This window comes from Rhineura floridana, chromosome 10 (assembly GCF_030035675.1).
Source record: "Rhineura floridana isolate rRhiFlo1 chromosome 10, rRhiFlo1.hap2, whole genome shotgun sequence".
NCBI classification, from domain to species: Eukaryota; Metazoa; Chordata; class Lepidosauria; order Squamata; family Rhineuridae; genus Rhineura; species Rhineura floridana.
Window position 1 is genome coordinate 76,387,895 of NC_084489.1, and position 288,358 is coordinate 76,676,252.

At 42.6% G+C, this 288,358-nt stretch overlaps 4 protein-coding genes across 8 annotated transcripts in view; 2 read left to right on the forward strand and 2 right to left on the reverse strand.

Annotated features, from left to right (window-relative positions):
- Window positions 1-12,106, reverse strand: part of NOM1 (nucleolar protein with MIF4G domain 1) — an 18,982-nt gene extending 6,876 nt beyond the window's left edge. The window contains exons 1-7 of one of the 2 annotated variants that reach the window (XM_061586710.1): window positions 11,056-12,105; window positions 10,257-10,381; window positions 9,693-9,888; window positions 7,775-8,098; window positions 5,830-5,940; window positions 5,292-5,459; window positions 3,918-4,039 (exon numbers count right to left, since the gene is read on the reverse strand). In XM_061586710.1, the coding sequence (XP_061442694.1) occupies window positions 3,918-4,039; window positions 5,292-5,459; window positions 5,830-5,940; window positions 7,775-8,098; window positions 9,693-9,888; window positions 10,257-10,381; window positions 11,056-11,976 (1,967 nt within the window). In that variant the 5' untranslated portion in view covers window positions 11,977-12,105. Of the gene's footprint in view, window positions 1-3,917; window positions 4,040-5,291; window positions 5,460-5,829; window positions 5,941-7,774; window positions 8,099-9,692; window positions 9,889-10,256; window positions 10,382-11,055 lie in introns of both variants that reach the window. The other variant, XM_061586711.1, reaches the window with a different exon arrangement.
- Window positions 12,107-49,199: 37,093 nt separating this feature from the next.
- Window positions 49,200-165,546, forward strand: LMBR1 (limb development membrane protein 1). 4 transcript variants are annotated; one of them, XM_061585904.1, is made up of 18 exons: window positions 49,207-49,667; window positions 73,509-73,581; window positions 78,217-78,256; window positions 85,576-85,715; window positions 90,613-90,716; window positions 118,789-118,938; window positions 121,656-121,782; window positions 122,258-122,326; window positions 125,325-125,389; window positions 130,338-130,410; window positions 136,721-136,801; window positions 138,206-138,282; window positions 138,547-138,624; window positions 139,717-139,790; window positions 140,026-140,116; window positions 141,729-141,795; window positions 160,611-160,772; window positions 162,282-165,546. In XM_061585904.1, the coding sequence occupies exons 1-18, from the start codon at window positions 49,605-49,607 to the stop codon at window positions 162,365-162,367; spliced, it is 1,620 nt and encodes a 539-aa protein (XP_061441888.1). In that variant the 5' UTR covers window positions 49,207-49,604; the 3' UTR covers window positions 162,368-165,546. The 4 variants fall into 4 exon arrangements, with proteins under 4 accessions (XP_061441890.1, XP_061441891.1, XP_061441888.1 ...); XM_061585906.1 differs by lacking the exons at window positions 160,611-160,772; window positions 162,282-165,546 and adding an exon at window positions 155,794-155,973 and having other exon boundaries at window positions 49,200-49,667; XM_061585907.1 differs by lacking the exons at window positions 160,611-160,772; window positions 162,282-165,546 and adding an exon at window positions 155,824-155,972 and having other exon boundaries at window positions 49,201-49,667.
- LOC133365063 (uncharacterized) lies at window positions 95,664-99,627 on the forward strand. The gene is made up of 2 exons (XM_061586362.1): window positions 95,664-96,502; window positions 97,262-99,627. The coding sequence occupies exons 1-2, from the start codon at window positions 95,989-95,991 to the stop codon at window positions 98,665-98,667; spliced, it is 1,920 nt and encodes a 639-aa protein (XP_061442346.1). The 5' UTR covers window positions 95,664-95,988; the 3' UTR covers window positions 98,668-99,627.
- A 1,509-nt stretch (window positions 165,547-167,055) lies between the features above and the next one.
- RNF32 (ring finger protein 32) lies at window positions 167,056-186,154 on the reverse strand. The gene is made up of 8 exons (XM_061586632.1): window positions 186,113-186,154; window positions 185,302-185,572; window positions 181,464-181,606; window positions 180,054-180,086; window positions 177,842-177,966; window positions 175,830-175,938; window positions 168,481-168,651; window positions 167,056-167,295 (listed from the first exon to the last, which is right to left on the reverse strand). Exons 1-8 carry the CDS (start codon window positions 186,134-186,136, stop codon window positions 167,056-167,058), a joined length of 1,116 nt encoding a protein of 371 aa, XP_061442616.1. The 5' UTR covers window positions 186,137-186,154.
- Between the last annotated feature and the right edge of the window lie 102,204 nt (window positions 186,155-288,358).

Genomic DNA, 288,358 nt, shown 5'->3' on the forward strand with positions numbered 1-288,358 from the left:
TTTAAACAGACATGGGTTGGGGTGTGTCCTCCTCCACTTGGTAAATGTACTGTCTGCCTTCAATTTAGGGCAAAAAGGAGTATATCACACACAGAGCAGCCCCTAGGCACCAGGAAGTGGGGCACTTGCCCCGGGCCCTGCACTTTTGGGGGCCCCCGCGCTTGGTGATCTGAGAAGCTGGGCTGTGGCGGGTTTTTTCCTTTCTCTTCAGCCATGCAGCGGCCGTCTAGCCAGCCACTTCCCGAGCTGATTTTAGGCGGGAGGTTTGAATTCCCTGCATGCTCTTTGGCTGCGTGCCTGAGTCAGTGGCTTCCCTGTGCTGCCGCCGCTCATCAACTGTGAAGCGGGTGTGCAGCGCTTAGCCAGCTAATTTTAGGCGGAAGGTTTGAATCCCCTGCCTGCTCTTTGGCTGCGTGACTGAGTCAGTGGCTTCCCTGTGCTGCTGCCGCTCATCAGCTGTGAAAATCTAGATTTTGACAAGCTGATTAATGATTTTGCAGAAGTGAAAGCAAGGAAGATAAATCTTTGAGAATAAATATATAGTTTCTTATATTTATATTATTTTAATCCGAAAGTAATTGCCCATCAACAAAGCAGCCAGGCCCAGACATTTACAGAAATGATTAAATTCTGTCATCCTCAATATTTAAAACAATGGTTCTGCACAAAGTGTTTTCAATTGTTTAGTTAGGAAGATAAAGATGGGAAAGTATTTAGGAAGATAAAGATGGGACAGTCTAGAAATAGACTGTCATATCTAGCAGATATCAACAAAGGGAAGACAGATGTCGAGAGACCAGTGAAGAAATGGATATGTATGGAACAGGTTGACTAGAGACCTATTCCCTGAAGTGAAGGTAATCATATTTGTATTTAATAGGTTGTTAGCCTCATATGTAAATATTATAATTACATATATTCGTAAATAAAATATATATCTCTCTCTAATATATATATATATATAGAGAGAGAAAGAATGTGGGGGGGGGGCAACAATGCTTTTGCCCTGGGCCCCGCACATGCTAAGGGTGGGCCTGCTCTCTCTCTCTCTCTCACTCACTCACTCACACACTCACAGACTCACACACACACACCACTTTTTAAAACAGAACATATACTTTTCTGAGTGGCAACCATTTCTCATCATCTTGGGTACAGGTTTCAATCCTACATCAGAATTTTAAATAATGTTACTCTGTACTTGATCAAACATTTCAGTATAAGTACAATTCAGTGCACTGCTCAGCTACTTTTTTGAGCAGTGACAAGTTCCAGCAGCAGCATTACAAGATTTTGCTCCTTTGGAAGAAAGAGTACTGGAGACTTGTATATTTACAATTTATGTTTTAGTTAATATACAAGCAGAGCATATTGGAAACTATGAGGCACTCCACACCAGGCAGCAAATCTGCCAATGCTGCATCAGATCCCAGAAAGCATCTCCTCGCAAGGCTTTGCCTCATTTTAGCAAACTCTAGCTAAAAAATCTCAGCTCTCCTCTCTAAATTCAAGCTGCGGTTTCTCTTCCTCCCTCATATGTATATACCCTGCAGAGTTATAGTCTCAGACCCCACCCCCTGCAGGTAGATTACCCATTCAAGATAACATCCACAGCCGTTAAAGGAACATTAAGGTTCTTTTGTCAGATCCCATCAGGGGACACTTTAGGGAAAGTCATAGTTTCAGACCCATTTACAGTAATCAGATGGACAGACTCACAATGCCACCCCCTCTCTCAAAAGAGGTTCAGCTAGCATTAAAGGGCTCCAGGCTCAAAGTTTTCTCAGAGGAACTGAAAACTGAGAAGGTTAAGAAGAACCCAAAAGCATACTAGTGATACATGACTGGTTATTTATGTAATAGTCTATTTCCACACTAACCTTTTTTACTCCTCTAGCCAAAAAGTAACATCTTCATTCAGCCCAGTAACAAATAGGCAATGTGTAACCTTTAAAGAAAGTTGCTATGCATTCTTGTTCACATTAAGACAGACACCCCTTTGGTTCCCAGTTTCTATCTTACTGTTCTCAAAACACAAATTAGAATATCCTTCATAAGAAGGTCCACCCTTGCTCTCCATTACTGAGAGGGAGGGCCATATCTCAGTGGTAGAGCATCTGCTATGTGTGCAGAAGGTCCCAAGTTCAATCTTTGCCGCCTCTGGGTAGGGCTAAGAGAGACCCCTGTCTGAAACCTTGGAAAGCCGCTGCCAGTCAGTGTATACTGAACTAGATAGATCAATGGTTTGATTTGGTATAAGGCAGCCGCCTGTGTTCCTATTACTGGTTACCTTCACCCCCCCCCCCAAAAAAGCAGTTTGGCAGCTAGCATTTGTAAGACATTTTTACCTAGGCATCCCAAATCCCTGAAGTTGGGAAGTTTTCAAAACACTTGATTCCAAACACACCACTCTACCAAAACACACATACATTTTCCTTGACCAGGGACTGTAGAATTGCATTCGTATAGCTATTACCTTTGCTTGACAAGCCATTTCTAAGCATGCTTCCATGAAGAACATAAGCATGTCAAATAGTCTCACAGTGAATGGTTCTTTGCCAAGATCTCCTGAGTTGTTCTATAGGTTAGAACTGCCTCAAGATTTGCGGCCCCTTCTCAAACAGATCTACCTTTCTTCTGCTTTTTGCCATACCTGCACTGGATCCTGTTCCATTCTGGCATGTCTTTATCCAGCAATATATTCTGCTGGACCAACAAGCCTGACTGCTCCAGTTAGCTACCAGGAATCTTCTTCTCCTCTATCGTCCCAATCAGTTGTTGTGGGAAGGATCTTCAATGGAGGCAGATAATCTTCTCAGTCTGTTTACTTCCATAACTCACAGGCTTCTGAATTATCTTCACTATATGGCATTGCCTCTGAGGGTGCGAGGGTGTGAGTTTAAGGGACCTGATTGAACCTATTAAAACCTTCATGGTATGCACAAGAGGTTTTTCACTCATGACTGCAGACACCAGCTGGTCTCTCTACCAAACTGCACACTTCCATCATTTTCCCTTGCTTCAACTCTGGCAGATTCTTCCCCCCCACACAACTTTCCTAAAAGCCTTTCCTCCAGATTTTGTGTCCTCATCACTGCTGACAGGGTCCTGAACAGACAGACCTTTCTGATTTTGGTTACTGTTTGCATTACTCCACAGTACAAACTCGTCAGTTACTCATTCATTTCATAGACCTCATAAGATTTGTGGTGTTTTTGTAATTACTTAAATTTACAAGTTCCCCAAAAAAGCTTATTGGAAGCAAATAATCACTCCTTTAATAGGCAGCAAGTCTGCTGCTCTCCCAACAGATCTCCAGAAAGTTACCAGTACAGCCACACACAAGGGTGCTCCTCAGTTTGGCTAACCCAAGCTAAAAATTTATTCTTCAGATTCAAACTCTCACTCTCTCCTCTTCACCTGCACAGCATTAACCTCAGATCCCACCCCCTGCAGATAGATTGCCCATTCAGAAGACCATCCACAACCATTAAAGGAGCATTAAGGTTTTCTTTTTCTTTTTTAACATCCATTAGGCAACACTTTAAGCAAACCATAGGGATAGACCTATTCACTGAAATCAGATGGCTATATGCTCAAAAGGGTGTATTTTCTCACTCCAGGAAGCACACTCTTTTACTAAAATGGGACTATAAGATTTCAATCCTATGCACAATTACCTGCAAGCAAGCTCCACTGAATATTTTACTTCTGAGTACACATGCTCAGGATTGCAGTGTTAGAATGTTTCCACCTGTTTCTGGTTTACAATTTCCTTGTATCAAGCAGAAGGTACACTCGACCCAGCTAAGACTTAGCCTTCTGCCATACTTTGCAGACATTTTTTCAGGAGAAATTTCTGTCACATCCTAACAGGGGGTTAGTTCCTGAAATCATCCTACCTAGTGACTACTTACTTTAAAAGTTTTTCGAAGGCATCCAAAAAGTCTTCACTAGACATCAAGATACAAAATATATTCCTCCTAATGTCTGTGTTCATTCTCTGTTTACGAGCAAGTTCCAGAATCTTTGAACTCACCTGAAAGAGAGAAAAGGGGTGTAAACTAAACATTTCATAAGCCATTAATATTCTTAAAATATCTCTATCTTGGGTGAGTTACATATAGTAGGGACCTGCTAATATGGCGGCGCCAGTGGGGCGATCAGCTGTAGCGCGGGCAGCTCCAGCCGTAGCGCTACAGCTGATCACACGCTATAGCTGATGAGCTGTAGTGAGGGGAGCTTGCGCTATAAAGCTGATCACTGTCAGCTGGAGCACAGCGGCTGGAATACAGTAGGGCCCCTTTCCGCCGGTTTTCACTTTCCGGCAGGGGCCTGGAACGTAACCTGCCATATGAGTGGGGCCCTACTGTACATTCAAATGTTCTGGTAACTTCTTCTTTGATCTGGAACATACTTCCAATCTGGACTGGACAGCACAGCACCAGTTTTCTGCTGAGAAGCCCCTTTTTCTATTTGTCTATGTACGGGATTGTTTGCAAACAGCAGTTAGTTTTATATCTTCAGCAGGAAACTGGCCCAGTCCCCTAAGTCTAGATTGGGGTCCTGTGATTGCTTTTTCTTTAGAACAACAAGCAGCCTGTAGTTTGGTGTGTCCAGATTGTTGTGGTGCTAAATTAGTTAATTAGTTAAGCAGAGAGTAACAGCGGTCTGAAATGCGTGTGTGCCAGCGTGTGTGTGCATTTACCTAAAAAAGCAGGCTTTTACCCTGCATTGAGATCACTGAGACTTAGTAAAATAAGAAAAGCTACTTTATTTATAGAAATACATAGTAGAGAGAAAGGCATACCTAGTTCTAACTAACTAACTAACTTGGAGGTGCAATGCCCAGGCATGGGAGTTGCCCTCATGGCTAGGAGAGAGAGAGCAGAGACAAAAGGTGACTCCTCTCTCCGGGACAGTCGGAGAAGAGAGGGCAGAAGGAGGAGGAGCAAATAAGTTTCCCTTAAGACGTATCAGTCTAACAAGGGAAGGAAGTCAGTCAGAGCATCACAGGTAAAGGTAATCAAGCCTATCCATCTGGAGGACCCTTACTCTATCTCCCTTCTGGAACATAAATGAAAGAACAAAACAGGAGTTGCTCTTGCCCCACTTCCAACAAAACATGCCCAGTTCTTTCAGTCTCTCCTCATAGGGCTTGGTTTCTAGTCCCCTGATCATACTTGTTGCCCTCCTCTGAACCTGTTCCAGTTTGTCTGCATCCTTCTTGAAGTGCGGATACCAGAACTGGACGCAGTATTCAAGATGAGGCCTAAACATATTACATTTACCTTTCCTTCAGGTAGTATTTGTTGAATTTTGCTGCTGGTGCCATCAATCATTGGAGCTCCACTCCAAGAGGATCCAACAATCCACCACCGACCAACTCGATCAGCACTGAGGAGAGATTCCAATGATACTCGAAGTTGAGCTTCTTTTCCAGAACTGCTATTATGAACCTTACAGAAGAGAAGAATGTTTTGTTAGAGAAGAATTTTAAATATAAAGAGTCTTTTACCCAGTTGTCAACATAGTTAAGACTTCTTCCAGGTCCATCTGGAAGTAGAGATGATGGAAACAGACACTGTGGTTTACTTGAACTGAAAGTGTTCTTGCGCACCTCTTTTTTTTTTTTTAACAAATGTCAAACTCAGCAGCCAATCCTCCTTCTACAAAACCAAACCTGGTTGCGCTAAGTCTGTCAACTGTTCTATGTAAGTAGGTCCTAAGGCCTGTGATCTTAGCAGCAGCATTTAATATTGCTCAGACTTCACTGATAGTGTACAATCCTGAAAGAAATATAGCAATATGGTTTTTCCTGTATTTTACCAGTGTCCTCAGCAGCTTTCTTAATTTCTCAACTGGCTCAGGATCATAACCAGGGATTTTTCTCATGTCGTTATTTTTTAGTGCCAGCATAGTCTCCAACATGAAGCATACCTTTTGAAAAAGACAGGAAGTCTGCATTATTGTTCCAGTACCTAAAATGGCAAAGATCTCTAGCATAATGAAAATCGGACTAGAATCAACGTGATTTTATATCCATCCCTAAGACTGATATTAAAATATGAAAACAGAAACAAATGTGACCGATTTATTATTAACTTTTTGCCTTCCACGTATAGATCTGAAGGCAATGTACAAAATATTTATGGAGAGCTACATTCCTTCTTCAGAAATATAAAAAGCTCTAGTTGACATGTTTTCCAGGGAATGCTCAAATTGTAAAAAGTCAAATATTGTGGCACAACTTTTTGTCTTTCGTTTCATGAAGTCTTGTACAGACCTGGATGCTAACATCATTTGAATGTGTGTCTAAACACATGGCTTTATTTGAGTGCAATATTGTTATCAAGTACTCAGAGCCTTCAGGCACAGACCTGGGATGGCAGCCTCTAGCGCAAGATAAAGAGGCAGATGAGGAGGAATGGGGAGGGGAAGCCTGTCTGGGGAAAGCCTGCCCTTGTCAGAAGGTAGTGCTAGAATAGAGGTCCCAGCTGCTCTTACCCTCTATGCGAGGAAGAGAGTGCCTTGGCGGCTGGAGCTTCACAAAGCTTTTTGCAATATTTGTACAATTTGTTTAAAAGACGACTTTGGATACAGTTTTCACATTTGCCCCTGACGAAGGCCGAGTTTTATGTGGCCGAAATGCGTTGGGCTCATTCTCTCAATAAATCGATTTGGAATTTTTTACTCATATTCCTTTGTCTCCAGCATCTTGGGGTTCCCCCCCCATCTCTGCCTTTTTGGATGCCAGCCACCCGTGCTACCTAATTCTGGTGAGTAGCACCCTGCCTTGGGTATACAGCTTGCCGGGTAGGCACGAGAACTTGCCTGGAAAACATTGCTGCTCTCACACTTTTTTTGAAGTTTGTGCCCTGATCTTGGACTCCAAATTCCTGGTCTTGCTACTACCTTAACTCCTCCATCCTGTTTGTAGGAGCTCTGCAGCCAAGTTAAGTTCTTGCCCCCTGCAGCACCTCTGCTTTAATAAAGGTCTTTCTCTTACTCACAAGTAAGCACCTCTGTTGTCATGCCTTGGGTGCGAGGCAGGACAAATATGTCTCAGTGTCATGACCAGGAGCTACTATAGGATAGCAGCTAAGAGCTGTGAATGAGGAAGCCTGAAACTGCTTTAGGTAATTGCTTTAGGCCCTCTCCCTTAGCCTCAGCTCTCCATCCACAGTATATATAAAAAAGTAAAATTGACCATCCTTACAGGACTGTTTTACTGAAATAATGTGAACCATGTAGTTTGTTTACTGTGTTGTACGTTTTCATCTGGTTTGTACAGGAGGTCAAGCACTATGGGAAGGCCCAGAAGTGTGGTCCCCAGCACTTCATTGTGCTTGATTAGACAGGAGCACTGATATGTTATTGCTCTCCACACCCAACACTACTGACAGAATAGAGGCACAACTTTACGGTCCAATCAGTCTTCAGGCAACAGAACCCATCATATCTAAATGCGGGCTGCATTGGGCAACCATAGAAATATTAAAGCTCCTGCCAAAATCTGCTTTTTTGGGTGGTATTCAATGCTTTCCATCCACTGGTGGAACAAGGAGAAGGAGCTAATTTTCAGGGATGCCTCCTCCTCCTCCAGTGCCCCCTAAATCTGCTATGGAGGGAATGTGAATGGTGGTGGGAATTGCCAAAAAACCCCACCCTCCCCCGTTCCAATAATGGATTCTATCCGTGGATAGAAAGCATTGGACTGTACCTTTCATTGAAAAAGTTCTCACAAAAAGATACTTTAAACATGCACTCATACCTTTGACTGGTCCTGGTACTGCTTTCCTACTGCGTTTGCTTTTTTCTGGGCCTCCATGATAAGTTCTTTCAGTGCCAAAGCATCATCTTTCCTCAAGGAAAAGCCCACATTTTTCAGCAGCAGCAGAATTAGCTCAATATCTTTTTCAGAAAAAGTGCTAACAAGCTTCTTTAAGATGTCAAATATCAGCAATGAATGCACCACATGAAAGTTATACAAATGAGCAATTAAGGCAAGCACGTTCTCACATTCTTTCCCTTCAGTGTCAATTTTGTAGACTTCATCAAATTTCCTCACCACAGTTTCCAAAAAATGAGCACCAACCTGGAACAGTTAACACACAAACGCATACATAACTGATCAATGAACCGCACTACAATTTATATCTAATGTTGTGATCCTAAAATTTGGTGACCAAAAATTTAAAAGGCATGTAATAGTGAATACTTGCTACCATGCTATACCATAAGATTACTAACTCTCACATTAGACAAGCAAGTCCTCTTACTCAAGAGTATTTCAAAATGATATTTGGATGGCTTTTAGTTTGGAATGGCTCGCTTACAAAGGTTAATGAGCTATACTACATAAAGTTTTTTAAAAAAAACAAATGTAGCTGTTCAATGATTCACATATAAAGAAACTGAAAAAAACTACTTGTGTCACTTGTGAAAACAGACTTACCATGGACAGAGCATGCCAGTTATTAAAATTAAGCTGTGACTGTAGAAATTTGGAACAATGATTATGCAAAGGACTATAGTCATATGCACCTATGCCCTGTTTCTACTTACTACATTTATATCCTGCCTTCCTCAAGGACCTCAGGATAGCATACATGATTTTGTCCCGTGATTTTATCTTCATAACAACCCTATGCAGTTGGTACAGCTGAGAGACGGAATTTGAACTCAAGCCTCTCCTCCCTTAGTCCATTCCACCACACTGACTTTCAAATTGCCAACAGCAATGTGTTTATTGTATTGTTGTGTTGTATTACAGTAAACCCTGAGGTCATTTCAGGTTTGCCCTCTTGAGGCAAAAAGTGGGGTAGAAATTTTAGAAAATATTGAATAAAGAATATTTAATGGACCCGTTTTCCTACATATTTCAGTCAACTTGTTAGAGGCACTGGGGGATTAGACAAAACCTGGAATGCTCCTTTGTTTATACACTGGCCTCTTTTCAGAGATGTAGTCATGTTAGTATTCTGCAGAAAAACAAGAGTCTTGGGGCACCTTAAAGACATAAATTTATTGACATAAACTTTCCTGGGGCACCTTAAAGACTAATAATTTCATTATGGCATAAGCTTTCCACTTCATCAGATGCATGAAGTGTTACCCTCAGTGGCAGGAATATATATACATTTTGGGGTGTGTTGGAGGATAATTGTAAACAGTAGGCCAGAGGGAAAACTACAATTATGTGATTAACTGTAGTTGCTCACAACAAACAAGTTTTCTTTTTAGAAATCACTAAATATCTGAGCATTAGTTTTAAAAGACAAAACCATCGCGAAAAACTGTGACTAAGGATATATTGGTGCAAATTTGTAGGAGAAAGTTACTTTTCTCTGCTGACATTTTTCTTTTCATTCCAAAGATCTGGGATACTAATTAATGAACATTTCTAAAAAATTATTTAATTTATATATACATTCCACCATTCTGCTAAACAGCACCCAGTATGGTACTGCTTAAAAAGACAAAAAGGCACAATAAAATCTAAAATGACCAAAATCTTATTAAAACATACAAACAGAAAGTTATTATTATTTTATTAAATTTATAGCCCAACCTTCCTCTCAAAGCAGCCCAGGGCCTACTAAAATCAGTACATAAAAAGAAAGGCCTGCCAGAAAATCAGCGTTATTAACATTCGAGAAGCAAAAGAAACGCTCAGGAAAAAAAGTTACCTCAATTCCAACTGTTCGGTGAAGGATGCTAACTAAAAGTACATGTTCCATCACCAGCCTGGGAGGCATTGCCGATGTTGTAACGCAAACACTAATAACGATATCAGTCAGTGTTTCGTTCATATCTTTTCTACTATTTGCCATGTATAACTCCTCTAACTGTCCACTTATAGAGGCTAAATTTGGTTCACTCAACCTGGCGGGAAACAAATCATACAGAATGAAAGTTAAATGCTTGTTTTAATGTTCTGTTTCATCAATAACACCCAATCATATTAAATAATATCTCCTTCCAAATTGTACATTTATGGCTGTTTAAAGAACAGCTTTAGAAAAACCTATATATCAGTTTAAGAAAAAAACAGACAAGCTATTCAACTCAGTCTATTTTCTTTATATCCCACCTCTCTTCTCTCATGGTACTTGAAGTGGTGCCAATTAAATGTGAAAAGCCAATACAAGACTTGGAATGCCAAATTAAAAAATGTAGCTGTGCAAATGCTTAAACATGTTTCCTTGGTTGATTTCTGTAAGGAAAACTTGTAAGCAGAATTTCAACATTACCTGTTAGTTAGACCTTTCAATGCTTTCCTCAGCCTTTCCAATTCTTCCCTTTTTTTGGCATCTATTGTCTCTTCAGACCTTCGCATTTGAGGGGGAATATACTTTGTAGCATCTTGGCAAGGATTCTTTAAAAAAGAAGACAGATGATGCATTAAATAATTTAATATTTGAGAATGTTACTGAATTTTGAGATCTTAGATTACTTATAAATGAAAGAGAACCTGTGCTGCACATTTTAGTAAAATATTAACCACATAAAACTTTTCGCACCAGTCATTCGGTAGAAAACAAATGTTCCGGAATTATGTGATTAGCCAATACGGTAAAAAAAATCTTCCAATTTTTACATCGATAGGTGTATCTAAAACCGTAAATGGTGATTGTGACAAATGCAGATTTGGTAACGTATGTACATTTGACAGATACATGCGTCAAAGAAATGGGAATTGGCTGCAGCTCTCCAGGGCGAGAGCTTCTTGTTGCTTATGTGTAAAAGGTATGAAGGTGCTTTGAATCAGGCTACTTAGGAAACACAGGAAGTGGTCCAGAGTCACAGCATTGGTCCATCTAGCCCATTATCTCTGACAATGACTGGCAGCAGCTCTCCATGGTTTCAGGTAGAGTTCTCTCCTAGCCCTACCTGAAGATGCTGGGGATTGAACCAAGGACCTTCTGCACGCAAAACAGCTGCTCTACCACTCAGCAACCACTCGCCTTCATCTCACTCAGTATTCTCCACTCTGAATGGCACCAGATCCCAGAGACCTCCTAAGCAGCCCTTAGGCACCTTTGTACACACCTCATCCTTGTCTCTGGGGGAGGTGGGTTCCTTGCCTCCAGGCTCTGAGCTGCTGAGGGACCTACTTTCTTCCTCTTCGCTTTCACTTTCTCCTTCCACAGTGGATTCGTCTGAGCTTCGTGGGTCTTCCCCCACAACTAAGTCCTCCTCCTCTTCTTCCTCCTCCTCCTCCTCCTCTTCCCTCCCTTCTCCCTCCTCTCCTTCTCCCTCGCTGCTCTCGTATAGGCCGGAGAAGGTGGCTCCCGACTCCAGAGCTCCCAACACGTAGCCCAGCCCGTCCCTGGCGAAGCTTGGAGGCAAAGCCGCCGCCGCTCCCCTCCGCCCCTCCTGCTGCTCCTGCTTCTTCTTCCGACGCTTGCTCAGCCCCAGCTGCCTCTCCAACCGCCGGATCTTCCTCTCCTCCGCCTCGTTGGCCGCCAGCAAAGCTCGCTTGCGCGCCAGGGCCGATGAGGCGGAAGGGGAGGCTTTCCCGGGTCGCTCTCGTTGGCCTTCGGAGGCGGGGAGACTCTTCCCTCGCTCGGGGGCCTGAGGAAGCGGAGGCAGCACCGGCTTGTTGTTCTTCTTCTCCCCCTTCGGCGGCTGCTCCTTCTTTCCAGAGGTTTTCACCTCCGCTGCCGTCTCACCGCCGCCCAAGAGCCGCCGCCGCCTTCGCTTCAGCTTGCGTTTTTCTCGCCGCAGCTCCCGGCGGCTCTTCCTGCTCCGCAACGCTGACGGGGGCTGCTGGTGCTGCAGCGGTACCCCGGGAGGAGAGGAGAACCCGCCGCCGCTTTCGATTCCCCCCGCAGCAGCCGCCTCCACGAACTCCCTCACCGCCAGCCCCAGTTTCTGTAGGTTGTCGGCCTTCTGCTGCTGCCGCCCTCGTCTCCCATTGCGGCTCCGGCCAATTCCGGACGCTGAGGAGATAGAGGCCGCCCGCTTCATGGCATCTGCTTCTGTACACAATCCAGGCCTCTCTCTCTTCACGCTCCGTGATTCATGGGCGCCGCCATCTTAGCCCGGCGGCTGTTTCCGTACTGGTGGAAGAGGAAGGGGCAACAGCGCCCCCTGCTGCAGAACCATTGCAGCAAGGGCTGAAGCCAAAAAACTATAGGAGTCGACATGTTTGCCCTCAGTTGAATGCTGGGAAATGTAGTTCCTTCGGTGAAGGGCTTATGAAGGGAATGCATCGTTGCCCTTCATCAAAAACTGTAATTACTTATTTATGACGATATGTTTTAAAAAATAACTATTACATTTTTTAATCTGTCTGCCACCTTGCTACATGCTGTAGTCACGGTGGTTTGCAACCCAAATATTCGGCAAAAGCCACATTGTTCTCCATCAACACACAATAAAATTGTTGTCACCCAAAGTGACATACATCAATTATAAAAGAAGCCCAGCCTTCAGACTAAAAGTAAAGCCGTGCAAAAGGAGTGAAGGAAAAAAGTTAAGAAGGGAGACCAGCTCTTCAAGGCCAGAACGAAAGACTGTGATAATCATTTATATCTTGTGGTATATGGTATGTAAAGAGTTAAAGGAGATGAACTGCAACCACTACCCCTCCTATGACTCGGTGGGATTTATGGTGTGTGTGTGTGTGTTTCAGCCATCTGCCAGGTCAGTTCTGTGTAAAGTGGCCTTGCAGCTAGTGCTGTGTTTTCAGCTGTTTAATTAAAGCAACTGTACAGCTGTTCTGCAGTCTGCTGTGGCATGTAGTCAACTGGAACATGTGCAAAATGTGTGAGGAAATGCATGAGAGAGACCCATTTAAGAATATTGGGTGATGTCAGAAGTGAGCATGTTCTCCATTAACATTCCAGCACAGTAGTTATGGCACAAATAGACTCTCCAGAGAAGCTGATGCTTCAGGGCAATGCAGCCAACAACTGGAAATAGGGTTGCCAGGTTCCTGGCCTGAGACTGATCCTGTATCTTTGGGAGAAGAGAAAGTCAGCCAAGTGCAGGTGTTCTTGCAACATTGTAATGGGAAAAAACCACAAGGTGGAATTCTCCCTTCCCCCTGCAGAACTTTTAAAGATACAGAAGACCTCTTGGTTGCCAGGCCCGGCCTCCAAGAGGTCTTCTGTATCTTTAAAAGTTGTGCAGGGAGAAGGGATAAAAATGTTGCAAGAACATCTGCACTTGGCTGACTTTTCTTCTTCTACAGGATCAGTCTCAGGCCAGGAACCTGGCAACCCTAGTTGGAAACAGGGCTTTGAAGTATACAGCATTGCTTGTGGTGCAGATATAAAGGATGACAAATTCCAAACTCCCATTTCTGCAGGTGGCTGAAGAAGAGGCTAGGAAGGTTTTTAGTATCGTTCAGTGATGCGGCTCATAAGCAAAAGATAACAGCCATTACCAGTAAATTTGAGGCTTACTGCAATCCCAAAATGTGACAAGAGACACAAGTTCTTCACCAGAACCAAAAGGGAAAATACTGATCACTATGTCATAGATTTTAAGATGCTTGCACAAACTTAGGTGTTTGGAACTTTGCGTGACTCCCTCAGTTAGAGATCCTGTTGTTCATGGAGTAAATTCAGAGAGATGTTGCAGATAATCTCTAACCCTTTACACACCATATACCACATATCTGGTTCTGGCTGGGGTGATCTTCCCATCCTGGTGTTATTGCCTGAATAGACGTTGGTGGCTCTTGTTCCTTTGGCCAATGGAGAGCGCCAGAGCATCTTTTCCCCTTCTGCAATCCCAGAGCAACTGGTGAGATCAGGGCTGAGTTTTATTTATTTTATTTATTTATTTATTTTATTACATTTCTAGACCGCTGTATAGCAGAAAGCTCTCAGGGCGGTGTACAACAAATAAAATCACAATTAAAATATGAGCAAGTGTGAAAAATATAACATGATAAAAATCCAAAATAGAATTGCCATGAGTTTATAAATTAAAATCCATATTAGGTTTAAAATTAAATTTAAAATGTTTAAAAAGCCTGGGCGAAAAGGTAGGTTTTTACCTGGCGCCGAAAAGATAACAAAGAAGGCGCCAGGCGTATCTCGTCTGGGAGGGCATTCCATAGTTCGGGGGCGACCACCGAGAAGGCCCTAGATCTAGTTGTTGATCTCCGGGCCTCTTTATGAGTTGGGACCCGGAGAAGGGCCTTCGACGTCGAGCGTAGTGAACGGGTAGGTACATAGCGAGAGAGGCATTCCACCAGGTATTGCGGTCCGATGCCGTTTAGGGCTTTATAGGTAAGAACCAACACTTTGAATCTGGCCCGTTTTCTTTCATGCAGGGATGGGGAAGTGAGTTCCCTGCAGCTGCTGCTCCTTTGGCCAATGGATGGGGGACAAGCTGGCCTCTCACTTGCAGTGATGTTCTTCCTGAGAGGCAGGGAATGGATGCAGCCTCCTAGTGGCTGTTGGTGAATTGGTTGAGAGAAACCGGAAATTGAGCCACGACGGCTGCAAACTATCCTGTGCGTGCTTACTACAAGGTTAAGCTGTATGGAACCCCTTGGGGCTTGCTTCAGAATGAAACACATTTACTGTTAGGCTTCCTTGAGGTTTGTTGTACAGAGGTGTTCTTTGTGCAGACAGTAGACTGTTAAGGGTAGCCAGCTTTTTCTTCCCTGGCAGTCCAGGCTCCTATACCTTTAAACAAGGGCTTGTGAACCACGGCTCATGGGCCAACTCTATAGTGCCAACTCACTGCAAGAAACCTGCTAGCCCCTAAGAAAATTGGACACTTCTCCCTCTGGTGTGATGCCATTGCTAAGTGATTTTACTGGTCAGGCAACAGGAATGAGATTTCCGTGGTCCCCCTTCCTCAGTGGCCTGGTTCGCACAACAATAAACTATGTTTTATTAAAACATGGTTGGTTTGATTGTCCAAACTGTCCAGCAGCTTAACTGGTTTGTTGCCAACAAATCATCATCTGAAGCCATAGTTTCTTGTTGGCTTATGAACTTGTATTAATGATAGCTTGGTGTTAATGTACAAACTCAGCAGCCTTCTTCAGCTATGATTTGTTTTGTTACCCTTCCTTAGACACTCACAGAGTGACAAGGCTCGAGGCAAGAACAGCTGGAAAACAAACAAAACTATGGAGAAACAATCCATGGCTTGTTTGATCATCTGTGGGACAACAAGTGTTTAACTCATGGTTTCTTAAACAAACCATGAATAAGTTATTTGTGGGTGAGATAAGCCAATGAATCTACTGAGTGATACCAAGTGCAATTACACTTGTAATACTGTGTACAGTTCAGGTCCTGTTACCTTAAAGGATATTGTAGAACTGGGAAATGTTCAGAAATGGGCAACCATTATGATCAAGGGGCTGGAGCAAACCTTATGGGGAAAGATTACAACATTTGGGGCTTTTTAGTTTAGCAACGACAAGATTCTGCGTGGTGTGGAGAAAGTGGAAAGGGAGACTTTTTTCTCACAACCCTAGAACCTGAGGTCATCAATGAAGATGAATGTTGGAATATTTAGGACAGACAAAAGGAAGTACATATATAGCTGAATTATGGAATTCGCTCCCACAAGTTGTAGTGAAGGCCACCAACTCCGATCGCTTTCGGGGGGGGGGTAGACAAATTCATGGAGGGATAGGGCTATCATGACTAGTAGCCATTACGGCTCTACCTCCACTTTTGGAGGGAATATTCCTATATATACCAGTTGCTTGGAATCACACAAGTTGAGTGTTGTTGCACTCAGATCCTACTTGCAGGCTTCCTATGGGCATCTGGTTGCCTGCTGTAAGACCAGAATGCTGGACTAGATGGGCCTTTGGTCTGATCCAGCTCAGCTGTTCCTATGCTCTTATGTTACCTCCTCACCACCATTGTCACCAGCTGCTGTTCCTCTTCCTGTCACTGCTACAGCCGGCTTGCTTGCTAAGCAGAATGCTAATGAACAAGCAAGCAGTAGCAATTACTGCTCTTCCTTCTCACCACCACTGCTGCCTGGACCAGAAGAAAACTCAGGTAAACAATCCAATAGGTTACAGTACTGAAGAGGAGGAGCAGGTTGAGGGGGCTGTTGTCAGTGAATCCCCTGCTGGGGTGTGGCCCCGTGGCGGATGCCTGATCATGCCAACCTGGATCCCGGCACTACTTGAAGAAAACTATTGTCCACCCCTGTGCTTATGTAATAGAGAGCCAGTGTGGTGTAGCGGTTAGAGTGTTGGACTAAGACCTGAGAGACCAGGGGTCAAGTCCCCGCTTAGCGATGAAGCTTGCTGGGTGACCTTGGGACAGTCACTGCCTCTCGGCCCACCCTACCCTACCGGGTTGTTGTATGGATACAAATGGAGAGGAGGAGAACTACGTACGCCACCTTGAGCTCCTTGGAGGAATGGTGGGATATACAGTAAATGTAATGTCAAATAATAAATAAAACTGGTAACACCCTGGTATTTGGTGGTAAGAGAAGATGCTTCATAAGCATTGAAGAAAAGTTCTAGAGCACAGCTTTGGTGACCCTGGTCTCAAATATAGCTCTGATTATTACACCACAGTGCTTAAGGAGAGGTGCTCATATAACATGTGTTCTCTAAAGATTCTGTTCTCATGATAAATACTACTACTACTACTACTACTAATAATAAATATCACAAATAAAACTGAGCAGTGTACAAAGCAGAGAATTAAAAAGTAAGAGTCCAAGTCAATGAATGCTTGGGTAAACATCAACGTTTTAAAGAGGTGTTTAAAGCTCATTACTGTCTCACCTCACAAATGACCTAAGGGACAGCATTCCAGAGGGTGGATGTTATCCTTGAGAAGGTCCGCTATTTATTACTTGCTTCCTTATTTCTATATTGCCCATCACTATGCAGTCAGAGGATGGCATACAGCATATTAAAACACATCAGCGCATATTCTCAAACCAATTAAAACAACAGTACAAAATAGGCACAACATAAAAACAACATGAAATAGCAAAGGGTACAATCCAAAGCCACCCAAAGGCCAATTACACCTCTTCACCTCTAAACGCCTGGCAAAAGAGGTATGTCTTCACCTTCCTCTTAAAACTGAGACAAGATTTACCTCAATGAGGAGATGGTTCCAAAGTTCTGGAAGTGTCAGAGAGAAAGCTCTGCTACAGGTTCCCACACTGCTAATCTCGTCCTTGTCAAGTCTCAGTGGCTGATTTAAAGACCAGATAGGTTGGGATGGGTGATGATGTTCACTCCAACAGTTAAATCCTAGGTTGTTCATAAGAACATAAGAAGAGCCTGCTGGATCAGGCCAGTGGCCCATCTAGTCCAGCATCCTGTTCTCACAGTGGCCAACCAGGTGCCTGGGGGAAGCCTGCAAGCAGGACCCGAGTGCAAGAACACTCTCCCCTCCTGAGGCTTCCGGCAACTGGTTTTCAGAAGCATGCTGCCTCTGACTAGGGTGGCACAGCACAGCCATCATGGCTAGTAGCCATTGATAGCCCTGTCCTCCATGAATTTGTCTAATCTTCTTTTAAAGCCATCCAAGCTGGTGGCCATTACTGCATTTTGTGGGAGCAAATTCCATAGTTTAACTATGCGCTGAGTAAAGAAGTACTTCCTTTTGTCTGTTCTGAATCTTCCAACATTCAGCTTCTTTGAATGTCCACGAGTTCTAGTATTATGAGAGAGGGAGAAGAACTTTTCTCTATCCACTTTCTCAATGCCATGCATAATTTTATACACTTCTATCATGTCTCCTCTGACCCGCCTTTTCTCTAAACTAAAAAGCCCCAAATGCTGCAACCTTTCCTCGTAAGGGAGTCGCTCCATCCCCTTGATCATTCTGGTTGCCCTCTTCTGAACCTTTTCCAACTCTATAATATCCTTTTTGAGATGAGGCGACCAGAACTGTACACAGTATTCCAAATGCGGCCGCACCATAGATTTATACAACGGCATTATGATATCGGCTGTTTTATTTTCAATACCTTTCCTAATTATTGCTAGCATGGAATTTGCCTTTTTCACAGCTGCCGCACACTGGGTCGACATTTTCATCGTGCTGTCCACTACAACCCCGAGGTCTCTCTCCTGGTCGGTCACCGCCGGTTCAGACCCCATGAGCGTATATGTGAAATTCAGATTTTTTGCTCCAATATGCATAATTTTACACTTGTTTATATTGAATTGCATTTGCCATTTTTCCGCCCATTCACTCAGTTTGGAGAGGTCTTTTTGGAGCTCTTCGCAATCCCTTTTTGTTTTAACAACCCTGAACAATTTAGTGTCGTCAGCAAACTTGGCCACTTCACTGCTCACTCCTAATTCTAGGTCATTAATGAACAAGTTGAAAAGTACAGGTCCCAATACCGATCCTTGAGGGACTCCACTTTCTACAGCCCTCCATTGGGAGAACTGTCCGTTTATTCCTACTCTCTGCTTTCTGCTTCTTAACCAATTCCTTATCCACAAGAGGACCTCTCCTCTTATTCCATGACTGCTAAGCTTCCTCAGAAGCCTTTGGTGAGGTACCTTGTCAAACGCTTTTTGAAAGTCTAAGTACACTATGTCCTCTCGATCACCTCTATCTATATGCTTGTTGACACTCTCAAAGAATTCTAATAGGTTACTGAGACAGGACTTTCCCTTGCAGAAGCCATGCTGGCTCTGCTTCAGCAAGGCTTGTTCTTCTATGTGCTTAGTTAATCTAGCTTTAATAATACTTTCTACCAGTTTTCCAGGGACAGAAGTTAAGCTAACCGGCCTGTAATTTCCGGGATCCCCTCTGGATCCCTTTTTGAAGATTGGTGTTACATTTGCCACTTTCCAGTCCTCAGGCACGGAGGAGGACCCGAGGGACAAGTTACATATTTTAGTTAGCAGATCAGCAATTTCACCTTTGAGTTCTTTGAGAACTCTCGGGTGGATGCCATCCGGGCCCGGTGATTTGTCAGTTTTTATATTGTCCATTAAGCTTAGAACTTCCTCTCTCGTTACCACTATTTGTCTTAGTTCCTCAGAATCCCTTCCTGCAAATGTTAGTTCAGGTTCAGGGATCTGCCCTATATCTTCCACTGTGAAGACAGATGCAAAGAATTCATTTAGCTTCTCTGCAATCTCCTTATCGTTCTGTAAATGTCAACATAAGCACTAGGTGGGCTTCCATGAACATATATATTTTTTATTCATTCATACATTCTTAACTGGACACAAAGGGGATGGATTTGTTTATTGAAAATATTTCAACCTGCTCTCTTAGACTTTCTGAGGTGGTTAACATCAGTAGCATAGCAGGAAATGTAGAAGTGCAAGGTCTCTTCCTGGTAGTCACAGCCATGCCCCTCCCCCCCTTTTTGCTGTTGGGTCAATGCCTTCTCCCACAACGTCCCTAGGAGCCAATAAGCATGAAAGGAGAGAGTGTTAGCTACTGGAAAGCGTCTTCTCAGTGGCTGACTCACCTCCTTATACTCTGATTGGCTCTAATCAGCAGGAAAGAACAAAGAAGCATGTTAGAAGACTCTTTTCAGTGGCTAATACACTCCTCTTTCATGTTGATTGACTCGTAGGATGCTGGAGACATACGAACCCTGCTGGGACCCTCCTCCCCAACAAGTGAGGAGTCTAGAACCCCTCGAGGCCTTGGATGACTACACCCCTAGTTAACAAACATGCATGGATAGACCCATTTGCAAACCCCTAACAGCTAATTTTTATGCTTCTCCCTAATTTATTTATTTATTTATTTTATTTATTTATTTTATTACATTTTTAGACCGCCCTATAGCAATAAGCTCCCAGGGCGGTGTACAGCATAATAAAACAGGTTAAAATACAAAAACACAATAAAACATAATTAAAAATTTTCAATTTTAAATTCAAATTTTAAAATTTTTAAAATGTTTAAAATGCCTGGGTGAAGAGGTAGGTCTTTACCTGGCGCCGAAAAGATAGCAAAGAAGGCGCCAGGCGTATCTCATCAGGGAGGGCGTTCCATAGTTCGGGGGCCACCACTGAGAAGGCCCTAGCTCTAGTTATCGTTCTCCGTGCCTCCCTATGCGTTGGGACACGGAGAAGGGCCTTCGACGTCGAGCGCAGCGACCAGGTAGGTACATAGCGGGAGAGGCGTTCCGCCAGGTATTGCGGTCCGATGCCGTTAAGGGCTTTATAGGTAAGAACCAACACTTTGAATCTGGCCCGGAAACATATTGGTAGCCAGTGCAGCTGGGCCAGGACAGGTGTTATATGATCAATTTTTTTTGTCCCAGTAAGAACTCTGGCCGCAGCATTCTGCACCAGCTGAAGTTTCCGAACCGTCTTCAGAGGTAACCCTACGTAGAGTGCATTACAGTAGTCCAATCTAGAGGTTACCAGAGCATGGATAACTGTGGCAAGGTTCTCCCTATCCAGATAGGGTCGTAGTTGGGTTACCAGCCGAAGCTGGTAGAACGCATTCCGTGCCACCGAGGCTACTTGAGCCTCCAGTGACAGGAGCGGATCTAATAAGACCCCCAAACTACGGACCTGCTCCTTTAGGGGGAGTGTAACCCCATCTAGGGCAGGTCGGACATCAACCATCTGGGCAGAGAGCCCCCCCACCAACAGCATCTCAGTCTTGTCAGGATTGAGTCTCAGTTTATTAGCTCTCATCCAGTCCATTATCGCGGCCAGGCAGTGGTTTAGTACATTAACAGCCTCACCTGAAGAAGATGAAAAGGAGAAGTAGAGCTGCGTATCATCAGCATATTGCTGGAAACGCACTCCAAATCTCCTAATGACCTCGCCCAGCGGCTTCATATAGATATTAAAGAGCATGGGGGACAGAACTGAACCCTGTGGGACCCCATATTGGAGTATCCAGGGACTCGAGTAATGCTCCCCAAGCACCAGCTTCTGGAGACGATTCTTGAGGTAGGAGCACAGCCACCGCCAAGCAGTGCCTCCAACTCCTAAGTCCGCAAGACGTCCCAGAAGGATACCATGGTCGATGGTATCAAAAGCCGCTGAGAGATCAAGGAGAACCAACAGAGTTACACTCCCTCTGTCTTTCTCCCGACAGAGGTCATCATACAGGGCGACCAAGGCTGTTTCTGTACCAAACCCCGGCCGAAAGCCCGATTGACATGGATCCAGATAATCAGTTTCATCCAAGAGAGCCTGGAGCTGGTGAGTGACCACACGCTCTAAAACCTTGCCCAGGAACGGAACATTTGCTACCGGTCTATAGTTGTCAAGATTTTCAGGGTCCAAGGAGGTTTTCTTTAGGAGCGGTCTCACCACCGCCTGTTTCAGGCAGGGTGGTACCACTCCCTCTCGTAAAGAGGCATTGATCACCTCCTTGGCCCATCCGGCTGTTCCGTTCCTGCTAGCTTTTATTAGCCATGAGGGGCAAGGATCCAGAGCAGAAGTGGTCGCCCGCACCTGTCCAAGCACCTTGTCCACGTCCTCGAGCTGAACCAACTGAAATTCATCCAATAAAACAGGACAGGACTGTGCTCCGGACACCTCATTAGGCTCAACTGCTACAATATTGGAGTCAAGGTCCCGGCGGATGTTTGCGATCTTATCTTGGAAGTGTCTCGCAAACTCATTACAGCGGGCTATTGATGGTATTATTGCGTTCTGAGGACCAGAGTGTAAAAGTCCCCGAACAACCTTATAAAGTTCCGCTGGGCGGTTAGAAGATGACTGAATGGAGGCAGCAAAGTACTGCTTCTTCGCTGCCCTCACCGCCTTCACATAGAGCTTGGTAGAGATCTTCACAAGTGCAAGACCACAGCCGTCGGGAGTTCGTCTCCATTTGCACTCAAGCCGTCTCCTTTCTTGCTTCATCACTCTTAGCTCCGGGGTAAACCATGGAGCCAATTGAGCTCTGCAGAGGAGAGGGCGCACCGGGGCGATCGTGTCAACTGCCCGGGTCATTTCCGTATTCCACAGATTGACCAGGGTTTCGACAGGAGCGTCAGTTTTATCAGCCGGAAAACTCCCCAGAGCCTTCTGAAAACCTTCAGGGTTCATTAGTCTCCGGGGGCGGACCATCTTAATAGGTCCTCCACCCTTGCAGAGGGGAGAAAACATTGTGAGCCTACACCTCAATAGGCGATGATCTGTCCATGACAGAGGAATAGATGTAAAATCCCTCACTCCCAGATCACCATCCCCTGCTCCAGTAGCAAAAATTAAGTCTAGAGTGTGCCCCGAAATATGCGTAGGGCCAGTAACAAATTGAGACAGCCCCATGGCTGTCATGGAGGCCATGAAGTCCTGAGCCGCCCCAGACAAAGCGGCAGGAATGTTGAGATCCCCCAATACCATAAATTTGGGGGATCGCAACACCAAACCCGAGACCACCTCTGTCAGCTCAGTTAGGGAGGCTGTTGGGCAGCAGGGTGGACGGTACACCAACAGTATTCCCAGTCTGTCTCGCTGGCCCAACGTAATATGGAGACACTCCAGACCATTAGCTACCTGGATAGGGTGCCTAATGAGAGGGATGGAACTTCTATAGACCACAGCGATTCCCCCTCCCCGACCCTCGGATCTACCCAGATGCTGAACCGAGTACCCAGGTGGGCACAGCTGGGAGAGATTAATGCCTCCCAGATCGCTCACCCATGTCTCAGTAATAAACGCCAGATCGGCCGCCTCATCCACAATTAAATCATGGATGAGGGAAGCTTTATTATTTACCGATCTGGCATTAAGAAGCAGCAACTGGAGATCCGAGAGGCTGATAGAACTTCCAGCAATCCTGTGGATGTGGGGAGGACCGGAACACTGTGCAGGGTGCATTGGGTGGGGATTTAGAGAACTAGGCCATCAGCACCTGCTCTTTCCTGCCAAAGCCTTTCATAGAATATAGTGAGTGATAAAAGCACAGCCAAGCAAATGGAGTGTACGTGTGTGAGAGAGTACACTGGGAGGGCTCTGTTCTTGCCCTCCAAGGTAAGGCGCTGAAGGTGAAGAGGAAACTGAGTAGCTCTGTCTGGCCAGACTTCAGCCATATTGCTGATCATTGCCAACAGGGAGAAGCCCACTTGCCAGATTTGTCTTATTTGTATCCACTGCGGTGTCTAGCTAGCGTGGACTCGGTGTCCCTGGGCTCCTGTCCCACGACTGTCATTTCTTGTCCTCCTAAGTACTGAACATTTGCATGCAGCTCTGGCTGAGAAACTTTAATAACTCATTAATTTTCAGAAGATGGTTTGTTACCTTCAATGCATTTCTCCTTTTTCAGTCATTACATCATGTATCTTAGGTGGCACGAGCCTCCAAACTATAGCTTTCCAGTTCCAAGACATTTAGGCCTAATGGATATTTCTCCTTCATTGGCACAAGAGGTCCTGCTGATCTGTCAAAGTATTTAGAGGTTATATTTCTAACTATATATGGTGTTTTTTCCTGGAAGATTCCAAGGTTAAATTGCACTTTGCTTATGCATAGGAAACTTATGAAATCAACATTCAAATTAGTATTTTGCTGAAGATATTTTATTACTAGCATTGGGGACTAGTAGATTCTGGCCAGTTTGCTTTCTGCAAGATAAAGTCAGGCTAAGTCAAGGTTTTGCACATAGATATCATGAAGGGTGAGTGGGGTTGAGAGAGAGAGAGAGGGTTGGGGGAGAGGTTCAGTAGCTATGATTAATTAGTGCCGACAAGCAAACAAAGTGGCAGGAAATTCTCATAACAAAAGACTTCAAGGATGGAAAGCAAGAGGCAAATAATGAATAAAGCTTGCATGAGTCATAAAATAAGGCAGAGGCTGTGGTACAAACTCTGGCTGGGGAGGGGGGTTAATGGTGTTAGACTTTTTGGTAGATATATATATTTAGGGCCAGTGCCAGAGGGCAGCCAGGTCGGGCTCTGGCCGAGGGCCCCTGAATTCAAAGGGCCCCCTAAAGGGCCCCTCCTTAGGGTGGGTGGGTAGTGCTCCTTTTCATGATCCGTGTTAGCGTCAGCTCCCAGCCCTGGCACGGATTGCACAAGAGAGCTCCCAGGCACCCCCCCCCACTGCTGAGCAGGCCCACGACACCTGCCTGCATGCCCCATCTACCTCTCCCTTGACGTAAATGTTGGTTGCACTGCAGGTGCAAGCCTGCCATCAACCAAGATGGTGGCTGAGGCTTCCCTAAGGGGCTGATTCCCCTGCCGCCATCTTGGTTGATGACAGGCATGTGTGCACAGCGTGGGCAGCATTCACCAAGGGAAAGGGAGGTAGGTGGAGCGTGTGCCAGGGCCCGGGGCAGGCTGGTGCCCAAGGGCCCTGGCATGCCTGCCATTGGCCCTGTATATATTGCTGTGGAGTGCAGAAATAACTGGTCTGTTAAGACTGGTAGTTGAAAGAATCAAGAAATGTAAGGTTTATTACTACAAAGAGGTAAAATCATACATGCTGAAGCAGCCATGTCATTTGTACTCAGGGAGCCATTACTAACTAACAGAGAAGAAAGACTGGAAAAGAAGGGAGGAAATGAAGGAGCAAAGCCTGCAAAATCAACAAACAGTTTAGAGGAGGAATCAGCAAAGGGAAGAATAGATTGCCTTTGCCCCCCCATCCCGACTGGTTGAGGTCACTTGTAACATGCATTAGTGCTTTACCCCCAACAAATGGAATGGTGGGGACACAGCTGCATCTGCAACCCTGCTGCTCATGCCAGCGAGGGCAGAAGGCCATGGGGAGGGAGCAAATTGCTGTGCCAAGCTGCGGCTGGTGCAGGAATCAGGCCCAAGTAATACCCAATGCAGTCATGTGATGGCAATGGAACTAACTCAGGATCCAGAGAATCCCTGGCCAGGTCAGCCCCTCCATGTCCTCAGAACACCCTATTTTGTGGCTTTCTGCAGGCTGCTGATGCCAGGAGTCCTACTGGCAGCATTTCTGCCTGCCTATTTGGCAGGTGGAATGGATCCATGGAACCTCTCATGGAACCTGTCAGGACTGGGTGGAGGGTACACCTCCGCCCAGCCCAACCCCCACCCCATCAGCCTGGAACAAAGGGTGAACCTACTGAATGTCACAAATTCAAATTTGTTTTTAATAGGCATTTGCTCACCCAAGGGCATCCTGGGAATTGTAGTTCTGTAAATTCAAGGAACATTCAATGAAGCTGAATGTTGCAAGATTCAAGACAGATAAAAGAAAGTACTTGTTCACACATTGCATAGTTAAAGTATGGAATTCGCTCCCACAAGAGGTAGTGATGGCTGCCAGCTTGGATGGCTTAAAAGAGATTTAGATAAATTCTTGGAGGATGAGGCTATCAGTGGCTGCTAGCCATGATGGCTATGCTCTGCCTCCATAGTTGGAGGCTGTATGCTGCCGAATATCAGTTGCTGGAAACCACAGGAGGGGAGACTGCTCTTGCGCTGAAGTCCTGCTTGCAGGCTTCCCATGGGCATCTGGCTGGCCACTGTGAAAACAGGATGCTTCAGCAGGTGGGTCATTGGCCTGATCCAGCACGCTCTTCTTACGTTCTTATGGAGGCTCAGGATCTCTAATACAGAATCTTCAGCACCCATATCTAACTACAATTCCCAGGATTCTTGCAGAGGAAGAACCATGATAGATTGCTCTAATATGTGGGGCAGCTATCTGCCTGTCCCCCCTTTCCATCTTGGTCAACAATGCTCAGCAGGGCTGCCGATGGATGGTGGCCCCACCACTCCATTAAGCCCTATTGGGGAGTAGCCAAGGTTAGGATAGTATTCTACATTTTTAGCCCCCTGCCAGGAGCAGCCAATGACATGAAGATGGCTGGGGAAATCCAGAGCATCATGATGTCACAACATGGACAAGTTCTACTGGACATTATTGATGAGGAGGGTGATGTATGGTTGCTATTTTTAGTGGTAACCACGTGTCCAGTGTAACATCTAAATTAGGCCCTAAGCAAAATCTGTCTTCCAAAAAGTAAAGGCCAGCATTATAGTGGGGAGAGACACTCCTTCTGAAATATGCAAGTAATGGACGGGGCAAATATAATACAATTTGCTAATCCACTGCAGTTTTAATTTTCTCAACAGAAAAAAAGCCATAGATTGGCTATAGAAGTGTTAACAGAATAATTTTCAAGTTAGTGATAGGATTGCTGGAAACATCATAAAAAGTTGTGACGGAAACCTAGCTTTTAAATTAGCTGCTTGTTAAATATCACAGTTCGAAAATATACCACTATAAATCAGAAGAGCATCATTAATCAACATCACACATTATACGGTTTTGCATTTCCTTTATGAAATTTATATAATTAATGCGTCCATGCCAAGAAATGTAATTCTTTCCTGTAGGAGAGGCTTAACTTTAACATGAAAGTTGACCTAACCTTGGGAACACTTACTTGTATTATATTGCCATTTATAGAGTGGTTTTCATCAAAGCTCAAGTGGTAAGTATTTAACAGGGGACATTTCCTTTTTCCTCTGTCCTTTCTCCATATTTGTTAAATTAATGGCTTTATTTTTATGTGCAAAAAATGTCAGTCCCTTCTGATCTAGCTCTCGATGTCAGTCCTTATTTCCACTAAGCTACAACCGATGCCTGTCATTTTCATGCAGCCATTGCTTTGTATGACTGCAGTGGGGAAAAGTCAGAGTAGAACAAAGAGCAGCAAACCAACACCCCATGCTACAGTGGTGGCACCCCTCATTTCTGACAGGGGAGGGCAACCTCCGGCTCACAGACCAATTTGGCCCAGTGCTGTTCCCAGTTTGGCTCTCAAGGCTGTTTCCCTCAAACCACACCCACCTATCCCACATCTGACATCATAGGTGATGTCAGGTGTGGGGCACGTAGCAACGTGGTTGGATTGTCTGTGTTGCCGAGTTCCCCATGGGCATTGGTGGCTGGTGCCCATTGAGACTGGTGGGGCAGAAGGCAAGAAACCCAACAGGAGGTGGAACCCAAATGAAGGAGAGGCAGAGCCGGCTAATCCTAGTTTGCCCCATCATCCTCCCTGCTGAGGAGCAATACTGAGACTGAGGTGGGGAGGAAGAGGAAGGTGTCAGACAGTACTTCCCCTGGACTGCTTGTAAGAAAGAAAGTAGGCATGTGGGCACTGGCTGGGGGTAGACTGAGGTTGGTGCCCCATTTCTCCTAATGGACCAGCCTCCACTTCCTGTGGGGAACTCAGGTGTGCAGCTGACTCCTCCAGAAAGCCAGTCTGAAGTCACCACCCATCAGATCAAGTTCCCCTGCCCTGATTTATACTTGTTTTATTTCTTCTTTGGGAGTGAAAGTAAGGTTAGTATCTGACATGGATTTGATGGTTCATGGAAAAAGAACATGAATTAGTTTTTTAAACACAAATGGGGATTACTGTAAACTCTGTATCTGAGCTCTGTAGACACATATTTGATGTTCTTGGGCACCCTTACAAGATTTGTTGTCTGAAGCCGTGCCCTGTCCTGACCACAAGAAGGAACCCACGGGGCACAACAGAGACTGGAACGTGTTTTAACCAGGAGGCAGATTGTTTCAGGCTGAAGTCACAGGACCTTGGATAGTTCCTAGCAGCCAACTTGCCCTAAGGAAGTGCTTTTATTCCTCTTGGGCCAGACCACCCCTCCCACCCTCCACTCCCTTCCTGAAGAGTGGAGACCCTTGAAAGTGCAGTCCCCTGGTCTGCAATCTAGCTGACACTCAGATAGCTCTCACTTACTGCTTTGCCTGTGCTGGCAAGCAGGCACTCAGATGGCAAAGCTCCCGATGAAAAGGGGGCTAGTTCCTCATTGAAATCTGGTTCACAGGGTGTCCCTTTTGGGGTGGTAGTCATAGCTTAATGCATCACTGACTCGAAGGGCTCCTGGCTGATAGGCTCACCTTCAGGGTCTGGGGATTCACCGGCTCCATGGCTTACACTGCTGATCTTCCTGATCCAGCTGGTTCCTTCCCCTACATGTCAGCATCCTGGCCGCTGCCATTTTGTGACTTTTGCTTATTGCCTAAATGCAGCATTCCCCAACATGGTGCCCTCCTGAGGTTGTTGGACTCCAGCTCTCATTAGCCTCTGACAGCATCACCAGCAGTCAGGGATAATGGGAACTGTAGTACAACAACACTTGGAGGTCACCAACTTGGGGAAGGCTGCCATAATGGATCCATTTATTATTGGCAAGTGTGTTTGTAATAAAGCACCATTCATGTTTATGTTTTGTTGGTAAACAGAAATCCTCAGACTGCAGGATGGGAACCCACTGTAATGGGAGCGTTATGATATCTGAATAGGGGCACAAAGTTCAAGGGATGGACAGGATCCTACGGTGGGTGGAACCTCCCTCCACCTAACAAAGATCAGGGTGTGTTGAATGCCCTTAGAGATCTGCAGTGCACTTGTGGGGATAACTCCTCCTCCATTAACCCAGCCTGACTGAGAATAAGAGCTATTTCCACCTCTTTAAATGGTTTCAGGACTTTGCCAATGTAGACTGCAGAATGCAAGGATCTCTGCACATGGATTAGTTAATTGGTGCTGGATTGGTAAAAGAAGGTAAAAGAGTTTTAAAAAGTAAACGGGGATTGAGTTTCTCAAAAAATCTGACAAACAGTGGTCCAAGCACCAGAAAACATATAGCAAGAGATCGTTATAGCCAAACCACAGTTTAAGAACCATACTGTGTTGTCCTTGGTGGCTCATCATCTCCTCCATTCAGTCTTCCATTGTAGATTTGCTCTTCCATTTACACAGAATGAATGTAGAGAGCAGAAAATTTGAACACATGCAAGTTTGTCTCCTGTATAAGAGTAGCGAGAAAACTGCTGGTCTCTGTGCTTGTAGCTTTTATTTGAATTGTACCTAGAAAGAGGGATGGAGGTGTGTGTGATAAAAAGCTAAATGAGGGTGGTGGTGGTAGGAGAGAACCATTGCTCCCCAGTGAGGTCTGCCTGGAGCTGTCATTGACATCTTTTTGGAGCCAGGTAAAGATGTATATTTTCTCCCTGGTATTTCATAGATTGAGATCATAGAATCATAGAATAGTAGAGCTGGAAGGGGCCTATAAGGCCATCAAGTCCAACCCCCTGCTCAATGCAGGAATCCAAATAAAAGCATTCCTGACAGATGGCTGTCTAGCTGCCTCTTGAATGCCTCCAGTGTTGGAGAGCCCACTACCTTTCTAGGTCATTGGTTCCATTGTTTTATGGCTCTAACAGTTTGGAAGTTTTTCCTGATATTCTGTTGAAATCTGGCTTCCTGCAACTTGAGCCCATTATTCCATGTCCTGCATGATATTGTTTTAATGATGTTTTGTTTTAATATGCTGCCAAACCTTCCTGTGGCTGTGTGTGGGTGGTATTGCTATTGTTTTGTTGTTGTTTATTGTTATGTTTTTATAGTCTGTTTTAGTTGTTTTAACATTATGTAAGTCGCTTAAGGACCTCTGGGTATCAGGTGACTAATAATAATAATAATAATAATAATAATAGCATGTAGGAATGGAGACTGTTTTTCCTGTGAAAGGCCACTGACCCACAGGGGGACTCAAGGGCTGAGCTAGATCCAGAGGCCATCCAAGTCTGCAGTATTGCATAGGTCTCTCACTCTCTGGATCAACCCAGAACACATGAAATTAGGCAAAGGGCTGCAAGTGGCATTCCTAAGAGTAGATGTAGTCAGTACTATGGATACAATGTTTGTTTTGCAAGTGGAAGTGTGAGGTTTAAATCATCGCACAGTCATGAAGTACATGTGCTGGCCCCAAGCAAGTCACTGTGTCTTACCCTAACCTATATCAAAGAGTTGTCATGAGGATCAATGGGATCAGAATTACAAATTGATTGCTGTGCTCAGTAATAATAAAACCATCTTTTTATTTGCCTAATCCAGGGCTAAACTACATATTACCCTGCAGCCACTTTTAAGATACAGCAATGGCCAGTGGCAGCCGGTGCTCACTGGGACTGGTAGGGCGGAAGGCAGGGAGACCGAGAGTAGGTAGAGCCAGAGCCAACTAATTCTAGTTTTGCTGCCATCCTCCTCCCTGTTGAGTTCTACACAGACGACACTGAGACTAAGGAAGAGGAGGCAGATAGGCAGTGCCAACCCCTGGACTGGTTGTAAGTAGGAAGGCAGGTAAGAGGGGGCTGACTGAGGTTAGCAGGGCAGTGCCCCATTTGTGCTGATGGAGCAGCCTAGAGGTATTTCTGCAATGGACCATCACATGGAAGATGGAGATGGAGCAGATTGGCTCTTTGTTGCTCCCAAAGGGCAGATCCAATGTGACAAATTCGCAGGGAAGCAACTTTTAGCTAATTGTTAGGAGAGGCCTCTTAATCGTACATGCTGTAGAGAGCGGAACAGACTTCATTGGGAGCTTCTGGGCTGCTCTTTGCTGGGGATATTTAAGCAGAGGTTAGATGGCCATCTGTCAGGGACACTGTAGTTGCCTCCAGCACTGTAGAGTGAGTTTTCTTCCAAGCTCTTATTATTTGATGAGTCTAAGAAGCAAAAGGGTGGGGTGCTTCAGCCCTCCACCTACTGCTTGCCCCACATAACTCTTATCCCAGCTGCTTCCCTCCCTGCTTTGCTGGACTTCCAAGCCTGGGTTTCCATCACAAACCTGAGTCTGGAATCCCCACCAGTAGAAAAGCAGCTGGGGGGTAAAGGGTGGCAGGGAGAAAGCAGCAGGCAGGGAAGAGTTAAACATCCCCTCCACAGCCTAGCCAAACATTTCTCCTCTGCAAGCCTCTGCTCTTTTGCAGGGAAGAACTAGCCACTGTGGTTATGTTACACACACAGCTGCAGAGTATAACATGTGGTTTAACCCTAAGGACCCAGACAGGGAGATACCTGCATTTCTGAGTGCACACTTTAATTGGAATTGCAATTAATGTATGACATTCTGGCACCCATGTATATTCTGCAAAGTGGGTTAGCACCGTTGCAGAGAAATAATTAACATAATGCATTGGCTAATGTGGCTTTCGTATTTACATATAAACATAATTTTTCTGTTTTAATGACTGGATTTACCTTACCCGTACTCATAATTCTTCCAGACCTCAGTATAAATGTTTCCTGTGGGTCAAGACAAAACCTTTCCCCTTCTGGGGAAATGCCCAATTCCCTTCACAAGTCTTTCTAAAAAGAAATATGAAAGCAGCAATAACATAATAGGCAGCAAGGTTAGACTCACCCATTAAATCTCATCTCTCAACAAACATATGCAGATTAAAGTGAGATCATGTAAAGACATCATTGTCAAATGCGTGATAGATGCTGTGCTCTGGGCCCAGAACCTGCAGTTCTAGTAGAACATGCAGTTCACAGCCCGGTAGTGCATCTACTGGCTCATAAATATCTATTGTTTGGGATTCTTGCTATGGATTCATCATGGGAAGGATATAAAGACTGCAGTCCTAGGCATGCTTTCTTGGGAGGAAGTCCCACTGAACACAGGAGGATTTCTTTCAAAGTAAACATGCTTAGGAGGATTGCGCTGGGCGACTTCGATAACAGTAGGATAGGATGCTTTGAAGAGCTCAATCTAAGCTACTGTTGAATTCAGGTGGAATCCGGTACCGATCCGGTACCAGGTCCGATTTAGTGGATATTCTCCCCCATCCCTAGGCTGGAGTATGGTACTTTGAGTTAGGATCCAAGAGGTCTTCTGTATCTTTAAAAGTTGCGCAGGGGGAAGGGAGAATTCCACCCTGTGTTTTTTCCCATTACAGTGTTGCAAGAACTCCAGCACTTGGCTGACTTTCTCTTCTCCTAAAGATACAGGATCAGTCTCAGGCCATGAACCTGGCAACCCTGTTTGGGAATGGCTTTCTCTAAACCTGTATTTGAAGAAGGGGACCTGAATGGTTACAGCTGGACTATCCTTTAATCTGAATTGCACAACTATGATTCAGAAGATAAAACTAACTGGGCATTAGGCACTTGGGTGTTGTCCTGCTTCATGGAATCAGGATACTGGGAGTCAGAGTCCCCTACAGGATGGTCCAGACAGCTAGATCAGGTCACACTCTAAAGTCAAGTTTTGTTGGGGGGGGGGTCAACAAGGGAAGCAAAGTCCAGTCACAGGCCAACGTCATACACACAGGAAAGTTGAGTTCCCAGCAAGGAGAACAGAAGCTGTTCCAGCAACTCTTCCAAGGGGCTGAAGGGTTTTAGCCAAAAGCCTGCTAAGCTTCTCCCTGTGCCCCTGATGGTCAGCAGAACTATCGGAGGAGTTAAGTCTACTCATGAGGAAGCAGTTTCTTACAAGCAGCCCATTAGTCCTGAAGTCTTGGCTTTCAAGTGGGCTCTCTGGTGCTTGGCTGCTGCCTGGTCTTGCACCTGCATATGCCGGTGCTCTCTCAGGCTTGGAGTAGCTCAGCTTCTGCCTTTGGGCACTTTATTGGAGATGGTGGCAGGTAGGATGCCATAAGGCCTGATGGTCCTGCTTTGGTCTCACTGCTGCCTGACCCCACCTGCTCCTTGATATGGTTCCCTTCAGGTCCTTCTCTGATAGGGGCCTCTTCTAGTGGAGGCATGATAGGTGTGGGGACTTTTTAAATAATTTTTTTTTGGTCTTTTATTTTGGGAAATCTGACTGCTCTGACCTCAGCTTGGATCAAGTTCTCCTGATCCAAAGACCGAAGGCTGACTAGTTAGATTTGCTGATCAAATAATTGTTTTCCACATGTCAGCCACATGACAGTCCTGAAAAGCGGCAGAGTTGGCAGAGGTACATTATGTATGTCACACTGTACTGAGCAAAATAAGAACCATACAAATGTAAAGTAATATTCACACAAAATCCATAAATATAGCTTCCCCTTCTCTCTCTCTCTCTGTGGTACTGTAGAACCACTTTGAGCAGGTCTGCAACAAATTACACCTCTTTCACCTTCAGTATCTCTTTGGAGTGCTTTGGAATGAGTCAGAATCTAATTCAGATCTACTTTTAGAGCTGTCTGACAAGAGCCACACAAGCTTGTCCTTTGCCTTTAGCAAAGTCACAAAAGGGGCCCTGACAGAATGTTGTACCATTCAGAACCAGCCCCTATAAATGCAGGGCTTGTGGGGTGTGTGTGTAATGCAAATATGTTAACAAACTTCACCAGATTTAAAGCACTTTGTATTTTGCTTATTGGTTAGGTTGATTTGCCAATTTTATTATTATAACTCTACCCACCTTTCCTCCAAGGAGTTCAAGGTGGCATACTTGGTTTTTCCCCTCCCCATTTTATGCTCACAACAACCCTGTGAGGTAGGTTAGGCTGAGAGATAGTGACTGGACCAAGGTAATCCAGTGTGTTTCATAGTTGAGTGGGGATTTTAACCAAGGTCTCCCAGGTCCAAGTCCAAAACTCTAACAACTACACCAGCACATCTTTCACAACAGACCACATCTTAAAAGCGTTCATGCTATGAATAGCATTAGAAGAACTTCTGTAGTGAGAACCCCAAGATTCTACTTGTAAACTCCTAGAATTATAGAACTGAACATCATGCATCTGGATATCTTTTATGATACCGTAACATTTTGCATAATGGCTCCAAATATGGATAAAATTAGCCACAATTTGAAATCAAGATGGTGGAATTAATCTTTCAAAAGAGCACTGATTTTAACCACTAATTTCAAAAGTGCACTTAGAATTGCACTTGGTTTCTTAGAATTCCAAAAAAACACCAGCTACAAGGCTGCTAGTTTATTATATTTTCTTCTCCCACTAGACCAACTTAATAGGTATGATGCCTATGTTTTGCTCACTTTAATTTCATTTATCTGAAGTCTCACAGCAACATGTAGAATAAAAAGTACATATATCAATATATTAGATAAAAATGCATTTAAAATGTTCATTCACAATACAGAAATATAAATGAAAAAAATCTCCACCCAATCACAGGAACAGCAATAGCTAGCACAGAAAAATATGGCCATAGAAAATAGTACTATATTAACACCCCAAAGCCTGGAAGAATAGGAATGCCTTTGTTTGGTGTCATTGGGGAGAGTGTTCAATCCCATGGCATCAGTGCAACAGGGCATTCAGTGCAGTTTTCAGTTGCTTAGTCTATGACAGTTGTGGAATCTAGCGAGGCAGGTAACAAACAGGGAAACAGTAGAGCAATCAAGTGAGAAGATGATGGGTAAACAGGCAAGCAGTCACTCAAGACCAGCAACGTGACTGCAGAGACAGATGCTGGGGAGATCAGTCAATTTGTATACACCAGGGGTCACCAACATTTTTAGATTTGTGGGCACATTTGGAGTTTTGAGCAAGTGCTATGGACACCACCCTCTCTGGTCAGGTTTCTCCCCTGGATCAATGCCCTCCCCCAAACAGAACGTGCATGCAGACACAGACTTTGCTTTTCCAAGGGATATGGATAAAAGTCAGATCCATTAGAATTAATCTAAGCCCTGAAAAGCACATAGAGGTAAAAGATAAAGGGGAAAGGAGCATCATTCTTTCAACTTCCTCCTTCAGCTCTGCCCCCTTTTCAGGGAAAAAAGAGGCAACCATCCCCACCACTTCATGAGCAAGGGGGTAGTGAATGGTGGTAGTGGGGCTCAGAGACTTTGCGGGTGTCAGGGGAAGATCACAAGAGTGTCACAGAGCCCACAGATGCCACATTGGCAATCCCATGGTATATTATTATTATTATATACATTTCTATCCCACCTTTCTTTCAAGGAACAAGGTGGTGTACATGGTTCTCCTCCTTCTCCATTTTATCCTCACAACAACCCTGTGAAGTAGGTTAGGCTGACAGACTGTGACTGGCCGAAGATCTCATGGCTCAAACCCTGGTTACCCAGGTCATAGTCTAACCACTATGCCACACTGGTATACACAGTTCAACCTTATCATTATGTGTCAGAACTGGGCTGAGCTGTGGGGAGGAGACAAGCTTGTAATAAGACGTGAAGAACACATTAGGACCAAAGGGCAAACTAGGAGGCAGAGCTGAAGAACAAGCAAGCCAGGACTGAAGAGTAACAGAAGATACAGGAACATGCCAAAGTTCAGGAAGAGCACATTGCTCAAGCAAGGCTCAGCTGGAACAGGAAGCCCTTTATACTTCTTCCTGCCCAGAAGGGGCCAGTGATCAGCCTGCATGGGTGGAGTCAGCTCAGGGCCTCAAGGTTCCTCACTGAGAAGGCTGCCCTCTACAATCACAGATCCAGAAACTCCTGATGTTATGTCCTAGCTAGGGATGGAGAAGAAATTTGATTCACGAATAAAAGTGAACGTACCAAATGCACACTTTCTGAAACAATATGAGAACTGAACAGAGGCTTCCTTCAAAATTCACTTCCCTGAATTTTTCAGTGGTTATCCAGCCAAGTAATGTGCACAAAAATGCATATACTAGTATAAATTGTGCGTAAAATTAATTTTCACATCACGTTATAAATAATAATAATAATAATAATTTTAATTTATAAGTTGCCTATCTGGCCGATGGCCACTCTAGGCGACGTACACTTCAGTTAAAAATATATCATAATAAATACAGTACAACAATAAAACAGTAAAACAGTGACAGTTCAGAGTAGCAGGCAATTAGTCAAAAAGATTAACCCTCCCCGGAAGTCCCGAAGTCCTGTCTGAAAAGCCAGGTCTTCAAGGCCTGGCGGAATACATTCAGGGAAGGGGCATGCCGAAGATCATATGGGAGGGAGTTCCAGAGAATGGGGGCCGCCACTGAGAAGGCCCTCTCTCTTGTTCCCACCAGCCTAGCTGTTTTAGTTGGTGGGACTGAGAGAAAGCCCTGTGTGGCTGATCTTGTCGGGCGGCATAATTGGTGGCGTTGGAGGCGCTCCATCAGATAAACTGGGCCGAGACCGTGTAGGGCTTTAAAGGTTAATACCAACACCTTGAATTGGGCCCGGAAAACAACTGGGAGCCAGTGCAGATCGGACAGCACTGGGGTGATGTGCTCCCGGCGACGACAGTTTGTGAGTAGTCGAGCCGCCGCATTTTGTATAAGTTGTAATTTCCGGACCGTTTTCAAGGGTAACCCCACGTAGAGCGCATTACAGTAGTCCAAACGAGAGGTGACCAGGGCATGTACCACCAATGGGAGCTGATGAACAGGGAGGTAGGGTTGCAGTCTACGTATGAGGTGTAATTGATACCAAGCCGCCCGGCTCACTGCCGAAATCTGAGCCTCCATGGACAGCTTGGAATCAAGGACAACCCCTAGGCTGTGGACTTGGTCCTTTAGGGGCAATTTCACCCCGTCGAACATCAAGTCAATATCTCCCAACCTTCCCTTGTCCCCCACGAGTAGCACCTCGGTCTTATCAGGATTTAGCTTCAACCTGTTCCTTCCCATCCATCCACTTACGGATTCCAGGCACTTGGACATGGTCTCCACAGCCAACTCTGGTGAGGATTTAAACGAGAGATAGAGCTGAGTGTCATCTGCATACTGGTGACACTGCAGCCCAAATCTCCTAATGATAGTTCCCAGCGGCTTCATATAGATATTAAATAGCATGGGAGAGAGGATAGAGCCCTGTGGCACACCACAATTGAGAGGCCAAGGGTCTGAAACCTCCTCCCCCAATGCTACTTGTTGATGCCTATCGGAGAGAAAGGAGCGGAACCACTGCAGTACAGTGCCTCCTATTCCCAGTCCCTCCAGGCGATGTAAAAGGATACTGTGGTCAACAGTATCAAAAGCCACTGAGAGATCGAGGAGGACAAGAAAGGTGAATTCTCCCCTATCTAATGCCCTCCTCATATCATCCACCAGAGCGACCAAGGCTGTTTCAGTTCCATGTCCAGTCCTGAAACCCGATTGGTATGGATCCAAATAATCCGTTTCATCCAAGTGTGCCAACAGCTGATTAGCCACCACTCGCTCAATGACCTTGCCTAGAAATGGTAAATTTGAAATAGGGCGAAAGTTATTCAAAACTTGGGGATCCAAGGAGGGCTTCTTTAAGATGGGCTTCACGACTGCCTCCTTGAGGGCTAATGGCATTACACCCTCCTCTAGGGATGCATTAACCACCGCCTTAATCCCCTCGCCCAATTTCTCTTTGCAGCTCACTAGGAGCCACGACGGGCAAGGATCATTTAGACATGTGGTAGGCTTTACAGTTGAGAGCACCTTGTCCACATCCTCAGAAGGAAGAGGCCGAAACAGATCCCATTTAACCGGCTTGCAACTGGCCAACTCTGGTTCATCCACTGTGTCCACGGCGTACGGGATCAAGTTCCGTAAGTGTTCTATTTTATCAGCAAAGTGCTTTGCTAATTTGTCACAGGAGGCCTTTGACTGTTCCAAGGGTTCCTGAGCAACTGGACCGACCAGGCTTCGGACCACCTGGAACAACCTCCTGGGACAGCACTCTGCGGACGCAATGGAGGCAGCAAAGAACTTTTTCTTTTCTGCTTTCACTGCCACTTGATAGGTAGCTACTGCTACTCTAACCTGTGTCCGGACATCTTCGGAGCGTGATTTCCGCCACCGGCGTTCTAGTCATCTCACCTCCCGTCTCAGATTACGCAACCGTGGTGTATACCATGGCGTTAACTGATATAAATGTTTTATATTAGCAGAAATTATTTTGCTAACATGCATTTTGGGCAAGATTGCATACAAACATGTATATTAGAAGAAATTAACTGAATTTTCATAAAGACTTTTTTAAAAAGTTGCAAACTGATGTGGAAAACTGAACAAGATTGGAAAAATGAGAAATGGGGAAGCCAAAATTGCCAGATTTGCTCTTCCATTGTTCCAAAATTCCCTGTGACATCCCAAAAGATTTGGGCTGCATTATAGCTTCTTGGAACAGCAGAATGTCTTAAGTAGGCTCTGACCATTCACAACATTCTGCCAAGAAATTCAAAACAAAAGAAACAAATACTGAAAATGACATCAGTTTACACTTTTTTGCTTAATTTCTCTTCATCATACAATCTGGGGTTTCTGGTTGAGAAATATGAGTTCAGAAATCTAGGTCTCCTGTTCATCTGTGACTATTCCAAGGAGGACAGAAGGATATAATTCACCATCCCTAGAATTGGTCATGTCCTTGAGTAACATTGAATCCTCAATGTTTGCTCTGCCAGGAATCCATTCATTTCTGTTAATGAGACAGAAGAGGAAGATAAAGATTTTGAAAAATGCTAAGCATTATGCTTTATAAATCATGCAATCTAATTATTGACAGGGGTCAAGGATGTTAAGGGTAAAAAGAAAGGGGACTATTTATTATCCGCACAACTTGTAGAGGTATTAAACTCATTTGAATTTAATTAGAAAGGAGCATTCATGATTTAAGAATAAATCTTGCCTCTGTTAATTGTAAGAATTAAGATGGAGAGCCAATGTGGTGTAGTGGTTAAGGTGTTGGACTACGACCTCCCCACACAGCCATGAAGCTCACTGGGTGACCTAGGGCCAGTCACTGCCTCTCAGCCTCAGAGGAAGGCAATGGTTAACCACCTCTGAATACAGCTTACCATGAAAAACCTATTCATAGGGTCGCCATAAGTTGGGATTGACTTGAAGGCAGTCCATTTCCATTTTTCATGGCCCTTAAGATTGCTAACATTTTTGGGAGGGAAATGCCTTTAATAAAAAGTGTATGGCTTATTGCCTAAGAGAAAATGGCAAACAGTGATTTTGTAAACCTTTTGGGGAAAATATGTTTTAGATAAATGTTAGATTTCTGAGTGCAGCACACACATTCAGTTTTGCGACATCTACTTGTGTGAACAGTATGTAATTTGGGGATTCAAATGTGCCACAGGTAAATCTTTTGCCTCTGTCACATGTCCCCCATTATGTTTAAATATACTCATGTGGTAAGTGTAATTAAAGATGATGGGGCATACTTGGTAACACTTGGTAAATGTGTTGCAGTACCAGACCACTTGCTAGTAGTGCTGCCACATTAACAGTGACTGAGGTGGATAAACCACTGGCATACTAATGTGACATGTATATTATTAATTAATTAATTAAATGTATAACCCTCCTCCCTCCCAAAAAGAGATCAGGGCAGCAAAGACATATTTAAAACATATTAAAAACAAAGCATCTTTAAAAATAAATCTTTAAAACATTTTTTTAAAAATCTAAACACAATTCCAACACAGATGCAGACTGGGATAAGGTCTCTACTTAAAAGGCTTGTTGAAAGAGGAAGGTCTTCAATAGGCACCAAGATGGTGCCCATCTAATATTTAAGGGGAGGGAATGCCAAAGGTTGGTGCCACAATACTAACAGTCCATTTCCTATGTTGTACAGAACGGACCTCCTCATGAGATGGTATCTGCAGGAATCCCTCACCTGCAGAGCACAGTGATTGATTTGGTATATGAGGTAAGACAATCTTTCAGGTATCCTGGTCCCAAGCTGTATAGGGCTTTATATACTAAAATGAGCACCTTGAACTTATATACTGCTTATTTGCCAAAATGGCTTCTAAGTGGTTTAGAAAGGTTTGTTGTTGTTGTTATGTGCCTCCAAGTCGACTACGACTTATGGCGACCCTATGAATCAGTGACCTCCAAGAGCATCTGTCATGAACCACCCTGTTCAGATCTTGTAAGTTCAGGTCTGGGGCTTCCTTTATGGAATAAATCCATCTCTTGTTTGGCCTTCCTCTTTTTCTACTTCCTTCTGTTTTTCCAAGCATTATTATCTTTTCTAATGAATCATGTCCTCTCATTATGTGTCCAAAGTATGATAACCTCAGTTTCATCATTTTAGCTTCTAGTGATAGTTCTGGTTTCATTTTTTCTAACACCCAATTATTTGTCTTTTTTGCAGTCCATGGTATCCGCAAAGCTCTTCTCCAACACCACATTTCAAATGCGTTGATTTTTCTCTTATCAGCTTTTTTTACTGTCCAACTTTCACATCCATACATAGAGATCGGGAATACCATGGTCTGAATGATCCTGACTTTAGTGTTCAGTGATACATCTTTACAATTGAGGACCTTTTCTAGTTCTCTCACAGCTGCCCTCCCCAGTCCTAGCCTTCTGCTGATTTCTTGACTATTGTCTCCATTTTGGTTAATGATTGTGCCAAGATATCCTTGACAAGTTCAATGTCCTCATTGTCAGCTGTAAAGTTGCATAAATTTTCTGTTGTCATTACTTTAGTCTTTTTGACGTTCAGCTGTAGTCCTGCTTTTGTGCTTTCCTCTTTAACTTTCATCAGCATTCATTTCAAATCATTACTGGTTTCTGCTAGTAGTATGGTGTCATCTGCATATCTTAAATTATTGATATTTCTCCCTCCAATTTTCACACCTCCTTCTTCTTGGTTCAATCCTGCTTTCCGTATATGTTCTGCGTATAGATTAAATAAATAGGGTGATAAAATACACCCCTGTCTCACACCCTTTCCGATGGGGAACCAATCGGTTTCTCCATATTCTGTCCTTACAGTAGCCTCTTGTGCAGAGTATAGGTTGCGCATCAGGACAATCAGATGCTGTGGCACTCCCATTTCTTTTAAAGCATTCCATAGTTTTTCATGATCTACACAGTCAAAGGCTTTGCTGTAATCTATAAAGCACAGGGTGGTTTTCTTCTGAAATTCCTTGGTCCATTCCATTATCCAACGTATGTTTGCGATATGATCTCTGGTACCTCTTCCCTTTCTAAATCCAGCTTGGACATCTGGCATTTCTCGCTCCATATGTGGCAAGAGCCTTTGTTGTAGAATCTTGAACATTACTTTACGTACATGGGATATTAAGGCAATAGTTCGATAATTACTGCATTCCCTGGGATCCCCTTTCTTTGGAATTGGGATGTATATGGAACGCTTCCAGTCTGTGCGCATTTGTTTAGTTTTCCATTATAAAAATATATCCACAGACGCATAATTAAAATAAACAATAAAAATCGCATCAAACATTAAAAAATCCATAATGAAAATGTACAGTAAAATAAGCCCATTAAAACAACAGTTAAAACACCAATTAAAATGATTAGATCAGGAGGTTCAGGCCAGCAGGTATGTCTCTTAGAGCCGGTGGAATGCCAAGACTGATGGGGCTACCAGTGAAAAAGCCTGCCTCTGTGTTATATGGACCAGCACTCATGGTACCTGCATTTAAAACATGGTGAGGTATTTGTGGAATGTGTACACAAGGTAAGCACTTTACGTATGGCTTGCATCACATCTGTTTTGGCCCTCAGGGAAGCAAACTCATGTAAAATCTCCCCTTCCATAAGCTGGAGGGGGAAAACCTTTTTTTTTTTTGGTTCATGGAAGAGAAGGAGAGATCACACGTGGATTTGCTGATCTGATGGTACAAATCACACAACAATACAAACAATAATCTGTAGAAGCGAGCAGCTTGATTGATCATTGAATTGGTTATTCAGTTCAGTTACTGATGTCAGTGTGGTGTAGTGGTTAAGGTGTTGGACTATGACCTGGGAGACCAGGGTTCGAATCCTCACATAGCCATGAAGCTCACTGGGTGACCTTGGGCCAGTCACTGCCTCTCAGCCTCATGAAAACCCTATTTGTAGGGTCGCCATAAGTCGGAAGTGACTTGAGGTACATACAGTACTGATGGTTCAGATACTAAATATAAATACTTAACTTAAAGGACAAAAATAAAGGACAATGATCCTGCTTTTGTTCTGCTTCATGTGGCTGAGTCTGAGACTGCTGTGCTGTCGGCTGAAAAGCTGGATCAGGCTCAGGACATAGAGCCAAAGCCTGTTGAAGTTTAACAGTTGAACCAGAGCTGCCGAAGTAGAGCCAGAACCCCTCACAAGCCCCTTCCCCTGAGCCCAAGGAGCCTGTCAAACAGTGCAGAGAGTGTACCAGATGGGAGGCTGTGGAGAGAAGAAGCTGTCCAGGTGGGTGGCCCTATAAGAGCCTAACGAGGAGAAGCAGACCTTGAAAGACACGGACTGGAGGCCAAGGCGCATAAGACCTGAGTTCATATCTAGCCTTTGTAGGAACACTTGGAGCTGTCTGTGGTGCTTCAAACGGTGGTCTGCCTTGCAGTCTCCTTATTGGGACACAAGGCACTCTTCCCTCCACTGAAGTGAATGGAAAAGCCCATTGTGCAGGAGCTTTACGTCTGCATCAGATCCATTACAGAGCCCTGAATCAGGGGCCTGGAGTGTAGTAAGAAAATATGACAGCCAGCTTCGATCCCATTGAAATCAGTACGAATCCTGATGCCAGAGAGTAGATAAGTAACTTGAAGAACAGACGAAAGGTACAATATAAGTGTGGTGTACTTTTTGGTTACATGTTACCATGCAGGTAGACGCCTAGTCAATAGTCACAAGTGTTATCTGTTAATTCATCCACTGAAAACAAGATGTTTTGGTGTGTTAAAGGTAAGTGTCCCTTAAACATATCACAAAAGCATAAGGATGAATGTCAGGCACTTAAATGACAGTTGCAGACATTCTTTTTTCAACCAAGACCCGAGATTGATTACTCTCTCTTTCTCAACTTAAAATGCCATTACCACTATAGCAGCTGCCCACAAAACATGAGACTTTGAAATTATTGCCCTATAAAAATATGTAATGCACATAATTAGGATAGTGGAGAAAATCTCAATTATAATTTTATATAAATTTAAGATGTTTCCAACTTGGTACTCTTTTATATATAATTGGGAAATAATTCATTCTGACGCAGAAAAGCAGTAATACAGGCTTCGCACATGCTGACTGGGATTATTGGGAGTTGTGGTCCAAAACAACTGGAGTGGCGCCAGATTGGCAAAGACAGCAGTAATATATTTAAAAATACCGCCATAAACTTAAAAATAACATCTCTCTCTCTCTCAAGGAATATTATTTACTGCTTTTCATTGACAAAGGAAATACCAAATGGTTCACACCATAAAAACACAACAATATTAAATAAAAATCAATGTTCATCAGTATAAACATTCAGTAACTACGGGCACCAGGGACTGGTATTAACAGTCAGGGAAAGCCAGGCTAAACAGATGAGTCTTCAGCTGATGATGGAAACACCCCATTGTTGAGGCTCACTTGATCTCAGCAGATCTCTAATGGTTGCTATGGCTTGAGGCAAAATTTATTCATTTATTTATTACACTTCTACCCCAACCTTTCCTCCAAGGAGCTCAAGTTGGCATACATGGTTCTTCCACTCCCCATTTTATCCTGACAACAACCCTGTGGGGTAGGTTATGCCAGAGAGTGACAGTGGACAGTGAGCTTCATGGCTGACTGGTTTCCCAGGGTTGCATCCAACTATGCTCTACTCAGAGTAGACCCACTGAAATCAATGGATCCAAGTTAGTAATACCCATTAATTTCAATGGGTCTGCTCTGAGTAGGATTAGCACTGGATGCAAGGCTTAGCATTGGATACAACAAGGTCACCATTACACTACACCACACTGGCTCCCAATTCTGTTTTGGTCTAGTGTATGTTTACTTAGTTTGCTGACTATTCCCCTCTGAGCAAAATGTTTTCTCCTTGGGCTGTCATGCAACATTCTACCCTGGAGTCAGCTGCATAACTTTTCACATGGTGTGTATTGCTATAGCTGCAACCTTCATGTGTTGCAAACTCACTACACCTCATTTGGTAGGGGCACTTGGAGAACAGCATCCAGCAAGAATTTTAGCAAACACCAATGACATTAAGTGGTGAAAAAATTACAGAAACATCCCCACCCCACACAGCTGCCCTGAAGCAGCTGCCAGTCACCAATCAGAAACTATGACAGCAGTAATATACCCAAGCACATCTGAACCTATCAGGAGGAATGCTGCAATGCCCAATACTCCAGCCTTTGCATGGGCTAACCACCCCTTTTGGCCCACCCATTCCCATTGCAAACCATGTGATCAATCCCTGATAGGTTGGCCTGGCCAGGTGGCATCCCTACAAGAATCATTATTCCTCTTTTTCCTCCTCCCCTCCCCCCTCTGACTGATATTAAAGGACATTAACTCTGAAACAAAACCTGTACACAAAGTAGCTTTCCACTAACTTTAAACTGTTAGAATGGAATACATCCAATAACCCGGACATTAGAGTGATTCAAGATGAACACTTCCCAGAATTGCTCACTCTAAAAAATCCATACTCCCACATTAAAAACATGTCAAGAACTATCCCAAACTCATAAATTATTGGTCAATTGTTTTCAAGAGATCCGCCCAGTAATTCACAGTGACTACACTTCCTAAGATCACTCACCTTTGCATTTTCAAAAGGATGTTATCTTAGATTTATATCATAATATATTTCTATTGTGACTGTTATTGATGGAAAATAGAAGAATCATGCGATGCAATGGAAATCCAGAACAGTTCTCAAAAATGAAATTCTGTTTCATGACACATACTATAAATCCCAAAATTTGATAAATTTCTAGTGCCTATCATGATAACTATAGGTAATGGGGAACCAAGGTTTGATTTCAGAGAGAGGCTGTAAAATAGCAACCACATCCAAGGACAATGGCAAGCAGGTAGATTTTCAATTCCTAACATAGTGAAGGAGCGATGTAAAATAACAAGGTAGGAGTTGTATCCAATGCTGCTATTTCACCTGGATAGCAGACTTCTGCTTGCGCAACAGAACATCCCCTCGTCTCCCCTGCAGTCCCCTGTGAAGCCTCAAAATCTGCTCCAGAGGGTTGGGGGATGCTACAGTGCAGATTTTGGGGGCATACAGAGAGGAGAAGTTCTGTTGCACTGCATTTACACAGCATTGCAATATAACATTGGGTTTCTTTGAAGGCTTTGCAATTAGAATTAACACAGTATAAAGCTGCATACACACACCATACATATAAAGCACATTTCCCCACCCCAAGAATCTGGGAACATAAAAACGTAAGAAGAGCCTGCTGGATCAGGCCAGTGGCCCATCTAGTCCAGCATCCTGCTCTCACAGTGGCCAACCAGGTGCCTGGGGGAAGCCCACAAGCAGGACCCGAGTGCAAGAACACTCTCCCCTCCTGAGGCTTCCGGCAACTGGTTTTCAGAAGCATGCTGCCTCTGACTAGGGTGGCACAGCACAGCCATCATGGCTAGTAGCCATTGATAGCCCTGTCCTCCATGAATTTGTCTAATCTTCTTTTAAAGCCGTCCAAGCTGGTGGCCATTACTGCATCTTGTGGGAGCAAATTCCATAGTTTGACTATGCGCTGAGTAAAGAAGTACTTCCTTCTGTCTGTCCTGAATCTTCCAACATTCAGCTTCTTTGAATGTCCACAAGTTCTAGTATTATGAGAGAGAAGAACTTTTCTCTATCCACTTTCTCAATGCCATGCATAATTTTATACACTTCTATCATGTCTCCTCTGACCCGCCTTTTCTCTAAACTCGAAAGCCCCAAATGCTGCAACCTTTCCTCGTAAGGGAGTCACTCCATCCCCTTGATCATTCTGGTTGCCCTCTTCTGAACCTTTTCCAACTCTATAATATCCTTTTTGAGATGAGGCGACCAGAACTGTACACCAGAACTGTAGTTTGTGAAGGGTGCTGGGAACTGGAGCTCTGTGAGGGATAGATTACAGTTCCCAGAACTCTTGGTGGTAGTAGGGATGCTTTAAATGTGCCTTATATGTACAACGTGTATGCTAAATCTCAACACCATTTTTAAGTCAAACGCAAGGTTATACAAAATACATTTAATGACAGTAAACTGAACATAGCAGGGGACCAATGGAGGGGGTGGCTGCCTCCTTTCCGGGAAGAACATCACTGCAAGTGGGAGGCCAGGCTGTCCCCCATCCATTGGCCAAAGGAGCAGCAGTTGTTGGGAGCTTGCCTCTCCCATCCTTGCATGAAAAGAATACTCAGCCCTGATCTCGCCAATTGCTGTGGGACTGCAGAAGAAAGGGGAAAGGACACTTTGGCCCCCTCCATCAGTCACAGGAACAAGAGCCACCAACTGGTACTCAGGCAAGAACACCAGCATGGGAAGATCAGCCTGGGCCTTCAGATATCATGGCTTATTTTCCCCAGACTAAAGATACCCAACTCTTTCAGCAATTCTTTATAGTAATTTGTTGGAATGCCTGCTGTAGTGCCAATGTATATGCTGCTTCAATCACTGATGCAAACATGTACATTTGCAGAGGTGACGTATCACAAATTCCCACAAAATGCAGATTGGTAGATCCCATGGGCTGTGCTGGTACAGTGTGAGAACACAATGTACACAAAAATCAGGTCTTCTAAGTAGGAAGAATGCACATCTTTTCCCAATTTTTTCCAGTGCAATTTTGGCATGTGGTATTTATTCTAGATACATATGTCTAGAGCAAAAGTGTGGACTTGTATACATGTAAGTGACCAGTGAGTGAGAATGAATGAAAATAAGTAACTATACTGTAGTCAATTTCAGACAAGGAATTGTTAAGCTAGCAACAGTGATTCTAACCATCACTGGTAGAACATTGTTTTGAGAGTTTTAACATGATGTTTCATTAACATATTCGTGGAAGCAAAGTGTTGTAAAAAGTAAGAGCTAAATGAACTCTTTCAAACAGCCTTCAGCAATAGCTATCAAATCTATCAAAATACTGGTGATGTGTAATGGAAATGATGTCAGTAAGTATAGTCTCTTTAAGTAATGATATTACAAATGCACAGCTACATAGGAATCAGCATCATCCATCTGCTAAATGTAAAAATAATCACAGACCAATTGTGAGATTCATAATTAATAATTCTTGCTGAATGGTTGTCTAGTAGTTGAAAATCGAAGCCAAAGTAAATAGGAACATAGGAGGCTGCCTTATAACAACTCAGACCTTTGTTCCATCTAGTTCATTGTTGTCTACACTGACTGGCAGCAGCTCTCCAGGGTTTCAGACAGGGGACGTTCCCAGCCCTACCATGAGATGTCAGGGATCAAACCTGCGACCTTCTACGTGCAAAGCAAATGCTCTGCCATTGAGCCACACCTTGGACATCCAAAGTGGGAGCAGTTTCATTTTGTCTCCTCACTTTCCTGCAGTAACTAGGAACTCTTCTTTGAACATGTCAGTCTGCAAGCCACTTGAATGTTACCAAACTCTAAGAAGAAAAGTTATCTTAAGATGGTCATTTGGGCTTTTATGTAATTTGCTCTCAGTTTTTTTGCGGCCAAGGCGAAATTAGCCACCGCGCTTGTAACCTGGATGTGTTTGTCAGCCAAGAGCTCCACCACCAAATCGCCAGAGAAAATCTCCCCTCTAGAATTAATAAGAGGGGCCAGGAGTTTCATTCTAGGGTTCTTATACAAGGGGCAGAAAAGCAAGTAATGGACTATATCCTCGGGTTCCTTACAACTGAAAATGCAATGACGCTCTTTGGAAGGGATTCCCGAATATCTGCCTTCAAGGTAGGCTGTGGGCATCGTATGAAATCTGAGTTCTGTAAAAGCTCTTCGTAAGGAGGCACGTGTCAAAATATCGAAGTAGCTTGATTTTGTGTGGTTGAGTTTAAATAAAGGAAACCAAGGTGAAAAAGGGGCTGCAACAATTGATGCCCTATCTTAATCAAAATCGTAATCAAAAACCCAATTACGGAGCTCAGAGGGGTTAAGGCTTAAAAACTTCCTTTGAGTAAGATTATAAATTTTAAGTATTTCCTGATACCCTTGGGCCCATCCCCCTGATCATGCCAGAAGAGCTTTGTAAGGGAGCTATCGTCCATGATGAAAATCCTTCTCCAGTATCTTAAATATGCCAGATCTATATTAGCTGCCAGAGAGGGGAGGCCAAGTTCTGCTCTTATATGGGCTGACAGAGCTCCACGTGGGAGCCCCAAGATCTGCTTCAGAAATGTATTTTGTAGGACCTCGAGTCTAGATTTAACTAGGCAGCCCCATGACTCGGACCCATAAAGGATTTTTGGCAGGACTTTCGTCACAAAGATTTTTAGCATTGGGTTCATTAATTGTCCACCACGTGTATAAAAGAACCTTCTTAATTGGCCACTGGCTCTAGCACCCGATAATTTGGTGTCCTCCAGATGGTGACTCCATGAAAGCTTGTCATTAAAACATAAGCCTAGATATTTAAAGGTCTGTACCTGTTCAAGTGATTGTCCATTTAGGGTCCAGTTCAATTTGGACTTCTTATGCTTCCCACAGATCATTATTTTAGTTTTGGAATAGTTGACGAGCAAGCGTTGGTCTTTACAGTATTCTTCCAGGCGGGTCAACATTCTTTTTAACCCTATTTTATTTAAAGAAAATAGGGCCAAGTCATCTGCATATAGCAATGAGGAAATCTTCCTATTCCCAAGTGATGGAGGAAAAAAGTGGGAGAAGCCATTGCGGGAATGATGTCATTTAAATAAAAATTGAACAGGAAGGGGGCCAGTATGCACCCTTGTTTGACTCCTCTCTCGACTGGAATGGCTCGGGAGAGAGTTCCATTCAGACCAAGGTGAACCTGCAAAAAGTTGGCCTGGTGAAGGACTGAATTAACCACAATAGCCTTTTATTGATGCTGGACTGCCCCAATTTATGTCACAACAAATCTCTGTCAATTGAGTCAAAGGCAGAGGTAAAATCGACAAATGCCACGTATAAGGACCTACTCGGCCCTGTGATAGTCTTATTTATTAAGTGATGAAGTACGAAAGCGTGGTCTATTGTACACCTGCCTTTCCTGAATCTGGCCTGTTCTTCGTAGATGATGGAGTTCTTGGAGTCCCACTCAATTAATTTGTTTAAGAGAAAGCGCCCGCACAGCTTAGATGTCACATCTAATAGGCTGATGGGTCTATAATTAAGGGGGTCACCTTTCTTGAGGATGGGCACTACAATACTAGTACACCAACCTATGGGAATAGTGCCGGTGGAGTTGATATGTGAGAAGAGTATGGTTATTTTTGTATTTTTTTCATTAAAGAGCAGACCAAGGTTTTTTGTCTTCACAAAAATACAAACATAAGGTCCCTGTACTGGAAATAAATTCGCGCTTGCTGTGAGTTTTCCGTTTATACCGGGTGCTCCTCATTGAACAGCCATTGGCAAAACTTCGCAGCCCAGCTCTTATTAGCATTTCTTTCGACACTTCCCACCCTATTCTTCCTCCAAGTCTACCAAAGCCCCGCCCCAGCACGCGTATTTTGCATCCTTAGCCACACCTTTTTCAAGCCTTTGCTTCTCCTTAATGATCAAAGCAGCGGTGACCGCGCCTACTCCACAAGCTCCGCCCTTGGAGGCTCGCGCGACCAAAAACAGGTCTGGAAAGCGCCCGTTCTTTTTTGCCGTAGATGAGGCGGCGATAGCCACACCCTCAATCGCTTAAGTCCCGCCTTCTCCGCGAGCTCTGCGGTCACTGAGGCTCTTTCCCTCCCCTTTCCTTCTCACGAGGACGGATCCTGCCTGTTGTTGGCAGCGTTTGCGCAGGCGCAGCGTCACCCTGACTGAAGTATACTCAGAGAGAGAGATTGGGCGGTCTTTCGGATCCGCCCCCTCAGCCGCAGAACGGTGTGACAGACCCGCGGCGAGGAAAGCGGGGAGGCGGCGTCAGCAGCCGTTCGCTGTTGTTGTCGTTAGCGGCGCGTTGCGTCTGCGCCTCTCCCGCTTCCCCCGCCCCCTATTTCCTCTCGTGTCAGGGGTCGGGAGCATCGAGCGCTGCCGCCGCCCGCCCCCGGCCATGGTCCCTCGCCCGTCGCCTTGGAAGCAAGAGGAGTTGGGGCGGCGGCCGTCATTGCCGGAGGGGGCTCCGAGGCGGCTATGAAAGGATGGACGCAGACGAGGTGACCATCCGCGAGCAGAACTTCCACAGCCAAGTGCGGGAGTACACGGTGCGTAGCCGCCTGCGACGGCGGGCCCTTTCAGGGCTGGCACCGCCTCTTCACCCCCGTCAGCTCTAACGTCTTTACCCCAATTTGCCTGTTTATTATGTCGTTCACCCAGTGCCCCCGCCCCGAGAATGCCCGCCCACACCGCTTTCTCCCGTGGTGGGAGAGGGTGCTGCGCTCTCGCTTATTGCGCCCGTGCAAGCGGCGCCAAGTGTGGTTGGGTGTTTTACACCTTGCGTTTTACACCAGCAGTTTTTTTAAAAACTTCCCTTGTCGTTAATTGCATCCAGCAGGTCCCTCGCCTTCCGCGGGTATCGCTTCGCCTCAGTGCACCCCCTCCCCCGAACTTAAGAAAACTGGTTCACTTTTTTTGCTTATTTTGTGTACTTCCTCTTCGCAGTCACAACTGAGGCTGCAATCCAATACACACCTGAGAATAAGCCCCATTGAACCCAATGGAGTTTACTTCTGAGTAGTTTATTGGATTGCAGCCTTAGTGACGAAACCCAATCTTTGAAGCACTGTGTTGTTGTTGAAGGCAAAAGAATAAAAAGGTAAAATCATTAACCAGGTAGCACTTATCCGGTGCTAGTGACTGGAAGTGTGTGGTCAGAGTCTGCATCTCCAAGGAGGACTGGCCTGTTTCTGTACGTGAGCCAGAGAATATAATTCTTTCTCCTGCCACAAGGCAGACGAGATTTAACAATAAATACCAGTTTACTACCTTTGTAATAGCATCGTTCTTTCTAATAGTTGGACCAGATTGTCTCTAGAGGGGGATATAGCTTAATATATGCTGGGTTAATATTTATTAGTTGCTGGTCATCACACTGGGATCCTTTTGAGAAGGGAAGTTTATAAATAACATGAAACAAACAAATAAAATGAACAAACATGGTTGACTACTGGGCAAAGGTAATGTAGGTCAAATGCATTCATAGGACACATTTGCAGTGACCTTTCGTTTCAGCAAATAAAATACTGGTTGGCTGACATTTGGCTTACCAAGATCTTTTTCCCTTGGAAAACCTTACTCTTGATTGTACAGGGTAGGGGAAGAGCACTCGCAGGCATGCTGGATTCTGGAGGTTGCTGAGTTTATAATGTCACCACTTGATTATGCTGGTTTCTTTTGCCACAGCTAGGTTATAGGCTTGTAAATTGTACTTGCCTAGATTGCCTCCACACAGGTTTGCATTTTATGTGTGAGTGAAGGTTAAATATCTCTTATGTACTATTCATTACAGCCACATACGGGAATATATAAGCGATATGCACCATACACTCCTGCGGACTGTTACATCAAACAGGAGAGTGTTCTTCATTCTCCCATAACGCTCTTTTCGGAAACACACCTAACCAAGAATGGGAGGTAGATTGACTTCACCGCACACATTGTATTCATACTCTGTAACCATGATTCTCAGTACCTTGAAGTACATTTCATTAATAATCAGTGGTATTAGTTTCTAAGTAAGATTGCAGCATCACAGTACAGCCCATCACCTTTTGCCAAAGCCAATGCGTATCTGATGTATCCAACTATCCTTTGCCTTTATCTTCCTTGCCAAATTAAGAGAATATATAGAATCATAGAATAGTAGAGTTGGAAAGAGCCTATAAGGCCATGGAGTCAAACCCCCTACTCAATCAAGGAATCCAAGTTCACTTTTTTTCACTTGAGACAGTCATGGCTTCCCCCAAAGAATCCTGGGAAGGGTGCTGAGAGGAGACTCCTATTCTCCTGACAGAACTCCAGTGGCCAGTGTGGTTTAACAGTCAGCCGCTCTGATTAAAGCTCTGTGAGGGGAACAGGGCCTCTCTTAGTACCTTTCACTAACTACACTTACCAGGATTCTTTGGGGAAACCAATGACTGTCTAAAGTGAAATAAAGGTCTGCTGTGGATGTGGCCAGTGACATCTTTGGTTTAAATTTGGGTGGGAGGCTTCATATGTCTGCTGTAGAATAAAAAGGTGGGGGAAACCCTGAAAAAGAATGATACTGTTCATAATGTTTTCCGTTTGGAAAGGAAAGGGGCTTCCTCTCTGCCTAGGCCCACCCACCCAATATCTTCCCCTTCCTGCCTTCCTCTTCCCCCCTGCCCCTCTCCCAGGTCAGTTTCAACTATCCTAAGCATGATTACACAGAAGTAAATTTCACTGAAGTCAAAAAGCATGTAAATGATCAAACCTGCCCTGCTCTCCTCCTTCCTCCTATCCCCTCCCTCTTGCCCCTTCCCTCTCCCTTCCTTCACTCCTCCCTTCCCCTCCCAATCCCCCCTCCACCTTCTCCACGGTCAGTTTTGCCTCTCCTAGGACTACGACCTGGGAGTAAAAATGTAAATGTACTGCCTTCAAGTCGATTCCGACTTATGGCAACCCTATGAATAGGGTTTTCACGAGGCTGAGAGGCAGTGACTGGCTCAAGGTCACCCAATGAGCTTTATGGCTGTATGGGGATTCAAACCCTGGTCTCCCTTCACAGCCAAAGAGAGCCAGTGTGGTGTAGTGGTTAAGGTGTTGGACTATGACCTGGGAGACCAGGGTTCAAATCCCCACACAGCCATGAAGCTCGCTGGGTGACTTTGGGCCAGTCACTGCCTCTCAGCCTCAGAGGAAGGCAATGGTAAACCACCTCTGAATACCGCTTAACATGAAAACCCTATTCATAGGGTCGCCATAATTCGGAATCAACTCGAAGGCAGTCCGTTTCATTTTCATACATGATTGCACAGGAGTAAATCCCATTGAGCTCAGTAAGTATGCAAATAATCAAACCTGCCCTCCCCTCCTCTCATCCCTTTTGCCTCTTCCTTCACCCCTCCTTCTCCCAATCCCCTCCTTCCCCCTCCCACTCCTTCTGCTCCCCTCTCCCCACTTCTTCCTTCCCTCTAGTCTCCCCTCCCCTCCTTCTCTCACACGGTTAGTTTTACCTATCCTAGCCATGATTGCACAGGAGTAAATACCATTGAATTCAATAAGCATGCCATTGAATTCAGTAAGGGAGAGAGCCTTCTCAGTGGCGGCCCCCAAATTATGGAATGATCTTCCTGACGAGGTGTGCCTGGCGCCAACACTGTTAACTTTTCGGCGCCAAGTCAAGACTTTCTTCTTCTCCCAGGCATTTTAGCATGTGTTCTATATTGTTTTTAAATTTTTAAATTGTGTTTTAAATTGTTTTTTAAAAGATGTATTTTAAATTGTATTTGTTTTTAGTTATTGTAAACCGCCCAGAATGCTTCGGCTATGGGGCGGTATACAAGTTTAATAAATAAATAAATAAATGATCAGACCTACTTTTCCCCTCCTTTCCTTCTCCTCTCCCTCCCTTCTTCCTCTCCTCCCCTCTTCCTTGTTGCTCCTTCCCTGTCACCACTCACCATATTCTCAGAGGCGCATGTTACCAAATTCTTCCAAGCTACACAGGAAGTAGATTGGACTGTGAAAGACCAACCCAAATTGTGTTTGCATTTTGACAAATTTGTAGGGCAGTACAATATCTCAGAGAGGAGGTCAGGTGTCCTGCTCCCCTGGTGCATTCACTATAGCTGCCCAATTTCCCTGCTTTTTAAAGTTTGATAGAAATATCTGATGGCTATAGGCACATTCTTAAACTGCAAGGTTTTTTGCCTACTAGTGAATAGAATATATAATGTTTCTCTTAGAATATTATGGTATATTTTCCCCAAATTGTATTCTCAGTTTTGGCCTCTAATTTTTCACTGAAAAATCTGTTACCAGATTGGATAAGATTAGCGTTCTGAACTTCTTGGAAGCTTTTTGTAACCTGGTGTACTTAATAGCTTTGTTACACTATTCCTGGAATCAGGCTGGTTCCTGTGACATGGGAATTGTTCATTCAAAGCATGCCTTTCATAATAGAGGCATACCAGATTGTTTAGCTCTTTGGTTTTGATTATAGTGACCCTTCTTATATTGCTTGTTTTATTAGATCAAGAGATCTTTAAGCAAACTATTATTCATGATACTTTAATGCACTGCTCCAGGTCAGGGAGGTTCTTTTTGCATATCAAGGAATAAGCATAGTTTAAATAAAATGTAATAATATTGAACATAATATTTGCTGTTTTCTCCATAGAAGTGACACATATTCTTGCATATGTAATGGTTAACTTTAGCTGTAGTAACTCAATAATCCCATAATTTTTACTTAGAAGTAAGCTCCACTGTGTTCATTAAGTGGGTGTAGAATTGAGCCCTAGTCTTCCAGGTCCTAATCCAACACTCTTAACCATTACAGATGCTCATTTTAAATATGTTTTAATTATTTTAAATTAAAATAATTTAAAATACATTATCAGGTTGCCCAAATATGTGTTTTCTTTTTGTTCTTCACTTGAGTTCTTTGTATGGTTTAGGGTTGCCATTGGGGGAGAGGAGCACTCTTGTGCCTTTAACAGCTAGCTGTGTGGCAGACATAAATTTTTATGAACTAAAAGTGATTTGGGTAAACTTGAACTATTTTGTTTCTTTTTAAAATGAATTTTCCAAGCAGTGCTGGTTACTAGAACAATCCTCTTCATCTTATTCAGAAGTGCTAAAGCTTGAAGCACTACTCATGGTACTATTGTTTCATGACAATCCTATATATAAATCCTTTATTAGTTTTCTGGAAAATGTGATTCAAATAATATACAATTTATACAATTTAAAGGAAAGTTTTTTTCTATTTTCAATGCTTATTTATTGCCTAAGTGAATGGCATTCTTCCATAGCAAATGGTAAGTTGTTTTCTCTAGCTGTAACTCCCAGGGATAAATTAGATCCTCTCTGGGTATTTCCCCCCCTATGTATTTGTGTTAAATAGAGTTTATTGCATTGAGAATAAGGAAAGAGCAAGAGTAATGTATGGTCTTCAAAGAAAACCGCTCCTTCTCTTCCTCTATTTTGTTAATTGCAAATAACATCATAACCATTATGATTTTTTCTGTAACAGGGCTGGGGAATTTTTTTCAGCATGAGGGCTGTGTTCCGTCATTGGTAACCTTCCAGGAGTTGCATGCCAGTAACACAGGTGTGGAAATCTTTGGCCCTGCAGATGTTGCCATCAACCCCAGCCAATGGCCTGAAATGATGGAGGTTGAAGTTCAGCAAACTGACACAATTCCTGATTTTCTGATAGGATTGTGTGTTTACAGTTAGATTGAGTCCAGTGATTGTGGCATGTGGCTTCCAAAAACTATTGAAAAAGATGGGCATTCACATTTATTTGTATAATTTTATTTTTAAGATTTATACTCTGCTTTTTGATTAAATGATCTCCAAACTGGCTTACAAGAAATTACTGTAATACAAAATCCCTACCTAGCAGCCCTTGTTCCTCTGGGTGGTGAAACAGACATTCATTTTCGGTATCCAGTGGTCTTATAGCAACTGATCTTTAGCCTCAAATTTACAGAAATAAGTCACATACCTGAATAACTGTGGTAGAAATTACTTGCTCACTATAGCATGGACAGGTGATGATATTGTTGATGTTTATTCTTAGTTTTTCCACGCAAACCAAAAATCAATAATCTTTTAGATAATTTTTAATGTCTACATGGAGATGCTAGTTTTTCTTTGGCCTGGGGTTGTACATAATGTTGAACCATAGTTTGAAATAAAATAATACACATTAGTGTTTTGCTCCTATCCTCCTTCTGACTGCCGTGTGGGGAGAAAACATGCCCAAGCCAAGCCAGAGTCTGGCTTGTTGGGATCTGAGAACTGGACTCACACTTTTGTTTTCTTTCCAAACAAACCATAAGCAGAAGCCAAGTGTTAATATGAATGTATTAATATTAAGAGATCATGGCTTTGAAGGCTTCCTCTGTTCTCACTACAGTTCTTGACTGATTGGCCTACCTGGCATGTTGCTATATTCCAAAGAACAGTACAATTGGTCCTTTATTTGACTTGTAGGACTTGCATCACAGAAATTGCTTTCCTGAGAAGCTAAAAATGGATAGAGATTTGTTCAGCTGAAATCAAGGTGAAAAACATTCTCTTTCTTTGTGACTCTGGACCAAAGTGGATTCTTTGAATTATTCAGGCGTTGTTTCTCCCCTTGCCTTTAAATTTTTCCTCTGGTTACATTATTTATTTATTTGTTAGATTTATATCCTACCCTTCCTCCCAGTAGGAGCCCAGGGCGGCAAACAAAAGCACTAAGAACACTCTAAAACAGCCTTTCCCAACCGATGTGTCTCCAGATGTTGTTGGACCACAACTCCCATCAGCCTCAGCCGTTGGCAATGCTGGCTGAGGCTGATGGGAGTTGTGGTCCAACAAAATCTGGAGGCACACCGGTTGGGAAAGGCTGCTCTAAAACATCATAAAAACAGACTTTAAAAGAGATAAAAACAAAACATCTTTTTTTAAAAAAAGCTTAAAAAATATCCTTAAGTCACAACAGCTGTGTTTGTTTCTTACCTATATGTTTGAAGAAGGTATGTTAGTATTGTAGTGCCTGTCTCAAATATTTAAAAACCATCTATCTTGGATTTTGTTAGAAGTGTGTATTGGAAGTTCAAGAACAACAGGGATAGGGAACTTTTTCTGGTTGGCAGGCTGGATCTATCTCTCCACCCCTGCTGGGCCAAATTTGCCAGTAAACTGAAATCACTATGATGTCAAATGATGCTGCACTTTGAAGACCCTATTGTCTTGGGCTGCTTGAAAGCCCTATTGCAAGCAGCCCTCTGCTGCTCTTTAAACTTCTGAAAACCTCGGAAAGGTTCAAAGAGCAACACAGGGCTGTTTGCAAAAGGGCTGTTGAAGAATGTCTTGAATTGCTTTTTGAATCTTCGGTTTTCAAAGCTTCGAGGAGCAGTGCTGGCTGGGAGGAAGTAGTGATCTGCATTCAATGGAAACCACCTCCCCTTCCTCCAGTGTGTCTTGCTCCAGCAAAAGAACAATTGGGAGCTCACTCTATCGTTACCTGCCCTATACCTGACATTATGTATGATGTCAGGTATAGGGCGGGTCAGTGGGCCTTGGCCAGAACAGCCTTGGGGGCCAAATGCAGACACTAATAATCGGATTACTTCATGCAGTGGTTCCGAAATATTTTCCTGATGGACCACTTGAAAGTTGCTGAGGGTCTTGGTGAATGACTTAACAATTTTTCTGTCTGTCGTTGCAGTTGTAATACACTGACCAGATGCTGTATGATTTTTAATTGTATTTTTACTGCTTCTTTTATTTTTTATATATTGTATTACAATTTGAATTCCACAGAATTCAAATTGTAATACAGTAAAATGCAATATGAGAAATAAAAGAAGCAATAAAATAAAATTAAAATCAATAAGACTGTTTAATGCAATGGATGTGCTATCCTCCATTTTCAACCACAAATCCACAGACATGCCACGGACCAGCTACATGGAAGCTTGTGGACACTGGTGGTCCATAAACCACAGTTTTGGAATGACTGGCTTAAAGTGCTGTTTGGCCTCTTCACTGAAGATGCCAGGGTAATGCAGTCCTGAAGTGTTGGACTTGGATCTAGGATATTTGTTGGCTGGGCAAGAATTTGAATGATTGTTCTCCAGAATTCAGATGCCTGCTCAGCTAAGAACTGGGCAGCATCAAAGTTTTTCAGTATGTATTCCTGTCTGGAAGTGAGAATAATGTAATCTGTCTCTCTGGTGCCATCTACAAGAATTGTAGAGAATACTTAATATTCTCAAAGTCTTTTATTATTTGCACCCCATCCTTTCTCTGTGAAGTACTTGGGGTTATTTCCATGCTTGCTACAACTCCTAGGGGTGCTAGATTGTCCTGATGCCATTAGCACAATTTATGGTTGAGTGGGCATTTGAACTTAAGTCTGGTGTTCAAAAACCCAGTGCTCTAAACCACTGCTGATTTTGTTCTTATCCATTTAAGTTGGGGAGTCAGTATGCTGCAAAGAGAATAATACGCTTGTAGTGATCCCAAATCCTTCTGTATGTGCATATATTTTGTATGTAAAATGTATGTCTAGTTTTTTTGTTTTAAGAAAAAATAAAATAGCACTTGTTCTAATTTAATGCTTTAGTAGAGTATAATAAATCTGTCATATCAAAAGTGTGAAAAATCAATACACTGGGATAAAATTTGATGAATTACAATTCAGCTTGCATGAACATGCTGATGTATGAGTGTAGTTCTATACTTGAGAATAGTATCATGAATAATTTGATATATGGAAGTGTTATTTATATGTTTTATTGTACAAATGCCACCTCAGAATTTTGTTTTATTTAACAAAATTTCTGTACTGCTTGATTGTAAATAGAACCTCAAAGTGGTTTGCAAAAAACAAAGATTAAAATTTTCAATAAAAGACAAAGTTAAAAACAGGTATTTTTTAAAAATAAAATAAAAATATAATTAAAATATAATTAAAACCAACAGTTAAGCTAAAAACATATTAAAATTTGTGCCAACTTCAACATGTCTGGATAGGAATGAAGCTGAAAAAAAATTCCACTGTTTTTGCCTTCCTCTAGCACAGCAGCAGGGAAACTTTTTGTCTGGCTGGCCAGATCGCTATCTGTTCTGACACTGTGGGCCAACTCACCTGTCAAAGCCCCTTGTGCAGTGCTTCCCAAGCACCTGACATTTTGTCTCCTGGGAATCATAACGTAAAGGACTTTGGCAGTTCTGTGCTCAGCAAAGTGCAGAGCGTGGTGCTAGTGAAGCTGTTTTCTGCAGGAATCAGCTTTGTGATAGAGTTTCCCATAGGGAACTGAGTTGCGCAGTGGATCCAACTGCTTCTGCAGTGGGCACCAGGACACCCCCAAGTATTGTTTTCCTTACCCGTTGCTTGAGGCAGGAAAGAGTTAACACTCCAAAGGACTCTCACCTTAGCCCCTCCCACGGAGTGTCACTTCGTTTTCCTGCCTGGCTTGATCAGTATTGTTTTCGCCTTGCTGTTCAGTCTGGCTTATATCCTTATTTAGAATCCCAAATCTTTTGCTATTGTTTTTGATTTGTTGTGTCTGAATTCCTTTCTGAGTGGTTTGTGTTTGAATGTCGTTTATAGTTTTTTCCAAATGACAAGGAATAAAGACAAATTAACTTAGACGTAAAATATGCATTAAATTTGCTACTGAACTTCCTCAAGGAAGGATAAGAGACAGAAGTTACCAAGTTGTGTAGAGCAGTAAGTCCTACCAAAGGTTAATTTGTTCCAGTGGTTAAGTGGCTGTTATGTCCATTGGTCAGTTTATTATATTGTTAAATTAATTGCCCAAGCATTTGATACCCTGAATTAATTAGCCAGATAATTAGCTGAGGTGTTCAAATTCCATTTTAGCTAATGAATTCTATGTATTGATTCAATTGTTACGGAGAAGACTTTTCTGAGGAGGAAAAAACCCAAACCTAGCGATGAAATGCCTAAAGATCAAACCAAAGGTTCATCAGAGCACTCTAAAAAATTAAAATCAGTACAGAAGATGGGAGGAGCAGTTGGTGTGGTAGCGCCGACAGTCTGCTTAGAGAAAAAGATGTTGGTTAAAAATACAAGCCGTGGCAGCATGCACTGAGGCTGCCACCATTTTGGGCAACAGCAAACAGCCTTTGTCAGTGGGTGGCCTGCATCCCTGCTGTAGAATAAAGGAGTGCTATAACTACTACTACAACTTTTTAATAGTGCCCTTACCAACCCTGCACAATTCTGGGTCTAGTCTCATAATTGTATACCACTTTGGTAGAGTTTGGCTGTGAAGAAGAAGTGGACTGCCTTCAAGTCGATTCCGACTTATGGCGGCCACCCTATGAATAGGGTTTTCTTGGTAAGTGGTATTCAGAGGTGGTTTACCGTTGCTTTCCTCTGAGGCTGAGAGGCAGTGACTGGCCCAAGGTCACCCAGTGACCTTCATGGCTGTGTGGGGATTTGAACCGTGGTCTCCCAGGTCGTAGTTCAACACCTTAAACAACACTCCACACTGGCTCTCTTTGGCTGAGAAGGGGTTTATAAATCTGCAAAATAAATATATTCTAACTGATAAATAAAAGTGTCTTTTTCTGACTTACAACAAAGTACTTATGGAAATTAACCTCAATCTTTGAACTGAAGAATAAGGGGGAAATGAAATATTCAAATGGGAGGATTTAGGGATACAAAGGCATGAAAAATTTAAATAACTGCTTTTAGATAAGCGGGTTATTTTGGACAATATTTTAAACATGAAGTGACTCCTGAAAACAGGGAGGCTGAATAGAAGGCCTTAGTTCAGGGAATTGACCATCCTTCCAGCATCAGAAAGATGGTCACTCTGCTTTACTCGTAATCATTATGACAAATTGGAAAGGGAGGCCTTGTTGGTGCTGTTGCCTGGTTGGCACTGATCCATGATAGGGCTTTTTTTTGTGGTGGTTCCCTGTTTGTGTAATGCCTTCCCTGGGGAGTTGTGTCTGTCTCCCTCATTATTAACTTTCAGGAGGAATTTAAAAATATTCCTATTCCTGCAGGCATTTGATGGCTGAAAGATACGGTTCTTGGCAACCTTGAAATTATTAGGCATGAGGTTGAAAATGGAAATGGACTGCCTTCAAGTTGATCCCGACTTATGGCGACCCTATGAATAGGGATTTCATGGTAAGCGGTATTCAGAGGGGGTTTACCATTGCTTCCCTCTGAGGCTAGTCCTCCCCAGCTGGCTAGGGCCTGCTCAGCTTGCCACAGCTGCACAAGTCAGCCCCTTCCTTGTCCGCAACGGCCAGCTGGGGGGCAACTCGGTTCCTTGGGACTATGCAGCTTGCCCACGGCTGCAGAGGTGCCAGGGCACGTAACCCCTGAGCCACTCACTGTGGGGTGATCTTTAGTTGGCCCTTGACACCCAGGAGACACGAGCGGGGATTTGAACTTGCAGACTCTGGACTCCCAGCCAGGCTGTCCTCCCCACTGTGAGGTTATGTGACTATTATACATTAGATCTTGATGGTTTTAGATCCCTTTTTAGATTTTAAAAATATTTTAAATAGGTTTTTATTTTATTTTTAATTGCATTATTTTACTACTATATTGTTTGCCGCCCTGGGCTCCTTGGAGAGGAAGGATGGAATAGAAATGTAATAAATAAATGTCTTCCTGTTTCCATTCTGAGCTGCACTTCTAAAACCAATAATAGTAAGCTAAGCCTTGAGAGGATGGAGAGTGCAATCCTTTTAATTTACCAACCACATTCTTTTCCGAAGTGGAAAGATTTGCTGCTCCCTCCACAATGGCAGCAAACTAATTGGGAATGGAGTTTTCTGCCCCACCCCTCTCCATCACTTGAGGACATTGCAGGGGTAACAGAGCTGGCTTTTATGCCAAGTGAACTATGGCCTCCAGGAGTGAGAATAGAAGTAAAGAATGTGTACCCACTCAACCTGGCAGAAGCTATGTTTAGGATGTGGGGGGAGAAGACTGCATTGTCTGCCCTTCCTGTTCCTCCTGTTCAGGCCCGAGAGAGAGAGAGAGAGAGAGAGAGAGAGAGAGAGAGTGTTCCCCTGTTTACGTACTTCACTTTGCAAGAACGGACACTTAACCTTTGGTTGTGGCCTGTTCTTTCGGTGGGGGGTGGAAAGAGACGCAACCGCGAATCAGCTGGGCGGCGCGATCGTGATCAGCTGAGAGGCATGGCAGCGCAGCAGCAGAGGCTTTAGTGCGGGGCTTTGAGGCTCCATGTGAAGGAGAGGTGGCACAGTGGTGATGCAAGTGAAAAAAGGTAGTGCTTCACTTTAAGTACATTTTCGGTTTACGTACTCGCTCTGGACCCATTGCGTACGTTAATGCGGGGTATTCCTGTACTGTGTTAGTATTTATTTAGTTGCCAAATGGCCCTGAATGACACAAGCATTTCCTTATGAGTATACTCCTGCATTAGAATCAGCCTGTTGCCATTTGCTGTATAGAAGAAAGATTGCTAATTATAATTATATTTATTGCTTTCAATTTGGGGAACTGTTATAAATGGTGTCAAACCTTTTAATGTGTTTTGCAATGGCAGTGCCATGCTGACCTATCAGTTATACCACTGCAAATGATTGTTTAAGAAAGGCACTGCTGTAGATTCTATGCATTTGGGTTGTACTGTATCATGAGTCCCAAGCTCTAAAAGATAACCAGTTTCACAAAATATAGAATCATAGAACAGTAGAGTTGGAAAGGGCCTATAAGGCCATCGAGTCCAATCCGCTGCTCAATGTAGGAATCCAACTTAAGACATACCCGACAGGTGGCTGTCCAGCTGCCTCTTGAATGCCTCCAGTGTTGGAGAGCCCACTACCTCTCTAGGTCATTGGGTTTTCTGCAGTCCATTTCTGTGTAAGGATGGGAACACTGAAAATTTTTAGGTACTTATCAGCATTCAATTTATTATCAATACCAAAATATTGCTCCCTTAAGCTCTTTCAGATGCAAACAGAAAATGTAAATTGTATGCTTGGTGTTGACATTAGCCAGATTTTATACCAGTAGATAGTTAATATTCCTTAAATGTCATACCATGAAGCAACCTTCTTGACATTTTTTTTTTGGAGGGAGGTTTGTGTGAGTGGCATCTGAGAGGATCTGCATGATAGTATTTCTGCACTTTGGAAGTGGAGGATGCAAGGTTCAAAATCAACATTCATTGCTTGGCGAATTTATTAGGAGCTTATGAGATAAGTTGTTCAGCTGTGCTATAATGGGCAGTAGCTGGCATTGAAAAACAATTAGGGGCATTAAATAAGCAGTTTGCTTTCTTTGGGAGTTAGTGAGGATTTGTTGTATGTTGTTACTAATGTTTTATGGCTCAAAATATGGAGTTAAAGTAAAGAACCCTCCAGTTTAAGCAATAACACCCTAAAGTGACTTCAGGTATTCGAAACTATGGTAGCAAGAGGAAAGATAAGTAACTTTCACTTCCTGCACAGTCTAGAACTTTTGCATCTCACTATGGAGAACAAGCACAAGTTTCTGCTTTGCTCACCACACAGTGAATGTGAAAAGCAATTTCTTCTGTTTATGATTAAAATATCTGAGGCTGCCCTTGCTATAAATTATAATATTTGGAGAAGACAAGGAACAGTCTCCTTTTTCTTGTGGGTGCTTTGGAAGGAGGCCAAGGCCTTGAGATAGGTGAAAGGAGCCTCCCTGATGAATTCCATGCCTTCATTTGTTTTAATAATTGTAAGCCTTTTTTTGCATATTCTCTTTCCATAGTCTTCACTATATAACCATGTCTGTATGCTTTCACTGTGGGTTGTGTATGCAAATCATAGAATCATAGAGTTGGAAGGGGCCTTGTAGGCCATCGAGTCCAACTCCCTGCTCACAGCAGGAAATCCACAGCTAGAGCATCTCCCGCAGATAGCTGTCCAGCCTCTGCTTGAAGACATCCAGCGAAGGGGATCCCACCACCTCCCTAGGCAGTCGGTTCCATTGCCGAACTGCCCTTACTGTCAAGAAGTTCCTTCTAATGTCCAATCTGAATCTGCGCTCCTGCAACTTAAAACCATTAGACCTAGTCCTACCCTCTGGGGCAGCAGAGAACAAATCTGTACCCTCCTCTATGTGACAGCCCTTCAGGTACTTAAAGAGTGCAATCGTGTCACCCCTCAGCCTTCTCTTCACCAGACTGAACATGCCAAGTTCCTTCAACCTTTCCTCATAAGACTTGTTCTCCATACCAGCTATCATCCTCGTCGCCCTCTTCTGAACTCACTCTAACTTGTCTATATCTTTCTTAAAATGAGGCGCCCAGAACTGAACGCAGTATTCCAGATGAGGCCTGACTAATGCAGAATATAGTGGGACTATTACTTCCCTCGACCTGGAAACTATAGCTCTGTTTATGCAGCCCAAAACCGCGTTTGCCTTTTTTGCTGCAGCATCACAGTGCTGGGTCATGTTCAACTTGCGATCAACTACAATTCCAAGGTCCTTCTCACACGCACTACTGCTAAGCCGGGTATTTCCCATCCTGTACCCGTGCATTTTGTTTTTGTGGCCTAAATGCAGAATCTTGCATTTGTCTTTATTGAATTTCATTTTATTAATTTCAGCCCAATTTCCTAGTCTATCCAGGTCCCTTTGGATTTTATTCCTGTCTTCCATTGTGTTAGCTATCCCTCCCAGTTTCATATCATCCGCAAACTTCATAAGGCTTTCCTCCACCCTGTCATCTAAGTCATTGATAAAAATGTTGAAGAGTATCGGCCCCAGAACAGAACCCTGTGGCACTCCACTTGAAACCTCCTTCCAGTCCGAAGCAGAGCCACCGACGACCACTCTTTGAGTACGGTTTTCCAACCAGTTGTGAATCCACCTGACAGTATTTCCATCTAGTCCGCTTTTGACCAGTTTGCTAATCAAAAGGTTGTGGGGGACTTTGTCAAACGCTTTGTCAAATGCTTTGTCAAATAAACCATGTCGTGGAAAAATTCACGTGAAGGATCATCGTGTGTATTCATAATTGTGGCAGGGCTTTTTCTAGCACCTGTGGAAGTAGCTTCATCTGTCTCGGCTTCTGTTTCATAGAATCATAGAATAGTAGAGTTGGAAGGGGCCTATAAGGCCATCAAGTCCAGCCCCCTGCTCAATGCAGGAATCCAAATCAAAGCATTCCTGACAGATGGCTGTCCAGCTACCTCTTTAATGCCTCCAGTGTCGGAGAGCCCACTACCTCTCTAGGTCATTGGTTCCTTTGTCGTATGGCTCTAACAGTTAGGAAGTTTTTCCTGATGTCCAGATGAAATCTGGCTTCCTGCAACTTGAGCCCATTATTCTGTGTCTTGCACTCTGGAACGATCGAGAAGGGAACCTGGCCCTCCTGTGTGTGACAACCTTTCATGTACTTGAAGAGTGCTATCATATCTCCCCTCAGTCTTCTCTTCTCCAGGCTAAACATGCCCAGTTCTTCCAGTCTCTTCTTATAGGGCTTTGTTTCCAGTCCCCTGATCATCCTTGTTGCCCTCCTCTGAACCTGTTCCAGTTTGTCTGCATCCTCCTTGAAGTGCGGAGACCCGAACTGGACGCAGTATTCAAGATGAGGCCTAACCAGTGCTGAATAGAGAGGAATTAATACTTCACGCGATTTGAAAACTATACTTCTGTTAATGCAGCCTAATATAGCATTTGCCTTTTTTGCAGCCACATCACACTGTTGGCTCATATTCAGCTTGTGATCAACCACAATTCCAAGATCCTTCTCAAATGTCGTATTGCTGAGCCAAGTATCCCCCATCTTATAACTGTGCATTTGGTTTCTTTTTCCTAAGTGTAGAACTTTGCATTTATCCCTGTTGAATTTCATTCTGTTGTTTTCAGCCCAATGCTGCAGCCTATCAAGGTCCCCTTGAATTTTCTGTCTTCCACGGTATTAGCTGTGCCCCCCAGTTTTGTATCATCTGCAGATTTGATAAACATGCTCTGTACCTCCTCATCCAAGTCATTAATAAAAGTGTTGAAGAGCACTAAGCCCAGGACCGAACCCTGTGGTACCCCACTCGTTACTTCTGCCCAGTTTGAGAAGGAACCATTAATAAGCACTCTTTGAGTACGATTCTGGAGCCAACTGTGGATCCACCTGATTGTTGTTCCATCTAGCCCACATTTAGCTAGCTTGCTAATCAGAATATCATGGAGCACTTTGTCAAAAGCTTTGCTGAATTCGAGATATATTATGTCCACACCATTCCCACAGTCTAGAAAGGAGGTTACCTGATCAAAAAACGAGATAAGATTAGTTTGGCAGGATTTGTTCTTCATAAATCCATGTTGGTTTCTAGTAATCACTGCATTGTTTTCAAGGTGCTTACAGATTGACTGCTTTATAATCTGCTCCAGAGTTTTTCCAGGGATTGATGTTAGGCTGACTGGTCTGTAGTTCCCCGGTTCCTCTTTTTTGCCCTTTTTGAAGATAGGGACAACATTAGCTCTCCTTCAGTCATCCGGCACTTCACCAGTCCTCCACGATTTTGTAAAGATAATAGACAGCAGTTCTGAGAGTTCTTCAGCCAGTTCCTTCAATACTCTAGGATGCAGTTTATTTTGGCCCTGCCAATTTGAACTTGTTCAAAGTGATTAGGTATTCCGTAACTGTTTATCAATCTCAAGTTCCAATCCTGTCCCTTCTACTTCATGTTTCCCGGGAGAGTCATAGACCTTTTCTGGGAGAAGACTGAACCAAAGTAGGAATTGAACACTTCTGCCTTTTCTTTGTCATCTGTTATCATTTTGCCATCCTCGCTGAGTAGCTGTGCCACCATTTCCTTTCTCTGTCTTTTACTGTGGATGTACCTGAAGAAAGCTTTTTTGTTGCTTTTATGATTCCTCGCTAACTGTAGCTCATTCTCAGCTTTAGCCTTCCTGACACCATCCCTGCAATTCTGTGATACCTGCCTGTACTCTTCCTTTGTGGCTTGGCCTTCTTTCAACTTCCTCTATGTGTCCTTTTTTGTTTTCAGGTCATCTCTAAGCTTTTTGTGAAGCCACATTGGCTTTTTCTGTTGTTTCCCCCCTTTTTTCCTTGTTGGAATTGCTTGCCATTGCGCTTTTAGAATTTTCTTTTTTAGAAACTCCCACCCATCTTGGACTCCTTTTCTCATTAGGGTGGCTTGCCATGGAACCGTACTTATAATTGTTCTGAGTTTAATAAAATCAGCTTTCCTGAAGTCCAGGGTGCGCGTATGGCTACTCTCAGCTTTTGCTTCTGTTAAAATCTAGAATTCAAGTATGGTGTGGTCACTTTCTCCCAGAGTTCCCGTAACTGCCACTTCATCCACCAAATCATCTCTATTGGTTAGAATCAAGTCCAGGATAGCTGATCCTCTGGTTGCATCCTCCACTTTCTGTAGGAGGAAGTTATCTGCAACACAAGTCAGACATTTCTTGGAGAGTTTGTCTCCCAACAGATATCGGGATAATTGAAGTCCCCCATTACTACTATATCATGCCTCCTTGAAACATTGGCAATTTGCTTTTCAAAAGTTACATTCTCGTCTTCTCCTTGATTGGGTGGTCGGTAGTAGACTCCAAGCACCACATTCCTTTTATTACTTGCCCCATTAAATTTTAATCCAGATACTCTCGGTGGAGCTACCAAGCTCATCTTCCTGTATTTCTGTGCAGGGATATATATTTTTAACATATAGCGCGACTCCACCTCCCTTTTTATTCCTTCTGTTCTTTTTGAACAAGTTGTATCCTTCAATTGCTGTATTCCAGTCATGGGAGTCATCCCACCAAGTTTCAGTTATACGTATCAAGTCGTAATTACCCTCCTGTATTAAGAGTTCAAGCTCGTCCTGCTTGTTTCCCATGCTCTGTGCATTAGTATACAGACATTGAAGACCATGTGATTTGTGGCTTGGCTTCCTTACTACATTTGTCTGAGGACTGTTACTGGGCCCTATTAGAGCCGATCTCTCTGTTCCTGTTCCTGTGCACAAGCCTTCATCAGTCTGTACCACCAAGTTTAGATCTCCCTCCCCCTTAGGATTCAGTTTAAAGCTCTCCTGATGAACTTGTCCATGCTGTGGCCAAACACATTCTTTCCAGTCCTTGTGAGATGCAACCTGTCACTTGCCAGCAGTCCATCTTCCAGGAAGCATAGCCCGTGGTCCCAGAATCCAAATCTCTCACGTTGGCACCACCTTCGTAGCCATTCATTCACACTGAGTATTTTTCTTTCCCTTTCTACTCCTCTTCTAAGTACTGGAAGGTTGGATGAAAAAACTATCTGGGCCCCCAATTCCTTGAGTTTCCTTCCCAGAGCTTCAAAGTTTGATGTGATTTCTTCATAGCTTCATTTGGCAGTATCATTTGTTCCCACATGGATGAGGAGAAAGGGATACCTGTCGGTGGGCTTGATGAGTGATGGCAACCCTTCCGTCACATCTCTAATCCGTCCTCCTGGTAGACAGCATACCTGGTGAGTCCACTGATCTTCTCTGCATACTTGGGTTTCGATCCCACGCAGTAGGGAGTCTCTGTCCCGTCCAGAGTCGGAACCACGAAAATGAGACACGGGTGCAATTAAATCTCGTTTTATTAAAGTAACAGAAACATCAAAAGAAGTGTGTGATGTTCCTATATATTAGTGTATATATGGTAAGTGCTGGTTGTTTAGAGTATACATGGTAAGTAGTGAAAGAGGAGGGGGAGTGGATAGGCAGTAGAATGCTTGATGATTGGCTGAATGTTTAAAATGGCTGACAGTATAAATGAAAGGATGACAGGTAAATCTGGGTGAATGTGAGGTGGTGAATTGTGGAATCTGGGGGGAGAAGAGAAAGAGTGGATTGCTTGGTGGGGTTTAGAGAGTTGTTTACCAGGAGGGAGGTGGAGTTCGGATTAGGATTGAGTAAAACCATATGCTTATGTGCCTTAAGAAGAAATCTTGTTAATCTTGTTAGCTTTGTTATCTGTAATAAATACTTAATTTGGTTTACCAAAGGCCTGATCCTTGGCTGGGGTTTCACAGACCAGAAGGGAGGGTAAGGTAATGACCAAGGCTGAAGGGGAACTGTAACAAATGGTGGCAGCGGTGAAGAGAATAACAATACCAGTATTCAGAGTCTCTGGGAATACTAGTATTGGGACGTTACTGGTGGTTGCCTAGCAGGGGGATCTGTTGATCTGTGCTAGAGCGGGGAGAGAAATCATAAGAGAGAGAGGTCCGGACTGGTGGAGTCCCTGGTGGTGCCTAGAGACAGGCAGTAACCACGAGCAGGTAGGAACCTGACAGGGAGAGCCAGGGAAGGACGCATCACAAAGTGCACTTCATAGAAACCCTACAATAACTCACTAGAAATCCCTAACATTTCTCTAGTCATGCTCTGCGACGTAAAAGGAAAGTTGACTCAACGCCCCCCCCTCAAACGCAGCAGACTTAAATAGGGAAAGTCTTGGAGCGCAATCTCTCACTGCTTTGCACCTCTGCCTGGTACGCTTTTCCCGCCGTCGGGAGCGTGGTGGGGAGGGCGAGCCTCCACGGGCTCGTCTGACGAAACAGGGTCCTTATCAACAGACAAGGAAGTAGAGGGCTGGGAAGCGTCAGACGTCTCTAAGTTACTGCGAGTCGAAGGGGAAGTTACTGCTAATTCACGGCTTGGTGAAGGAGGAGTTACTGCTCTCTCGGAATCCTCCCATAACGACTCTGTGGGGGTGCTTGAAGGCTGAGCGTTGTCCCCAAGGGGGGCTGGGTCATCCGTGGGAATTGGCAGGGTGACTAAATCACACTCTGCCTCAAGGTCTGGGGTAGACACAACAACAGCTGGATCTTCCGCGCCTTTGGGCAGTTGAGGTGCCTGCAACTCATGCCTTCCCCCTCCCTGCCCTTCGAGGGAGAGCTGGGGCTCAACAGTCTCCCACTACCGGTACTCTATTCTTCTTGTTGTGGGGCATGGTTTCATTGCCCCTGCTTGATTGAGCTTCAGCCTCTTGCTCCTTTTGCACGGGGTCTCCTGTAATTCTCCCACCATAGGCTTCTTTTGTTCTTATCATAGTGCCTCTCATTTCTGGGGCATTTATTGGCTTACTATGGGTTATTATCAGTCCTGCATCATTTGGCATGATTTCTAGCATTTTTTCTAAAGCAGTATGTTGCTATTGTGAACCATCTGAGTATTGGGAAGGAGATTTAGGGTTTTGATTGCTTTAGGCTTACCTTTATTTTAATTTTTTAAACCAACTTTTTAAAGTGTAGCATTGAATGACTGAGAAGATGTAGGGATCAGACAGTGTTACTTTTGCAAGCCCTAGCCATGGGAATTTTTTGGTCCTTGCTTGCACACAGTATGCTTGGAATGTGATCATAGCGTTGCCATCCTGTCTTTGCCCTGTTACAGAACACATTGCATGTAAATTGCTGTGAACTGCAGAATGGTTAGATAAATCACCTAGCATGAATTATTGTAAGTAATAAGAGATGGCAGCTGACAGCATATCTTACTGGCATTTGGTTGGTTGCTATTAGAGATGAGATACTGGAGTAGATAGACCTTTTGTTTAATCTAGCAAGTTATTTATGCTGTTAAACACAGAATTAATTTCACTTGTATCTTTTTGTAGTTAGATCCCTGGCAGAGGTTTAGCACATGAAAAAGGTGAGGAATGGGAATGTTTCTGAGTATCCTTTATAGCATCACCTGAGAAACTGTTTGAGACCCCTTACCTGATCTGTACTAAAAATGCATTTTGAAGATCAGTGATGAAATTATGGACAGCCCCAGTTGAAAGGCAGAAACTGATTGCATGTGGATATCCCTACATAGAGTTAGGTATTCTCTGCAAAAACAAGAAAGAAAAGTGGAGCACACTTATCCCGTGTTTAAATCACACTGATTTCATTTGGAATAATAGATCTATCATTGTTGGTTAGACATGTTCTTTCAGAATTAGATATAACCCTCCTTCCAGTGAAACTGAACTTGGCAAAGTCATTTTTAATCTATAAGTATTTTTGCATGAGAATGTAATGTGTTAGCCAGTTAGTTCTATATAATGTATTTTAAAACAGTCTCTGCACAAACAAGCCTCTAGTTGGTTTTTCAGTATCTCCAGGAAATTCCTGAAACCCTGAGAACGAAGGATAATGAAAGCACTCTGCGATTTTTAATGATGAGTGTTTGGAAAGACGACCTGAACCAGGAAGGGAGTGCTATATGCTGACAAGTGTTGGCTTGCAGAGTGCTGATGTGACCAGTCATTTGATCTAACTGGTCATTGGCATTTAGGGAGGGCTAATTTGGGTGAAAGCAGTGAATAAGATGACAGTCAACATAAATTGCAAATTAATATATTGTTAAGATGCAATCTATGTCAAAGTAAGCCCTGATGTATGCTTGGCTGGGTGGGTGGGGGAAGCATTTTGTATTTGGATCAAATACACTATGAGGATTTAATGTAAAACTCCACTTTAATATAAAAATATATTTTAAAAAAGAGTTATTTTTGTTTTATTAATTTATATCCTGCTTTTCTACTGAGGGATTTAAGGTACAATTGTACTTTGAATATCACTATTAATAAGCACATTGCACACTGCTTGTACGTGTAAGCCAAACCATTGTTCAGTGTTTTTCCTAAACCAACATAGTGTCTACTAATCGTGGTTAACAGTAAGGTGGAATTTGTGCATGTGGCTATTGTTGTCCATGGGCAACATTACATTGCACAGGTTCTCATTATTAGAGGCAGGACTACCTTTCATGTCACATTTTTGATCACATTTTGAATTGGAATATTTCAATTATAGTAAGAGACAAATTAACCCTGCAACAAAATGTTGCAGCATTCCTATTAAGTATTTCATCAAGTCAACTATGTCTTCTTTCAGGATACTCTATTCTAGGGCTAGCCAACCTGGTGCTAGCCCTGGAATAGAGGGCTATATCTCCCATCATATCTGATCATCCTGCTGTCTGACGCTGGGAATTGTAGTCTGCATCATCTGTAGGGCATCACATTGGCAGTCCATGTTCTTTTCCATTCTCCTGGTTTACATTGTCCCCTCCACCACTCAGCATTCACGCTTCATTGGGATTCTTTGTTGTGCATAAAGCCCAACGTAAAAAAACCCCCAAACTGTAGCAAGGCTCTTATATGAGGGAAAGAAAACTAAACCATGCTAACTGAATAAAATTCAGAAAATCAAAGAGCTCTCATAATACCCCCCCAACACTGCAGAGAATCAGAAGTGTTAAAAAATAATATAAAATAATTACCAGGGATAGATGTTCTGTCTGCTAGATGCCCATCCCGGGAGTTCAGAGTCCTACTGAGGAGGATGTGGGACGATGAAACAGGATTGCGGCATCCAATGCATTATGCTGCAGAGTCCTTGCCTCCATCGTGCCCAAAAGATTATATCTTCTGGTCAGGCTCTTAGATTACAGTAGGGCCCCACTTTTTGGCAGCCCGCTTTTCAGCATTCCGCTAATACGGCAGCTTTCAATTAGAGTAAGGCCCCACTCATACAGCGCTTGTTCCGCTTTTACAGCGTTTTTTGGGTGTCGGGTGCCATTTTATTGACGGAGTTCCACTTTTTGGTGGGTTTCACTTTTCGGCGGGGGTCTGGAACGTAACCCGCCATATGAGTGGGGGGCCCTACTGTATGTATGTCTCTCTAATCAGATTTCTATCCCACCCTTCCAGTAGGAGGATCACTCATCAGGGAATCACTTGCTCAAGCATTCTCCTTTCACACAAGCTGTCAGTGAGAGACATTAGTTCTGTAACACCCATGATTGGGTATGTGCTGACCTTAGCGTGCTCTTCCAGACTGAGGTCACACTTACAGGGGCCTGACTGTGGACTGTTCCTTATAGTCCTGAGGAGATTAGGTATTTTGGGTTTTGATATCCATCTTCCACCAGTAATGGAAGCCTGTTGCTTCTTTCCTACCATCTTTTTTTAAAGCTAAACATGCATTCCTCACACATATCAAGAAAAGATAAAGGATTTATACTTAGAAGCTTGGCAGGAGGCATTAAGGACTTTTTATGAAGAGAGAATGTATATGAGTAATATTACCTGACATATAAAAAATGTATATGAGTACATACATCAGAAAAACATACCTAACTTGTCAAAAAGTGTAACATTTTTACCTCCCTTAGGTTTTTTTCATAAATATGTTTTCCTATGGTGACATAGCTATAATAACTTGGCACCTGAGTTCTCTGTTAGTATAGATGTTGATGACAATGATAAGATTTTTTAAAATGAAAATTCAAGGTAGGGTTGTAAAAAAGGAAAAAATCATTTGGGAAAAATGCATTGTCACTGATTTCAGTTGATCACTCTCTTCAGTTGCTAGTCATCGTTAGAAGGAAGCCATACTGGTTTCTTCCACATGGCGCAAACTGCTAATTTTGGATACAAAAAGAAAATGCCATCTTTAAACTTTCCCCCATGGTTTGAGGAGGTGCGTGATGTCTTTTGCAGCCCTAAGCCCTGGAGTCTTTGCTTACTTGTAAACCCACAGATTGATGGGGGTGGGGTGAGTTTAACATTGACTGGAGCTTAACAGCACAATTCTGTGCATGCTTACTCAAAAGCAAGTTCCTAGGTAATTATGTATAGGATTGCAAACCTGAGTGAATTAATATGATTGGGAGTTGGCATCCCCTAAATTACGAATTTGAATAGTTGGATTGGGAGTCCCTGTCAGATTGTGAAGCCACTATAGGAAGTTCAGTGATTTAAAACATTCCCTTGACTTTTCCTTTGTTCATATTTATTTTATGTTCCTGCATTATATTCTGGGCATAGCAATTCTTTACATATTAATGCTTGAAATAAATACATATGGTTATTATAACAGAATACCATTTTGCTGAATAGTTTATTCTCTCACAAGCCTGATTCTGTAAAAATACCTGGGCTTATACAATTAATTACCAGTCTTCATGTATTGCATCCCTGCTGTTTTTCTGGGGAAGTTGCCAGATTCTTATATCTGCAGATGTGTTATACGAGCAAACAGAAGTTGAGAATTATGCTGGCACGCTCAAAGGAAACTGTAGTCCAGCAGTCATTTTATATTAATATGCAATGTTGTTATGAATGTTCTGTTCCTGAATAATGATGAACTGATACCTTTGCAACCTGGCCTGATAAATATATTTTCACTAGTTAAGAATATTCACCGTTGTACCTTTGTAAGTGTGACCCTTGCAGCAGTAGAATTAGTACTTAGGAACAGCTGCAAAAATAGCCCAAGTAAAGTAAACATTGCATATTAGTAGTTGCACTGTAGGTGTAACATTTTATTTCTATTTATTGTAACTTGTCATACATTGCTGTTTTTGAAAACTAAATTGTCACTTGCTATATGTGAACCTCTTCACTCTAAAACTTTCTCTTTCAGATTTGTTTTCTTCTGTTTGCTATTCTATATATTGTTTCCTACTTCATTATCAGAAGATACAAGAGGAAAGGAGGTAACTGGTTTTTATATTCATAGTTTGCCTGTAATTAAAATGGGAAATAGATGAGATGCTATTGGTGATATGTTAGTGAATGCGGCATACCACCAAAGTGCCAAAAGGTGTTTGGGGTGATGAGGTGAAAGTATGCTTGTCAGTTTGTGCAATAACCAGTTATCAAATTTGTGTTTGACCAGAGAGCCTAACCCTTTTATATCACCATGGTTGCCTTTTTCCAACTTGTATTTCTTGCATTGTGAGTTTTCTAACCTTTTAATCTTAACACTCTTAATTTGTATCTGTTGGCTTTATTAACAACTTCACTAATTGGTGAATTGAATGTGTAGTTCATTTTATTTATTACTAGGGATAGTGCCCCTCTGCGTTTTGCATGCCAACCCCACCACCTAACCCAACGAGCAAGAACCCCAGGTACCCCCCCTTGCCAAACTCTCCAGCGTGCTTCTGCATGGCAGTGAGTGGCCCACTTGTTTTCCTCAGTCAGTTGCCAAGCTTCCTTCTCTCCCCCCCCCACAAGTTGCCAAGCCTCCTAATCTCCCCTCCACAAGTTGCCAAGCCTCCTCCTCCCCCACCTGTGGTGACAGAGCAGGATGGTTTCTGAGAAGCTGTCCCGTCTGGTCCTGACAGTTCTTCCATGGCTTGCCTTGTTCACCCACCTTGCTTACTTGCTGGCCTCACACCTGCCCACCTCACTCACCCATCTACCCACCATCCTTGGTTGCCTCATGCCCTTGCCTCACACTGCCACCTGCCCCTGCAATGGAATGCTGTTATCATGCTGCATGATAGCTTGCAAAAATATTATATAGTTAGAAAATCCTTTGTAGGAAGGATCCCAAAGTGGTATACTGAATTGAATTCTAGTACAGTACTATATTTTTTTACATATAAAATCAAGTAAGTACTAATATATATATAAAATCTAAATAAAATCAACAATAAATAAGTTGTGTAGGGATGCAACACCACAGTATTTAAAATGGGCCAATAACCTAGTTGGGGAAAGCCTGAGTGAATAAATGTGTTTTAACAGTTTTTTGAAGCACCTTCCTGTGGTTGCCAAAATGAAAGCTTATAGACTGTGCCATGCTGCCACCTAGCTTCCAAACATCCATAGACTACATAAATGTAAATGTACTGCCTTCAAGTTGATCCTAGTTTATGGCAACCCAATGAATAGGGTTTTCATGGTAAGCGGTATTCAGAGGGGGTTTACCATTGCCTTCCTCTGAGGCTGAGCGGCAGTGATTGGCCCACGGTCACCCAGTGAGCTTCATGGCTGTGTGGGAATTCGAACCCTGATCTCCCAGGTCGTAGTCCAACACCTTAACCACTACACCACACTGGCTCTCTATAGACTACATAGTGGCAGTCTTATTAATAGCTGCCTGAAGGGCTCCTGGTGGTACAAATAGGTTTATGCTTGCAGTCTAAATAAATATGGGTTCAGGACAGCTAATTTAGTTTATCATTATGTCAGTTAACGTGTCTGATATGATATTTAAGCGTTTAATATTAAAGCTTAATGAAAAACCCAAATTTATTTCTACTCAGTTATATTTACAGGCATGTGTCATGACCTACCGCCCCTCAGAGCACGGGGACCATGCTTCAGACCCAATTCCCACCCTTAGGGCAATTGTTCTGGAACCCAAACACCAAATTCCCCTTGCCAAGGCTGTGCAAACTAACACCAACCTTGCAAGGTAGAAGATAGGCTGCCACCACCCCTTCACTGGTTCAACTCAGAGCCAGGGGAACTCTGAGCCCAGAAAATAGGTAAACCAAGGTTCTATAAGATAAGAGCCAAACTTACACTCCTTGTCAAGAAGCCTCTGGTAAAACCCCACAAATAGAATTAGGCTTAATTCCTTTTTCCTTTGGTAGTTGCGTAGTTGAATGGTCAAGGTGCTGAATTCAGAACCACCCTTACCCTCAGTGAACACACCAGGTTAAATAGAAGTAGCTTTATTCAAAAATATAAGTGCACATTAAAATATAGCAGCAAAACAATTCCTCAAAACCACACACCCAATCAGGGGTTTAGGTATACACAAGAGAATTCATACACACAACAAGAAAATAATAACCTAACTAGCCTGTCTACTTACTTAGGAGGTAGTTGGTTGTAATCTCATCTCTCCTCAGAGAGAATAGCATCAGGTACAAAGCAATGGAACCCTACGTAGGTATCCACCAGCAAGATGGACACCCATAGGCATCATCCAGGAAACCTTTCAGAGGGAACAAAGGCTATGGGTCTCAAACCCTATACTTAAGGAAAAAGAAACCCAACGGTCCAGGATTAATTAACCAATCAGGGGCTTACTGATGTAATCCCTTCTCGATGCTTCTTCACTTTTTCATGCCTTGCAGGCCCCCCTCCCAACTGTGTTCTTAATCTTCACAGGCCTGCATGGCCTTGAGTACCAGGCTCTCACTGATTAGCACAGATAACCAGGTGTTTCTATTCAGGCCTCCCTAACTGCCTTCAGCTGGAAACGAAACTTAACATTTTTGCCTTTCCAGAGGCCTGTCTTCTGACAAGATGTAACTCCCAGAGTTCTTTGCACTGAGCCATTATATTAAAAATCAATTTAACAATTCATAAAAATATATAAGTTCATGACAGCATGATTTTTTTTTTTAGCTTCTTCTCAGCATTATCATACAGAGCTATATATTTGTTCTGATCCAGATACGAAGATCTATGTGCAGGTACAGTGTTCTATGCACATACCACTTTCTGGAGCAGGAAATGCAAGAGTAACTGATATGCATATGAATGTGCATTTGAATCCAGATGTTGTCTGTCTATACTGCATTACTTTCAACCGGATCAGAATTAAAAGGTGCATTCACATTCTGGTGCAACTAGTTGCATGTAACTGTGTAACTAAATCCAGGTGTGCTGGTGACTGTTTTTAAGCCCCAGTAATAAAACCTTTGGATTGGATTTTTCTTTGATGGAATTCTGCTGATTTGGATGTTCCAGGTGGAAGTGGGACAATATGATTTTTGATTATTGTTCCTTCTATGCCTTCCTGAAAATCTGCTCGGGATATTGGGGGCCTCTTGAACAGTGCAGGAAAGGCAAAAAGTCACTTTCTCCCCCTTCTGTTTGCAGTATCCAGTTAGTGGAGCAGGAGCTTCTGTAAAAGGAAGAAGCCTTTCTGCTCACAGAGGGAGATGCTTGGATCAAACCTATTTTGATTATTGCAAATTTGATAGTTTCTATTTTCAGCTTTTATTATATTCCTTTTTTTCCTAACAGGCAAAATTATATTTGGGTACCTCACGATAAGCAGATTAACAGTTTCATCTCTAATATTTCATGTATTTGTAAATACAGTTTTATTTTAAAAATGCCTTTAAACTTTAAAATTTCTCTTTTTCTTAAACGTTTATGAAATATTTATATAAGGAGCAAATATGTGAAATGAAGTATCATTATCAAAAAGCAACTTACATAACATTTTGATCACATTTTCATTTTTATCTGACAATGTGTGAATGGAGCTTTCTATAGTTTCAAAATTAAAGAAGTGTTATTTCTTTTTCTCTTTATTAAATTTTGCTCTGATTTGTCAAATCATATATATAATTTCTTTATAAAATGCCTAATAACTAATATGGTTGCATATTATTTTGTACTTTACTGTTACAAATTATAAAAATAGTTCACTTTTCAATATGTTGTTCATTTGCCTTCCTTCCCTTTCAAATTTCATAAACAACTGAACAATAACAATAACATTTTGTGCTAAATTTCATGATTTTTAATATTCGTAAAGTAAATCAATGTAATAAGTAGTAAAGTAGGTGTGATAACAAATCAAGAATTGCATATATGCCAATTTCCCCCAAAGTTATGTGTGCTGCCATCTAAAAGAAACTTTACCCGTGGCTTCAAAGTTCTTGGAAATTTTACTTCTCTGTGATGGATTCAAGCTGTTTTATCTATTGGTGTTAATGCATCTGATTCATGAATGTAATTTTATTTGTTGATTTTGTGCAGTTCACTGCCATGATATTTATTTTTAATGTTGGTGGTATATAAATGTTTGCAAATAAAATAAACAAAACTAGCATAGGATGGCTTTAGACATTCTATCAAAGCAGCAAGGGGTCTCATGTTCCTCTGTTGGCTTTTCTGGGTCTCATGTGAAGGTGGAAGGCTAGATGGATTACATCCTCAGTGGTGAGATGTTTGTTTTGTCCATGCACTTGAAAATATGCAGTGTGCATCTTGCCATGGAGATGTGTCTTTTGCTTATGGAAAACTTAAAAACATTCATAGAGGAAGAGTGAGTTACTTGAGTTAGATTAAGAAGAATAGATTTTGTAAACTGCAGCAGAGACTGAAAGAAATTGTGAATTTGGTAGAGGAAAAGAGCTGTATATAGTAGCCTTGGATTATGACAGTATGAAGATAGGCTATTTTGCTGTGAAGGCTTGTCTTGAAATGGAGACTAAGGTAATCTGTGCTAGGATTGCACTGCCTTGTAATTGTTATCTGTGCATTTTTATCATGTTAACTTTTTTCTTTACACAATTGTTGGACAAGAGGTAATAAACAGGTAATAGTCTTGGTAATAAAATGTAATACACATATGCATTGTTTTTCAGATGAGCAAGAGGATGAAGATGCTATTGTCAATAGAATTTCGTATGTATATCATGTTTACTCTTTCATTACATTTCCAAATACAGGCCTGGTTTCTGCAGAACACGAAACCATTGTTTAAAAAAACTGTGAGTTGTCCCACAGATTATCAAACAAACCATGGCTTGCTTTTCCAAAGTTTGATTTGTTTTCCAGCTGCTCTTGCCTTCCTTGCGCCTTTGTAGTTTGTCAGAGTGTCAGAGATTGGATGATCGAACAAACCATGGTTAAGGAATGGTGCTGAGTTTACATGTAATGCTAACCCATAGTTGAAGCAAACTAAGGTTTGTAAAACAACAACAAACAATGGTTTTGTATCTTGGTTTGTTGACAGTAAACAAACCATAGCTAAGCTATAGGCCAGGGTTCTCACAGAGCACTAAGCCATGGTTTAATAAAACATAGTTTAATAAATCACGTCTTAGTATAATGAGTGAACCAGGTCATATAAATGTTTGTTATGTAGAAAGGGAGTACAATTACGCCTTCCAAGCATCCCACTCTGAGTCAAAAGCTAAAATCTGTGCTGCTTAGGAGGTTTTTATAACAGTGTATGCAATGTATGTGCGCAGAATAGCTTAATGAGGGAAAATCTGAAAATAGGATCTGCATTTCCCTTATTTAAATTCTCTTTAAAACTTCAGGGAGGCAACCTTTAAACACTATTCTTTGATACAGAGTTGCTCAAGGGAGAATATATTTGTGTGCATAGATATCTTGAAAAGTTGTCAGATTTTCTGTTCAAAAGAACTACTGGAATTGAATAGGGTTAAATTAACTTGACTGTATTTCAGTGCCACAGGATTGTAAAATACAAAATAAGTGGAGATTTAGTGTGATAGTCACTCTCAACCTCAATTTTCTGTAGGTAGTGAGGAACATCCAGAGTGGTGGTTTGGATGTGCGTTTTGAAATTGTACATGCATGATGGATAAGCTTTGATAACTTACTTTTTTTGTGAATTTATTTCTCTCAATGAAAGAGAAAAACTTTGAACTCTGATAGATGAATACACAAATGCATTTTTGAGTGACTTTGATCAGGAAAGTGTACACCAAGGATTCTAGTCATATATGAATGACCACTCGGTTATTTTGACATGGTGGAGAATATTGTACATAATCTTGTTGAATTGATAGTTGATTGACAGCAAACATTTTTGTTATAAGGGTTTTGCTTTTGGGGTGTGTGATTGTCAACCTTCACATATTTACCTGAGCAAAAATATGTGATCTATGTGATTTTCCTGTGTCTGGAGACAAATAGCAAAGCTTTTTTTTTAATGTTATGTAACCACACTGTGGGAAAGGCCCGATTTTGATAAATTCCGTATTGGGCACTTTTTGCTTCATATTACCTAGCCCTTAAATGTATGAAATAGTAGATCTAACCTTCATCAGAACAATATTCACTGCACTCTCTTTCTCTCTTTTTGAGATGCTAAACCTGTATTATAATCCCCCTTTCCCAAAGTATTGCCTTCTGAAAATCCTCAGAGTAGCTATTTCCCATTATTTTTAAATGCTGGTAAAGTATGTCAAATTTTTATTTGTTTGTTTATATGCTGCCCTTAGTCCCAGTAGGAGTCCAGGGCTGCAAATAAAAGCACTAAAAACACTCTAAAGCATCATAAAATATATTAAATATATTAAAATATACTTTAAAATATATTACAGCAAAACATCCTTAAAAACATATTAAAAAACATATCTTTAAAAAGAAAAAAAGCTTTAAAAACATACTAAAAAGTAATTCGAACACAGACATAGATTGGGATAAGGTCTCAACTTAAAAGACTTGTTCAAAGAGGAAAGTCTTCAGTAGATATCAAAAAGATAACAGTGATGGCGCCTGTTTAGTATTTAAGGGGAGGGAATTCCAAAGAGTAGGTGCCATTACACCTCCTGTTAAGATGGTATCTGCAGGAGGCCCTCACCGGCACAGCGCAGTGATCGACTGGGTATATAAGAGGTAAGACGGTCTCTCAGGTATACTAGTCCCAAGCTGTATAGGGCTTTGTACACCAAAACCAGCACCTTGAACTTAGCCCCGTAGCTAATAGGTAGCCAGTGCAGTTCTTTCAGCAGAGGGGTGATGTGTTGGCAATACCCTGCCCCAGTGAGCAGTCTTGCCGCCGCATTCTGCACCAGCTGCAGCTTCTAGACCAACTTCAAGGGTGCATTACAGTAATCCAGCCTGGAGGTTACCAGTGCGTGGACAATGGTGGTCAGGCTATCCTGGTCCAGAAACAGCCGCAGCTGTTTTACCAGCTGAAGCTGGTAAAAGGCACTCCTAGTCACTGAGGTTACCTGGGCCTATAGTGACAAAGATGAATCCAGGAGTACCTCCAGACTATGGATGTGCTCTTTCAGAGGGAGTACGACACCATCCAAAGCAGGCAACTGACCAGTTATCTAATATGGGGAACCACCAACCCACAGCACCTCTGCTAGGATTCAGTTTATTGGCCCTCATCCAGCCCACCACCAAGTCCAGGCACCAGTCCGGGGCTTGCACAGCCTCTCCCAATTCAGATGTTACATTTTTTTGCGGTCTCTATAGTGACCGCAGAATGTTGCCCGAGGAGATTGTTCCAGGTGGTCCATAGCTTGGTAGGGCCAGTTGCTCTGGACCCGTCAGATCAAACTGTGGCCTCCTGTAACGACTTCGCAAAACATTTTGTGAATAAAATTGATCACATCAAGAGCTCTATTCCACTTGCCACAACCTTAACAATGGAACCTGAGCTGACCACTGGACCTTCAGGGTCCTGGGATAGCTTCCAGGTCCCTTCCTCTGAGGAAGTAGCCAAGACCTTGTCTGTGCTGAGACCATCTTCTTGTATTCTCGACCCCTGTCCAGCATGGCTTATTGTGAGCTGCAGAGACAAACTGGGCGAGGGGATCAGGGCAGTGGTTGATGAAGGTCATCTGCCATCTGCCTTCAAGGAGGCGGTAATAATTCCAACTTTGAAAAGGGCCTCCTTAAACCCCTTGGATTTAAACAACTTCTGCCCAATCTCAAATCTGCCATTCCTGGGTAAATTGGTCGAGCGGGTAGTGACAAACCAACTCCAAATGTACTTAGAGGAAGTGAACTACCTTGACCCATTTCAATCAGGGTTTAGACCCAGACATGGGACAGAAACAGTGTTAGTAGCCCTGGTGGACGATATGAGAAGGGCACTGGATAGAGGGGAATATACCCTCCTTGTTCTCCTGGATCTCTCGGCAGCCTTTGACACTGTCGACCACAGTATCTTGCTGGATCGCCTAGAGAGGTTAGGGATTGGAGGCACCGTTCTACGGTGGTTCCGCTCCTTCCTCTCTGGGAGATACCAAAGAGTGGTACTGAGGGATGAGGTTTCGGAGCCCTGGCCTCTCACGTGTTGGGTGCCACAGGGCTCTTTTCACTCCCTGATGTTATTTAATGTTTATATCAGGCCGCTGGGAGATGTCATTAGGAGATTCGGGCTGCAATTCCACCAATATGCAGACGATACCCAGATCTTCCTCTCATTTAAATCTTCCCCACCAGCGGCGATAGAAATGCTGTCTTAAGTGTCTGGAGTTGGTGAGGGATTGGATGAGCAGGAGTAAGCTCAGACTGAATCGTGATAAAACTGAGGTTCTGTTGGTGGGTGATAAAGAGAAATTGGGGATTACTGATTTGATGCTCAATGGGGTATTATTGCCCCTAAGAGATCAAGTCCGGAGCTTGGGGGTCATTCTTGACTCCCAGCTATCTATGGAGGCACAGGTAGCGGCCGTCAGTCGGGCGGCGCTTTATCAACTACATCTCGTCCGAAGGATATGCCCTTACCTCCCGAGCCACTTGCTTCCCAAAGTAGTACATGCTCTGGTCTTATCCCGGCTGGATTATTGTAATGCCTTATATGTTGGTCTTCCCTGGACTACAGTTCGTAAGCTGCAGCTAGTGCAGAATGCGGCGGTTCGCCTGATTAAGGGCAGTCGCTGCCGTGACCATATCACCCCAGTCTTTAAGGAATTGCACTGGCTACCTGTGGTTGCGCGGGCCAAATTTAAGATCCTGGCTTTAACTTATAAGGCTCTTCATGAGGCCGGCCCACTCTATTTAAAGAATCGCCTTCATTTGCACCAGGGGCGCCGGCTTACAAGATCATTCTTGAATGGCTCACTTCTTATATCTCCAGTAAAAGAGGCGAGGTTAGTGAGGACAAGTTCTAGAGCTTTTTCTATCGTGGCTCCTACGCTTTGGAATTTGTTGCCAACTGACCTCCGTCAGGCCCCCTCCCTGCTATGCTTTCGGCGGACCTTGAAGACCTGGCTCTTTACCCAGGCGTGGGAAGGGGATTAGGCTGGCAGATTGCAGTTCTTGGGGGGTTTAAATGTTTAAGCTTTTAATTTTTAATTTCTAATTTTTAGGATTTTGATTATGTTTATATGAAATGTACTTGTGTTTGGTTGTAAGTCGCCCAGAGTGGCAGATTAACCTCTGCCAGATGGGCGTCTAACAAATCTCATAAATAAATAAATACATACATACATACATACTGAGAAATAGAACTGGGTATTGTTGGCATAATGCTGACAACTTGCCCCAAATCTCCTGATGACTGCTCCCAAGGGCTTCATATAGATGTAAAACAGCATGGGGGACAAGATGGTACCCTGTGGCACCCCACAGCACAACTGCCAGGGGGCTGAAAGACAGTCACCCAATGCTATTCTCTGAAAATGACCCTGGAGATAGGATCAGAACCACTGTAAAACAGTGCCTCCAATATACATCTCACCAAGTTGACCCAGAAGGATACCATGGTCAGTGGTATCAAGCCGCTGAGAGATCAAGCAGAGAATAACAGGGCTGTACTCCCCCTGTTCTCCTGATAAAGGTCATCCATCAGGGCGACCAAGGCCAATTCAGTCCCATAACGAGGCCTGAACCCAGACTGGAATGGGTCAAGGTAATCTGTTTCATGCAAGAGTACTTGCAATTGTTGCTCCACAACCCTCTCAATCACCTTCCATAAAAAGGGGGTATTTGCGACCGGGCAGTAGTTGTCACAAACCAATGGGTCCAGGGTGGGCCTTTTCAGGAATGGTCGGATCATCACCTCTTTCAGGGTGGCTGGAAACACTCCCTCCCACAATGATGGATTGACATACCGTGGATCCACTCAGTCAAACCCCCTCGGCAAGCTTTAATAAGCCAAGAAGGGCAAGGGTTGAGAGGACACGTTGTTGGCCACATCGTCACAAGCACCTTGTCCACGTCATCGGGCTGCATCAACTGTTCCCAAGAAGTTGCAACAGATGTTGCACTGGACACCTCACTGGGGACTATGTAGATTTATTTATTTATTCTTTGATTTATATTCCGCCCTTCCTCCCAGCAGGAGCCCAGATGTGAAAGGAGCATCAAGATTGCTACTGAGGCGAGGAACTTTGCCCTCAAAGTGCCTTGCAAACAATTCACAGTAGGCCTCCAAAGGGTCTAAAACTCCATTTCCTGGAGTTGATGTCAGCAGACTCTGACAATACAGAAATGTCCCACTGACATTTGAGGATGCGATGGTGGTAGAGAAGTGGGCCTTCTTCGCCGCCCTCACTGCCATACAGTAGGCATGGTTATGGTGTTTTACTCATGCCCGATCAGCCTCACAGCATTTCTTTCACCACTTGCGTTCTATCTCTTGTCCAGCCTGTTTTATTGCCTTTAACTCACTGGTGTACCAAGGTGCAAACTGGGCTCCACAATGCCGGAAGGGCTGTCGGGGCAACTGTGTCAAGAGCTCGATACGTCTCGCTGTTCCACAGCATGACAAGGACTTCAACAGGGTCACCTGATCTATATACTGGGAACTCCCCCAGGGCATTCAGAAATCGTATGGATTCCATTAGTCTCCTGGGGCGGACCATCTTAATCTGTCCACCACCCTTGCAGGGGAGGATTGGAGCCATAAGTCTAAACTTCACCAGGAAGTGGTCTGACCCCTTGTCTCCAGACCACCCGTTTCTCCATCTGGAGCAAAAACCAAATCAAGGGTGTGCCCTGCCCTATGTGTCCGGCTGGTGATGAGACAGCCCCATGGTCATCATGGAGGTCATGAAGTCCCGAGCCGGAACACTAGAGGTAGCCTAAGCATGGACACTGAAATTACCCAAGGCTAACATTCTGGGCTCTTCCAATACCACAACCGAGGTGGCCCCTGCGAACTTGGTCAGAGAAGCTACCGGGCAGCAGGGTGGATGGTACACCAGCAACAATCCTAGTTTACTGTCTCCTTGGCCTAACACCAGGTGCAAGCGCTCACAGCCAGCTCCAAGTGAAACCCTTGGAATGTTTTGTAAGGATAATTTTATCTGTCTGTTCCGGCCTTCCAGAAACCCTCAGTGTTTCCTCTTCTCAAGGTTTATGGCTGGGACCCAGAGAGCTCTTCAGGTGTGCCCAGTACCTTGGACCTGCCCACTGATTTTTGTCTTCTTGAATAGCCTTTATGATAAACTATTTTAAATGTACCCTTAGTTTCATAATTGACTTGCCATTTGACATGGGAGCTCCCATTTGAGAATTATAAGCCCAAAACCTCTTTATGCAGGCTAATCTGGTTGGGCTGTGTTTTTGGATGGTGGTGTGTGTGTGAGTGTTTCCCTTTTGGTATTCACCTGCAAAGCAAAAATTGTCTGAAATTCCTTTTACACAGAGCTAACATTTTAGCACATCAGCAGTACTAGACTTCCACAGCAGAGGGAGCACTTTCATTAATCTTGACACATTTTATTTGCTTGGGCTGCTTTAGTATGTTGTAATTGTATTATGTCCTGTCTAGAATTTAGTGCTACACCTTAAATATAGTTGAATGTATAAGGAATCATTGTTTTAGCTTTGTAGTGGGATTCACAAGAATATGCTCTCAAAAGGGTTTATTTTTAATCAGTCTTGTAAATGCAGTTGATTGCAATCCTATTACCTTCTGACTTAAATGACTTTTATTGAAAGTCTTCTTGAATAAGTGGAAATTCGCAAGGACTGAGAGTGTCGATGAATGTATACATTCTTTTAACACATTCAAGAACAGTATTTTGTGAGGTGCAACCTCGGTAAGGAAAACTAATGAAGTTATATGAGATGATGGTACCCTGATTGCTAAAGTTTGATAAGTCAGGGATTGTGTCCCCATTCTGTTTTTTAAATTAAACTTTGCGTGTGGAATATTAGCTTGGTGATGCCTGAAAAGCAATGGCAATATGTGTTGAAGCTCTTCTTAAATGTGCTGTTTTCATTAATATCTGAATTGTTGTATTAACAATAATAATAATGCTCTTTTTTACTTTCAGGCTATTCTTGAGTACATTTACGCTTGCAGTTTCAGCTGGTGCTGTCCTTCTTCTACCTTTCTCAATAATCAGCAATGAGATCCTGCTCTCTTTTCCACATAGTTACTATATTCAGTGGTTAAATGGTTCTCTAATCCATGGTTAGTATTATGAAATTTCATATTGGTACTTGAATTTGTAGCACAAAATTATCTTAAGTGTATCACCTATGCATCAAATCAGGACCTAGTATTTATTCTGGAACTGGGGCAAGATGATTTATTCAAAGTGGCTTTTGGTGACAAGGGACAGGGTAGAATAATTAGCATACTGTTTTCCACCCTGAGCCCAGTGGGAAGGGTTAGACTTTAAGTCCAGTTGAACAAAGAAACAGCACTTCCATTGGATATATGCGAGTTAACTATTTTTGGAAAGAAAGTTTTATAATGCTGAAAGGGATTGAATGCTATCTGCCAGACAATTCTCAATTATCCTTGCTAGATTTGTGTGGTGACTTCATCCCAGATTCATCATCATTCTGGTTCCATGTGGGAAGAAGGAAACTCAAGAGGAGCTGCTGCTTTGTTTTAATGATAGGTCTCTGTGGTTTTATGAAGAGGTCAGAGATGTCCTTATCTATTCCTTTCCCAGTGTCCAATGTTTGCATTAATATTCCAGACCACACACAACTGTTGTGATGCAGGTGACTTAAAGGCAAAGCAGCTGTTAGCAATGGACAATGAGAATCACATTGTTGGGAATCTGACATTCAAACTCAGGACCAGCACAAGAAGTAAGATCAAAGGCAGTTTGAAGTCCAAATGCAGGGAGGCCTAGGAAACAACTAGGTATACAGGGATACATAAGTCAGGGAGCTGATGCAAAGGCTGTGTGCCTGCAATGGAAGACTTTTAAACCTGAGCCTTCAGAACCCCATCCAAAGCATGGCTGCAGGCCATCCATATTGCCTGAGGATTTTATCCACTTGTGAGGAGTAGCTCACTCATGAGTATCCTTTAATCCTGAGGAGTCCTTGTTCCTCAGTTGGGCACTGCGGTGGCAGGCTGAGCCTGCACCTTTAGGCACCTACACTCCCTAGGACTTGGTGGCTGCTTGGCTTCTGCCTCCGATTCTGTGAAAGGGCTGTTTGTGTCTTGGGGAAGTGGTGGTTGGGTTGTTGTGTCTTCTGAAGACCGAAGATCCCCCTGCTCTGCATTTCAGACCCCTGACACAGGCTTACATCTCCATGATGTTTGCCTCTGGGAGCTCCGGGTCATTCTCCAAAACGGATTCTTCCAATGGGAGCATGATAGCAGCAGCAAGTTGCATGCAACTGCATATGAGTATCTCCACATGTACTCCACTTGTATGCTGAATTGTTGAGTTAAGGAGGCACAAAATAAATGAAATTCAGAAGGCGGCAGTGCTAGTTCAAAAGGTTTAATGCTTCAAGTGTAATGTCTTGTGACTGATGTATGGAAATGTATATAAAGGCTGATATTCTTTTTGGTACGTCAGTTTGCCGTGCAAAAGTAACATTATTGGCTGTGGAAGATGGGAATTATTCAGTTTCCTTGCCTTGAAGATGAGGAAACTAGTGTGGTATAGTGGTAAGACAAGGACTGGGAAAACCCAGCTTCAAATCCCCACTTAGGCATGAAACTCATTGAGTAATGTTGAACCAGATACATTCTCTCAGTCTAACAGATTTGTTGTGAGGTGTTTGAGGATGTGCCACCTTAAATTCCTTGAAGGAAAGGTGAGATATAAATAGAATAAATAAATGACTGGCTTGTGAAGAATAAGAAGGAAACTGAACAATTCCTGGCTTCCACAGCCAATAATGAGATAAGTCATCTTATTTGGGAAAATAGTAGTGTGAGTTGGCTAAGTCCCTGAATATGTAGTGCATACTACTTAGCCAAAAGCTAAAAATCTCAGTGCAATATTGGATGTCACTTTATATTAACTTTAGATAGCTGCTGAATTTTTGTGTTTGTGGGGTCCTTAATCATTTTGATAAAATTATTTTATGGTATACTGTTTTTGCTGTACACTATCATGGATTGAAGTACTGTTTTAGATCCTTAATATTTTTAATTGTTGGTGTTGGATTTTGTTACTTGCCTTGGGTCCTTATTTGAGAAAGTTGGGTTAGAAATGGAACTAATAAAAATGTTTTTGTGCATTCTTCAATGATTTGGTATCTGGTGGCATATATAGTAGCTTCAAACCAGAAGTTTCTGTGTGCGTTTTTTTGTTTGTTGTGTAATTATGTCTGTAATCTATATGAAATTACTTTGGGTTGTATTCAGCTAAGTCCTACTCAGGTAGATCCATTGAAATTAATAGACCTAAGTTAGCCATATTTATTTTATTTATTTATTAATTCAGTTTATATACCGCCCCATAGCTGAAGCTCTCTGGGTGGTTTACAACAGGTAAAAAAACATCTAACATATAATTAAAACCTCATATTAAGCAGTTTAAAAATAAGTTTAAAAGTATCAGGAAAATATAATTAAACACACACTAAAATGCATATTAAATACTACTAAAATGCTGAAAATGCCTGAGAGAACAGGAAGGTTTTTATCTGACGCCGAAAATATAATAATGTTGGCGCCAGGCGTATCTCATCAGGAAGAATATTCCATAGTTCGGGGGCCACCACAGAGAAGGCCCTTTTTCTTGTTGTCACCTTCCGGGCTTCTTTCTGAGTAGGCACCCGGAGGAGGGCCTTCGATGTTGAGCGCAGTGTGCGGGTAGGTTCATATCGGGAGAGGCGTTCCATCAGGTATTGTGGTCCCATGCTGTACAAGGCTTTATAGGTTAAAACCAGCACCTTGAATCGAGCCCGGAAATATATAGGCAACCAGTGCAGGCAGGCCAGAATCGGTGTTATATGTTCGGACCGCCTGGTCCCAGTTATTAGTCTGGCCGCCGCATTTTGCACAAGCTGCAGTTTCCGAACCGTTTTCAAGGGCAGCCCCACATAGAGTGCATTGCAGTAGCCTAATTTAGAGGTTACCAGAGCATGGACAACTGAAGCAAGGTTTTCCCTGTCCAGAGAGTGGCGTAGCTGGGCCACCAACCGAAGCTGGTAGAACGCACTCTGTGCCACCGAGGCTACCTGAGCCTCCAGTGACGGATGGATCTAAAAGAACTCCCAGACTACGAACCTGCTCCTTCAGGGGGAGTGCAACCCCATCCAGGACAGGTTGTACATCCACCAGCCATGTCCGTTATCTTCAGTGGGTCTGCTCTGTGTAGGACTAGTGTTGAATGCCACCCATAATGTTGCAATCTATTTGGCAGCAATCTTCATAAATTAGGTTCTTAAGAATAATTGATATGTCTAGCTTATCTATCTAACTGAATATGGAAGTAGTTTTAAAACTGAGAATATATTTATGCCAGATTTATTATTGACTTGTGATTATAATTCAGTAACTCATTTATAATGTTTGTGAAGGTCAAAGTAGATAACCTTTCAAAGTGAAAAACAATCATTTTAAAGTACATCTAACAGCAGGTAACTTTGGCTCAGTTTCAAAATTCTGCATATGAAATTAAATGCTTAAAACTACCTTGTCAGGCTTTTGCTATCTCATCTGTGCCCAGCAGATGGGGGTAGAATACAGGGAAAATTTCACATCAGCAAGATTTGCTTTCTGTTTCACAAAGTACTGTAGGCAAGGGTGAGGCTTTATCAGAAGTGGTAACATGCTTGCTTAATTGCAGTTTTCTTTTACTTAAATGCTTTGAGATTGTATCAGAGTTAAGTTGGCAAGAGTAGTGTGGATTGCTAATAAAATCCTTCATGCATTGTAGTTTGTCATCAGCCATATGTCATCAGCCGTATAAATGCTTAGGGTGTGGTTGTTTACTCCATGTTTTGCACACCCAGCCAATTTACCCCCTCCTTTCCCCCTCCATTATGATATTCTCTCTTCCGGTGTTAAAGGTTACTGATAGTAATCTGCTTATGCTTCTTCATACATAGATATGCATGTTCTTGCACACAAGTATTTGTGAGCAAGATGAGCATAGGAGAGCTATTAGGTGTGCAAAACATTCAGAACAGATTTTCAGGGTGTTTGTTTTTTTCTTTAGCAAAATCTTGCACAATCTGCTTGCCTCGTAGTCTCTTCTAAAGACAAAGGATTGAGCTTTGAATAGATGAGGTTGAGTTCCATACTGAGTTCCTATTTGCAGTAGTTTTTAAGAGAGCTAGACAACATGTGGCATGAACTGAGCCACTTAAGATGCCAATTTAGTTTTCAAACTAAGTAATTCAGGATTCCTGGTACCCTGAACTTACATTAGAGTTGTGAAAGAATCATTGGATGTTACATTTGGGTTCTGCTGGTAACAATGGAAGCTCATAAATTACTAAGTGATTGAGTGGTCTTTAATAGGCATTTGGAACTAAAGTTCAGTAGCGAGCTGAGCTTTTTGTGGACAGACACTTCTGGTATAAAAAAATTTCACAGGACCAAAAATAATTATTCCAAAGACTTCCCCAACCTCGCCTTTTTTGTCCCATTTTGCTCATGTTCACTTGATAGCTGCTTTGGCATATTTCTTTTTTAAAATAAGATGATTTCTTGGTGACTATGAAGTCCAGCCAGTCGAGGATCATGCAACCAGTGTAATGTCATCATACTGCTACATAGTCAATCAGATCTGACTGCATGACAATTGAGAAGCCAAATCTGAGTAAGGTCAATAGCTCCTGTCCTCATTCTGAATTGGAGAACATTTTTTGCCCTCTTTTATAGGTCTTCCAAATTGACAGCTCGGGGAAGGGGTGTTGTAGGAGAATATGTCATGATTTTTCAAAATGTACCGCGCCCTTTCAGCTCTAGTAATCTTGAAAACATTCGAAATAATTGTTCATGTTTCTTCACTTGAATGAGGGTGCTGTAAAAAACTGCTGTCTAAGAATCCTCCAGAATCATTAATAAGTGCTAGAACTTATTTTGTATTATTCTTTAAAGGTTCTGCAATCTTCACAAGTAATATGTTTATTTTGTTTTGTTTTGTTTTGTCTAGGCTTATGGAATCTTGCTTCTCTCTTTTCCAACCTTTGTTTGTTTGTATTGATGCCCTTTGCTTTCTTCTTTCTGGAGTCGGAAGGCTTTGCTGGCTTAAAAAAGGTGCGTGGATATTAAATATATGTGAATGTTGTGCCAAAAATACTATGATCAGCCCTCAAAGCTATGTTTACAGAACTAATGGCCAGCTTTTATAATCTATGTTAAACTAAATTGATATGTGGCTCTGGCAATAATTATTTATAAACTTAAGCAGTAGGCATTTAAAAATATATTATGGTAGCAAAAGAAACCCCTAGCTGGTCTACATTCAGGCTAGTCCTCTTACTGTATTGTTTGATAACATAGTAACTAAGCTAGTACACAAATCATATTTTTGAAGGAGTGAAATGAGTTGGATAGAATTATTTAAGAAATGTATATCTGAAATATGTTATGACTCTGTGAAATATATTAAACTGAAATATGCATTGATAATTTAAGCATGGTTTATTAAACATCAAGAATATTCAATGCTGAAGATGATTTAACCTGGATAGTTACTATATGACATGCTTGTAACCAACACTTAACAATTTACCAAAATTTTGCATCATGCTGACTATGACTCTACCTTCCATGTCTGAGCATGCATTTAGCCTGACAGTATTACCCAGTTCTCTGACATCTGCCTGCTCCACAGCATGAAGTTACCTTGCTATTTTGCATGTGTGAGGCCTTCTGAGAAATTGTGCAGTGTTACATTAAAAAGTCAAAGGGCTTGGTGTTTGGCCTTTGAAGAGGTAGTAGAAGTGCACTTTACTAGAAGTGACTTATACTTTCAGCATTGCTGAAAATAAGAGGAGCTGAGGGTGGGGACACCTTGATGGGTGTGGTCTCTTTCCCAGTCTTAGTTTTCTGTATTGCTGCAGGTTATTCCTCTCCTCTGCCATTGAAATTGACTCTTTCCAGCAAGGGGAATCCCCATAGATATCATCTTAAAGTCACCTTAGTACCTGGAGATGCCAGGAATTGAACTTATTTTTTAAAATTAATTAATTTGTTTATTTATTTAATATATATCTCACCCTTCCTCCTAGAAGGAGCCTGGGGTGGCAAACAAAAACACTCTAAAACATCTTAAAAACAAAAGACTAAAACATTTTAAATCAAAACATCTTTAAAAACAAATTAAAACAAAGCATCTTTAAAAACATATTTTAAAAAAAGCTTTATAAAGATATGAATAAGTAATTCCAACACAGACGCAGACTGGGATAAGGTCTCAAATTAAAAGGCTAGTTGAAAGAGTAAAGTCTTCTGCATGCAAAACAGATTGTCTATCACTGAGCCCTTCCCCAAATATCTGACATCTGCACTGCTCTTCACAGAGTTGTCAGGGAGCCAGGTGGTGATGTGTGTGAAAATTTGTGTACCATGACTGCAGAGGAAGTGTTGTATCACAAGACATTTTTTGTATATTTCTGAGACTTGTGTAAATGAAATGGAAGTAGTTTTAAAAAAAACATTGAATTTGTCTTTTTACTGTGCAAAATATATACAGAGCTTTTAATGTTTAAATCTCTTGCTGAATAAATCGATCAAATGTTGCAGCTTGAATATAAACATTAAAAGCCTTCCTTTCTGTGGTGGCTTTCATTGTTCTGACATGCACCTTTCTTTAAAATGGCAAATTGTGTGGAGCTGTGATCTTGTTGTCTTACGTGATTTTGCAGAAAACAAAACCTAATGCCAGGATCAATTTCAGGCTTCATTCTGTTCTTTCTTGGAAAGCCCAGAGCAGCTTACATGAGGCTTCCAGGGGTCTCTCATACAGGTATTGCTGTGATCCACAGTCCTACAAGATTAGGTGCTCTGAAACCATTTATTGGTCTGTTAATGTAAGCAGATGAATGTATTTGAGGACATAAGTAATGTAGTGAATGAATATTGAACTATCTAATTCAGAACAAATGAACTGAGGTTTGATATACTTTATTTTAAGTATTTTTATAGCACTTGAAAAGTCATTTATCCACTCCCTGCTCCACACATTGATTGTTACTAGTTCTTGCACACACAAACTTCTAGGCTGACTACTTTCTGACTCGCTCTTTTTGCCATTCACTGAAAGCAAATGAACACAAAGATAAAAAATGAATCACATCCAATGAGTGGTAAATGACTGATAAACAATTTAGGCAGTGATACTGAAACCATAATACATTTGGCAAGGTAGTGTTTTCTTAAAGGAAGTTCTTTATAGTCTGTAAGTGCAACAAAATGCATTGATGAAATTTGGCACAGTCTTAATTCTTTCAGAGAAGAGCTGAATAAGTTGAAAGCCAGGGTTTGGGGTAGATGTTCATGTATGTCAACCATTTGAGGAAAAGCATCACTGAGTCTTGCATATCTTCTGTAATATAACTCAGATTAATTCTGATGAGGTTGCTCTGTACGATGCAACTAATTCTCCTGCTAGATATACCCAAGCAAGTCTTGAGGGTCTCTAGTTAGCTGCAGGTAGGACTTCAGTCAGCATCTCGTAAATAAGGTCTGCACAGATGTAACAGTGCTGACCCCCTAATTATGGCTACTAGGGGTCCATGTATCACAAACACACGCACACTCCCCTCAGCCCCTCCCTATGGTGAATGAACTTCCTGAATTCTAGTGCTGACTTTCAGTGTAATTGTTCCCAAAGCCAGTGAAGAGATAAGTCCTGGATAACAATAACCATGGCTATGCCTATGGACCATAGCTATATTATCTGTTGTTATGGCTAGTGCGATTGTGCAACCTTTTCCTAACCCTGTTACTACAATTAAAGAACAGACAATGTTAAATATGCAGTTATTAAAGAAAGTATTGTCTCTTTTTGGTTACTGCCTGACGATTTTCCCTATGAGTCCGGCCATCACAACGGGTTAAAGCTCCACCTATCGTGCGAAGGCAAGAATGTCTTTGAAGTCAAGACTAGGGGCGTCAGGCCCCTCCCACTCTCCAGTTCATTCTTGCCTTTGTACGAACAAGATTGGATCCATTGCGTAGCAAGAAGCATTTAGCTAAGTTTATTTGTCTTCAAGTCCTTCCTTTCCCTGTCTGTGTTTAACTTCCCATTTAAGTTTGAGGGTCCCCACAGAGACCGCGGTTGCGGTTCTCTAGGTTTTTGGCCAATTTTGAGCTTTTCTTTAAGCTTCTTCTTTTCCCTTACTTGTTTGAGGCTTTTTTTTGCGGGTTCCCACAGAGACCGCGGCTGCAGTCCTCTTTGTTTTTTGGCTGCTTTTGAGCTTTCTCCCCTGGTTCTGTTGCATCCATCGGGAGCTCTTGGCTCTATTTTTTCCTGTGCCGGGCGGTCTCAAGCAGCGCTCTGAGGAGCTCTTGGAGAGACCTCTGCTGCGTTTCTCTCCCCTGCGGGAGCTTGCGGCTGCGGCTCCCTGCTCTCTTCTTTGTTTTTCCCCCGCCACCCATTTTTAGCCTGCCGGTGTACTACCTCACCGGAGCCTGGTGCTGCGGCTCTCCTTCTCCCTCTCTCTCCGTGAATTTAACTTTCACCGCGGAGAGATTGATTTTCTCCGCAGAGAGCTTTGATCTTCGCCGCGGAGAGCTCTTCTCTCGGCGGCGACAGCGGCTTGCCTTCTGCTGCCTCTCCCGACACAGGCTTCTCTAGGCAATCTTCTTGTTGGGGTTTTTTAGAGCTGCTAGTGCGGCTATCGACCCCGCGCCTCCCCCAGCGACCGCCATTGCTTCTTCTTCCTCCGCCATTTTTGGATCATTTTTTCCCGCTCTTTTTTCCGGGCGCCATTTTTCAAACTCAAATTTCCCGCCTTTTTTGTTACCCTTATTAACCATCGGATACCTCCCTTGCAGGCTATCTATCCGTATGTGTGTTGTATAAGTGCTGCAGACAGACTTACACAGGGCTGCTTTACACACAATTTTACTGTGGCTGTAATCCTAGTGGCTGGATTATATTATAAAGGCTGGAGCTCCAAGCCTAGTGGGCTGGATTATTTTATCAAGGCTGAAGCTTTAATCCTAGTGGCTGGATTGTATGATCAAGGCTGAAGTCTTACTCTTAGTGGCTGATTTGTACTAAATCTGATTTATATTGGTCCCGCCCCCTCTGAGGTCGTGAACCAAACCTGAAACCCAGCCTACAGCACTAATCTGAGTGTACCACTCTAAAACAGCCTATATTACCTTAACGCTGATATCTCAGTGCATTCTGCCCCCTCTGTGGCAGTGCACTTCGCCATCTGCCAGTGTATCCTACCCCCTCCGTGGTAGTACGCTGTGCCAGTTCGGGTCTTTACATTCTGCCCCCTCCGTGGCAGTGTACTGCACCCAAGTTAATATAAGATGGCAGAACAGCCAGGCATGTCGCCATCAACCCATATGGTGCCAGATCAACCAGGCATGCCACAATCAGCCAAGCCACAACATTCTAACACGACTAAGACCAGACATACCAAAGCACTGGCTAAGACAAAACATCTTTCCAGCCATAGTAAACCAAAGCGCCCACATTATGGCTCTGTGCCAACCACCACCACAGCACAGGCACACATAAGCGATATTCTCCATTCCCCTGCTACTGCCTCTGACGAGGAAGAGTTTGTTGGCTTTCCCCCGTGTTCGCCTAACGAACCTCCCTCCGTTTTACCGCCCCAGTCATCTGTTCCAATAGTTCCTCAGGCACATACATCTGCCACATCCGGTCTGCAGCTGTCTCCTGATTTCCTCTCCCAACTTCAAGCCATGCTGGCATTTTTCACTCAAATGCAGTCACTACCACAAGTTCCTGCCATACCTCCACTTAACATGGTCCAACGTGCGTGCCATGAAGCTCATTCTTCCGGTTCACCAGATCCCTTTGATGTAGCCAGAGGCAGATGTACGGACGAAGCCTCGTATGTGGAGGAGTCAACCTTCACTGACCATGTTGAAGGAGACGACTGGAGCGACTATTCAGATCATGAGGAGGATACATTGTATCGCTTGTTTAATTCCTCAGACTATCAGCCGCTAGCACGCGGGGTAGTTAACTACGCCTGCAACTTCGCCCGCCCCAGCTATCAAAGGGGCCAAGGTCCTCAAATCCCCTGCACCTACTGAACACTACATCCCGGTGCCGGACCTAATTACCAAATTAGCCTCTGAAGAATGGGCCCATCCACTCAAAGCTCGACGCTTCAAGAACCTGGCTGACAGACTTTACGCCCTAGCCCCGGACTTTGCCACCAAGTTAGATGTCCCTGGCATAGATGAACCAATCGCTCGCCTCGTTTCACAATCGCTTTTGCCCAGGGAAGGGGAATCCCACCTAAAAGACACTACTGAGCGACAAATAGACTTTGCCCTCCGCAAGAATCACGAGGCCACTGCCCTAGCCATGTGTGCCTCCGCTTCAGCCTCCATCTTCTCCAGAGCATCTATGATGTGGCTGGATGACCTTCTAGAGGATGCTAACCCTGATCCTGTCACCCTCAGAAGAGCACTATTGAAATTGCGTAAGACAGCAGCTTTTGTGGCTGATGCCACTTTGGATGCCACTCAGTTAGGGGCACGAGCCATGACGGCTCAAATAGTTGCTCGCCGCACCCTCTGGCTTCGCCACTGGCAAGCTGATTCAGCGGCCAGATTGAATCTGTCCAGGGCTCCTTACTCCGGATCTCTACTCTTCGGTGAGGAAGCTCTAAAGGCAGTGCTGGTCGATCCAAAAGACGCCCACAAACTGGTTCTGGCCACAGTCAAGAACAGCGACCACAGGCCTTTCAGGCGATTCCCTTCCTTCCGTTCTAACCAGCCCTTTCGAGGAACGCGGCCAGGAGGACGAGGCCGCGACTTCAGACCCTATGACCCCAACGCATTCAGGGGCTCCTGGAACCGACGCTTCCAGGGCAGAGGTCAGTACCAAGGGCGCAGGGGCAACTCATCATCCTCATATAAAGGAGGCCCTCGCCTACACAAGTAGTCTTAACGCCCTCCCCATAGGTGGCAGATTACTTAATTTTGGAGGTCGATGGCTGCGCCTTACTAAGGTCTCCTGGATCAGGGACCTTTTCAGTTATGGTTATACCATAGAGTTCTGGGCAACCCCACCAGACAGATTCCACCCGTCTCCTTGCCCAAGGGCACCAGCCAGGCACAACATTATGCAGACAGCTATACACCACCTCTTGGACATAGCGGCGATAGAGCCAGTTCCCACATCTGAGAGGTCGGAAGGGGTGTACTCCCTCCTATTTGCTGTGCCAAAACGAGATTTATCATGGAGGGCGGTCTTGGACCTCAAGTTTGTCAACCGTTTTGTAACATATCGCAGGTTCAAAATGGAATCACTCCACTCCATTACGGAGAGTCTGCATGAAGGAGACTTCCTGGCTTCTATCGACCTTAAGGAAGCGTATCTCCATGTGCCCATTTGCATAGCCCACAGAAAGTTTCTTCGGTTTGCTTTTGGCCACCAGCATTTTCAATATAGAGCGATGCCATTCGGCCTCTCCTCTGCTCCAAGAGTGTTTACCAAGATGCTACTCATCCTAGTGGCTTACCTCCGGACCCAAGGGGTTCATATCTACCCATATTTGGATGATTTGCTAATACGGGCCAAGTCGGAGGAACTGGCTCATCATCATTTAATGATCACCCTCAATGTTTTGCAGGACTACGGCTGGCTTGTCAACTTCGACAAAAGCCATCTCCAACCAACCCAACGCCTACTACATCTAGGGGCAATGTTGGACACCCTGCAGGCAATGGTCTTCTTGGCTCCAGATCGCATCACTGCCACCATAAGCATCGCAAGGTCCCTGATGCAACAAACATCCGCAGACGTCATGCTTCTCGCCAGAACGCTCGGGATGTTTATATCTACAATCCACATTGTACCATGGGCTCGAGCCCACACTCGGCCCCTTCAATGGATTCTGTTGCCTTTTCAAAAAGACATTGCCAGCTCCAACCATCGCAAAGTTCGCTTGAGCCCCGCGCTGCGCCTCTCCTTCCGCTGGTGGACCAAGGTTCAACACCTCTCCAAGGGCACGTCGTTCAGAGAACCCCGCAGAACCGTTGTAACCACAGATGCCAGCCTCATAGGTTGGGGAGCCCACTGCAACTCCCAGTACGTTCAGGGGGTTTGGTCCAACACAGAGCAATCCCAAAGCATCAACTGGCTGGAACTAAAGGCTGTCCACTTAGCTCTATGTCATTTTCAGTCTCTGTTCCTTTTGCATCATGTGCTCATTCGAACAGACAACACGTGTGTAAAATCACATTTGAACAGACAGGGGGGCACCAGGTCTCGTCCTCTGCAGGACTTAGCCTCCCTCATCTTTGTCTGGGCAGAACAACATCTACAATCCCTGAAAGCAGAGCACCTCAGAGGGATTTGGAATGTGACAGCAGACTGGCTCAGCAGACAACAGGTCTTTCCGGGAGAATGGAAACTTCATCCATCCATTTTCCATCGTCTCCAGTGTCGGTTCGGCGCCCTATCAGTCGACCTGTTTGCCTCCAGTCGCAATTGCCAGCTTCCCAGGTACTTTGCCCGATACCTGGACTCAACAGCAGAAGCAGTGGATGCTCTGACAACACCGTGGCCAGACGGTCTACTGTACGCCTTCCCTCCCATACCATTGTTAGCCAAAACCTTGAGGAAGGCGCGAACCGAAAAGGCACAGCTGGTTCTGATAGCACCATTTTGGCCACGCCGACCGTGGTTTTCAGATCTTCTGGCAATGTCAATGATGGATCCTTGGACACTTCCAGTAAGGCCAGACCTTCTATCCCAGGGTCCAGTACTGCACCAGGACCCTACTTGGTTCAATCTAACAGCGTGGCGTTTGAACGGGGACATTTGAGGTCAGCTGGACTGTCTGACGCTGTGATTGACATTATTTTGGCCTCGAGAAGACCATCTACCACCCGTATTTATCAACATACCTGGGTGGCTTTCTCCAAGTGGTGTCAGTCCCACCACCATGATCCATCCCAGGCCACTGTGCATCAGGTGCTGCCATTTCTCCATAGCGGCTTTATGATGGGACTTCGACCCAACACTCTACGTTGACATGCGTCCACTCTTTCGTCCATTCTCTCAGTGTCCTCTCCTGGAGATCATATTTCCTCACATCCGTTCATCAAACGTTTTTTGAGGGGAGTCGCCCTACGCTCTCCGGCTGTTGTCCATCGGTTTCCCTCATGGAGTTTGCCGAAGGTTCTGCAGGCTTTGCAACGCCCTCCGTTTGAACCCATCAGGACTGTGCCTCTTCGTATACTGTCCTTCAAGGTCTTGTTCCTGATCGCAATCACATCTGCTAGACGTGTTTCGGAGTTGGGCGCATTGTCTTCCGCTCGCCATCTCTGCGTCTTCCATAAGGATTCGGTTGTACTGAAGACTGATCCTTCCTTCCGTCCCAAGGTTGATTCAGTGTTCCATTGCAACCAGGACATTGTTTTGCCTTCCTTTTGCCCGAATCCTACCCATCCTCTCGAGAAGGCTTGGCATTCGTTAGATGTCCGGAGGGCTCTCAAGACCTACCTGTCTAGGACCCAGGATATACGACAAACTGAGTCTCTGTTTGTATCCTTTCATCCAAGGTCTATGGGGCATAAAGTTTCCAATCCTACCTTATCCCGTTGGTTAAGGGCATGTATTACTTTAGCATATGAGTCTCTTAAGCTGTCAGTTCCAGCTAGTATAACGGCTCATTCTACCAGGTCAGCTGCCACTTCGGCTGCTTTTGCCACTAATGCTCCTGTTGCCGATATTTGTAGGGCTGCAGTCTGGTCTACCCCACACTCGTTTATAAGGCATTATAAAATTGATCGCTATGCCTCTGCTGACGCTTCTTTTGGCAGACGAGTGTTGCAACAGGTTCTTAATGACGATTAACACGTGGGTGGTCCCTCCCTGTTTGGGCTGCTGGGGTACATCCCATTGTGATGGCCGGACTCATAGGGAAAATGGACCATTGGTCTCACCTGAAGGGTGATTTTCCTATGAGGACGGACATCACGACCCTCCCAGTTGGAGGATGACTATATATTTTCTAATGTGTTCTATATTACTGTTGAGCTATTATATTAAATTTAAAAGTGAAGTCAAGACTTCTAGTTCTGTTGTACCGCTATGTTGGAGTCATGTTACTGTGCATGGTAATATTGTGTTATTTTCCTGCTGCCAGGCCTGTTGGCCTTGTTCTTGTATTTTCAGATATCTTTCCTTAGACTCGCTGCGAATGAACTGGAGAGTGGGAGGGGCCTGACGCCCCTAGTCTTGACTTCAAAGACATTCTTGCCTTCGCACGATAGGTGGAGCTTTAACCCGTTGTGATGTCCGTCCTCATAGGAAAATCACCCTTCAGGTGAGACCAATGGTCCATTTACCAGCTAGATCTTATCCCCCCCACCCAATCAGTATAATATATTGTACAGTAAATTTTGGCATAACTTGATAATGTTAAAGTTGGCTTTAGTAATGTTTATAACTGTTAGACTAATTTTTAATATGTTTTTTATTTGAAATATATAAAGAAAGATTGAATATTAAATATTCACATAATACAGAAACCATATACGCAAAGAATAGTACATTACATATAAAAGTACTACTCAGTCTGTCACTATCCACATACAATACAAATTACTTAACATTGGTTATTAGGCAGTTTTAGATAATAATTAACAAGAGGACAGATCCCAGATCTCCAGAGAAACTATTGTAGCCATAAGCTATTAAAGGCAATTGGAACCTGTATTGGTGCTGATGTTTTGTTTGTATGTGTAATAAAACACGACCATTCTGTAGCAAAACTATCTTTTTTCTTTTGTCCTCTTGCTACTTTCAAACGTTGAGTAAGTTTCTCTGAGAGCACTATTTCCCATACTATGCTATACCACTTCCCAATGTTTAATCCTTTTGTCTCTTTCCAGCATTTAGCTATCAACATGTGTGCTGCTATTAAGAGATACTCAATTTGCTTTCTATGTGATATGGTTTGGTTTTGGCCATATTTTTTCTGTTCTTTTAAATAAGATTAATCCTCACCACTACCAACTCTTGCTGCTTGCAGATTTATTGTTCTAATTGATGGCATTCATTCTCTGTGGCATGTGGTTCTTCTGGTAGGCTCCTGTTGATTCCCTTGGGCAATTTTTTTTAAAAAAAGTACTTCCATATTACACAGAGATTTTATTATGTGCTTTCAAGTCGATTATGACTTAAGGTGACCCTATGAATCAGCGACCTCCAACAGCATCTGTCTTGAACCACCCTGTTCAGATCTTGTAAGTTCAGGTCTGTGGCTTCCTTTATGGAATCAATCCATGTCTTGTTTGGCCTTCCTCTTTTTCTACTCCCTTCTGTTTTCCCAGCATTATTGTTTTTTCTAGTGCATCATGTCTTCTCATTATGTCAGATACGAAAATTGACCACTCATCATGGGTGGATGCAGTGTTTATTCTGATAATCAAACTAAACATGATTCTCTGTCTAGGGTTTTAATCAAACCATTCTGTTAATTCAACAGGATATATTAGGCTTAAGGGGATTAACTCACTGTTTTTTAAAAGAGGCTTAAATGGCCTTTTTTCCTTAGTCCACTGTTTCATTTTTTTGTTGGGCCTTCAGTTTTCCATATATTCTTTAAATTTTAATCTAGACAGATCAGTCTTCACTATGAAAGTTGGTTTTCAGTACTCATGTCCTTGTTAAAGGTCTTGGAGTTTATTATTGCTTTGATAGTAAACAACAGCCATGATAGTTACCCACATTCTTTTTCTTAGGCTTACTTTTTAAAATTCGCCCTTTTCACTATTCACTTATTGTGATGCACAAAACATTAAAAGTACATAATGTATGTGAAGAGGGGCAATATAATTCATTGCCTATAATTTCAATGGCAATTTATAGTTTATCCAAGAAGAGTTTTCTTCATCTGCTGGTCTTTTTTAATATATATATATATATATATATATATATAGCTGGTGCTTCAGCTGATTTTTTTTTTTTGAAAAGTCTCCCTATTGTGTGAAATGGCAGCTTCTTGGTATCATTCCCGTGTGTAAGGTGAGTTCTGCTCATGGAAGGGCTGTTTTATACCTTGCCCTAAAGCATTGGATTAGAAAATGAAGCTAAGTTAAAGATGTTCTTCTGCTTGTGCAAGCAGAAGCATGAGAACTGCTATGGAACCTCAACTTATTGGTCTGTATGAAGGTTTAAACAAGGTCTTGAGCAAGCATTTCCAAAATAGTGCTAGGAGCACATTTCCATCCCCTTATGGTTCCCAGTATCCAATACCATTATCTTCTGAGTCCACAACCCCAAAAACTGTGAAACTAGTTCCTTGATCCCAAGAATCTTTAGACATGTTCTCTTCAAATAACAATTCTCCCCCGCATAAACTATGCTACATGCAGACTGATTTTGAAACTCTCCACAGTTTTAAAAATAGTTTGTGACAAGTGGATCTGCAATAAAACATTGCAATATAGCTTCACTCCCTAATAGCAGTGGTTCCTGCTCAGTGTTAACACCCTGGTTTTTTTGTTTTTATTTTCCACCTGGCCCTCAACATTCAGTGACTCTATGAGCATGTTTGGGCTTCGCTGGGCTGTTTTCTATTTTTCGTTTTGTTTGATGGTTCTGCATAGCTTGAAATTCATCCTAGCAATCCAGTACCTCCCTCATGTTTCTTAGTAGCCCTGTTTTGGCTCCATCCTGTTAGTACTCAACCACATGAATTTACTGTTAGAGGGAATTATGATATGGCATGGAGATTGAAGTGGTGGAAAGAAAAAGAATCCTTAGATTTTCCTGGTCCCCCATAAACCTGTTGCATTGGCCTAAGGAGCTCTTTGGTTCTCAGTCTCTTTGTTGAAAGCGCAGCTGTCAAGTTTATTTATTAAATTTCTGTCCTATCTTTCCTCCCAAAGGAATTGAGTGCAGCATTGTACATAATATGTATACAAAGGCCATAAGCTCAATTTGTGTTTGTTCTTTTTTTTAAAAAAAAAGTGCGTGTTTTCAGTTGCATGATAGGTGGAGTGTGTTTGTTCATAACCTAGCTGCAGTGATACTACTTAAGAAGTATCTCAAGAAAACAAAAGCATTATCTCTACTCACTGAGAGCCAGTGTGGTGTAGTGGTTAGAGTGTTGGACTACAACCCAGGAGACCAGGGTTTGAATCCCCACACAGCCATGAAGCTGACTGGGTGACCTTGGGCCAGTCACTGCCTCTCAGCCTCAGAGGAAGGCAATGGTAAACCCCCTCTGAATACCGCTTACCATGAAAAGCCTATTCATAGGGTCGCCATAAGTCGGGATCAACTTGAAGGCAGTCTATTTCCATTTTCCTACTCAAAGTATTTCTGAAGAGGCAGAATTTGTATTTTACTGAAAAGCCAAATTTGATTAAACATAAATTTGATTAAAAAATTTTTATAGCATACTTCTACCTTAATATGGTTTTTTTATCCTTGAAGTTGTGGCATAAAATTTACCATGAGCGACAGCAACTTCCTGACCAATTATGCCAAGTGTCCAGACATCTTGTTTGAAATGCAGCACAAAAAGTCTGTGGATTAAGAAGTTAACTCTGAGAACGTCAAAAGAGTGCATGATAATAAAAGCAAATGGTAGAAAAATTTGAGATAACTTCCTTGCTTAATTAATTAGGTAGGCCAGGTAGAAGAGAAGAGAGCAGTGTTACTGTGGAGAATATCAGTAAAGCTGAGCAACATGACAGCACAATAGAGGAGGAACAAAGATTGTTTCAATATACTTCTATCCTGTGTCACAGTTTGAAATTGTCCTGGTTTATGTCCCTTTTGGCAAACTTCCATAAAAGTGACCCTGTACTGTATTTTATGACCAAATGACTCCCCCCCCAGTGACTAATTTGTATCAGGCCCCCAATGTTAAAGATACAGAGAAATGAGTAGGAAGTCTAAGCCAATATGTCTCAAGGACGCTTCATAGCATTCTTTCATTATTTTTGCTCGTTTTTCCACTGATCATCCATAAATTGTTGGAAATAAGTGATTAAGGAAGTGCTGCTTAGTGTTAGTGGCACATAGATGTTCTTGGTGAGGTTTTTTTGTGAGTAAAAGGAAATCAAATGCTGTGCATACAAAAAGGAAGATGCCTGCTGTGAACCTTTCAAGGAAATTTAACCTGCATAATGTTTTGATCTTGGCGTGCGCATTGCAAAAAAAAAAATAGAGCAATATTTCACCAGCCTGTGTGTTAAGTAGTAACCCTATCACCACTTCCATCTTTTCTTCTCCCATGTAGAACTGTTTTACTAAGAAAACTGTTTAAAAATAAAACAGATTAGCCTTATTTTTTTAAAGGTATGTGAGAGGCCCACTGCCAAACACTTTATGACAGCTAAGTGGTTTACATTATCTTAAGCATTTCTGTACAAAAGATTTCTCTACAAAATCATGTCTTAAATAGACTGGCAATGAGAGAGAGACTACATTGTAGTGGACAGATAAAAGAACATCTTTTTAACTTCAGTTAAAATTCTTGTACTCTCCCTACCGTGGAGTAGTCTAATTTTTGTTAAACAGCAATAGAATGTGTTCTAAGGTGGCATTTCACATAGGAGGATTTACATTGAAACATGTATCAAGAATGTGATACATAGTTGATTACTTCGCTGGTAATTAGAGATGCTATATATTTTTTAAAAATCAAGTAACAAATTAGTACCTGCTATTTAGTATAGATGGCTGATTTAACATGACTCTTCAGTTCAGAGGATAGTTCGCAGTTGTTCTTGGAGTTCATAAGCTGCATTATTTAAAACTTTGGCCATACTTGTTGTTTATTTCTATATAACAGGTTTAGAAATTGATGGAGCAGCCTTACATATAGGCTTTATGGTTTTGGTTTTTGGTTAGAGGGAGTACTGTTTGGCCTCACCTTTTGAATGTAGTTTAATGCAAATGCTTTAGATTTTGGTTTTCTTGCCAAGTATCTTAACAGACTACATATTTTAAGAAGTATTCTAAATGCGTAATTATTGTGTTTATGATGGAATATTTGTAGTGCATCACTTAGTAGATTAGTTATTTAAAACATTTTGTTCCTGTAAAAAAAACCACCCTGAAATAACTTCAGTCACTTCTGTTTCTTGGTAATACTATTACAGAAGAGGGCAGCTGTTCATGGGAAATCTTGATTAAACTGTCTTTTTTCCAAGCAGGGTTTTTTGTTTGGTTTCCTAGAAAAACTGTTAATGAGATGAGTATTGCTTTATATGACTGAAGCTCATTCTCTGCCTGCTTTAATGTCTGAAGCTGGGGTAACTGCAAGCTACTGTGAATATTGGGTCTCCAAATAGAGTCACAGAATGTGATTAAGAGTGTGTGTTTATTTGGCATTTACTCTTATATTTCTTTTTCTGTAAAAATCCTTTATCACAGACTGAAATTTTAGTGCTCTGATCTGAATGAAATGTTTACTGGTATTGTGAACTGAATTGTGTTACACTGTATTACAGCCCCTTTATTCTTTCATTACTAGAACCAGAAACAAAAGTTATTTAAATCAGTGACATTAAAGACTATACGATTTTTTGACATGTGCTAACATACTAAGTTAATTCTTTAAAATTCAGCACATTTAAAACACACTTCTATACATGCTTTGTTTAAAATGGCATCCTTGCTGGCTTAGGGCTTTCTTTGCAACTAGTGACTAATGGTTTTTTAAAAAATATAAATGAGAAAATCCTTAAACTGTAAAAGCCATAGTAGTGCATCTGATACAGCGGTTGCTAATTAAATCTGCAGCAGTATCAGTGACCTCAGGGTTGTAATCAGCACAGATGATGGGCAAGTAATTTTCCCCTTGTCTACACCATGCCACAACCCCTTTCCTTCTCTGATACGAACAAATTACATGAAGCAAATGAATGTACATCATTTTACATCATTCTGTTTCCAAATTTTCAAAAGCAAATATGATGATTGGGGTTAGATGACCGGTAGGGCTGGGTGTTGAGCAGGAAGGTACAGGCAACAAGGAGCAGCAGCAACTATGAAAGATGGTTAGGGAACCAGTGCACTAAAGACTTTTTCACTGATTCTGGAAGTCCCATCTGACATCCCGGCTCCCCAGTTCTTCATCAACTGTTGCCCATGTTTTTCCCAAGTGTTTCTATATTGATTAGGTTTAGAAACGTGCTTAAAACTGCCCCTGAGATAATCAAGTTGCCAAAAAACTATATCAGAGACTGAATTCTGTGCTTATGGAGTGAATCCACACATGAGGAGCACGTATACAACCACAACCATAGTGGCAAACATCAAGTGAGACTTTGATTTCAAATTGAATTCAACTTTTCCTTTTATTGTTGTGGCACATGTGTTCTATTTAGCTTATATATTATGGGGGAAGGGTCCCAGCTCAGTGGTAGAGCACTTGCTTTGCATGCAGAAGACCCAAGCTTAATCCACAGCATCTCCAGGTAGAGCTGGGAGAGACCCCTACCTGAAACCCTGAAGAGTCACTGCCAATCAGTGTAGACAGTGTAGCTTCAGGGGACACTGTAAACAAGGCTAAATTCCAGTCGGAGAGAAGGGGGAAAAGGAAACTCCACCGATACATACAGGGAGAGAGTCAGCTCAGTCCTTGCTAAAAAGGGCAGCTTCAGCCTTCCTGAAACACAACCAGAAGCTCTGTTTCCCTAGGTTAAAGAAAGGTCAGGCTGTTCTAGGTGGGAAAACAACAAACAAAAAAGACTTGCCTGGAAGGCGCAGCCCCTTGCTTAGATTAAAAGCAGCCAAAAGCTTAAACAGCCCTGCCCCTCGCTCAGGAAGGAAGCCTGCCTTCCTGCCTTCAAAGGAAGGAAGCTTGAGATAATCCTAAAGAGTTAAGCCCCAGCTGATAGTGAGCCATCAGCCTCAAGTAACACGTCATTGGCTGGCAGCAGTAGCTGGGAGGAACCAGCCACACATATAAAGTCAGAGAACCCTAGCGAGGGAGCCCGCTCCACGAGCTAGAGGGAGCCCCAGCTGACAAAGCGTCAAGGCAAGTTAAGCAGCAGAGCGAGTTTGGCAGCAGGGCGAGGAGGCCAGGGCCCCCTACTCTGCCCGTCTGTTCCCTGACCTCAACTAAACTGCAGTCTCCAACCCATTGACGTAATAAACCTTAAACAAAACTATGCAGGTAAGAAGCCAGCAGGGGTGTGGGGGCTTTCCAGTGTTTTGCACCGCCTGCAGCATGTACGACTATCTGCCTGTTGGACAGAGGTCGTGGGTGTGCTCTCGGTGCAATGAGCTCCTGGCTCTCCGGGAACGACTTCATTTCCTTGAGACCAAGGTGGCAGACCTGGAAAAGCTGAGTGAGCAGAGAGGTGTGTGGAGGAGGCCTTCAGGGACGTTATAGCTGTGTCCCACTCCAACGATGATAGCTCTCCTGCTATCATGGAGAACGATGGTCTCGGGGAAGGAGAGCATCCAGCTGAGGAAGAGGGAAACGATCCCTTAGAAGGGACCCATTCCTTGGGGGATGAGCAGCTATCCTCTCGTGCCGAGGATATATCTCCAGGGGGTGGAGGGATCCTTGTAGTGGGTGATTCGATCATTAGGAACATAGACAGTGGGGTGTGTGATGGGCGTGTAGACCGCAAGGTGTTTTGCCTGCCTGGTGCGAAGGTTGCGGATATCGCCCGTCGTTTAGATAGTTTGGTAGACAGTGCTGGGCAGGAGTCAGTGGTCGTGGTGCACGTTGGCACCAACGACATGGGGAAATGCAGCCGTGAGGTCCTGGAAGCAAAATTTAGGTTGCTAGGTAGGATGCTGAAAGCCAGGACCTCCAAGGTGGCTTTCTCTGAAATGCTACCGGTTCCACGCGCAGGACCAGCCAGACAGGCCCAGCTTCGCAGTCTCAATGCGTGGATGAGACGATGGTGTCGGGTGGAAGGGTTCGGATTTGTTAGGCACTGGGGAACATTTTGGGACAAGCCGGGCCTGTACAAAAGGGACGGGCTCCACTTGAACCAGAATGGAACCAGACTGCTGGCACTTAAAATTAAAAAGGTAGCAGAGCAGCTTTTAAACTGACTGAGGGGGGAAACCCGACAGGAGCTGAGAAAGGTCCGGTTCGGAATAAACCTCCCCCCTGGGATAAAAAGCAAAGAAATGATGAAATTTTAAAAGGGGTAGGCCTAGAAGTAGGCATTGTGAGAGCAGGGGCACAGGATATAAATTCAGAAGAGCAAAATTACCACAGGCCTAACCACAAGTGCCAAAGACACTTGAAGAGAGACACTGCTTACAAGTGCCTGTACGCTAATGCTAGGAGCCTCCGAACCAAGATGGGAGAACTGGAGTGCTTGGTCTTAGAGGAGAGCATTGATATAGTGAGCATAACGGAGACCTGGTGGAATGGAGAAAACCAGTGGGATACGGTTATCCCTGGATATAAACTATATCGGAAGGACAGGGAAGGACGTATTGGTGGCGGAGTCGCTCTATACGTGAAAGAAGGCATTGAATCCAGCAAGCTGGAAACCCCAAAAGAGGCAGACTCCTCCACAGAATCGTTGTGGGTGGTGATACCGTGCCCCAGGAGGGACTTAATACTGGGAACGATCTATCGTCCCCCTGATCAAAATGCTCAGGGAGACCTTGAGATGAGATATGAAATTGAGGAAGCATCCAAACTAGGAAATGTGGTAGTAATGGGTGACTTCAACTACCCGGACATAGACTGGCTGCATATGTGTTCCAGTCATGACAAAGAAGCAAAGTTTCTAGATATTCTAAATGACTATTCCCTAGACCAGTTGGTCATGGAACTGACCAGAGGGACGGCAACCCTGGACTTAATCCTCAGTGGGGACCGGGACCTGGTGCGAGATGTAAGTGTTGTTGAACCGATTGGGAGCAGTGACCACAGTGCTATTAAATTAAACATACATGTAACTGGCCAATTGCCAAGAAAATCCAACACGGTCACATTTGACTTGAAAAGAGGAAACTTCACAAAAATGAGGGGATTGGTAAAAAGAAAGCTGAAAAACAAAGTCCAGAGGGTCACATCACTCGAAAATGCTTGGAAGTTGTTTAAAAACACTATATTAGAAGCTCAACTGGAGTGCATACCGCAGATCAGAAAAGGTACCGCCAGGGCCAAGAAGATGCCAGCATGGTTAACGAGCAAAGTCAAGGAAGCTCTTAGAGGCAAAAAGTCTTCCTTCAGAAAATGGAAGTCTTGTCCGAATGAAGAAAATAAAAAAGAACACAAACTCTGGCAAAAGAAATGCAAGAAGACAAGAAGGGATGCTAAAAAAGAATTTGAGGAGCACATTGCTAAGAACATAAAAACCAACAACAAAAAATTCTATAAATACATTCAAAGCAGGAGACCATCTAGGGAGACGATTGGACCCTTGGATGATAAGGGAGTCAAAGGTGTACTAAAGAACGATAAGGAGATTGCAGAGAAGCTAAATGAATTCTTTGCATCTGTCTTCACAGTGGAAGATATAGGGCAGATCCCTGAACCTGAACTAACATTTGCAGGAAGGGATTCTGAGGAACTGAGACAAATAGTGGTAACGAGAGAGGAAGTTCTAAGCTTAATGGACAATATAAACACTGACAAATCACCGGGCCCGGATGGCATCCACCCGAGAGTTCTCAAAGAACTCAAAGGTGAAATTGCTGATCTGCTAACTAAAATATGTAACTTGTCCCTTGAGTCCTCCTCCGTGCCTGAGGACTGGAAAGTGGCAAATGTAACACCTATCTTCAAAAAGGGATCCAGAGGGGATCCCGGAAATTACAGGCTGGTTAGCTTAACTTCTGTCCCTGGAAAACTGGTAGAAAGTATTATTAAAGCTAGATTAACTAAGCACATAGAAGAACAAGCCTTGCTGAAGCAGAGCCAGCATGGCTTCTGCAAGGGAAAGTCCTGTCTCAGTAACCTATTAGAATTCTTTGAGAGTGTCAACAAGCATATAGATAGAGGTGATCCAGTGGACACAGTGTACTTAGACTTTCAAAAAGCGTTTGACAAGGTACCTCACCAAAGGCTTCTGAGGAAGCTTAGCAGTCATGGAATAAGAGGAGAGGTCCTCTTGTGGATAAGGAATTGGTTAAGAAGCAGAAAGCAGAGAGTAGGAATAAACGGACAGTTCTCCCAATGGAGGGCTGTAGAAAGTGGAGTCCCTCAAGGATCGGTATTGGGACCTGTACTTTTCAACTTGTTCATTAATGACCTAGAATTAGGAGTGAGCAGTGAAGTGGCCAAGTTTGCTGACGACACTAAATTGTTCAGGGTTGTTAAAACAAAAAGGGATTGCGAAGAGCTCCAAAAAGACCTCTCCAAACTGAGTGAATGGGCGGAAAAATGGCAAATGCAATTCAATATAAACAAGTGTAAAATTATGCATATTGGAGCAAAAAACCTTAATTTCACATATACGCTCATGGGGTCTGAACTGGCGGTGACCGACCAGGGGAGAGACCTCGGGTTGTAGTGGACAGCACGATGAAAATGTCAACCCAGTGTGCGGCAGCTGTGAAAAAGGCAAATTCCATGCTAGGGATAATTAGGAAAGGTATTGAAAATAAAACAGTCGATATCATAATGCCGTTGTATAAATCTATGGTGCGGCCGCATTTGGAATACTGTGTACAGTTCTGGTTGCCTCATCTCAAAAAGGATATTATAGAGTTGGAAAAGGTTCAGAAGAGGGCAACCAGAATGATCAAGGGGATGGAGCGACTCCCTTACGAGGAAAGGTTGCAGCATTTGGGGCTTTTTAGTTTAGAGAAAAGGCGGGTCAGAGGAGACATGATAGAAGTGTATAAAATTATTCATGGCATTGAGAAAGTGGATAGAGAAAAGTTCTTCTCCCTCTCTCATAATACTAGAACTCGTGGACATTCAAAGAAGCTGAATGTTGGAAGATTCAGGACAGACAAAAGGAAGTACTTCTTTACTCAGCGCATAGTTAAACTATGGAATTTGCTCCCACAAGATGCAGTAATGGCCACCAGCTTGGATGGCTTTAAAAGAAGATTAGAGAAATTCATGGAGGACAGGGCTATCAATGGCTACTAGCCGTGATGGCTGTGCTGTGCCACCCTAGTCAGAGGCAGCATGCTTCTGAAAACCAGTTGCCGGAAACCTCAGGAGGGGAGAGTGTTCTTGCACTCGGGTCCTGCTTGCGGGCTTCCCCCAGGCACCTGGTTGGCCACTGTGAGAACAGGATGCTGGACTAGATGGGCCACTGGCCTGATCCAGCAGGCTCTTCTTAGACAGTACTAAGCTAGATGGACCAATGGTCTGACTGAGCATAAGGTGATTTCCTACGTTATAACAGCACTGGTTTTGAGCATTAAAGGGCTACAGAGTGGGAGAGGAGATAGCAGATACCAGCATATTTGTGTTTGTTTTATATTTAGTATGCTGCATATGAATATATGTCATTGACTAATTTTTCTTGATCAATTGTAGGTTGATTAATTTTTCTTGTGACCTTTACTGCATATATAAATATATTATTTGTAGAATATTTTTCAAATAGCATTCATGTGAATACTATGAATTGGTTCACTTTGCTTTACAACACAGATGGAAGAGTCTATGCTAATACAAATATTGGTTTGCACTGAAGAATGTTAAGTTTGGTACACAGTGGAAGGCAAAAGTTTTTGGTAATAATAGCTTCTTCTGAATGCTTACGTATAGGTTTACACCTTTTTGTATAACATCTAGTATTAGATGCTGGCATTGAGCAGGATTAGTGTTTGTGAAAAGAACTCATTAGTCTGATTTCTGCTTCTTTCTTCCTCCTCTAGCACCCCCCCCCAAAAAAAACCTGTTATGAAGATTTAGTTGAAAACAGAACCAGGTAGCTCAGTTTATGAAGAAAGTTTCAAAATAAACTTCTCTTAAGACAAAGACGTTTGAGATCTTGCTTTCTGAAAAGCTACATGGGCTCAAAAGTCCTTTTTTAAAAAAGTCTTGGAGTGGTGTTCAAATGCTAAATTATAATTGTGCTAATTTTAGCAAAGAAACGATTCTTTTCTCCCATGTACATAGGTTAGAAAAACAATTCAACTGCTGGTCGGATCTGTTTCATAGATTAAAATAACTCCTCTAGTCCTCTGCTGCTTGGATTTCAGGATGATTTGCTTGCTTAATTGCAACTTGAATATCTTGTTGAACAAACTAAAGTCAAATAAATACAATGGGCTTAATATATATTTTAAACATGCCATGAAAATAAAAATGTTTCTCAGGTTAACCAGTTGCGCAGAAGGCAGTGCTTATAAAAAGTAATAATGTTGACATACCTTGAAAGAGGTCAAGATGTTCTGCCAGAAATATGCTAAATTGTGAGCTCTGTAGAAACATGTCAGCTTATTGTTCAGTTCTTTTTTTTCCTTTGAGGAATACAACTGTTTTAACTTCATTGATAATTTAGTGTAGTCGAACTGCATTGCTGATTACATTTTTTATTAAATCTGAAGGTTTAAGATTAAGTGCTTTGAAAATTTTAATTTCAGTTTGAATTTTGTAACTTAATACCTTTGGTTTGCCATCTGCAACCATTTTAACAATAGTGGTGTTTTTAAAGTAAATTATATAAATCCAGTCTAGGCATAGCTAGTATGTGCATGCATGCATGCATGTGTATGTTTAAGCTATGAGCAGGTTTAAGGTTTTGGTACTGATCCTTGGGACCAGCATAAGAGGAGCTCCATTCTCCCTATTTACCTACATCAGGGATGGGGAATCTTTTTACATTCATGGGTCAGATCCTTATCAGGATTGGCCTTGGCCAAATTTGACAGGTGGGCAGGGCTACCCACATGTCATTTTCCATAGGAGGAATGCCATCAAGAAGGTTATAGCTCCACCTATCGTCCGAAGGCAAGAATGTTTTTGAAGTCAAGACTAGGGGCGTCAGGCCCCTCCCACTCTCCAGTTCATTCTTGCCTTCGTCCGTGCAAGTTAGATAAAGCTAGCGTCTAGATAAGTTCTTTGTCTATTTGTGTGACTGTATTTGTTTGTCTTTTTTGTCTAATTTTCCCCTCAGTCCCTGATCTTTTCCTGGGAGACCACGGCGGCGGTTCTCCCTTCCCAAGGCGGCGGACGCAGCCTTGTTAGGGAGCTTGCGGCTGCAGCTCCCTGCCTAGTCATACGCCAATTTTGGGAGACTGCGGCTGCAGTTCTCCTGTCCTCAGTCGGCATTCGCAAGCTCACCCCAGGAGCTTGCGGCTGCGTTCCTTCCCTAGCTAAACGGCGATTCTAGGAGTCCGCGGCTGTGGCTGTCCCTCCCTTCGCCGGCGGACGCAGATTTAACCAGGAGCTTGCGGCTGCAGCTCTCTGTCCGTCCGCTCTCCTTTTTCAACTCGCCGCTTACTTTCGCTGCGGTTTTCCCCCGGAGCCTGCAGCTGCGGCTCTTTGTGTCCTTAATTCTAATTACTAGGGGATTTTGCTGGCCGTCTTGCCTCCGTGGCAGACTCCCTTTCCTGGCTTTTATAGCCGCGATCGTGCTGCTCAGCCCCGTGGCTCCAGAGCGTCTTTTTATTTTTTTTTTGGAGGCCAATTTTTCGGCTCGCTGGTGCTCCCCAGCGACTGCCATTGCTCCTTCATCACCACAAGCCCTTCTGATTGGCCAAATTTCCCGCTCTTTTCGCGGGCGCCACTTTTTTTGTCCCTTTTTCTTGCTCTTTCTGTTAAGCCTTTTCAGTACTGCAAAGGGGGGTCTCTATTACAAAGGCTTTGGATAGCAGAGCCCAGGCTTTCAGTCAGCTCCCACAGCTTGATCTACCCTTTGTGTGTGTGTTGCAGATAGGATCTTATAGTTCTTCACAGGTTCCTTTATTAAATCTGCGACTGCTGCTGCTTCTTGCAAACATCTGATCACTACAACTATTTGAACCTGTACCTTTGTGCCTGTATCATCAAGGCTGTGGCTGTGCACCAGGCTGTTGAACCTGTACATTCTGCCCCATTCGTGGCTGTGTACTAAGACTGTTGATAATGAACACAAGCTGTTTGATCTGTACATTCTGCCCCATCCGTGGCTGTGTACCAGGACTGCCTGAACTGTACATTCTGCCCCATCCGTGGTCGTGTACCAAGCCTGCTTATACTGTACATTCTGCCCCATTCGTGGCCGTGTACCAAGCCTGCTTATACTGTACATTCTGCCCCATCCGTGGCCGTGTACTTAGCCATCTGCCAGTGCATTCTGCCCCATCCGCGGCCGTGTACTGAGCCTGTTAGGGTCTGTGCATTCTGCCCCATCCGCGGCCGTGTACTGAAACCCATAGAAAATATAAGATGGCGGAACAACCAGCGATGACTCAGATAGCCAAGCCGAAACAATCTAAGGCGGCCAAGCATAAGCATACCAAAGCGGTTGCCAAAACAAAGCATCTTTCCAGCCACAGCAAAGCCAGGCGCCCACGCTATGTCTCTGTTCCGGTTTCCAATGCAGCAGCCCAGGAACAGTTAATGAATCTATTTCACTCTCCCACTGCTTCCTCCTCCGAGGAGGACTTGGCTGGGTTTCCTGAAGAGCCAACTACCAGCCAGCCCCCTCCCATATTACCGCCCAGGGCTTATCCATCGTCACAGCCTACTGGGCCGCCTCTACAAGCGCAACCATCCGCTTCACCGGGGCTGCAGCTGTCTCATGAGTTCCTATCTCAACTACAAGGCATGCTGTCATTCTTTACTCAAACACAGCCACCGCCACAAGTCCCCGCCATACCTCAGCACAGTATGGACCACTATGTATGTAATGAGGCACATCCATCATGCTCCCCAAACACTTTTGATATCGCCAGAGGCAGATTTATTGATGACGTTTCTTGTGGGAAACAGTCACCCTTTGCTGTACAAGCCGAAGGAGACGAATGGAGTGATCATTCGGAACATGAGGAGGATACTTCTTATCGACTGTTTGATGCCTCAGATTATCAGCCTCTTGCTCGCAGAGTATAGCACACCCTTGGCCTTCAAGCTACACAACCGGCAGCTCCCGCTCCCGCTCCCGCTATTAAAGGGGCCAGGGTCTTGAAATCCCCTGCACCAGCAGAGCACTACCTTCCGGTGCCAGATCCCATAGTTAAACTGGCCAACGACGAATGGTCTCATCCATTACAATCTCGCCGCTTCAACGCCCTTGCAGACAGACTTTATTCTCTGGCTCCGGACTTTACCAGCAGACTGGCCGTCCCTGGCATTGACGAGCCAATCTCCAGTCTAGTCTCTAGATCCCTTTTGCCGAGGGAAGGAGATTCCCATCTAAAGGACGCCACTGAGCGGAGGCTGGACTTTGCCTTACGCAAGAATCATGAGGCCACCGCCTTCTCCATGCGAGCCTCTGCATCAGCTTCCATCTTTTCCAGGGCAGCGATGATGTGGTTGGATGACCTTTTAGAGGACACTAATCCCGATCCTGTCTCTCTGAGGTCACTGATAAAATTGCGCAAGACAGCGGCGTTTGTAGCTGATGCCACCTTGGACGCGAATCAACTGGGAGCACGAGCTGTGGCAGCTCAGGTAGTCGCTCGACGGACCCTATGGCTCCATCACTGGCAAGCTGACTCTACAGCCAGAGTTAATTTATCAAGGGCACCTTACTCTGGATCTTTACTCTTCGGCGAGGAAGCCCTAAAGGCAGTGCTTGTTGACCCCAAGGATGCTCGAAAGCCTGTTTTGGCTACTGTTAAAAACGTTGATCACAGGCCTTTCAGGCGTTTCACCCCATACCGCATGGCCCAGCCATTTCGAGGAACGTGGCCCGGGGGACGAGGCTGCGAATTCCGAAATTACGATTCCCGCCCCTTCAGGGGAACCTGGAACAGACGTTTCCCGGGCAGAGGTCAGTACCAAGGGTGCAGAGGTACCTCAACGTCCTCATATAGGGGAGGGTCTCGCCAGCACAAACAGTACTGACGCAATACCGGTTGGGGGCAGAGTGCTCCTGTTTGGAGATCATTGGCTGCGTCTGACTCAGGTCGCCTGGATCAGAGATCTTTTTTGTTCTGGCTATGCAGTTGAGTTTTGGGCAACACCTCCAGACAAGTTTCATCCCTCCCCTTGTCCCAGGGCACCAGCCAGGCACTGCATCATGCAGACAGCCATACATCACCTCTTGGACATAGCGACGATAGAGCCAGTCCCTACAACAGAGAGGTTGGAAGGGGTGTACTCCCTCCTATTTGCTGTGCCCAAACGAGATCTGTCATGGAGGGCGGTATTGGACCTCAAGTTCATTAACCGTTTTGTAAAGTATCGCAGGTTCAAAATGGAATCCCTCCACTCCATTACAGAAAGCCTACAAGAAGGAGAATTCCTGGCTTCTATCGACCTAAAGGAAGTGTATCTCCATGTGCCCATTTGCATAGCCCACAGAAAATTCCTTCGGTTTGCTTTCGGCCCCCAGCATTTTCAATATCGAGCGATGCCGTTCGGCCTCTTATCTGCCCCGAGAGTATTTACCAAGGTGCTACTCATACTAGTGGCTTACCTCAAGCTTCAAGGGGTCCATATCTACCCCTACTTGGACGATCTTTTAATATGGGCGAGTTCCAAGGAGCTGGCTCATCGCCATCTAACGCTCACGCTCCATGTCTTGCAGGCCTACGGCTGGCTAGTCAACTTCGACAAATGCCATCTCCAACCAACCCAATGCCTACAACATCTAGGGGCGATGTTGGACACCCTGCAGGCGACGGTGTTCCTGTCTCCAGACCGCATAACTGCTATCACAGACATCGCTCGGTCTCTGATGCGCCACATAACCACAGACATCATGCTTTTAGCCAGGGCCCTCGGAATGTTGGTGTCCACCATCCATATTGTGCCATGGGCTTGAGCTCACACACGCCCACTCCAGTGGGCTTTGTTACCATTTCAGCAGGACATCGCCAACTCAAACCATCGAGCGATCCCCCTGAGCTCATCACTGCGCCTGTCATTCTGCTGGTGGATGAGGGTTCAACACCTCACCCAGGGCACTCCATTCAGAGAACCCCGCAGAACTGTCGTCACCACAGATGCCAGCCTCCTCGGCTGGGGAGCCCACTGCAACTCCCAGTTCGTTCAGGGGGTTTGGACCACAGCAGAGCAGACTCAGAGCATCAATTGGCTGGAACTGAAGGCTGTCCACTTAGCTCTGCTCCATTTTCAATCTCTGTTCCACTTGGACCATGTTCTCATTCGAACGGACAACACGTGTGCCAAATCTCATTTAAACAGACAAGGGGGGACCAGGTCCCATCCTCTGCAAAACCTGTCTTCCCTCATATTCGACTGGGCAGAGCAACATCTGCAATCCTTGAAAGCAGAACATCTCAGAGGAATTTGGAATGTGACAGCAGACTGGCTCAGCAGACAACAGGTCTTTCCGGGAGAATGGAAACTTCATCCGACCATCTTCCATCTTCTCCAGTGTCGGTTCGGCGTCTTCTCAATCGATCTATTTGCCTCCAGTCGCAATTGCCAGCTACCCAGGTACTTTGCTCGATACCTGGACACGACAGCGGAAGCTGTGGATGCCCTATTGCTACCGTGGCCAGATGGGCTATTGTATGCCTTCCCTCCAATACCATTGTTAGCCAGAACCTTGAGGAAGGTGCGACGCGAGAGGGCCAAACTGGTTCTGATAGCTCCATATTGGCCCCGTCGACCGTGGTTCTCGGATCTCCTTGCAATGTCAGTGACGGACCCTTGGCCGATCCCAGTGAGGCCAGACCTCTTATCCCAGGGCCCAATCTTGCATCAGGATCCCAATTGGCTCAAGCTAACAGCGTGGCTTCTGAACGGGGACATTTAACGGCTGCTGGCATCTCTGATGCTGTTATTGACATTATCTTGGCCTCGAGAAGACCATCCACCACCCGTATATATCAACATACTTGGGTGGCATTCTCCAGGTGGTGTCAATCCCAACACCTTGATCCTTCCCAGGCCACAATACATCAGGTGCTGCAATTCCTTCATAGGGGCCTCCTGATGGGACTTAGACCCAACACCTTACGTAGACATGTGTCCACTCTGTTGTCCATTCTTTCAGTGTCCTCCGCTGGTGCTCCTATTGCCTCGCATCCATTCATCAAACGTTTTCTGAGGGGAGCCGCGTTACGCTCACCGGCTGTAGTCCACCGTTTTCCCTCATAGAGTCTGTCGAAGGTCCTACAGGCTTTACAACGCCCTCCGTTTGAGCCTCTTCGGTCTGTGCCTTTACGTCTGTTGTCATTTAAGGTCCTGTTCCTGTTCGCGATCACCTCTGCGAGACGAGTTTCGGAACTGGGCGCACTGTCTTCTGCCCGCCATCTCTGTGTTTTTCACAAGGACTCTGTTGTGCTGAAAACTGATCCTGCCTTCTGTCCCAAGGTCAATTCAGTTTTCCATTGCAATCAGGATATTGTGCTTCCTTCATTTTGCCCGAATCCTACCCATCCTCTGGAGAAGGCTTGGCATTCAATGGATGTTCGGAGGGCTCTCAAGACTTACCTGAACAGGACCCAGGATATACGACGGAGTGAGTCTTTGTTTGTATCCTTTCATCCACGTTCTATGGGGCTTAAAGTAGCTAAATCCACCTTATCCCGCTTGTTGCGGGCATGTATTACTTTAGCCTATGAGTCCTTTAAGCTTCCAGTTCCAGCTAGTATAACAGCTCATTCCACTAGGTCAGTGGCCACTACGGCTGCTTTTGCTACCAACACTCCTGTTGCCGACATTTGCAGAGCTGCTGTTTGGTCTACCCCACACTCGTTTATAAGGCATTATAAAATAGACCATTATGCCTCTGCCGATGCCTCTTTTGGCAGACGAGTGTTGCAGCAGGTTCTTAATGATGATTAGGATGTGGGTGGTCCCTCCCTGTTATGGGCTGCTTTGGTACATCCCGCTTGATGGCATTCCTCCTATGGAAAATGGACCATTGGTCTCACCTGAAGGGTAATTTTCATAGGAGGAATGCCATCACGACCCTCCCAGTTGGAGGATACCTAGATACTTTTTGGGATTTTTCATATATTCCTGTTAACGCTATTATATTTTGATTTACTAGTGAAGTCAAGACTGCTATTACTGTTATCTCTCTATGTTAGAGTCATATTATTATGAATGTTGCTATTATGTTATGTTCTTGCTGGTAGGCCCGTTGACCTTTTCTCCTGCATCTTTAGATATCTCTCTTTGGACTCGCTGTGAATGAACTGGAGAGTGGGAGGGGCCTGACGCCCCTAGTCTTGACTTCAAAAACATTCTTGCCTTCGGACGATAGATGGAGCTATAACCTGCTTGATGGCGTCCCTCCTATGAAAATCACCCTTCAGGTGAGACGAATGGTCCAATTGCACAATGTCGTTATGATGGCACACGATTGATAGATGGGTTGTCCTGCCCACTTGTCAAAATCCCTTGCACAGGGCTCCCAAGCACCCAACATCCGATTGCTGGCAGATGTTTTAGAACTGCAGCACAAGGGGTGTTGCTAGCTTCTTTCCCCCTTTGTTCTCCCTGCTACTTTGGAAAGTGGAGAAAGAAGTTTGCATTTTACAGGCTTTCAAAGCAGCAGCAGGGGCAAAGGGATGAAGGGGAGAAAGAAATTTTCTTTGGTTGTGTGTGCCTCTGAGCAGAATCTAACCCCTGCTCATCAGCTGATAAGTGGGGGTTAACTCTTACTGCACCTGCAGCCAATGCATAATTGAACCCCATCCTGATTCAAAGGTGGTCGTGGCTTGGGGAAAATGGCCTTGTGGGCCAAATAGGACCTCCTGGTGGGCCTAGACTGGCCCATAGCCTGGAGGTCCCCACCCTTGCCCTATATGATCATTGCAATCCTCTGGTTAGGCCCTCCAGGTCATGTTTTGAGTTATGGAAGTATGGTTAACAACAACTAAAAGGAGAGACCTTTCTGTGGTGGCAACCATAATATGGAACCATCGTCCCTCTGAGGTTAGGATATTTAAGAGTATTTCGAAAACACATGTGTTCACCCTCACTTTTGCTGCTGTGTATAATTTTAATTCTGCCCTAGTTTTTCAGTTGCATTTTCTTCCTGGTTTTTAACATTTTGATACTCATTTTAATATTGATACTCAATTTGATACTCATTTTAATATTTAATATTACCTCACGACTTGACATGAGAGGTGGTACAGAAATACTTTTGAAATAAATATGTAAATTATATGACTTCACTTAGACTAGTATTCCAACATGATGTTTTGCTTCCAGTAATACATGAACACAGTTCTGTTGATAAATAGCACTTTTGTGTAGGCATTGTATACTATATAGGTTCCAGTCATCCTGTCAAGCACATTTAATGTAGTTGGTCTACAGGTGTTCAATGGTGTTTTTTAAAATGACTTTATTGAAGCTGTGTTCTCTTACCTTTTTTTATGAATGGAAGAGACAATGACTTTTGTCAGATCATATGGTACTTCTGTATGCTATCCTGACATCTGCTGCATTTTTTACCCTGAGGTCTGCTAACTCTGGCTCATGTTTCTTGACTCTCATGTCCTTATGGTAAATAATTGTAGAAACAAAAGCAGCTTCTGTGATTTTCACTAATTTCCTGAGAATGCTAGCTACAAATGTATATAAACGTAAGCTTCAAGTATGGCTGCAGAATGTTCTAAATCCAGTTATTTTCACAATTAAAAGAAATTTGGGGTAGACTTCGGTGCTAGTCCTATGCATCGTAGACCCACTGAAGTTAATATACATGACTAACTTAGGTTCATTAGTTTCATTGGGTCTACTCTGAGTAGAACTTAGTTCAGTACAATTATCTGTAGTTCCAACACATAGGTCTTTACAAGACTGGACATTTTGCGTTTGTTTCAGAGTCAAGAATACTTAGTATTTGTTGGACAGTCTGTATATTTTTCTGTGTGTGATAGCCTGGTTTGCTTTATGCTACTATTTATTCCTGAAATTTCCTGAAAGTACAAAATCTGAAAATTTTAAGTCAAAAGATTGATCCAGAGTCAACAAGGAACTATCATCAGAAAACATATACTTCATGAACAGAGAGAAGCTACCCTCTAGGTAGCTTATTGGGGTATATCAATGTGTTTCAATTGACATACTAGTAATCTTCTTTAATACAGATTTATTGGAGAAGGAGAGTGGACGTCTTAGTTATTAGGCTTTGTGGCTTCCTAGTCTCTCATTGCTACAAGATTGTAAAGTCAACTGCTATTCATACATGAGCTTGAAAGTTATTTTACAGGCATGTTTTCTTTATTTAAAAGGATTAATTGTTAGGCCCTTGACGAGCCTTTGCTGTAGGATGGCTGTAATAATGAAAAGAGATGGAATAGACATATGGAAATTGGATTTGGAAGCATATATAATTTTAAAAGTGCTTTTGTGAAAATGAAGCTTAGCTTTTAAAACTTGCAACCTTCTCTTGCTGAATTGGAGGTGGCCCTGTAGCATTGCTGAAACTTTCAAGAGGTTATGTGGATATCTGGCCCAGAAGAATGTGCCATTGTTTATCCACACACCTGCCCTGTCTCCAGTAACCTACATATGTGGTGTCTGGTCTTACATTATAAGTTGGGAATGATGTGTGTGCAGTGTCTTAGGTACGTTGCACTCTTGAGGGTGTTGTAGACTGTAAGGTATAGAGCAGAAACAATTACAGTGGAAGGCTGTATTTGGATTGGCACATTATACTTAGGCAAACTCTAATGTGGTTGGATTATTTGCCATAGCTGGCTTTCCATTCCCTTGACTGAGATTATAGATAAAATTTGGCCAATATGTTTTCTCAGCTTAGTGACTTAATACAAGTATTTGTCATTTTAAAATGCTCCTGTGAAAATAAGTTGTAAGTTATTTATTTAATGGAATAAAATTATTAACTGTGATGGTAGTAACTGTAAACTGTTTTCTGCAGCTTTAGAAAAAAAACTAATAGAGGCTCTCAAAAGTCACTTAAGGAAGATAATAGCTTGTAATTAGTAGTGTGTTGCTGTCTATATATGTGTGCGTGTGTGTGTGTGTTATAAAAGCACATTATTTTTTGTTGTAGGGGATCAAAGCACGCATTCTGGAAACCCTTGTTATGCTCATTCTTCTTGCACTGCTTATCCTTGGAATAGTGTGGGTGGCTTCAGCTCTCATAGACAATGATGCTGCGAGTATGGAGTCTCTGTATGGTAGGGATGTCTTTATAACATATTCTGTTTTGAAAAAATTGCTAAGAATAACTGGCATTTCTTGGTTCTAGAAAAAATGATTTTTTTGTCCTCATTTTTTTGAATGCTGACCGCTTTTTGTAATTTACATTTCTATATTCTAGCGCACTGCAGTGTACAGTGTACAGAAAGTATGGAAAATTGAATTTATTTGGTCAGCAATAGTCTTAATTGAGAGTAAAGCAACTTGAAGAATATCTGCATTCATAGGATAGATTTGTCCATGTCTCCATTCAGTTTCTGTTAAAGTGCCCAAGTATCTGTGTCCAAAAATTTGTAAGAGCAATAGTACAAGATTGATTGGGTATTTGAAGCTAGTAGTTCATTTTCTCTTGGATATAGGGATTGACATTCTTCTCTCCCCCCCCCCAATGTTACTGTCTAGAATAGACAAAAGCATGCATAAACTGAATCCATTTTGCATTTTTACTTTCAGATCTTTGGGAATTCTACCTCCCTTATTTATATTCCTGTATATCACTGATGGGATGTTTGTTACTTCTACGTAAGTCTTGCAATATATCCCAGAAGAGGAAGTAGTGCATATCTAATTGTTCAAAGCATTTATTGGCCTTTTAGTAGCAACATCTTTAACCTCTTGCGTATTTACTTTTGTTAGATTGATGCTAACAAAAATATTTATTATAAATTTATTCATCTTCTATACTACAGACATGGGATTTATTCATCATTATTGGTCTTGGTTGCTCAAGTGTAACATGCTTATGCCATAGTGAACTCATTAGTTCCAGAGTTATTAAGATTCCCTTGCAACCTAATGATGTGAAGCAGCTGATACTCTACCCAGTTTCCTATAAGTCATGATGAAATGGTGTTAATACCCAGCAAATTTAGCAAATAATATATTTATTAAAGAAAAATACTTTTTCCGATATTTCCATCCATAATGGTATGCCTAAAATGTCTTGTTGTTGTTGTTATGTGCTTTCACGTCGATTATGACTTATGGCAACCCTATGAATCAGTAACCTCCAATAGCATCTGTTGTGAACCACTCTGTTCAGATCTTGTAAGTTCAGGTGTGTGGCTTCCTTTATGGAATCAATCCATCTCTTGTTTGGCCTTCCTCTTTTTCTACTCCTTTCTGTTTTTCCCAGCATTATTGTCTTTTCTAGTGAATCATGTCTTCTCATTATATGTCCAAAGTATGATAACCTCAGTTTCATCATTTTAGCTTCTAGTGACAGTTCTGGTTTAATTTGTTCTAACACCCAATTATTTGTCTTTTTCGCAGTCCATGGTATGCGCAAAGCTCTCCTCCAACACCACATTTCAAATGAGTTGATTTTTCTCTTATCAGCTTTTTCACTGTCCAACTTTCACATCCATACATAAAGATCAGGAATACCATTGTCTGAATGATCCTGACTTTAGTGTTCAGGGATACATCTTTGCATATGAGAACCTTTTCTAGTTCTAAGATGTCTAATGACAAATAATAAAATACAACAGGATGAAAACTCAAACTGACAAAGCAAAGCATTAAAAGAGCACAATCAAGCTGCCTCAAAAATCCTAAATATAACATCTGTACTAATGAAACAACAAAGCAGTAAGCAATATGAACAGTTAAATTGCTGTCCAGTCCAAATGCATGCTGAAACAGCAGCAAGTTAACCAATGGCATGTAGCTACACAGCAAATGGGCCAACCTCCCAGAGCAGGGAGTTCGACAGCTAGGGTGCCACCACTGAGATATTTTATTTATAACAGTATTTTATACCGCCATATATATACTCAATATCAGTGTGGTTTACAGTAATCATAGAACAGTAGAGTTGGAAGGGACCTATAAGGCCATCAAGTCCAACCCCCTGCTCAATGCAGGAATCCAGCTTAAAGCATACCTGACAGGTGGCTGTCCAGCTGCCTCTTGCATGCCTCCAGAGCTGGAGAGCCCACCACCTCTCTAGGTAATTGGTTCCATTGTCATACTGCTCTAACAGTTAGGATGTTTTTCCTGAAGTTCAGTTGAGATCTGGCTTCCTGTAATTTGAGCCCATTATTCCGTGTCTTCCTCCCTAGGATGATTGAGAAGAGATCGTGGCCCTCCTCTGCGTGACAGCTTTTCAAGTACTCAAAGAGTGCAATCATATTTTCCCTCAGTCTTGTCTTCTCAAGGCTAAATATGCGCAGTTCTTTCAATCTCTCCTCACAGGGCTTTGTTTCCATTCTCCTGATCATCCTTGTTGCCCTCCTCTGAACTTGTTCCAGTTTGTCTCCATCCTTCTTAAAACAAGGTGTTCAGAACAGGATGCAGTACTCAAGATGAGGCCTAACCAGTGCCGAATAGATGGGAACTAGTACTTCACGCGATGTGGAAACTGTACTTCTGTTAATGCAGCCTAAAATAGCATTTGCCTTTTTTGTAGCCATATCATACTGTTGGCTCATATTCAGCTTGTGATCAACAACAATTCCAAGAGCCTTCTCACATGTAGTATTGCTGAGCCAAGTATTCCCCATCCCATAACTGTACATCTGGTTTCTTTTTCCTGGGTGTAGAACTTTGCACTTAACCTTGTTAAATTTCATTCTGTTGTTTTCAGCCAAGTGCTCCAGCCTATCAAGATCACTTTGAATTTTGTTTCTGTCTCCCAGGGTTTTAGCTATTTCTCCCCATTTTGTATTATCTGCAAATTTAATAAGCATTCCTTGCACCTCCTCATCCAAGTCTTGAACCCAGACCTTCTGCATGGGAAAGCGCATGCTCTACTACTAAGCTTCGTTTCCACCCTAGTGTATATTCAAAATGAGGAATATTTATTATTTACTTATCTGCTAACTATATTTACGTAAATTCACTCAGTAACATTGCTGTCTGAGCACTTCACAACATAAAATGATAAAGTACAATTAAAAACACAATATCATAAAATAATAATTTGCAGCATAAAATTTCCAACATAAAAGCCCCAGTCTGTCCCACAAGTCAGAAGAACTGTCTGGTTACAGAGTGCTGCTCTGGCTTTTGAAACTACATTGAGTTACAAAATTGGTTGCCATTCAACATGGGGAGTGCGGAGGGCGCTGCTGTTCTCAAGTAAGTCAGAAGCTCCAGTGGTGGTGTGGAGTCAGTCTTATGGTTGTCTGCATGATGACCAAAACTTTTTCATATATCCATTTTTATTAGTCTTCATTATTGTTTTCATATCACTGAAATTAGAACTAAGAATAATGTGAATTGAGTTTGTTTTGTCTACCCTGTTACTGGTCAATATCCTGTCAATCTTGTTTTTTCAGAAAGTGTTTTGTAGAATATACTGCTACAAGTCTTACTGGCCAGATAAAAAGTTAAAACTAGATTCAGTTTGTAAGGCTGTATTTCACTTGCTGTCTACAAGTGCCCATTCTAGATATTGATACAGCCATTGTCTTATTCAGACAGAGGTATCAGGCTTTATTTTCTTGCTTCTTTCAAATTTTGTATAATGGAGACAAACTGTGGATTGAGGCTGGCTGACCTGTATCTTCTTTCACAGTATGCACACCAGTGGGACTTTCACGAATGTTTACAGTGATGGGTCAGTTGCTTGTAAAGCCAACAGTAAGTGCTACTTGCTTTTAACTAATAGCAAATCTAAACAGGTCCCAAGCATGGGACGGGTGGGAGGGAACGGTATACTCTTTACCAGGGCCTGGGGATCCATAGGGGCCTGGCCTAGGCTTCAACAACATTTCCATCAGGGGGGAAATGAAGCTAAATTGTAATCAAAAGCAACTGATAACATAAGTTCTATATTTGTTCAGTCCTAAAATATTTGACACTAGAGCCTGATGAACTGAAAAAAATAAATGTCAGTTGTAGTGAGTGATCTTGCATGCGAAATTGACTTTGCAATCAAACAGGACCAAAAAATAAAGCTGTAAAATGAATTGGTTTATTTGTAAAATATTTTCTACTGTGTTGGTACAATAGAATTTTAAAAAATCAAAACATCAACTGGATAATACCTTTACTAGGACCAAACAAAGTTACAAAATATTCAGCAAGCTTTGTAGAACTCTTCATTCAGGCTGGATGTTAAGTTATAACAAAAATATCAAAAAATGGGAGTGTTTGGGGGCATGGTGCAATTTCAGAAATATAGAAAATGTAATTTCAGAATTGAATTAGAAACTTTTCATTCATGACACATGAAATTGTATATATAGGATCATGGTATGTATGTGGGAGTTGACCCATATTATAGGTTTGTACTGGGCTCCTCTTTGGATGCACACCTTAATGTGGTGAGGGGGTTTGAGAGTGTTGAAGAAGCTAAGAGCAATGCCGTCAGGAGTCTAGACCAAGAGGCTAGGCTCCTAGCAGGGGCACCCAAGGCGGAATGGTCAAAGCTGAAACACCAGACTAAGATGCATCCAAACTCAGAGGAAGGCAATGGTAAACCACCTCTGAATATCTCTTACCACGAAAACCCTATGAACTGAGTATCCAAAATGCAACACGAGATAGTGCTGGAAGATGAGACCCCCAGCTCAGAAGGCACTCACCGAGCTACTGGGGAAGACCAAAGGACAAGTACGAGTAGTGCTGTGACTAATGATGCAGCTGGGTCAAAGCCAAGAGGAAGCCCAGAGGCTGATGTGCACAGATGCTAAAGGAGAGTCCAGAGTTGTACGACGCACACAATAGGAACATGGAATGTGAGAAGCATGAACCAGGGAAAGTTAGAAATTGTCAAGCAAGAAATGGAACGCATGAACATTGCAATACTTGGAGTGAGTGAACTATAAAATGGACGGGAATGGGACATTTCCAATCAGGCAACTACAAAATATTTTATGCAGGAAATGAGAAATTAAGAAGAAATGGGGTTGCTTTAATAGTGAGCAGTGATGTAGCAAGAGCAATTAGGAGCTACAACGCAAGGTCTAAGCAAGTGATGTCAATGAGATTAAATGGGAAACCTGTCAACATAACCATCATCCAAGTCTATGCTCTGATGGCAAATGCAGAAGAAGAGGAATTGGAGAGATTTTATGCAGAAGTACAGGAAGAAATTGATCACACACCAAAACAAGATGTGCTGATAATCATGGGGGATTGGAATGCAAAAGCAGGGAACAGAGAAGAATTAGGAATTGTGGGGAAATGGGGCCTAGGAGACAGAAACGAAGCAGGAGAAAGACTTATTGAATTCTGTGAAGCCAATGATTTGTTTCTTGCCAACACATTTTCTGAGCAACCGAAAAGACGACTGTACACCGTGGACATCACCAAATGGTCAATATAGGAATCAAATTGATTATATAATTGGTAGCAGAAGATGGAGAAGTTCCATACTTTCTGCAAAAACAAGACCAGGAGCAGACTGCGGTACAGATCATGAACTGGTTGTATCGAAAACCAGAGTAAAGCTAAAGAAGACCAACAAAGCAATCATAATGCCAAAATACAATTTAAATAACATCCCAGAAGCATATAAAGGTCAAATAAGGAACAGGTTTGAGGCTTTAAACTTAGTTGACAGAGAACCAGAAGAACTATGAAGTCAGAGATGTTATCAGAGAAGAATGCAAAAAGACAATACCTCTAGTTAAAAAGAGAGAAAGACCTCAATGGATGACCGGAGAAACTCTTGAAATGGTTAAAGAGAGAAGAAAAGCAAAAGGAGATAGAAACACAGTCAGAACCCTAAATGCAACAATACAGCTACTAGTACATAGGGACAAAGAGAACTATTACAGTAGTTACTGTATAGAAATAGAAGGGGACAACAAAAAGGGTAGAACAAGAGCCCTGTTCCAAAAGATTAGAGAAATGAAAGGGAAATTTAAACCAAGAGTAGGGATGTTGAATAATCAACAGGAAAACACACTGACTGACCGAGATGAAATAAAAGGAAGATGGAAGCAATACACTGAAGAGCTCTATAAAAGAGATGCCAGGATGACAGATTCATTCACGGAGGAACCGTATGATGAAGAACCAGAAATTTTAGAATGCGAGGTGAAAGCTGCTCTTAAAATACTTGGAAGAAACAAATCACCGGGAATAGATGGCATACCAATAGAGTTGCTACAAGCTACTGAGACTGAATCAGTCCAAATTTTGACAAAAATCTGTCAAGAAATATGGAAAACTAAACAATGGTCCACAGACTGGAAGCTTTCCATATACATCCCAATTCCAAAGAAAGGGGATCCCAGGGAATGCAGTAATTATCGAACTATTGCCTTAATATCCCATGCAAGTAAAGTAATGCTCAAGATTCTACAACAAAGGCTCTTACCATATATGGAGCGAGAAATGCCAGACATCCAAGCTGGATTTAGAAAGGGAAGAGGTACCAAAGATCATATTGCAAACGTACGTTGGATAATGGAACAGAGCAAGGAATTTCAGAAGGAAATCACGGTGTGCTTTATAGATTACAGCAAAGCCTTTGACTGTGTAGATCATGAAAAACTATGGAATGCTTTAAAAGAAATGGGGGTGCCACAGCATCTGATTGTCCTGATGCGCAACCTATACTCTGGACAAGAGGCTACTGTAAGGACAGAATATGGAGAAACCAATTGGTTCCCCATTGGAAAGGGTGTGAGACAGGGGTGTATTTTATCACCCTATTTATTTAATCTGTATGCAGAACATATCATATGGAAAGCAGGATTGGACCAAGATGAAGGAGGTGTGAAAATTGGAGGGAGAAATATCAATAATTTGAGATATGCAGACGATACCATACTACTAGCAGAAACCAGTAATGATTTGAAACGAATGCTGATGAAAGTTAAAGAGGAAAGCACAAAAGCAGGACTACAGCTGAACGTCAAGAAGACTAAAGTAATGACAACAGAAGATCTATGCAACTTTAAAGTTGACAATGAGGACATTGAACTTGTCAAGGATTATCAATACCTTGGCACAGTCATTAACCAAAATGGAGACAATAGTCAAGAAATCAGAAGAAGGCTAGGACTGGGTAGGGCAGCTGTGAGAGAACTAGAAAAGGCCCTCAAATGTAAAGATGTATCACTGAACACTAAAGTCAGGATCATTCAGACCATGGTATTCCCGATCTCTATGTATGGATGTGAAAGTTGGACAGTGAAAAAAGCTGATAAGAGAAAAATCAACTCGTTTGAAATGTGGTTTTGGAAAAGAGCTTTGTGCATACCATGGACTGCAAAAAAGACAAATAATTGGGTGTTAGAACAAATTAAACCAGAACTATCACTAGAAGCTAAAATGATGAAACTGAGGTTATTATACTTTGGACACATAATGAGACGACATGATTAATTAGAAAAGATAATAATGGTGGGAAAAACAGAAGGAAGTAGAAAAAGAGGAAGGCCAAACAAGAGATGGATTTATTCCATAAAGGAAGCCCCAGACCTGAACTTGCAAGATCTGAACAGGGTGGTTCATGACAGATGCTCTTGGAAGTTACTGATTCATAGGGTCGCCATAAGTCGTAGTCAACTTGGAGGCACATAACAACAACAACAGGGCCTGAAAAGACGATGCTTAGGCCCTGAATCCAAAATTAGAAGATGGTTTAACTAAGCAGCCTGTATTTGACCAACTTCTATTACAGCCACTTAAATTTATACGTAACAAAAAAGACAAAGTCACAGGAACCCAAATGACAATACAGTGATAGTGATTATTAGAGCATAAAACAACTATGCATAATATAATATGCAAGCATATGTGTACAAAATTACAAAATATAAGTAGTCCAAGCTGTGGCCACTACATAAAAATAATGAAGTTCTCAAAATAGTACAGATAGTTTGACAAGATCTCCAGGATTATATATCGTTTCATGCTTCATCAGAAACAAATTGGAGAATTTTTCATAGATGGCAGTAATTAACCCCCTTATTTCCTCAAAAATGTCTTTCAAACAATTTCTTCCTTTCAGGAATGTTATTCCTGCTAATTATGATTCTTCTACATGTACCTAGTCATATGAACCTAAAGGGTTGTTACTTGAAGAACTATGATCTAAAAGTTAAGAGTTTTCAAGTCATAGACAAGAGGTGAATATAATGATATGCATGATCTGAAGAACATTTTACTGTATGGTCAGTTTCTACAGTCTAAAGAGAAACTGCACATCAGAATGAGTCTACACATTACAGGCTGATCAGTTACCTTTGGATTTACACCGCAGGGGCTTCCCAAAACGGGTGGTTCTGTAGTCCAGATCAAGAGCTGATATTCATTACCATTTTGCCAAAAAACGTTCCCATATTTAACTCATCTGCTTAGGATCTATTTATACAAATTTAATATCATCCATTGTGTTTGGGAACTAAGAGAAAAACCTAGGAGAAGGGCAAAAATGCTGTTTAAAAGGGAAATGTTATAATTTTGCTCAGCTGAGGACCAGTTCACACTTGGCCCAGGAGCATAGGCTGTCCTCATGTGTAGGCTCCAGTTCTCTCTATTTTATATGCATGGTGGGCTGGGTGTGAACTGCCCATAATGCATATTCCCAAGTAAATTTTTTATCTAATGTCTACATTTCTTATTTTAGATCCTTGAAGACTTGGATGAACAGATATATATAATCACCTTAGAAGAAGAAGCCATCATAAGGAGGCTAAATGGTGGGTATGTTTGATGCTTATGGTGATTCTTACCTTCTTACATCTGAATATTTTGTCATTTCCACAGAAATTGTAGCTTTTATAACTGCTCTACTTGTTTTCAGTACAAGTCTGCCTTTGCTTAGGGTCACTAAATTTTGTATCATTTATTCATTTACAAATGAGATGTAGCTTTGGTTTTCTGGATACATTCTGGAAGTTTATCAGTGAAGTGCTGCAAAGCAAATTGGAATCAAGGCTAGATTTTACCTGTTTTTGCAGAAATACTTTTAGTAGTGGGAGAATTCTTAATGGAAGTAGGTTGATACTGAGACAGCTTTATTGAAAATGAATGCCCTTATTGATGAGATGTGAGGCAAGGGTTAGAAGAAATACAAAATATATGTGTGTATGTATGTGTGTATTTACTTTTTTATATAGGCCAGGAATGGAAAGCAGAGATCAGAATTAAGGTTAGCTTTATTCTCACCTAGAGAGCAGTGTGGTGTGGTGGTTAGAGTGTTGGACTATGACCTGGGAGACCAGGGTTTGAATCCCCACACAGCCATGAAGCTCACTGGGTGACCTTGGGCCAGTCACTGCCACTCAGCCTCAGAGGAAGGCAATGGTAAACCCCCTGTGAATACCGCTTACCATGAAAACCCTATTCATAAGGTCGCCATAAGTCGGGATTGACTTGAAGGCAGTCCATTTCCATTTTCATTCTCACCTGAAGGAGATTCAGAAAATGGGAGTCATTGTCAGTAGTGCAGATCACTTGTATTGCACTTAGAATACATAGTGGTGTAGGCAGCCATGTTAAAAGGCAAAACGAAGAATATATTCTCTTGCATGCTATGCGGAAAATGTTGCAGGAAACTCTTTCTGAGAGCACAGCACAATACCCAAAGGATATTCTTTATCAGCAAACGGTGTACACATGCTGCTAGATTATGTCCCAATCACAGTTGTTATGATTTAAACTTCTATTCTGCCTTTCCTCCCAGAAGGAGCCCAGGATGGCCAAGAAAAGACAAAACACTAAAAGAATCTTCAAAACATCTTAAAAACAAAACATCTTAAAAATATTTTAAAAAATAAAACATGTTTGAAATGTCTTCTAAAAAATCTTTAAAAACATCTTAAACAGTTCTAAAACAGACACAGCCTGGGATAAGGTCTCTACTTAAAAGGCTTGTTGAAAGAGGAAGGTCTTCAGTAGGTGCCAAAAAGATGACATAAATGGCAGGGGTTTGCCAGTGGGCTCATATTGTGTTGCACTTGCTGAACACATTGCTGGTGGGAGCTGCTGGCATATGGTCTAGGAGGGAGAAGACACAATTATCTTTTTAGCTGCCCCACATCATACAAACAATGGCCTTGCTGGCCGAAGCTGATGGGAGTTGTAGTTCAACAACCTCTGAAGAGCCAAAGGTTCCCCACCCCTGCTGTAATGGGTATTCTGCTTCTGAGAGCCAAACTACGCGTAAGTTAAATGTGTGATCACATTTAACTAATGTGTCTGATTCTTTGTTTTTAGTAGTAGCCACAGGGGGGACTAATCAGGACTCTAGGGTGAATAGAAGTTTATTTTATTTATTTATTTTTAATTGTTGCTTTTATATCCCACCTTTCCTCAAGGAGCTTAAGGTGGCGTACATGTTTCTCCTCCCTCTCTGTTTCATCCTAGCAACAACCCTGTGAGGTAGGTTAGGCTGAGAGGCAGTGACTAGCCCAGGAACACCCAGGAGCTTCATGTCCGAGTGAGGATTTGAACCCTGGTTTCCCAGATCATAGTCCAGTATTCTAACCACTTCACTACATTCGCTCTTTCTCCCTTACCACAGTCTTGATGAAAATGCCCTCTCCCTGAAACTGCTGTTGCAACTCCAAAGCTGCTGATTGCTGTGCAAGCTGCAGTTTCTTTTTGTCCACAGTTGCAAGCCTTAGGATTGAAGATGCTAGAGCCACAACCACAAAATGAGAAATGTTTCCCTTAGTTTCTTGAATAGGTTAGTTGGTTTACATGTTATAAAATATTTTACATAAAATTCCCTTCCCTAAACATGGAACCTTTTCAGAAGCTTCCTTAGCTTGTGAAATAATTACCTTAGCTGTACTGTGCACCTTTACATGCCCCACTAATTTATCCAAGAGAAAGGAATGCACATACTGTATTTGTATGCTTGTGAGAATGAACAAATGCTGAGCAAGGAAATATTGAACACAAGATTGCAAGTGTGGACACACACATAATAGATGTTAATCAGATGTTGGCAGAAACTTGGATACTATGGTAATGAAGGGCTATGCAACCTGCTTCTAATCCTGCAATGAAGAAGAAACTTTGGTAGCGATAATCTTCATACTTTCCTAGATGATGGATGTGAACCAGCTATATTTTTACTTAAGTGCTGACTTTACAGGATTCTTCTAGGAATCAAACTGCATAGACTGAAATTATTATTAATCTTTTGATTTTAAGAATGTCTGCATTTTTTAAAAAAAGGAACACCAGCTGTTAATGCACTTATACCTTTATAAAATATAATATTTTCTTATTTTCTTATTTTTGGGGGGGGGAGGGGGAGAGGAATCATCCCTACAGTTGTTAGTCTACCTAAACTTTCTTGTTGTGAAAGAGACACTGGGTTGGCAGACGTATTTCTAGCATATTGTATTTCAATACCTACATCATTCCTACACCAAAAGAATAAAGCTAGGACCTTCTTTATATTAAAAGGGAAAAGTTGCCTTTAGCTATTAGTTTTCCTGAATCCAAGGAGACGGGTGGGGCAGGATCAAAAATGCTTATTTGATCAAAGTTATTGGCTCTGAAGGTATTCTAACCTATGTAAGAAAGATGAAAGGTGTTGTTTTTATTGCGCACTAGTAACAGTGTAATTTTGAACTAATTGGTGTTGAACTGCCAATCACCTACAGGGAATGCAAATAGATACTCCTACAATTTCCTTTGAGGTACTGAAATACTATGTTGGGGCTGGAAGAAAAACAAAATAATACTGTTAAATTGACCTTAAATGAGCTGCTTTGTGGTTTTCTTGGAGAATCCCTTCTAATTTTTCATAACTAGTCTGAACAAGTTCTGTCTACCAGTTTGATTTATTGGCTAGACAATGCAGACATTAAACTTTTGTGCTTGTTTGAAATAAAGTTGAGAGGCTATAGTGCTTTGAATAGTTTGTGCTGTCTTTCAGAGATCTGATTTGATTGCTCTAAAATGTTGCCTTGTTCTTTGGCAAAATATTGGGATTAGTGTTGCCTTGTTACCATCTCGGAGGAAGTTGTAAGAGCTGTCATTTCTTTGTCAGTGTAAATATTAAAGATTTGATGTGTTTCCCATCAACACTGATGTGAAAATTACTGCAGATGCAGTGAGAATTAGTGAGCATCCAAACACCTGTATTGACAAATAATGCTACCTTTATGCAGATGGCCCATTAGTCCATTTAGCCCACTTTTCTGTAGTCCAAGGGGCAGTTGTTCTTCAAGGTCATTCTAGGTCTGCTGATACCCTTTTAGCAGAAGATGTCCGAGGTTGAACCTGAGGCACCCTGTGTACAAACATTGTGCTCCACCTGTGATCAATGGTCCTTTTCTTGATATAAAATGGTTAAAGTACTGTTTGCCTTTATTCTAAGTTCCCTTGTAAAGCAGAGAACAATGTATATATTTAAACTAAAAGTTGCTAGTTTGAGGAAACTATGTAGTGCAATTTTTCATAAGACTAATGCACCTAGAACCACGGATAATAGGATTTTATAAGAACATAAGGAAAACCCTGCTGGAGCAGGTAAAGGTACTCTGTTTGGAGGCAAAGATACACTTCAGCTTCTGATTTTCTCCGGTATCATTCAGCACTGCTTTGTACTATATGCCCTTATATGCTTGGACAAGTAAGAATGCATCTCATTGGACCTCTTAGTGATCACTGACACTGGATAATGATGATGATGTTATCCTTCCCTTCCTTCCAAAGGAGGCTAGGGTGGCAAACACATCAGTGATAAAACAATACAATTAAAAATACAAACATATTTAAAACATCTAAAAACTTGTAAATCAATCAGATACTTTCAAAGTTAGTAATTTGAAGGTTACCAGAACAGTATCTTTACCCATCAGTTGCCTGGGTAAACAGGAATGTTTTTAAATTCCTCTTGAAATTTATTAGAGGGAGACAGATGCACTTCACCAAGGAGGGCATTCTATAGATGGGGAACCACCACTAAGAAGGCCCTGTCACAGGTCAACGCCAACTGGGCAGCACCTAGTAGCGGCACCAGCAACGTGGCCTCCCCTACCGATTATAGGGCCCAATATTGTTGGAACTGGGGCAAGCTCTCTTCTTGGTACTTAGGTCCCAAGCTGTTTAGGAATTGTATGCTATTACTAACACATTGATTTGGATCTGGTAGGTCACTGGCAAACAATGCAGAGGTTGTTTATGCCTTCTGGTGACATTTGTCTTACCTAATTCTCACAGTCATTTTGGCAGTGCATCATACTAGCAAGGCCAGGTTAAGGCAATTGGGGACTCTGTTGTGGTTCCCAAAATGAGGCCTCCTTTCCCCCAAAAAGGAATATGAAATAAGATACCACAAAACAAGTCATTGAATTTTTACTATGGCATAATCCTTTGTGGACTATGAAAAAATACTCTGAGCATGTGCAGTTTCACAACTTTCAGCAAAACACAAAACAAAAGTTGTTTTGCCAACCTTGAAAACAAGAGGGAAATCCTCTTTAAGTATGTGCAGTTTCACAGTTTAAACTGGTCAACTCATCATTGTTTTTGTTCACTTCCTGCCTTGGGTCAGTCACCAACATTTCAGGTCAACCTTACCTCACATGGCTGTTGTGAAGGACATATGAAATGGCTGCAAAGGGAACCTAGTGCTTAGGGCATCAAATTTTGATTTTTTTAACCAGAGATGCATATGTGTACTATAAATTGCCATGTTTTTCTGCCCCCCCAAAATAAATTAGTTCAGCTCAATCAATCTTAATTTGGCCTGATTATTGCATGAGCCCCACTTGTTTTTAGTTAAGCTTTATTCACAGGTAGTGTGCACAGGATTGATTCCTAAGAGGATTTATCTTAGGCTGTAGCCATTGAGGGTGGGAGACTGTGGAAAGCAGAGTGATCTGCTTTTATTTTGAAAATAATTTTTTTCTTTTTTCTTTTTACTATTTCACTTTTACAGGTAAAATAGTAAGGGAAAGCATACAGTCAGTATTTTTCCAATTGCTCAGTTTTTTTTAAAAAAGAAAACCTGCCACCACTTTCCAGGATTCTGCCCCCATGGCAGAGGTAACTAGTAGGACTTAAAAATGTTATGGGAGGGAGGGAACCTCCAGCCCGCAGGCTTTCTTGGCTTGTCAGGAGGGTCCAGGTTGGCCTCTGAGGCCATTTCTCCCAGCAGGGAAGAGGGGATCGTAGCCAAACTGAGCAGGATTTAACCCCTGCTCATCAGCTGACTGCCCACCTGTCAAATTAGTTTGACAGGGTCAATCTTGATAAGGATCTGGCCCATGGAGCCAAAATTTCCCCCAAACCCTGTGTTATAGAATAATTCTGTATTGGGAGTCAATACAGATTTAAACCCATTAAACACAAACAGGTGTACTTCTGAGTAGACATATATACCATTGTATTGTTAACAATACAATGAATTCTTAAACAGTGTCTGACTTTAGCTCCTGCCTAAGCCTCTTGCAGTTTCCACATTTTTCATTTGCTATTTGAGGGTGTGGGGGGAATTCTTTAACATCCACCCACACTTAACTGTGTAGTAGTGTTTGCAGAAAATAACGTCTAGGGAGTACCTGATCTCAGGTCAATTTACTACAAGAAAGATGCATCCTGGTTGCTAGAAAGGAAGGAAAGGCAAACTTACGTAGATCACAGTGACTTGAAAATGAGATAAAAGTGGGAAAGAAAGGGCACCAAAGGGGAGGGGAAATAGCAGCTCCCAAGGGATCCCTATAGCCTGTTGTCCAAGATCAGTGTCAATCACAGCTCTGGCTTTACTCATTAAGTAAAATCACTTAAAGGTAGGAGCAGCCAAGCTGGCTCATCTCACAGAAGTAGTTCAGAAGATTCCCTGCACTTTTTGCTTCATAACTATCCTTCTCGGAAGACTAGAGACAGCCTTCATTTTTTGAAAAATGTAAGCTCAGAATCTGGCCTCCCTGCCGGTGTGGGCCCTGGTGCAGTTGTTCCAATTGCACCATTACAATCTGGTTATGTATACAAGGATTGTTTTAGTAGTCCTAACCGTGTGGCCATGTCTTTGTTCTTGAACAGGGATGTCTTCCCCAGTGGAGTACAACACAAAACAGCTGGAACAGGAACTGAACAATGTGAAGAGTATGAAGACAAAATTAGGTAATTAGATTAGCCCCTTTATGTAAGGTCCTATACGTATTTATTCAGTACAAAACTGTTTCAGATGGTATTAAGTACATTTGCGTGCTTATAATATCATATGTTATTACCAAGACAATCTCTGTGTAAATAGGATGTTTTGTTAACATCTTTGTAAAAAAAAAAAAAAGTCTGCAGTCCTGTGTGTTCTTAAGTTTTTAGTTGCTTTCTTCAGTTCCCCCCCCCCATTAAGTGTCCAATCTGATCATGGATGAATATGGTCACACAAGTTAAGAAAGTAAGAAGAGCCGTGCTCGATTAGACTGAAGGTCAACCAGATGCCTATGGGAAACTCATGAGCAGGTCATGAGTGCAATAGCCCTTTCCTGCTGCTGTTCCCCAGGAAGTGACATTCAAATGCATGCTGTTTCTGATGCTGAGGGTAGCACGTAGCTGTTGATAATAAGCCTTGTCCTTCATGAATTTGTCTAAAACTATCTAAATTGATGACCATTCCCACATCTTGTGGTAGCAAATCCCATAGCTGACTATGTGCTGAGTGAAGAAGTGCTTCATTTGGCTGTCTTGTATGTCCCAGCATTCAGCTTCATTGGATAACTCCAGTCTTGTGTTATAACAGAGATATTTTTTCTCTCCTGCCACTCTGCTGGAGTTGTGGTCATACCTACATTTGAAGTTTGAAGTTGGTAGCCTATTTGCCAGTTGAGTTTGCTTTTGGAAAATTATATGGAAAGAGCAAAATTCACATATCCATTCCTCTGTCCTGGCTCTTTTTAATAAGTTTATTTCATGTGATGTAATTGCTGTGAATGTGTACTATTTCAGACTCCAGGCAGTGGACCAAATGAGTGAATCCTACCCCATGTAAAGTACTTCTTCATATATGAAACTAGCTTGTTGAGGGAAACTTTTGAGAAAGATGGGTACTGGTGGCTGATGTTCCCAAAATGAACCTATCCAAGCCTTTGCCTAATCATAATTTAATAAATATGGAGTAATAGGTGTGCGACTTACTGCTTGGCAGGGCAGGACAATTAATCTTACTTATCTATATCTATACATCCTGTCCTTCCACCCAGAAGGAGCCCAGGGTAGCAAACAAAACCACTAAAAGCACTCTAAAACATCTTGAAAACAAAAGACTTTTAAAACATACTAAAACAAAACATCTTTAAAAACATATTTTTTTAAAAGCATTAAAAACATCTTAAAAAGCAATTCCCTCTGGAAATCTGAGGTAGTTGTCTTTGGAATTCCACGCTAGTGTTGCTTACAATATTAATTGGGGCTGCTTTTAGTTAAAATAAGTTTTTAAAATAAGTAGAGAGTTTCTGCTTTCAGAATAAGAAAAGTTGTTTGTCTCGTATTTTAATATAGCAAGTTTGCTTATTTTTCTCTTGAAAGAACGACGGAAAAAGGCTTCAGCATGGGAGAGGAATCTTGTGTATCCAGCTGTAATGATACTGCTGCTAACTGAAACGGTAAGCTGTAATTTCCTTCTATTGCTTAAAACCCATCTGTCCTCTAGAGATTAGTGATCTTTTTCATGTACGTGTGTGAGCCAAGTAACAGAAATAATAAGGTACTGTTGTCTTTTTGTCTCCCTAAGCCATCCGCACTCAATTTTCTTCTTCAATACAGATGGATTTTTTTCCTGTTAAACTTCATTAATGGTCATCAATATGAAATATAGTGAACATTTTTGAACCTTCACCAGTGATTGGATGTGTCTTCTTCTTTTGTAGGCAATCTCTGTCCTCTTAGTTGCTTGCAATATTCTTTGCCTGTTGGTCGATGAAACTGCAATGCCAAAAGGGTCAAAGGTAAAGTATTATTCCTTTGTGAAATTAACTGCAGCAAAAGGCACATTGACAGCATAATCAGAGACATGTATACTGAGAGGAAAGTCCCATTGAATTCAGTGGTTTTTACTTCCAGGACAGCTTAAGAGACCTGTGTTGAAAAGAATGAATTCTGGCCCTGACTTTGGGTTTGATAGCAGTCACACAGCCACAAGTTTTCAGATAGTGAATGGTGCTTCACACACGCTTTGGAGCATGGCGCAGGGCTAAATAGAATAATAGGAAAGATCTTGAGAACCGTGGTCTGAAGCAGCAGCATATGAGCACAGGTTAATCATGCACATAGCTACCATTGCTGGGGGTGGGGGGAGCTGTTCAGAGTGACTTCTGTCTTAGACAGCAGGGACCACAGCAGCAACAAGATTAAAGAGAGCTCCAGTTATGTGCACACTCTTCTGCTCATATCACTTCCTTATGTTGTGGCTGTTAATCCTTTTTTGTTGCTCCATTTAAATATGGACCATGATTTGGAAAGGAGTGTGCTTGTTGCTGAGACTCCCAATAGCCTATAAGGCAAGCTGCTTTCAAAGTTTTCCCGTATGTTGGACTTGGGTGAGTCCCCAACAGAGAACAAACACCCCATCAACTTCCTGAATTTATATGCTGTGAGACTGGCTCTTCAGCACTTTGCTTTGATGAGATTGTTGCGGCATGTCCTTCTCTTTTGGGGACCCTTCTGAGTGCAATATAACATTATGTAGAAATACCTTTCAAGTAACTCCAGCAGTTCCTTCCCCTGATTTCCACTTACATCTTCTTTTATTTGCAGTCAAATTCTTTGTGCATTTTGATATTTGTTCTGAATGCACACAATATGATACTTTAATTTAGTTCACATAGATGGAAAATAATCAATGTGTGGTTCATGTTTTCAGACTTGTTGGTGTGTGATTATTAATGGCTACAGATTAGCTTAGCATGAATATTATCAGAAAAGGATTCTTCATGATACTTTTAATTTTTAGTACTTCTGTCCAAGGCACTCAACTTTTTTGTAAGCGGAAAGGAATAGCTCTTTTTGTGTAATCCTTATATTTTTTAAAAATCTTGCAGGGGCCTGGCATAGGAAATGCCTCTCTGTCCACATTTGGTTTCGTGGGAGCAGCACTTGAGATCATTTTGATTTTGTATCCTTTCTTTAACAAGTATTCTGCCTAATTTTCTGGGGCACTACTAATTTCCTAAGACACTTGCCTAGAAGAGAGAAAATGACAAGTCACTTATTCCCATGCACTCAAAAGTGCTTGCTATTTCTTTCCCTCTTCCCCCCCCCTCTCTCTCCCCCTCCCCTTTGTGGTGCTTAAAGCTTCTAGGAGTCTGAAACTTCCATTCTTTAGCCCTTTTATTCCTTGATTCTCACAGCTATCTTATGATCTCCTCTGTTGTTGGCTTCTATAGCTTACGCTTTTTTGGAGATTTCACTCCCAGAAAGGATGACACAACCATGACAAAGGTAGGTTAAAAAGTCTGAGGTGGTTATGCCTTCCTTGTCCATTTCTTCCACCCAAGGCAAACCTGACTCTCTCTGATGGTAATTGCTCTGAATAGCTCATTTGGGGCGATTAGTGTTTGTAAGTTGCGTAAACAAACTACAAGATTTTTTTTCAGACCCTGAATGGGGCTGAGGGGGGAGGGGAAGGAAGGGAAGAAAAGCTGTGTCCTGTTTAGTTTGGATGGCATCCATTCACTGGTAAAATGCTGGGATTGCCAGGCTTATGAGCTAGCCATAGAAAATCTGGTGAAGGGTTTTTCCACCCTCCCTAAAGGGAACCAACGGTATTGCTAATGAGTAACTTTGTGCGAACTGTATTTTAGGGGCTTGTTTGAAATGCAAATAATTTGGTTGCTACAAGTAATGCAGGCAAATTCATTCAATCTGAATAACTAAATAGGAAGTAGTTCTATTCAGCAACACTTTTCATTCTGAGGCTACTCTGACATTTCCAGAACTTTATAGTGGCTTTAGAAGAACTAGCGTTGAGCTGTATGTATTAAAAAGACATTCCCATAAACAGAGCAACATTTCTTAAACTGCATCCCTGCTAGCTGTTAGCTTCCAAGTTTTTGAGATTCTCCTTCTTCTTTTTCAAAAAATCTTTTTCTATTCATAGAGGGGGGGGGAAGCAGAGGATTTGCTTTCATCTTGCAAGGAATTCTTGGAAGTGGGAAAGTAAACAGCAGTATAGAAGATCCTTCATTGAAAATGTTGAGGAGTCCCATTATGTTTGCACAGCCCTTTCATGTACAGCATTAAAAAAACCTGTAAGCAAATGACATACACCTAGAGAATATGCAACATATTTTGTTTTGTCAAGTTTTTTTAAGTCTTAAGGTTTAATCAGCATCTGTTATATATAATGTTTAACATCACACATTTAAGCAGTCCATGGTTAATGTATAAATCTTGAATGTGAAGCAAGTGATTCTAGAAGTGGCCTTAAATGCTATAAACTATACAGTGATAAATAGCACTCTACTCCAACACCCAGAAAGATGCCTGTTGCAGTTTTTTTTGGCATCTATCTTTTGCCCTGGAGTGGTTCTTACCAGCTTTCGGATTCATTTGGGATAAAAAATAGCAGCAAGTCCAACCTGCTGCTCATTTCAACACAGAGACCAAATGAAATCATCATTGTTGGGACACAGTAATACTTGTCATTCTGGATGTGCAGAGGCAGGAAACTTGAACTCATCTGGTAGGTGACTGATGCCCTTACAAAATACTAAGCAGTTGGACTTGCTGGGTAGCCAGCACAGTGTTATGTTAAAAAGCATCCGTGGCAGAAATTGGTGCTTAGCATGCTTTCTTTTTGTGTGTAAGATACATTATCTGCCAACTTCAAAGGTCCCTGTGGTCTATTGAGAATTTTTTACTGTTCTGTCTGGGTCCTCAGAATGCTTGGTTTACAGCGCTACTGGAGGAATGCAGCAGAAATGAGAGGGAGGGGCAGACTGTAAAACAAATGAGTAGAATCTAGGATGTGTTTTGCATGCTTCACATAGTAAACTTAGAGCTCATCAATCACATTATTTTAAATTGAAATACCATCTTTTTGTTTAAACAGATAATTGGGAACTGTGTTTCTATCTTAGTCCTTAGTTCAGCTTTGCCAGTTATGTCAAGGACGCTGGGTAAGTCTTTTTTTTTTTTTTAAACAAAATTTTATTAAAATGTGTTAATTTGATGTCATTGCCTAGAGATCAGCAAATTGTTTCAGTTGTATTTTCAGGAAAGAAAATCAAGGTACAGTGTGAGTGTCTTATGACACAGCTCCATGTACATACTGTACTAGAGCTCTTAAGCCACCACAGACCCTGATAATTCTTCCCATGTCAATGCCATACTCTGTGTATCACTGCTGGGGTTACATAAACACAAGCAACAATGCCCAAGTTTCCTGGTGAGCCTGTTGCTTTGGTGGTAAGCCCCAGGGATGAGGGGAAAGACCCTGGGAAAAGTCAGCAAATAATTGCTTGGTAGCAAACCCCTGCCTTCTGTAATGGTTTTGCTCATGCAAAGACAAATTCTAGGCAGTGAGAATCCTATACTGGCAAACCGTGGGGAATGGGCCTTGACAACAGTGTGTGCGTGCGTGTAAAGAAGTTGTATCCTGCTCTTCCAGCAAATTCTCCTTCAGAGTGATCAGCAAAGCTTAAAAAAAATTAAAGGCAGTAGTATTAGAACAGTAAAAGCCTAAAACTCAGCAGCGAAATTAAAAAAAGGGATTTAAAAGCCCTGGGAAAATGCAGCACTCAGTACTGAGTCTCAGAAAATGACCTTGTGGACAAGTTTGTGAGGGAGAAAGCCATCCTTCAAATACTTGAGTTCCAAGCTGTATACAGCTTTAAAGATAATCACCAGCTGTTTGAATTGATTCTGGAAATGCATCAGCAGCCAGTGTAGCTGTTTTAAGATCAGTTAGATGTGTTCCAACTGGCTGCTCCTAATTGTAAACATAGCAGCTGTATGTTCGACTAACTGCAATTTCTGAACAGTCTTTAAAGGCAGCCTCACGTAGTGCATTAATTTGAGAGATAACAGTGGCCAAACTCTCTATGTCAAGGAGGGACTGCAGCTGGTTGGAAGGTGCACTGTATCATGGAAGCCAGTGAGATATTCAGTGACACGTGCATCAGGCTGCAACCTTAGAATGCAAACCTGATCCTGTAAAGGGAGTTAACCCTTTTCAGAACAGATTGAACATCACCTGCCTGGGCAAATAAACCACTCACCAACAGCACCTCCATCTTGCTGGGATTAAGCTTCCATTTATTAGTTCTCATCCAGACCATTATCAATCCCAGATATTGATTCAACACTTCCAGTGCCTCACCTGAGTCAGGTGACAAAGAAAGATCAGCATAGAGAGGATACCTCACTTTATATCAATTTCATAACCTTATTCAGCAATTTTCCATAGGAGGACTGCCATCAAGCGGGTTATAGCTCCACCTATCGTCCGAAGGCAAGAATGTTTTGAAGTCAAGACTAGGGGCGTCAGGCCCCTCCCACTCTCCAGTTCATTGTTGCCTTATCCATGCAAGTTCGAATTTATTGATAGTGTAGTTTCTAGATAAGTTTTTGTGTATCTGTGTGACAGGGTGGGAGGTTTGTGTGTGTATTTCTGTGCGTTTCCTTCCCTCTGTCTTTACTTAGACTGTTTGTTTAGTCTTCCTGGGGAATTTCTTTGGGGGGTTGTTCCTTCCCCGTGTTTTTCCTCAGTCCCTAGCTTAATGACGACTTAGGGAGACCGCGGCTGCGGTTCTCCCTTCCTCAGGCAGCGGACGCAGCCTTAAACCAGGAGCTTGCGGCTGCAGCTTCCTGGTCTGCGCTGCCGCTTTTTTCGTGCCTTTACGGCTTGCCGCCTACCCCAGGAACCTGCTGCTGCGGCTCCTTTTGTTTTCAACGTCCCTTTGTTTGTTGGGTTGCCGCCTTCCCGGCTCCTGCCGCGCATTTGACTTCGCGGCGGTTCCTTTAAATTTTCCCCTCCAGGAGCCTGCGGCTGCGGCTCTCTCTCTTTTCCTCTCAGCGGCTCTTATTAGTTGGGCTGCTCTGCCTCCCCCGACTCGTTCCGCGGCATTAAAAATATCTCGCCACAACAGTCTTCAGGAGCCTGCGGCTGTGGCTTCTCCCCTCTGTGACGGTTCCAGCGGCTGCTGGGATTTTGCTGGCCGTTCTGCCTCCTTGGCGGAGAATTTTTACCTGGCCTTTTAAGCCGCAATTGTGTCTCTCAGCCCCGCGGCTGTAGAGCATATTTGCGGCCATTTTTGAGGCCGTTCTGTTGCACATAATTTTTTCTAGCCAGCCCCATTTCAGCTTGCTGGTGCTCCTCAGTGTCCACCATTGCTTCTTCTTCGTCCTTACGACCTTTTTTATTGAATTTTTCCCCGCTCTTTTAACGGGCGCCATTTTGTTTGTCCCTCTTGTCCCACTCTTTCTGTTTAGCCTGTTCTATACTGAAAAGGGGTCTAACTGACAAGGGCTGTGGATAACAGAGCCAAAGGCTGCAAGTCAGCTCCCACAACGAGATCTACTTTTTTGTGTGCTGTAAGATAGGATACCTATAATCCTACACAGGTTCCTCTACTCAATCCGCTACTGATGCTGACTACTGAAACTATTTGAACCTGTACATTCTGCCCCATCCGTGGCCGTGTACCAAGGCTGTTGATACTGTACATTCTGCCCCATCCGTGGCCGTGTACCAACGCTGTTCATACTGTACAAAGGCTGTTTGAACTGTACATTCTGCCCCATCTGTGGCCGTGTACCAACGCTGTTGAATCTGTACATTCTGCCCCATCCGTGGCCGTGTACTTAGCCATCTGAGCCGGTGCATTCTGCCCCATCTGTGGCCGTGTACTGAGCCTGTTTGGGTCTGTACATTCTGCCCCATCTGTGGCCGTGTACTGAACCCCCTCGAAAATATATGATGGCGGAACAGCCAGTGACAGCTCAGGCAACCAAGCCTAAACAATCTAAGGCAACCAAGCACAGACACGTCAAAGCGGTTGCCAAAACCAAGCATATATCCAGCCACAACACAACCAAGCGGGCACGCTACGTTTCTGTACCGGTTTCTGAGGAGGCGGGCCAGGAACCATTAACAAATCTGTTTAATTCTCCGGCCGCATCCTCTGAGGAGGACTTTTCAGGGTTTCCTGACCAACCAGCAGCCAGCTATCCTCCTCCCATAGTACCACCTAGGGCTCATTCCTCTTCTCAGCCTGCTGAGCTGCCCATATCTTTGCCTTTACATGCGCAACCATCTCCCACACCGGGGCTGCAGCTGTCTCAGGAGTTCATATCGCAACTACAAGACATGCTGTCGTTCTTCTCTCAAACACAGTCACAGTCATAGGTCACTGCCATGCCTCAGCGGAGTGTTTGCAGACAACCCGATGATCTGGGCCACTATGTCCGCAATGAGGCAGATCCATCATGTTCTCCAAACCCTTTTGACATTGCCAGGGGCAGGTTTGTCGATGATGTCTCTTGTGGTGAGGACCCGCCATATGCTATGCAAGCCGAAGGTAACGGCTGGAGTGACCAGTCGGAGCAAGAGGAGGATACATCTTATCGTCTGTTTGATGCCTCCGATTATCAGCCCCTTGCTCGCAGAGTACTGAACACCCTTGGTCTACAATCTACACAACCTGCAGCTGCCACTCCTGCTATTAAAGGGGCCAGGGTCCTGAAATCCCCCACGCCAGCAGAGCACTACCTTCCTGTGCCAGATCCTATTGCTAAGCTGGCCAAGGACGAATGGTCTCACCCATTACAAACACGCCGTTTTAATGCCCTTGCGGACAAGCTTTACTCTTTGGCTCCGGAATTTGCAAGCAGACTGGCCGTCCCTGGCATAGATGAGCCGATTTCTAGTCTAGTCTCTAGATCCCTTTTGCCGAGGGAAGGAGATTCACATTTAAAGGACGCCACTGAGCGGAGGCTGGACTTTGCCTTACGCAAAAACCATGAAGCCACCGCTTTCTCCATGCGAGCCTCTGCATCAGCTTCCATCTTTTCCAGGGCAGCGATTATGTGGTTGGATGACCTCTTAGATGATCCTAATCCCGATCCTGTCTCTCTGAGGAGGTCACTGATGAAATTGCGCAAGACAGTGGCATTTGTGGCTGATGCCACCTTGGATGCAAATCAGCTGGGAGCAAGAGCTATGGCAGCTCAGGTAGTCGCTCGGCAGACCCTCTGGCTTCGTCACTGGCAAGCGGACTCTACAGTCAGAGTTAATTTATCAAGGGCACCTTATTCCGGCTCATTACTCTTTGGCGAGGAAGCCCAAAGGCAGTGCTTGTTGACCCCAAGGATGCTCGAAAGCCTGTCTTGGCCACTGTCAGGAACGTTGATCGCAGGCCCTTCAGACGTTTCACCTCATACCGCACGACCCAGCCCTTTCGAGGAACACGGCCCGGGGGATGAGGCCGCGATTTCCGAACCTATGATTTCCGTCCCTCCAGGGGAGTCTGGAACAGACGTTTCCCAGGCAGAGGTCAGTACCAGGGGCGCAGACGTATCTCAATGTCCTCATATAGGGGAGGGTCTCGCCAGCACAGACAGTACTGATGTGATACCGGTTGGGGGCAGACTGCTTCTGTTTGGAGACCATTGGCTGTGTCTGATTCAGGTCGCCTGGATCAGAGATCTTTTTTGTTATGGCTATGCACTAGAGTTTTCGGCAATCCCTCCGGACAGATTTCATCCCTCCCCTTGTCCCAGGGCACCAGCCAGGCACTGCATCATGCAGACAGCCATACATCACCTCTTGTACACAGCAGCGATAGAGCCAGTCCCTACAACAGAGAGGTCGGAAGGGGTGTACTCCCTCCTATTTGCTGTGCCCAAACGAGATCTGTCATGGAGGGCGGTGTTGGACCTCAAGTTCATCAACCGTTTCGTAAAGTATCGCAGGTTCAAAATGGAATCCCTCCACTCCATTACAGAAAGCCTTCACGAAGGAGACTTCCTGGCTTCTATCGATCTAAAGGAAGCGTATCTCCATGTGCCTATTTGCGTAGCCCACAGAAAATTCCTTCGGTTTGCTTTCGGCCCCCAGCATTTTCAATATCGAGCGATGCCGTTCAGCCTCTCATCTGCCCCGAGAGTATTTACCAAGGTGCTACTCATACTAGTGGCTTACCTCAAGCTTCAAGGGGTCCATATCTACCCCTACTTGGACGATCTTTTAATACGGGCGAGTTCCAAGGAGCTGGCTCATCGCCATCTAACGTTCACGCTCCATGTCTTGCAGGCCTACAGCTTGCTGGTCAATTTCGACAAAAGCCATCTCTAACCAACCCAACGCCTACAACATCTAGGGGCGATGTTGGACACCCTGCAGGCGACGGTGTTCCTGTCTCCAGACCGCATAACTGCTATCACAGACATCGCACGGTCTCTGATGCACCACGCAACCGCAGACATCATGCTTCTAACCAGGGCTCTCGGAATGTTGGTGTCCACCATCCATATTGTGCCATGGGCTTGAGCTCATACTCGCCAACTCCAGTGGGCCTTGTTGCCGTTTCAGCAGGACATTGCCAGGTCAAATCATCGAGCAATTCCCTTGAGCCCTGCACTGCGCCTTTCATTCTGCTGGTGGACGAGGGTCCAACATCTCACCCAGGGCACTCCGTTCAGAGAACCCCGCAGGACTGTTATCACCACAGATGCCAGTCTCCTCGGCTGGGGAGCCCACTGCAACTCCCACTTCGTTCAAGGGGTTTGGACCACAGCAGAGCAGACTCAGAGCATCAATTGCCTGGAACTGAAGGCTGTCCACTTAGCTCTGCTCCATTTTCAATCTCTGTTCCACTTGGACCATGTTCTCATTCGAACGGACAACACGTGTGCCAAATCTCATTTAAACAGACAAGGGGGGACCAGGTCCCGTCATCTGCAGAACCTAGCTTCCCTCATATTCAACTGGGCAGAGCAACATCTGCAATCCTTAAAAGCAGAACATCTCAGAGGAATTTGGAATGTGACAGCAGACTGGCTCAGCAGACAACAGGTCTTTCCGGGAGAATGGAAACTTCATCCGACCATTTTCCATCTTCTCCAGTGTCGGTTCTGCGTCTTCTCAGTCGATCTATTTGCCTCCAGTCGCAATTGCCAGGTACCCAGGTACTTCGCTCGATACCTGGACACGACAGCAGAAGCGGTGGATGCCCTGTCGCTACCGTGGCCGGATGGCCTATTGTATGCCTTCCCTCCAATACCATTGTTAGCCAGAACCTTGAGGAAGGCGCGACGCGAGAGGGCCAAACTGGTTCTGATAGCTCCATATTGGCCCTGTTGACCGTGGTTCTCGGATCTCCTTGCAGTGTCAGTGACGGACCCTTGGACGCTCCCAGTCAGGCCAGACCTCTTATCCCAGGGCCCAATCTTGCATCAGGATCCTAATTGGCTCAAACTAACAGCGTGGCTTTTGAACGGGGAGATTTAAGGTCTGCTGGCCTGTCTGACGCTGTTATTGACATTATCTTGGCCTCGAGAAGACCATCCACCACCCGTATATATCAACATACTTGGGTGGCATTCTCCAGGTGGTGTCAGTCCCAACACCTTGATCCTTCCCAGGCCACAATACATCAGGTGCTGCAATTCCTTCATAGGGGCCTCCTGATGGGACTTAGACCCAACACCTTACGTAGACATGCGTCCACTCTGTCGTCCATTCTCTCAGTGTCCTCCGCTGGTGCTCCTATTGCCTCGCACCCGTTCATCAAATGTTTTCTGAGGGGAACCGCGCTACGCTCACCAGCTGTATTCCACCGTTTTCCCTCATGGAGTTTGTCGAAGGTCCTACAGGCTTTACAACGCCCTCCGTTCGAGCCCCTTAGGACTGTGCCTTTACGTCTGTTGTCATTCAAGGTCCTGTTCCTGATCGCGATTACCTCTGAGAGACCAGTTTCGGAACTGGGCGCATTGTCTTCTGCCCGCCATCTCTGTGTTTTTCACAAGGACTCTGTTATGCTGAAGACTGATCCTTCTTTCCATCCCAAGGTCAATTCAGTTTTCCATTGCAACCAGGACGTTGTTCTTCCTTCATTATGTCCGAATCCTACCCATCCTCTAGAGAAGGCTTGGCATTCAATGGATGTTCGGAGGGCTCTCAAGACTTACCTGAACAGGACCCAGGATATACGACGGAGTGAGTCTTTGTTTGTATCCTTTCATCCACGTTCTATGGGGCTTAAAGTAGCTAAATCCACCTTATCCCGCTTGTTGCGGGCATGTATTACTTTAGCCTATGAGTCCTTTAAGCTTCCAGTTCCAGCTAGTATAACAGCTTATTCCACTAGGTCAGTGGCCACTACGGCTGCTTTTGCTACCAACACTCCTGTTGCCGACATTTGCAGAGCTGCTGTTTGGTCTACCCCACACTCGTTTATAAGGCATTATAAAATAGACCATTATGCCTCTGCCGATGCCTCTTGGCATTCATTGGATGTTCGGAGGGCTCTCAAGACCTACCTGTCTAGGACCCAGGATATACGATGAACTGAGTCTTTGTTGTATCCTATGAGTCCTTTAAGCTTCCAGTTCCAGCTAGTATAACAGCTCATTCCACTAGGTCAGCGGCCACTACGGCTGCTTTTGCTACCAATGCTCCTGTTGCTGATATTTGCAGAGCTGCTGTTTGGTCTACCCCACACTCGTTTATAAGGCATTACAAAATAGATTGTTACGCCTCTGCCGATGCCTCTTTTGGCTGACGAGTGTTGCAGCAGGTTCTTAATGATGATTAGGATGTGGGTGGTCCCTCCCTGTTATGGGCTGCTTTGGTACATGCCGCTTGATGGCAGTCCTTCTATGGAAAACGGACCATTGGTCTCACCTGAAGGGTGATTTTCATAGGAGGACTGTGTGATGTTCCTATATTAATGTATATATGGTAAGTGTTGGTTGTTTAGAAGATACATGGTAAGTGGAGTGAAAGAGGAGGGGGAGTGAATGGGCAGTAGAATGCTAGATGATTGGCTGAGTGTTTAAAATGGCCGAACGTATAAAAGGAAGAGTGAGAGTGGAATCTGGGGGGAGAAGAGAAAGAGTGGGTTGCTTGGTGGGGTTTGAGAGAGTTGTTTGCCAGGAGAGAGTGGAGAAGGAGGGGGGTGGAGTTTGGATTAGTATTGAGTAAAACCATATGCTTATGTGCCTTAAGAAGAAATCTTGTTAATCTTGTTAGCTTTGTTATCTTTAATAAATACTTAATTTGGTTTACCAAAGGCATGATCCTTGGCTGGGGTTTCACAGACCAGAAGGGAGGGTAAGGTAATGACCAAGGCTGAAGGGGAACTGTAACAAATGGTGGCAGCGGTGAAGAGAATAACAATACCAGTATTCAGAGTCTCTGGGAATACTAGTATTAGGACGTGACTGGTGGTTGCCTAGCAGGGGGATCTGTTGAGATCTGTGCTAGAGCGGGGAGAGAAACAATAAAAAAGGACAGTCCGGACTGGTGGAGTCCCTGGTGGTGCCTAGTGACAGGCAGTAGCCACGCGCAGGTAGGAGCCTGACAGGGAGAGCCAGGGAAGGGCCTCACAGGTGGTGGCAGTAGCGGTGGGATACGAACAACAGAGAATCCAGATACGAATACTAGAGAATCCAGAACAGTGGTGTGACAAACAGAAATAACAAAACAAGATTTCTTGTGAGAGTGACTGGCAAAGAGTGTGTGGCAAAGAGTGAGTGAACTCAAACACCATGGCTGAATACATAAAAATGAAAAGAGAGGAGCTGGTGGAGAAGTGCATAACATTCAATTTACCTCACGAGGGTAAAGGGGTAGATGAATTGAGGGTAGCACTTATAGGATTTGCAACTGCCCAGCAAAAACAACCTGTCAGAGAAGAGATCCCAGAAGGATATTTAAGCAATCCTGCTTATATAGAGTATTTGAGAGAGAAGTTGAGGATGGAAACTGAGAGAATGAGGATGGAAGCTGATGGGAAAGATAAGCAGAGGGAGTTGGAAACTGAGAGATTGAGGATGGAAGGTGCAGAGAAGGAAAAACAGAGGGAGTTGGAAATTGAGAGAATGAGATTGGGGTTTGAGGAGAGGGAGAAGCAACGAGCATTGGATGCTGAATTACAAGTAGAAAAGTTAAAATTTGATAGAGAGAAATTTCACTCTGAGGAGACAAGGAAAGAGAGAGATGGAGCAAAAATAAAAATTACTCCAAAGGACTTTGCTGTCTATGAGCCTGGTCAAGATCCTCAAATTTATCTCACAACCTTTGAAAAGGCAGCTCAGTTGTGGGGGCTACCTGAAGATAAATACATGCAGTATTTATCAAACCTGATCAAAGGGGAATTGGCTGAGGTATACCAATATTTCCCCTCAGACAGGCCCGTCACCTATGCTGAATTCAAAGAAGCAGTGTTTAAAAGATTCAGACTGGGGCCTGATTATTTTAGAAAGCTTTTCAGAAACTGCCAGATACAGACAGGGAGGTCTTTCGTGGAGCTGGGGGCAAAACTGATGGACATATTTGGGAAATGGCTGACAAGTGCAAAAGCTCAGTCTGTGGAGGAGGTGAAAAACCTCATGATATTGGATCAATTATACCATCAGTTACCACCAGAAATAAGGCTCCTGGTCAAAGACCGTTCCCCTACATCGGTGCAGGAGGCCGCAGAGATGGCGGATCACTTCGCCTCCAACAGAACTGGCTGGGTGGGGAAAACATCAAGAGATTTTAAACCCAGACCATATAACGCTGGCAGAAGAGATGTGGTACCACAGCGAGTGAGTCCTCCAGTAAATTCTGAAGGGCACAGGACACCCCAGAGTGGATCTGTGTACCCTAAAAGTGAGGAGAAATTATGCTACAAATGTGGTAGACCGGGGCACCTACGTTTTCAATGTGAGGTTGCCAACCCCATTAGTAATCCTGCTCAGACAAGGGCAGTGAAAACAGAGCCCAAGGCTTTAGAAACAGCGAAAAAGGTTCAGTTTTGCCAGATAAACTGGACAGAAGTAACAGACCTTGATTCAAGTCTGAGAGAGGAAGTGAGTGTACAAGGGGCAAATTATTGGGCATTGCTTGATACTGGTGCCGCTCAGACATTACTGAGGCCAGATTTAATAAAATCTGAGGTAATATTACCTCAGGTAACTGTGGCTATCCAAGGAGTGAGGGGTCAACCAGAAAGTTTGCCTGTGGCCCTGGTGGAAATGACTTGGAGAGGCCGAGAGGGCCGATATAAAGTAGGCATTAATGCCCAGCAACAAGAACCAGTAATACTGGGAAGAGATGTAATGGGAGCCCAAGGAAAGATATATGTAGTGACCAGACAGCAACTTGGCAGAGAAAAAGAAGCCATGTTAAGGGGGGCTGAAGCAAACAGGGTGGAAACTGTTAGCGAGCCTCAGGTCGCCATAACAACCACTAGCAGGCCTGCTGAAGGAGACAAACTGTATCAAGTGGTCGCTGATAAGAAAGAAGCAGAGCAATTCAGGGAAGAGCTGCATAAAGATATAAGTTTGAAGCAGATAAAGGAACAAGCTCTGACCCAACAGATTCCTTTCACTGACAAACTGAGGAATCAAGTTGTGTGTGAGAATGGGATTTTATATAGACTGTGGATGCCCGCTGAGAGAAAGGATGAATGTGAACCAGTGAAGCAATTGATAGTACCTAGCAAATACAGAACCAGATTGCTAGAGGTAGCCCACAATGTCCCATGTGCAGGACATCTGGGAATAAAAAAGACCAAGAGGAGATTGGCGGCACACTATTATTGGCCAAACATCTCCAAAGATGTAAAACAACATTGTCTATCTTGTGGAATATGCCAGAAGGTGGGAAAAAGTGGAGTAAAGACTAAGGCACCCTTAAAGCCCCTTCTTATAATTGGACAACCCTTTTATAGAGTGGGAATAGATTTGGTGGGCCCTTTTTCCAAACCCACAAGGCATGGCAAGAAATATCTATTGGTGGTGGTGGATTTTGCCACCAGGTACCCAAACGCAGAAGCACTAAGATCTGTAGAAGCCCCTGTAGTGGCAGAGGCTTTATTAAAAATCTTTATGAGGCTGGGTTTCCCTCATGAAGTGCTGACGGATCAAGGCAGTGTATTCATGGGAGAAGTGATGCAATGTATGTGGAAATGTTGTGGTCTAAAACATCTGAAGACCGCTACTTACCATCCCGCCACTAATGGGTTAACAGAGAGATTCAATGGCGTTTTGAAGGGCATGATCAGAAGCTATGTTCAAGATCACCCACAAGACTGGGATGAATGTTTGGGATGCTTCTTATTTGCATACATAGAAGTCCCTCAAGAGTCAACAGGCTTCTCACCCTTTGAACTCATGTTCACTAGAAAAGTGAGGGGACCTTTGGAACTATTAAAAAATTCATGGGAAGGAACCCTGGGAGAGTACAAAACATCTGTAGTAGATTTTGTATTGGAATTCCGCAATAAATTAACATCAATGATGGAGGTGGTGGAAAAGAATTTGAGTCAAGCACAGGAGAAGCAACGTTACTGGTATGACAGAACAGCCAGGGAACGTGTGTATGATGTGGGAGATATGGTTATGGCGTTCATACCCAGGAAACAGGACAAATTACAGGCTAACTGGGAAGGACCATATACCGTCAGAGAAAGGCTTGACACAGTGACGTATGTAATCACCACAGACCAATTAAACAAAAGCAAAGTGGTTCATGTAAATATGTTGAAGCCTTACCATACCAGGAATGTACAGGTGTTGCAAGTTACCTTATTCCCTGAGGGAAGTGGGCCTGAACTTCCAGATTTGGTACAGGAAAGCAAAGACAAAGGAGGGGTAGATCAAGTGGAATGGTCAGAGGAGGTGAAGGAGGAAGTAAAAGAAGAGATTCTGAGAGTGTTGAAAACCTTTAGGAATCTCTTTAGCAACAAACCTGGCCGAACCAGTATAGTTATACATTCCATTGATACTGGAGATCATGCCCCAATCAGATCTGTTCCATACCGTGTGAATGGGAAAGTTTTGAATGAGATCAAAAAGGAGGTGGAAGATATGCTGGAATTAGGAGTGATCAGGGAATCCATCAGTCCCTGGGCCTCAAGTATTGTCCTGGTTCCGAAAAAAGATGGAACGACCAGGTTTTGCATTGATTATCGGCTAATCAATAAAATTACTGTCCCAGATGCGTATCCTATGCCTAGGGTAGACGCAATGTTAGAGTTATTGGGGGCAGCAACCATTATCTCTACACTAGATCTCTGTAAAGGATTTTGGCAAATGGAACTAGACAAGCAATCCAGAGCCAAAACTGCCTTCAGTACACCAGATGGGTTATATGAGTTTGTGACCTTACCCATGGGACTAAGGAACTCACCAAGTTCATTTCAGAGGCTAATCAATACTGTGTTGCGAGGCATGTCAGATTTTGCAGTGGCCTATATCGATGACGTGGCCATTTTTAGCAAGTCGGTGCCTGAGCATGTCCAACACCTGACAACAGTATTGGAGGCCTTAAGAAAAGCAGGCCTCACAATAAAAGCTAAGAAATGCCAGTTTGGACTAAAGGAAGTAATCTATTTAGGACATAAGGTGGGGAGTGGGAAAATCACCCCCTTATGGAGCAAGGTAGAGGCAGTGCAATCGTGGCCTATCCCCTTGCATGAATTAACAAAGAAGAAGTGTTCTGAGCGTGTGGTATGGACGGATGAATGTCAGAAGGCTTTTGATCTACTGAAGCAAGCCTTGTGCCAAGGACCCATATTAATAGCACCAGACTATGAGAAACCATTCATCGTGGCTACAGATGCGTCGGACCTGGCGCTGGGAGTCGTCTTGCTACAGGAGAGAGAAGGCACCAGACATCCAGTGGCGTACCTGAGTCGCAAGCTGACGCCGAGGGAGAAAAACTATTCGTCGGTCCAGAAGGAGTGCCTAGCGGTCGTGTGGGGACTGAACAAGTTGCGCCCATACGTGTGGGGATGAAGATTCACAGTGACTACAGATCATCGGGCCTTGTTATGGTTGCAGACTATGAAAAACCATAACACTATGCTGCAGAGGTGGTCCTGGGCCCTACAGGACTATCAGGTGGACTTCCAGTTCATCAAAGGCAAGGACAATGTACTGGCCGATGGACTTTCCAGGCAAGTGGCTGGGACTGCAGTGACGTGACCAGACGGAGGGACAAGGAAAGACATTTTCCCCATAGAGACTTGTTTATATTGTTAACGCGACGTATAAATCCTGGAACAGGAATAATACTCTGCCGTTGTTTAAGGGGGGGGAAATGGGATGTTCCTATATTAATGTATATATGGTAAGTGTTGGTTGTTTAGAAGATACATGGTAAGTGGAGTGAAAGAGGAGGGGGAGTGAATGGGCAGTAGAATGCTAGATGATTGGCTGAGTGTTTAAAATGGCTGAACGTATAAAAGGAAGAGTGAGAGTGGAATCTGGGGGGAGAAGAGAAAGAGTGGATTGCTTGGTGGGGTTTGAGAGAGTTGTTTGCCAGGAGAGAGTGGAGAAGGAGGGGGGTGGAGTTCGGATTAGTATTGAGTAAAACCATATGCTTATGTGCCTTAAGAAGAAATCTTGTTAATCTTGTTAGCTTTGTTATCTTTAATAAATACTTAATTTGGTTTACCAAAGGCCTAATCCTTGGCTGGGGTTTCACAGACCAGAAGGGAGGGTAAGGTAATGACCAAGGCTGAAGGGGAACTGTAACAAATGGTGGCAGCGGTGAAGAGAATAACAATACCAGTATTCAGAGTCTCTGGGAATACTAGTATTAGGACGTGACTGGTGGTTGCCTAGCAGGGGGATCTGTTGAGATCTGTGCTAGAGCGGGGAGAGAAACAATAAAAAAGGACAGTCCGGACTGGTGGAGTCCCTGGTGGTGCCTAGTGACAGGCAGTAGCCACGTGCAGGTAGGAACCTGACAGGGAGAGCCAGGGAAGTGCGTCACAGACTGCCATCACTACCCTCCCAGTTGGAGGATACCTAGATACTTTTTTGGGGTTTTCATATATTCCTGTTACGCTATTATATTTTGATTTACTAGTGAAGTCAAGACTGCTATTACTGTTATATTGCTATGTTAGAGTCATATTATTATGACTATTGCTATTGTGTTATGTTCTTGCTGGTAGGCCCGTTGGCCTTTTTTCCTGCATTTTTAGATATCTCTCTTTGGACTCGCTGCGAATGAACTGGAGAGTGGGAGGGGCCTGACGCCCCTAGTCTTGACTTCAAAACATTCTTGCCTTCGGACGATAGGTGGAGCTATAACCCGCTTGATGGCAGTCCTCCTATGAAAATCACCCTTCAGGTGAGATCAATGGTCCATTTCATGTAAATATTGAAAAACATGGGAGTCAAGATTGAACCCTGTGGGACTGTATAGTTTAAATTTCACAGAACTGAGTAGCTGTTTCCCACCAGCACCTGAAATCATGTTTTGAGCTCTTTAAAACACTTCATGGCTTCCGTGAAGTCATTGAAATTAGCATCTGTGAGCTTCTTCAGGTTCCCTGGCCTTCTAAGGTATGGTGGTTTATAGTGAGACAAGAGCATTTTCATTTGTGCCCCCCTTTTTTGGAATGCCCATCCCAAGGAGCCTTGCCTGGCATCACATCTTTCCTATCTTCTAATTTTTAGATGTTGAGGTTTTCTAGACCTTTTAAGAAGGGCAGGATACAAATTTAAAAAAACATACATATGTTCAGCATCTAAATAGTAAACACTATGACTTTTGCCTAATGTCTCATAATTAGATGGTACTCACTTGTTAGGAAAGTGGAGAAAATAAAGGTGAACAAAAAAATTGTAGTTATTAGATGTCTCAGTCTTAAAAAAGAAAAAAGTTAAAAATAGCCCTGTAATCCTTTGCTGCTAATGGCTTTCTGGGGTGCTGGGAAAGCCTGTATTAATTGTCAGTTGTAATTTCTTACATGCTTGCATTGATTAACTTTTGGTTAAACAATATAATTAGAAAAAAATAGTGTGCATATATATGTGTGTAGTTGTTGCTACACAGCAAGTAAAATACTGGCAAGATTCCCTTGCTCCCGCTCTGAGGGCCACAAATGAAATTCCTGTATCGTTTGCCATAGAGATAAAGAGAAGACTAAAACTCCAGAGATGAACAGTTAAAACACAGCTAACAAATGAACAGACACAGCTGTCCAAACAGGATTAATGGAGTGTATTAGGATACAGTGAATGATGTGGTGCTTTCCAAAATATCAACATGCAGCACTGTTATGCCCAGTGGCACTGGATGAATTAAAAGAGTGAAGTTATTCGTAGAAGTATTTAAAGTAGGCTTCTAGGTGATAAAAAGAGGAGGGCTGTTGCCATGATGGGAATGGCAAATGGGAAAGTAAATTTACCTGTTTTAAAACTGCTCTTAAGTTTGTTGGATGCAAGATAGAGCGTTACAAGGATTGCAGCACTGTGTCAATGGTGTCAGAGTTTGAATTGATATTGTGTTCTGTTCTGAAATGGCTTGGAAGACATTGTGTCACTCAGGTTTTCTGAATTTGTTCTTACATCTTTCCTGTTGGGTGTGGAGGCCTACATCATTGTACCCTGTGAAATAAACAAGGAAGCATTGCTGCTGTGACAAATCACCGGTTTTCTTTTTCTATGGGCGTATCCATAATAAACAAATGGAGATTTTTATCCCAGTTCTTATCTGTATTGGCCTAGGAATTATTCACTAATTGGCAAAAACCTTGCGGTTTAAGAACATACCTATAGCCAACAAATACATCTATCAAACTTTAAAAAGTAGGGAAATTAGGCAGCTATAGTGAATGCACCAGGGGAGCAGGAGACCTGACCTCCTTTCTAAGATATCGTACTACCCAACAAATTTGTAAAAATGCAAACATCATTTGGTTGGACTTTCACAATCCAATCCACTTCCTGTGTAACTTTGAAGAATTTGGTAACGTGTGCCTCTGAAGATATGGTGAGTGGTGGTAACACCTGCCATCTCCAAAGGTGGAGAATTACATTTTGGTATGTTTGTTGGTGTTCTTCTTACTTTGCTTCTTTCCTGTGTTACCACTGTTTCTACAGAGAATCTAATCAATGTCACATGATGGTGAAGACAGCCTTTTGTGTTTCAAACTGGAGGTCATGTTCTATTTCTATTTTGGGTGCATTAATAGTTTAATCTGAAACTGCAGTTTGATGTACAATCAGACTGATTAACAGTATGTTGTTAGTTAAGCAATGATTCTAGCTGTTGGAAAAACAAACTTGGCCTGCCCAAGATGCATGTTTTCAGCCTGCTATGCTTAAACCACTCCACTTAAGGAAAGGTGGGCATGGTCAATTAAAAACATAGAACACATCTAGAATTTTGCTAGAATATATTTCACCTCCCTCTGTTTTATCTTGTGCAAACTGAAACACTCCTCATGCCCATTGGAAATTATTCTGCGGAACAGTCAGTGCCATTATTCCACAATTGTTTTTGTAGTTTTTTTAGTGTTGTAAAGTGTTGCTATACGTCACATATTCACAGAAACAGAAGCAAAAGAATATGATTTACTATAGGAAACTTCACTAAAATTGCAAAGTAAATCAAACATATTTAAAGTGACAATCTGAACTCTGTCAATTGTCTTAGTATTTTTGCATCCTCCCTGCTAAAACAAGATCAGCATAGCACATGTCTTGTTTCTGTGATTTGGGCTGATTGCAGGTGTTGCCATCACTCACCATATGCTCAGAGGCACATGTTACCAAATTCTTCCAAGCTACACAGGAAGTGGATTGGACTGTGAAAGACCAACCCAAATTGTGTTGCATGTTTACTAATTTGTAGGGCAGTACAATATCTCAGAGAAGAGGTCAGGTCTCCTGCTTCCCTGGCCCATTCAATATAGCTGCCCAATTTCCCTGCTTTTTAAAGTTTGATAGAAATATCTGTGGGCTATAGGTACGTTCTTAAACTGCAAGGTTTTTTGCCTGTTAGTGAATTTCTTTGCTTTTCAATCCGGGAGGTAAGAAATGGGATCCTGTCCAAGTTTGCTGAGAATGGATTGATCATTTGCATCCTTATTGAGTCCAGTGGGAATTACTCCCCTGCAATCATGCTTAGGATAGGTGAAACTGACCACAGGGGATGGGGAGGGGAGGAGGAGGAAGGGCACAGGGGAGGAGGAGGAAGGGCATGGGAGCAGGCTGGAGGGGGAGGGGAGGAGGAAGGCAGGTTTAATGATTTGCAAGCTTATTGAGTTCAGTGGGATTTACTCCCATGCAATCATGCTTAGGATAGGTAACACTGATCATGGGAGGGTGGGTGGGGAGGAGGAGAAAAGGGAGAGAGAGAGAGGGTTGGAGTGGGCAAGTGAGGAGGAAGCAGGAACGGGAGGGGAGGAAGAAGGGAAGAGGAAGGGAGAGGAGAGGGGAAGGAGGGGAAAGGCAGCACTGACCATTTGCATGCTTGTTGAGTTCAGTGGGATTTACTCTTTTGCCACCACTCTTAAGATAAGTAAAACTGACCATGAGGGGTAGGGGAGAGGGGAGGGGAGGGGTAGGAGGGGATGGGGAAGGAGGGGCAAAGGAAGGGGGAGGGAAGGGGCAAGGGGATTGGAGGGAGGAGAAGGAGAGGGCAGGTTTGATCAATTCCATGCTTATTGAGTTCAGTGGGATTTACTCCTGTGCAATCATGCTTAGGATAGGTGAAACTGACCCGGGGGAGGGGCAGGAAGGGGATGGAGGAAGGGGGAGGGGATTCGGTGGGTGGGCACTGGGCAGAGGAGAAGCCCCTTTCCTTTCCAAAAGGAAAACATTGTGAACAGTATCATTCTTTTTTAGCATTTCCTCCACCTTTTTTTTCTACATCAGGCACATGTAGTCTCCCACCCAAATTTAAACAAAAGCTGTCACTAGTCACATCCATAGCAGACCTTTATTCCACTTTAGACAGTCATGGCTTCCCCCAAAGAATCCTGGGAAGTGTGGTTTGTGAAGGGCACTGAGAGTTGCTAGGAGATGCCCTGTTCCCCTAACAGAGCTTCAATCAGAGTGACTGACTGTTAAACCACTCTGGCCAATATTGCTCTGTCAGGGGACAGGAGTCTCCTCTCAGCACCCTTCACAAACGACACTTCCCAGGATTCTTTGGGGGAAGCCATGACTGTCTCAAGTGAAATAAAGGTCTAGTGTGGCCCCATGTTTAGCCAAGCCCAGCAGCTGTGAGTCTGGCATTTGGAACACTGACAGCTGGTTCTTACTGAGCAGCCTATCATTGACTTCAATGCTAAATTAATTAAAAATCAGCCTGGCATTTTTTAAACTTTTAAACGGAAGAAGATGAAGGTCAGAGTATGGGGCAAGGTCAGTAATAGGATTACAGGTACTCTGTGAACATGGCTGATTTTTAATTAATTTCAACAAATTACGAGGACCGATAGAAAAATGTCCAAAAGGGGTCTGTTTTCTCTTTCTCTCTTTTTATACTTTGAACTCTCGATTCTCTCTGTCTTGTCTATCACCATGCAAATTTAGAGGGTTGTTAAGCAAGTGTTTCTGATTTCAGGACTATACGTTTTGTAAGGTTTTGTTTTAAAATGAGCCTATGGGAAGCATCAGAATGGCATGGGGGTATTTTCAATTTAACATTGCGGAATACGAAAAATCCATGCTGGCTATAGTATACAGCCACACTCATGGCTGTGTAATATATGTTTTTATTGTTGGATGCTTTTATTATTAAATCATTTCAGGATGTTTCATGGGAAGTGATTTTTAAATGAAATAATAATTTAACATTCTGATATTTTTGGTAATTTATCTTTGTAGCTTTCAAATATGATTCATCAATGATTTAAATGATATGTAAAGGCATATTTCCAAAGTTTCTTGGAGATCTGCTTTCATAGTTCTACAAATTTCACCTTCATTTTGCTTCCCCCCCCGAATCAGTTATGTTACCCTTCCTCAACAGGTATTACCAGGTTTGATCTCCTTGGAGACTTTGGAAGGTTTAACTGGTTAGGAAACTTCTACATTGTGCTGTCCTATAATCTCCTATTTGCCATTGCGACAACTCTGTGTCTGGTTAGAAAGTTCACCTCGGCAGTTAGAGAAGAGCTCCTCAAAGCATTAGGTAACATGTTCTTTTTTTATTTTTGATACTCATATTGCATGTAATTTAAGCTTAAACTGGAGTTATAGCGAGAGTAACTGGCTGGTTTGGGTTTCCAGTTTCCTTTGTGTGAAACTTAAAACAAACAAATAAACCATTTTAGTGCCCTAGCGGGTATTGAAAGATATACGCAATGAGTTGTTCTGTGCTGCTTGAGTTCTGCTAATTTTTTCCTTGTAAGAAAATTATTTGATTTGTTTTCTACCTTTCCTCCAAGTGGCATGCAAGGCAGCTAACAATAAAATATAAAGTAAAATACAAAATAATAAAAAACCAAAAAAAAGACCCAATTATATAGCATATTTACAATGTCAATAACAAGCCAGCCTGTTTGAATAAAAACTTCTTTGCCTGCTGGTGGAAGGTCATCAGGAATACGGGTACACAATTTGAGACCAAGTTTTTTTCTGGCTAGTTAAGACATATCAACCACTACTTTGAATTGTCTTAGGAAACAGACTGGTAGCCATTGAAGCTGTTATAATAGGGGAGTCGCATGCTCCCTACAACTGGCCATGGTCGATATATTGGGTGCAGTATTCTTAATTAGTGCAAGGCTGAATACACACCATACATTTAAAGCACAGCGTCTTCCTCAAAGAAACCTGGGAACCGTAGTTTACCCCTCACAGAACTACAATTCCTAGCACCCTGAACAAACTACATTTCCCAGGATTCTTTGGGGAATGTAATGTGCTTTAAATGTATGGTGTGTCTGCAGCTGAAGTTTTACTCTTCAAAGACAGTCCCATGTACAGCATGTTATAGTTCAGAGGAGATGAAACTAAGGAATGTGTTGCCATAATCTGATCCAACATCTTTTGAGAGTGTGTGCATGGGGACAGGATTATTCTTACCAGCTTTTGACATGCCTATTCAGTTTCTTTGGATAATGATGCAAGAGCTGGAAAGTTCCAAGGTGGAAATTTAGAAATTTAGAAGACCAGCAGAGGGTTACAAAGATATGTTCTGAATAGACAAATGACTACTCTTTTTGAGATACATGGAATGGCTTGTTCTTATTGACTTTGACGTTTGTTTTGTTGTTTGAAAATGTAATAATCAAATTGAAAATACAGGAATTCAGCTTCACAACAACAAAAAGACACAGCCGTGTAGAATGTTCAGCATTCTTGGTGCCAAAGTGAGATGTGATGGAAAACTTCTCTATAATGACTGAGAACTTAATTTATACTCCCCACCATCAGCAACCAATGATTTGGACCTGTTCTTTGCAAGTTCTATTAGAAAGCTGGAAGGGGCAGCTGGGTATGCAGATGCTGTTTTTGTGGCCACCATACATTTATAGTCCTGTCTAGTTTGCCCCTTATGTCCTCAAATGAGATCTTCATAAACAAAAATCTTCAATTTATTTACATATTTGAACAAAGACAAATGTGGTTTTGAAATCACCTGGACTGTCAGAAGTGAAACAGAAATTTAAGTTGACTGTCTTACAATGTTTTGCAGGTTTAGACAAGCTTCACCTCTCACACAATGCAAGAGACTCTGAGGCAGCAAAGCCATCTGTAAATGGGCACCAGAAAACACTGTGAAAAGCAGTCGGTGGAACCGAGCCCTTTGACTTCATGACATTCCTGTCACTTCATAGCACTTGTTTTTGTACTGCTTCTACTTTGTTTGTATATTGGGTCCAAGTTGATAAAAAAATCACCCATGAAAGCTGGGTATATCAGACTGTAATCTGTTCTTGCTCAGATTGATCCCTGTTAATTACTATGTCAGCTGATGCAGAAATGTGTCTTGAAACTAGAAGCTGAAATGAAAATTTCATTCCTCTTTGAACAGCCCTCCATATTACTTTATCAACATATTAGTCCAAGACTCTTCTGTACATAAATACATTGCTGAACTATTAGGCTGAGATGAGCCTTGCTAACTGGAAATAGTAAACCCTCTACTAGAGTTGTTGTTTTTCCAGTCAGATTGCGTTATGAAAACTGACAATTTACAGACAGTACAGTAAGATCCAGGATCAATACATTCATCTGTCCATCAGATCAGTTTGCACCATCATTGTGTCCAAGTTATCCTGGTTCTAAACGACAAACTAGCCTGCAATTATCACTAAAGATAACTTCCTTTGAGTCTCATGAATTACTCAATAACTTAATTCCAGGCTGCAGTGCTAAATCAGAGTAATTTCATCGACATCTGATTGTGAACATAATTATGCATTTGGGATATGTTAATAAGGCAGTCACACCATTCCATTAAATGCACAGAAAATTCTGTTCATTGCCTTCTGTGTAATGTGTCACTCTTTTTTCATAAATAATGAGAAAAGGAGACAATAGCATACAACTTTCACAAGTGTTGATTGTCTTTAAAAAGATTATCCCACTCTTTGCATGCCCTGGATTAAGGTCACATAAGTGTGTAGTCCATTCTAGTTAATTGGAGTAGGCCATTTTTTCATCAGTTCCTTTTAGTAATTGATCTATCTTTTAAAAACATGGAGTAGTTAGGCTAGCAGATGATCAAGTCCAGGTGTTTAAATATGAAAATCAAGATTCTGATTAAGGGATTTAGATATGGGATTGTTAATAAAGCATGCAATTTTCATTGGTATTATACTTCTGAAGTTAACAAATTTTGTGTGTAACGCATAAACCTGAAAGATACTACAATTGTTTTTTAGCATTCATATTGTAGAGGTGGATAGATTGTAAAGGCTAGAGTGACTTAGTGTGGAACTTGGCTGAAAGATTGTAGTTCTTGGATGATGAATTGACACTGGCCACTGCATAGATGAGTACATTTTATAGGTTTGATCAGATAAGATTAACTGGAACTCCACAACTTTATATATTTCACCTCGCCTTGAAAATATCAGTAGTATATTAATCTCAGTAAATCCAGGGCCTGTAATTGAAACTGAAATTTGATGTGTTGTACAATATTGAAATCTAGCAAACTATTCTGCTTTTTAAGAACATTACTAGGTTCATTAGGGCTCACAAGCACTTCTCCCACTGTTTGGCATCAGCGTAGAGTTCCTGGATGTTAGACACTTACTACTGGGCAGCGCAGTCCAAATGATGGGGAGCTGGCAGGAGGAGGGAGGCCATGGAGGATGAGCTGGCGGAAAGCTCTGTTGCATCCACTCCCTGTTTGGGAGCTGCCGGCCCTTCTGAGAATTATCTCCATTGGCAGCTGGCAGGGAAGAGCTGGCTCCCACAAACAGGCCGACCGCAGCGTAAGCGGTTTCCATAGGCCACCATGGGAATATTTTTACTGTGCTGGTCTATTAGCTGGTGAAATTCTTGGGAGGATGGGACCCGTGGGAATGCTCTGAGGGGGACTTGGATGTCATGTAAATCCCTCTCTGCTGTTCTTCCCTGCCATGCCTGTAGAACACCCCATTTTGGAGGCTTCCACTGGTGTACGCTGGCTGCCCAGCCCAGCAGATCCCCAGCAGCATGGCAGGGTCCAGGTGGTGCCGCGGCTCAGCCAGGACAAGTTCTGGCAGGTGGAGCCCGGCAGCTTTTGGAGCCTGTCAGCTTAGCCGCGGGTCCACCACATCCACCTCCCCCCAGCCTGTTGCAAATAGGACTTGAATTGTGCCCTAGGTTTCATATACTTTCTTGTGCAAAGTAATGTTGCATTAAATTTGCAAGGTAATGTTTGTAGTAAATGCATACTAGAAATTTTTCTAATAAAGTCAATGGAAATGGCAAATAGAACAGGTGCAGGACAGCACATACATTCATGAAACAGATTCCAAGAACTAGCATAAATTGTAAACTGTGGGCTGTTTGTCACAGTGGAAGATGACCATGTTAGGGCAATCAAATTAAGCCAGGATATATGCTATGAAATTAGGCAGAAGATATCAGATTACCCATCCCTGATCTAGGTGTTCCTGCTTTTGTCCTATGTTAACTTTTCATACCTAAACAGGAAAATGGAAGTATGTGACTAGTGCCAGTCCAGCAAACTATTGTTTCCTGCTGATGCTGAAAGAATGTACACCATCTCACTTTGTGAAAATTAAGTATACCTTGCCCCCATTCCCAAACACACAAAAATCACAATGCACCACTCTGGGGATGGATGTAATGAGTCACTAGAAGGGCGACATACTCATCACCTGCTTTTCTTGGCTTTGTCTATGTGAAATAGTTATTTTATCCCACAGTGCAAACTGTTTTACAAATGAAGTTCTGCTTTCAAATATGATAAAAAAATACTCAAAATAATTTAAAGTTATAAAGGCTTAAATGTGTTTAAGTAGAAGGCATTAGTAATTCATTGATGGATATTAGCAATGCTTTCCTTGGGGTTTGACTCGTGTAGAGTCCAGTGTTTTGTACCTTTATTCAGGCACAAAAAGCTCTACTTCAGACATCAACCATCTGCCTCGTTTATTATGAGGCTAAAGCACAAGTATGCTTTTCTTGTAAGAATTAGGTATACAGTATATCAAATCAGACCAAAAATATATGCAAGTGTCTTAAGTGAGCTATTGTGTGGCTTTCTCCTTCACTGGTACACTATGTGTTAACACAGTGACAATTGTTGCAAGGTCTGAGCACATATTAACTATTCAGCTTTTTAAGCTAAAAACAAGCAGACACAGAGGAGGGTTCATTTAGAAGTGGGATTCACTTAGAATGTGTTTATGGATTGTAATATGTTTCTTCAGTAACTTTTACACAGTTGCCTGTTTTACAGTTTCAATTAAAGGATTTGACAAGATGTTCTTGTACAACTTGGTTCAGAGGTGTTTTATTTGGATCAAACTTTGTAATGGTGCACCTTGGTGTGAAGGCCAGTCTTCCGTATACTTAAAACACTTTGACATAGTGTACAGCTTTGTATTGAGAACTTACAGGTGCACTGATGTGAGATTTTTCTTTACCCCTTTAGGGAGCCTGTGAAATTTCTCCAGGAGAAATGGGGATTGGGTAGCAATGCATGTCGTTTGCTGGGGTGAAGTTCATGGGCAACCAGAAATGCCTCCTTTACAGATCTTGGGGATGTACTATTACTCAGCCCTGGAACCCCTTTCTACTTAAATAGAGAATGGATGAAAGCACATTCAGGTAGAGGAAGACACACATCCCATTCTTTGCAAGTTCTATGCTGACCACAGGCAGGAACTTGTAGAAAGCTCTGGAAGACTAGGTGAACTGGCCCCCTCCTCAGTCCTGCACATACTTTTTGTATTTAGAGCATAAGGAGGTAGTACCAGTGTCTTCCTGTTCAGTTCCTTTCTGACTGCTGAGGAAGCAGCAGGAAGGGACCTCTTGTGTAAAGTCAATTGAGTTTTACTTAAAATTCTGTTCTAGCTTTTCTTTATTGTCTATATCTTGATGTTATCTTTTCTAGACCAAAAATCTAGCCTGTTCTAATATTTCCCTCATTATGAACAAGGCCCTTTTTTAGAAGTGTTGTGAGTGTGGAAATAAGACTCTCAAGCTGGACTAACATGACTTATCCCTGACTTGTCTAAGAGTCACACTGTTGACTCTTGCAAATATTGCCAGAAACTGAAAAAGCTTTCAAAATCTAGGCTACTGAGAGCTGTCCTCAATAGTCTCTTTACTTGGCCGGCTCCTACTCCAGCCTCTTGGTAAGTGAGCTTGTTATTCTTCTATTTGGGACTGCATAAAACCCACAAAGCAGTTGCTCACTTGTAACTATCATTTTTCAGGTGGCTATTTTGTGCAGAAGCACATCCTCTTCTCCAGCCTTGCTACTATTTTGTGAGGAAATTTACTTTCTCCCTTCTTACAGTCTCATCATCCTCAGCTTGCACTGTCATGTGCAAGTATTCAGTTGAAGTGAGATGCAAAGGAACTGCAAAACTAGCCCTAGCCCAGTAATGCACTTGGGTTGCTGGATGTTTAAGAGAGCACAGCTCCTTTAGGGATTAGAATGGAGTTCTGCAATGTGGCTGCCTGTGTTGGAGGAAGTGGGGATGAATGTGCCAGCTCTGCCTGTCACACTGCAGCAGGGAGTTGCTTCTACTTATGGAGGTTTGTGTGTGTGTTAGAACCCGGTTCTAAAGACAGCAATGGAAACTCGGTGGAGCTAGCGTGTGTTTAATACATACTCTTTCTGTAATGGATGTGCAGCTAAGGTGTGCTCAGAGTAGACTCGTTGAAATTAATGGACCTAAGTTAGTCATGTCCATTAATTTCAATGGCGCTACTCTGACTATGGCTAGCGTTGGATCCAACTCACCCCCCATTATCTTTAAAATTATATTAAAGCTTTAGTTAAGAATTTTCTTCTGATAACAGGAGCGGCATAAAGGACATATGGGTCTTTCTCCCAAGGAGAACTCTTCAAATGCTTGAACACAAGAACTATGAAACATGTGGGAACAGGAGAGAAGAACAGTCTGGCGGGAGCATGGTTGGTAGCTGTCTTGGGGAATTCCATCCTGCAGATGTGTGGGGTGGATGAGTGGCATAATGCAAATTGGACAGTCAACTATGTCTTGCCGGAACGCCTGAAACAAAGGAAGTGGCAAGCAAAGAAAATAGTGAAGAGGGTTAATAGCAATCCTTTATACTTATGCATATATAGTCCAAATAGCATTGAATAATATTTATTCAACATCAACAAAAATGAATAAAATGCTTTGTAATGTTTATTTTTGCATCAATCTTTTAAGCTGACAGCATAATTAAAACTAGATCTATACTAGCCTATACCAACTTTTATAACTTGTAGAACTAAAGTCTTGTCATTTCTGGTCAAATCTAAGATGATTCAAAATATTCCATTGATGAAACACGGAGAAAATCGATTTTAAAATGTAGTATTAAAGTTTTCTGATGGTTCATCTCTCTCTAGGACATGGGTGGGGAACCTCTGTCCCACACAATTTGTTTATAGAAGTATTTCTATACTGCCATATCATAAAATATCAAGGTGGTGTACAACAATAAAACATAAAACTCCATTAAAAACAATACAAACAATCATTAAAGTGACTAGCTAATCAATTTGAACAGCCACAAAGGCCTGTTGGCATAAAAAGATTTTCAAGAGACGTCTGAAAGTCAAAAGTGAGAATGCCTGCTGAATCTGCTGGAAGAGCATTCCACAGCATGGGGCTATGCCCAACTTTTAGTGGAGGCCAGTTGGGCCTCAGTAACGGGACAACTAGCAATGATCCCCTGGATGATCTCTGTGATTGAGCTGGGATACAAGGGCTTTAAGGTGCCAACACTGAACAGGATGTAGGGCTAATGCAGCAAATGGGGTAAATGCAATAAGTTGGTAGGACTCTAAGGTTAGGCTATGTTAAAGCTGCAGAAGTTAAAGCTGGCAACCACCAATAGCTGGCCTTGCAGTCTAAACAGAGTACACTGTTAATGCTGTGTGCAAGTGTCAGACAGTAGCAGCAGTTTTGGATGTGGATCAGTCCAACTCTTTGTTTAGCCGCTAAGCTCACAGATAGCAATACTGAACTCACACAGTGTCAGTCAGCATATCCTAACTCGAAGGGTTTGCTGTGAGGACAAAATGGGAGCTGCCCATAATGTACCACTCTATAAACTGATGGAGGAAAGAAAGGATACATATGTGATAAATACAAAAAGGCTGCTACCAGTTAATTACAACAAAGCACAGGAGGTAGTCAATTTTTTATCTAGGTTGAGCTAAGACACATTTCTGTAAAACCAACCTGCATCTGTATCTTTTCCCACTCAACTTCATCTATGATAAGTGGGACCAACTTCTTGTCCAGCTGTTGAAAGACATTTTGACTTTCAGCTACAGCAGAATCAATCTCAGAGAACAGTTCATCTATGCGGGTGTCATATGAATTCAATAATCGTTGGCAGATCTCTGTAAACTAAAAGGTAAGACAGATTTTACTATTGTTAGTGGGCTATAATAAGCTGCAAATACAGATCTGGAGGGCACAAGGCATCCATGCCAAGATTGCCTCCTTTGCAGGGAGTTAAGACATACCCTTATGGCTTAAATAATAAGCCATAGCTAGCCTGGCAAGAATCCTGTTCCCCATCCACATTATCAGCCTTGCTCTGAAGGGAAATTACTTCCTGACTCCAGTTATAGTCATTTGAGAACATAAGCCAAGGCTTTGGACCAACAATGAAAAACTTGTAATAAAATTCTCCATCTCTATATAAAACTTAAGAGACAATATTTCTGTTTCTGGCCACAAGTGATCATCAGCATTTCAATGAAAGGGGGAAATGATACAATCCATTTCCCCAAAGATCTACAGATGCCTGCAGTGTCAGAAATGTCATGCTGTAATTATATTATAAAAATTAAGTAGGCCAATTGGGTAATTAGTTTAATACTCTGATTTGGATCCAAAAGGGTAAAGGGGGTTATAAATGTAATAAACAAATAAATATTATATATGCAAAAGACCCATCCACTCATGCAAGGTACCCCTCCCAGTTCTGCCAATTCCCAATTCTGAAGTCCTGTGCCATGCTGTTCCAGAGGACCCTCAACAGCATATGGGGGCAGGAAAGACCAGTAGCACAAGAACACCCTTCTGCTGTTCTCCTGGGTTTTTAAGATACGACTTTTCAGCATTCACTTTCCTCATTGGTTCTTCTGCAATAATATTTACTGCTTTTTGTAAGTGCTTCAAGGGGCATACTGCTATGGTAGCTTTCCAGCCTCTCCACTTCTCACCTTAGTAGTGCTAAACTGAAAGGAGAAAACGACTTTTTGAAAAGCAGGTCATTGCTGGAGTTGCTTATCAGGATTCGGGCTCTGTGCCTGTTTTCTGCTGAAAAAATGCCCCCCTGTTGCTATTTGCCCTTGAAGGTAGCGTCCTCCATTTTGCATGTCACTAAGATCACAGTCAATTAATGTAATTAATGTTTACAATTAATGTAAGTTTTATTTTTTATTTATTTTCATGTATAAATGGCTTCCCATGAAAACATTCCCAAGTAATTAACAATAAAAACTTATCAATAATAAAAACAATTTGAAATCCAATACAGATACAAACTGGGATAAAAATCTTAGGCTTGTTGAAAAAGGAGAGTATTAAATAGGAGCCGAAAAGATAACAGAGATGATGCTTGTCTGATATGTAACGGGAGGGAGTGCCAAAGGGCAGATGCCACCACACTAAAGGCCAGATTTCTGATTCTTACCTCATATGGAACAGACCTCCTGATGAAATGGTAGCTTCAGGAGGCCTCCTACAGTGTTAAACTGCAATGTACATTGTACTAAAAATCAATTGTGTGGATCCTAATCCCACCCTCCCATGGCCTGGGAAGAGTGTTCCCACCTCCGCCTTATCTCTACACTTCCCAATATGCTCCTGGGGTGTGGTAGGCTCTGCCATCTCCATCTGCAAATTACCTCTTTCCCTTTACATGAATAGAGGAGCAACCTAGGATGCAAGAAGTTATGTGTTTCCTCAAAGGAAAACAGTAGTTAATTAACAAGATGAACATCTCCAGTTTAAAAATGGGATATCTTTATTTCCCAGAAAAGCTCTTTGGAAAATTATTCTATATTTAAATTAATTTTGTATCTACTTTGTGACCTCTCTGTCCTTCACCTTGAACAATATGACGAAGTGGAGGCATTCTAAATATTTTTATCAATATGTAAAGCACCATCAGTCACAAGTTTTAGCCCAAGAACAAGATTAAATAAAGATGCACACAAAAGCATTGAGGTGAACTTTGTCCACCAAAGAGGAACCCTTTTAAAGCAATCCATCTTTATGTCAGCAAATTGCTTACTAATGTGTTGACTTTAAAGTAAAATGAAAAGGCTGGAATTTACAGCATATCAATGAATCAGTTGATAAGCTTTTACTGGTTTAATATCCTCCTAGCCTTGCTGCCTGGAGCCACATCAAGTTAGCAACAGAATGTTTGCCATCTCTATGTGATAAAGGAAGTCAAATGGCTAAACAAACTCCCAGACCATTATGCTGTTTGGTGAGATTTAAATTAAAAACTTTGGGAAGAAGTCACATGGTGAGGAAGAAGGATACTAGAACAAGTTGCACCATATAACAAATAATATACATAGCTTCCTAAACAATAGCCTACATTTTTAGCTAGGTTGAAGATAATGTAATGTATTTGGAAAGATTTAATTACAGCAATAAACGATCTTACTTCAATTAGATGACATATACAAGCACAGTTATAGATAAGGATCAAAGAAATTTACTACCAAACATATTGAATTCTAGGCAACACTTCACTTTGTGTATACATTGGTGTTAAAAATTAGCATAGCCTAGTTACAGTAACCTTTTGGAGTCCCTTTGATGTAATTTAGTAAGATCTTGAATGGAATAATATAAAAAGGTTACTGTGCCACTGTTGGACAAATAAAATACACTCTACTTTGCAATGACATTTCAAACACAGGATCTAATTTCTTTACCAGTAGTAATTGTTGTTTTGTGTTTTCCTGTCAAAGGAAGTGGAAATATATTTTAATAGATTTTACTTAGCCATCTTTTTGTAGTTTGTTAGCTGTGTGGTTCTATTGCCATTTGAGAAGATAAAACGTTCATATTAAGCAGCTTTTTTTGCATTCTAGAAATGCCATTTTTAAATGAAAAAATGGTGATAGTACAATTGTAGGCATGTCTACTCAAACGTAAGGCCCACTGGAACTGACTTTCAGATAGATGTGCAGAAGACTGGCGAACAAGTGCCTTAGGACTCTGATACTAACAGCTCAATCCTATACATATTTTCTCAAGATTAAGCCCCACGGAGCTGAATAGGGCTTTCTCCCAAGTATGTGGGTACTGGATGTGCTTTAAAGCTACTACGACACTGGGTGGAGTCAATCATAACTTTCACTTTATTTATTTATTTTATTTATTATTTAATTTGTATCCTGCCCTTCCTCCCAGCAGGAGACCAGGGCAGCAAACAAAGTGCTAAAAACACTTTAAAACATCATAAAAACAGAACTTAAAATACATTAAAACAAAACAGAGTTAAAAACATTTTAAAATTGTTAAAAAGGGTTAAAAACATTATTGAAAAACATATTAAGCAATTCTAACACAGACGCAGACTGAGATAAGTCTCAACCTAAAAGGCTTGTTGAAAGAGGAAAGTCTTCAAAAGGCGCCGAAAAGATAGCAGAGATGGTGCCTGCCTAATATTCACTTGCTAGTGAAATAATATTTTATGTATCTAATGGAGATCTGTGTGCCTCTTTTATGTCTGAATTTTAAATGTTGATAAAAAGAAACTAATTTTATTCATGTTTTAACTATGAAAACCATGTTGTTCTTTCTACAGGCTATATGCTATGGTTTTTAACTTAGAAGTTGATGAATCAAGTACTTGTAGTTAAGTAATGTGTGCCACATTATTCTTGATTTGTGTAGTTATTTTGGGCTTGCATGAATATAGCTGGCAATGCCAACATCATGGTTCCATGGGGCAGATTAGGTGGTCAGAGACTGGGACATGCTAGTCGGTAGGAGGTTTAGATTATCATATATTTGCTTAATAAGTAGAGATATGAACGAGCCTTGTGCCCTCACATGCAGCCACTTCACTCCTCCATTTGCTTGAGCAAGCAAACATACCAGGAAGTCATCAGTTAAGCATACTTTCCTTTTCCAACAAAATCAGAACACTATGGTTAACTGCTTTAGAAGAAGCCAGAATATGAAGTCAGCTTCAAACTGTGGCTTAGTATTCCAGCTTATTCTAAAACCATTAACTATAGTTTTTTCTGGTTTGGACAGAAAGGGAAAATAAAGTTAACGGATGACTTTCTGATATGTTTGTTTGTTCACACAAAGGGAGAACAGAAGTGGCTGTGTGTGGGGGCACAATGCTTGTTCATAGCTTTAAAACATATAGTAGGAAGTTGACGTTGAAACACCTTAAATAAATTAATATATAAATAGCTCAGCTTACTAAGCAAATTGTCCAAGTGTGACAATTATTACCAATCCTAACTCTAGATAAAGTTTGTACGGGTGCAAGCAGCTATGGCCTGACAATATTGTTATGAGCATGGGGGGTTGGAATGGATGATTTCTATGGGTCACCTTTCCAGCCTTTGATTTGGAATCCTATGCCCTGGGGGCTGGCTCTGCTAGCCAGATGAATCTCCTTTGTTAATCAAATGGAGTGGTCAGGTAAGATGATGGGCCTTTCGGTTACCCTCGCAACTGGTGAAATGGGCCAGGAAGATCCTTTTGTTATTGAAACTCTTCAGGGGAGCATTCCCCATCCCTCCTGGAGCCTAGGAGAGTTTTGTGCTTGTAGTTTTAGTGTGCGTTCTAGAGAATGGCTGGGGCTGCAGGTACACAGAGAGGCTATCCCTCTCCATCATGGCTATAGGATGCCCCTGCACCCAGATGGAAAAGCTGGATATTAGACTGCTGATGCATTGAACCCCTCCATTCTGAAGCTCAGGTTGGAATGTGTGTAAATAAACAAACCATATTTCATAAAGACACCGCAGTCTCCGCTGACCTTCTTCCCAAAGGAAACCAAACCCTGGAGAAGTGCAGGGACCCCCGAAATCTCACTGGAGATTGGGGGAGGCGCACAACAATATCTTTCTATCCTAGGATCAAGCAGAGTGCCTCTGAAGTGTACATCTCCTAAATACTGTATTATATTCCAAGTAAACATTGAGGCTGGATAACTCTGAAAGCAAGTTAGGAAGTTCTGATTCAAAAGTGGAGGGCAGTACATGATTTGCACAAATGGTTTCCCAAAAGGAGGGCAGCATGAAAATGTGCTGCCTTATGCCAACAAGTTATTGGTTATTATCTAACTGCCCATCAAATCTGACAAGCTGGGGGAAAAGGGCATGGTGAGTTGCAGATGCTGCCTCTCCCACCCCCAGCATTCTAGCTCATTTAGCTCCTCTTACCAGTCAGTCTATGAAATAGTAACTGTTCATATATAGAGAATAAAATAAATGGCATAAATGCAATCTTTCTTACACTCAGGAGTGTTGTACTGGGAGGAAGGATGAGGTATAAATTTAATTAATAATAATAATAGTACTAGAATTCTTTTGCTCTGGCCTGAGCAGGACATAATCCCTTCTTCCTTTCCTCTGTCAACTGAATTCTGCTCCAGGCCAAGATAAAATGGAAAGCTGATGCCTTCCCACTGGCAGTATTCAGCACTTATTGCTCAAGGACAGTGTGAATCACACTGAGGGAAGAAAATACTGACCTATATTCTAGTCCTTTACAAGACCATGTATGAAAGCAGGCCTATATACAAAAAAGGCCTTTGGGCCAACTGCACTCCCTCTCTATTTGCAACCTCCTGGAGAAAATTCCAAATGTCAACTGTTTGTAGATCGTTCCCAGCTGCAGAGGAAAAGCTGTGAGGTGGGATAACTGAAAAAGGGGATATCTGAAATGGAGATGCAAACCTATATGGCTGCAGTGAGAGAAGATTGGTGAGCACTACTGCATGGAAAACAGGAAAAGAACTCAGGGATATAACTCTGGGTGGCAGTGCAGAGGGAGAATAAAGAATATGTACTAGGGCGCAGGAAAAAAAGGTTGAGAAAAAAACTGGGTTAAAGAGTAAACAGTTAAAATGTGACGTCTTTTCCCACAGTCAATATGACGCTGCCCTCTTGTTACTTAAAATATAAAAAGTTGTCTGAGTGATTTTAGTATTAAAGAGGAAGGACAAGGATTGGCAGCCAAGGAAGAGTTGATACGGTTGATTAGATATTTTTAAAAATGAAAACAAGAAAATCTGTAGGGGGCAAAGGCAAATTACATTTTAGAGAGTTTGAGAAGTCAGAACACCTATTGCCCTATTTGTTGTTGAAATTAATGTGAAACGTCCTTGCGCAGGAGCTGTGTACACGCTCCACATCATGGCCAGGTACTGCAAACTCTCAAGCTTTGGCTCAGCCCACTCTTCTTTACATTCCGTTTGCTACCTTTCATTCCATCGATAAAGACTGAGGCCTGATTTACATGTTCCTTTTTGATGTGATAAAAGTAAGCTTTTCTTTGATAAATATATTGTTTAAATATGCCCTCACATGGTGAGAGCTGGTATTTACTGTGACACAGCAAAGCATTGAAGGCAATGCTCTTTAACTAGGTGGGAGAGAACATTCAAACAACACATCTTAGATTGTAACTAAAGCAGTGCAATCAACTCAAGGTAATTTTGTTACATCAAAAAAGCAACATGAATCAAGTCTGGAAGGTCATAAAGAGAGACAGCATGATAGGTGAGAGATAATGGTTTCTTATTGTCATAACTATTCTTGCATTTTGTTACAATGTTCCTAAACCCTCTTAATATCTGTAACTTCTTTGCGTCTTTAATACTCAGTCTAGAACTAACACTGCCATTGTTATGCATAGAAGATATGTCCCTAGAAGTAGATAATATGCCAATAATTTAGGGGGCATTGAATCATATCATTAGAAGGGCATTGAATATGGTTTATGTACAGAACATAGCTTTGCCCAGCAATTAATTGGTCCTTGGAATATAGTAGAGAATTCAATGGAACTGCAAAATGTTACATTCCCACAGAACTAAATAAACAATATGTTTTAAATCATATGCAAAACGTGTTTGTTTTGAGCTACTGACAAATGAAAGACACTTTAAATTACTCCACATTGTAATTTAATTGCCGTGCAGTGAATGCCTACAGAGAATGGAGACATTTCTTTTCACCATACTACAGGAAAAAATAAACTAAGATTAAGATTAAATGTGAAGCACTGTGTGACTATTAAACTCTTTCCCCATGTGTTGTACAGAAGAAAAAACAAAAGAACATTTACCTGCAGGTTTGACAAAGCACATGTAGAAGGGAGAGAGGACCTTCAGGTAATAAACCGGAGTCATTGTCTACTTTTTAAATATTAGCAATGTATTTTAGGTTCCTGTTACAGAAATTATACCTTATTTTGAATAATTAATGAATGCTGGTCTTGTTCTATTTTAGAGCATTTTAATTTTTGAGGGTGAGGAAGCTGCAGATCATTATTAAGAATGTTAAAAATGCTACACATACCTTTTCTTCAAAGAATTTTTTTCTTAACTTGGCATCTTTTGGAGGCACTGTTTTTCTCAGATTTTTATACCATTTCCTAACAATATGCCCCCTCCAAAAAGCTTGAATTCTGTGACAAGAAAATATACAGATCTTTCACAAATCCAAACATTCAGAATGAAATCTAGAAATAAGGCTTTGCAAGCTTTTGTGGAGGCTCCCTTCTTGAGATAAGCAAGTAGGATGGAAAACAATTCATTTCTCTCAGAGAAGCTACCTTACAAGAATGGCTCACCATCAAATGGTGGCCTCTTTCTGAGAGAAGGGTGGGATATAAATTCATTTTTTAAAAAAGAGGTGAAACCAAATGTGCCGAGCAAATTTAATGTGGCCACCTTGCATCCAGAATGTATTTGCACCATTTTTTTGTTGTCCACACTTACTGAAACATGGCAGTTTCTCCTACAGCTACAAGAGCTGTATTTAAAATACAGTATTAAAGACCATAGAGGCACGTTACATTCACATGGGTAGGGTTGGCCCTGCAAACACATTTCAGGAGCCGAAGGCCAGATAAAGAGGTGCTTCTTTGGCATTTGTGGAAAGCTGTATCTTGCATTTTGGACCAGTTGAAATTTCTGAGTCATCTTCATGTTGCAGAATTTAGGGAGAAGCTCATTTCTGGTTAGTTGGTGATTTCATGCATTTCTTCATGTAAAAAAATTAGCAGTTGCTATTATGAGGGGCATAGCAAAACAACATCTACTGTTTCTAGGACATTCTTCCCTTCTTCTGTCCTTAATCATTTCACTGGGAGGGCAGGCTGGCCCTCCAGACTCTGTTGGTCTCTCAAGTCTCATCCTCCAGTCAACATGGCCAGGAATGACGGGCTCTGGAGTCTCAGCAACACCTGGAGCGCTGCCGGTGCCCCGTCCACAATTTACAATTTTGCTGATTTATTGTATTATTGTACTATTGTATGTTGTACACCGCCCAGGGAGCCATTGGTTATGGGCGGTTTATAAATGAAACTAAATAAATAATAAATAAATAAATAAGAGATTGCTGTGGGCCTGCAACCAGACACTTCCATTTATATTATTTCACACCCATTATTGCTACTACTATGTCAGAAAGATTTTCTATAGGTAGTAACATTATTGCCTTTCTGGATGTTTAAAATCCTGCCAGAAGGTCATTTGGGTTAGCATACATCAACTGCTGAAAGTAAGATTTCCCATTTCTGTTGCAGGCAGGACAGCCAAAGGAAGGGTCAAGTTGGAATCTTGTTGAGTTTCTCTTTCTTTTAAGTCAAGCAAGGAGTGCATTGGATTGAGCAAGCACATGACATTTACATGACGTAGGAAAAAAAGGGAAAGAACTATGAAGACTGCTGTGCAGAATGTTGCCACATTTGGGGAGAGGATATAAAGGACTATGTGAGTACCTTCATACTGCAGTGCAAGGGAAAACCTGATGTACTTAAAAAAAACTAGTAATTTTAAAAGGCACATTTAAAATGTACATTGAACTGGGTAAGAGTTGTGTTGCCAGTCTTTGTGATGTCACAGGCACCAGACAGTTGAGCATCCTTGGCATTTCTATATCTATAGTCCACACAGCACTTGCCAATATTTACTATGGGGAGAATTGCAAATTCTATCAGTTTAGTAGTTTCAAAACTGGGGAACAACTATTTTCCCCATCCTGATGGTGGTGCTTGCATGCACATGGTCTGGAATGAGCCTGGAAAACCATTACATGTTTCTGAGCAAAATCAACATTGACTCAATATCCTGCTCAAAATGAAAATGTGCATATATGTTTTGCATCACTACTTAAATACAAGACGATTAGATGGCATGGTACAAAATTAAACGTTAACCATTAAAAATGTAAATACTTTTTTTAAAGTATTCTCTAGCTCTGGAGTAACATGGCTTCCATCACTGTGTTGTATTTTCTGTGTATGCAGACTTTTCAATAAACGTTTCTCAATGAAAACAGTTTTGTCATTTGCCAGTCATCCTTACCTTATGGCACACTTTATTTTAAATAGGCGTGCTCCATCATGAATGACTCGGGTCTGATACTGGATCTTTCTACACATTGGACAGGTCTTTTTACCTGCAAATCTTTCAAAAGCTCTCAGGCATGCCTAGAAAAATAACGTTGTTTTACCTTTAAATCTACTTGAAATGTGGTCTCTTCCCCACCCCAACTTTATAGAGTTTGTGGGTACACTAACTATAATGCTTGCAGCGGAACTAGGGGAAGGGAATGTACATAATGCTAAAATTTTGGAAATATATTTTTCCAAAGTAATGGAGTAATATAATCTCATAACACAAATAAAAACTGTGACAACCTTAAATCATCTGTAATTAACATGAAACTAAAAAACCTGCACACTGCTAGGCCTGATCACTGACTCTTTAGTCTCCTTTAGTCTCCATTGTCTTTAAAATGGTAGTTATCTTTTGCATCCCAGGGTGGGCCTTGACAGCATCCTGGTGCCCCCAGAGAAACACCTTTCTGGTGAGTAAAACGGTTCCTTCTCTAGTAGGCACCAGGACACCCCCAAGTGGGATGTTCCAGAGCTGACCTATTATATAGGTGGGCACATAACCCTTTAATGTTTTTTTAGCACCTGCTGCATAAGTCGCCTATCAAAGACTGCTTCTGCAGATGCGTAAATGTCTATCTTGTAGTGTTTTGTGAAAGTATTTGGGCTAGCCCAAGTGGCTGCCTGACAAATCTCTTGTATAGGTGTGTTTGTTGCATATACTGCAGTAGCAGCTGCTGTCCTCATTGAATATGCCACAATACCTGATGGCAATGGCATGTGCAGTGAACTGTATGCTAAGGCAATATACCCCTTAATCCATCTTGTGTGGGTTCCAGCCTCCACATTCAGTAATTAGAAATCTTTCCTGCCTCAAGTACTAGCAAAGGAAAACAGTACCCACTTGGGGGTGTCCTGGTGCCCCCTGGAGAAGCAGTATTGGCTCTTTAAGAGGAATATCAGAATAAAACTGCTGTAACAAAATAACTATGAGCAATTAGGGTAAATAAACAGCTACACACAGTTATATCTTGCAAATTGTTTATTCTGCTATATTTTATTAATAAATGGAATGTAACAGCGTACCTGTTCACATATGCTCAATGTCCATTGACATTTATTTTTTAAAGTATTTATATATTGCCCTCTTGCAAAAAGAGGTGTACAGCAACATAAAAACATTTAGGGTGGTATTCAATGCTAGTCCTACTTAGAGTAGACTAATTTAGGTTGATTATTTTAATGGGTCTCCTCTGTGTAGGACAACCCATAAAAACAATACAAAATTATCATTAAAATGACTAGCTACTCAAAAACATTAAGCTCTACTCATGGCCGGAGTTCGATTCCAACAGAAGGAGGAAGTCGAATCTCCGGTAAAAGGGGTCGAGGTCCACTCAGCCTTCCATCCATCCGTGGTCGGTAAAATGAGTACCCAGCATATGCTGGGGGGTAAAGAAAGGCCGGGGAAGGAACTGGCAATCCCACCCCATATATCCGGTCTGCCTAGTAAACGTTGCAAGACGTCACCCTAAGAGTCGGAAATGACTCGCACTACAAGTGCGGGGACACCTTTACCTTTTCTTTAGAACTTTAGAGTACATAACTACATGCAGTCCTGGTACATATGAGTGATAACATTTCACAACAAGATAAGTGACACTTGCTTTATTTGCATGTAAAACCATGGCTTAGCATGAACTCCTGGAGAAGAAATCATGACTACTTTGTTCCTTTTCCAGTACTGCTGCTGTGAGCTATCATTTGACTTAGTATGTCTCAAAATGGGCTCATCTTGCTCCAGACATACCATAAGCTGTAACCCAAGATCAAATCTTGTGGTTTGTCTTGAGGAGATAAATCATGAGCATGGGTTCAGACAACTTGCTAAGCTAAATCATGGTTCAGCTCGCAGCAGGAGCAGAGGAGGAACAAAGTAACTGTGATTTTTTTCCCAGGAGGCTATGCATTTGTGCTAAGCCATGATTTGGCATAGTGTTACATGTGAATTGAGTGACTGTCTCAAAACAGTGTATGCTGAAATTACTTTCAACTTGTGAAACTTAGAACAAAAGATTTATTTCAACACTTTAAATTCACGTTAGTACTAGTTCTAGAGTGTACAAGTTAAGATTGATTTGATGCACATTTTGCTTTTAATAACGGTAGAGTTTACTCACTTTGTGAAACACATGAGAACATGAGAGCAGTACCTGTTCAGAGGTAATAAAAGCATCTTGTGAAACTTAAATGTTCAGAAAATATATGCTACTCCTGCTATTAACCAGTAAAAATTTCCAGTTGGCAAGATAAATAGCTTTCATTGCAAAACCAGAGTTCAATTACAATTTTGAAATTCTTCATCTAGCAAAAATTGCATCAACATTTTGGACAATTTGGCTAGAATAACAACCTGCAATTTCAGATCAAGAAAGGTTACAGTAACTACTTTGAAACGCCACTCAGCATGGGTAAATAACTGCGTGTCCTCTATATCTGACTTTATCATTTTAGATGGGCCTTGTAATTTTTTTCAAACAGTTCAAATGTATATCTCGCTACATCTTGATTTGGTTGGGCACAGTAATATGCTATTGTTCTGTCACAGCAGAAGTGTGATGCAGCCTGTTTGGTCAGCAGTATGACACAGGGATGTATGACACAGTACAGAGGACTGAAAGAACATTAATCATTTTAAATGGATAATAATTAATGATAAAACACCGGATGCTGGAGAGTTTTCCTTGTTTTAAAATAATATTTCAACATGTAGCTTTCTGATATTAGCTTTCCTTTTTTAAAGTGTGATTGCAAGCAATTTTATTTAATTGAAATTATATCTTAGTACACAATCCAGATTCCTAAAAATTATAATGATCTTTGCTCAGGAATTGCCAATGATGATAATTATTAACTTCAACATCATCATTTGTAGTAGGAAGTAATGTAGAACAAGTGAAACAGACATGAATCACTTAAAATCCAACAGCTAAAAGGAAAACTAGTAGTATACTGCCTTTATTTCTCCTTCCTGAGTTTAAAAACCTAAAAAAAAACCCTACCTACACCTGGAAAATCCAAACTTGCAGGCAATGCTCTCCCCTCTTTGTAAGCTGAATATGGAATAAATCTATGTTTAAATACATTCTCTTCCCAGCTTTGTAGCTTGATCCTATGGATCTTTCCACCAGCAAATTAGTGTCCAGCAGAATGCCATAAGATGGAGCAACATCATGACCTGCAATGTGATGGTGTTGCATCGGATATCAAATAGGGGAGGCAGTACAGATCGATCCTGTTGTGTCAGAGGCCACCAACACTTGATACAGTGATGGGGTTGGGCCATGTTGCTGTGGAGCATGAGATTAAGTGGAATCAGGGTCTCTTGGATGTTAGGAAAAAGAGAAGGTAGACCAAAAAAATCAAGAGGCAGAGACAGGCCTCAAGCTGGTGAATGAGAGCAGCAATTTATTCTTTGAAGATTGTCCCTGATTCTTCATCATAGTCTTCCTCAGGGACTGTGATTTCAATCAATATATCATCATAGTTACAGGATATTTCCAGTAACACAATTAAGATGAACAAAATACCTGTGGCTGAAGTGCAAATTCTTCTCTGCATATGGCACAAGGTTGAACAGAATCTCCTTGTTTTACAGATCGTTGCTTCACATGCTCCCATTCCTCCATGGTTAATGGCATGGCAGGAGGCTCCACCAACCCAAGTTTCTGAGCTGCAGGCAAACCCCAAAACAGGTCAATGAAACTGACACACATTCAAGTTTTTTCTTCATGGAAGCTTTCCTTCTATGTATATTTTAAAAGTTTCATTTAAACATAAATCCATATACCTATGCTAGCAAATGTTTGAATATAATGGGTCTCATGACAGTTACAGAATATTACAGTGGGCAATCTGTGCTTACTTGTTCCTTTTTAAGATTGAATTCTGTTGGACAGAATTCTTCCAGGCAGCATACAGGCTGGCTTGGGTCACACCAAGAATCGCCCCAAATTAATGCTTTGTGCATGCTTATGTGTATGCACATGCTGACATATAAACTACTAGAATTCAACTTATTACTGTTCTGAAAGTTAAAAACTACCTTTAAATGAAACATTGTCTTGTTTTATTTACCCTTTAAGCCTAACTTATGCAGATTGGCAGATGTGCCACCTGGAAGAGGAATGCAACAGGTATGCTGTATTTTTCTCAAGCAAGCAATACCTCTGACAACTCTTCACTGAAGTTACTTGCTGAAAGATGTGCAGTGCTGAGTGGCAATGAACAAAATCCTGAATCAAAATTAGTTGGATGATCAGAACATCTTATTCTGTAGTCTTCAAATCCTATCCTATTATATATATTTGTATTTACCTGCAGCACCATGGAAACCATTATGATGTATGGAGAGTGCAACAAATAATTAAATATATGCAAGCCAGTCAATTGTTTGTAATTTTCTCATAACCTGATGCCCTATTTGTCTGACAGCCTTGAGAAGAGAGGGCTGAGGGGAGATATGATAGCATTCCTCAAGTACTTGAAAGGTTGTCACACAAAGGGCGGCCAGGATCTCTTCTCAGTCATCCCAGAGGGCAGGAGACAGAATAATGGGCTCAAGTGATGGGAAGCCAGATTTTGACTGAACTTCTGGAAAATCTTCTCATTTGTTAGAGCATTATGACAATGGAACTAATTACCTAGGGAGGTGTGGGCTCTCCAACACTGGAGGCATTCAAGAGGCAGCTGGACAGTCACCTGGCGAATATGCTTTAAGTTGGATTCCTGCATTGAGCAGGGGGTTGGACTCAATGGTCTTATAGGCCCCTTCCAACTCTATGATTCTAAGATGAGATTCTGACTGTGAAGAATTCACTCTTTCTAGTAACTTGATCATCAAGCCAATTTGACAAAGTGTTCTTTGAAGGGGTTATTATTCCTCTTTTTGTTTGTGAAAGATCTAGCAGGTTTTAATGTTTCCGAGATAACTTTTATCATATATTTATCAACTGACTTTCCTCTTCTACTGTACAATACTAACAGCAATTCCAGTTTGTGCCTATATAGTATGACTGCACCAAGAATTAGTGCTGATGACCAATCTGGATCCTTCCCAACTCTTGTGGTTGCATTTGCTATGCAGTTTAAAGATGGGATGCAAGTGCTTTTAATACACAAACACACAAATGTAAACCACTTCTAATAGTTTTTTTTTAATGCAGTTGGTATATTAACAGAATATCACAACAGAAGAATTCAAGCTGCTGGTGAACTGTATGCATGAGTATAAATGTGTTTATATGAGATGGGCTTAACATGAAAGAGATCCAGGATGTAGGATGAAGCACAGGAACGAAGATCTGAACCAATTATGAAGTAGTATTATCCACGGAAGCATTGAACTATCTCCACATCTTAATGAGCATCCAGTTAACTAATTTTACATTCCGGAATTAACTTTCTTATTGGGAATCAGCAAAGGGTCTTGGGTTTTGCCACAAACTCTCAATGTAAGGATAACATTTTAATGTAATCAACACAAACTGAAGCCAATCATTGTGCGAGGCTCAGGCTGTGGGCACACTAGTCACTACAAAAGCCGTGAGAATGGTTTTTCTGGTTGCGTTTTGAAGCCACCTTGTCCTGACCTAGGCACAGATTGTTCTGACTTCACATTTTTCAGGACTGCCCACAGCAAAGTGTTGGGCCAATCACTGTCTCTGCCTGAGCCTACAGCAAAGGGGTTTCATTGGTCACACCTGGAGGGGAAATGGGTTGATCTACCAATCAGTTGCAAAATCTATCTGAAGCTGAATTAAACACACACACACACACACATGCTGATCTGACCAGGTTGTAGAGTAAAAAGGGGCAGAATTTGACTAGTGTCGTGTGCCCCGTTTTCAGAAAACAGGTGGAGACGTACTAGAACTGGCACAACAGTGTTTCTACCCTCAATCTCTGCTCGAGCCAACTGGTGCATTCCAATATATACTCTTCAAAATTATTGATGCTGTTTGCCACACTTGTGTAGCTGGGCCTTTGTCGTACTGACTCTTCAGCTTTCTAGGTTTCGCTGAAGAGCCAGTCAACAATGCCTGTCAAATGCTTCAATGTAGAGATGTGTGATTCTGTAGACCCTAAACTGATGTTTCTTTGGATCTCACTATTGCCTCACAGCCCATCTATAATACATGGATAAACAGACCTCTCCTAAACATACCTTAAGTGTCTTAGTGCTTGCAAGATTGGGGCTTTAAACTGCATAATCTTGAAATGTCAGGACCACAGGTTTTAAGAACAAAGACTTTAGAAAGGGGAGAGGGGTTGAAAGGGAAAGAGAAAAAAGTTTGCTAGCTAAATGTATTTCTACTATTGGGTTAATAAGAGTGAGGTAGAAACTTGCAGAGAGTGTCAAAAAAAGTGCAGAAGTTTTAGCTGGGCAAGCCTTCCTGATTGTCAAGATAACATGTTATCTCATGGCGCTATTATGTATTGCCTCTGCAACTCCTGTTTCCTGAGGCTGGATTGTAAGCTTCTGCATCCATGTGTTTTTATTATGAGGCACATCTGCTTCTTGAATTGAAGTAGGTGTTTAACTACAGGCATTATTCCTGGGTTTGTCCTCAAATCATAATGAAAACATAACTTGTAAAGTTTGAGCAAGGGGTAGGTAAAGGTTAAGTTAAAAATGAATGCCCAGACTAGTAACTGTCTTTTGTAAAAGCAATAGTTGCCCAAGTGCTTATCCCACTTGCAGTAAGAATACAACTCTAGATGGTGCTAATGCAGTTCAACTGCACTATATTTTCAGTCAACTGATATAAAGAATATTCTTCCAGAATGGCAAAATTATTTATTCTGGATGGATTGTCTTTTGCTATCCTTTATTACAGTGGAAATCAATTTACATATATGAGCGAGGTAGAAACAAACCATTATTCTAAAGGCAATGCCCTTTAACCTAAAGGGCTATTGGATTTTCATATTTTAAAGGTCCAATTCACACAATACTTTTATGCACATGCATGCAAATCCAAGTCTTCCTGACAGACCTTTTTATGTAAGCAATCCTAATGAGTGAACACGATGATCAAGATACAGTCAGAAAATTCTGTAATCATAGAATTTCCTAACCACTGCAATTAATTACATTTCTACTGAAGATTACCTCCCTACAAAAAAATGTTTTTTTGGCTTTAAGTCTTAACTGCTGTCTTTGTGCCCAGCTTATAAGCTTCCAAGAAACACTGAACTGGTCACTGCTGGAAACAGATGCTGATAAAGACTACATATGTCTACTTGTAAAAACAAGTAGGGTTCTTCTTATGTTCTTCTGTTGTGTTGCAAAATAGCAAAGAACATTTGCTTACTATAATCTAATTAGTGTTTTTTAAAATAACACATTATAGCATGATGATTTACCTAAAGTGAGAGGCTGAGGATAAGGATCAAGAACATATTCCTTCTCTGGATCTTCATTTTTTTGTTGGTGTTTGCTTGTTTTCCTTAGTCCAGTATCTACCACTGCTTTGATTGTCTCTTTGTTCACAGGTTTGTATAAATTCTTTTTACTCCGTGCATTTGACTTAAAAGTATCTGCTAATGAAAGATTCTGCAGCTGAAGATTATGTAAAATGTGATCCTGTAATGCCACAGCGGTAAGTGCTATAGAATCTCGTTTGGAGGAACTCCCCTAAATAAAGTTTCATAATTATTATAAATGACTTCTGTATGTGCACGTTATGTACAGCACATTAAACAACAAAAGAAATTCAGCCCCTTAGCCAATGATTTTTTTAGCTTGACAGAGGCTTTATAACCATACAACTCCCATGCTTGAAGTCTTACTAATATACAATTACCATAATATGAAACATAAGATTGATGTTTGACACATCCTAACTTTTACTTATATAAAGGCAAAAGAAATCTTTGATTTATCATTTATATTAAATAAAATAGCAGCAATTTTTAAACTTTTAATTACTGAACCCATAATTATTATGTGCAATAAACTCATTATGCACTATAAAAGTTTGACATGCCTAAACATATTTTGTTTCGGTGTTATTAAAAACAAAACCTAAGGCTACTCTTGCCTTCCAAACCAACTGCACATTAAAAAAAAATCATGTCAGTAGATAATATTCTATGTACATTAAATGGGCCTATTTATGACTTGTTTTAAAAGCTACAACTTTTAGCATGTTTTACAACTGTATGATCCATGCACCTTGCAATATTTCTTTTGCATCATGGAACTGGAGGCAGTGATGATTTTGTTACCTTCAGTACAGAATGAGCTCCACTGATCTGAACTATTGATAGCATAGACCATCAAATTCTTCTTATCCTAAAACAACAAATACAAATGCTAGAAGAGCCATTGACATGACAACCCAAAATGTAATGTGTATGTAACACATTGGCACATGTTGATGTTGCTCAAGTGTGTAAGCCAAGTGGGGCAGATCAGCCTATTATGCCATGCGTCAGTTCCAGCGTCACAGCTGACTGCCATAGAGCACACATACATATTTCTGCTAACGTAGGTGTTAACATGTGGTGGCCAAAAAGCCTTCAGGAGGATATCTGTATATCTCACAAGGACTTAATTTTGTAATTTATTTAACAAAATGTATATACTGCTTCATTGCAGAAAACCTCTAAGAAGTTGACAAAAAAAATACTTAAAACATTTATACCACTATCATTAGCATTTCTAAGTGGTGTACATAAAAACAAGCCATCATAAAACCAACACTACCATAACTACCTTAAGTGATCTCTTATAAAATACATTTCTCCATTCTTCAGGTGTTCTAACAGTTTCCATGTCACATGTTTTACATTCTTTCTCTTTGTTGCTTGGGCATCCTAGATTGTTTATAAAAACAAATGGTGCACTAGCAAAACATGAAGCAAAACACTTTCTTCTACAATGTGTCGAGTAGCATACATTTTCTATTACACAGAATAGGTTCTATGGACATAAGATTTCCTCTTGACTTATCTTTTCCCATAATATTTCAAGCATGACTAATGAAACCAGCGACAACCCCTTTATTCTACCACAATCTAAATTTTTTTTTTCTCAGTCATCTTCCATCTCTAATTGTCTCCCAGTACCATCTCTACATTCAGATATGGTATCCTCTTATTAATTAGTAACTTTGGCCCTCCCCAGTTGCTAATCTCTTTGCTGTGACCAAAAATTCCCCCATTTTTGCAAATTATTTGTAGAAATGCACCACCCAGCTATATCAGGATATAATTTTAAGCATACTTCCTTGAAGTAATTATTGCTTTAAATCAATGGGACTGGCTTTGAAGCATGGACAGGACTGGGCCATAACATTTAATTTGACAAACTCCATGAAAAGTTAATTGCAGCTATCAATGGCTTTGGGAGCTAGTTGCAGCAAAGTTAAGTATCATTCATTTTAGAAGAACTTCAGACCAGGCTTTTAGTTTAGTTATCAATGGACTGTGCTCATTGTGGTTCTTCCTCTACTGCACCTGACTCCCCATAACATAAAGTACTGTGCTTTATTTCTGAGTCCTCCTTTGATCAACCTCTCCAATTCTCCCTATTTACGACCCTTAATTTTACGAACACATACGATGCAGTAACAAGAATGCATGTTTGTCCTGATTTTTTTTCAAAGCTCAAGTAAAACATGGTTCATAATTTATTCATTTAATTGACAATAGCAAATTACTACTTTGTCACACCTGCCCTGCCTTCAAGTCGATTCCGACTTATGGTGAACCTATGAATAGGGTTTTCATGGTAAGTGGTATTCAGAGGTGGTTTACCATTGCCTTCCTCTGAGGCTGAGAGGCAGCGACTGGCCCAAGGTCACCCAGCGAGCTTCATGGCTGTGTGGGGATTCGAACCCTGGTCTCCCATGTCGTAGTCCAACACTCTAACCACTATGCCACGCTGGCTAGTTGCCCTTATGTTCTCTTCTGCTGTATGAAGAGAAGATACAGCAGAGGTTTGACAGAATTTCTTCGCTTTTAGCGACTTCACGACACAAATTCTGCAGATGTAGCTTTCCCCCAGCTGTCATTGAATTGACCAGTAAAATCATTATTTGGCAGGTAACAGGTATTATGATCTGCATCTGCTAAGCTGTGAACTGGCTGTACCTGGCTCTGTCCAGCTATTCTCCCAACGGCAGGGCAGGAGGGGGTGCAGGCATATACACAATATTTAGAAAGCAGAAATTGCTTCTCCTGTTCAATAATGGAGGAACAAACACAGGGGGAAAGTTCTCCTGTGAAATTTGGGTTGCAACCAGTTGTTAAAGGTTCATGAGCACATCTATAAAAGGGGGGGCAGCTTTATCCTTCCAAATAGCCAGCCCTCTTCTCACATGTCCTGCGTTCTCCATACCATTGCAGGCACCAGCCTCATTTCTACCCTCCTGCAATATAGACCCCTTTCCCCTCCATATTCTACCCATTATAGCTTTCTTTCTAGTTCATCCCCCCTCTCTGTAAGCTAAGTCCTCTTTTCCATACATGGCAATGGGCTTTTTTGTTTGTGAAATCTGTATCCCACCAGGAGAAAATAGATCTAAATCTCCAGTAGACATGGGAGAAATTGGGCCCTGTTTATCTTACACCAAAATAATGACTGTGCTCATACAAGAACAGAAATGAGTATGTTTGAATTTGTCTTTTAGAAGAAAGTTTTTTTTAAAAAATGTACCTTCATTTCCTCTAACTAGAGTAGGGTAGCATACATGAAAATTTTCTCTTCTTTTATCCTCACAACAGCCCTGTGTGGAAGACTAGGTTGTGATATTAAGACTGACCCAAAGTCACCCAGTTTATTTCACAGCTGAGCAAGAATTTGAACAGAGGGTTGCCTTAAGTTTACTCTATCCATTCACAATAATCCAGACAATTTCCCAGCCAGTCAATAGAATTCTACCTTAAAAGATCAATGTCCTATGGAGTGCAGTTTCCAAACATTGGCTACATGGGGAGCATTTGATGTAAAATCAGCCATGCTGGCTAGGGATGATGGAAATTGTAGTCCAAAACATCTGGAAGGCACCAGGTCAGCCATTAAGTAACAGTTTGTAATGGCGTTTCCTGATAAACAATTGTAAGGTGTGGTAACTAGCCACCCTACTCAGCGGCCAATACCCCTTTCATCTGTGCATTCAGCTGGCATGTGAAGAGATTCTATGCACATAATCTTCCACAGAAGGGGGACCCTGGCCCAAACAGGGTCTATCCTCAGCTGAAGCTCTACACATGCAGATGGTAGAGCGGGCATGGGCACTAAGCATGCTGACACCAGGACTAGACTGTAAAGTGCCCCACATTTTATTTATTTATTATTTGATTTCTATCCCGCCCTTCCTCCTAGTAGGACATATGGGGACAGGGTCTTCTGCACCTCCTTTATGTGATATTCAGATGAGATGAAGCTGGCAGGACAGGACTTGGAGTATCTAGGGGCCTTCAGAAAGAATAAACTCTAGGTGGGGCACCAACAGAAAAATATAATTTCCAGTAATTGTTTTTATATCATAAAGTTCTTATTTATGCTATTCATTGTAAACTGCTGTGAAAAAATACAGTAAATCTTCTAATCAAATATTTCCAATTCTCATTGCTCCTGCCTTCAATTTTTTCCAATTCTTCTCCTTCTTTCTCCTACCTCAATATTCTTGAACATTTTCAGACCCCAGAAAATACTTTTAATCCTGACCTACAAGACCCTATTTAAACTAATTTCTCTGTGTGCCCATCTTTTTTCTCTCTCTTCTCCCTAGGATGAAAATAAAAGCACTAGGGCTGCAGCACCTTTAACAGTTGTGTGTAGAAAAACAAATTTCAACCGGTCAGCCTGTGACATAGGGATGAGAAAACCTGCCCATACTGAAATCACTTCTGCTACACAATGCTTTAGAGGCAGAGGGCTCATTGTGCTCTTTTGCATCTGGATTTTTTTCTCTCTCCTTTTGTTTTGTTTAAGCAAACACCATCAGCAGCTATGAAAAAAAAAACCTTTTGGTACAATACTCTTAAGAAAAGGCACCAGTATCATCCACTCTGGGTTATGATGACCCACCACTTTAAGATCAATGCTAGGGAACCAATGAGCCTCCAAATATTGGTGGACTCCAACTCCCATAATCCCCAGTCTAAATAGCCTATGGTCAGAGATAACAGGAGTTGTAGTCCACATCTGGAGGGCCAGAGGCTCCCCATCTCTGTCCTACACAATTTCTATTGCCCATCTTTTTCCTCATCACAATCTTTTAATTTTTGTTCTCCTACTGAAACAAAGCTTAAATAAGGACATCTGAAATAAATGTGTAATCTGCTGTCTTCACAGCGAACTTTAGAATGTGTAAGCTCCTTGGTACAGGGGCTTCTTTTCATCTTTCTCTGGGATGCATCAAATTAAGGTTTGGTTTGTTTTCAAAAAAACCAACTCCTCCTATGGGTCCCCCACAGTGATGCCACAAAAATGGTTTTTGTGACCTGCACCCCAAAATGTGTCCTTAAAAAAAAATTGCCCCTGCATACTTTGGCATGCAGCCTCCAGAGGACTGACCATGGATGAATGTGGCCCTTGACCTGAGAAAGGTTAGCCACCCCTCGTTTAATGTCTTGCCATTTTAAACCAGGACTCTCTCTGGATGTTTTTGGACTCCAACTCCAATAAGTCCTATTTTATTTACTTTTTAAAAAATAATGTTTTTACTGATCATTTGCTGTGATTCTGTGGTGTCAAAAGGTTAGCCTGCATTGAGCAGGAGGTTGGACTTGATGGCCTTATAGGCCCCTTCCAACTCTACTATTCTATGCTTCTATGATTCTAGCCATCCCTGGTTATCTTGTCATTTTAAATCAGGGAACTCTCCAGATGTGGTTGGACTCCAATTAGCCACCATGGCTAATGGTCTGGGGCGAGGAGAGTTGCAATCCAACATCTTTCCCATCCCAGTTTTAAATGACTGTAAAGCACTTTGAGCATGGATTGCATAACATAATTTAAACAGAATAAATACAGAAAAAGCCAGTAGTGCAGGGGTCAGAGTGTCAAATGGGTGCGGGGGAGGCTGTTTGAAACCTCCGCTCCTCTCAGCCACTGAACTGGCTGGTGGTGACTTTGGGCTCAACACCACTTCCAGCATAACCATAACACATGCTCGTTGTGAGAGCAATATAGGAGGAAAGAATGCCGTATGATGCCTGGAGCATCTTGGAAGAAATGTGGGGTGTTTGTTTTATTTAAAGATTTGTTTACCCCACTTTGTAGGGGCAGGGAAAAAAGGCTCCAGGGCAGGTTTACAGATCACGAAAGAAAGTCCCTTCCTCAGGCTTGCAATCTGAAACGACAGGAAAGGAAAAAGGATTGGGAGGGAAGAGGAAAAAAGCAAACTCAGGTACAAGTTTTCGTATACCCGTGTAATGAAACAAATACATATATCGATTCACTGCCTCTTTTCTGCCCTGGCCCAAGCGCGCTTGGCTTGCCTCCCCCGCCGTTTCTTCCCCTCACCCTCAAGCAAATACCATCACAGGCGCCTCTGGGGCTAATGAGGTCCCGGCCGTTCTTCTGGTCCCACCAGAGAGAGAGAGAGAGAGAAAGGGGTCAGTTCGCTCTTGGCGCTCTCTCCAACACACTCGCCTAGTCAAGCCCTTTCCTCCTCGAACTCAGGGACGCACCCGGTTGCTAAGCGACCACAAGCTTACAAAAACGATTAAAAAAAAAAACCCGTCGAGAGCGTCGGGCGCGAGCGAGGAAAGACTCATACGATTGGAGCTCCCTCCCCCCCGGCGGCGCGTGAGCTACGGAGCAAGCCTCGAGGAAGAAGAGAGGCGCAGGCGCGACATTCAGAGGCAGGCATTTCCCGCATAGCTGTGCGTGGTGGTTTGGAAAGGAACATGGAACTCTGCTGCTTATTGCGTTGGAGACTGTAATAGAAAGATCGGAGGGGAGCTCAGCCTGACGCCCTTGTTCTCTTCGGGTCGGCTAGTTAGGGACGCGCATCATTAGCCCAGTAGTACAGCAACTGCTTTGCGTGCAGAAGGTCCCAGACTCAATCCCTTGTCTTTCCAGGCAGGGCTGGGAAGGACTTGGCAGAACCCCTGCCAGGTGCCAATATTGAACTAGATGGAACACCCTCGCCGCTTCCCCAGGTTTTTAAGACTTGCCAATGTAAGCATTTTTACTTACATAGGAAGCTGCCGTATGCCGAGTGAGGCCATTGGTCCAGCTAGCTTAGCAGTGGCTAGTCTACACTGACTGGAAGTGGCCGGGACTGAAAATGATGCAACTTCAACCTTGGGCCTTCTGCTGCAAAGCAAATTCTCCACTGCTGAACCATGTCCCTTCGAACAATTTAATTTTACTCTCTCTTTGAGTGGGTTGTTTGCTGTGTTAATTTGTATGCTTTATATCAGTGATTCCCAAACGTTTAACCCCATGAACCGCTTGACAATCGCTGAGGGTTTTGGCAGACCCTCTGGTGATATTTCTGCTTGTCGCAGTAATTGTAACGCATTGTGCTAGATGCTGTATGATTGTTAATTGTATTTTTATTGCTTCTTGTGTTTTTTGTATTACAGCTTGAATTTCATAGAATTCAAATTGGAATACAATAAAATGCAATGTATAAGAAATGAAAGAAGCAATAAAATACAATGAAAAATCAATAGGAGTATTTAATGCAATGGATATGCTGTCTCCCATCCTCAACCACCAATCCACAGACTCTCTATGGACCACTTGAATGAAGCCCATGGTCTGGGAATCCTTGCTTTATATTACTACTGCTTAAAATTGTACTTTTTCTTTCTTACCTACTGTTTTGTTATCCACCATGTGGACATGTGTTTATGTTGGAGGTGTGGGTTATAAATTACGTGCGTATGTAAAAAAGAAATATCTGACTAGGTGGAAGGCAGCTTCCTATGTAGTTGGTCTTGTCTGCGTTTTAGTACTTGCTTTTCCCTCTGTGGCTTGATTTAACATCTCCTGATCCAGACTGAGGATCTGAGGCTGCTTTCACACATGGGGCTGATTGCGTTAGTTTAACGGATTAAAAAGGTAGCGCTTCTAAAATCCCTTTCACACTGCAGTACCTGTTGCGTTAAGGAACAGCAGCTTTTTCAGCTGATATACTGGCATTTTGCACAACTGTCACATGGCTTGTTTTCATCCCTCACCCATGCACACTGTTCCTCACTGTGTAGGAGGTCTAAGATCTTGTCCTGTCACCATGAAAGCTCTGTCCCTTTAGGATCTGACTTTTTAAATTATTTTAGTTGTATCAAGACAGGGGTATGTGTGGGAAATGTTGCTGCTGTCTGCACCGATGCCGGAATACCGGTACAGTGTTCATCAGGCAAAAAAAACCCCAAAACCCCGTGCGACTAAAGGGATGCCTGTTACATGAGCAGCTGCAGCTAGCAATTAACTCCTGCAATCTTCTGGGTTCCCAGCCTTGCTAATAGATTATTTCTGGTACCATTTATCACGGAAATTAGTGCTAAACTTCCACTACATTCCACTAGAATTCTGGAGCTAGCTTGTGCGTCATGTGAAAGATCAAATATAATGCGCAAATTACCAGGTAAGAAATCGTCAGAATAACGGAATAAAGTGCAGTGTGAAAGCAGCCTGAATGTTGCTCCTCACCCTACATGCTGGGGTCACATGGATATCATCAGTTTGAGAACAGAACCAATTACATTGTGTAACAGATGATGATGAAGCACGATCCAGACACCTTTTTAGTCTTGCTGATCAGTTAAAATAGAGTTTTGTGCTCTGTGTGAAACTCACATTGAAAGTCTTTGGTTTTGGGATCTGAAGAGCTGCTCTGGGCATGCCCAGTGGAATATGACATATATATTTGAAATGTATTTGTTATAGATATATTTGCTATGCCATCCTTTAGTTTAGAAATAAAGTAAAAAATAATAACCATACAATGATGTTAAAACACTAGAGTTCTTTCAACGGCAGGCGCCCCTTGCCTTATTGAAAACTGCTTTTGAAACTCTCCTTGGTTTCAAAAGGGGTTTGCCCTGCAACATGGAAGTGAGGGAGAGGGCTGCTGTTCATCAGAACATAAGAAGGAGCCCTGCTGGATCAGGCCAAAGGCCTTTCTAGTCCAGCATCATGTTCTCACAGTGGCCAACCAGATGCCCATGGGAAGCCTGCAAGCAGGATTTGAGTGCCAGCTGCACCTCCTAATATCCACAGGTAGAATGGCATCCTGACTACTGACTATCGACTAGGGATGGAAAGATCTGCCAGTTTTCATTCACTCTGTTTCTCATTTTTCCAATCTTAAATTCAGTTCTCCACATTTCTGCAGCAATTTGCAATTTTTTTGAAAAAGCAATTATTAAAATTCTTCAGTATTTTAGTGTGAATTTTCCTACTAAACATGTTTTATATGCAGTTTTGACTAAAACATTTTTGCAAGCAATTTCTCCCAATTATAATGCATATTTTGTATATCATTTTCACTAATATATTTATTTTTATGCACATTTCCTTCTAATACATGCATTTTTTAAACATTGATTGGATAACTGCACTGCAAAATTCAAATTTTGAAGGATGGCTGTGTTTTGGTTCTGGTACTGTTTTGGAAAGTGTGAAATTGATGTATTCATCTTTAAATGCAAACTGAATCAAATTTCTCCCCCATTCCTAATGTAGACTTCACATGACCTGGCACCCTACTATCCAACCAAGCAACAGAGATTAGCAGTGTGCCAGCAACACTGTGCAGGCATAGCCCCACTCCATACATTTGGTATATGTATGGCAGAAGAAACCTGAGCAGGACCATTATGAACCGACGATCTGCCTGTATATTTTATTTATTTGTTTATTACTTGATTTATATCCCACCCTTCCTCCCGGCAGCAGCCCATTTTTGTACCGTTGTTTTCCATCCACTGATCTCTTACGATTTTCGAAGCACTGATGTGTGCAGATCAGCCTCTGCAAGAGCTTACCTCTGTATTGGAATGAATGAGAAGCTTGTTCTTGCAGGAACTGTGTGTGCCCATCAGGGTTCTGGGTCACATTAACGAATGAAAGCTATGTGCTTTTCCCAATTGCACTGTTTTGCAATTCAATATCTAACAGCCTGGGTATTTAAAAAAAGCCTGCTGCTGCCTTTTTAAACTGCTCAGAATTTCCAACTAACCACATTCAATATTTAGGTCAAATATAATTTGCAAATACAATTTTGCAAAAAAATAAAATTAGTGCACTTGCATGATTTATTTTGTAAGTTCAGAATTTCCATAGTTTGGGATTCCCTGATCATAGAATTTTGGCTTTGACATCTAGTGAACTATTGCTTGTAGGGTTCATGGATTTTGAACTGCATAATTAAAAAAAAAGAATATGTATGCAAATACTGTGTGCATATATGTTCTTATTTTGTTCACTTATTAGGGGTTATTTTATGAGTTCATGGGTGTAATTTTTGTTATGCATGTATGTCTATGTTGTATCGGCTCTAGACAAATGGGAAGCTAATTATTTGCATTTTCTTAGTATACAGTTGTGAAAAATCTTGACATTGCAAGTCCAGTTTAAGTTTTGCCAGGCTAGTTGTGTTACTGAAAGGGTTTCATTCCTTGAGCGTGAAGTAAACCTCTAATTTTTAGCATCTCAGGCTTGAGAGTTAAGACTGAAAAGAGGGGATTCTTTCTCTTGGTTAATGAAAGCAACTTCTTGTTTGCTTTGCAATGTCAAACAAAGCATGCTATTTGTCACAGTGGTTTGTGTATGTAATATATGTATTTTAAATAGGCCTTTGACTTTGATCTGAGGTAAAGCGCACTGGTAGCAAAGATGACAGAAGTAACAAATCAGTGATGTCTGTTGTCACTCAGACAAACTCTTTAAGTCAATAAAGAGTGAGATTTCAAGGTAGAAAGACACATGACTTGGGATGAGGCTTGTCCATGCTTGTGAGAAAATGCAGACCTTTGCCTCCCTCAGTTCAGACAAAGGTGTGGGGAAATTTATTAGTTAGGGATCCAGCTCAGTATGTGCAATCAAAAGGTGCCTCTCCTAGTCCAGAGACTGGCCTTTGCTTGCATTTCTAGACAAACAATCCTATTTAAAAGGCAGCACCAAGCTAGGCTTGGTGGCACATAGCAGCTGCTTTATTCAAACTGTCATCAGATTAGATCTCGGGACACGCTTTGAGCAATTCCAGAGTTGGCGACTATGTCTTTAAAAACAACAGTCTGAAACATCTCTAAATTAGCTTACATGTGGCTTTAAAATTAAAGCAAATGAGAGTTTTGTTCCTTATGCAAATTGCCAGTATGAGGGGGCCTGATCCAAAATGGAACCATCGTAGGGAGAGGGCAAAAGTCAAAGCCCTCCTACCCCCCAATATATTCCCAATCCAGATAGGCCCCTCTGCATTGACAATTTAACCCCCCTTCACACCCACACACTTAAAGGCACAGATAGGGAACCAATGTAACATCTAGTTTGGCCCTTAGAGCTCTAGTAGGGAAGGGCTGTAGCTCAGTGGTAGAGTATCTGTTTTACATGCCAAAGGTCCCAAGTTCAATCCCTGGCATCTCCAGAAAGGGCTGGAAATGTTCCTTGCCTGAAACCTTGGAGTCTCTCTGCCAGTCAGTATAGATGAAGGTAGATGAACCTGCTATATGTGTTGGGCACATAAAAACAACATGTAGCAGAAGATTCAATTGTGTATGCAGGTTTCATCCCCTTGCCCGTCTTCCTACAAAAGTCTGTTTTGTAGAATTGCTTTCTGTGAATGTTAATCTCTTCTCTCTTTATCAGCAGAGGGTGCTATGGGTGTTTTGTGCACTGCAGAAGCTTCTTTTCTTTATGAATAATTCAATTTAATTTGAGCAGAACTGACTAGTTTCAATGGGAATTAAGCATGTATCATGTACGTGAGGGCAGGCTATAATTTAACCACACACCATCTCCTTAATTGATTAGTGTTAAAAGAGGCAGGCATTGGATAGTTTCAGGTCCTTAACCTCTTTCCCCACACCTCCTTTTGAAATGGGTCACTGAGCTTATCCTTAAGATAGCCTTGCTTTCCAACATCACCAGACAGAACTTTTGGGTATATAGGTATCTCAATAGTTGTTGTTTAAAATTAATATTTTTGTGCGGAGCTGCATGGACACATGCTAAATTCCACACAACGTGCCCTTCCAATTTCTGCTATTATTTTATATTAACAAAGTGAATCTCAACTTGTTTTAAGTGTGGAGTACAAGAAAGAAACTTTTAAAAAGGAATTTGATTCATCGCCTTGCATAGCATATATATTCTTTGCATTTAAAAGTAACTTGCATTCCACAGATCATATTTTGTGGGTATTTGTTCCATCCCTTCCTTTAAAAAAAACTTTATTAAATATGCAAGGTAAAAGTAAATCATGATCTTAGTCTTTGGCACCAGTATTTCAATGAAGAGAGTCATTCCCCTTCCCCAAGTTCACAGCTGAATTGTGCATAGTTACTTCTCTGCCCCCTCAGCTTTGCCCGGGTGGGTGGAAAATGACCACCTGTGGTTCTCCCACCGAACAAAGCTCTGAAACAGACAGTTTTGGGGCAAAGCCCCATATGCCTACCACGGGAGGGGTGATTCCATCCTGGGGCTAACATAGTAAATATTACAAGAAACTGCTCCTCCTCCATCTGCCCTGGCCAGTATGAATCAATAGTTGATCAACCACGTAACTCCCTGCCCCTACTTAGGATCGCTCTGTGAGTTAGGTGTCACTGAACATTTGCATTAATTTTGTGCCTTCCACTTGACGTGTATTTTACAAATGCATCATGTCATCAATAATATTTTCCAAAGGTTATTGGTCTGTATAATTCTACATAATGTAGAACTTAAACCATTCCATCCCATGCAAGTCATCCAGGCCTCAAGCATACAGGACATCTTTCTGAGTCAAGTCATCAATCCATCCAGTCCAGTATTGTCTACTCTGACTGGCAGCTACTCTCTGAAGTATCAGACAGAAAGTTTTTTCCAGCCCTGCTAGGCTAAGATACTAACTCTAGATAATTGGGGTTGTATATCTGCTGTACACAGAGCATGTGCACTGCTGGGCTATACCTTTAGAGTAGGGGTTACTAACCTGTGGCCCTCCATAAATTGTTGGACTCCAACTCCCAACAGCCCCAACCAGTATGGGTAATGGGGATGATGGGAGTTGGAGTCCAAAAACATCTGGAGGGCCACAAGTTAGTCCCCTGCCCTGCTTTAGAGGATGTGTGTGCTTCAGCCAACTGAAATTATCCCCCAGGAGAGAGGCAAGCTGGCAACTCAAACTGGCCAATCTGAACATCACAAGTCTTTTAAGTTCTTCCTGCAGGAAAACTTTGAGCATGTACAGACTGCATTTTTGCAGGTATGCACGTTGTGGTTTATTTTATTTTTTTGAGACCCAATTTATTTACTTATTTTAAAGTTAAAGCCCAGTTCTGGCTCCCAACAGAAAAAGGGGAAAGTATTTTTATTTAAGAACATAAGAAGATCTGCTGGATCAGGCCAGTGGCCCATCTAGTCCAGCATCCTGTTCTCACAGTGGCCAACCAGATGCCTATGAAGCCCATAAGTAGGAGATGAGTGCAAGAGCGCTCTCTCCCTTCCTGCAGTGTCCAGGAACTGGTATTCAGAAGCACACTTTCAGAATAGAAAGGGAAGCATTTCTATTTCATCAGATTTTGGTTCTTCTTCTAGTTTTAGCAACCAACTGGAGGGTGGTGACAGGGGAAGAGAGAGAATCAGGAAAGTGGTGGCCTGTATAACCAAGACGGTCTTGAAGACTCCCAAGAGTGGCAAGTGGCACTGCTCCATAGGGAAGGAGTTCCACAATGTGAGTGCCAGCACTGTGAGTTAGCCTGTTTCTCAAAAGGCAGGGGCAACCGAATCACCAAGATTGTAGGTAGTACTAGCCAAGATGGTTATCTTGTCCCTCCACTGTTCAAGGCAGCATGCTTCTGAATAGGGATGGAAAGTTCTTCCGTTTCGGTTCTCTAAGTTTCTCATTTTTCCAATCTTAAATTTAGTTCTCCACATTACGGTGGCAATTTGTGATTTTTTAATTAAAAGATCCTCATGGAAATTCTCCAGCACTTTAGTGCGAATAATAATCACATTTTTGTAGGCAGTTTTGACCAATGTACACATTTTTGCAAGCCGTTTATTGTCATATGCATTTTTGCATGTTATCTTTACTCATATATTCATTGTATGCACACTTAACCCTAATATATGCATTTTTGTAAACATTATTTGGTTGGTGAACTGCAACATAAAATTCAGGTAAGTGTGTTTTGAAGCATGGCTATGTTTCAGTTGTGAATTTGATAGATTCAGCTTCAAATGTGAACTGAATCGAAATTCTCGCCCATCCCTACTTCTGAATGCCAGTTGCTGGGAATCACTAGTGGGGAGAGTACTGTTGCACTCAGGTCCTGCTTGAGTGCTTCCCATAGGCCACTGTGAAAACAATGCTGGACTAGATGGGCCTCTGGCCTGATCCAGCAGGTTCTTCTTCTTTTTCTTATGTACACTGAAAAGGTAGCTGCTGACATTATGGGAATGAATAGGCAATGTGTTTAAGGTTGCCACAGTGCATCCACATGTGTGCTGGCCATAGCAGCCCTTGGTTAGGCAATGTCAGAGCTGGACCATGGTCAACAGATGAGGGTGGACCAGGAACGGCAGTAATCAGGACTTAAGAGTGTTGGAAATGGGGCAAGAGCAACTCCTGTTTGAGTTCTTTTGTTTGTATTCCAGAAGAAAGATAGAGTTAGGGTCCTCCAGCTGGCTAGGCTTGCCTACCTTTACCTGTGTTCTTCTCTACCTAGCTTCCTTCCGTTGTAAACTGATATGCTGAGGGAAGCTTATCTGCCCCTCCTTCCTTTGTCGTCTTCTTTGACTGTCCGAGGAGAGAGGAGACATCTTTGTCTTTGCTCTCTCTCCTGAGCCATGAGGGCAATACTCAAGTCAGGGCATTGCGCCTCCAACTTAGAACTAGGTATGCCTTTCCTATCTACTACATATTTCTATAAATAAAGTAGCTTTTCTTATTTTACTAAGTCTTAAGTCTCAGTGATCAAAATGCAGGGTAAAAGCCTGCTACTTAGGTAAATACACACACTGGTACACATGCAGCTCAGACAGCTGAGGATCTCTGCATATTTCCATAACAAAGTCAGAAGCAAAGGGCAAGCTAGGAGGCAAGATCAAGGAGCAAGTCCCAGGACCAATGGATACCGTGCTACAGCTCAGGACAACCTTGTTGCTCAAGCAAGACTCAAATGGAACAAGAAGCTCCTTAGGCTCCTTCCTGTCCGGGAGGATCTCAGTGACCAGCCTGGGTGGGCAGAGGCCTGAAGGTACTTTACTGAAAAGGTGGCCACATGCCATACTCAGGTTTACCACATGGGGAAGCTGCACACAAGTCCAACAGCTTATAGCAGACAATTGTGTGACAGCAATGCCATGGGGAGGAAGAGAGAAGATGGGCAGTCCTGCCACGAGCAGATTGGCAACGTTATTTTGCTCCAAACTGTAATTCATTGTCAGTTTTGATTTCCCCCTCCTCTTCACGAAACTACTTAGAGACAGTAGTTGGAAGCAGGCAATTTACTTCAAAGGAGCACATTTTCAACGCAATTCTGGCCTGCCCTCCTGCTCTTGTTCAAAGACCACATCAGCTGTCTCTAGAATGGGAGAAAGGAAATGTTTTGAAGAGGTTAAGTGATTTCTTTCCCCCCCCCAGACACTTCTTAATTGAGTTTAGACACATTCTGCACATTTTTACATGAGCATCAAAGGTAGCGTCTCCCCAAAGATAAGCAGCAGCTTCTCATGTTTCCAAAAAGAAAGGAAGAAAAGGTTCCATCACATATTTTCATCAGGTCTTTAGGACTGAACGCTACCGGATGTCACTGTTGTCATAATAAAAAGGCAAAGCTGAGCCAGAGGCAGGCAAGAAGCACTGAACTGAGAGAGCACGATTGGATGACACTGAACAGCAGGAGTGTAGTAGCAAATTCAGAAGTGCAGGGGCCCCTTCATGATAGTCACAGCCACACCCCTCCCTCTCTTTTTTGCTGCTGGGTTGAGAATGAGATCCTTATTAATGCCTTCTCCCATAACAACAGATGTTCCTAGGGGCCTATCAGTACAAAAGGGGAGATTGTTAGCTAGTGAAAAGAGCCTTCTCAGTGGCTGACTCACCTCCTTTCACTCTGATTGGCTCCAATCAGCAGGAAAGGACAAGGAAACGTGTTAGAAGACACTTCTCAGTGGCTAACATACTCCCCTTTCATGGTGATTGGCTCAGAGGATGCTGGAGACATTGGGACCCTGCTGCTAAAAAAATAAAGGGTCTAGGACCCCCTGAAACCCTGGACAACTACACCTCTGCTGAGCATCACCCAGGCTCTTGCTTCTCTCATGTATCAACCAGATCATTTTGGTTTGTCTTTAGATGACTGTCATAAGACATGGAGCTTGGTTTCTCCCTTGATTGTGCCACACACACTGTGGAAGTTGGGTTTGACTAGCAAACAGGGCAACCATCGGGTGTGGGCCACAGTTTGGTGCTTTGCATGCACATATTCCCAGGGTCAATCTGCAGCATTTTCCAGTTAAAAGAATCAGTAGCAGGTGATGAGAGAAATGGATGGCAAGGCCGTACTTCAGTGGGCTCTTGGCATAGTGTCGCTGATACTAATAGACTCCTGGCCAGCTCCAACAGGGACTGGTGCTGGGCATTGCTGCTGCTGCCGCCACTGTCCCTGTTGGGCTCCTTCAGTGCCACTCCTGTGACAGCAGCTGCTACCACCACTGGCTGCTCCCCTCCCCTCCTCTCCCTGGGCTGGGATGAGTTTCCCTGGTGGACAGGAAGGCAGTAACAATGCTTTGTAAAGGGAGCCAAGCTAATGCTTGGCCAATCTGCAGAGGCTGCCCACTCTCTGATTGCTGCAAATGCAAGACATTGACATAAATGCAAGACATTGATGTCAGGTGTTGCAGTTTGGCCAATCTGATCTCGGTGACATGCATTGCATTTTGGTGTATCGAAGAGGACAACCAGCTTCTCTCCCATTTCAAAGCATGCCATTGCCAGACAGGGATATGCCTGTGGAGAGCGGAATGAGTGGCAGTGGTAGGATTTGTCATTACAGCAGCAGCGCCGCCAATGTAAGATCATTGGAATCAGCAGCATTGCTGGGCAGAAGCCCTGGTGAGGGCAGCAGGGGTGGTGACAGTGGCAGCTGGTGGCTCCATGTCTGTGGAGTAGTGGAATCCACTCCGGGTTTTAGCTTGAATTTTGGAGGAGCTGCCCAAGGTTGACTGTTCAGACTAAAACCCGGAGCGGATTCCACTGCCCCACTGACATGAAGCCGTCTGCCACCACTGAGTGGTGATGGGCCCCTGTGAGCCTCGTGGCCTTTAGCAGGTGCCTGAACATGCCAAACCCTGATGGTGTCCTTAACTGGGTGACCCTAAAAAGGTACATGGGAACAAAAACATAGAATGATACTGTATACCAAGTCAGACTATTAGTCTATCTAGCTCAATATTGTCTACACTGCAGGGCAGTCGCTCTCCAGGGTTTCAATCACAGGCCATTCCTAGTCCTACCTGGAGATGCAAGAGATTGAACTCAGGACCTTTTCCATGCAAGGCAGATGCTCTATCACTGAGCTACAGCAGAGTAGACAATACTAAATGGAAAAATCATCAGATCAGGTATAAGGTACCTTCCTCTGTTCCTGTCAAATTGCTGAGAATACCAGTGTCCTTTAAAATGAGAAAAGAAAAAGTTCACACTTGTGGTTATAAATGAGCTTGAAAAAGTGGATTTTCTGCCAAAAGGTGCCCATTTAAAAATGTAAATGTATAGCCTTCAAGTCGATTCAGATTTATGGTGACCAGAGACTGAGAGGCAGTGACTGGCCCAAGGTCACCCAGTGAGCTTCATGGCTATATGGGGATTCAAACCCTGGTCTCCCAGGTCGTAGTCCAACATCTTAACCACTACACCACACTGGCTCCCATTACCTTAGTGGATTTATTTTCTGCTAAAAGTGGTGTGAGAGCTACTGCTGTCTGTGTCCTTTCCTTGCTGGTCAGGTAATGGAAAGTTTAGGCCACATGGGAGGAGCCAACAATTTAGCCCCTCCCCGCACCAGACAGCCAATGGTGGTGTGGGAAAGAACAACAGCAGTGACTCCAGCCACCTAGCTGGGATCTTCTGTTGTTACCAGAGTGGCATGGGAGAGGGACACTCTTGCACCAAAAGTTGGAAGGGGCCCTTGGGTGGGTTAGCTACTATAACTAGGAACTAGGATTATTAATCGAACGATACATTTAATAAGAATTAAATACCATTCATAAATTAGGAATATGTGTACTTTGACTAGCTAGTTCCTTGAGGTGACCTAACTGCTGCTTAAGAGTCTGAGAATACGCATTTGGCACATCAGTTTCTTTGCTAAGCCCAGAGATCAACACACATAATATGGTCTCATGAGATGATCTGCTCTGAAACATTTCTTGGAAGTAAGCCTGTGTGCTTCAAACAGCCCATGTGAGGGGGAATTTTTGCTCATCCTCAGATTTGTAACCTTAAGCACATTACAAAATATGTGAGTATTTTTTCAGCTCTAAATATAACCCACAGACAAGGGCCTGGTGGAAGGAAACAAACAGGAACTTGGGAAGCATGTCAACATTATGTTGGCGCTTTTGTTAGAGTAGTAGCACGTAAAAAAATACTATAGTAGATTGTCTTTCATTCATCTACCTTTAAAATAGACAGTTGCTTTAAATAGTAAATTAGATACACTAGCACAGCTGCTTATAGTCGACTTCTTGGCATAAAGAGAGTGGCAAGAGCACATGCTTTGTGTATAGAATACCCCCAGTTCAGTCCTTGTCATCTCCAGTTGAAGGATCTGGTGATGATAAAGGCCTGCTGGAGACCTGCTGTCAGTTGGACTAGGCCAAGGGTTCCCAAACTGTGGTCTGTGGACCACCAGTAATCCGTGGACTTAATTCAGGTGGTCTGCATCATGTCCACATTCAATATTCATATTGATTTTTAATGTATTATTATTGCTTCTTTTTATATTGTGTTTTATTGTATTACAATTTTAATACTATGGAATGCAAATTGTAATACAATACAATAAAATAAAATAAATAAAAGAAGCAATAATAATACAACTGAGAATCATAGAGGATCTAGCACGGTGCATTCCAATGGCTACAAATGGCCGAAAAATGATTAAGTGTTCCACCAAGACCATCATCAATTTTCAGGTGGTCCCTGGGAAAAAAGTTTGGGAGTACTGGACTAGGCAATACACATCTAGAGCAGCTTTTTGTGTTCCAATTGCCACATTCTTACAGGGATCTCATTGGATGGGGTGACAGGCTGCAAATTTGCAGTTTGGCACTAGGTAACATTTATTTCAAGCAATATGCACATCCATAGCTATCCATACATAATAATAAGCCATCCTAAACATTAATGCTCACATTCACTCAGGCAAGGGATGCACTGAACTGGGATGAAGCAACAGCCTGGGATGAGAGTGGTCTCATGCGATGTTTGCTAACGATTCTGCCCCAAAGCCCTTCTGGGTCACTGGAAGAGTGTCAACATCACACCATCCCAGGCATTGACACCAGCTTGTCCTTACCCATTGTGCAGCCTTAAAACATGCCATGCTGTTTTTGCTTGTTAGGAACATAGGAAGCTCCCTTATACTGACTCAGACCATTGGTCCATTTAGCTCAATATTGTCCACACTGACTGGCAGAAGCTCTCCAGGATTTCACGCTGGGGGTCTCTCCTAGCCCTACCTGGAGATGCTGGGGATTGAACCTGGAACCTTTCACCACTGAGCTATGGCCTTTCCCCTCAACTGTATCAAATGCTACATTAGTCAAGCAATGACTAATATCTTCCCTAGGTTAAGCTGAATTACTTTAGCCAGCTGGAACGGTGTGTTTCTGATAAACTTTTGTGCTGTTTTTCTTCTTTGGGGTGGTTTCTGGGCCTTTTTTGTTTGTATCACTCATCTTGCTGATACAGCATGCTTTTCAGCCACTTTCCCAGGATGCCCTTCACAATCATTCATTTTCCACTCATGCCTCTTGCAGCCTAATTTCATTAGGCCTATAAGCCTTACTAAGCAAGTATTTTCTAAAATTCTTTAATTGGAAATATTCTTAACCACTCTTAACACTATGACTCAATGCCTGACCACCTTTTGAGTCCAGCGTTTCATATTCCTCAAGTGAAGGGCCTGGATCTACAGCTTTGCCACCCCACCAACCTCTCAAGGCCCTCTCTCTGTTGGAAGCCTGGCTGAGAAGACAATAATGTGCCTGGAAACCAGCCAGTGTCACTGGGGTTCTGGGACTATGATTCTTTAAAATGTCTGCTAACTCTTTGATGAGGGATTGGGCCTGGTGGCTACTTCACTCTTTAAGTCGGGGTGGGGAGCCTGTGGCCTTCCAGATGTTGTTGGGTCTCCAGCTCCCATCATCCCCAGTCAGCATGATCAATGGGCAGGGATGAGGGGGTGTCCAGCAACATCTGGGGGGCATCAGGTTCCCCCACCCTTGCATTAGAAGCTCAGTTGAAGTTCTTTCCCTCAACGGAACAATTTCAACCTTTTGTGGGAGCTGTCCTGGGTCTAGCAGAGCCTGATGTTCCCTTGGTACCTGGAACCTTAATCCAGACAAAGTGGAGCGACTGTAGGTTGGGATTTATGTCTGATCATAGTGTTAGAGTGCTGCCTGTATTGGATGGCACTGCACTTCCAGTTAGGACTCCAGATTGCAGCTGAAGTGTGCTTTTGCATCCAACACTCCTTCTGAATGTCCTGGTAAAGATGGTGTCCAAGAGTTTTTTTATGCACTCGGATTGGTTCACCTGCAATCTTTCTGGCATACGAATGACTTATAACAAATTCTAACTGTGTATACTCAGAAGTACATCCTATTGAATACACTGGGCTCCTGGGAGGAAGGGCTGGATATAAATAAATAAATAAATAAATAAATAAGGGCTTACTCCCAGGTAAATTGGGTTAGGATTGCAGCCTTCCCCATTTTACTTTTTTGATTACTCCCATCTAGATTAGATTTCTATAATTGTCTCTGTATGATGCTTCCTTTCAAAAGTACTCAGAAACCATAGCAAGTCCAGAATGGCACTTTCAGGGTGCTATCTGGCCTGGGACGGGCTGATTGGAGGATATAATACCAGTAAAAGTTTTTGTTTTGAGCTCTAAAGCCCTAAAGGTTTGGGCCCAGGACATGATGGTTCAGTGGGTGTGGGACATGTGCCCCTATGTCAGATGGGAAGGGTCTCTTATATGTGCATGCTCAGCAGCAATCCTGTGTTTGTGGGTTGTATTATTGTTGAGTCTGACTGGTTTGCGTATGAGCTGTTGCTTGCTTGAGATAATGTATGAAGTAGTGAATGTTTGAGAAAGAGAGAGAGACTTTTTTTGGTAAAAAAAATGAGTTGCTGGTGCTCATAACTTGATAAAAGTGCTGCAGGTACAAAATGGTTGCCATGGGCAGCAAAAAAAGAGAGAATGGTACTCTGTACCATATTCTTTACTGTAAACCACTTCAAGATCTCCAGATGGTAAGTGGTGTATAAATGGTGGTGGTAGTAGTAGTAGTAATAATAATAATAATAATAATAATAATAATAATAATAATAATAATGATGATGATGATGATGATAATGTAGAAAATAACCACTTTGTCCCATCTGTGCCTACTTTACATTAAAATCTTCTTCTGAAGCTCTGAGCCATGTTTTCCCCACTGTCCAATATTAGGACATTGTTGAGGTGGCACCTCCTCCACAGGGAGGTTTGCTAAACTGAGCTTCATCCTTGCTGGTTGTCCAGTGCCAGGCAAAGGCATTTTTATTTGGCAAAGCTTTTGAGTCATTTTATGTTTCTTGCTTATGTTTACTGTGACTGCTATATTTTAGCTGGGTAATGCTTCTTTTGTTTAATTTTTATGACAATCATTTGAATGTGTATTGTAAATTTAATACCATGTTAACTGCATTGGGGATTAGTATTGAAAGGCAGACTAGAAACACATAAAAACTCTGATACCTGTTCCCCATTGCTGGGATCTTCTCTTCCAGATCAGGCCCATTCAAATCTTGCTTAGCAGCCAGTGAGTTCTCAGGCTAACTGGAATGGGGCATAACATTTCTAGTCCTCAGCAAGTCCAAAATTATTATATCCTGCCCAGGAACGGAAAGCAAGGAGAGTGAGTTGTACATCTCATAGCAGATTTAGGGGGATAAAAGGACAAAGGTATGGGGGGCCAGCATGATTTGTCTCCATATAATCTAGCACTCTGTTTTGCATTTCCATGAAAAACCTGGATTGCTTTCTTCTTCTGCTTTCACTTTCCTATCAATTTGTTCTTGAGTTGCTGTGTGCACAATGTGTGTTTGTCCACTTGCCTTTTCTCTCTTTGCTAGAGTGACCTTTTCCAGTTGAAAAAGGATTTTGACTCAGGAGGCTCAACTTTATTTATGTGACTTACAGCACTCCAGTCCAGCAGGGAGAAGTTGAGATTTGTAAAATATCTGGTTGTTCCAGTGCCCACTGGAAATGTCACTCACTGCCTAATCAGCCACCTTTATACTGCCATCTTCTCTTATATTCATCATATGCATTCTGCTCCCCTTTATTTTTCAGTGGTTCACAGTGATTCTTTCTTTCTTTCTTTCTTTCTTTCTTTCTTTCTTTCTTTCTTTCTTTCTTTCTTTCTTTCTTTCTTCAGAAAAGAGACCATCTCTAAGGATTTTCTAGGATTGTGTGCATATGTTTGTGTGTGTTGTGTTGCTGCTGCTGCAAGGGTTGCACACGGACAGAGATTTATTTATTTTTATTAAGGCGAACCTCTGTCTTAGTCTATTGAATATAAAAGTGAAAGTCTCTTTAAATTAAATGAGTTTTTGTTCAGCTGTTGGCCGCTTTCCAGTGTCGTGTTCCAAAGGAAACTGGCAGCTGGTTTGGGAAAAAGAAAACCAAGAATTTGGTGTCAACCAACCGACTAAGGAGTTTCCCTGGCATTCGTGACTCATTGCTGCTCATGTTTCTCTAGCTGGAGTAAATCCACCCCCCAAACCCAGGCTCATTTGGGGGGATGACAAAAGCAGCAACACCTCTGGTGCTACTTTCATGAATCTATGCTGAAGTGTGCATCAAAATGACTCCTGGCTGAAAGCAATAGAGACACTTTAAAAATGACTCTCTCTCTCTTCAGCTTACTTAGGGCTGGGTTAACCATTCTGTTACCTTGTACATAGATATCCCAGAAGCTGCCTTATATTGAATCATATAATTGGTTCCTCTAGGTCAATATTGTTTTCTCTGTCTGACAGCACCTCTTCAGGCTCTTGGGCAGAGAGGTTTTCCCCACTACCTGCTCCTTTTAACTGGAGATGCTCAGGACTGAACTTGTGCATGCAGAGTATGTGCTTGGCCACTGAGCTAGGGCCCTTCCCCATGTGGCTCCACTAGCTCAAAGAACAGAAGCTCCCCTTCTTACTGTCCATCCTAGTTCTTGTTGAGGTTGGGATGAGACAGGAAAGGGCAAGAGGAGGTCAGAGGAGGAGCCAGCTGATGGAGATTCAGAACCAGCAAGAGGAGGCACCTGTTTGCTCAGACCAGCAAGCAAGCCTGACCCAGAAGCTTTTATTGGGGGCCATAACATGTCACCTGGTCCTCTCTAGCCAATTGGGGAAAGAGGCTTCCTTGCTGGGCGTGTTACGTCTCACCACAGCTCCCTCCTTTGGCCATTGCTGGGGATGGGGCAGTGGAGAGACTGAATCCCTCACCTGATTCCACACAAACATGCTGCCATAATTGCAGGGAACCTTTATCTGTTGAGGGCTGCATTTCCTCGGGGATAATCTGTTGGGGGCCACGTGCTGTTGGTGGGCGGGGCTAAAATGAAAAATGGGCAGGAAGTCCCTCCTCCCTTTCTGCAGCTCCTTCCCCCTCTTTCTTTCTGCCATCCACTTCCCCCATTTCTCCCCTCTTTGTCACCCATATGAAATTAGGCCCAGGGCTCTCTCCCCTTGGGATGCAGGTTGCCCACCCTTGCTTTGTTGTATTGTTTTCTCCTTGATATGGAATGACTGGAATTTAGTTAATTTAGTTATTTGTGCAGGAAGTTACCCAACACTTTCAGTGAGGCACATAGCTTTGTTGGGACTGACTCCTCCCCTGTACAAGAGAAACCTAAACCAATGAGATCCTTTTTCTCTTTAGGATTATTGGCTGCAGTTCCAACCGATCCTTGAAATTCTGTTTCTGTAGCCAGGAACAATATGCCAGTTCTCTCTGTTGTTTGTAAAATGAATAATGTCTAGCCTTTCAATGAAAGGGGACTAGAAGAATTATCATTTCAAAGTTTTCAAGGTGGAGTGCCCTCAGCAGTTTATAGCCTGGTAAACTCTAAACGCCTAGACCAGCCTTCCCCAACCTTTAGGTCCCCAGATGTTCTTAGATTACAACTCCCATCAGCCCCAGCCACCATGGCCAATGGTCAGGAATTATGGGAATTGTTGTCCAGCAGCATCTGGGGACCCAAAGGTTGGGAAAGGCTGAATTATGCCATTAATAGGCTACAGAACACTAATGGACTGTCTCTTTTTCTTCCTAGAACAAAAGACAGCCTTATCTTTGGTTAACCCAGGTGTGGGGAACCTTTGGCCCTCCAGATGTTGCTGAGCTACAACTTCCATCATCCCTCGCCATTGGCCATGCTTGCTGGGGCTGATAGGAGTTGTCAACAACATCTGGAGGGCCAAAGTTTCCCCACACTTGGGTTAATGAGAAGGCAGGGATCTATCCCTTCACCATCTCTCAGCTTCAGGGTAGAAAGGTTTTCTAGTTGCCATGGATTCTAGTGTGTTGAAATGTATTTCTCTTAAACCAATGAAGTCCCTTTTGCTTCAGTGTGGACCCATTTACACCCATTTAAACTGCAATGAACATAGGATGCTGCCTTATACCAAGTCATACTATTCTTCCATCTAGCTTAATATTGCCCTCACCAGTAATCTTCAGGTTTTTTTTCCTGACCCCTTTGGTGACCCATTTCTTAATTTTGTTTTGTTATATATTTGTATAGTGTTGGTAGTGCTGCTGTTGCAACTCACCTTAGATCAGGCTGTGACCTGGTCGTGGGTCCCAACCATCAGTTGAAGATCAGTGGTCTACACTGACCAGTTCAGACAGGGGTCCTTCCCAGCTTTTCCTCGAGATGCCGGGCATTGAATATTGGACCTCCTGCATCTGCCACTGAGCTTCTGCTCTTCATCAGTTACATGAATGATGTTGCCGGTAGTGTTCAGGGAGAAATATGATTCACTTCTCATTTAAAGCCAAATTGATCAAATTCACATTTTCTAAAACAATACGAGAACCGCGTTGCATCATTTGCAGAAATCTCCTGGACTCTTAGTAGCAACAGAAGAAAACTTTCCTGGGATGTGCACACCTAGAACCATGTACAAATAGGCACGAGACCCACAGAAATGTCGTGCCAAAGTTTTTGTTCTATTGTCACCGCTGTTCCAGTGAGCAGTGTTATTAGACCAACGCTTGTCAAGCTGGTATCTTCCACTTGTTTTGGACCGCCACTCAGTTCAGTCCCAGAAGCTGTTTTAGATGACTGACAAATCAATTCACTCTTTGTGGTTTCAGTTATCCTGTGAACGTGTCATCACACATTCTGGTGTATTTGTTCAAATCCTTTCAGCCAGCTGATTTCATTAAGTCATGGAGCTAATTTCAGGGAAGGGAGGTGTTTAATTGAAAGAAGCTATTAAGTGTCTCCTGCACTAAACAGCAGTTCCACAGGTGCTTTGCTCAACGCTTTTTGAGCTTTGAGGTGTGTTCTTTCACCTGCACTTCTCCTCACCTCCTTCCTGAACATATTAATTAGTTGTTGACAAGTTGTGTTGTTTCCACTCTCTACAAGATAACGTAAACTATTTTTAGATATGATATATTTTACTGTGTAATTATTCCTACTGGGATATCCTTAACTAGTTTGTCAACACAAGATAACTTCATTTAAGGTGCCTCCAGACTGTCAGTATTTTGTGAGAGGGAATTCAAGCGCACACTGGAAATGTAGGTTTGTGCAATTCAAATAGATGAAAGCACTTTGTCGCCCTAGCACAACAAATCCACTTTGAAAAAGAAGCAGAAGTGATGGGGAAATGCATTGGAAATGAACGAACATTGAATGGTGTAAATACCCTAGAAGCGAATCAGGATGAATGCTCATTGTTGTATAACCACTCTGTAAACAAATCAGAACAAATCCTCAGTAAAAACCAGAAACAATCTAGCTTTCACGTAAGCTTTGTGAAAGCAAATCAAGATGAATGCTCAAGAAATAGCTTGCCTGGAGGAGCCCTTAGGCCATTCACTAGCTGGCCAACACCATTATTTTCTTAGGTCAGGTCAACAAATTTTATTTTATTTTATTTATTTATTATTTGATTTATATCCCACCCTTCCTCTCAGCAGCAGCCCTGGGCGGCAAAGAGAAACACTAAAAACACTTTAAAACTTCATAAAAACAGACCTTAAAATACATTAAAACAAAACAACGTTAATTTTTTTAAAAAAAAAAGCTTTAAAACATATTTTAAAAAAGGGTTAAAACTATATTATTACAAAAAATATTAACAGCAATTCTAACACAGACGCAAACTGGGATAGGTCTCTACTTAAAAGGCTTGTTGAAAGAGGAAAGTCTTCAAAAGGTGCCGAAAAGATAGCAGAGATGGCCCCTGCCTAATATTCAAAGGGAGAGAATTCCACAGGGTAGCACACTAAAGTTCCGTTTCCTATATTGTGCAGAACGAACCTCCTGATAAGATGGTATCTGCAGGAGGCCCTCACCTGCAGAGCGCAGTGATCGACTGGGTATATAAGGTATTGTGGTCCCAAGCTGTATAGGCTTTGTACACCAAAACTAGAACCTTGAACTTGGCCCGGTTGCAAATGGGCAGCCAGTGCAGGAGAAACAATAACAATAGAAAGCTGGGGTGGTAGAATGGACTACACTTAAGGGTGTAGTAATCCAGGGTCTCGGGGGGTCTTAGACCCCTTACTTTTTTGGGAGCAGGGTCCCAAGCAGGGTCTCTATGTTTCCAGCATCTTATGAGCCAATCAGCACCAAAGAGAAGTGTGTTAACCACTGAGAATAGTCTTCTAACATGCTTCCTTGTCCTTTCCTGCTGATTGGAGCCAATCAGAGTGAAAGGAGATGAGTCCACCACTGAAAACACTCTCCTCTTTCATACTTATTGGCCCCTAGGGATATCTGTTGTTGAGGCACTAACAAGAATCTTATTCTCAACCCCTCAAATAGGGTCGAGGGCTGTGCCTAGCATGATGGGACCCTGCACTTCTGCTTTTGCCACTACACTACTGACTGCAGTGCTTCAGACTGCAGGTGGCAAATCCTATTTCCCAGGGCTAGAACTTTTCTCCCCGAGGTGCTAGTTTGTGTGTTTGAAAGGAAAAACATGACACAAAGTTCATTACAAATGAGGGATTGTATCCAATGCCATGCTAAGTAACTCATTCCGCCAGTGCAAGGATTTAAACTTGTGCAATGGGACTTCCCCCCTCTACTCTACCCATGCACACCTTGTGTGCTCCCCAAATCTGTGCCAGAGGGTTGGGAGAACCCCCAGAACAGATTTAGGGGGTCTGTGTGGGGAGGAGGGGGGAAGTTAGGTTGTGCAAGCATAAAGCCTTGTGCTGACCTTATGAGTGAGTTAGATATGACCCTACTGTATGTTTTTAGAAAGATCAAGGGTAGGAGGGGGGGTAAGCAAAGCCCATCTTGCTACTACCTGTGTGTAAAACACAGCACAGCGGCCCTGATATTAAATTACCTGCCACCTCCAGCTTTGCACCTTGAAGAACATGTGAAAATCCAAAAGTCCCCCCCCCTTTTAAAAAACAACAACAGGATGCAGGAATGTAACGCAGTATTGGCACTAAATCAATTAAGCTGTTTGTAAACATGTCTTCGCCAGCTCTTAATTTAAAGAGGACAAAGAAAGTGCTTTGTTGTTCTTAGCGGGGATTTGAGTTAATTCAAATGGGGCAAACAAGCAAAACAGGCTTTCCTCTTTACCTAATGGGGGTTCAGATTAAATCTGAAAAGGTCAGGATTTTTTTTAAAAATCAAATTGCTTAAATTCTTCCATTCATTTTCTTTGGCTCAAGTACTTCTCTCTCTTTCTCTTTCTCTCCCCCCCCCATTTCTTCTTCTTCACGTCCTCATCCGGCTTTGAGGGAACTTTGCGTTCAAAGCACCTTTTGCATAGAGACAAGTCTTGAAACAAGAATTTCCCTTTGCTGCAGGCTTGTCACTTGTGATGAATAAGCCTTTGCTGGTTAAGTGGCAGTGACACATCATTGTGGTAGCTTTTGCATTGCAACAGAAAGATAATTAATCTTGCTATCAACACTACTCAGCCAAGGGAAGCTCACTCATTACTTGACTCTGTAAAGCGGCTTTCGGTAAGGTGGGAGATCTCCACTGAAAATGTGAGGCATCTGCTCTCTGTGGCTTGCTTTGTAAATGGGCATAGGAAGGAAATACACAAGCTAAGAATGTTTTAAAGATGTTTTAAAGTGCTTTTAGTGTATTTGTTTGCTGCCCTGGGCTCCTTCTGGGAGGAAGGGCAGGATATAAATTTAATAAATAAATAAGATCCCTGTTGGATCATGCCAGAGGCCCATTTAGTCCAACATCCTATTCTCAGATGTCTTTAGGAAGCCCACTAGCAGGACCTGAGTGCAACAGCAGTCTCTCTGTGATTCCCAGGAACTGGCACTCGGAGGCACACTGCTTCCGACAGTGGAGGTAGAACATAGCAGTCTTGGCTAATTGCCCTTGATAGCCTTATGCTCAATGGATTTGTCTAATTTGTCCTCTTTTAAAAGCTGTCCAAGAGGATGGCAATCCCTGTACCCTGTAGGAGCAAATTCCATCATTTAACTATGGCCTCATCTGCATCATACATCTCCTCACAGAGCTACAATTCCCAGAGGTCCCTGGGAAGAGGGATTAACTATTAAACCACTCTGAGAATTGTAGCTATGTGATAGGAATGGGGTCTCCCAACATTTCTCAGCACCCTTTACAAACTACAGTTCCAGGATTCTTTGACGGAAGCCGTGCCTGTTTAAAGTGGTATGATACTGCTTACAGTGCGGATGGGGCCTATGTGTGTTGTGAAGAAGTACTTTCCTTATCCTGAATCTTCCAACATTCAGCTTCTTTGCATGATCCCGGCTTATAGTATTGTGAGACAGGGAGAAAAAACTCTCTTTATTCACTTTCTCCACCTCATGCATAATCAAGCAACCAATGCGAATTTTACCTTTGTACAGTAGGCTAAGTTTCTCCAGACAATTACACAGCCCCAGTGGAGACTGGTGGCTCCAATGACAGTGGGGCAGTGAATCCAATCCAGATTTTAGTCCGAACTTTCAAGGAGCTATTCAAGGTGCTGAAAGCATCTGCCCCACTGACATTGGAGCCACCAGTCTCCACTGCACAGCCCTCTCTAGGCAAGCAAGAAGCATTATCAGAGTTCGAGGGCCCCTTCTAGCCAGGTGAAAACACTCAAGGAGAGGACAGAAGAGAGCTGATGGAAAAATATGGCTCAAGAGGGTGTATGGCCTGAGAAGAGATCTGAGGGACAGACATAGAGGCCTACAAGGCTGCATTTGGGCCCTGGGCTTCAGGTGCCCTTTCCCTGTCAAATGACTCCCGTCTTTTTTGAAAACTAGAAAGCTGCCTGTCGGAAGGCAAAGCTGGGGTCCCAATCCCGGGGAGCTGGATCCCAGAGAGTTGGGAGAAGAGTATTTGGATGGATGGCAGAGGGAAGGGGGAGGAACTTCCCCCCTTTGGAGCGAAGACGAAACAGAGGAACTGCCAGTGATAAGGTCGCTTAGCAATGGGGAGCCTGAGCCCTCCCTGGACATTCTCACGCCTCCCCCTCTTTCAGGCTCAGAGCAAGAGGGGAAAGAGGGAGGGCTGCTCACAGCCGAAAAGCGGGGAGGCAGTTTACCATCAGCCCCTCCCCTATCCCCCATCCTGGAATCGGAAACTTCAGAAGAGGAGGGGGTGATGCTTCCCCCCTCACCGCACACACGCAGACAGCTGAAAAGACAGGAGAGAAGGGGGGGAAGGCGGGCAGTACCTGAGGGGCAGTTAAGGAGGAGCGAAAGATTGCGCGCCCGTTTGGCCCCTTCTTAAAGAACAGGCGGGAAGAAGTCCCTTGCTCTGTCAACTTTCTCCCAATGCCGCAGGACCTGTATCCCTGTATTGCTTCATGAGAAAACGCAGTCTTTGTTTGGACATTACCCTAATAAAACACGAATTAACTACAGCCGTTGGTCTGGTTCCTGAGTCACATCCTGGGCCTGACAGCTTGACAGAGCCACCTAAATCACCCTCAACGCTCTCTTCACTTGACTGGGACAAGATGTCAAAGGGAGCAGCGGGGGGGACGAACCCCACTTCTGAGACGGAAGAAGTGGAACTCTTGAGGACTAAGGTAGCTGATTTGCAGACAGATGTTCAAGCCCTGCTAGCAGCAGTCAAGGTGCTGAAGACGGATAATCAAACCTTGAAGGCCACGATAGACCAGATGCGAACAGCCCCTCCAGCTGCCGTAGTAAAGGTTCCCATTGGATTGCCCCCAAAATACGCGGGACAAAGTGATCAGTTGGCAACCTTCGTGGCTCAATGTGAGTTATATCTGGATGTCAGGCACACGGAATTTCCAGACGATGGGGCTAAAGTAGCTTTCGTGATTAGCCTCCTGGAGGGAGAAGCTGCAAAATGGGTGACTCCGTATCTCGTGAGAAAGGATACTGTCTTAGGAAGGTACAGAGGATTTATACAGGAGATGACCAAGATGTTTCAAGACCCGCAAAGGGCTGAAACAGTAGCGCGGCAACTAGGCGCTCTGAAGCAAGCTAAAGGGACTGTTTCCGAGTACACTAACGCTTTTAAAATTCTGTCCCAGGAAACTGGTTACAATGACGCCGCCCTGATGTTTATGTACCGGAGTGGATTAAATGCTGAAATCCTGGATGAGTTGGCCAGGACCTCCCCCCCCGCTGACCTACCAGGGCTCATCCGGCTATGCCTACAGATAGATCACCAGATGGAAGGAAGGCGCCTGGAAAGGAAGCAGGAGGTCCCGAGATACTCAGCCTCGGCATCCCGCAACAAGACCCTTCTCACTGCAGGGATGGCAGGTAATGCAACTGAGGGACAGGGAGGGGCTAGGCCAAGACTGTCGGAAGAAAAAAAGGAAAGACGACGCCGGGAACGTTTATGCTTTTATTGTTCAAAGCCGGGCCATGTGGCCAGAGACTGTGGACTGAAAGGGGAGAAAGCTGAGCCGTCGGGAAACTAGAACACCCAGTCCACGTGCGGGCCGGTGGACTGGGGGCAGCGTTGTATAAAGGCCCCCCAACGATCCAACCTCCCTCAAAGGGGGTGTTGGTCTTGCCTATTCGGATTACAACTTCCAGAGGAGTGGTGTTTAATTCCACTGCCTTAATTGACAGTGGAGCCTCCACAAATTTTATTGATGCAAAGTTAGTCAAGCGTCATGGAATTTCCCGGTGGAAACTGGACGCTCCCCTAGCTGTGGAGACTATCGATGGGAGACCCCTGAAGTCAGGAGGGGTGACACAAGCCACAGAGGAAGTGAAACTTCAAATCCCTGGGCACGAAGAGTTCATTTCGCTATACGTGTCAGATCTCTCGAACTTTGAGGTGATTCTGGGAATGCCCTGGCTAGCAAAGCATGAACCCAAAATAAGTTGGAAGGAGGCGGTGGTGTGGTTCACCTCACAGTATTGCCAGGAGAACTGTCAACCTGAAGGAATCAAGAACACCTTAGCGGGGGCAGTGCAAGAGATCGAGCAAGTGACCCTGCCGCCAAAGTATGAAGAATTCAAAGATGTGTTTGATGAAAAAGAGGCAGAGACTTTACCCCCCCACCACCCTTACGACTGTGCGATTGACCTAGTGCCAGGAGCCAGCATCCCATCAGGGAGAATCTACTCTCTCACAGAGAATGAGAGGGAGGCCCTGAAGGAATTCCTGGATAAAAACCTGAGGTGAGGATTCATACGCCCCTCACAATCCCCTGCTGGAGCGCCACTATTGTTTGTGAAAAAGAAGGGGGGGGGACTCAGACCCTGTAACGACTATCGCGCATTGAACCAGATCACCATCCCCAACAGCTACCCGCTGCCCCTGATCTCAGAGTTGCTGGACCGACTGCGCTCTGCAAAAATCTTCACGAAGTTGGATTTGAGAGGAGCGTACAATCTGATCAGAATGAAGGAGGGAGATGAATGGAAAACAGGATTCTTGACCACTTACGGACAGTATGAATACCTGGTCATGCCGTTCGGGCTTTGTGGAAGTCCAGGAATTTTTCAAAAATTCATGAACGACGTGTTTAGAGACTTGTTGGACACATATGTAATCTGTTACTTAGATGATATCCTGGTGTTCTCAAAGAACCAGGAAGACCACGACCAGCATGTGAAGACGGTGTTGAAGAGACTGAGAGAAAATCACCTGTATGCTAAATTAGAGAAATGTGGATTTGACCTCAAGTCTCTAGACTTCCTTGGATATCGAATCTCAGCGGAAGGCGTGGAGATGGACCCAGGGAAAGTAAGCTGCATATTGGACTGGGGCCAACCTGTCACCAAAAAGGATGTACAACGGTTTTTGGGGTTTGCCAATTATTACAGAAAGTTCATTCCAGGGTTTTCCAAATTAACAGCTCCTCTGACTGACTGTTTAAGGGGGAAGAAGAAGTTTCAATGGACAGAGAACGCCACTGAGGCCTTTGAGGAGCTGAAGAGAAGGTTTGCTACTGAGCCCATTCTGCGCTTTGCTGATCCGAACCGCCCTTTCGTAGTGGAAGCAGATGTTTCAGATTTTGCCATCGGGGGGGTCCTGCTACAATTAGACCAAGAAGGGAAGGAGCTGCACCCCTGTGCGTACTTCTCTCTGAAGTTAAAGCCTGCAGAGAAGAACTACACAGTTTGGGAGAAGGAGCTGCTGGCCATCAAGGACTCTTTTGAAAACTGGAGACAATACCTAGAGGGGACCTCTCATCGAATTGAAGTGCGCTCCGACCACAAGAATCTTGAAAGCCTCCAAACCGCCAGAAAGCTGAACCAGAGACAGATAAGATGGTCCCAGTTCTTCACTAGGTTTAACTTCCAGATTACTTACCATGCCCAAGCCAAAAACCAGAGAGCGGATGCCTTATCCAGACAGCCACAATACAAAGAAAGTGAATCTGAGGACCAGCCTCAGTATGTAATCCCGCCAGAGAAATTAACGTTGGGAGTATGCCAGCCTTCATGGGAAGAGGAACTCAAAAAGGCACAACAAGAAGATGCAGACATGCTAAAATATCAGCAGGAGACGGGACAAGGTCAAGACTCAGAAGTAACCTTTCACTGGAGAAATGGACTGTTATGGTTCAAAACCGCCAGATATGTGCCAGAAGGGGAATTAAGGCTCAGAATCCTACGCCAGTGTCATGATTCCATCACAGCGGGACACTTTGGGATTTACAAGACCATTCAGAACGTGGCCAAGGACTTCTGGTGGCCTAAAATGCGTCGGGATATTGAGAGTTATGTAAAGTCCTGCTCTGTCTGTCTGCGGACAAAAACACAAACAGGGACACCAGCAGGACTGTTACAACCGTTGCCTGTCCCACACGAACCCTGGAAGGACCTCTCCATGGATTTTATAACTGATCTACCCAAGTCCCAAGGAATGACAGCCATCTTAGTAGTGGTGGATCTACTTACCAAAATGGCACACTTTCTTCCTTGTGCAGGGGCCTTAGAGGCTAAAGAAACGGCCAAGTTATTCATAAAAGAAGTCTACCGGCTGCATGGATTGCCAAACAGCGTAGTCTCAGACCGAGGAACTCAGTTCACAGCCAAATTTTGGAGAGCAATGTGGAAACAGTTGCAGACGGAATTAAAACTCTCCTCCGCCCATCACCCCCAGACAGATGGGCAGACGGAACGCTTGAACGCCGTTTTGGAAAGATATTTACGAAGTTATGTGTCCTATCAACAGACTGACTGGGTATCATATTTGCATTTTGCAGAGTTCGCCTACAACAATTCTCTGCACTCCAGCACTCAACAAACCCCGTTCTTCGCTAATTATGGATTCCATCCTAAAGTCTTTCCAAGCAGCTCAGAAGGAATGCTGGTACCGGCAGCTGAGAACTTCCTTAAGGAATTGCAAGCGGCGCAACAGACACTGAAACAGCAGTTAAACGAAGCCAAAACGGAGTACAAGCGAGTTGCTGACCTGCACAGGAAGGAGCCCCCCCCCTTCAACCGGGAGACCAGGTATGGCTGTCCACCCGCTTCCTCCAGATGCCAGGCAAATGTAGAAAATTACAAGACAAGAGGGTGGGTCCTTTCGAAATAGAAACTCAAATCAATCCCGTGGCGTACCGACTGAAGCTGCCTGACACGTTTAAAATACATCCTGTGTTCCATCAATCCCTCTTAACGAAAGCCGCCCCTCCCAGTGAGTTACAGCGGAGGAACCTCCCGGAGCTCCACTCCTGGTAAATGAGCAGCTTGAGTTTGAAGTTGAGGAGATCTTAGATTCCAGGATCAGATGCCACAAGCTGCAGTACTTGATTCACTGGAAAGGCTATGGGGTGGCTGACAGATCATGGGAAGATGCAGCTGATGTGCATGCTCCAGAATTGGTAAAACTTTTCCATCAACGTTTTCCCCACCGTCCCAAGCCAGACAAGGGGAGGGGGGCACAGCCTGGGAGGGGGGATGGTGTCGGAAGGCAGAGCTGGGGTCCCAATCCCGGGGAGCTGGATCCCGGAGAGTTGGGAGAAGAGTATTCGGATGGATGGCAGAGGGAAGGGGGAGGAACTTCCCCCCTTTGGAGCGAAGACGAAACAGAGGAACTGCCAGTGATAAGGTCGCTTAGCAACGGGGAGCCTGAGCCCTCCCTGGACATTCTCACGCCTCCCCCTCTTTCAGGCTCAGAGCAAGAGGGGAAAGAGGGAGGGCTGCTCACAGCCGAAAAGCGGAGAGGCAGTTTATCATCAGCCCCTCCCCTATCCCCCATCCTGGAATCGGAAACTTCAGAAGAGGAGGGGGTGATGCTTCCCCCCTCACCGCGCACACGCAGACAGCTGAAAAGACAGGAGAGAAGGGGGGGAAGGCGGGCAGTACCTGAGGGGCAGTTAAGGAGGAGCAAAAGATTGCGCGCCTGTTTGGCCCCTTCTTAAAGAACAGGCGGGAAGAAGTCCCTTGCTCTGTCAACTTTCTCCCAATGCCGCAGGACCTGTATCCCTGTATTGCTTCATGAGAAAACGCAGTCTTTGTTTGGACATTACCCTAATAAAACACGAATTAACTACAGCCGTTGAATTGAGTCACATCCTGGGCCTGACACTGCCACAGTTTCCACTTTTCTTCATAGAGGAGTTGCTCCAACCCCTTGGTAATTTTGATTGACTTTTTCTGAACTTTTCCCAGCTCTACAATATCCTTTTGGAACTGAGGCAAACAGAACTGTACACAGTATTCCAAATGTGGTTGCACCTGAGATTTGCATGACAACAGTGTTGCAGTAGCAGGTTCTTTTTAGTCCCTTTCCTAATGATCCTTAATATGGAACTCAGCTTTTTCACAGCTGCCTCGCTGGGTTGAAATCTCCATCAAGCTATCCACTATGGCCTCAAGATCCGATTCCTGGTCAGTCACCTCCAGTTCCGACCTCATTAGGGTATGTGTGAGATTAGGATGTTTCGTCCCAGTGCGTGTCACTTTTACACTCGCTTACATTGAATTAATTTGCCATTTTACTGGCCATTTCCCTAGTTTGAAGATCTTGTTTGTGCGATACATTTGTGATGTTGTTTATGTGGTAATCCCAAGCAACGTATTTGGACAGAGGGTGCAAAAGAGGATGTTGCACTTCCATTCGAAAAGAGGAAATTGAAACAGACATAGGCTCTTATCCTGCATGATGCTAACATTGCCTTTGAGACTCCCTTGCGCTATCTGAGTGGCCATGTGTATGTTGATAATGTGGGTTTTGTTAATGCGGGTTAGAAAATGGAAGTCCTAAGTGGAATGGCGATTTTATGTTCAGATCACAGGCCCATGGGAATGCAAACTGTGCTTCTTAGTGTTACGTATGAAACATAACGATCTATCATTTCCCCCTAGCTTTCCCATAAGATTGGAATGGCCATAGCTTAGAGGTAGAGCATCTGCTTGGCATGTGGAAGGCCCCAAGGGTCCATTCTTTGGTATCTCTGGGTAAAGCTGAGAGGCGTTCCATGCCTGAAACCCTGGAGAGCCACTGCCAGTCAGTGTAGACAATACTGAGCTGGTCTGACTCAGTATAAGCTTCCTGTAGTTCCCCTGTATATCTCTTAACACCTGTTTCATCTGGTTTATACTGCTTGTATATTTCTGTGTCTTGGGCTTTTATGATTTTAAAAAATATAGATGCCACAGAGAGATTTTTAAAATGTTAATGGGTTTGTAAATGCTTTTAAAATAATGAATGAATGCTCACCAAAAGATAAAAGTACCAGTACTTGCATTCCAGCAGGGGTTGAAGACTTGTGGCCTTCCAGATGTTGCTGGACGGCAGCTCCCGTCACTCCTGATTGTTGGCTGGGATTGAAGTCCAACACTATCACAGCTGCCCCACCACTGCATCATAGGAATGACATACTTAGTGCCTTCTTGTGGTTCCGTCCTACATCCAGTAATGTTTGAGCCATGGACAGCCGGTGCAGTTACTTGCCTCCTATTTTAGCATTGCTTGTCCCAGGAGAGGTAGCAAACAAAAAATGGCTTCCTACTCCTAGGATCTGGTTCTTCTCACTTCAGAGTTCGGGATGGGGGAGAAATGTGATTCAGTTCTCATTTAAAGCCAAATCTATGAAATTCACACTTTCCAAAACACTATGTGAACCAAACGCAGCTATCCTTTGAAATTTGCACTTATCCAAATGTTGCGATGCAATTCTCCAACCAGACATTGTTTACAAAAAGTCTTATATTATGGAAGGTGTGCATAAAAAGGAATATATTAGTGAAAAATGCATTATATTTGGCAACAGCGCTTGAAAAAATGTGTACATGTGTCAAAATGTCACATAAAATGTTTATTAGGCGAAATGGCAACAAAAATGCTGATAAAAAAAATCCTCAAATTGCTGCAAAATGTGGAAGAATTGAATTGAGGACTGGAAAAATGAGAAACCAAAACTGAACCCTATTTCAGAGACAGAGGGGTCCTTGGGGCTGCCTCTGAACCATGATGGGTTCCTTCAGGTTGGAGTGGAGTTCTTTGCAGGTCCCCAAGCCTCTTCCTTCAAAGAGGTCTCTCCAGGGTCTGGGTCAGACTAGATCCTGATATTTGGGTGCAACGGGATTCGTTTCCCCCTTGGATTTTTGACTCTCTTGTCAGCAGAGCCTCATGCTGTACCACAAACTGTATGAAACTCTCCTGACTTCCAGAAGCAGTTGGCCAGGTGGCAGGAGGGGCTGCTGTTTAAGGCTGCACCCCAAAATGCACTTACCTGTGAGTAATTTGGTTCAGCTTGCTTTTAAAGGTGAACGTTCTTAATTTGCACTTTCCAAAACAAGATGGGAACTGAAACAAAGCCATCCTTCAAAATTTGCAGTTCTCTGAATTTTCCAATGCCGTGCTGCAGCCAAGTAAGGTGCACAAAAAAGTCATATACTAGTGTCAAGTGTGCATATAAATGCATATATTAGTGAATGCATATATGCATTATGTTTGGGAAAACTGCTTTGGAAAAATGTGTATATTATGCAAAAATGTACGCAAAAATGTGTATATTAGCAAAATTCTCATTAAAATGCAGATTTTTAAAAAAAACTTTTTAACGAGTTTGCAAACCGATTGGAAATATGGAGAACTGGATTAAGACTGGAAAAAATGAGAAAGTGAGAGAAACCAAAATTTACACATGTGCCCATCACTACCTGGGAGCAAGCCTATTGAAACTCAGTGGGGCTTACTTCTGAGTAAACATGCATATGATTGCCCTGTAAGACACACAACCCTTCTAGGCCTGCTGAACAAATTATGAACTTATTTGTCCATTGCATTGTTGTCTTTTTACTTTTTGCTCTTGGCATTTTGTTTTTAAATTGTAAGACACCAGATTGTTAACTCTGGCATAGGTCCAGATTTATTTATTTTTTTGTAAAAAAAAAAATTAACACCAAATAAATCTCATTTTATCCAATAGAATTTTTACATCCATTTTAGTTCACTGTGAGTTGAGGAGATCCATGTTTTAGCATTCAAGCTTATTTTAGCTGCTTGCAAATAGCAGCAGGCATAAAAGAATATCCTGTTTGCCAGCTATGAAGCAACTGCAAATTAATCAATATTTTGGAATTTTTGCTCTCTTCCAAAATATATATAGTGATAAAAAACGAAGAAAAAATATGGCATCTTACCATCCCACCCCACTGCCTTTTCATTCTCTCTATGAATAGTTTTTTTTTAAAAAAAGAATTCTGTCCTTATGAAAGGCCTGCTGATTGAAGATTAAAGGTGTTAACATTTGGTGACCTGGCTCAGTGCCAGCTGGATAATTACACTCTGCCACTTTCCATCCCAGGGTAGTTTTCATTATTTAGATGAATTGTTCTTCACATTTTGTCCCAAATTATTAGAATGGGCTTCCTGTGTGAAACCTTTTATTACCTTAGATGTGTTTTTGCTGACACCTGCTTTTGACTTGTTTCAAATTGCCTTACAGCTGATTCAAACATTCAGTGTGTGTGTGTGTGTGTGTGTGTGACACAAACAATGTGGTATAGTCTTTTGGGACTGAGCTACTTTCAGAAAGCAGGTGGGTGGTTGCAAGACTGAATGTTTCCTTGTGTCATAAGCTTCCCACGGAAAGCAAATATACTATTTATTTGGGTGGAATCCAACTGAGTAGATGTGCTAGCACAAGGTCTGTAAGGTGCTGGTTTTAACCTATAAAGCCTTACACGGCTTAGGACCACAATACCTGATGGACTGCCTCTCCCAACATGAACCCACCCGTACACTATGCTCAACATCTAAGGCCCTCCTCTGGGTGCCTACTCCGAGGGAAGCTGGGAGTCTGGCAACAAGGGAGAGGGCCTTCTTAATGGTGGCCCCCAAATTATGGAATGATCTCCTTGATGAGGTGCACCTGGTGCCAACTCTGTTATCTTTTCGGCGCCAGTCCAAGACTTTCCTCTTCTCCCAGGCATTTTAGCATGTGTTTTTAAATTGTTCTTTGTGTTTTAAGATTTGCATATTTGTTTTTATTGTTTTTAATTGCTGTAAACCGCACAGAGAGCTTCGGCTATGGGGCGGTATATAAATGTAATAAATAAATAATAAATAAATAAATATTGGCTGTGCAAAGGAACTTCCCCTCCCTCTCCTCTCCCTGCACACCCCCATGCTTGCCTAAATCTGTTCTGGGTTTTTCGCCAATCCTCCATAGCAGATTTGGTGAGGCCATGTGGGGGCACATGGGAAGAGGAGACGAAGGGAAAGTCCCACTGGCCAAGTGGAAGTATTGTACTAGCGGATCTATTTAATAGGATGCTGCCCTTTATTTATAATTTACTTAATGCAAAAAAGTTTCCAACCAACATACAAAGATTTTAAACATACAAAATATATCCAGTAAAAACAGCATAGAAATACAATTGATCAAACTGTATTGACTAACAAAATCAAAATAAAAGGCTGCTGTTGCTGTTCTGAAAAGGCGTATCTGAAAAACAATGGCTTCAGCATGAGCCAAAAGCAAACACATAATAGGCACCAGGGCCGGAACTGGGTATCTTGGTGCCTAGGGCAAAACAACAAGAAATGTGCCCCAAAGCCAACCCTGTAAAAAGCCAACACATTTGTAGTAAAATGATAAACAACAAGCACTTATCATTTAAATATTTGTTTTAATTGCAGTAACATTACAATAGCAATTAAATCAAGAACAAAAAAAATCATAGTTATGCTAATGTTTGATACCCCAGTAGAAAACATGTAAATGTAATGCAGACTATTTAATAACATACAATAATAGTGATAGAATGTATGAAATAGAAAATGGAACAAAAATCACAGATTATACTTATTAGTTTACACAGAAAAATAGTAAAAATCACAAAATGATATAAATTGTTCAAATCAGAACATCCTCAGTCATTAACTTACAATGTAACCCTCTGAGTTTTAATTGTAGCAAAATTGTCAATAATCTAACACATTATTAAAAGAAATAAATGTTATTTTTGTAAATATTAGTTATTCAATTAAGTTATATAACATATATATGTATATCTATCTAACTATATAATATTTTTGTAAGCCGTCATGCCTTTGTGCATGGGGGTGGGGTGCAGTGGCAGGATAGCAGAGAATCGAGGCGAGGGAGTGAGGGAAGCAAGGATGGCAGGTGTAGGGGCAGTGCAGTTTTCCACAAATGGGATGGCTGCTGATGGACTTGGTGGTAGAGGAGTCCAGTTTGGGGGCAGAGTACATGGGGGAAGGAGGGAAAAAGTGTGGTAGATTGTTCCTTAAATAACTATGGCAAAAATTGTAAACCGCTTAGAGGTTTTGTTGCAATAAAGTGGTATATAAATGTTGTTAAATAAATAAATAAATAAATGTACATTCATGATGGCAACATTTAACAGAAAGATGGCACCTCTCAATTTGGCTTCAGGTCATTGCGGTTGAGACCCACTGGAAAGGAAGCCAGGGCCTATCACCACCTGGTTCTTAGTTCTTGTATGGTGTCTCAGAATGCCTTCAACCCCACAGTAGCAGAAGGAAGAACCAGTCCACCAACTCCTTCCCAGTTTCATGGCTGCCCCTCTAACACTCACAGATTATGTTTTTTTGGTGAAGTTGTAGCATCCAGAAATAGCTTCACAACTTGATTATGCTTTGTAAATTAAGTGAGCCTCATTTAGGAGTTTCCTTTATAAGACTACTTTGCATAGACTGGCACTTTGTTACACAGCTTAGCGAGCTGAAGGCTAATTTGAATTTGTTTTTATGTTACATCTTAATACCTCATTTTTAATTTATCTTATATTTTTAAAAACATGTTGACAAGAGACTTTGTAATGCAGAAGGATATACACTGAAATAAATTAATAACTCTTCGCTGAAGGTAAATGCTAGCCTAATATTTATTAAGTGCCAGGCTCTTTCTTTCCATTTTCTAATTTGCTTCCTTCCCATTAATTTTGATGTCCTTTTTGTAACCTTGTCTTCACTGTACAGATCTGGAGTATGTGGTTAGCTGTTTTCTATCCTAGTCCTTTTAAGGAGCAGAAGAATGTCCTATAATAAACTGAACTGACACAGATATTTTAAATTTACAAAATCAGTTTTGAGCCATTGAATCCTGTACGCTGTAAGCCCTCTGAACAAATGTGTCTGTGCAGAATCATCGCATAGTGGCCATATTCAGATGTAATGGAAAATTATTATTTCCTGCTGTATGAATGAACCTGCATGAGATTCAAGCTTCCATCCTCACCCCTACCTCCCCTCTTCTTTTGCATGTCACAGTAGACCAAACGTTTCTGATTTTAAAATAACCAGAATTTCCTGTGATGTCTGTACTTGGAGAACTGTGATTTCTTTAAACTGTGGTTTGTTAGGACAATCCAGGTTTTGAAATTACAGTTTGATCCTGGATTATTCTCACTAATCATAGTTTAATCAAACCACAGTTCTCCAAAATCAGATGTCACAGGGAACTGGGGTTAGTTTAAAATCAGAAGTGGAAGTTTTCCCTCTCCCTTCTAGTGCACAATAGCACCAGAGTATGTAACCATAGCAGGAAACCCGGATTTCCTGTTATTTCTGAACCTAGATGCTGACATAACCTTTGCCATTTCCCATCTTGATGTACCTTTGAAAGAACTGAACATTACAATAGATAATAGGCTGCTACTGAAAACAGCACATCATCTTCCTCATTTGGTATTGCAGCCCTCCAAGCCTCTCTATCTGTCCTTCAGGACGCTCCCCAGCTACAGCCCTCCTTCACACTCTCCTTGAATGTTTATGCCCAGCTGAAACACAACTCTTACTTGCCTGGATAGAGGATAAAGAGGGGGGTATAAGTGTGTGTAATGCAAAGGCCACAACTGGGGGGGAGCCCTGTTCATGCCTTTTGAAAATAATCTGAGAGCCTATTTTATTTCCTACTGTACCATCTGTGTTCCAAGTCTAACCAACAAGAGCATGCAAAAAGAGAGAGAGAGAGAGAGGTTATTGATGAGAATTCTCCTTGGAAATACCCTCAGATGGGTACTGCATAGGGACTAGAAACAGCCCTATGAGGAGAGACTGAGAGAACTGGGCATGTTTAGCCTTGCAAATAGAAGGCTGAGGGGAGATATGATAGCACTCTTCAAGTACATGAAAGGTTGTCACACAGAGGAGGGCCGGGATCTCTTCTCGATCGTCCCAGAGTGCAGGACACGGAATAATGGTCTCAAGTTTCAGGAAGCCAGATTTTGACTGGACATCGGGAAAAACTTCCGAACTGTTAGAGCCATACGACAATGGAACCAATGAGCTAGAGAGGTGGTGGGCTCTCCGACACTGGAGGCATTCAAGAGGCAGTTGGACAGCCACCAGTCAGATATGCTTTAAATTGGATTCCTGCACTGAGCAGGGGGTTGGACTCAATTGCCCTAGAGGCCCCTTCCAACTCTACTATTCTATTATTCTGTTTATTTTAGTTTTAATTGCTTTTTTGGGAAAGGATGGGATAGAAATGGAAATGAATTAATAAGTAAATAGATTTTTTTTAAAAAAACTCTGAACGGTTGCAAAGTGAGATGTTGCATTTCAGACAAACTTAATCGTGACAGTGAAGACATGGCTCCCCCTGTAATTTCATGTTATAGAGATTAGTGAATGCTCCTATGCTGATTAAAAATTATTCCTCCCTGCCCTCAAAAGATTTCTTTCTGTAGGCCAATCGTTTGGTGAGACTATACAGGGACAGGTAAATGATGCAAGGTTGGGCAAAACTGGATCAAAGAGGCACTGCTCTCAAATTGGCGTGCTTGCTCAAAGTGTTTCATATCTGGATTGCAATCAAAGCCAGTGATTTCAGCTAATAGGGATGTTTCTATGAAACCCTTAGGTTAATGCTTCTCTTATCACAGATTATATTGTATGGGTGGAAGGCTGCACATTCTTAGTGCCTATTAAATGCTTTGGGGATTGACATATCAAACACATATTTAACATTTTTATTGCAACAAGAATGAGCCAAAAATATCATTTTTTCACAAGGCCACATGAGGAATTAATTTGAAATTGATGTTAAGAACACCAGAAGAGTCCTGCAGGATAATACCAAGGGTCTATCTAATTCAGCATCCTGTTTCCAATAGTGGTGAGAGAGATGTCTCCAGGGCCACCAAGAGGGAGGTACAGGGGGTGCTGATGTTCTGGGCCCCACATTCAACAGGGTCTCCAGACTCTGAGCAATTATTTTTTAAGTAAGCCTCTAGCCCTCCTGGAAAGAAAGTTATGAAGCAAAATGGTGCACATACCCTCCTACGTTATTTTGGTGAAATGAACCAGCCTGGCTGCTCCTGCCTTTCTGTGTTTTTAGCAAATGAGTGAAGTCAGAGCTGTGATTGACAAATGAGTTCTTTGGACACCAAGCAATAGGAATCTCTAGGGTCCTAAATACCTGCTGTTTTGCTCTCCCTATAAGTGTATTTTTCCTGCTTCTGTCTTTTTTATAGTCCTTGGAATCTCTATTATATAGTTTCCCCTTCCTTTTTCTCTAGCAACCAGGATGCATCTTTCTTGTGGTGGGTTTGACTAAGGACAGGTAATTTCTAGAAGTTATTTCTTGCAAATGCTACTACACAATAAGTGCAGATGAATGTTAAATGCAAACTGTGAACATTTTGCAAAGAAGCTTAGGCTGTGCAGGAAATGATGTTGAGGCACTCATTAAGAATTCACTATATAATTAACTTTATAATAGTATACATGTCTAAGAAGTAAGTCGGTTTGTGTTCAGTGAATCGTCCTCCCAGATAAGTAAGTCCAGGATTGCAGCTTAGGTTTTCGTTTAGATTTGACATTTAGGGGAAAAGCAAGGTTCTTGCGCCTTTAACAGCTGTGTTGCTCAGTGTAGCTGTTCTGAGTAGCTGGTAAACCTCTCTGGTGAATTCAGCCCAAGTCCTGCATCACATTCAGAAGATCCTCCTCCAAACCATGGTTGAGTCAGGAATGACCAGTGGTTATCCCTGGGCTGCCACACACCAACCTCTTTATCTGCAAGAGGAATTAATTAGAAGCTTCTGCTTCCAGTTAGGCAAACCCATAGTGGCAAACTATCATTTGTGCAAGCCATAGTTTGCCTGTAAACCAGGACTCCAAACCTCAGTTGGATCTTGGTCTGAGGGCAAACTATGGCTTGCAGAAACTATCATTCACCATATTAAGACAAAGCTTCTAATCACCCCTCACAGATGGGGGAAGAGTGCATGAACCTGATGCTTGCTACTGTATCACTCTTTCTAATCAGGCGAGGAGTGCTTATAAGATTGTATCCAAAATGGGAATACTGAGAAACAAGGAGGAATTATTGGCATGCTCAGGGGAAAACCCAAGGTTTTCATAAGTACAAAGAAAGTGAAGAAGGGGAATGGAGTATTCTGGGAGAGGGCATGACTGGCTGAAACCCTACTGAGCTCCTACTGGGAGGAAGGGCAGGATATAAATCTAATAAACAAACAAACCCTAAACAAGAGCACTGCACATGTCAACGTGTACCCGTTGTGCTATCATGGTGTTAAGCTATGTTTTGTCTGAAGTGAGTTCTGGATATTCTCCTGACAATCTGTTGCTAGCGAGGACGACTTTGTTCACTTCAGCCTAGCACTGTTTGGTTGGTCCTACTTTTATCTGCAATGCTCATTTGCCTACCCCATAGTCTCTGCATCCTCAGATGTAGATCCCATTTTGAGTCTGCTCAACTGGCTGTCCCCTTACTGTGGAAACAGGGTTGCATTCAATTAAGTTCTACTCAGAGTAGACCCATGAAATGAATGATTTTAAATTAGTCATGTCCATTCACTTCAATGGGTCTACTCTGAGTAAAACTAGCATTGAATACCACCATAAATATTCCAGATGAATTTCACTGCCTTGGCCCATCTGCCAGCCTCAGTTGGCCACTGGTGTTGACAGGTTTCTGACACCCTTACCTGAGGGTTAGGATATGTGATGGCATGAAATAAGTCCAGGTAACAGATATGAGGCAGCAGACCAGTGACTCCAATGTTAGCGGGCCAGTGAGTCTGCTCTGGGTTTCAGTCCAAACTTTTAAGGAGCTGTCCACGGTACTGAATAGAACCACCAGTCTCCACTGATTGTTGCCATTTTGCAAACCAGAGAATCTGCCTTCGCCTAGGAGATGAAAAAAGTTTCTTAAATATTTTTCCTCTGTTCCTTTTCTCCATCCCTCCAAGGCATGCATCTGCCAGGAATGGGCATTAAATCACAAACATGTGGATGATTGTGCATAAATGCACACCCAGAAAACCCAGTTCAAACATCCTTCTGTGTGCTTTAAAGTGGCAGTGTGTACACAGACCAGTCTCTTGCCTGCTACAGGGATTAGGATTCCAGGTGCTCTGTATGGCAAGTGGGGAACGTGATCAAACAGGAGGATTGGAGAGAAATAGCTGTTCCAACCCACAATTCAGATTTAAAGGTGGTGGGGCAGTCTCTGTATTGTAGCCTGGCAACTTTAGATCCCAGACTTACTCAGCTTAAGTTCCCCAGAGTCCCTGTACCCGGCAATAAATGCCATTACTAAATCCAGAATTAGAAGGTCAACTGTAGCAGCAACAGTATTTTACTAATTTATTTGAGGAGGGTTGGTTGGGTTGGGTTACGTTTGCCAAATCTAATTCATCCTTTTGGGGATTTACAAGATTTTTTTTTCCACTGAAGGGAATGGAGTGATGTGCTTGACCCTGGGCTTGACGGGTCAGCATCTGGTAAACTGCAATATACAGCAGATCTGCTGTGCCTTTCTCCTGCAGTGTTAAAACTGAGTGGCTCTACTTTTAATAGAGGCTATTCCTGAAACCTTGAATCATATGACTAGCTGGTTTTATGTACCAGGCTCAGTTGGAGTTGCTGGGGCCACTTGCATGAATAAAGATACACCAGAACAGCACTCCTTGTATGACAATTGTGAATGAAATGCTGTTTTAGCTATACTCAATCACATCTATCTAGGTAAAGGAAGTAATCCTCTGAGCAGATATTCCTAGCCAGATGATGAACTCTTCTGCAATCAGCTATTTTGCAATATTACCCCTTATCAGCTGCTGGGGCTACTTTCAAGGGGTCCTGGTCCACAGAAAGGCAGGCCAACGATTGCAGCATCTGGAGAGTTCCAAGTGAGCAACTTCCACCAACAAATTCTAAGACTTTATGCTCCCAGGGACAGATCACCCTTCCCAGACTCCGCCCCTTCCCTTAGGGATGGAAGGCCTTAAAGGGGCTGGCCTCTGGAAGCTAGCACTCCTCCATCTTTCTGGAAAGTCCCTGGGTGCATTCCCTATGTTGACATGGGTGGCCTGGTGAGGTGCATCCCTGTCATGGAAGGGGTCAATTACTTGGGAGTGAAGGCTCAAAGAGTACAGACTCCAGAGGTCCTCACTAGGTTCCCAAGCTCCAGTCCCCCTGATCCACTGAGTTCGGGATATGGCTGAGACCTGGTCATGATGCTAGGGCCTGAGTTGTCAACAAGTGCTGCTCGGCTGATGGATTGAGCTGGCCCTCTGAGTTGGAGCTGGGGCCCAGGTTGCTGTTCCAGGTGGAGGCCCTGACACTGGCTGGTAGATTCATTCAGCCACTCCTCACCCAAGTTCCCAGGCTGCTGCTCTGGGCAGGTGTCCATTCCTGAGAAGCCCAGTTAGAAAACTGCTTTGGAGGTAAAAGGCACTTATGAGATGGATTTTCTCACTCCCCACCACCTATTCCAAAGGCCGCTTTTCCTGTTAAGGAAAGGGTTGTTATATGTATTAGCATGTAACATATAGTAGGATGGTATTAACATGTAGTATTAAGGACTTGCTGAAAACGGGCTGTGAGGAATGCTGGCGATAAGATATAATGTCTTGTTATATAGGCAGTGTGGGTTCTGAGATTTAGAGGGCCCTTGAGCAACACACATTCCACGCTTCCCCCTCAGTGAGTCCACCCTTTCCCTGCCATTGGTGCCAGCTGCCTCATTCCTGCTGTCACCTGTTCGTTTGCCAGGCCAATGAGCAAACAGGCAGTGACATCTACTGCTCCTACTTCTCACCACTGCTGTTGTTCGGGCCAGAGCAAGAAAGAGGCAGATGAGTAAGCAAATGCAATGGTGAAGAAGAGGAGCAGCAGCTCCAGAGGGCTCTTCTCAGTGGACCCCCTTTTGGGTGTGGGTCTTTGGCAGATGCCCAGCTATAACAACCCTTGGGCCTAGACCCCCTAGTCTGGGAGTGGGATGTTGGAGGAGGAGCTTGTTTTGATGTTTTAAATTTAAATTTCTCCCCTTCTGTTTTTTTCAGTAGGAGAGACTTAAGCTTCTGGCATGGTCTTCTCCTTCCACCATTGAGGCAAGTTGAAGGTAAAGGACTCTGAAGGTAATAGTGGGGGGGGGGCTGGGTATTTTGGCTTCAAGGGTCACATGGTATTAGTTTCTGAGAGCAGATGGAGATCTTTCTTGGAATGGTAGGAGCAGTGCTTGGAAAGTTCATTTTGAAGAGGAATTAGTTCCAGTTCACGTTCGCCCCCTCAAAAACAGAACAAATTCCATTCCAATTCAATTCACAATTCATTGATGTGGTTTTTGACTTCCCCCACCCCCCAGCCTTCAGAATGTTACAAACTGCTCTGCTAAAGTATAAAATATACTTAAGAAGACTAAGCAAACACCAGAACACACATGCAGTGTAATGTGAAAAAATGTTTTATTTCCCCCAATTATGATCTTTAAGCTTAAACTGTGACATCCCTTTTCAGATAGGCAAAAAAGGTAAATGCAATGGCTGCAATGAAACACAGAGGTTTTTGTTTTTTAAAAAATAACTTTTACTGATTTAACTGATTTTACTGATATAAACGAAACCAAAACAAAACAGAGAACAAAAAGGATAGGTCTGTCAGGGGAATACAGAGGTAAAATAACAAAAAGTGAAATCTTTTCACTTCATTAAAGGTACAAAAATAAGACAGCTACGTCATGAAACACAGAGTGAAATGTGATAAAACCCATATTGTTGAATTCAAATTGAATTGAATTAAAAATCACCCAAAATTCTACCGCAAAAGGAACTTAATTTACACACAGTTCACCTGGAAAGTATAGGAAAAACTTTCAGGTGTAATTCAGAGATTTTTGAATTACTTCAGTGAATTAATCCAAATTAGTTCATTCAGAGTCCTGGATAGGAGACAGAGGAATTAGACAGGTCTGGTTTGGAGGACTTTCCTGTCGCTGAAATATGCGTAGAGACTTTCTAATTATGTTGGCTGCTGCACACTGCCACAACGTTTTCTTATGAAAAGGCAAGTGCTAAATAGGTGTAGAAATAAATAAATATAATCCGTCTGCCAACACTACCAGAATAACTCTCAAATTCACATCAGAATCTACTGAAATCTTGTATGCTACTACATTGACATTCGACTATAAGGACGTCTGAGGATTTAATCAATAGGCAATCTAAATATGCTGTATTAAAGCAGAATGTGGTTGTTCTGTTTTTCAGACATGAAAGGGATCAATACACTTTGGTTAAACTTAATGTATACAATTTTGAAATTGATTAATATTTAATTATAAAGAGGTAAATGAAAGTGCCTGGGACATTTAATGTAGCATACATTAGATCTGTCATTATAAATCTAAGAATATGTACTCTATGCCCTGGAGAATCCAAGGAATGATGGCTTTTCTTGTGTACCTAGTAGTGTTGCTTTAGAAAGCAGTATGTCTTGGATGACTTATTAGTGCTGAGGGTCTCCCACTTTTAGGGTAAATTGCTGTGTGTTTATATGCGCACACACGCCTGTGTGTATTCTCACAGCTACTACTTCTGAAAAATTCACTCCTGAATTTTGGTTCAGACCAATGGGAATAAACAACACATGGCTGAATTGTGTTTCCTGTTTCCATCATAACACACAAAGAGTAACTTTCAGATCTTGCCAGAGAGAGGTGACTAACCCTCATGTGGTGCTCTGAGCATATTTTTCTGCCCCCACAAACCCCACTGCATTTAGCAGTGGCCTTATAGCCACCCAGTCCTAATGGGGATGCAAGTCATCCTGTCCCTGGTCACCAGTCAGAGGACTTAATGAGCAATAGAACAATAACCCTCCTTAGATGATCTGGATTTGTGTGTGTGTATGTGCATGCATAGGAGAGTTTGGGTGGCCATACCCACTGCTGGCATGCAGCCCCTAGAGAATTGGTGAATGCCCGGCCCTTGGACCAAAAAGAGTTAGCCACTCGTAGGTAAAATATGTAAACTGCAGAGATTATATCCTCACTTTTTCAGGATCCTAGAGACAAGGTGCACAGAAAGGGTCTCTCAGTCTATTGGGGGAGACCCCATAGCTGTGATCAAGAATACTCAACAATCTGCCATTGGAATGAAGCATCCTGTCAAAACTGAGGGCTACAGTAGGCCTAGAAGCTGGGTCTTGAGGGATCTAATTAGGGTTGGGGATAAATTCAATTCTGTTTGCATTTGCAGGCGAACCTATATATTTTGCACTTTCCACAACAATACATGAACTGAAACACAGCTATCCTTTGAAAACTGGCACTCCTTTAAATTGTGCAGTGCACTACTCCAACCAAGTCACGTGTACAAAATTGCATATCCTAGAATAAAGTGTGCATAGTAATGCATATGTTGGGGGAAATAACATAAAAAGGCATTATATTAGGGGAAATTGCTTTCAAAAATGTGCACATTAGGCAAAATTGCATACAAAAATGCATAGATTAGGAGAAATTCACACTAAAATGCTGATGAATTTTCATTAAAATGTGTTATATTAGGGAAATTTGCTGTGCAAAAATGTGTATATTTGGGAAAATTGCAAAAAAAAGTATATTTTTAAAGGAGAATTTAGGAAAAATCCATAGTAAAATGCTGGTGAATTTTGATGAGGACTTTTTTGAAAATTACAAATGAATGTGGAAATGTGGAGAGTTGAATTTAAGGTCTGAGAAATGAGAAACTGAGAGAAATCAACATGGATAGATCCACCCATCCCTAGATGTGTTTCAGCCTTTGTACCATCTCCTTCAACATTCAAGTTCTAACTTACAGTGTTGATTTGTTTTTTTTAGAAATATTTATCGTGATCTAGCAAGGCAAATTAATTCATGGAAGAAGTCCTCTGTGAACATATCTGTTTTTGGTTCAGGTTATATATGAATGTATCACCCCTACTGGGTCATAACAAATATTTCTAGAAAGTTAAAGCCAATACGTATTGCAATATTTCCCACCCTTTGTGTTTTAAAAACTGTAATTCCATAGAATTACCATTGTAGTATAGCAAAATACAAGGAAAAAAAGGAGCAATAAAAATACAATTAAAAATCAATATGAATATTTGATAAAATGGATGTGCCATCTCCCATCTTCAGCCACAAATCCACAGACACACCTGAATGAAGCTCGTGGACCACTGATGGTCCATGGACCACAGTTTAGGAACCTCTGTCCTAGACCTAATGGTAGCCAGTTGAGTGTATTCAGCGCCTCCCTTCCATTTGTTCAATTTGTTGCTGAATCCTGGGTGGGGCTTCTTGACAGTGTCCCAGTGCAGTCTGCAAAGGGCCCAGCTGATACACGGCTGCATAATCTCCCAGGGGATCCAATCACGGCTTAGGGGGCAGTGATCCCCCCAAGTAGGTCAGCCAATGATAGGCTGAGCCAGGACCAACAGTAGGCAGAGCCAACTAATTATGGTTTTGATGCCATCGTCCTCCATTGTAATGACGTTACAATACACTGCACTACAATACAATTTCTCAATACATGACATCTGACTGAATGTTAGAATAGCCTCTTACCTGGGCTCAGTAAGCTTGTGTGTTGGTGAATTTTACATACTTTATTTAAGGCTAGGGCCACCACTATCCTCCAGCTAAGCCCCCATCCAGCATGAGAAAGGACAGGCTGCACCCCACACGTCAGCACAGCAAGATGGATACCTCTAGAGCCATCTTCTTTGACTGGATACTTTGATTACCTTCTCTTACTTCTCAGTCATCTGGGATGTGGACTGATGGTTTTTCCTTCTGTCATTCTTTTTCTTACTTAACGCATGTAGGTGAAATTAGTCCACCCATTTCCTTCCAGCTTGCAAATCGTCCCATGATTAAAGAAGTCTGGCTCTTCTTCCATCAGTGGTTGTTCTATGGATAGAACTGCTAATGTGTTTTGAATCTGTCTTCAAACATGGCATTTCCCAGGAAAGTGTGGTATTCAACTACCGCCTCATCAGCACAAGGATTTCTGCTTGCTCAATGGGACTTTCACCCCCTATCCTCCCCCTGTAAGGGCCCTCTGCCCTCCCACATTTGCTCCACAAGGTTGGTAAAACTCCTAGAATATATTTAGAGGGTGCATGGGCAGAGGAGATGGAGAAAATGTTTTGTTGTGCAAGCAGAAATCCTTACAGTGACAGAACATTCATTTAGCATTATGTTGGATACAAAGTCTTTATGCTCTTCAGAGTGAAGAATCATCACTCTTCTTCTGCCATGGTCATCAGAGTTGCCGCTGTAACTCTCAACAACTTTGACATTTCTGCAAAACATTTCTTCAGATTATTGTTCAGAAGTGTGTGCAGTAGTGTTGAAGCATCCATCATATAGTGGATTCAAAACTCTGTTTTCATTTTGTCAGTCTGAGGCACTGGGCAGAATTTACTTCAGTTGAATGGATACTGTTGTTGTCAATTTCCCCTGAGAATTAAAAACGACAATGCAACAGTGGGCATGCGGCTCAGTCTTGACAGCTTTACAAGTGATGGTGAAATGTTTGTATTTTGTTTTTTTAAGCTGTTGAGTAGATCAGGCATAACCAACGTAGTGCTCTCCAGATGTTGCTGTACTATAACTCCCATCAGCCTCAGCCAGTATGGTTAATGGTCAGGGATACTGGAAGTGTAGTCCAACAACATAGGAGGGTGTTATATTGGTTTTTTTCCATTATTCCATTAAAGCTACCTAAAATAATGGAAAAAACCAAACAAACTCTCAAAACAGCTTTAGCAACAAGTGGTAGCTTCTTTAATACTTCAGGTTGTACAGCCACGAGAGTGGCTGTATACTATGGCCAGCATGGATTTTTCACATTCCGTGATGTTGAACTGGAAATACCCCCCATGCCGTTCTTATGATTCCCATGAGCTCATTTCAAGGCGGAACCTTGCAGATCTTGTGGTCCTGAGCTCAGTACGCTTGGTTAATGGCCCTCTCAGTTTTCATGGCGATACACAAAACAGTCAGAGAGAATAGAGTTCAAAGTCTAAAAAGAGAGAAAAACCCCTGAGAGCCCTTTTGGACTTTTTCTGTCAGAGTTCTCATAATCTGCTGAAATTCATTGAAGGTCAGCTTTGTTCGCAGAGTGCCTGTGGTCCTATTGCTGACCTTGCCCCATGCTCTGACCTTCATCTTCTGCAGTTTAAATTTTAAAAAATGCCTGGCTGATTTTTGATTAATTTAAGAAATTTTGGCTTGAACCCAATGATAGTATCAGGCATGCTCGGTGGGAAGCAACTGTCAGTGTTCTGGGGGCCAGATTCCCAGCTGCTGGACTTGGCTGATCAGGTGGCCACACCCGTGCCAGACTTTGATTTCACTTGAGATGGTCATGGCTTCCCCTGGGGAATCCTGGGAGGTGTAGTTTCTGAAGGGTGCTGAGAGGAGACTCCTGTTCCACTGACAGAGCTCCAGTGGCCAGACTAGTTTAATAGTCAGCCACTCTGATTGAAGGTCTTTGAGGGGAACAGGGCATCTCCTAGCAACTCTCAGCGCCCTTCACTAACTGCACTTCCCAGGATTCTTTGAGGGAAGCCGTAACTGTCCAAGGTGAAATAGAGGTCTGGTGTGGATGTGGCTGGGGACAGCTTTGGTTTGAATTTGGGTGGGAGGCTGCATGTGTCTGCTGTGGAGTGAGAAGTTGGGGGAAACACTGAAGGGCGGTGGTGCTGTTCACAATGTTTTCCTTTTGGGAGGGAGGGGGGCTTCACCTCTGCCCAGTGCCCACCCACCCAATCTCCTCCCCTCCCCCTCTTCCTATCCTCCCCGCCCCTCCCCCAGGCCAGTGTTGGACTACGACCTGGGAGACCAGGGTTCGAATCCCCACACAGCCATGAAGCTCACTGGGTGACCTAGGGCCAGTCACTGCCTCTCAGCCTCAGAGGAAGGCAATGGTAAAACCACATCTGAAAACCGTTTACCATGAAAACCCTATTCATAGGGTTGCCATAAGTCGGGATCGACTTGAAGGCAGTCCATTTCCATTTCCATATTGGCTTCCCTCATAGTAGATACCCCATTACAGGCATCCCTCAGCCCAGCATCCACCAAACCCAGTACCTGAAATGGTTGTCTGCCCTCAAATTTAGTGCCGATCACTAGATCAGCAATGGGTGTGTCAGCGTAAAGGAAATCCTTCACTTTAGGCTCAGATTAAGGGTTGCTGCCTAGGGCAGTGTTCTTCACCCTTGGAGCCCCAGATGTTGTTGGACTACAATTTCCACCAGTCCCAGCCAGCTTAGCCAATGGTCAGGAGAAACGGGACGTGGAGTCCAACAAAATCTGGGTACCCACGGTCGAAGAACACTGGCTTAGGGAACACGGTGCAATCTGTTTCCTTGTTTGAGCATCTGAAATGTAGAGATCAGGGTCCAACAAGCTACCTGAAGTACACTCAAGGGGTTGGGCATGATAAATCAAATTTCTGAGGGTTTTTCAACAGCAGGTTGCCCACCTATTCATCTCACAGATGTTTTTGAAAGTCCCCTCTGTTTCAAAACTGGCTGTGTACTTAGGACACAGCCTAAGTACTTAGACTGACCCATATTCAGCAAACTCAAGCTCAAAGCTTCCTTTGGAGTATGGATGTAATTGCACAGTTGTTTGGATCCCGGCCAGAGAATGCTGTCAACTCCCACCACCTAACACTTGATTGATTAAAACTGATTAAGGGCGCTGATGAATCAATTAAAACACACAGATGTAAAATAAATACGGGTCCTAGACTTGCTGTCATGAATAAATACTTGTTGCTGGCTGTGTAATCCTAGTAGCTTTCTTAAACACATAATTAGATAGTTTTAGTTAATAACATACGATAGGATGTAGAGCCCCATAGAGTCCCTGTCAATGACCCTGTGGGTCAAAGCCTTTGTTTTATGGGCTATTAATAAGCCATTAAGCCTTCATTGAACCAACCCACAAATCTTTCAGAATGATGTGTAATAATAGGAATCTTCTTAATCCTAATAGATACTATATTTTATTGTTCAGATTTGTTGAGTAAAAGTTAAACAAATAAAGAACATTATAATAGATTTTTGTTTGTTTCTGTTTTGAGAAGACCTCTCCCCCAATATTTTAGGGGTATTTCTTTTCTCAAGGGTACCACTGACTTCTTGGCTGTTCTCAGACAACAACATGTTGAGAGGCATGGCTACAGTACCTCAGTTTCCTCTCTTTAAAAATCAAAATGATTTTTGCAGATCTCTGGAATGTATAATATCAAGCATAAATTGTAATTGCACTTCATTTACTAAGTGGTGCATTACCTCATCCTTAAGTTTTAACAATGGATTTCCCATAAATCTTCATATGGTTAAACATGATAAAGTGCTCAACATATCATAGAACATGGCAGTGCTTATTAGCACTTGAGAAGTTATTGATTGCTTACCTTGATTAATCTTTTATGGGACTCCGTAGTATTAATTCCACAGGAGAGGGTGGGAGCGGTAGATGTTTTGTAACTTTAGTATCCTCATTCATTCATTGTTTCAGCTTCAAAGAATTACATGCAATTTTTTGACTGATGACATCTGAATAATTGTAATATCTTTATTTTGTAGCAGCAACAGCAGCAGCAACCTGCTTTTAGTTTATCAGCTTGGGACTTCATACACATGAACGCACTCACTCACTCACACACACACACACACACACACACACACACACACATTCTGGCATGAAGATAAAATATTATCTGAGAGTTTGAGAAGAAAAACGATTTTTGGCATTTTTGGCACTCAAACTCAAGTCGAATTTTCTGCATATTTTCTGTGTTAGGCCTCCCCTCCCCCAGTTCATTTCTCCTTGGCCATCTGTGCAAACTTTTTCTTCTCCAGTAGTCATTTGTGTGGGGAAATGATTTTTAAAAACTGCCCCCACAAAGCATTCTTATTATGGGCAACTAACAGTGAAATCCTGTAATGCATGTTCAGAAGTAAGCCCCATTGAATTCAGTGGGGTTCGCTCCCAAGAAAATGGGCATGGAATTCTAGCCTTTCTTGCTAATTGTTTCCTATGAACCCTACATTTCCCTTTTTTGAGTGGAATTTAACACTTCGTTTCATACTGCAAAGTTTGCATGGCTATATAGGTTTATTTGTTTTATTTTTAAAGTTTAAATTATTTTGTTTCTAGATTCTGCTGTCTAAATACAGTCAATACATCAGGGATGGGGAAATTATGGCTCTTAGATGGCAACTATCACCAGCCCCAACTTCCATGTCCAGTGGTCAGGGTTCATGGATATTGTGGTCAAACAACATCTGCAGGGCCAAAGGTTCACCATCCCTGGTATTCAGTTCTGGTTAAGAGGACACCGAATGAAGAAACACTCTACTTTGTGGAATGCAAATGTAACAAGATATCCCAAACGGTAAACTAGATATAATTATGGAAAGGGAATACATGGACAGAACAACTTGTTTACTACTATTTTTCTTCAAGGACCTCCTGGGCTACCAACATTTGTCATAAAGCCTTTAATTAACCTTTGGGGCATGCCAGACTATTACCATAAGAACAGCCCTTCTTGATTACACAAAAGGCCGGTCTATCTAGTCCATTATCCTGTTCTCATAGTGGCCAATCAGGTGCTTCTGAGAAACCCACGACTAGGGCATGAGGGCAATACTTCATTCCCATTGTTGTTCACAGAAACAGAAGCTGTGTACACACCATACACTGAAAGAAGACTGAAAGCAGCCCTCCCCCCGAATGGGAGTTAAAGGTGCTGGGAACTGTAGCCCTGTGAGGAGTAAACTACACTTCCCAGGATTATTTGGGGGAAGCCATGTGCTTTAAATATGGTTTAAATGTAAAGTGTGGATATGTCCTTGTATGCAGGCATGGTGTTTCTAATCCTGCTATAGTTCAGGGTTCCCAAACTGTGGTCCATGGACTCTTAGTGGTCTGTGAGCTTCGTTCAGGTTGTCCGCAGTGTGTGAGTGGATTTGTGGCTGAAGGTAGGAGATGGCACATCCATCGCATTGAATATTCATATTGGTTTTAATTGTGTTTTTATTGCTTCTTTTTGTTTCTTATATTATGTTTCAGTTTGAATTCCATGGCATTCCAATTGTGATAACAGGCAGAGAAATCATTAAGTGGTCCGCCAAGACCCTCAGCAATTGTCAAGTGGTCCATGTGGAGAAAAAAGTTTGGGAACCCCTGTTCTAGCTAACATGACACGTAGCCATCGATGGCTTCATCCTCCATGAATTTGTCTAACCCCCTATTAAAGTCATCTACGTTGGTGGCTGTCACCACATGTTGTGGTAATGGTTTCCACAGTTTCACTATGCACCATGTGAAGAAGTACATCCTTTTGTCTGTTTTGGATCTCCCCTCATTCAGTTTCAATGAATGGCCATAGTATTACGAGATGGAGCAATTTCTCCCTATATATTTTCTCTGCACCATGCATCATTGTGTACACTTACAATGTACAATGCAGGGGGTGGGCTCTCCAACACTGGAGGCATTCAAGAAGCAGCTGGACATATAGATAGAGGTGATACAGTGGACATAGTGTACTTAGACTTTCAAAAAGTGTTTGACAAGGTACCTCACCAAAGGCTTCTGAGGAAGCTTAGCAGTCATGGAATAAGAGGAGAGGTCCTCTTGTGGATAAGGAATTGGTTGAGAAGCAGAAAGCAGAGAGTAGGAATAAATGGACAGTTCTCCCAATGGAGGGCTGTAGAAAGTGGAGTCCCTCAAGGATCGGTATTGGGACCTGTACTTTTCAACTTGTTCATTAATGACCTAGAATTAGGAGTGAGCAGTGAAGTGGCCAAGTTTGCTGACGACACTAAATTGTTCAGGGTTGTTAAAACAAAAAGGGATTGCGAAGAGCTCCAAAAAGACCTCTCCAAACTGAGTGAATGGGCGGAAAAATGGCAAATGCAATTCAATATAAACAAGTGTAAAATTATGCATATTGGAGCAAAAAACCTTAATTTCACATATACGCTCATGGGGTCTGAACTGGCGGTGACCGACCAGGAGAGAGACCTCGGGGTTGTAGTGGACAGCACGATGAAAATGTCGACCCAGTGTGCGGCAGCTGTGAAAAAGGCAAATTCCATGCTAGCGATAATTAGGAAAGGTATTGAAAATAAAACAGCCAATATCATAATGCCGTTGTATAAATCGATGGTGCGGCCGCATTTGGAATACTGTGTACAGTTCTGGTCGCCTCATCTCAAAAAGGATATTACAGAGTTGGAAAAGGTTCAGAAGAGGGCAACCAGAATGATCAAGGGGATGGAGCGACTCCCTTACGAGGAAAGGTTGCAGCATTTGGGGCTTTTTAGTTAGAGAAAAGGCGGGTCAGAGGAGACATGATAGAAGTGTATAAAATTATGCATGGCATTGAGAAAGTGGATAGAGAAAAGTTCTTCTCCCTCTCTCATAATACTAGAACTCGTGGACATTCAAAGAAGCTGAATGTTGGAAGATTCAGGACAGACAAAAGGAAGTACTTCTTTACTCAGCGCATAGTTAAACTATGGAATTTGCTCCCCCAAGATGCAGTAATGGCCACCAGCTTGGACGGCTTTAAAAGAAGATTAGACAAATTCATGGAGGACAGGGCTATCAATGACTACTAGCTGTGATGGCTGTGCTCTGCCACCCTAGTCAGAGGCAGCATGCTTCTGAAAACCAGTTGCTGGAAGCCTCAAGAGGGGAGAGTGTTCTTGCACTCGGGTCCTGCTTGCGGGCTTCCCCCAGGCACCTGGTTGGCCACTGTGAGAACAGGATGCTGGACTAGATGGGCCACTGGCCTGATCCAGCAGGCTCTTCTTATGTTCTTATGTTCTTATGACAGCCACCTGGCGGGTATGCTTTGGATTCCTTCATTGAGCAGGCGGTTAGGCTCAATGGGTATATAAGCCCCTTCCAACACTACTATTTTATGATTCTATGATCAAGCACCCCCCTGCCTTTTTTCTTTACATTTCAAAGCCCCAAACATTCCTCATTGCATCAACCCCTGAGCATTTGGGGTGCCTTTTTCCACACTTTCCCCAGGGAAACAAAATCCTTTCTGAGATGGGATGACCCGACCAGTACACAAACCTTCAAGTGCAGTTGTATCATAGATTTGTATGAAGGCATTACAGGCAGTTGGCAGAGAGAGCAGGGTGGGTTGGCACTGCTCACCTGCCTTCCCAATGCGTAGGTCACTGCAGGCAGTGGGGAGGTTTGTGCTGTGCAGCTGTAGTAGTGGAAGTGTTGGATTGGCTCCGCTGCTGCTTCTGCACCATAGCGACTTCTCTGCCACCTTGTCCCTCTCCCTCTCGGCTATCGGCAGCGACCTCCGTGTTGGGAAGCCAGGTGAGCAATGCCAATGACTACTGATTACAATACTGCCGGTTTTATTCTCAATCACTTTCCTACTGACCCCTAGCATGGAATTCTTGCACAGCTCCCCCACATTGGTTTGACGTATCCATTGAGCTACCCACCACGACTCTAAGTTTCATTTCCTCATCAGTTGCCACCACCTCAGACTTCATCAGTGTATATGTCAACCAAGTTAGGATGATATTTTTCACCAATGTGCATCATTTTATACTTAACACTTAACCACATTTTCCATTTTATTTCCCATCCACCCATTTTGGAGCTCTTTGCAATCCCTTTTTGGGTTGAGACACACTTACTGTTGGGCAGGTTCCAGTGCATCTCCACCTCTGATTTCTGAAAATGGGGACACACAACGCTAGTCAAATCCCACCCCTTCTTACTGTAAAACCTGATCAGTCAGATCAGTTCCAGTGCGGTTTTTTAAAAAGTCAGCTTCAGACAGATTTCGCAAGCGATTGGTAGATCAATCTGTTGCTCCTCCAGGTGTGGCCAATGGAAACACTTTGCTGTAGACTCAGGCAGAGACAATGATTGGCCCAATGCTTTGCTGTGGGCTGTCCTGAAAGGTCTGAAGACCGCAGTGGGGAAGGGAGATGTGGCCAGCAGAGGGCAGAGTAGCTTTAAAAAGCAGCCAGAAAAGGCTGCCCCACAGTCTTTGTCTCTGCCTTCCTGAATAATTTGGAATCATCAGTAAACTTGTTATCAGTGTTTACCCCTTACTTTAGGTTATTTCTGAACAATTTAAAAAACATGGATTCTACAACAGAACCCACTTTTTCCTTCCCACCATTGTGAGGGCTTTCCAGAAGCCCTTGGTAGCAAAAATGTGTTATCTAGAGCAGATCGGATCCAGTTTGCAGAAGTGAAATGCTAGCATCAAAGCGCCTCCCCTTCCAGAAATGTGGAGACTTTGAATGCTACTTCCTTGAATCAGCTAACTGTGAATCACCTATGAAAGATTTAAATTTAGACTCTGTGATGTATTTTACTCAGACTTTTCTTCTCTTAAAATAGTAAAAATTGCCGCTTGAAACAATTTATTTCATTATAAATCCAATCTGGAGAGGATTATCTACATTGAATGAAAACATTTAGTCTGATGCCAGGTCCCCCAGAGAATAATGGGTAGCTCTCCATGGCAAATTACAGGAAATGACCCTCATCTCTTTGCTGTCTTCTCTTCCAAAGTCCCAAATGATTTATTTTTCTTATTATCATCTCACTTTTTGAATTGAAGGCAGCTTGATCCACACCATACATCTGCACATCCAACACACATTTAAATCATGACTTCCTCCAAAGAGCTGGGGTTTCCCCCTCGCAGTTTCCCAGAAACCTTAACAAACTACAGTTCTCATGATTCTTTGGCGAAACCATGTGGTTTAGACGTGTGTTAGATATGCTTTCAATGTCTGTGGTGTTTCCACACACCAAACAGAGGGTTCTTCCTTGTTATTTAATTGCCCAGGGCTTTAAGAGAACACCATCTATTTGATATTTTGCTGATAACAACAACAACAATAATAAAACAATTTGGCCTGCTCTCCAGAAGGTAAATTATTTGCTTTTTGGTAAAGACCCCAGGATAAAAAATATAGCTATCAGATTTTTTAAAACATTTAGTCAAGTTGCAAGCAGTTTTTATTAAGCAGAATGCAATGGATTGTATTTCAGTTTTTGAATGATTACATAGTCTTTTTTTACAGTTAGATTTTATATTTTTGGATTTATGGGTTGCAATTCCTTTTTTGTGGAGTTTTGTAATGGCTGAATAAAGACCAAGGAGCTCAAGGCAGCATATATACCTGTAGCTCTCCGTCCCAACCTTATCCCCACAACAACCCTATGAGGTAGGTTAGGCTTGGAGATAGTTTACTACAGTTCTAGTCTTTTAACCACTACATGACACTGCCTCTCCAAAGGATCAGCCTTCATGGTTGTGGAATTGAACCTCAGCCTCTCACGTGGTAGGCAGGGATGCTCGGTACTATACCAACAAAGAAGCAAAAATAAAACAGCATGCAAAATAAAAATGCTAAAAGCCATGAAGGGTTGTCCAAGACCAAGTGTTAATTTGATTGTTAATCACTTTTGCATCAAAGGCTAATTAACTCATGGAGTCCAGTAGCACAGACAGCTCTTTCAGCATGTTTCTTTTTTTAGCTCTGTCTGTTTGTCTCTCTGTGTGTGTCTGGGTGATATATTCTGCTCGATTTTGAATTATGTGACTGTGGGATAGACTGTGATCCAGTAGAGATCTACTAGGTTTGTTTTAGTTTGTTTTCAGCAACTGGTCAGGTCATAAACATGTTTGACCTATCCTGTACTTCCACTTGCTCATCACAATCCTTCCCCAAACAGACATTCAGCCTGGAATTTCCACCTTCCCCCAATCTGCTGCTACTAATAGTTATGCCAAGTGGCAGAGCAGTCTAAATCACATCCCTTGAGCTGTTTTTAAGCTCATCCAAGCATTTGTGTGAGTTGTCTGGTTAAATTGAGAATAGACTTTGACTGACAGATTGCAGCTTGTTTACTTTGTCCCACAGAATTCATTGGAAGGCACTGAGAACCAAGCCCACCTTGTCTGCATAGCCCTTCCCCCACCAGCTTCTTATACTGTATATACTTAATGCAACATATATGTGGTTCCCTGGGAGTCACCCATCCAGGCACTAACCAGGCCCAGACCTGCTTAGCTTCAACAAAGTGATGGCCTCATGTGCCTTCAGACCTGGGCCCCATCATAGCAAGGAGGAGACCAGCTTGGCCCAATCCACTGGCCAGTGAAGGTGCACCTGCTCTAGTGCTTGTTTTCCTCTTCACTTCCCATTCTATTTCTTAGATTTCTTTAAAAATGTAATTTTCTTTTTAAAAAATAAAATAAAATATAACGTTCAATCCAGTTCCATGGGATACAATTACAAAGCCACAGTTAAGTATAATGATCAGAGGTTACTCCACTCATGAATTAAATATCAATCAGGCAAAGGCTAATAATGATTGATACCTTCACCTCTGTAATTATAGAAAGCTCTACTTAAGTCCAGTTATATTCCTGTTCAAAATTGTTATATGATGTCTAGCATTTCCTCTCTTACAGCAGAAAAATTTACGCACTTTATAAGTGAATAATGCCCAGAAATAAGCCGCATTGTGTTCAATGGGGCTTACTCTCAAGTAAGTAGGTGTAGGAGTACAGACTAAGGGTATTTTCCTGTACTTTTGTGCCACTAGGTTGAATGTCTCCTTGTACATAAGAAGCTCCATCATGGAGTTTCTCAGTGCCTGCAGAAACGTTTCCATTGACCTCCACAGAGGAACACCTTTATGCATTGGAGGTAGGCTTGCCAGGTCCATGGCCTGAGACTGATCCTATATCTTTAGGAGAAGAGGTCAGCCAAGTGCAGGTGTTCTTGCAACTCTGTAATGGGAAAAACCACAAGGTGGAATTCTCCCTCCCCCTTCCACAACTTTTAAAGATACAGAAGACCTCTTGGAGGCTGGGCCTGGCAACCAAGAGGTCTTCTGTATCTTTAAAAATTGGGCAGGGGGAAGGGAGAATTCCACCTTTCCCATTACAGAGCTGCAAGGACACCTGCACTTGGCTGACTTTCTCTTCTCCTAAAGATACAGGATCAGTCTCAGGCCAAGAACCTGGCAACCCTAATTGGAGGGGATGAGCATTTGGCTTCCAGTCTGTGACTGGCAAACTCCCCTTCTTCCATATAATGCTAAGTACTCCTCCTCCTTCTTCTTGATCCTGTTCTTGATCAAAGACCAACTCTTGTTTAATTCCTCCTGCCTCACCTCCTTTTTAAATATCCAGGTCAGAAATGAATGTGTTAAATTAATTTTCATTTACAATCTCCTACTTAAAGGCTAACCCATAATTTTCAGAATATTCCATTGATCTTAGTGTTTTCCTGTCTTCTAATGGACAGTAATTGAGAGGGATCCATCATTTAAATTAGACCCGGGTGAAGAATATCACTTACAGAAATGGCACTATAAACTGGAATTGTGAAGGTAAAAAAATCAATCAGCTAGCTGGTTAGATTTAAAGAAAAAAAATCATTATGTGTGTTAATTCCAGCCTCTACATATAATTTACTTGTGTGATCTTCAGCTTAATCAATTTATGAATGGAATGATCTTCAGCTTAATCAATTTATGAATGGAATGTAACCACTCATTTTCTCATATTATGTTACAAAGCCCAGAGACTTTAGAAAAGGAAGAAAAAGAGACAGTCCATTAGTGTTCTTTAGCCTACTAATGGCATAATTCAGCCTTTCCCAACCTTTGGGTTCCCAGATGCTGCTGGACTACAGTTCCCATAATTCCTGGCTATTGACCATGCTGAATGGGGCTGACGGGAGTTGTAGTCCAGCAACATCTGGGCACCCAAAGGTTGGAAAAGGCTGTTATAGTTGAACCATCAATTCCATTGGGCCTTTTAAGGCACACATAGACACATGGACTGATTTACAAGTCTTTCCCATTGTTTTTAAAAGGCATGCGATCTCTTGAGTGACAGAGGGAGCAGGAGTGTCCCTGTTGTTCCTGCTCCAAACCTCCATGTGCTGATCAGTTTTTCTAAACAAAACCAAACATATAAAATATATGCATGAATACGCTCTCCCCACGGAACTGAGGAGATTGCATTTTTTGGAAGAGTACCAGACTGTACTTGTAAACCTAATATGTGTACAAGTTGTATATACAGAGCAGGGATGGGAAAGCTCTGGACTGGGGGCCTCCGCAGGCCTCTCCATCTGGCCTTTGGAACTCTCCCCAAGTGACACACACTCCCCTCTTCCTAAGCCACACCCCTCCCTGGCCCTGTTTCACACCCTGAATATTTTTGCTGGGCTGCAACGTGTCCTCGAACTTTGATAATGCCTCTTGCTTGCCTATGAGATGCTGGTTTTAATCTATAAAGCCTTACACAGCTTGGGACCACAATACCTGTTGGAACGCCTCTCCCGACATGAACCCACCCATATACTACGCTCAACATCCAAGGCCCTCCTCCGGGTGCCTACTCCGAGGGAAGCTGGGAGTCTGGCAACAAGGGAGAGGGCCTTCTCAGTGGTGGCTCCCAAATTATGGAATGATTTCCCTGACGAGGCACCTGGCGCCAGCACTGTTATCTTTTCGGCACCAGGTCAAGACTTTCCTCTTCTCCCAGGCATTTTAGCATGTGTTTTAATTGGCTTTTCAATATGTGTTTTTAAATTTGTATATTTGTTTTTATGTTTTAATTGTTGTAAACCACCCAGAGAGCTTCGGCTATGGGGCGGTATACAAATGTAATAAATAAATAAATATGAGGTGTGAGTGTATGTAGAAACTAGCCTACTCTACAAAGGTAAGATTCATGTTTGTTGCTCTGCTCATGCTTTCCTCTGGCCCTGCCCACCACTAGTTATTTATTTATTTATTTAAACTATTTCTATCCCGCCCTTCTACCCTATAATAGGGCGCTCAGGGAGGCTTACAATAAAATTGAGCACATACATAATAAAATTGTACACAATAAAAATCATACAAACATTAAAATAAATTGCAATACATAGAATGCATTTAAAATACATAACATAATACATATACATACACACGTATATGCATATATAGGGAGTGGTACTGAAGGGACTACTGAGGTAAAAATTAATATAGAAGGCATAAAATCAGTGTCAGGCTCTACCTTCAGTCCCTCCCAAAAGCTCTGTGGAACAAGATCGTTTTCAGAAGTCTCCGGAAAACCATCAGAGACAGAACAGAGTGGACTTCTTGGGGCAGAGTATTCTAAAGCTTGGGGGCCACAGCTGAAAAGGCTCTCTCCCACGTGCATGTCAGTCTAACATCTTTCACTCCAGGCATGCAGAGGAGACCCGAGGCAGATGATCTTAAATCCTGGGCAGGTACATATGGGCATAAGCGGTCCCTCAGGTACATTGGTCCAAGGCCGTTTAGGGCTTTAAAGGTCAGAACCAGCACTTTGAATTGGGCCCGGAAACAAATTGGGAGCCAGTGGAGTCGATAAAGCACAGGGGTGATATGCTCCCTGTGCCGTGCTCCAGTTAACATTCTGGCTGCTGCATTTTGAACCAACTGTAATTTCCTAACCCTTTTCAAAGGCAGCCCCACATAGAGTGTGTTACAGTAATCAAGCCTCAATGTCACCAATGCATGTGTCACTGTGGCCAAGTCAACTGCTTCCAGGAACAGACACAGCTGATAGACCAGTTTGAGTTGGCCAAAAGCACTCCTGTATGCACTAGCTGGCTAAAAGCACTAGCATGTGGCCCCTGGAAGGTTTCTCAGAAGGGAATCTAGGCCTCAGGTTGAAAAAGTTCCCCCACCCTGGTATTTTATAGGCTGTAATGAGAAGACATGATCAATGAATGGAAATCTGGAACAAGGACATTGAGCACCATCCTATTTCCCCTCCATGTGCTGAATGTACACACTTTAAACATATCTTTGAAGAGGTGAGAATTCAATTATACAATCAGGTCTCATACACTTGGCACAGCCCCCCTAGAGGTTAACAGAGACATCTTTTTAACAAATGATAACTTATCAAGGCATGCATGCAACTCATTGTATCATCCTACGAAGAAATGTGAAGCAGATTTCCTGCATCCGAGGTGATAGATGATCACTTTACAATATGTTCTACCTACTGGAGATCTGAGTTCCTCCTTAGTACACTTGCCAGGATTGTATGGATGACCAAGCTACTTTAGGGTGAGGCAGTTTGCCCAGGGTCAACTGTATGGATTCAAGCAATATGGGGAAACGGAAGAGTTGTAAAATTCTCCTTGCCATTTGCAGGATGATTCAGACAACTGCCTTACCAAGGGGTTACATGCACATAATTGTAAATCACCACTTGGTAAAAAAGGATCTATATTTACCTTAAGACTGTACCGTTTCAGAATGAAGATGACATTTTGAGTTGTTCCCTATTTATTTATTTTTAAATAGCTTTCTCTACACATAAAATGAGCATGTTGGGGAAAATGGCTTTCTAACACTCTAGCTGTCCTCATGTATGAAATTTTCTACACATTCTAATAAGTGGCCCCCACCTGCATTTTGAAGTGGTACAGTCCTAGGAGGGCTGTATCACATGACCTGAATGTGTAGTTCTTGCGGCATGTGTGATGTAATTTTACCAAAGCTAATAGAACTATTCAACAGCGATGGTAAAGTAAAAATATTTTATGGAATAAAACAAAATATATTTATTTATATATCTGTATATCTATATATAAGTTGTATGTTAAGTTACAAATTGCAACTTTAAAAAAAGAAAAAAGGTGTGTCACTGTCTAGGGCTTTCTTGCTTCTTTGCCACTTAAGTATGCGTCCTCACAGACTATGATATCACAACTCATTAATCAGCAGCAGGCTGTCTGTGGATGATGTCAGAATGTGGGCTTCTGCCAGTGTTTCTCTTATCTTATTCATTAGGTGATTTCTATCAGCATGACAAAAGAAAAAAAAAGGGGGGGTTATTAATAGAAACAGCATTTCATGTTTCCTCCTTCAAACCAAATGTAAACTATCTATTTACATGTGATTTCCAAAGCAGCTGGGGTGGTGGTCAGGTCTACTCTTCTACCGAGGGTTCAGCATGGATGGATTTGGGTAGGTGCAACCCCAGTTTTGCTACTAGATTAAACAGAGTAAATTTGCTTGGGTTTGTGTTACTCAATATAAAATGTGTGTGTGGAACAGGAAAGTGTTTTTTTTTGGGGGGGGGAGAGGAATGTCTTTAAAAAATGCTTCAGTTGCCCAAGTGAATCTGCTGGCTGGCACTGATGGGAACTGGAATCCAACAACATCTGGAGGGACACATGTTTTCCATTGTTGGAATAGAGTGAGACGCAAGTCAGCTCAGCTCAGTTTGTTCTGCACCCCCCATTTTTGTTGTTATATGCCTTCAAGTCAATTACGACTTATGTTGACCCGATGAATCAGCGAGCTCCAATAGCATCTGTCATGAACCACCCTGTTCAGATCTTGTGAGTTCAGGTGTGTGGCTTCCTTTATGGAATCAATCCATCTCTTGTTTGGTCTTCCTCTTTTTCTACTCCCTTCTGTTTTCCCCAGCATTATTGTCTTTTCTAGCGAATCATGTCTTCTCATTATGTGTCTAAAGTATAATAACCTCAGTTTCATAATTTTAGCTTCTAGCGATAGTTCTGGTTTAATTTGTTCTAATTTGTTCTAGAAGAAATTTGTTCTAATTTGCTTGTCTTTTTCACAGTCCATGGTATGTGCAAAGCTCTCCTCCAACACCACATTTCAAATGATTTTTCTCTTATCCGCTTTTTCCACTGTCCAACTTTCACATCCATACATAGAGATCAGGAATACCATGGTCTAAATGATCCTGACTTTAGTGTTCAGTGATACATCTTTTCTCAAATAGCTGCCCTCCCAAGTCCTAGCCTTCTTCTGATTTCTTTACTATTGTCTCCATTTTGGTTAATGACTGTGTCTACATAACCAAATAATTCCCCCCCTCCGTGTTTTTGCAAGGTCTTGTAAAATGGATGGACAAAGGTGGACTTGGTATTGAATTCTGCCTAAAGTAGAATTCAGGGCACATTTGGAGGGTCCACTCATGAAGATGAAAAGGAATTGCCTGAATTGTTTTTGGGTGGTTTGAGACAAGACCGTTCTGCTCTGCCGTATTAATATGTGTGCTTAATAATAGCTGCAAGGGACAGAATCCCAGTCTGGAAGTGTCCACTGTATCTACTTTCCCAAGGTGAACAGCTGCCTTGGGGTGGGGAATTTGCTGGGATGCAGGAAAGGGGGAGCAATTCTGGGCCTGGGAATAAAAATGCACCTGCCTCTGGGGCAGAGCTCCAGAAGTACCATTATTATTACAAGTAGAACTGAGCTCCACTCCTGTCCCAGCACATCCACATTCTACAGCACCTTTTTCAATCATCGCCGGTGGGAGTTGGTGCTGCTCTTGGAGAACAGGAGCATTCCAGGGCCTGGGAGTAAAGATTTACCTGCATCTAGGGGTGAACTCCCTCCAGGTATATCCACACTCTGCAGCACCTTTTCCAGAGGTCACCGTGGACAGTTGGTGCTGCTGCTTCAGCAGGAGGAGGAGCATTCCAGGGCCAGAGCGTGAAGGTCCATGTACCCCATGGCAAAGATCCATCATCTGCCTGACTTCTGCAGCAGCTCTTGAACAGCAGGCATTTAGAAGCGTAGAGTTGGAAAGGACCTCAGAGGTAACCTCTGCTTATGAAGGAAACCCACTATCACAGCATCCGAACATTTTTGCCGTTGCTGCCTGCAAAAAAGCATTCTCCTTTGGATGGCTTTTTGGACTGGCTATTTATGTTTTGTTTATTTTTTTTAAAAAAAGATAGATGTTATGCTTACAGTGTCATTTTCATTTCATTTGGCCTCTTTTATCCCCCAACTATTCAATTACCTTAGATTGTAAGCCCCTGGGGAACTGCTATAAGCCACTCTAAGCCCACGGGATACAGCAGGAGCAGGAGTGAGGAAGCTATGTTCATCCAGATGTTGCTGCAGTACAACTCCCATCATCCCTGCTTGCTGGCACTCATGGGAACTGGAGTCCAACAACATCTGGAGGGCCACAGATTTCCCATTCTTGGAATAGAGTGAGACACAAGTCAGATGAATGAATGAAGGGTTAATTTTCCCGCAATTCCATTACGATCAATCAATTATACCAGAATTAAGAGACTTAGGGTTGCATATATATGAGTATGCGCATGAGAATTCTTCTTTGTGGTCATTTATCATTTCAAGCAATTTTGCTGGAAAATTATATTATAGACCAGTCCATGTAAGTGCAATAAAAAAAATTGTACAGATTTATTTATGTAAGATATGATTTAACGCTGTAATGTACTTTGTTTATTATGTATAATAATGTAGTGTGTCTTTGCAATTTTATTTATAGCCCCTGATGAAGGCCAGACAATATAGTAGCCGAACCGCGTTGGGCTTTTCCCCAGCATCTTGGGATTCCCCCCCCTTTTTTATTCTGGCTTTTTGAATGCTAGCCACTTTCTGCTTTTGGTTTAAATTTCCTCCACTTACGTCATAATCCTGATCTAGGGTTGCCCCTCCCCTGCATCTACTATTTTAATAAAACATATATACATATACACACAACATATATGTGTGTACATATATATGCAGTGTACATTAAATGTAATATCCAGTCTGGCTGTCATAGTATTGTTGCATTCTAGATAGTATGGACTGCAGTACCCAGGATGCAGTGTAAATGTGAGTGAATAAAGAGGATCTATTCTGAAAAGAATGTTGTTCTAAATGTCTATTTTTTATTTATTTCAAGCATTTGTACCCCACTTGTTCGCCGAAAAGGCTTCTCGAGTGGCTTATCAAGATCAGGAGTAAGACAGTCCCTGCACCTAGGCTTGCAGCCTTAGACACGACACACGAGGAAACAAGGATGGGGAGGGATGAGGGAGAAAAGCAAGCTCAAGCCCAAGTTCTTGAAGTTCTAGGTCTTATAATGGTCAGCTGAACTAGAAACAGTTCAGGTAGTCTGATGGTCTGGCTGCCGTTAGGGACAGTTGAGGTTGGGCCAAAGGCTGCTAGTCTTTTGGCAGAGGTAATAAAAGACATCATCTCATGAAGATGTGATAGGGAAAAATAAAAAAAATGAACCCACAATAACAATCACTTTTTAAAAAGTCAAAAGACAAAATACTGTAGTCCTAGAAAACTCTATGTGTAGAAGAAGGAAAGATCTGCATGAAGAAATGATTTTGAAAGTTTTACTACATCTGGTTGATCAGGAAGCTGTCTTAAAACAGGTGCAGGAGCAGGTCTTCTGTTCTGCTGGTTGAGCAGAGTAGCTGAAGAAAACTCCTTCCCAATACCTGCAGCTGTGCATTTAGGCACTTCTTCCCCAACTGCACATATGGCTGCCTAGGATTGCAGCCAAAGAAGTTCATGGGGTGGGTGTGGGGAAATTACACATTAAAAAGAGGGAGTCAATGTATAGTTGCTTATATGCTAATACTCCCGGAAGGCTGGAAGGGAAGATGAGTGAAAAAGAACCAAGTTATAGCAGACATATCAGAAACCCAGTGAAACAATTAATTAATTAATTAACAAGATTTATACACTGCTTAATCATTAAAACCTCTAAGCAGTTTACATAAAATATAAAATATGCATTAAAATTACTGATAAAACCAGATGTTAACAAGTTAACCTAAATTTTATTAAAATATACATTAAATCAACAGTTTTTAAAAATAAACATTATAGAATAAAATTAAGTATTAAAAGACATTTCAAATTTACATGTCTGGGAACGCTTGCTTAAACAAAAAAGTTTTTAGCAGGGACCGAAAACTCAGTGAATGTGCCTGCCTAATGTCAATGAGCAGGAAGTTCCAAAGTGTCACACTGAAGGATCAATTCTTTTTTTTGAAAAATCCCCCATTTTTATTTGCAATTATTACAGAAAAAAAGAAGTAATAATAATTACAAATTCCTTGAAAGTGTGCGATGAACGTTGTGTGGCACTTGTGCCAATTCTACAGACTGAAGTGGTCGAGTGGGCATATAAGGGATAAGGGGATCCTTCAAGTAAACTGGTCCTGAGCTGTTAAGTCCCATCTTTAGTGATGACTATTCGTGGCAGAGATTCGCTGTGTTACCGCATTGGCAGCAGATTAAGCAGTATGCGTGCGTGTGATTTAGCTGGAAGGAGCAGAATTTTACCCTGCTTTAAATCACTGAGACTTCAGTCTTGGTTGAAAAATAAGAAAATCTACTTTATTCATAGAAGTACATAGTTGATAGGAAAGGCAATCTAGTTTTAACTAGCTAACTAAGTTGGAGGTGTAATGGCCAAAGTTGGTCATTGCGCCCATGCTGTAGGAGAGAGAGAGAGACAAAGGCAATATGTCTCCTCTCCCTTGGCTGGCCAGAGAAGAAGGAGGAGGAAGAAGAGTTTGGAAGGAGTGGTCAGCTTCCCTAAGAGTCTCAGTTTACAATGGAAGGAAGACAGATAGAGCACACGTAAAGATAGCCAGCCTAACTGGCTGGAGGTCACTGCCTTCCCTCAGACATGCACACATCAACCTAGGGTTGCCAGGTTCAATCCCTGAGACTGATCCTGTATCTTTAGGAAAAGAGAAAGCCAGCCAAGTGCAGGTGTTCTTGCAACCCTGTAATGGGAAAAACCACAAGGTGGGATTCTCCCTTCCCCCTGCACAACTTTTAAAGGTACAGAAGACCTCTTGGTTGCCAGGTATCTGTATCTTTAAAAGTTGTGCAGGGGGAAGGGAGAAGGGAGAATTCCACCTTGTGGTTTTTCCCATTACAGGGTTGCAAGAACACCTGCACTTGGCTGACTTTCTCTTCTCCCACAGATACAGGATCAGTCTCAGGCCAAGAACCTGGCAACCCTACATCAGCCCACGAGGAAGGCAAGTCTTCCCTTCAGTGGACACAGCAATCTACTAGCTTTAGAATATGTAACTTGCATCATGGCCAAAGTCTATGAAACATATCCAAATCTGCACTGATGAAAAAGCAAGAACAGCCCATCCACCCCTTTCTTGTATATTGGCCTTTTCTAAAATATCACAGTTAAGCCAATACGCCCCATTGCCTCCTGCTGTGTCTTTATTTGCATGCTAATTGCAGATTAGATCTCTGTGCATCCCATGAGAGTCAATGTGTGCTTTTATTGATTAGTTTGTCTTCATTTAAAATTTAAATGGCTATTATTAAATTGGTGCAAGATGATAACAGAGTGTACGCTCAAGGCATTTAGCTATCATATTAACGAGTCTTTCTAAGCCTGCTAGTTAGACAAGCTTATGTGCATAAGTGACAGTGCAATTAGGTGTAATTCCTTTTTAAACAAAATTAAATCCTGGATTCAGTTAAAAAAAAATTAAAAAGATTTTATCACAGACCTCTTACCCACAGGAAGTTGGTATGAGACTTGCATGAAAAGCTGTCAAAAGATTTGTCATTCACAGATTGTAAAGTGTTGTTTTTCCTTCTATCATACAAATTTAGGGCAGTCAACCCATGGAAGGATTTTTAGTTGCTTAACCATATGGTTTTTGGTTGGTCCATTTGCACATTAATAAACTTAAATACAATTTTGAAGGGTATTGATGGGTTTGAAAATATTGGCAGAAATGCACAGCTTTATTTTTTTCCAGATGAGATGACTTACAATTTAATAGACATAAGCTTGCACTTATTTTTATTGTTTAAAAGTATGGTTATCTTTAGTATTTTCTTTTTCACCAGGTTGGGAATTTGGAATGTAGTATATTCCCTGTTACAGTAGCATGCTACAGTTCAAGTGGCTTCAAATAAGCCCAAAGAAGTTCTAATCCCATTAGTAATGGGAAAAGAACTCTTGCTTTAAAAGATAGAGTGACATTGATCTCACTGAGCACTGGCAACTTCAATTTGTTGTTGTTGTTATGTGCCCTCAAGTCGATTATGACTTATGGTGACCCTATGAATCAGTGACCTCCAAAAGCATCTGTCATGAACCACCCTGCTCAGATCTTGTAAGTTCAGGTCTGTGGCTTCCTTTATGGAATCAATCCATCTCTTGTTTGGCCTTCCTCTTTTTCTACTCCCTTCTGTTTTCCCCAGCATTATTGTCTTTTCTAGTGAATCATGTCTTCTCATTATGTGTCCAACGTATGATAACCTCAGTTTCATCATTTTAGCTTCTAGCGATAGTTCTGGTTTAATTTGTTCTAACACCCAATTATTTGTCTTTTTCGCAGTCCATGGTATGCGCAAAGCTCTCCTCAAACACCACATTTCAAATGAGTTGATCTTTTTCTTATCCACTTTGTTCACTGTCCAACTTTCACACCCATACATAGAAATCGGGAATACCATGGTCTGAATGATCCTGGCTTTAGTGTTCAATGATACCTCTTTGCATTTGAGGACCTTTTCTAGTTCTCTCATAGCTGCCCTTCCCAGTCCTAGCCTTCTTCTGATTTCTTGACTATTGTCTCCATTTTGGTTAATGAATGTGCCGAGTTATTGATAATCCTTGACAAGTTCGATGTCCTCATTGTCAACTTTAAAGTTACATAAATCTTATGTTGTCATTACTTTAGTGGCCATCTCTGCTATCTTTTTGGTGCCTTTTGAAGACTTTCCTCTTTCAACAAGCCTTTTAAGTTGAGACCTATCCCAGTCTGCATCTGTGTTAGAATTGCTATTAATATGTTTTCTTTAATAATATGTTTTTAACACTTTCTTTGTTTTTAATTTTTTTAAAAAAACTTTTAAAAAATGTTTTTAATGTTGTTTTGTTTTAATGTATTTTAAGGTCTTTTTAAGATGTTTTAAAGTGTTTTTAGTGTTTCTGTTTGCCGCCCTGGGCTCCTGCTGGGAGGAAGGGCAGGATATAAATCAAATAATAAATTAAATTAAATAAACTTCAGTAGTCTTCATTAAGTGCCAGACTAAGTGCCAGAAGGTAAGTCATACTGATCTCATCCTGAAATGAAGAACAACAGCTTACTTGAGGTACAAAACTGGAAGGAAAAGTTTCGTTTTCATCAAATTTTGTGCAGGTAGGAGGGAGCCTGTTCCAGTCAATAATCAGGCAAATTTTGATCTGTGATTATAGCATATTCTGGCAATACATTCTTAAGCATATTTATTCAGAAGTCCAACTTAACTGAACAAGACTTTCTTTTTAGTAAATGTGCATAGGACTACAGCCTTAGTTTACCCTATGAATCAATCTAATTTATATCCCACCTCTTCAACAATGCAGTGTTTTTAGGGCTAGTTGAGTGATGTGCTAGTTGCAAAAAAGCCCTGTAGTCTTCTTCAGGTGTGATGGTCAAAACTAGATTCAGGAATGATTTGGGATGCTTCTGAAGCTTGTATACATGGTGTAATTAGATGTCTTCCTAATTAAAGAAAAAACAATAAATTAATAGTTGTTCTGATTGAAAAGATTAAAAAATTATAAACTTAACATAAAATGGCTTTTGAGTCCCATGCACACATAGAGTTGGAAACAGCTAACAGGGTTGCCAACTTGCTAGGGGAAAACCCCTGCTTTTTAAAAAGGTTGACATACAAAAACCAGCAGTCAAAGCTATCTGTGGAATGGAGACAAAGATTGTCCCTAATATCCAAAATCTTCCAAATGGATATGACATACAATTATGTAATTGTTCACCCATTTGGAAGCTGCAGCTGGTGTAGGATGCAGCTACCTGACTATTCACAGCTTCAAGGTGAATTGATCATATATCAGTAATCTTGTCACAGCTGCACTGGCTGCCTTTACATTTCCAAACCCAATTCAAACTGCTGGTTTTGGCCTATAAGGCCCTATACAGCTCAGGACCTCAATATCTTCTAGAATGCCTCTCCTGATATAACCTACCTGGATCCTTAGATCCTCAAATGAAGCCTTTCTTAGGGTCCCTCATCTGAGGGATTCTCAGAGGTTGAGGAAAAGACAGAGGGCCTTTTCAGTTGTGGTTCCTTGTTTGTAGAGTGCTCTCCTCACTGAGGTCCGCCTGGCACCTTCATTGACATATGTCGATGCCAGGTAAAAACTCACCTCTTTCCCCAGGCATTTAATGGACTACGTTGATGTGTGCTGTTGTCTGCTGATTATTTGTTGCTGCCAAAGCTTTTACTGCTGTTGTACTGGAATTTTTCAAAAATTAACTGTTATAGGTCATTAAAGTGTCTTGTCAGAGTATGGGTTACCTTTGGGGCTAACCTGTCCCAGAGTTGTGGGGCCCTGGGAGAGAATGATGCATGGCCGCCTTCCTACTCACCTGAAAAGGTACGGCTTAGGGGATGGGGTCATTACTATTCACCTTCCTGGGCTATTCACCTTCCTAGGGGTTGGCTCTACTGAATGTACAGGCAGGCTAGTTGGAGCAGCTTCCCATGCATTGGTCATCTCTGTGGATTTGCTTTGTTGTAAATTTAAATGAATGTAGCTCTATTGTTTATCTCTCTTCCTTTGAAAAAAGTGATTGGTGGTGGGCCCTGACTCTGGAATGCTCTCCCTAGTGAAGCTTGTTCTTATTGGTTTCTTGTCACTAACAAGTTCAGATGTTTTTGTTCTCCCAGATCTGGTTTTAACTCCTTGTGGAATGTCTCTCTTCGATGGCTGTTTAGGTTCTGTGCTGTATAGGGATGGGGGAGAGCTTCAATCCAGTTTGCATTTAGTCGAGTCTATCAAATTCACACTTTCCGAAACAAGATGAGAACTGAAACACAGCCATCCTTTGAAATTTGCATGTGTCTGAATTTTGCAATGCAATTCTCCAATCAATGTTTATAAAAATGTGTATATTAGGGGAAAAGTGTGCATAAAAATGAAGATATTAGTGAAAATAACATAGAAAAAAATGTATCATATGAGGGAATACTGCTTGCAAAAATATGTACATTAGTCTAAATGGACTGCCTTCAAGTCAATTCCAACCTATGGCGACCCTATGAAGAGGGTTTTCATGTTAAGCAGTATTCAGAGGTGGTTTTACCATTGCCTTCCTCTGCGGCTGAGAGGCAGTGACTGGCCCAAGGTCACCCAGTGAACTTCATGGCTGTGTGGGGATTCGAATCCTGGTCTCCCAGGTCATAGTCCACCACTCTAACCACTATGCCACACTGGCTCTCATTTGACAGTAGTCAAAGCTTCATATAAAATGTGTTGATCATAGAGGTGATGGCCACCTAGCGAAAGTGTAGGATTAAAATGATGTGTTTTTTATTAGGGCTGGTCACAGTGCCAACATCTCCTGGCTGAAGATCTGCCCTAACAACAAATTCATTTTGAGTGTATGCCCCAAACATTGGCAGCTGGTGGCTCCATGTCAGTGGGGCAGTGTAATCTGCTCCAGGTTTTAGTCTGAACATACACACCTTGGACAGCTCCTTGAAAGTTTGGGGCAGATTCCGCTCAAAACAGCCGGTACTGCTCCAGCATTTATTTTTTTTTTAAAAAAACACATTCGAGTTTTAAAGTTTTGCTTTTAATGTAGCACAGTTTAAAAGCTTAAGCTGTCCTCAAGGGAGATAGGATGTTTGTGTTGTGAAAACAGCTCATCTGAAATAGTCAGAACATCTGAATATTTATTTATTTTTTATTATCGCTCATAGAGCTGCGCTCAAGGTTCTTTTGGTTTCAGTTAGGAACACAGGAAGCTGCCTGAGACTGGCCTGGTCCGCATGTCACGGTAAGCCAAACTTTGACTTACTGGGACTGCATTAACATGTGAGCTCCCAGGGAGGAGCCTGAAACCATTTTGCTCCTCCTCAGGACACACTGAGGAAAGCCCTTGGCTACAGCTTAAGGTTAGTGAGGACAGAACTTGATCATGAGCCCAGGCTTGGAGAACATACTAAGCCAAACCTTGGCTTAGCTCAGTGTGGTGCGGGAGACACAGGAAGGAACAAAGTGGCTGTGAGCTCCTCTGTGAGAGCCCACACATTTGGGTGGTCCTGGTAAGCCATAGTTTGGCTTACTGTGACGTGCAACCAGGACACTGAATCGGGGCATTAGTCCATCTAGTTCAGGATTGTTTACACTGACTGACAGTGGCTTCAGGCAGGGGGGTCTCCCAGTCCTATCCAGAGATGCCAGGGAGTGAACCAGCGACATTTTGCATGCAAAGCAGAAGTTCTGCCACTGAGCTATGGCCTTTCCTCATGTGCTTCGTTGCATGGCACTGTGAACCCCAAGTCTGATGTATTTGTATTTGTCTGCAATGTTTTCTGTTTGAAATTCCACGCAGCATAATTTGTATTGACCCTTTTCTACAATGCATTCTGTATTGTGTAAAGCAATAATAACAATAACAATAATAATAATTATTAAATAAAGCTTTTATTATCCTTCAACTACAACTAGTATATGTTGTGTTTCTCTTCGCTTAGATGAGACTGATTAGCCAAGAGGGGAGATACTACTTTTTTTTAAATTAAAGACAGTTTACTGGCCAATGCAGAATTCATTTGCAGAAATGACACAACAGGCTTATCTTATTAATGAATGTGGTTTTTTAACAGCTACAGGACTTGGCTAGAATCCCGCCAGTTCAGAGCAACTAATCAGCTCTGATTAGCTGATTACTCCATGGAAGACACACATGGAAATTGGAACAGGTGCCTGGGATGTTGGCTGGATATATGTTTGTCTGTCTATCCTTCTCCTGCCTTAGCTCTATGCTTAATAGTATTATTTAATGGGTTTTATTGTTGGTTTTAATGCTGAATATTGACGTGGGTGCAGGCAAGATTGGATGCCTTTTGGCAGTGGGGAGACCCATAAATACCACAAATAAAGGAAGAGTTTATAAATATGTGTTTATAATAATATTCTAAGTGCATGCCTACCTGCATTAATTGCTCGAGGCACAGTACTAAAATTACAAATATATGGGGATGAATGCTGTGCATTTATGGTTATTTATCACTTATCCCAGATTTACAAATGTGGAGCTGAGTGACAGTAAGGATCTCAACCCAATATACTGCCTGGTACTCCCAAGATGGACCTCAATGTGCTGCCATAATTTTGTTTATTTATCTATAAAAGTATTTATATACCACTCTCTCACAAAGCATCAGGGCAGTGTACAGCAACATAAATATCTATATAAAAGCAGCACAGAGCAGTTGGAGTAATGCCCACTGTCTCTTGTTCTCAGTATGCCCTGGAACCCATGCGAGGCACTTTGGGGAATTAAAGACAGTGGGCACGATGATTTGCTTTGATTGCAGGAGCATACCAGCTGTTTGTTTGTTTTAAAAAAAGACATTGTAGGTACTGCTGTCCTACCCCCAGACCTACTCCCACTGTTCTGGCTGTAGTGGTCTGACTGGGCACAGGTTGAGTGTCAGGGCAGGAACCACTCTGTTAGCCAGTCATACTAAAATGAGGTATGAATTTAACATTTAGATGCAACCTCCAGGCAGATCCGAGGGCTGATACTCACCAGTTTTGTGAATGCTTTTTGCAGTGCCAAAAAAAATGCCTCTGCTTTTGCGTGGCTTTCGGCAGTCCTTGAGAAAATTCTCAGGAAGCCATTCAAACTGTCCCTGCTCTCAGTTGTCCTCAGCAACATCTTCACTGGGGAGGGAGGAGAAATTTAGTGTGGTTTGCTTTTTCATGAGAAACTACCTAACTCATGCTTCTCAAATCAATATGCAAACCAAAATACAGCCATCCTTCAAAATTTGCATTTCTCCAAATTTTGCAATGCGGCTCTCCAACCAAGCAACGTGTACTAAAATGCATACACTAGGGGAGCACGCACATAAGATGCATACGTTAAAGAAAATAACATACAAAAATTGCATCATGTTAGGGAAAATTGCATGTATAAAAGTTCAAACCGCATACAAAAAATGTGTTTATTAGGAGAAATTTACAGTAAAAGGTGATGAATTTTTATGAGGATTTAAAAAACCCCACACAAATTGTTGCAGAAATGTGGAGAAACTGAGTTTAAGACTGGAAAAATGAGAAACGTAGAGAACTGAAAACAGACAGATTCATGAATCCCTAATTGTCACATAGATGGCTTGTATTAGTTGTGTCAGCCCACCTGGTTTTATTTACTGGCTTTGGGGAAATATCGCGGTAGATGTATTTATTTATTTAGCACATTTTTACTGTGTGCTTCAGCAGAAAAAAGGCTTCCAGAATGACTTATAAAGTTAAAGCGTAGCATGAGATGAATCAAGGCTTCCGGCTAAAATGTGTATTGATAGGCACAAGATGTCACTATTACAGCTTGTGATAGGATGAGTGTTGGTGTTGAAATGTTAAATGCTCCAGATTATGACGGTTCCGTGCTGCAATTCAAGCAATTTATTGTAGAGAATAAATCTCTGCAAAAATTCTAGCAAACCTCCAAGGAATAAATAAAATGCTTTAGTCATTTCACTCCTGGGTTCTGCAAAGTCGAAAATGTTCTTGGGTGCTGCACGTGCTGTTGAAAAGTTAGAAAATGTTTTAACATGAAGGAGAAAGATTAACAATGATGTTGTGCTATGGAGAACAAGAGCTGGTGTTTTGCCCAAAGTATTAATATTTAAACTGAAATATAACTCATGAATCATAAACCTGTGCTTCACAAGGCAGTTCAGGGTGGGGGTGAAGGTTCAGCATTGTCAAAAACTAGTTTGAAATTATGGTGAATTGGTGCATGCAGATGAATTAACCCGCTAGAAAGATGAACTGAGTCTAGGGGTGGAAGAGCATTGAGAGCTGCTGGGGTGTGACTTGCGCTTCTGCAGAAGGAGTTAAAGTGGAAGAGAGGAAGTTGGGATGATCACCAGGGTTTAAAAACTCATTTGTTTGGGAGCAAATGAAAAGAGCTTATTTATTATTTGTTTTGCTAAATAATTTTTGTTTTGCCTTTGGGCCTGAACCAAACTGTAGTGCTTGTTGGACTGGGACCTGGGAGAGCAGGGTTCAAGTCCCCGCTTAACCATGAAGCTCACTGGGTGACCTTGTGCCACTCAGTCACAGTCTCTCAGCCCAACCAACCTCACGGGGGGAGGGGTAATATGATGTATACCCTCTTGAGCTCCGTGGAGGAAAGGTGGGCTATAAATGCAATGAAGATGATGGTAATACTGGAACTGACCATCGAGGGGGGGGGAGGGCTCATGGCGTAAAACAAGCAAGTATGTAATTATATGGCAAAAAAAATTCTTTTGTCTTGGAGTTTGTGCAGGAGACCCTTGGTGCAGTTGGAGCATGGGGGTGCTTTATCAAGCAAAGCAGTGAAGGTATGTACCTGGAGAAGACAGAGATTCCCTCCCTGTTTTCTTTGTTGTGCTTTGTTCCTCCAAAACTTTGCACCCTTCTCTTGCTGCTCCTTATGTTTGCTCTGGGTAGGGTGTAGTGAGTGATACCTTGGCCCAAGCCCAGGGTTAGCTCAGCTTGGAAAAGTTACTTTTTTGAACTACAACTCCCATCAGCCCAAACTAGTGGCCATGCTGGCTGGGGCTGATGGGAGTTGTAGTTTAAAAAAGTAACTTTTCCAAGCTCTGGTTAGCTGGTTAGGTGACCCTGGATGAGGGTTCCAAGTGTCACATGTGCTGGGCTGAGCTTTGAAGACATGGGTCAAGCATGTGCTCCAGGGGAGGACATGAAGGCGTGCAGGCACTTCTGACAGTGAACTTTGGCCAGCTAAGAAAACTCTGCAGCTAAGAAGGGGAATTCCAGCCATGTAGAGGAAACATTTTTCAGTAACCCACAATTATGTTTGGTCTCGTGTAGTGCTATTTGTTTGGCTGCCAGTGCATTTTTATGGTGTTGTGCCAACTGTAATGTAGTTACTGCACAATCCTAAGAAAAGGAAGAGGCAAAGGGGAAGAGAAATGGAGCTGCTTTATGAGCTCATAGGGTGAGAAGCCCAAAAACAAAGAGCCTTGAAGAAGCGAACATTGATAGTTTAAGGTAAACAGACACACTGCTCAGTAATGTGATTAAAACATCAGTGTCTTGTTGGGCAGAACAACAGTGTTACCTAAGAATCCCCATTCTAATCAGTAATCATATCCTTAAGGTTATGGCATGTTACAAGCTGCCCTTATAAAAGGAACCCACGAAAAAATGCAATACTTGACTTGTGTTTCAGAAGAAGGCACATCAGGGTCATCTATTTATCTGTCTATCAAGCTCTATTCCTAACATTTCATCACACTGCAGTATGATAAAAACAACCACAGAGCCCAGGAGGGTGCTGTGCAATAAGGTAGAGGATTCCCAGTGGCAGGGCTGCTCACCAAGTGCAGGGAGTAAGTACTTATTAATTAATTAGACTTCTTAGTTGCTTGGTTCCCAAAGGCATCCAAGCGACTTACAACCCATTTTAGAAACATGAGCATAAATACATTAAACCATTAATAAATTATACAAAGCATCAACAAATTCATACAAACACCTACAATTCATTGTACACACACGCGCGCGCACACACGCGCGCGCACACACAACTCTACACACATGCACGCACACACAACTCTACACACATGCAAAAACACCTCCCCCACAACAGCCACGGGACCCCAATTGAATTGCTTACCTCTTTCCCTTGTAAGTTAATAGTTGCCATTTATTTTTCAAACAAGAAAAGAAATATTGCTCTGTGGGGCTCTAAGGGCAAAAATGGCCAATGATGGAAGGCACGGCCTTCACTAACAGGGATCCCAGAAGGCTGCATTTATTCATTATTGATTGAAGCAAATTTCTCTCCCATCATTCCATATAATAGATGGGGAACTTTTTTTTAGTCCAAGGGCCACATTCCCTTCTGGGCAACTTTCTGGGGGCCACATGCCAGTGGTGGCCAGAGGCAAAAGTAGCCTTTGTAACAAATGTGAATTTTAGCTCTGTACAGTAAGCTAGTTTCTTCACACTTGCACTTCCCTCTCAGTCCTTCATCCAGGGAAGTGAGAAGCACGATCAGAGTCCCAGGCCACATTCTAGCCAAGCAAAACACTCAAGGAGGGTGCAAACCATCTGATCTCCTGGCCTGAGGTTCCCAAATAAGATATTCAAGGCACCCAACATTGTGAATTAAAACAGCAACACTTTCAATCAAAAGAAAACAGTTAAAATCCTAAGCACGTTTTCTCAGGAGCACAAATAAGCCAGCAATCCTAAACATACTTACTAGGGAGTAAGCCCCACTGAATGCAATGGGATTTTCTTCTGAGTAAACATGCACAGGATTTCGCTCTAAGGGTGCTTAGGATTGCATTGCAAAACAGTTAAATATGTGTCTGTGTGGAATGCATACAGTGGCGCATTTCCCTTTCACAGTGTTCTCCCCCCCCCCCAGTATATACTCTGATGGGCAGTTTGCTTGTAGCTGAATAATGAGGAGATGATGGCAAACTCCTCTTGGACATGACAGAATCAGCTTTCATTCCTGGCTAGCTGTGCCATAGGCTCATGGGATGGCCAACTTCGATAACAACCTGCAAGAGTGAATTAAAGTCTGTGATGCTCTTAAAGGTCTCCAGATAACAAGTGCAGCCTGGAGCAAAAAATGTATTTGGATTCTGAAATCTTGATTGATGGTATGGTAGGACGTTAAAGCAATGTTACAGTGAAGTGGTTCTGCTGACAGGTGGCCAAGGGAGAATTAGTTGAATATTTGTTTAGCACAAGTTTACTTTGCCCTCCAAGCCCCACCTCTGAAAGCAGCTCAAAATAGTCAATATAAACAAATAAAAGATCCAAAAACATGAATGCAGTCCCCCTCCCAAAGAGCCAGTGGGATCAGAGAGGCACTATCAGATAGGCTGTCCCGGGCTCCTTCTGGGATGAAAGGTGGGACAGAAGTTTAATAGTTAAAATAAATAAATAATAAATAATAGGCAATGTGTGCACAATATGGGGACTACAGCAACATATTCCCAGTTTCAGTAGTTTGTACACCAGGAGCTGATGAGCAAGCAACAAATGCTCCTTAAAAGTTAGAGACAAACCTCTTCCCCAGGACTCAGAATACTCTCTTTCATTTGTTTCTGGGAGTTGGAGGGTGAAGAATAGGGATGGACGGTTCTCTCAGGGTTAGTTCTCTTCAGTTTCTCATTCTTCCAATCTTAAATTCAGTTCTCCACATTTCTGCCGCAATTTGTGATATTTTTTTTTAAATCCTCATGAAAATTTGTCAACATTTTAGTTTGCATTTCTCCTAATAAATCCACTTTTATATGTGGTTTTGACTAATGTACACGTTTTTGCAAGCAATTCCCCCTAATAAAATGTATGTTTGTCATTTTCACTAATATATTCATTTTTATGCATTCTTTCCCCTAATACATGCGTCGTTCTGGTTGGAGAACTGCGTTGTGAAATTCTGATAAGTGTGAATGTCAAAGGACAGCCATGTTTCGGTTCTCGTATTGGTTTGAGAAGTACGAATGAGTCAGTTTCTCATTTTAATGCAAACAAAATTGAATTTCTCCCTCACCCCTATAGGGAAAATGCAGTAGCTAAATGAGTGTCAGACTAGAAGAGGGACACCAGTGGTCTATTCATCCATTGGCTACCTAGGTAAGTCACCCCCAGTCGTAGCTGGCATGTCCATTCCAGCATGGCATAAGATGGGTAACAGCCAATCTAGGGATGGTGGTTCTATGCTTTCTTGGCCTTTTGGCTTAGTCCGAGTGTTATGGGCATTTTTTTGGCATTATAGGTATGAGCCAAGCTTTGCATTCGTGCAGTGACTTCATGCCACAGGCTGTTCCTCTCCAACTTGATGTTCATAATGCAATGATGCATGCTGTACATGAACAACAGTTTGCTATGTTATTATGTTTGCCCATATAGGACATTGGAAGCTGCCTTCTAGCGAGACCATTAGTCCACCCAACTCAGTATTCTTTACACTGACAGCAGCTTGCTAGGATTTCAGGCAGGAGTTGCCCCAGCCCTACCTAGAGACGCCAGGTATTGGAGCTGGGACCTTCTGAAAGCAAAGGAGATGCTCTGCTACTGAGCTACAGCCCTCCTCCATCAGTGTGCATGGTGCTTTACAGAGGATCAGAGGGCAGATCCCTGCCCTGAGGAACTTACAATCTAAAATTCAACACAAGGAAAGAACAGAGGCGGGGGAGGGGTGAATAGGAAAGCAAGATGATGTTGCTAGTTGCACGTACTTAGGCTTAGTGACAGACTGAGTTAGGGCTTGGGAACCATGCTGGAGGGCGATGAAGCTATGTAACCCATTGTGAGTGTACGAATTGCCTTAATGAGTCAATCTCATTGCTCTGGCATAGCAATCATCATGGCATAAAGTGTTGCAGAAGAGACAGTTATAGATGAATCAGTTTCTTATCTGGCCCTCCTGGAAAGAACAGGGATGGTGGTCATCTAATCCTGAACATGCGGTTGCATCCAGAGGGGGTCTGTTAGCAGTCCTTGGAGATTCAGCCTTGGAGTTTGACCATATTGTAACCACATTGTGCAACCTTTGTGTGTTCCCCACACATACTGGGTGGCTTTCACCATGCCAGTGAAAACCTTTCCATCCAGCATTTGTGCAATCATACGACCAACTTGTCACCTAATATGGGGAACACTTTAAATTGGCTTCCAGACGAGGTATACTGCCCCTGAATACCATCCAAGAAAGTCTGTCTGATTTCTGTGCTCCGTATGAGCTACTGAGTCAAGATGGAGGGTAGAGACACATTCACTGTTCCGCCGGTTCCTCCTCTCCCTTCTGAAAATGAAGGCACATGACGCTAGTCAAACCCCACCCCTTTTTACTGTAAAACTTGGTGGGAGCAGCTTGAGTGCTTTTTTTAAAAATTCAGATTCAAAGAAATTTTATTTTATTTTATTTAATTTAAAATATTTCTATCCCGACCTTTTACTACAAAGGTAAAATTTAATGTAGAAGGCATACAATCAGTGTCAGGCCAATTTCACAACTGATTGGCAGATCAACCTGTTACCCTTCCAGGTGTGGCTAATGGAAATGCTTTGGGGTAGGCGACGTGATCACAGCCTAATTGTAGCCTTTTCGGCTTGGTGCTCAATAATTGCCCATTTTGACTGAACCAGTAGATTTCCATGAGGTCAGCATGTGAAAATTTTGCTTCCAACTGTGGCTTTTACAGTAACTTCCAATATCAATGTGTTGGACACTGAGCAAGGCCATCCCAAGACATTTTACTGCCTTAGGCAAAGGATGCCCCCCCCCGTTCCATGTACAGAATCCAACTGGACTGGCAAATGCATCATAGATCAACATGGGGACAGCATCATCCTCAGGGCAGATGGTGTGGCATATACAGTTTTGTCCTCCAACAGAGGGGAATTGCTGCTACTGGTGGGAGCTCAGGAGGAACAGCCAGGGGGCTTCCACCACTGCCCCCTCCAGCATCTGCCACCTACTTCTGCCAAATGGGAGGACTGGTCCTGATGCTGAGTTCTATCTAGGACAAGTCCTTTCCGCACAACATAGGAAACACCTTTAGTGTAGTGGCGCCTACCCTTTGGAATTCCCTCCTCTTATTAGACAGGCACCATCTCTGTTATCTTTCCGGCACCTACTGAAGACCTTCCTCTTTCAACAAGCCTTTTAAGCAGAGACCTTATCCCAATCTGCATCTGTGTTGGAATTGCTTTCTCATGTATTTTTAAACCTTCTTTTAAAAAATATTATTAAAGCTTTTAAAAAAAATGTTTTTAAAGATGTTTTGTTTGAATATGTTTTTAATGGTTGTTGTGTTTTAATATATTTTGAAATCTGTTTTTATGATGTTTTAAAGTTTTTAGTGCTTTTGTTTGCCGCCCTGGGCTCCCACTGGGAGGAAGGGCGGGATATAAATCAAATAAATAAATAAATAATAAACCTTCCTAGGTTCTTCTTACTTTTGTATATGTGTGTGTAACTGTTTTAATAAAAATGTTTACAAATGCTGGCATCCTTTCTGATTTTGCAGATAAGAAGGAAAATTTAATCCAAGAGGGGGTTGCCACTATGTTGCAATCATTGTTCTTTTCTATGTGCCGCTGGAGCCCTGTCAATCAAGCTGTTCAATGTCTTCGTTATTCTGTAGCTGCATGTCATGCTCCAGGGGAGCACCAACACGCCGAGTGTTACAACATGCCCCAGAACTGCAGCAAGGGGTAGTTTTCACCTGGTTCCAGCATAGGGTTTATCTGTTCTAGAGGCCTCTTCTCCTCCTGGAATGTTGAAGTAACACGTTGCCTTCAGAAGCCTTCAACAACAACAGTGTACACACACACACACACACACACACACACGCATGCATGCTTGCACACACACATACCTGTTCATATGCTGGATCAAGTTCTGCCTTTGAATATGCATGGACGGCTGCTTCTGAAGTTGATGGTGTTTGTCGGCTTGCACCCAAGAGCAGAATTTGACTTGCAGCAAGATTTAAGGAGGTACACACTCTGCATTTTAAAGCATACTCTTTCTTGTTACAGATGTTTCTAAGGCACTTCTTTTCATTACAAAGAAGAAGAAGCTTCCATTGACTTCTTCCTATCAACAAAACTCCAGTGTTTGTTTTACACCTGCATCTTTTTAAAGGGTATAGAAATGAAATTTCAATATTTTAACCAAGCTCCTGTTCTAAAGAGCGGTTGGTACATCTGTACCCATTTATCAAATGACATTTCGTAGCAACAACTTCTCATTTGGCAGACTGCACATGTTATTCTCTATGATATTGTTGCTGGAAGCATTTCTTTTCCCATGCTCTTCCCCCTCCCCCCCCCTTTTTTCAAGACTCCAGCTTTCAGACCAGAAATCTTGTTTGCCTGAGGGTTGGCCAGCTGGATTTCTTTTCTTCATTTCCAGTTGGATCAATGTAGTCCTCAGGATCTGCCCTTCAGCAGCCCGTGTTGTCTTTGCTGACACTCTCTAGCAAACCACTGAAAGGGCTGTGTTACATGCAAACATATCAGCGATAAGGAGCACTGCCAGCTCTGTCACTGCTGATCGCCATTTTTTTCAGAGCGGGGGGAGTGCTTGAATCACAGTTGGGCCAAGGCTCCTCAGTCTTTTGCACAAGGCCCATTAGCTCCTGCTTTAGAAGGTTGTAGGTGAATCATCATTTAGCTAAAATGGGAGGTGGGGGGCTTGTCGATCTCATCAATTAAAGCCCTCCCCACCTCTCCCATCATTTGATTACTGGCCAGTACATGTCTCAGCCTGGGATCTCCCTTTCCCTCTTCCCCACCAGGACTGGGACTGTCAGAGCCATGGGGACCAAACCAGAGGATTTGTATCACCAAGCCAAGAGGACAAGAAATTGCATGAAACCTAAATCGCGGGCTTGTAATTTAAATAGAAATCCAATCCATCTCAACACAGAGGGGAAGACGACACCAGGGGACTTGTGTGCCTGGTTCAGTCTGATGAGCAGGTGCTGCTAATCTGTGGATGGGCAACGTCCAGGCTCCCGTCCTCCCTTTTTAAGGTTCCTTAACATTGAATCAGACTTAGACTGGAGCAGCCCTCAAATGGAGGACACCTTCAAAACAGAGGACTGTCCTCTGTAAAGTAGGGTACATGGCCACCCTAGTCAGAGCTTGCCAGATGAATGACGGTGCTTGTTTCCCCGTCCCTATTACATTTCTGATGGGAGGATGGGTGAGCAAAAATGGCATCTGCAGATTTCCCTCTTGGGAGTGTGTGTGTGTGTGTGTGTGTGCCATCTCTGATGTGACATGGGCTAGTAAGTTGTCTACAAATCTGAATGAAAGTCTGGAATCCTATGTATGCTTGCATGGGAGTAAGTCCCATTGAACACAGTGTCCGAGTAGAGACACATAGGAGTACTCTGCCTATCCCATCCATGCTACCCCCTTCCTCTCCCCCCTCCCCCATCACCTCCCTCCCCCGAACCTCACTACACCAGCTGGTGAGTTTGGAAGAGCCTCTGCGGCTGGGAAGTAAAGGAAGGGTGTGAGGGAGAAATACCAGAATTTAGAAGTGAGGGAAGGGTGGGAAGGGAGCAAAGAGGAAGATGAGGGGAAAGAGAAAGAGAAAACAGAGAAGGGAACAGGGTCACATCCACACCATCCATTTAAAGCACAATTGAAGCACTTCCCCAGTCATGGCTTCCCCCCAGAGAATCCTGGGAGCTGTAGTTTACCCCAGCCAGAGCTGCAATTCCCAGCGCCCTTAACAAACTGCAGCTCCCACAATTCTTTGGGGGAAGCCATGTGCTTTACATGTACAATGTGGGTGTGACCCAAAAAGAAATAAAGATGAAAGTGAGCAACAGAAAGCAATGGAAAGGGGGAGAAAGGCAAAAAGGACAGAAAAGGAAATGCCTCTCCCAGCGCCTATAGCTTCTCTTTTTCCCTGGCTTCTGTTTCAACCCTCCCGCTGGCAGCTGCTTTCCCCACTGCTCAGGCCCTCCTCGTTTGGCCCATGCACTGACTCACCAGTGGGGCACAACTTAGCTTCTTCATCTCTTCCTCCTCTTACCAATCCCAGTGCCTGTCAGTGGAGCCTGTCCAATCAGGACGGGAGAGGAGGGGGGACATGGGTGCAGCCAGTGAAGTCCAATCAGGGCGGATCTGGGTCTTTAGCAGGAACCCCACTTGTAGAGAGACTGGCGAGCTGTTTGGTGTGGAGAGGAGTGGGTCACCTTGCCGGTGCCATTGCATGCCTCTGGGACAGCCTTTCCCAACTAGTGGGCCACCAGATGTTGTTGGACTGCAATTCCCATCATTCCTGACCTTTGGCAATGCTGGCTGAGGCTGATGGGAGTTGTGGTCCAAAAAAGTAACTTTTCCAAGCTCTGGGCTAGTTATATACCGATACTAAACTCATTCCCCCAGTGTTGATCTTTATGCAGTTAAAATTGTACCATCCAGACAGAAGAGGGAGGTGTCAGTGGACAGGAGGAAATGTCAAGGTTTGCAGAAGTAAAGGGGGGAAAAGGTTTAGGGGAGAAATAGGGGAAAGTGTGCGTGGGGAGATCCCAAACAGTCCAATGAGGAGTGAGCATCTTCACAGGCCTTTGAATGCTGTTGCAGGGAAGGGTGGAAAACTGGAGGAGAATGGAATGGAGTACTCTGGAACTGGCTGGCTCGAACCCTGAACAGAAGCACTCCACACTGCAACATTTTGTTGCAGGTCTGACATGTCATTTTCTGTTTCCAAAAATATTATGATTATGTCATCCTATGAACTTTATAATGTTCAGGATTGATACAGGATTTCTTCACACAATCCACCATGAACTTAAAAGGGTCACTGTTACCAGATGTGTGGTGATGGCTGTTAAAAGGGATGGGAGATGGCTCCTGACATCAGTTTCAGCACATGGACAGGTACATGTGGGAAAAGACAGCCCTTCAGGGACTTATACAAAAAAGCTGCTTGAAAAAGAAGCACTTTGAACTGTGCTCTGAAATAGATCAGCAGCCAGGGAAGCTGCATCAATGGTGGCAAGGAGTGTTCCTCCTCTAGGGCTGGTTCCGGGCCACGGTCATGCCACACATTTAAAGCAGAGAATCCTGGGAACTGTAGTTTTTAAAGAGTGTTGGCAATTGTAGCTCCGTGAGGGATAAACCACAGTTTCCCAGGATTCTCTGGGGGAAATAATGCACTTTATGGTGTGTACACAGTCCAGCAGCTTTATCCTGGACCACCTGAAATTTGCTGGCACCTTTCAAGTACACCCTCTTAACTGACGAAAAGGTTTTTAATTAATTGTATGTAAGCAACTAATTGACTAAAGCTGCAATCCTATACTCACTTAACTTAGGAGGAAGCCCTATTGAACTCAATGGGATTAACTTCAGGATAGATGTCAGAGGATTGTTCTGTTCCAGCCAAACCCAGAGCGATTGGAGTAATGTGAAGCTGAGTACAACTATAATAATAATAATAATAATAATAATAATAATAATAATAATAATAATAATAATAATAATAATAATTTAAAAAGAAAGTTCCCTCCTCTCTATTGGTTTCCATGGGATGGACACTGTGGTATTTGCACAGAGATAAAGTTTGGCCTAATGAGTTAATGTTGTTAATGTTTTAAATACCCCAAATGCAAGTTCTTGCAAAGACTTGGAGAATAAAACTAACTACCGTTACCTGCTCAGCAGGTTTAGTATTCCAAAGGCTTGGATGACTGCCATGGGAAAACATGAGTGAAACCAAGGAAAGAATAACTGTTACTAACTGATGCTGAAATTAAAAACAAAATTGGGAGCACTGAAAGCAGTAAAGGTGACAAGGAAAATTAATGCATTCAGTATTTATTATTTTGAACCAGAGAGGGGCCCCTCTACCTAGGCAATTTGAAAGCCACTGAAGACTCAAATCAGAATGACGGGAAAGGATATTTCAGTCTGCCCTTAGTTCAAAAAAGATGTTGCACATTTCTTGGAAAGGGGGGTATACAAGCCTTATTTATCAAAGAGGCCAAACCTAGTGCCAGCAGTTGGCCAGGTCTGGAAATGGCTGAGGGCCCCAAGGGCTTGGAAGGGGCCCTCACTGGCCTGGTTGTGCGGCCATTCCCCTGGATGCTTTTCAATGGCGGTGCTGCTGTTGAACAGGAGCCATACTCAGCTTCCATCTATGGTGGCTTCCTGCCATTTTAAGTTACCTAAAATGTAATGCTGCAGCCCATGGATCTATGAAATTTGTGGATGTTATAGATTTCATAGACCTGTAGTCCAGGTATTATGTATGGAGACCAGATGAGGGCAGTGAGTGGTGCTGCCACCACCTCAAAAGCAACAGCAAACTAGACCCTGCCCTGGTTAGGGAGATGGGGAGCCCATTATGCCAAGGGCCCCTAAAATCTGGCACCAGACTTTAGGCACATGAAAACTACATTTCCCATGATGCTTCAGGCTGTGCATTTGTAGACAAGTCACTTAAAGAGTAAGCGAAACGTTTAAAAAACTTGATTAAATAGAAATAAATCATGGTTTTAAAAGTATGCAATGTCTTAGCAATTGGTTTTCTCTAATTTAGATGTTCAGACTGTTGTGCTTGGGGATGGTGACAGGAATTGTTTGGTTTTGGCAGAAAGTGGATTTTTCTGCCACTGAGTTATTTTGTAAGTGAGCAATCCAAACCACAGATCTTCTAACTAGGAGGGGTTAGGTTGCAGTGGATCTCTCTCTCTCTCTCTCTCTCTCTCTCTCTCTCTCTCTCTCTCTCTCACACACACACACACACACACACACACACACACACACACACACACACACACACACACACACACACACACACCCAGGTGGAGAGGGACCCACGCTGGCAGACAAGCAACAAACATCCACCCACCAATGGAGAGCCTGGTGGGTGGAAGATATGCCTGCCAGGAGCAGCACCGCTAGAACGGCTGCACATGGAAGGTGCCCAAGTCGGGGAATAGTGTAATGAAAACCTGTTAACCACTGGCCATGCCCTTGGAACCCAGGAGAATTTACACCTCCGAAATGGAAAATTTAATCCCATGGAAGGAAATGGCAGGGGCAGAAATGAATTCTATCAAGTGCCCTCTATCAGTTGGTGCAGGTGAGGCTTGGCACAGGCTTCTCATTTGTCCAATCATTTGCCCAATCTTAAATCCCATTCTCCACATTTCTACAGAAATTCTACATTTAAAAAAAAAATCCTCATGAAAACACACCAGCAATTTAGTGGAAATTTCTCCTAATAAACATATTTATGTATGAAGTTTTGACTAATGTACACATATTTGCAAGCAATTTCCCTTAGTATAATTCCTTTCTTTGTACATTATTTTCACTAATATAATCAATTTTTATACACATTTTCCCTCAATATATGCATTTTTGTAAACACTGCTTGCTTGGAGAATTGCATCACAACATTCGTAGAAGTGCAAATTCCAAAGGATGGCTGTCTTTCGGTTTGCATATTGTTTCAATTGAATTATGGCTCAGTTCCAAGTTTAGTAGGCTGACATGGGAGCGGCTACTGTGGAAAGCTAAAGGGGAAGCCAGATGTGTATATGTGTGCAGTGCACCAAGGGATGTTCCCTTTCATTCACAGCAGCCCCCAGTGGCTTCACTGAGAGGTGGAGCGGTCATTTGGGAAATCTCTAAGGCAGCGTTTCCCAACTAGTGGGCCACCAGATGTTGTTGGACCACAATTCCCATCTTTCCTGACCATTGGCAATGCTGGCTGAGGCTGATGGGAGTTGTGCTCCAACAACATCTGGTGGCCCACTAGTTGGGAAAGGCTGCTCTAAGGGATGTTTCAACCTGGAGAGCTCCAGAATGAAAGCTACATGCATAGAAAGTGATGTGTAGGAAATTGATTAAATGAGGCACATGCATAGGGCTGTCCCTCAGAGCAAAATCACACTGCCTCCCCTCCCCACTGCCTTCATCCCCCCTGCCTCGGCCACTCCTCCTATTCTGCATAGTGACGGTGGTCCCTCTGCCCCCGCAGCTTACTTTTTGCTGTTAGTTTGCTGCTGCTTTAGCGACAGTGGCCTTTCCCACCATTTACCTTTTCCCTTTTGCCACAGCTTTAGTGGTGGTGGCAAGGCTGCCCACCTCCACCGTCTACCTCTCTGCCTTGGTCTTGAAAGGGAGGAGGTGGAGAGCCTTGCCAGGTGCATGGAGGGAGTCAGGGCCAGCTTGGCAGTGAGCCTGCCAGGCATGGCTGCTAGTGTCAGGTACAGGGTCCCAAAAAGTGTGGGCCTTGGGGTGGTCCATCTATTTGCACCGCCTTGCAAGGTCATCCCTTCCGACCTGTTTGTACACACAGTAGGAATCTTTCACCTTCTCGGGCTTTCTGCTGCATGTACATCTATCAGAAGAGGTGCATGCATGTACAGATGAGGAAGAATTGTTAATTCTTTTTGCATTTCAATGAGAAACTACCTAATTTGCACTTTTCAAACCAATATGCCAACTGAAACACATGCATCTGAATTTTGTGATGCAGTTCTCCAACCAACCAATGTGCACAAAAATGCATATATTAAGAAGTATGCAAAAATGCATTATATTAGAGAAAACTGCTTGCAAAATGCATATATTAGTCAAAGCTGCATACAAAGGTACGCTCATTAGGAAAAAAAGTGCACTAAAATGCAGACAAATTTTCATGAGGATTTTTAAAAAATCATATTGCTGTGGAAATGATTTTAAGAATAATGAGAAACTAAGAGAAACTGAAATGGGTAGATTAACCCATCACTAGGGTTCCATAACATATGATAAAGTGCATTTGAGTTTCACATAATTTCCTACCCAAGAAGCAACATTAGGGAAGGACTAAGGATGAGTGAATCTATCAATTTCCATTTCTCTCAGTTGCTCATTATTCTAGTCTTTCCACATTTCAGCATCAGTTTGTGATTTTTTAAAAAAAAGTCCTCATGAAAATTCATAAGAATTATAGTGCAAATTTCTCCTAATCTACACATTTTCTATGCAATTTTGCCTCATAAATTGTCTGCAATGCAATTTCCCCTAATGTAATGCATTTTTGTAGGTTATTTTCACTAATGTATGCATTTTAATATATACTTTACCCTAGCCATATGCATTTTTGTACATGGTACTTGCGGGGAAGAGCTGCACTGAAAAATTCAGAGAAGGGCAAATTTTGAGGAGTGGCTGTGCTGTGGTTCCTGCGTTGTTTCGGAAAGTGCAATTTTGGCATGTGAACGGAACTGAACATCTCTCCAAGCAGGACATTTCTTTTGGATAAACAGTCCATGAAGAAATGTGCATAAATATACAGAACTTCTGCATAAGAAAAACAATATTTGACCTATTTTTTTCTTTTTGGCCTCCTTCTCCTCCCCCCTCCCTGTTGTGCCCTCAGCAGCCTTCCTCACCACTGACCTGTTGCCTCCATGCAGCAAATCCTTGGGATTGCACATCATTTGGTGAAAGAATGACAGCAGACACCACAGCTATCCTCGGCAAGCATCCACCTGCTCTGCTGGTGTCTTTTAAAAGCGAGTTCAGCTTACCTCTCCTCCTCTAAGTTTTCCTTTGTTTAATTGCAGGTGATGATTCAAAAGGAGCCTTCACCTGTTTTAGGGAGCTTTCATCTTTTCTCAGACAAAAGCAGGTTTGGGCTTGGTACTTGATCGGCGGCATAGTTAGGCCCTTTGGTATTAAAGGGGTTGGGATGACCCTCGGGCTTTGCAGGCTTTAGGGCAAAATTGATGTGCATGTATAAAATCTAAGCTTTGTTGTTTGGCAGAGTTTTCTAGCATTTGTTATTTTTCTTTTTTTTCTAGTTGGAAAATGATGAGGACTCTAGCATACATTACATTCTCATATGGCCTATTATCCATGCAGTTGCGTTGTTACACAAAGACATCACATTGATTGATTTAGAATATATGATTTGCTGTGTTGCTGTAGGCATAGATGTGTCCCTGCTCTAGCTTCTACCCATTTTGGGGTTATCTCTTGTCTGGATCAATACCATTTACTCTAGATGAATACAGGGGAGGGACCCTGTCTCAGAGGTAGAGTGCCCGCTTTGCATGCAGACTGGTTCCCAGGTTGCCTCTCCCCATTAAAAGGATCTCAGGTAGTGGGACTGGGAATAGGGTAGCCATGTGTTCTGCTTTACAGTAGACAGTCCTCCATTTTGAAGAGCTGTCAGAGGACAGTCCTTTATGTGAAGGTGTTCTATATTTCATGGCTGTCCAGTCCAAGTCTGGTTTAAAGTTAAGGAGCCATAAAAAGGGAGAACAGGAACCTTGAAGTTGCCCATCAAGAGTTAGCAAGCATCTTAGTCAGCAGACTGAGCAAGGACACAAGTCAACTCTGTCTTTCCCACTATGCCTCATCTTGGCTTCTTATAGCTAGCTGTAGGGCGTTGATTGTATGGGTTCAGGGAGTGATCAATGCTTCACTGGAGGAGGGTCATGTACTATTTGCCTTGAAGGAGGTGGTGGTGCGTCCCCTCCCTAAGAAGGCCTCCTTGAACCCAGAGTGTTAAAACAACTATCACCTAGTGGCGAACATACCCTATTTCGGCAAGGTGCTCAAGAAGGTGGTGGCAGTACAGCTTCAGGCATGCTTGAAGGAGAGTGAATATGTGGATCCATCTGAGTCTGGCTTTAGGCCCAGTCATGACACTGAAACGGTGGGCGAGGGAGAGGGGGAGTGCAACCCTGCTTGTTTTTCTGACTCTCTCAGTGGCTTTTGATACCATTAACCATGGCATCCTTCTGGAGAGGCTCAGGGAGGCAAGGGTTAGGGGCACTGTACTTGAGTGGTTCTGCTCCTACCTCCAGGGACATTTCCAAAAAGTAGTTATGGGAGGCTACTGTTTGACACCATGGGGGCTTTCCTTTGTTGTCCCGCAAGGTTCCATTCTGTGCCCCATGTTATTTAACATCTATATGAAGCCGCTGGGAGCTGCCATCCGGGGTTTTGAAGTGAGGTGTCATCAATATGCAGATGACACTTAGCTCTACCTCTCTGAGTCATCAGGAGAGGTAGTTGAGGTGCTAGACAGGTTTTTGGAGGCAGTGATGGGCTGGATAAACTGAAATGGAATCCTGAAAACACAGAGGTGTTATGTATGAATCCCAGAGATGGGAAGATGGCCTGTTCTGGATGCCGTTGGAGTTCCCTGCAAGGAGCAGGCTTGTAGCTTGGGGTGGGTGGGTACTCCTGGATCCAGATCCAACATTTTCACTTCAGGTCCAGAAGGCCTTGGTGGTTAGGAGTGCCTATTTTCAGCTCCAACTGGCTCGCCAGCTACAGTTCCCTTTGGACAGAGACAACTTGGATACTATGCTTTATGCACAGTACTTCCAGGCTGGATTATTGCTACGTGTTCTATGTGGGGTTGCCCTTGAATGCGACTCAGAAACTTCAACTGGTCCAAAATGCAGTGGCCAGAATACTGCTGGGGTAGCTTTCAGAACTCATACAATCCCTGTTCTAAAACAGTTGCATTGGCTGCCAGTTCATTTCTGGGCCCAATTAAAGGGGTTTACATTTATATACAAAGCCCTTAATTACTCAGGTTCCAAATATCCGAGAGGCCTCCTTCTTTCCTACAGACCCTCTTGGGTGTTAAGATCAGCAGAGGGGGCCTTCTTGGTAGTTCCACCACCCTCAGAAGTTCAGGGGAGGTGGTGGCCTGGGAAAGGGCATTCTTTGTGGCAGCCCCTAAATTGTGGATTCCCTCCCCACAGAGGTGCACCTGGCATCTTCGCTGAACAGTTTTCAGTGAATGCTAAAGATGCACCACTTTACCCTGGCCTTCGCCAGTTGAGATATATGATTTTGGGACCTATCCTATTCTTGTGAATGTAATTTGTTTTAATTGCTTTTAATACTGAATTTTAGATTACTGTAACCTGCCCTGGGACCTGCTGGTGAATGGCGGTCTTTACTAATATTAATACTAATAGTAATTATATGGAAAGATGTATGGTATTTCTGCCTGATGCCTTCTGTTCCACCTCAGTCACTGAGATATTCTGATATGGCACTTCTGGTGGTCCTCCCATACCCCTGAGGTTCAGTCGGGCCTTTACTAGGGGCTGAGCCTTTATTCATTTATTTTTATTTATTATTAAATTTATGTCCCACCTTTCCTCCCCAAAGGAGTCCAGAAGTCCAGCAAACAACAAGATAAAACACTAAAAAAATCTAAAAAACAAACCAATTCCAATATAGATGCAGGCTGGGATGAAGGCGTAGTAGGCCCTGTCTTCCCTCTCTTCTTTTAGACATCTTTTGAAAACTATATTATTGAGACACGCCTTTGAAATCTGATGGTTTTTTAAAAATCAACCAGCATTTATTGATGATGTTATTGCAGTCTTATGTTTTATGTCGCACACCACCTTCTTGTATTTTTACGAAAGTGCAGTAAATAAACAAATAATCACAGTCATTCTTTCTAAATTTGCACCTATATATTACTAGATGCAATTTTAATGCAAATTGATGCCACCTATCTTCCTTTTTTTTTTTTTTGGTGATGCAAATCCTGTATTTTTGGAAAAGGATAACTGCTTCCCCTCAGTTGAAAAAAGGCCTCCGTGTAAGTTCCAGGGGTGGGGAGCCTTTTTCTTTTTGGGGGGTCAAAGGCCACATTTTCTCAAGGGTAATATGTATATCAGGGGATGCATGCTGATAGTGGGCAGGGCCAGAGCCAGAGCCAGTGGTAGGCGGAGCTGGAATCAAAAGAGTGGGGCTCCCCTTCCTCTCTCTCTGCTGCCCACATGAAATTAGACCGAGGGCTACAGGGTGCCCAGCCTTGCTCTAGAGAGCAGTCCACAGTGAGGACTATGCTGTACCTTGTGGACCAACAGCTTGAGCTGGCATAAAGCAACTCCCAAAGCCCATAATTAATCCAGAATAAACACACTCCAGCTGCATATGCACCATACATTTAAAGGACATTTAAAGCACCCCCGAAGAATCCTGGGAACTGTAGTTCACCCCTCACGGAGCTACAGTTCCAAGCACCCTTAACAAACTACATTTCCCAGGATTCTTGGGGGGGGAGGATGTGCTCTAAATGTATTGTGTATGCAGCCTCTCTCTCTCTCTCTCTCTCTCTGTCTGTCTCTCTCAAATTTATATCCCTCTCTTCCCCCAGGAGCCCAGAGAAGCAAACAAAAACACTAAAAACACTGTAAAACATCTTAAAAACAAAAGATTTTAAAACATATTTTAAAACATATTAAAACAAAACATCTTAAAAATATCTTTTGAAAAAAAAGCTTTAAAAACATCTTAGAAAGCAGTACCAACACAGATGCAGACTGCGATAAAGTCTCTACTTAAAAGGCTTGTTGAAAGAGCAATCTATTGCAGATTACAACTATTAATGCGGCCCCACTCCCTTGCTCCTTAGTCACCTATGACTATAGGCTGATTCACACCTACATATTCATCAGGGGGTGACTGCAGCAGCAAATGGTCACTTGCCTGCATTACATGAGAGGCCTCACAGATCAGAAAGATAGAACTATCATATAACCACAAACACACTGTTTTTCAGTGGAGTCAAAGTGACAGACTTAGCTGTGGGTCACCAGGATAGAGTAATCAAAAGATGTACACCTATGTGTGAAACTAGGAAGCTGTCTTATACTGAATGAGACCACGGGTCCATCAAGCTGATGTGCGGGGAACTGGTGGCCCCTCCAGATGTTGTTGGACACGATGGAGGCTGGTGGCTCTGATTTATTTATTTATTTATTGCATTTGTATACCGCCCCATAGCCGAAGCTCTCTGGGCAGTTTACAACAATTAAAAACATTGAAAACAAATATACAAATTTAAAAACACACTTTAAAAAAGCAATTTAAAAACACATGCTAAAATGCCTGGGAGAAGAGGAAAGTGTCCTTGAGTGCCTCATCAGGGATGCCAGGTCACAGCCTCACCTATAAGCAAGCTGCGCGAATGCTCTATATTACTAAACATTTCCACATGTACACACCCTGTGACAGCCATTCCAAAATGACTCTCACAGGATCATTCAATGTATTCTAATACATGGATGCTAACAGTTGCCTTTGAACCGGCACAAAGCAGGACTGGCATATTCGAAAAGCCCCCAAAGGCTACATAACATCTGCAGGCTTGTTTGGTTGTCAATGAAGCAGTGAATCTGCTCCGGGTCTTCGTCAGAACTTTCAAGGAGCTGCAAGGTAGTTCCAGCTGAAAGTTCAGACTAAAACCAGAGCGGATTCACTGCCCCACTGACATCGGAGTGACCTGTCTCCACTGATTGGACATCTGCCATCATCCTACATCATTAGCCATGTTGGCTGGGGCTGATGGAAGTTGGAGTCCATCAACATCTGGAGGGTCCCTGATTCCCCACCCCTGTGGCCTTGAGCTTTTAACAATGCATCAGAACAATGTGCCCACAGGCTAAAGTGCTACAGCTAACGCCTGTTTGGAAGCCATGCTCCAACCAGCAGTGAAACTTTTCCCAGTAACCGCAGGAATTGGGACAACTTATTCGCTGGTTGCTCTTTCTTTGCTTCTGAATATTTTCTTCCCTGCACATGTCTAATTCAATAAGGCACCAATCCTAAGGCCTGAGCTGTGCTGCTGGTGGGTGTTAGGATGCAGCAGACATCCCTGTCCACTGGCCTCCACTGGTGGGCAGGAAAGGCTCCATTGTCTTAGAGGTCTCTTCCACAGCCATCGATACCACAGTGGAGGCAATGCTATTGCTGGCAGAGAGTTCTGAAACTGGATGGGGGCAAAGCTGTCCAGCCTTGGATCCACTAGATCCTATGCCAGATCAATGCCCAGAGAGGGCCCTGATCTGGATGTCTCTGATGTGCCAGCCTAGAGCTCCAGTCTATTGGCTTAGGAAGCATTTCTATACAAAATGCCACTCTTGAACCAGTGCAGAAGAACTAAGAGCCTAGTATGATTGTCCTCTAAATTTGTAGGAAATTCACCCTCCTAACTTCAGGGCCAGAGATCTGAAAAAGCATACCTGGTTTCACACACATTGCTAATATGGTTGTCCAGTTCTTTTGAAGTTTCTGTTGCTAGTCGGGCTACAGTCTTTTGCAGTTTATTGCACAGTAACAATAACAGCAGCATTCTTCTAAACAGCTCTATAAACATCTTCTCATAGTGTCCTGTTTGTCGTTGCCACTCCTCTGAAAGCATTTCGACATTAAGGACCAGATATTCTCCTGCGTTCTAAAACTACATTGTTGCACCCAAACCAATGCCATTAGATAAGCACACTCAGGGCCTTAAAGCTGAGATGGAAATCAGGGCGAGGAAGTGTGTTGCATTTTGGTTGCAAGGCTGAAACCACCCCAGACAAGAGCAGCTGATGTCACCAGGCTGGGATGAGAAACAAGAAAGAAGCAGCAGCGTTATGTATCAGCTATAAAATGTTTTTTTAATTACTTTTGAGAGTGAAGTTCTTCTGTCTCTGCAAACTAAGTACAATGAGAAGAATAAGAACGGCTAAACAATAAGAGTTGCAATCCAGAGATGCGATTCAGATGAAAGGGGTGAAGGGCATGGAAATTGGAAGTGACTTACTGGATTGTATCAAAGATCCATCAGCCCAAATGCAGCCCTCCAAGCCTCTCTGTCTAGCCCTAGGGCCTCTCTCTAAACTATACCACCTCCCCAGCCACCCCCACCTCTCCCCAGGACATGGCCCTCACTAGCCCTGCTTCATGCCTTCCTTGAGTGTTTTTGCCTGTCTGGAATGTAGCAATACTGCCTTTTGCTTGCCTGGATGGAGCATAGAGAGGGGGTCTGTAGAAAGTAGACTCATAGAATGGTAAAATGTGCATTTGTTTGCGCCACCCAGTGTTGCCACTTGCCCCGCCCACCACTGACGTGAGGCCCTGGAAGGTTGCCCAGGAGGGAATGTGGCCCTCGGGTTGAAAAAGTTTCCCCATCCCTGTTCTGAGAGGCTAAGAGAGAGGGCTGAAATATGGAAGCAAACACAGGGCCCCTGTTTATAAGTAGCCAGCCAGATGGGCCTCAGAAGCTCACAGAAGCAGGACACATTGAAGAGAAGCCAGCCAACTTGTTTGACTCCAGCATCTGATGATGCCTGTGAACTTGGGGGATGCATTCTTTTTTTTTTAATATAAATTTTTATTCAAGATTTCAAAAACAAAACAAAACAAAAAGAAAAAAAACAAATTAATAACTAATACAATAAAAAATATTGACTTCCGATTTGTCATAAATCAGCTATAGGTCTATAGTATATAACAAACCTGTCCCTTAATATATTACAAAATCACTTTCCTCCAGTGGTTATCTTGGTTAATCATTAAATCTCATTAACATCATATCATTTTATTCTTTCCACAAAAAGTCAAAGAGAGGTTTCCAGTCCTTGAGAAATATATCTATCGATTTTTCTCCAGACATGTCAATTAATCCATCTATTCAAGTCTAGTAAATCCAGTAGTTTCAACAGCTATTCTTCCATTATCAGTGTTAGTTTCATCTTCCATCGTCCATCCTTGCACACGTAATTCTGCTGTCATAGTCATATAGTAAGAGTCTGACAGGAATTTCCTTCATCACAAATATTTTCTTGCCATCAATTCTGACTGTGTTACTGAAATATTGTTGTAAAGTCATATCTCTGTTCTTCTTTTTTACGGGGTGCACTAGCACATCTCTAGGGGATGCATTCTTAAGTATTATGGTGAATAGCCATTGTTAGAGCAACCTTCCATGACTCTGCCAGGGAATTCTATGTAAGCTGATGATGCTTGGCATGGATTTTATTGCTCCAGAGCTAGTGTCACTTTCCTTGAAGTGCTCTCCATAGTAACTCCAGCAGCGGAAGAAACAAGGTTCTCTGTAAAATGAGCAGAGGCTTGCAGCTTCAGCAGTATGAGCTGGTGAATGAGGAAAGGGTTACGTTGGAAGTCCGCATGACTGCTTCGTGTGTCTTGCAGTCCATTGGTTCCTCATTCATTCTGTAGATAGGAGAAGAGGTAAATTATGATCTGTGGCAGAAAGCACACCTGGAAGTCCCGTTTCCTCAACCCATGAGTTCTACATTCTTCTGTGCTGGTGTCCCGTAATGCGGTGCTCAAATCAAGGACACCTTAATGAAATCCACAAGCCCCAACCCATAGCTCTCCTCTCCAAATTTAGCCAAACCCTGTCCTGTGTAGCCTTCTAGAAACAATAGTTTAAGGGGGTTGTTGCAAAAGGTAAACCCTACCTCATGACCTCACTGGAATTCCAGCACTTCTGGGGTGACCTAGGGATGGACAAATCTGTCAATTTCAGTTCATTTTTCCAGTCTTAAATTCAGTTCTCCACAAATCCACAGCAATTTGCAAATTCTTTTTAAAAAAATCCTCAGGAAAATTTGTCAACATTTTAGTACTAACTTCTCCTAATAAACACATTTTTGTACACAGTTGTGACTAATATGCACATTTATGCAAGCAATTTCCCCTAATATAATACATTTTGTATGTCATTTTCACCAGTATATGCATTTTTATGCACACTTAACCCTAGTACATGCATTTTTGTACATATTACGTGGCTGGAGAATTGCATTACTAAATTTGGAGAAATGTGATTTTTGAAGGATGGCTGTGTTTCAGTTCGCATATTGTTTTGGAAAGTGCAAAGTAAGTAGATTAGCCTTTAAATGCAAATTGAATCCAATTCCTGCCCCTCCCCCCCCATCCCTAGTAGACAGTGAGCTGCAGGTTCTGGCTGTTGTCACCTGACTGGGTCAAGGTTGCTTGGAGCTTCAAACTAAAATGACCACACCTGAGCTGCAGGGACCAGCTTTGTTTTATTTTTAAAATGTAAGATGTGATTTACAGGAAATGGTAAATCCTTATGTTTTCCCTGCTTTCCCACAGAATACACATCCCCCCAATTCTGTGTTGGAATCCATTTATATATTTTTTAAACTAAAACAGCACAACAAATCTGGAAATCTTCTCCACGCACACAAGCACAAACTTTGAACTGAAAAAATGTTTGAAGGGCAATTATGTTGCCCTCAGAGACCGCAGTCTGATTAAAAAATGCCAACAAAAAATCCATATTGGACTGGTGTTATGATCAAGCCATCTCAACTTGTTTCACAAAGATTCAAACAAGTTCTGTATTATATTCATACTGACTTTGTCCAAATTAGGAACATAAGGAGCTGTGTTATATGGATATTAGGTCACTAGTCCATCTTGTTGAGCTCAATATATTTGCACTGGCTAGTAGCAGCTCTCCAGGGTTTCAGACAGAGGTCTTTGCTGGATCTACCTGGAGATGCTGGGACCTTTTGTGTGCAAATCTTATGTTCTACTACTGAGCCACAGCCCTTCAAACTCAAACACAAAAGATAGGGGGCTAGGAATCAAGGGACCCAAGAGAGTTTTGGGTTCAGCTTTTGGGTGGGAGATCAGGTTCATTTAGACACCCTGTATTCTGACAACTTAACCCTAGGAAAAGTGGTAGAGAAGGTGCCTTATGCAATGGAAATATGTGAAAATGGTAAGTGGGTCTCACAAGGTGAACTTGAGCAATTTGCTATTTCAGTTCAATCCTCCTAGATGTGGTCTGAACATGAAGAAATAATCTGATTACCTTCTTTCATGGCTACCAAATGAGTCCATGCAGTGAAGTACATCAGGAACCTGCTCATATTTCTGAAGCTCACCTGAGACTAGCAGACTCAGGGCCAGCCCTGCCATTGGGCAGAGTATGATTGCTGCCCCAGGCACCAGATTTTGGGCATCACAAAAGGGCAGCAAATGGTTAGGTTATTCAATTTATTATTGTTGCATTTTTACTCCCAGGAAGGGGAACTTGTAGGACTTTCTTCCTCGGGCATCGATATAACTTGACCAACCTTAGGTACTAGGCACCATGATCTGAAGGAAGGGAATGCCATTTGTTGTGCTGCCTCAGGCAACCAAATGTCTTGGGCCAGCCATTAGCAGAACTGACACTAAGATCACAGTGTCTTATTTAAAGCACTTTGATACCACTTTAAACAGCTATGGCTTCTTCCAAAGAATCCTGGGAACTATAGTTTAAGAGTGCTGACAGTTGTTGGGAGATCCCCATTCCCCTCATAAATCTACAATCGCCAGAGTACCCTGAGAAGAGGAATTCCTGGTTAAACCA

Bases quoted from the DNA above. Each gene is read 5' to 3' on its own strand.
- LMBR1 (XM_061585904.1), top strand. From the start codon at position 49,605: ATGGACGCAGACGAGGTGACCATCCGCGAGCAGAACTTCCACAGCCAA. The intron at 78,257-85,575 runs GTATGTATATCA...TTTTACTTTCAG, and splicing joins GCTATTGTCAATAGAATTTC to GCTATTCTTGAGTACATTTA. The intron at 130,411-136,720 runs GTGGGTATGTTT...GTTCTTGAACAG, and splicing joins CATCATAAGGAGGCTAAATG to GGATGTCTTCCCCAGTGGAG.
- LOC133365063 (XM_061586362.1), top strand. From the start codon at position 95,989: ATGTGTGCCTCCGCTTCAGCCTCCATCTTCTCCAGAGCATCTATGATG. The intron at 96,503-97,261 runs GTCAGTACCAAG...AATGTTTTGCAG, and splicing joins CCGACGCTTCCAGGGCAGAG to GACTACGGCTGGCTTGTCAA.
- RNF32 (XM_061586632.1), bottom strand. From the start codon at position 186,136: ATGATGCAAAAGAAATATTGCAAG. The intron at 181,607-185,301 runs GTAAATCATCAT...GTTTGCCTGCAG, and splicing joins TCCTCAGCCTCTCACTTTAG to CTCAGAAACTTGGGTTGGTG. The intron at 175,939-177,841 runs GTAAGGATGACT...TTCTTGTCACAG, and splicing joins AAAATAAAGTGTGCCATAAG to AATTCAAGCTTTTTGGAGGG.